Here is a 256,431-nt window from a genome sequence, read left to right as displayed (position 1 = left end):
TATTTGTGGATTGTGGATAACATGCATACAGCGCCATCTACAGGTTAGGTTATACAGTAGCACACTGTATATCCATATTTGTTTTAAACAGATTGCTCTTGTGCATGTATGTATGTATGTAATTATTAGGTAAATCTCATAAAAAAGTGTTGTGAGTGTCTCAAAACCAATTAATCAGCCCACCACACCACCATTACCCATGATATTCATTAAAAAATTTATGGAAAAGTTCAAAACATTTCAACATATTTCACACTATGCAATTTTCTACAGTTGTATGAGAAATTAAATCATTACAATACATATAGCTTATGTAGCGGTGACCTAGCGGTTAAGGAAGTGGCCTCATAATCAGAAGGTTGCTGGTTCGGATCCCGATCCACCAAGGTGCCACTGAGGTGCCACTGAGCAAAGTACCGTCCCCACACACTGCTCCCCAGGTGCCTGTCATGGCTGCCCACTGTTCACTCAGGGTGATGGGTTAAATGCAGAGGACAAATTTCACTGTGTGCACCATGTGCTGTGCTGCCGTGTATCACATGTGACAATCACTTTAACGGAAAAAAAAAGAAATGAATTACATACATAATACATTGGCATTGATAATACATCCACAACAATTCAAACCCTGTCAACTGATAAACACACAAACTACAAACTCCCCTGAAGGAGAAAATAAGAAATTACAAGAGATTCCATACGAACAGTGGGACATCTGCTGGAAACAACCTCTTACTTCATTTTACTGTTCAGTACGAAACATTTACTGCATTAAGAGATAATAAAGAAAACTTATGTTTCATATTGACTGCTGCACTGAGAGACAAACTGTGTCTCTCAGACACAGTTTGTTGCCACACATATATTATTATCTAATAATGCATCACAGTGAGAGAATACACTAGTGTGTATTTCAGCTGGTCTTAAAGATTTATGGAATTCCATGGATACGCACTACAACAGTATATTTGGATAATAGGCCTGAATATCACAGATTAAAATGTATTTACTGTGCTTGTTGTTATTCTGCCAGGATTAGACTGCATGCAAGATGTGACCCTCTTAGCACGGAAATGTTGCATAACATTGTTTTTTTTACAGTTAAATATTTTTTACATGTGATGGATTTAGTATAATTTTACAAATATATAGCATATAGGCTTCCTACAGTTATTTAGCATTTAGTTTCAGCCTTTCTGTTTCTTTATTCTTTGTTCCTTGTTTTTCATGGAATAATGTTTCATTTGCAAGCTCTGTTAAAAATGTGTCCACAAGCCGTGCTTATCCAGCTATTGGGCCTCAAGACCCACACAGTAGATCACAAGGTATAAGAACCTTGTATGAGTGTATGTGGCAAGTGAGGAGTATGATAGTATGAGAGAGACATGGACGGCCAAATGTGAGATTGGTAAGAACAGCTTTATTCCTCTCAATAAACTGAATAAATGAAGAACCACGACAATCTATCACATGTGACATCACTTAGATATGACATGTTGTTTGCACCCGTCAATCACCTGAGTGTCATGTCCGGTGGGAACGTAACATAAAGTTCTGTGCCAAGCAAACGCTCATTGGTGGACAAAAGAGAGAGCAAAGAGTCACACGAGGCAGGCTTATACACATGCAAACACAACTAGGGTGACCAGTCAGGAAAAGACAATACACAGGGGCCAAAAGTTCATGGAGCAGATGCACCAACTAAATGGGGCACGACCAGGCGCCTTATTTGTCTGACTGGGTGTGACGCTGGGAGGATGGTAAACTATGTTCTTCCATTTTCTCATTCTTAACGTCAGATTTTTATTCATTTTTCCCCCTGATGTCACCCTCCATGTTCCTCTTATCAAGCATTTGTAAATGTATTAACATACACTACCATAATTTGTTGAATTAAGGATACAAACTCCAATGTTCATGTTGTAAGTGGGTCTGCTAGCTAAAAATGGCTGTTTAAGATGGAATAACTGTATACATGTAGATAGGAACATTTTCTGCAACAATTAGTCTTTAGTCAATTAGTTACAATGGAATGTTGTGTTGGTTTAAAATATTCATTCATTATTTTAAAGAGTCCATTTGAATGAATTCAGCAGAACTAAAAACAGCTGTACTAATTAAAGAAGAAATAAAACAGGCAAAATTTACACTAGTACAGTGTCTATTGCATCAACTACATCATTATTTCATTCATTATTTCATCATTAATAAATAATACATTATTATTCTATTAATTATTATTTTAACACCGTTTGATATAGTTTTTTTCTATTCAATCCCATTTCGTATTCGTTTTTCATGGTAATAATAAGCAGTGAAAAGTTCTGCCACTGAAGCGGAGACAAACGCCTCCCAAACCGCCTTTGCCAACGTGCAAGCCAGCGTGGTCCGAATTACCGTAATACCACAGGGAGCCGCCGACGTCAAATCACGCTGCAAGGCTGCGTCACTGTTCTCCGCGGACCCACTGGCCGAGCCGGGCCCGAGCCGGTCCTCCTGCCGTGTACCGTGCCTGCGGGGGCCGACCTGGCCCGGGCAGGTAAAAGAGGGGGGGGGGGCGCTGCTGCTGCTGGGGATAAACTGTCCAAAATCGCCCCGCTGGCTCGGCCCCGCCGGCTCGTTCGTCGAACAGGCGGGCAGCGGACGAGACGGCGGCGCCACGCGAAAACTCCACCAGACCGGCTCCGGTATGCTGGCACGCCGGGGCTACGTGCACTGGATCGCACTCGCAATGTCGAGAGCCCCGGGAAAGGGGGGGTGGTGGGCCGGACGGCAGGCGAGGCGAGGCGGGGCTGGGGAATTATACGTGCGCATCTACTAGGAGCACAGCGTCACGCCCGCGTCGCCAGCGGGGAGAAGGCGACGCGCTGTACGTGGCAGCGACAAATCACGGGCTCGCGGGTCGTGCTGCTTCCCGCCGCGTTTGTAGTCTTGTCGTCGCAGAAAGACGCGCGTTATTTCCCAGGTAAGACGCCGCCCTGTTCTGGCTGTAACCCTGTTGCCGTGCGTCACAGCCCGTAACAAGTTTGACGCCGTAAGCACGTTTGTTTCTTGTCTAAACTTGAAGATCAAAAGTAGTAATGTGCGTCTTGTTTTAATAAGTTTTATAAAGTTTTCAAATTCATCTCGCCGGAAATGTGACGTGTGCTGGAGGGGTTCTGTAGAGTCGTGTGTAAAGTTTTGCAGTTTTATTTGTGTGTGTGTGTGTTTGAGGTCTCCGCATTTCTGCAAGCATCTCCGTCTGCGGTTGCGTCAGAACGTTCCAGAAGCTGTGCGTTCCAGACGCTGTCTCCTGGCATCAAGCAAAGCTCGTGTTCAGCGGCAACTCCGTAAAGGTGTGAGGCTTAACTTTCCCAAAGTCGACGGCCTGAGTACTTAGTTCAAAAGTCAGACTCCTGATCTTTAGTTTAAGTGAAGTGATTGTCATTGTGAAACACTGCAGCGCAGCACACGGTGACACAACGAAATGTGTCCTCTGCTTTTAAACCATCACCCTTGGTGAGCAGTGGGCAGCCATGACAGGCGCCCGGGGAGCAGTGTGTGGGGACGGTGCTTTGCTCAGCGGCACCTTGGTGGATCGGGATTCTGATCAAGGGTTAGGGCACCACTGCCCCTTTACTTCGTTAACTCGCCCAGTATCATAAATCAATATCACCCGACCTATCTCAACAAGTTAAAAAGAGGCAACAAGTCAAAACACTTTCTATATCACCATATTATAACATGGTCATCTGCTGCAACCACAATAATGTGCACTTGATTCAGATGGTGCTTGCGCAGTGTCCCGTTGGATGTTAAAAAAAAACATTTTGGGGCCTTTTTGATTGGCTTAGGTTTTGCAAGAACATCTGCGCTGTCAGAGAAAACAAAAGTGCTCCCCGACATTCTCTCCATATGGGCTGGATTAAAAAGGCAGAACAAAGCATTGCTCTCTCCACGACCGCATTATAACCCCTGCTCCAGTAGTGAATCTGGTAAAGATCCCTCTGTGGTTGTGGACTGATTTCCCACGATGCCGAGTGGCAACACTAAATAAATGCACCTGCAGCACAGCTCTGGGCGTATTTACGCACACAGAGTATGCAGAGTAACAGTTGTTCTTGCCGTTTGCCTGCCAGAGTTTTGTTTAACCAGCTGATTACTCAGGACAGTGAACCATGGAGGCCTCGGAAGTGCTGCCTTATTCAGTAAAATAAAACGCCCCATTTAAGCGGCATATTATGGCAAGGGCCGAATTTTCATCTTTAGCCCTTGCCATAATAAAATAATGCTCACATTCACTGCTTGCGAGCATCAGAAAACAACAATTACGGGGCAGTGGTGGCCTAGAGGTTAACGCAGTGGCCCGGTAATCAGAAGGTTGACGGTTCAAATCCCGATCTGCCAAGGTGCCACTGAGGTGACACTGAGCAAAGCACCGTCCCCACACACTGCTCCCCGGGTGCCTGTCATGGCTGCCCACTGCTCACAAAAGGGTGATGGGATAAATGGAGAAGACAAATTTCACTGTGTGCACCGTGTGCTGTGCTGACAATCACTTCACTTGAGTGTAAGTAGTATTGTGGCATTATAATATAGTAATACATGTACACATCCTGCGGTGAGTGTAAGTAGTATTGTGGCATTATAATATAGTAATACATGTACACGTCCTGCAGTGAGTGTAAGTAGTATTGTGGCATTATAATATAGTAATACATGTACACGTCCTGCAGTGAGTGTAAGTAGTATTGTGGCATTATAATATAGTAATACATGTACACGTCCTGCAGTGAGTGTAAGTAGTATTGTGGCATTATAATATAGTAATACATGTACACGTCCTGCAGTGAGTGTAAGTAGTATTGTGGCATTATAATATAGTAATACATGTACACGTCCTGCAGTGAGTGTAAGTAGTATTGTGGCATTATAATATAGTAATACATGTACACGTCCTGCAGTGAGTGTAAGTAGTATTGTGGCATTATAATATAGTAATACATGTACACGTCCTGCAGTGAGTGTAAGTAGTATTGTGGCATTATAATATAGTAATACATGTACACGTCCTGCAGTGAGTGTAAGTAGTATTGTGGCATTATAATATAGTAATACATGTACACGTCCTGCAGTGAGTGTAAGTAGTATTGTGGCATTATAATATAGTAATACATGTACACGTCCTGCAGTGAGTGTAAGTAGTATTGTGGCATTATAATATAGTAATACATGTACACGTCCTGCAGTGAGTGTAAGTAGTATTGTGGCATTATAATATAGTAATACATGTACACGTCCTGCAGTGAGTGTAAGTAGTATTGTGGCATTATAATATAGTAATACATGTACACGTCCTGCAGTGAGTGTAAGTAGTATTGTGGCATTATAATATAGTAATACATGTACACGTCCTGCAGTGAGTGTAAGTAGTATTGTGGCATTATAATATAGTAATACATGTACACGTCCTGCAGTGAGTGTAAGTAGTATTGTGGCATTATAATATAGTAATACATGTACACGTCCTGCAGTAAGCACCTGCTCTGAACTTGCATACCTGTGATTTGATGCACAAGGTCAGAGGTAATTCCCTGAATTAGTCAGGGATCAAGCAGGGGAGCGTTAATCAACCCCTCGCACAACACACACACGCGCTTTCGCTGCAGTAAACAGTCATCGGGACAGAATGGCGAGCTTGTGCAGCTGCTCCCCCGTAATTCCTGCCAATCCTGTTGCTTTGTGTTTGTTGCAGCAGGGCCGCTCTTCCATGCCAGATCTCGGCAGTTGTGTAAGCGCTAGTAGCCCTCCTCATAAAACAGAGACAGGTGACCATACCATATCAATAGCTTCAATTCAGGGACAGAAATGCCCGATAAGATGCCACTTGAGAGTGCAGGGGGCTGAGTTTAGGCATGACAGCTGGGGAAAAGGCGGCGTCTGGATTGGTCTATTTCCAGATGTGGTTTTGTTTCCCCAGCCTTAACAGAGGATGTCTGCTAAAGTCATCCACCCATCCAGTCTGTGGCCATTAACCCATATTTAGTCCAGCCCGAGCAGAAGCAGTCCACCCTCACGAGCAGCTCACAGTCTGATGGAAATTGTGAACAAGGCCCTCCTCTCACCCACAGCCCACTTCAAACCAACGAAAGCTCCCGTCCATTCCTGTTTCTGTGCGCTGGCCAGATAAAGGCAACAATTTTCAGCCAAGGTGTCCTTGCGGTCTTAAATGCACCTTTTGCAAGTCACACGGAGGTGCCGTCGCCTGTTGTTTTGTCAGCGTCCGCTTCCGTTGAGCATCGGTGGTGTTGGGTTTTGGGGGGAGCGTCGGTGTTCGCCCTTTGCTCCGTCTCTCATGCTGTTGGCGTCCCACTTTTTTTTCGAACTGTGAAGGTTGAAGTGATTTGCTCTGGCATCTTGCAGATTCTGAACAGAAGGATGAGGGGGTGTCCGCCTGCTGCAGTTTTGGTCCTTTGTGGTCTCTGCTGGGCCGCCAACGCCGAAATCTTCACTTCTATAGGTACAATTCGATTTCTGTCATTTTTTCATTCTAAAAATGATTATTAAGTGATTATTTCAGGTTAATTGCCAAATGGTTCAACTACAGTTATATATGTTAGCTATATCTAATTTTTTCTCATTGTTTATTATTGAAATAATAATGCTTTTTAAAACAAATTGGACAATATATTATTAAAGAAAGTTTTTTTTTAAGATGTTAATTAAAATGCTTGTTTGATATGAGTCAGAGGTTTACATAATTCATCATTGTTATAAGAATAATATCCACATAACTGGCAGTCCTCTTTCAGGATGTCTGAAAGAAAATGAACAAACAGTGGATTCCTTACAGAGTATTTTCCTTACTGAGCCCCCCGGTAAAAGGAAGCATGGATTTGAAACATTGACATGCTTCAGTACGTTTGACATGGTGCATGCATGGAGTTTCGAGTTCAGCTTAGCACACAGACTTATTTTCGGTCTGCTGCAGAACCTGACTTTCTCACCACAGATGCCTCCCCAGTCTAGGAAAAAGGGAAAAAAAATACTCTGGCTGATTTTGATGGACTTGAATCAGTAGTCCCAGTATTGAAATAAAGTGAAATCATTGGATTTTAAATCCGAGCTGCTTGATTTCATCTTGCCAGCATGCCAGAGGCTAAGCAATATCACGTTCTCTCCGCTCCCTCCCCGCAGGCCAAATGACAGATCTTATCTACACAGAAAAAGAGCTTGTTCAGTCCCTGAAAGAATATATCAGAGCTGAGGAGTCCAAACTTGCCGCTGTGAAAAGGTAAAAATCCTCTGCGTGCATGTAAGACTAGGAGACTTGCCCTGTCCTGAAATGTGGAATGTAGCTTTCATTTAATGTTTTCAATGGCTGGTCAGAGACTGGTACCCACTAGTATCGGCACAAGAGACACACTGTGATGTTCTTGCTTTCAGTTGGGCCAAAAAGTTGGATGTGCTGACGCGAGCCTCCACCTCAGACCCTGAAGGGTTCCTGGCCCACCCTGTGAACGCCTACAAGCTGATGAAGAGGCTCAACACTGAGTGGTCGGAACTGGAGAGCCTGGTTCTGCAGGACCCATCTGATGGTAAGAAAGCATGAATGAGGTAGAGAGGCCTTATATGGAAAAAGTGTAAGTCGCTCTCGGGAAGGGCATGTGCCAAATGTCACAAATGTAAATGAAATGTTTGTGTAAAGTAAGTATATGATGCATGCTGTCACATGCATCCTTTTACATACATGAACCTTTTCAATTTGTCTGTATATCTGCGTGTTTCTTGGGGTTTACTGAGTGTGTTTGTGTATGGACATTCTGTTTATAAGTTGTCTGACTTTATTTATATTTGAAGCATGCATGTCCTTCAGGGAAAGATGCCGTCATTTCTGCAAATGGCTCTCAGGCATACACTGAGATTTTTCCAGTTATTTCCTCTTGTAGGAACCTCTCTGCTCACAATACACGAGCAATATGAACATGTTAGATTCCTGTTCCTAGAAGTGATAATAATAATAAGAACCCACATCAGTAGCGATGCTGAATTAAGTGAAACTCGTTGCTTTGGCCATTTGTGCAATTTTGTTTGCAGAAAACAATCAAAAAGAGGCAGCGGCATGTATGGATGCACAAAACAATTACAACAATTCATTGAATTTTTCACACGATATTTAATATTCTTACAATCAGCCAATTGACAGTTGGGACCTGGTCAGAGGGGTAAATCAGTGCTCGTACATCATATACACTATATGACACATGATTCACAATCAAGCTACGATTCGGCCGGACTGGAGGAATTATCATATGAGTACAAAATCAGCTCAAAATGACCATGTATGCCGGCCTTTACCCACGTCGTGTCTTATTTAACACTGTGAAACTTTCTTTGTTCTCCTTCCCAGGCTTCATCTCTAACATATCTGCTCACAGACAATACTTCCCTGATGAAGAGGATGAAAAGGGCGCAGCTAAAGCTCTCATGCGTCTTCAAGACACTTACCAGCTGGACTCTGAGAGCTTTGCTAAAGGCAACCTACATGGTTAGATGAGTTGCACTGGCTGTTCTCCTTCTGGTCTTCTACATGGACCACACAACTCACCAATTTTTTTATTATTACGATATATTGGCAAAACCCTTAATTTGGCTTGTCTGTACTTGGTGTCCTATAAGGATGCACCATTAATATGGGTTTCAACCACCAGCTCTGTTAATGCACAGCTTTCCCTGTCCCACCTCTCCTGATTCAAAACTGAGTGAGTAGTTAGCAGAAATGCTGAAATCTGATGCAGGGCCATGGAAAAGCGATTTCTTGCCCTATTATGGTCTCTGACATTGAATTGCACCCAAAACGTTAATGCACTGATAGCTTATGACATCCCTAATACAAACCATCTGCTACTTTGAATATGTACAGGGTGTCACAATAAATATTATTGCCCTACTCATAGAAGCTAAGTGCTAATATTTAAAAACTGAACACAAGTGCATATTTACATGGTAAAATTGTACGGGATGGTAGTAGACTAGTGCGTAGCACACTTGCCTACTCACCAGAAGACCACAAAAATCACATGTTTAAACCCCACTTACTACCATCGTGTCTCTGAGCAAGACGCTTAACCCTAAGTGTCTTAGTCCCTGTAACTACTGATTGTAAGTCGCTCTAGATAAGGCCTTCTGCTAAATGCCGTAAATGACAGTGTAAATGAAAATGTACTTTTTTCGCCAGCAGGCGTGCGTTACAATGCTGAGCTGACTGTGGACGACTGCTTCGACATGGGCAAGACGGCATACAACGAGGTGGACTATTACCACTCTGTGCTCTGGATGCAGCAGGCCCTCAAGCAGATGGACGCAGGCGAGGAGGCGGTGGTGTCCAAGGCCGATGTGCTTGACTACCTGAGCTATTCTGTCTACCAGATGGGCGACCTGCCCCGGGCCATTGAGCTGACCAGACGACTGGTGGCCATCGGTAAGTTCCTGAAACATCACATGCACCAAGGAGATAAAAGGCTGGGTGGTCCAGGGAAAACTGACCTAAAATGAAACAGAAGCACTTGACCTGAGGTAACAGGCACTTGAAACACTGTGTGACAGCCTCACAATTCAGGATGGTTGACCTTATTACCAGGGACTCAAGTGTCCATCGTTGTTCAGCTGCCTCAACAGACATGCTACAGTGTCTCTCACATTTCTCTCACATGCAGACATGCTGCAGTGTCTCTCACAGTTATCAGCTCACCACATGACAATTACTTTTTCAAATGAGCTCTATAGTTATTTCAAAATGCTATGGAAAATCTTTTCATTTCTTTATTCTTTTCATTCTCCTGGCCCCTTTTTTGCCTCCATTGTCTGTAGTCTCTTCTTAATGTGGCTCAGCTTCTTCTCAGCCTATATTCAGAGCAGAGTGGAGGTTGTTGCACCCTGCTCAAGACAGTAATTATGGGGTGCTGTGGCTTTGACCAGTGTGAAGCTGAACAGGCTGTGTTTATCCTGACAGCCAGGTTTCTTCTTGGCAGCCAGGCCTGTTTTTTGCATGCAATTACTTTTTAAGATTTAAATACGCATAAGTGCACCCCTACTGCATATAAGCTTCGATTCCTATCTACAGGGATGTGAAAATGTGGTGTAAAAGCACCACAATAAATGGTTGTTCCATTCATGAATCACTGCATGCTGCTTTTGAAGGGGACCATAATCAGGGCATTAATAATGCAAACATGGTAATATACTTCATACAGAATAAGGGAAATAAGTTCATTCAAAGAAGCAAAGATGTTGTTCTATCTTTTGTGTGCGCGTTGTGGTGTTTTTTCATTTTTGGTTTGGTGAGTAAAGATGTACTTTAACCATAGGCAGATGATCTTTGTCCAGCATATTTTGAAACCAGCCTCTTTGAAAAATAGTGCAATTATAAAATTTGTTTTCATTTTAATATTTACTTTTTTCAGTACTGCTGCGATGTGCACCATTGTGCAAAACTGTTGTAAAACAAATACATTTATGACCTGAGAAAGTCTTGGATTAACTCTTCCCTCCCTCATCCCACGTCTCTTACAGACCCCGGCCACCAGAGGGCAGGAGGGAACCTGCGTTACTTTGAGAAGCTGCTATCCGCTGAGCTGACGGAGAAGGACCAGAGCCAGCAGGAGCCCATGAGCGAGCAACCCATCACACTGGGCACCTACAAGCGTCCCCGCGATTACCTGCCCGAGAGAGAGACCTACGAGGCCCTCTGCAGGGGCGAGGGAGTGAAAATGGTGAATTTCCTTCACAAGAGAACATGTAGTGCATAGAGAAGTGTACAATTCTTACCCCCTTACCTTCCACAGACTATAAAGAGACAGAGCCGGATGTTCTGCCGATACCAGGATAGGAACAGGAACCCCCGGCTGCTGCTCAAACCAATGCTGGAAGAGGACGAGTGGGACAGCCCTCACATTGTGCGCTACCTCAATGCACTGTCTGATGAAGAGATTGAGAAAATCAAAGAGCTGGCCAAGCCCAGGGTGAGTATGAACCTCCTCATCCTATTGAGAAAAGACATTTAAGATTCTGTAGTTTTTCAGCATTAAAGGAATTTCTATGAATGAATGGGTATTTTATCTTTTTTTGTGGGGCCAAGCTTGCAAGAGCCACAGTGCGAGACCCAAAGACTGGAGTTTTAACAGTAGCCAATTACAGAGTGTCTAAAAGGTGAGGAGACTTATGGCCAATAAGCAGTTTTATAACTTATCAACAGTGTTTTCAATTCAATTTCAAATGTGATCTTGCATCTCTAGTGCCTGGTTGGAAGGAGAGGAGGACCCAGTCATTGACAGAGTAAACCAGCGGATAGAGGATGTCACAGGTCTGTCAGTGGCAACAGCCGAGCTTCTTCAGGTACATTATTTTTAATGTGACATATATCTCAACAATGTTAAATATTGTACTGCTGTGGCCACTATATGCATACAGTGTCAACAGTTGTACAGAAAGACACAAATACTGGTTTTCACAGTGAACTTTGTTGCTTCAGTGTTTTTAGATGTTTTTGTCAGATATGTCTGTTGTTTATTGAAATATAATTACAAGCATTGTATAAGATTAAAAGGCTTTTATTGACAATTAAATCAAGTTCATGCAGAGAGATAATATTTGCAGTTCTGGCTTGACCAGCAATAGGATTACGGTCCGGGGAGTTTCCTGGCCGTGGAGCCAAAATTTCACTGTTTTGTTCTCTGAGCCGCAAAGTCATCATTACTTTGGCCTTATGTCACAATGCTCCATCATGCTGGAAAAAGGTATTGTTCTTCACCAAACAGTTTTTGGATGATTTGGAGAAGTTGCTGTCGGAGGATGTTTTGGTATCATTCTTTATTCATGGCTGTGCTCTTTGTGAGTGAGCCCACTTCCTTGGATGAGAAGCAGCCCCACACATGAATGGACTCAGGATGCTTTACTGTTGGCACGAGACAGAACTGATGGTAGCACTCACCTTTTCTTCTCCAGACAGAGAAAATGACTTTTGCTAGTCCTCAGCAGTCCAATCCCTGTACTTTTTGCAGAATATCAGTATGTCCTTGATGTTTTTCTTGAAGAGAAGTGGCTTCTTTGCTGCCCTTCTTGACACCAGGCCATCCTCCAAAAATGCAGATGAACTCACACCTGCCTGCAGCCATTCCTGAGCAAGCTCTGCACTAGTGGCTGCCTGATCCCGCAGCTGATCCATCTTTAAGAGACAGTCCTGGTGCTTGCTGGACTTTTTTTGGGCACCCTGAAGCCTTCTTCACAACACTTGAACCCCTCTCCTTGAAGTTTTTGATCATTCAATAAATGGTTGATTTAGGTGCAATCGTAGTAGCAGAAATGTCCTTGCTGGTGAAGCACTTTTTATGCAACGCAATGATGACTGCACATGTAACAGAGGAAGAACAATGATTTCAAGCATCACCCTCCTTTTAAAGCATCCAGTCTGCGATTCTAACTCAATCAGCATGACAGAATGATCTCCAGCCTTGTGCTCTTCAACACTCAAACCGAAATGATCTTAGCAGGCCTTTTTGTGGCAGGGCTGAAATGCAGTGGAAATTTTTTAATTTTCATGGCAGACAGGGACTTTGCAATTCGTCTGATCACTCTTCATAACGTTCGGGAGTATATGCAAATTGCCATAATAAAAACAGAACTGAGTTGAAAACCATTATTTCTCAAAACGTTTGTCACTTAGGGACTTGAGATAAAGTTGAATTGTCTTGAAGAACATTTAATGGGTTATCGTTTCTGTTAACTAAATTGATTGTGTGAATTCTCTGAATTATCATCTTTCATGTAGAGCTGTTTTTCCGTCATTATATAATTTTTGTTGTGAGTATGTTTTATAGTGAAAGTGATTGTGTGGATATTCTTATACATTCCTACCATCTTGATCTATGCAGGTTGCTAATTATGGTGTTGGAGGTCAGTACGAGCCACACTTTGACTTTTCGAGGGTAAGTGCACTAAGCACAGGACTGTACAGTTCACTTACCGTCCCATCACACTGAGTCAGCATTCATCCGCTTACTGGTCTAAATGCTATGACAATATTAACACTAATGCATGAATGCAAGGTCAACATGTGGAAACTCAAAAAAAAATTTAATTTCAGCTTTGCTATTTAGAGGCCATCTTCATATATTTTAATTTACAATGAATCTACAGGTTCACACTGACACACAAAATATGTCACTACTATGTGTAATTTCTGTAATTATGCAAATGTAAAATAATAATGAACAATTTTAAATGTTAATTACCACCAATTTGCACATGATGTTCGGATAACGAAACAGCAGTTAAACATTTCACAGTATTAAGCATGTCATGGTCAACACTTGTACTGCGTGTGCTCCTCAGATGTTGCACTAATGCGTTAATGTATTCAGGCTATGTTTTAGCATAAATGTTAAAGCAGGTATTTATTTAAGATACAGAACACATGACATCCTGCGAGCAGCTTTCCTTCTTTCTTCTGCAGCTTACGCTACTGCGTGGCATTGAAACATTATATACTAATCAGATTTGGATTAATTGCCTTACACTGTTGCTCATAGCTGTGTCGCAGAGCCATTTTTCTATAAAGCCATTGGTGGCTTGGGATCCTGCAGCCACTCTGTACACTCATGGTTAAAAGTCCTGAACATCTGTTTTTGACAGCGTCCTTTTGACAGCAACCTCAAGGTTGATGGAAATAGGCTTGCCACCTATCTGAACTACGTAAGTACATGTGTGTGTGTGCCAGTATCGAGGCTTCACCCCCGTTTTGTCTTCTATTCTCGGATTTATCTCTGTAGAAAGATGAGCCTGATGCTTTCAAATCATTAGGCACTGGAAATCGTGTGGCTACTTTTTTAAATTATGTAAGTATGAGTCTCTGCTGTGATGACGGCACATTCAGAGACTTTGCTGTAATCATTAAATCTGAATATGGTTTATTTAACGTAGTGGCTTTTTTTTTTTTTTTTTTTGCAAAATACATCAACTCTTTTTTCAATATTGAACTTCAATTGATTGACATGCCTGTGTTGCAGCATATATCATGGAAATTAAAATTCTATTGCATACACTGCACAATGATATCTACCACATGGTATACTGTATGTCAGTCAATTTCAGTGCATATTGCAGAGAGAAATCTACTGCCTAACATGCTTGCTGAAGTTTGTCTTAATATATAGTTTATGAGGGTTTTATGTTCTTTTTTCTTTCCTTAATAAAGGAAACATCCCTTAGTAAAACCAGTACAGTTCAAGTTTAAATGCAACAGCCACCAGAAAATAAGCATCACTTTCCTGGAGGTGCAGGAAGAAGATGATCTAAAATTTACAATTTGCCATGTGGAAACATGGGTTGTTTTACTGGTTTTGAGACTTATACTCCCACCTCCCCTTTTCTTTCCCCCCCGACTCTTGTAGTTAATGCAGATGTGTGTAAGAAGTGCATGGCATGTGTGTATTTTGAGTGAGTGGGTGATAGTCGTAATATTGTAAAAGTACACCCGAGTCACCGAGGCACATTTCTCCTTCAGATGAGCGATGTTGAGGCTGGGGGTGCGACTGTGTTTCCTGACTTTGGTGCGGCCATCTGGCCCAGAAAGGTGAGTCTGTGGTCACTTGTAGCACTTTTAATGAGGCGGTCTCTTCAAACCACACCCAACATGATGACCGAATGAGCTGCTGCTCACATGATCAGACAAACCAATACTCAACCAGTTAAAGTGCTCAGTATTATTATTATTTATTTAATGAAAAATTGTGTTGTTTAGTGTTTGATAATTGGGTGTTTGAGTCAAAATGGACCTGTATATAAATAACACTTTACACCAATATAAAGTTATCAATTGCAAAATTAGAAAAATGTCCACTAATCTGAGTAGTCTGTAAAGTACAGACACCATGAAAACATCAAATGGGCCAGTAGCACTATAAATGTGGCTGCTGTATATATATAATGTTCATTAAACATTAAAGAGGCATTAAAGGTTCATATTGGCACATGCATTATTCCATTGTGACATCAATGAGTTCTTACTTTTGGGACTACTGTTTTCATTACAAACTGGTGGTGACTGTTGTTTATTTTCTCAATTAGAAACTCTTTCAAGTGCATAGCTATCACAATGCTACCCCAATGCCTGCCTTTAGATTCCAGTTAGGTTTTAGTGAAGGTGCTAGATCATGTCTTTTATTGTAGGGAACTGCAGTGTTCTGGTACAACCTTTTCCGGAGTGGTGAAGGGGACTACAGGACTCGGCATGCTGCCTGCCCAGTTTTAGTAGGAAGTAAATGGGGTAAGACAAACATTATTACTATCATCTTACTGTTGAATAAATCATTTCAAGCATCTGGCTTTCATAGCAGAACAGACAAGTGGACGTCTCTGATAGAATCGGATTGTGTGCTTTTGCAGTGTCAAACAAGTGGATCCACGAGCGAGGGCAGGAGTTCAGAAGACCTTGTGGCCCTTCAGAAGTGGACTGAGGCAAAAATAAATGAATTAATTAATAACACAAACTGCTTCTCACACACACAACCAAAAGTGCCTGGACTTATCGCCACATCGATACTAACACTCCATTCCCCTGTGGCTGCAAGGTGGGATTCAGAGAGTAGAACAGTGGTTCTACTGTGGTTACATGGACTTTGAACAGCTGCTTGTAATGTGTGGTTTTTTCAAACGGGCAATGTTTTTGGATTGCTTCTTTTTTTGGGTTTTACAAAACATCACATCATTCATAATCAGATACTGGAAATGCAGGACAGTGGGGCGCAACAATCATTTCATCTTTATTTTTAAAACGCATAAATTATTACATACCTCTGTTGTGCGAGTAATAGGTTTTATAATGCACACAATAAACAATGATTGTTCATTAATGTGTAATTCATTTTTCAATCAGTTTAAAATAAAAGTGCAACCTTTCACACACAATGTCAGCGTTAAAATTGTCATCCTAATAACAATAATAATGTGTTATTATTTAGTGCCTTAAACCCTGACGTGTTGGTCACTATTCACTTTAAATACTTCTTACTTACTTATTTTGTAGTTAAGTCAAATAATTATAAGCTTAAGGTCACAGTATTACATGTATTTGAACAACATATTGTGAAATATTAGACACTACCCTTTTAGTTTCAGGTGTACAGAAGCATGAGGTTTTGACAATTTGGGCGGTGTCTGCACTTGCCGACTGCACTGACTCATTTTAAACTGCCCAACTGGATTAAAGAAGATGCGCTTTTCTCAACAGACTTGACATTTGCTAATTTGGTTGTTCATCTTGGGTAATCCGAGGCAAATAGTTTTCTAAAAAAAAAAAGGTCCTAAACATGAGCCAAGAATTGAGTAATACCTCAGATGAGTAGCCGAAGAGGACAGTTGCCTAGTTGAGCTGAGTTTCATGCTGGGTTAGCCAGTTTCCAACACTGAATCGTGTTAAAGGTAAGAACTATCTTTTGTAAAATTGACTCATTGTTGATTCGAACTGCAGAGAGTGTTAAAAGCTAATAGTTTGGTGCCTGACAGTGGCACTCTCATCTAGTCTGATGAACATGAACCTGGAGTGGCACATTTTGTTCCTTCTGATTCATGGGATCTTGTGTGAAGAGCAGACTGAATTTTACTCCTCTACAGGTACAGTTAAATCTAGTAAATCCATCTCTGCTTGTCACCTGAAGTGTTTCTACCACACAAACAATTTCTATGCAATATTATGCATGTATGATGTATTTGGCAGTCAGGAATAATTATATATGTGTTTATATTTTAGTCTTGTTGACGCAACTAACAAATTATGATGCAGCACAGCTGTTTTACACATGCATTTCAAAATGTATTTTACATGGATTCTAAAAGTATTCAGAATGTATAGTTTATTTACTGTAATGGAATACATTACTGGTTAAATTGATTAATTATGGTCATTTATTTAGAATTCAGTAATTTGCCAAAGATCCTTTTGTTTTTTGTTGGTAGACAGCATGACTGAACTTATTGTGATGGAGAAAGAACTCATGGAGACATTGGGTGCTTACATAGCAGCTGAAGAAACCCGCTTAGAGAACCTCAAAAGGTGTGAGAACAGCGAGCAGATGGGTGTTCTTATGAAAAGTCATCACTGTCCCTTCACCTACTGTTTTTGTTGCCTGCTGGACTCAACGTTTTGAATGTGGTAGTGGTCTAAGTAGCCTAGTGGTTAACACACTCTCCTATGAACCAGAAGACCCAGGTTCAAACCCCACTTACTACCATTGTGTCCCTGAGCAAGACACTTAACCCTAAATTGCTCCAGGGGGTACTGTCCCCGTAACTACTGACTGTAAGTCACTCTGGATAAGTGCTGTAAATGTAAATATAATTTGATATTAACCTAAGCAGATTGCTTATTATGCAGCTAATAAATGTAATTCAATTGCTTGTAACAGAATGCTCTCGTGCCCAGTGGAGACTTTAGTCTCTGAAGATTCCATAGAAGAATTGGAGAGACATATAAGCAACCCTTTCAAAGCTTACAAACTGGTGAGAGGCTTGAGGAAAAAATGGAAGCTGGTGGAGGAAATCACAACCAACAGTTCATCTCAGGGTACAGTGAGCTAATTCACTGGATTGCATTGTCTGTGCGATAATATTAATATAAAATGTTGCTTTTCTTTTTATCTAACATTTTCACGTTAAGGTCTACAATAAGTGTCAAGATTTGGTAGTAGCCTAGGGGTAAGACACTCTCCTATGAACCAGAAGACCCAGGTTCAAATCCCACTTACTACCATTGTGCCTGAGCAAGACACTTAACCCTAAGTTGCTCCAGGGGGACTGTCCCCTGTAACTACTAATTGTAAGTCGCTCTGGATAAGGGCGTCTGATAAATGCTGTAAATGTAAATGTAAGATCAACTTATAACACGGTGAAATTTCATGAGCAGTGTCATATTTCCTAACTATTTTGTTACTAATGTCCAAATATATCTGGGTTTTAGTGTAACTAAGAGAAGAACTGCTTTCTTAGCTCATAATGCGTTATTGCCTGTTAATTCTGTTTACAGATTTCCTGGGGGTTCTGAAGCAGAAATCCCAGGGTCTCCCTAGTGACGGTGATGTGGATGGGGTGGCCCTGGGTCTGGTCAGACTGCAAGAGACATACCACCTTCATCCTGAAAGCGTTATGAAAGGAGGGGTGCCAGGTGGGACTGTGAACTTGTGTGGCATCTATTGAGACTGATAATACTGGAAACAGAACTGAGTGATGGCTGTTTACAGGACTAGTGGGTACAGGGGCTCTGGATCCAGATGAAATGTTTCACATTGCCACGGTTGCACATCAAAACTGGAAGTACCAGTACGCCTTCCTGTGGATGCAGGAGACGCTGAGACAGTTGGACGAAGGTGTAGAATCAGAGGTCTCGAAGATGGAGGTCCTTCGCATTCTCGCACCCCTTTCTTTTCAGATGGGAGTTTTACCTGTGGCTCTAAACCTTACTCAGCAGATTTTAGAGCAGGGTAGGTGACCATATAAACCATATAACATGTTATCTTTTAGCTTGACTAGTTATGAGCTCCTACAATCACTCTGCTCCACACAGATTCCAGTGACCTCCTGACTCTGGCCCAGTTTGCACACTACAAGAGCCTGAAAGAGAGTGTTCTGACCCCAAATGGCTACAAAAACCCGTTTGATTTGAGCATTATGCACAACATGTCCTATGAGGCTTTATGCAGAGGAGAAGGATCCAAAATGGCAATTAACTCTTGCGTTTTTCATGAATTCAAGTGTTTTTACAAACCAAGAGACAGAATTGTTAAGTGAAAAGATACAACACAGCATTACTTTTTTTATTTGTCCTGTGTGCTAATGACAGACGGACAAGCGAAGAAGAAGACTGTTCTGCCGGTACAGCTCTGGCGGTGGGAACGCTCGTTTAATTTATGCTCCTGTCAAAGAAGAGGACGAGTGGGATCATCCACGAATCATTAGATATCATGAGCTGATGTCTGATAAGGAAATAGAAATTATAAAGACGCTTGCCAGACCAAAGGTGAAAATGCATAATTATGCATAATGAACTGTATACTACATAATGTGTCATCAGAATTAGGGTCAGAGATACTCTTTTAAAAATAAAAATGCTTATTTATTATTACTGATTGAATTTACCGTTTGTATGTTCGATTTTATTAATTTTTAAAAGCTTGCAAGGGCAAAGGTCGTAGATCACTCTACAGGGAACAAGTATTCAACAGAGTTCAGAGTTTCAAAAAGGTGCAATTTTGCATTTCCTTCCAATTAAATGCTAAATCGTATTTGATGAAATGATACAGCTATTAAAGTATTTACTTCTATGTGTCTCAGTGCTTGGCTTGCAGAGGATGAGGACCCTGTTGTTGTCCATGTGACTCAGAGGGTGGCAGATGTGACGGGTCTGGACATGGCATCGGCTGAGATCCTCCAGGTAGTCCCAGGACAGGACATATACTTTATGCAGCACTTACTGTATTAACTACAGTAACTACAATACTTAAAGTCAAAGTGAAGTGAAAAACTCACTCATTAACTAGTTTGCTGGAACACATTTACATTTGAACACTTTTTTTTAAGGTAGCTAACTATGGCATAGGAGGGCAATATGAGCCACATTTCGATTCTAAGGTAAGCCTGAGATGTAAGATGCGCTCTGGCTGAATGATTCTCGCTAACCACAGGACTTGTCCTCCATAGTTGACAGGCGACACTGAGTTTGAGCTTAAAGGAGGTCGAATCGCCACTGTGCTGATCTATGTAAGTGCCGTGACTTGGTCTGGATTGAATTTAAATGTCCCGTCATGTGCGGTGTCTGAAAATGATCCATGATCTCCTCTGATGCAACCCAGATGAGTGATGTTGAAATCGGAGGGGCCACTGTGTTTCCTGCAATAGGAGCTGCTTTAAAACCACAGAAGGTAAACACACATAGATTCCCACAGGACATTTGAAATAAATCTAGATATATTAATATAGTCAGCTCGTCAACCTACAGCTTGAAGTAAAGTGAAGTAAAGGCCATTGGTGGCCTAGCGGTTAAGGAAGCTTCCCCGAAAACCAGAAGGTTGCCGATTTGTATCCCGATCCACCAAGGTGCCACTGAGCAAAGCACCGTCCCCGCACACTGCTCCCCGGGCGCCTGTCATGGCTGCCCATTGCTCACCAAGGGTGATGGTTAAAAGCAGACCACACATTTCGTTGTGTCACCGTGAGCTGTGCTGCAGTGTATCACAATGACAAAACTTCACTTTCACTTTCATAATGGAAATGAACCCAACAGAGCCAATGTTGGTTAATCATCATCCTAAGGCTCATTCACTTGAAACAAGAACACTTGTTTTATTAAAGTCTCCCCCCGTTTTTTTCAGGGTTCTGCTGTGGTTTGGTTCAACCTTTTACAAAATGGGGAGGAGGATGCTAACACCCTCCACGCTGCCTGCCCAGTGTTTGTAGGAAACAAATGGGGTAAGCTGCGTTTGAATTTAATACTCAGACAGAGTTCACTGATTTCATGTTCAGTCTTGTTGCTTCTGCGCAATGTCGAAACAAATCTAAGAACAAGTGTTGTGTTGAAGCAAAAATGTATAAAACGTGTCACCTTCCAATGCATGTCTGTCCATCTTAAATGTGAATAAAAAAAAAGAATGAAAAATAATAATGCAAAGTAAACATTTTAATAATGTCATTTCAGTGGCAAACAAATGGATTCGGGCACACGGGCAAGAGTTCAGAAGAAGGTGTTCATTATCTCACACAGAGTGAGCGACGGGAAAGGGGTTGTTTTTTTGTGTTTTACCATCCATTGTGTGTGTAAATTAATTGTAGGAAGCCTCTTATTTGTCAGCAGCTCACTTAATTAACTGTTTCTCCTACACACCATGTTAAACTACATGATTATTTAGCTCTTCTGTGGAATCAGAACTTGTCATGTTAAATGTGGATTCGAAAAAAAAAAAAAAGATAAGAGGAAATGTCAGTGTATATTCTAACTCATTTTAATGGTGTTGAGCTTAATAAAGTTTACACAATTTGTAAGACTATACACATTCAATTTTATTATTCAGCATTTGCAAGACTGCTACATGTTCAAAAACCACAGAGAAGGTAATGTGGTTGGTTGAGACGGAAATAGAACGTGTCCTGTTTGAACTCCACTCACTGCGGTGGAGGAAGAAGAAGGATGAGTACAATCCCAACAACACCATTTTGGGGAACACTTTATGGGGGTGGAATCATCATGCTTTGAGGCTGCTTTTCTGCCAGGCAACAGGATGACTGCACCGCATGAAGGACAGAATAGCCAGATATCACAAGATTTTGGCCAACAACCTCTTTTCCTCAGTAAGAGCATTGAAGATAGGTCATGGCTGGCTCTTCCAGCATGACAATGGCCAGAAACACACAGCCAGCCCAAGATAAGAGATAAGATAAGATGATCCTTTATTAGTCCCACAAGTGGGAAATTTGCAATCTTACAACCAAGAAGTGGCTCGTTAAAAAATATTTCAAGGTCATGGAGTCTCCAGACCTGAACCCAATCTATGGAGGGCCCAGCAACAGCCCTGCAACCTGAAAGATCTGGAGAACATCTGTATGGAGGAGTGGGACAAAATCCATGCTGCAGTGCATGCAAACCTGGTCAAGAAATGTCTGACCTCAGTAATAGTTTCTGTACCAAATATTAAGTAAATATTTTTCTATTGTACGGTACATATGTTATGCAATGCAAAACAATTATTTAAAAATCATGCTTTCTTTTGTAAATTCTGTCTTACAGTGAAGCTTACAGAGCTCTCCATTCTTTGTAAATGAGAACATTTTAAAAATTGGCAGTGCATCAAATACTTATTTTCCCCACAGTACATCAGCACTATTCCTAATTGAGACAAGTTAGGCTGTTGTTTATGAGTGTTGTTTCAACAATTCCAGCATCTATTCTTTTGTAGTGGCTTTAAATTAAGGTAAATGTTAATTCTTTCAATTGTAATAAGAGAAAGCGAATAAGATGTATTTTACAAATAAACAATTTCTCTGTTTTTTACCTTGTTCCTTGTTTAATGCAGCAGCTAAGACCAAATCATGATTTTTGTGTTCATCCATTGGAGAGATGTTTCCTCTCAGTTTGACAAAATATCAAAGAGTATGTTTTTCTCCTGTGTTGGTTTCAGTGTGAACACACATCATTAAATGTGTTTCACAGTAAGAGAGCAGACATACATGACAGGACTTGAATGCACATAGCTTTCTTCCAGTGAAGACATCACACTCAACATCTCCAGCCCCAGCAAAGCAGTGCCCTTGAAGAGCAGCTTGGATTCTTGTCTTCCTCAATTTGTCCACCAGTTCAGCAACAACTGTATTTTTGTGGAGAAAAGGTCTTGGTGTATAAGTTTGTCAGCACGCTAAAATATTTCAATGTGACATGTTTAAATAATGCTTTTAGTTCCATATTATTTCAATAGAATTTATGTAATATTTAATTCATTAATTATGTTTGTATTAATTGATGACATTCATGATATTTAATTATTTAATTATCGATGTATAAGGCATCTCAAGGTGCACCCAATCGTGACACTGACTTCCACACACTTGTCATTCTACATGGACATCGTCCTATTCCTATCATTGGCCAGGGCACTGGTTTATTTGGCCTAACAGGTAAGAAAGCTGACCCATAATTGGAAGGTTGCCAGTTCGATTCCTGAACTGCCACACACTGCTCCACGGGCGCCTGTCATGGCTGCCCACTGCTTACCAAGGTGATGGGTTAAATGCAGAGACCACATTTCATTGTGTGCAGTACTGCCATGTTCCACAATGACAATCACTTCAATTTCACTTTGAGACTGGCATGGTGCTTGAACCTGAAAGGTGCTGATGACCCAAGTGCTCATTGGTACTCTGTATATTGGTTAAAAGATTGAAAAGATGAGATGTTCCGAAGATGGTAGGATGCCTCCGGTTTTGCCACTTGATTATTTCCAGGGCAGCAGCCATAGACATTGTTGCTGATGAGAATGTAAATGAATTTTCAATATGTCTACATTTTTAAACAATGCTACACTTAAGGTTGTGCTAAGACGTCTGATGCTGGTACTGGATTTTACAGCTTTCAAACTCGTCTCTGATTACCACAACTGTCACGTCCATGCGGGCATGACGCAGCGGGTGAACGGAGAGGAGGATGAAGAGTGACGAGGAAGACGTGGAATGAAGGACGCTTTCACCTGACATCACAAAACCAGGGTTAATTGGTGAAGCACAAGACAGGGGAGACATCCGAGACATAGACACTGGTGAACACGGAACATAACGTTAAAGACCTGATGGCGAACAGAAACAAACAGGGCAGCTTTATACAATTAACACAGGTGAGAACGATTAGGGAACATTACACATGACAACAATGAAACCCCATTTCGGACCGGATCGTGACAACAACTCACCAGTTACAATCTAGCATAGCACAGCAAAGGCACAGCCGGTTATTTTATTGGATGCCAGACGATGGCAAGAGCAATGATAATAAATAAAGTGAAGTGATTGTCACATGTGATACACAGCAGCACAGCACACGGTGCACACAGTGAAATTTGTCCTCTGCATTTAACCCATCACCCTGAGTGAGCAGTGGGCAGCCATGACCGGCGCCTGGGGAGCAGTGTGTGGGGACGGTGCTTTGCTCAGTGGCACCTCAGTGGTACCTTGGCGGATCGGGATAGGAACCGGCAACCTTCTGATTACGGGGCCGCTTCCTTAACTGCTAGGCCTCCACTGCCCTCAATGAGGACCAATGAAAAAAGTGAAAATATGACAGCAGGACATGTGGCTGGTGTTCACACCAGGACGTCCCTGACGTGTGTAGGTACAACCGCTGAAAGTTGAATGAAGACACAGCTCTGCTCTAAACGACACCAGAGCAATCAACATATTTGGGCCTGTGCATCTTTGGAGATGTTCAGATGGACAATTTCTACTCCATATCCATGGAGAGGGAAAGAATGAAGAAATAAGAAGGGATCCATAGAATCAACATGATAATTGTTTGGGTGAGTTGCATCCCATATGGTTGAATTCTGTTGTTTGTGGTGCATCAAATAATTTTGATCAATGCAGTCTTGGTTTCATTCCATGTTTCATTGCTTTAAAATGACTTGTAGCCACCTGCTGATTCCACGTGATGCTGAACTGCTGGAACTCTAATGTACCACCTCAGTATGACATCATAACACATAATCTATATATTCCGTAATTTCCTTGATGTAGCTCACCAAACAACCTCAGTGGAGGAAGGGTCTGGGCCTTGGACTTTTTCTTACCACTAGGGCCCTTGAGCCAATTGATTGATCGAATTCCCCGCTATGCATATGTCCCAGACAATACACATCTATTCATTCATTGCGATGCAGCCAAGGCAGGTGCGCTACACGTCAGGGTGTGAATGAAGGCGGGAATTTACATAGACAGAGAGTACAGGGGGGAGCTCGGGTATTTATTCAGAAAGAGAGGCCTGTGTTGCCACATGTAGAGAATTTAGTGATCCAAAAACAGAATAGTTCACGAACGGAGAAATGTCTAAAGCAGTTTTGAGGCAGTTTTTTTTTCCACCTACACTTTATCTCTGACGGAGCACTACAGGCGCGTCCACGCCGCCAGAACAGGGGGAGCCCGGGCGCTTATTCAGAAAGCGCGGAATAACGGCGTCGGTCCGACGGACCTGGCAACCCCCCCCTTCCCGAGACTGCGGCGCTGCGCGGGCGTAGTGAGCTCATCCTGGCCGGGCCGCGGAGGGCGGGGTCTGGAGCATCGCCGCACGTCGGCGCAGTGAGGCGGCTGCTGATGCTGCGAGGCGGCGGGCGGAAATGTAGGGCCGTGGTCGCGGCGTTCGGACTGTCGGGCCTGTACTCGCCGTGCGAAATAATCTCACGGTAAGGACGGTGCGGTTTCTTCTCTTGTTGTTATCTGTCGAAGTCGCAACTATTGATGTTTCCTCCCCCCCTGTCTGATGATGAGCGCTTTAAATTGTCCTAGCCGAGCGAAAGCTAGCGCCAAGAAAAAAATTCATAAAAATGCTAACGTGGATGTAATTATTTTTTTTTAATCTGCGCTGTTTATTACCGGGGTTCTCGCAGGCCCGCGTCCCCCGTCTCCCGCGGCCGTCCCCCCGTCTCCGAGCGCCTGGAGAGGACGAGCGACTCGCTGGTGGCGGCTGTTCAGGCATCTGGTCGCCGAGGCCGCATTAAACAATGCAATTTTTTTTACGATGTTCACGGTACGCGGTTGTAATTCCGATCATCCCGTGCGTTTACGTTCAGACCACCAGCACACCAGGAAGATATTCATTAATATAGCTACCCCAGTGATGGCACCATGCAGATCTGTCCGTGACCTTTATTTGTAATGTTACTGAGGCCCAAATTACAAATCCTAGCCACACACCAAATATCTATACAACACACAAATTAGGCAATTCAATGACGAAAAACCCACAGTTTTATATTTCAATTAATTTTATTGCAGCAATATTTAAAATGAATAACCAGCCACAGAGTTATAAGGCATGCTATTACCGGAATTACAGGGATCCGTCGTGATGCAGCGCTGCACAGTAAAGGGAATGCTTCTGGAACGTATGCTGTGTAGGCTGTAGTTGTTTCCTCCCTCCGTGCGCCGTGTTTACTGTAGTAAACGTCCATGAGTGCAGTACAAGTACAAGGGTCTCCGATTGACGGCCCTGTTCCTGCTCGGCCGCACCTGTCACTCACGTCCTTTGTGTTTTTCAGGCTCATAATATAAAGTCCGCTCGAGCCGTCGTGAAAGTGGTCGATACGTCTTTCACAATCGACGAATATTCCTTGGCCCGTGTAGATATGATTTATTATTGCTTTATTGAGATTTGTAAATTAAGATGAATGTTGACGAGCATAATTGAGGAATTACACACAGTTCCAGTATTCCCTCTGTACCAATGTTTATGTGTTTATGTTGGGATTAATAATCCGTTTTCGGTTGGGGGGTTGTGAAACACACAGTGGTTGTCCAGCATAAACCATTAGATGGGATAACCCACATGCTGATTAAAACCCGGGGCTATATTTGGCACAGGGGCTGATAGTGGGCATAGACTGCCATAAAGTGTAGAGCGTTGCATAACCTGCAAAATGCTATGTAATTATTATAATGGTGGATTTTGTAAACCTTAACTAATTGTAATCGAACATTGATTTCAATTTTAATATTGTCAACTACATTTACATTTACAGCATTTATCAGACGCCCTTATCCAGAGCGACTTACAGTCAGTTGTTACAGGGACAACCCCCCCCTGGAGCAACTTAGGGTTAAGTGTCTTGCTCAGGGACACAATGTGTACTAATATAGTAATGCATTTGGCAAGATATGTGTAATACATTTACACTTTTTCCTTGATGCAATAAAGACATACGGCCTTGTTCCTTAACAACCTGTTTTTATTTACTCATTTATTTATTTAAAACTTTATTAATCCCAAAAGAAATTGCTTCTCTGCTTTTAACCATCACCGTTGGTGAGCAGTTGGCAGCCATGACAGGCACCCGGGGAGCAGCGTGTGGGGACGGTGCTGTGCCGCTAGGCCACCACTGCCCCTTTTTTATACACTAATTTGCTTAGATGGGAAATTGTTGAAAAAAAATATAGCATGCAAATCATTATTATTTTAAAAATTCTTTTAAAAGTATTTTTCAGTTTGTAATCACGTCTAGTGATCTGTTCCCAGTGGTGGCCTAGCGGTTGAGGAAGCAGGTTCAAATCCCTATCCGCCAAGGTGCCACTGAGGTGTCACTGAGCAAAGCACCGTCCCCACACACTGCTCCCCGGGCGCCTGTCATGGCTGCCCACTGCTCACCAAGGGTGATGGTTAAAAGCGGAGGACACATTTCGTTGTGTCACCATGTGCTGTGCTGCAGTGTATCACAATGACAGTCACTTCACTTTCACTTTCCCATAAAAAAACAGCTGTAGTCTGAAGCACAAATCGAGTTGTTCTGTAGAATTTACGTTCCGGCCGACGGTTGTCTCGTTTGTGTAGGAGTCCAACAGTTTAGACCGGCTCATACCAGTTCTGAACAAACATGGCTTTACTGGATTGAGCATGTCATGGTGGAGCTGCCAGGCTCTGGTCATGTGAGCCGGACCCAACTGCGTCTGCAGTATGATTCAGAAGCAGGGGTTGATGTCCCAGTGAAGAGGAAAGTGGGTCATGATGCTACTGTGCTTCTCATGCATTCTCCTCACGGTGGCGGGCCCGGGAACTGGGCCACTGTGGCAGGGGGCACCTGTCCGTTTCGCTCCTTATTTTCGCAAATGCCGGCTTTGCCTGACCACTCCATCCGGACGGCTTTATGTCTCTATTCATGTTCTGTGTGCAGGAAATACTGCATTGAATTCAATGGCGGATGTAAGAGAGAGAGAGAGAGAGAGAGAGAGAGACCGACTCGGTAAAGGGAATGCCTCGGTTGCAACATGCTAATTTCATACTGCACAGGGGCAAGGCGGAATCTTGGTGGAATCAAAATAACACAATTACAGTAGAATTAAATCAACAATCATTCCCATATGAAGGATTTCCATAGATTCATCATTCAAGCACATTCAGCTACATAAAATAATAAATACACTCTGCTCTAAGGAAATATTGACAATATATGAGGGGTGGTAGTAGCCTAGTGAATAACACACTCGCCTATGAACCAGAAGAGCCAGGTTCAAATCCCGCTTGTGACACTTGGGGACTGTCCCTGTAACTACTGATTGTAAGTCGCTCTGATAAATGCCGTAAACATAAATGTAAATGATATGAATACTAATAAGGGAATAAACACTAGTTTGAATTTTGTGAGTATTATAATGTGCCTTGCCTTTTGCATTTTGCAAATTTCTTATCACAAGACTTGCACCTGAATTTTTATTAAAATTAGCATAAATACTTTTTAATTCACCCTGGAGCAATAGCACATCATGCATCACCCATTTTCTTCCCCTAGCAAGTAATCAAACAGAGTAAATAGGGATTAAAATATTATGAAAGGACGCCTGCGTAGGGTCACACAGAGCAATAACACTACATCACGGAGGTAGGCGCTGCTTTCCTGTGGGTCACGCGGTAAAAATAGCCTCGCGTATGACCAGGCTGTCACCACCGTGTCCGAGCGGATCCAGTTGTGGTGGCTGCCACAGGAAACAAGGGGCCAGTAATACGATTACGCTGCATACAAACAACCGTTTAGCGGCTCATGCGGGCTTCAGACTCTCGGTGAGCCAGACAGGTTTTTTTTTTTCTGGGTTAATACAGTATTAGTACGTACAATTGGTACAGTAGGGGTCTGATTGTTTTTTGGGCCACATGTGGTTTTAGATTCAAGAACATCTGGTTTTCTTGGTAGGCTACATTGTTCTGTTGACATTTTAACTTTTAAAAGTCGATTATTAATTATTACTTTCCTCTATGGAAAGGTATCTTCTTACTGCTTTGTTTAACCTATCACAAAAAATCAGGATGAAGGCCACGTCGGAGAGCCGTTTACAGCCATCGTGTGCTTCCTCCTGCTTTGGCTGTTTTGAATATACCGTGTTTTGTTCTATCAGCACATTTTGATGAATTCTTATTTTAATTTGGCCCTGGAGGCGGGCGGCCGTGCATTAACGGGGGGAGGAATTCACACTGCCGCGTTCTGCCGCGCCTCTCCGCAGCCTGACATTGCTGTGAACCTGCCGTGGTGTGATAATGCAAGTGTGCCGTGAGGCCTTCACCCCCGGCACTTCTCCTCTGATTAAAGATTAACGCTTCCTTTACACACGACTGGGTCTGCACGGCAGAGTGCAGAGTGCTGAGTAAGAGAATGCGTGCATTCAGATGACCAGTCAGGTGTCCGGGAGTGGACTGTGTGTGTGTGTGTGTGTGTGTGTGTGTGTGTGTGTTTGTCCTATTTCCACTGCAGTATTCCAGCGACTGTATGCACGCCATGCCCCGGGGCCAGTAGACCAGGAACCTCTAAAATCAGCCATCTGGTTGCCAAAATGAGGCTACCGTCCTTCAGACTGTCCGTGGGGTCAATGAAAATTGTATTGTTCTGCTAGCCCAGATACCTACTTCCTGATCGGCCACTGACCTACGCAACAGCCGTAAAAATGCATTAAACTCAGAGCGCTACCTCACTGCTGCAGATGTGGGATTGGACCGGAATAACAGCCGAGCGGGACCTCATGTCGTTTTAGTTCTGTTGCGGATAAATAATAAAAAGTAATTGTAAAATGTCATTGGGAATATACATGTACGCAAGACAGGGACAATGGGTTTCCTTAAAAGGTTGTAAGCGCTTGAAAATAACCTTGTCCAGAATCACGCTGTAGCCTGCAGCGAATAAAAAGAACAGATTCTCCCGAACTGAACCACTCAGAACTGGCTGCAACACTGCTGTCTCTTTATGGGCCACTTACAGGACTGATGCCTGAGTGGACCGATGTGAGTGCTAAAGAAAAGTAAATGAACGTATTAACATTAACAAAATCATAAATCATACAAGAAAAGATGGCCGATCCCAGACAGGAGCGAAGAGGCGTGATGCCAGGAATCGTGTATCATCATTCACGTAGTGACTGTATTCGTGCATTACAAAAGAAGTCATTTTATTTTAAGCAGAATGAACATAACGAGGCGTGGTTCATAACAATCAGAGACCAAAAGCAAAAAATTAAAACACAAAATGATTCTGAGGTCACTAGAGGCTGTTAGAGGGCAGTTATGTGAGTAAAACATTCAACTTGTGGAGTTCTTTTTCACACAGGAACGTTAACATGTTTAATTCATAACCCACCACAGTCCAACAGTCTATTTAACACATTTGCTTTCATTTACCTGCTAGCGGGTAAAGTAGGGGACTTGTAATCAGAAGGTTACCGGTTGGAATCCCGAGCCGCCTAGGTGCCACTGGGGTGTCACTGAGCAAGGCACCGTCCCCACACACTGCTCCCCGGGCGCCTGTCATGGCTGCCCACTGCTCACCAAGGGTGATGGTTAAAAGCAGAGGACAAATTTCGTTGTGCTGTGATGAAGTGTTATACAATGACAATCACTCCACTTTCACTCAGTTCAGCTGATTGCATGTTCGGAAGCACTATTCCATTTCTCCTTTTTTCTCCATAATGGTAAGACCTTTTGAATTGTGTCCACAAAGTGAACATTTTTCACTTTCAAATGTTTTTTTGTAAAAAGCAGCTTATCAAGCTATGTTGATTCTCATTAGAGCTTCTAACTATACTGTGTAGGTGGAGTCACCATTAATATGACCGGCCTTGCCATTCCTAGGATGTGACCAGCCAGTGACGGTGGGAATTTGCATAACCACAAAGGCATGGGCTCTCGGTCGAGGCGTGGCTTTAGGCACCTATGAATTAATTCTGCGTCATGCTGAATAGATCGAGTTGTTCTGACCTGACCGTTTGCGGTACTGTGTTAATTAGTTTTTGATGCTCTGGGCCAGTGCTTTGTACCAGTTTGTCATGTGCTCTTTATTAATTAAGATAGTATCGGGTTGGTCAATAATTGTGACCTACATTGTAGGGAGTGCCTTATTGTTCTTCGTGTGCATACTTACATGAATATTTTTTTGTAAAAGAAATCATCCATGGTGTGTATACTCTGCGGAGTACATTTTATTTTAATCAAACTGTTTTCCAACGACAAGAACCATTTGTCACGAAGTTTCCATGAGTTCAGTTTAAAAATCACTTGGTGAAACAGCAGGACACCGTCAGCCACATCTGCTGAAAGCTCTTAATGCTTGATGGACACCTCACGAAGAGTAGTTCCAGAAGACTGCTGAGCTGTCACGGACGTGTGTGAAGCTCCTCCTCTGAGAAAGTAATCTCTTAATCATCGTTACGCCACACGTTTGGTGTCTGATTGCGTAACTGAAGGGCTTTTTATTTTTTAAGGCTCCTCCTCTATCCAGCTGTTGCCTTTCTGGCATCCCGAGGAAGTGTCCATCTCCAGTCCCCCGTTGCAGTGCATGTAGATGCCTTTCCACACTGCGAGTTCCCCTCAGGGCCTGAATCCACCCACAGCATCACCGTTATATTGAAGAGACCGTAAAAGTGTGGCTTCCACCCACTGAGACTTTTCACTGCAGTCAGTCCACCCTGAGAGATGATCCTGCACCACCAGCATAATCCCCACAGCTTGAAGACATTTATAGGGGTTACACACACACACACACACACACATAAAACCCCCTATAGTGCCATCGGTGGGAGGGGCATTCTGCATCACCCGTCTCCATAACAGCTAAGCTCGTCCTGACGTTTAAAATAGCCTGCTGCCATGACATTCCGCATGTCATACTGACTGCCCATCCGGAATTATTCCCTGGGTGGCATTGCTATTCCAAAAAAGGCGTCATATATTTGTATGATTTGTAGCGTTTGACACGTTTGAAAGGTTTTCCACCCACTGTTCCTGTTCAGTAAACTCCGACACGACCCGGTCCCGGGCAATCACCGCTCGCTGATCTGAATCTGCCGGATCATTTGTAACATCAGGGATCTAATTAACACAAAGACAGATAGCGCAACCGGGAAAGGCCAAGTCGATAGCCCATCGCTCGCTGTCAGTCTAGAGAGACTTCTGCTGCGAAGAGTGACAGAGGACAGCTACTTTTTTATCACTTCTCATGCTATGCTGCTGATAAATAAATACACAACGGTATTTACACCTTTAAGACCTCTCCAAGTATACAATACCAACTCGTTTTGAAAGACGCAAGTAGTAACTATAACTAATGACCTTTTTAAAGAAATGTGCTCAACACTGCTGACAACAAGCTTTTGAAACCCTGGTCACTGTCACACCCGAGGTGCAGAGGGCGACGATGGACACCGAGGGTTCGTTCAAAAAATTAATAAAAAGTTTCTTTTGGGGTTACAAGCGAGTCTCCGCTGGCTTCGCTGTATGTGTGTTGAGCGGCACTCGGCTGCAGCCCGCCGGGTTCACGGCTACGAGTCCAACTTTTCTACGAGTCTCTTAGATAGTGAACCTTCCCGGCTCACCGGTAGCAGTGCAGTCCTGAACACTCCAGAAGTCACATGGTCCTGAAGGGCACATAGTTTAGGCATACGTTAATTAGGCACATTAAGAACAAACCAGGGGGCAGTGGTGGCAGAAGCACCCCCATAATCAGAAAGTTGCCGGTTCGAGTCCCGATCCGTCAAGGTGTCACTGAGCAAAGCACCGTCCCCACACACTGCTCCCCGGGCGCCTGTCATGGCTGCCCACTGCTCACCAAGGGTGATGGTTAAAAGCAGAGGACACATTTCGATGTGTCACCATGTGCTGTGCTGCAGTGTTTCACAATGACAATCACTTCACTTTCACTTAAAACAGACTTTTGGGGAGCGATGCCAGACATAGGGAACATCTCGGGTAAAGTGAGGGAGATCAGCTCTGGTTGCGCGAGCTTCCTAGGGAGGAAATCTGACTCGGGGCCGATAACCCGGAAGTGAGGAGGACTTTCCAGGGGAGTTACGACCACACAAGACAAGATACGCAGACACAGACATAAACCCTAATCCTCAGCGGAAGGGGGGGCATGTCATGGGAAGGTGGAGCCGACGCTGACGTGACAGTGACTGATTTTTACTAATAATTTTGAGGTCCACCACCAGTGAGCCCAGCTAACCTCTGCAGACAGCCAGAGTACAATGTCACCGTTTATGTGCATATTCAAATTATGTGAATGTATGACAAGATCATGTCGGGTAATGATGCCCAGTGTCAAAATCTTTTCTCAAGTGAATCTGTCGCTGCTCTGACCTCTCCAACAGGTTGTCTACCTACTAGGAATATGAGGAAAAGGAAGAGCTGGAAACGTCAGTTAAGTTCTTTGACGCAATGGACATTTTTAAGTGAAGGTATTTGAGGAGCTCTAGCAAATCATTGTAATGGCGAAGAAAGGGCGTACCAAGGGCGAGAAGCCCGAAGCCCTCATCTCTGCCCTGCAGGCAGCCAACGAAGATCTCAGGTCCAAGCTGACTGACATTCAAATAGAACTTCACCAGGAGAAATGCAAGGTAGACCTCACTTTTCAATCAGTTGTGTTTTCGTTTGGTGTTTGTTAACCAATAGCTTGGTCTGAACAATATCCTGAGATGGTTTGTTTATGGTTATTAACAACAGATAAATTATCCATGTGAATGCTCAGCATTCTGTATTCTGTAATGTGTAATTACAGCGTTAGTGTAGACTAATACAGAACCAATGGAACCAATCACGTTGCTCAGACAAATGTTGTGATAAATCCACATAAAGAAGGAAATTAATTTGTGTGATTCGAATTTCCTCATTGAGTTTGATGGACAATTTGAAACCTGTACTTTTTGCTCTCAGGTGACTAAGCTGGAGCGTGACAAGGTCCAGGAAGGTAAACGTATTCGTGAACAAGAGCAACATCGGCACACGGCAGCTCTGACAGAGCAACGGGCCAAGTGGCATGAGGAGAAGATGAAGGAGCTCCAGGCCCTGCGCGAGAACCTGGTGCGACAGCACGAGCAGGAGCTGGCGCGTCACGCCAAGATAAAAGATGGCGAGATCCAGCGCCTGAAGACGGCGCTCAGCGCCCTACGAGACGGTAGCGGCGAGAAGGTCCGCACCGCCTTGACGCTGGAGGCCAAGGAGGAGGCACGGCGCTTTTTCGACTCGGAGCGCGTCCGGCTTTTGCAGGAGATCGCTGAGCTCAAGGCCACCAAGAAGCAGACAGACGAGGCACTGAGCAACGTGATCCAAGCCGACAAGATGAAGGCGGGCGACCTGCGCACTGAGCACCAGATGCACCAGGAACAGATCAGCAAAATCAAGTGGGACTGTGAAAGAGACATTCGCAGGCTGGTATGTAAAGACATGTTGATTTAACACTTGGCGGCCACTTTATTAGAGACATGCGTAGATAGCTGCTGACACTGGACATGGATGTGTGACCAGATGCTTAATACAGCGTAATTGCAACTGACGTCAAATGTGGACTAATGCTCATAAACCCACCATGAATGGTCAAATGCTATACACTGTCATTTTTGTTGCTGCCAATATCCAGGTTGATGAGATAAAAGCAAAAGATCGCACCATCTTTGCCCTGGAGAAGGAGTTGGAGACGGCCACTGGCTTCGTGCAGAAACTCCAGCTGCAGAAGGACGCTCTGGACGAACAGCTCTTCCTGGTGAAGGAGGCTGAGTGCAACCTTGGAAGCCCTAAGAGGGAGATACCAGGTCGTGCTGGAGATGGGGCAGAGAACTGTGGGAGCCCTGTATGTATAACCATATACAGACATCATGCTTTGTGCTCTAGTTTTAAAGCAATTTTTTTATTTCTTTTGCACTCATAAGCTGTACCTATAAAATTCATGGAGGGGTGAATTGAGACAGTATGCTTATGATATGCCTAAGGCAGTGTTTCCCAAACCTGGTCCTGGAGGAACATCTACCAGGAAGTTTTGGTTCCAACCCACATATCTTCACAATCTGTCCCTTCCTTTATTACTATGTCTTTTAGTCACACCTGAGCCTATAAAGGTAGGGATGCAGACATTCCTCCAGGACCAGGCTTGGGAAACGCTGACCTAGTGTCAGTACTTGAGTTGAGGGGGGATGAGGAGGGATGTCATCCTTGTCAAAAAAAAATCATCCCCGTTCCATCCCTTGTGCGTTTTATCAATGAATGTAAAGTACAGTGAGCGAGAGGCTTTTGTTACGCATTCCCGCCACACATTGTAATTCTCATGCCGAAAATTTGTAGGCTAATATGCCTCAGTGCCCAACATTTCTCAGACCGCGGCAAAGGAGCAGCCATGAAACATATTTTGTTATCACAGAATTACTGACATACTTTGAGATTATAATTATAATTATAGGGTACATCATTGTATAGAATTGTCTGCCGTGTATCAAATCTTTTCTTCCAAAAGTTTGTTCCATTAATAACAACAATGACACAAATAATAACATTATTATTAATGAAACTACCCCATTCCTGCGTCCCATCCAAACGTGCCCCTTTTTTAAAATATATTATTGATGTTTTTGCTTAAACAACAATAAAAAGGTGCACAGTTGGTCTCCCACCATGTGCACCGTCATCAGCATGAAATATGTCTGATAAATGATAAAAATCCCCCTGAATTTTTTATACCATACCATATCATATTTATTTATAAAGCACTTTATCACAACAAAGGAGCTGACCAAAGTGCTGTACATTAAAATAAAATTAAGTTAAATTACCAGGAACAGGACAAGCATGGACTAAAAAGTTCATTAAAAATAAAGAATGAAAAGAAAACAATAAAATAAAATAAGAGAAACATGCAGCAAATCAAATTAAACAAGGGGTTGAATAAAACAGAAAATATTTAAGACAACATATTAAAAGAGTTAAGAAAGGACTGCCTAAGAAACCACATAAAATACGGCATAAGAACACCGTATTAGAACCGCGTCACGCTGGGTTAAAAGCCGGGGTGTAAAAGTGAGATTTTAAACGAGATTTAAACACAGTGATTGGCGGCGCCGGTCTGACACTTGATTGGTCCTTCTATAGAAGTGGGGCCACTGCCACCTCTGTGCCATATGGTACCATATGGTATGGCATTTTAACAACTCGACTACTGCCTAGGGTGCAATCAATAGGACAGTATAGATTCCGCTAGATATTACGAACATGTTTTAAGGTGAAGTATTACTCTGTGTCTGTATGCTTTCAGGACATGAGAAGGAATCAGAGGCGGATGGCAGAACTGAATTCAACCATCCGAAAGCTAGAGGACCGCAATACATTACTTGTTGATGAGAGGAACGAACTGGTATGGAACTGCCCATAGTTTCTTCTCATAAAGCAAAAGAATCACTTGTGGCCCAATTAATATTGACTGTGGACTTTTTGAATCTGAAATATAGTAAATAAAATGCTACGTTGGTTTCGGTGCATTTGATACTCAGATAGTGTACGCTTTTTAATTTCGTAATTGCGTGTGCTTGCCTAATTACATCAGACCAGGAGGACTGTAGTGAAAGCGCTGGTTACCTCAGGATATCGCTACAGAAAAGTAGCTGTAATGAACTTCTTCCCTTCTGTCCCGGTCATATTTTTAGCTGAAGCGCGTGCGGGAGACAGAGAAGCAGTGCAAGCCTCTGCTGGATAAGAACAAGCTTCTGAATAAACGGAACGATGAGCTCACCCAGTCGCTACAGAGGATGGAGGACAAGCTGAAGAGTCTGGCCAAGGAGAACCTGGAGATGGTGGGTGTGGTGAGGGGACAAAACGTCCCTTCGGAATCCTTCCGTATCGGATTTCATTCCTCGTTATGCAGTAAATTGTCGTGCGGAGTAATGTTAGTGTAGAAATTAGCACACCACTGTTAGCTGCATTTTTTTTTTCTTAAATGCAGTTGCTATTTAGCCAACACACTCATTTATCCTATATAAACAGTACACATTTTATAAACTAAAGTACAAATGAAGTACAAAATGGCAACTTTTGCCAGTTTTAGGTTAGCTGTTTATCTTACTTATGATCTATTAAGCAATTCAACAAAGAAATCAGACTCACAATCCCATCATTATAAAGAGACGGAGGTTGGCTTATTAAGTACATTGACGCCCAATGTGTTCTAGCAACCTGTGGGCTTATTTAAAAAAAAAAAATCCTTTACAATAGTTAATAAGGGATTGTGTCTCCTTATCACAGAAAGAAAAGATTAGCTCTCATCCTCCACTGAAGAAGCTGAAGTCTTTGAATGACCTGGACCAAGCTCAAGATGACCAGGAGATAGAGTTTCTCAAACTGCAGGTCCTCGAGCAGCAGACCATGATTGATGAGCTGACGAGAGTAAGTCCGGCCTGTGGATTGGAAGTGTGCCTTCCTCTCTGAGAACAGTCACTCACGATGTGCCCTTGATTGTGGTGCAATGATACTATGTGGTGTGATGCGTTTCTTTCAGGATAGAGAAAAACTTCTCAGGAAGAAGAGGCATAAACGAAGTTCTCGGCCCATCAAGGTAGCCTTCTGAGTCTGACAAATTTTACATTTCTGTTGTACCAAAAGGTCATGATAAATTTTTTACTGTCGTTGTACAGAGGCACATTGTAGTGGACACTGTTTATGGGTATGACGAGGAGTCGATGGATTCTGAGACATCATCAGTAGCTTCTTTTAGAATGGATCGAACTCCAGCCACACCAGATGAAGATCTGGATGATGTAAGTCCATGTTTTAACATGTGGGGTAGACATGACTATTTTCTCGAATCATGAGCCTTGATCTTTCTATGTCATCTTCATTACAAGAATCTGGCAGCAGAGGAGGCGGAGCTGCGCTTTCGTCAGCTGACACGGGAGTACCAGGCACTCCAGAGGGCTTACGCTCTCTTGCAGGAGCAAAAAGGGGGCATGCATGACGCTGAGATGGAGGCTAAGGTAAACCAATAATCAGATAAACATTTTGGGTTTTTTATATGGAGAACAGAGAATGCAAAAAAAAAAGGATATACTGACAAATTTTATATACACACACACATACAAAACATATATACTTATAAATCATAATAAAAAACTGTTTAGTGCTGTTGGTGTCAAGCATGAAAATTTCTGCCCTTGTTGTCACGCACAGGCCCATGAGCACCTCCAAGCTGATGTTGAGCGTTACAAGGCCAAGATTGAAGATCTAGAGAAGGAGCTCACTATGAAAGGACAAGTGAGGGGGAACATTTACAGTCTTTGTCCACTACACAACATCAACCCTTTTTCTGTTTGTCAGCTGTGGTTAGGATTCTTGATAGATTCTTTTTCATAAAAGTGTCATACTTTCATATTAATCAGTGATTTTTGTAAGTAGATGGATAGATAGGGATAATAAACCAGTCATGTCGTATATTTATAGGTGGATGTCTCTTCTGTTTCATATTGCACCACATGTACAGTGCAACAGTGTCAGAATTAAATGAACAAATGTTCTAAAAATGTCTTTATTGAAAAAGTTATAGCCCTGAAGTCATAACATAACTCCTGTATGACCTTCCAAATCTCCAGTAATTATCACACTCTTCTGTTCGAAGAGCCTTTATCTATATCCAGAGGCTATAATTCTGACATCCATGGAGGTCAGCACATTAAAACCTGCTCTTGAATATGACTTACATACATGACTTTGAAAATCTTTTGTATTTAGGTCACTGTACAATGAATTGATAATGAATCTTTATCGTTTGGATTATACTAAGGACCTTCTGTCTGTGCTGCTGATATAAAGACTTCAATGGAAAGCTTATTTTCATGTTTTATATCTTCACCTTGAAGTTAAATGAAAGGGAAAGATGTGGCGTTCATTTAGTTTATGTCAAACATTTAATCTCTATATGAAATTACACATGCAACATTCTGAAAAATGAATCTATTTTGTTTCAGGACTCCAAGTGGGTGGAGGAAAAGCAGTTGTTCCTGAGACGAAATCAAGAGCTCCTGGAGAAGGTCTGTGGACAGAGTTGTCTCTTGTGTCAATGCTTTTTATCTGTGTGCTTATTGACTGAGTAAATTAACTGTAGTCACGGTAACCTGCTTTGCGTCCCACAGGCAGAGAAGCTGGATTCTGATAATGGCCGGCTGCAGCAGGAGCTGCAGGATTCCAAAGACCAGAACGAGCTCTTGGAATTTCGTATCCTGGAGTTAGAGGTGTGTCCTCTAATGGCCTGAAGAAATACAGAAAATATAAAGGACCAAGTGAAACAGGACCCAGAAAGCAGAAATGGCTTTATATAAGAACAGTGATCATTTTATACCTTCACTTCTTGTAAATTGTTTATTTATATAAGTTAAACTTTATGGTGAATCAACTGAAGCACACAGGCCTGTTCATGCAGGCACATACTTTCTCACTTTGGTCACAGTTGGTCATTTACACCCCCTGTAAGGATTGCCAAAATACAAATTTACTGTGTGTCTCATGCATGTAAGACTTTTTAATTCTTTTACAGGAGCGAGAGCGGCGATCGCCGCCATTTAACCTGAAGCTTCACCCATTCTCAGAGGGAGTCAGTGCTCTGCAGATCTACTGCATGAAGGAGGGGGTGAAGGTAAACCTGTCTAAATAATCATTCAGATCATTGAAAGGAGGAATTTCATTCGAAGCCAGTGAGCTGTGTTATGCACTTGTCACATTATGACATCACATTTTTTGCTTTGTTGCAGGACGTCTGCATTCCTGATCTCATCAAATTGCTGGATATTCTGGGCGATAATGGGGTAAATCAGTCTGTTGAAATGTTTGCTGCCATGATACGTGTTATTCTTTTCCCAGTCCTTTTTTTTTTAATTCCTGCAAAAAATCTGCAATTTACAGCTATTTGTGCAAAGCGGTATATTTTCGGTCTAATTGCATAATTTTCGCAACACCTACTTTACAACGCCAACTGGTGGCAGTATTTCACACAAAGGACAACACTGCTGGCACCTTTTTTTTTAATACTTTTGCATTGGAAAATCCAAAAGCCTTCACGTCCAAAATCTTGTCTGAAAGATCTAATGTCCTTTCTCTGTCTGGAAAAAATAATACTGCATCAGGAGCTGTCCTGAAATTATAATTAAATCATAAATAAAAACGAATTATAGTATTGTTTTTAATTATTTATTTATTATGCTTTTTTTTTTTTTTTTTTTATCTAATTGTGAAAAATCTAAAAGATACATGTGAAAGAAATCCCGGGGGGATTCTCTTTTGAGGTTGCATGTGCATTTTTGTCCTTCACTTCATTTCTGACTGCTTCTTTGAATCTTCAGAATTTACGTAATGAAGAACAAGTAGCCATAATTCAAGCCAGCACCGTCCTTTCTCTCGCTGAAAAGGTATGTGACTGCAGTGGGATTCAGATCAACATCTATGCAGCCGTCAACTTTAGTGAAATTACACAAATTATGTGATTCTTGTGAAAGAAGTGTCATTTTGGAAAGTGCATGAACTTAACTATCATGTCTCGTATATCATTGTTAAAATGACATACAAAATGCTGAAATTACTATTTGATCTACAACACAATTCAATATTCACCCAGGATAAACAGTCTGCGATTTGTCATTGAGGAAAGGAGCACTGTCATATGCTCATATTATATTCTATTTCATAATGACACATGATGTAGGGGGCTGACTGAGAGTTTACACTTATGGCTTAAAGTGATGTTTGTTGCCCCCTAGTGGATCCAGCAGATTGAGGGTACAGAGGCAGCCCTGCACCAGAAAATGATGGACCTGGAGCTTGAGATGGTGAGTCAGTGCCAGAACACAATGTCCGACCACAGTAACAACCCAATGACACTTACATGTCTCCTGGCACGGAACTGCACAGGGCCATTATGGGATTGGTTTACTGCTGCACATTTCTGACCCAATTCTGGAGTTTTATCTGTGGTCAGGAGACACCAGCCAAAAATTGCACATACTAGATTATAGAAGTCTGTCCTGTAATGAGTGTGCTGTCCTCTCTAACAGATTCTTATCCTGTCCAGTTGTTTTATAGAAGAGCTGCTTTTGGGTTTAACCACAAAAATGAGGGTTGTCTTAAATAGACACAATAGCAAAAGGCTAGAGCCACTTAACAGCCACAAATTCATATTTTTATACACTAATCATAGTAGGGTTCCTTCAGTCATTAAAAACCGCAAAAAAAGTTCATGTGCTACTGCATTTGACCTTGTGCAAACTTGGAGGAAGAAACACTGTCATTTGAGTTAATCTTTTCAGGGTTGTCATATTTTTCTGATAAATTAGATTTTTTAATGAAATTTTCAGAGAAAAGATGGTAATTTTTTGCCTTTGAGTAATTGAAAAGTCATGGAAATTGTGTAAGAGCCCTGTCATAGGTTTTACATTCAATCTTCATTTAGCTGTTTTCATTCACAGAAACCAGTAGACGTGTGTGTGAGCAAGAACAGAAGACTCTGTTCAGATTATACAGATTATACTATTAGTCACAGAAGGCAAAATAACAAATGACCGGAACAAGAACGGCACCTATTCATGATATAATATTATAATATTCTCACCTTACTGATGGAAGCTCATTCTCTTCTTTAGGAGATGTTTTGCAAGCAGAAGGGCTACCTCGAGGAGGAGCTGGATTACAGGAAGCAGGCTCTTGACCAGGCCTACATGGTAAATGTGGAGTAATCTGCATTTTTGTGTTTCACCAACAGCAGAACTTGTATTATCAGATTCTTACCAGATGCATGTCTGCAATACACTGTGTACGTGTTGCCACGTTTTTTGTAGGTGTGTATGTTTACCCACCTGTGTGTCCCGCATACAGAAAATTCAGGAGCTGGAGGCTACCCTGTACAACGCTCTGCAGCAGGACAAGGTCATCAAGTACGGTGACACTCTCAGTGACATGCAGAAGGACGAGCTTCAGACGGCGGTGGAGAAGCTTCGACGACAGATGCTGAGGAAAAGCAGAGAGTATGACTGCCAGGTGCTGCAGGAGAGGATGGAGCTGCTGCACCAAGCCCACCAGGTAGTGCCACTCACATACATCTGCACAGAAAAAAACTCAAGTTATAAAGGGGTTGTGATGCTCATATACTGCTTTGCATAAAAACACACCAACCAGGTGTCACCAAGTGACACTCACTTAACTCTTAGCTGCTGCAGACACTGTAGTACTTTAAAATGCACAGCAGAGGGTGCAGTAGTCTTCCCAGGGGGTGTCCTGTGCAGGTTTGGTGAAGGTTTTTGGCATGGTTTGAACTACTCAATCAAAGCGGCTCAAAATAATCATTCTGTGTTGGTAAGTTGTGTAATAAATGTAATTTGCACTCAAGTTCTTATTTTTCCTACATCATCACCTTTGCGCATCAAAATGAAGCTATTTATACTTCTGGAAATGTACTTGTACTTCAGAGTTGTAAACTACTTATGTTCTCTAACACATGAGGACTGCCAAGACCTGGCTCCCTAAAGTACAATCGTATGCCCAGATCTGCACAAAGCCATATATTCTATGAAATTCAGCATTACTGATTCAGAAAACATCTATCCAAGTGTTTGTGTTGGCCTAATGCTCGTCTGCACAGCGTCATAATTCTTGAAATAGCATGACACCATGGTATTTTATTGTCGTTTTTAGAGAATCCGTGACCTGGAGGATAAAACAGACATCCAAAGGAGACAGATAAAGGACCTGGAGGAAAAAGTAAGCTGGCTTTTTCTCGTTTTCTCGTTGCCCCCCTCTCTCGCTCCCAAAAGTGCTGTAGTAGTTTTAGGCTAATGGACCCAGTGACTGCCAGGCTGCTGAATTACGATGCCTGATGGTCCTCGGACCACATGCTCCCCTTTGCTCCACGGCCCTTAATCTGCAAGTTTATGACTACTGATGTTAACACACATGACTTGTTGGTCCCTGTTAACAGAGTCTGCTTTGGCATCAAACCGATTTTCCTTCAGAAGCAGCTGCCTGGGCTCTGCTGCTCTGAAGATTTTTCTTTATAGAAACTACTTCCCATGGTTATCTGTTTGAGGAATATTTTTAAATGTTTTACAATATGTTTAAATATACATGATTATATATATTGTCATATTTTGGGGAAATATGTGGAAAGGGGGGGGGGGGGGGGGGGGGGAGCAGGAGAATCTGATAAATGCTGTAAATGCAAATATACACAGCTTTTCAATATGAGTGACTTCGGGTTGTGCTATAAACAACTACAAAAGAAAGAGAACAATATTTTAATAAAGTCTAAGAATATTGAATATCAACTGATTTGTTCTCTAATATTCGGCACAGTTCGGTAATTTCAAGCAAACAGAATTGCTGGCAGGTGGGCAAAATATTAAAATATAAAATGATTGGGTATGGATATACATGTTTCAAAATGTTCTAAGCCTTCCATAGTAATATATATCAAAGAAAAAAAAAATATATATATATATATATCTCATACTAAATAAAAATATGACCTAACTGTCAAGATAGGCCTGGTTATGAAATGGGATATTATTAATGAATTAATGCTGCAACATAAGGACAAAAACCCCTGAAGGACAAGAACCCCTGAAAAAAAACAGCAGGTCGTCTGAATGTCCTTTCTGTTTTATTCCATCTGTACTGCAAACACAGCAACTAACTAACATGTCTTGTCTTTCCCCTGCTCCCCCCCCCTCCTTTCCACATCTTTCTCTTTGCCCTTTCTCTGCCCTGGCTTGCCTCTCCACAGTTTTTATTTCTCTTCTTATTCTTTTCTCTTGCCTTTATCCTTTGGCCTTGATGTCTGTGACATCTCCTGCAACCGAGGTGAGTTGTGTGAGCGTACGCCCTTACTTTCCCAGGGCTGCTGTCTGCCTGTTTACCCTGCACGTCACCGGGAGACCGCCTGTTACCGCTGTAATCAGATCAATGAAATCAAGGCTGCGTCCTGCTCCAGATGTCATCCCGGGCAGTTGGCTTCATAGTGGGGCCATTGTTAGCAGGCTCATGTCATACATTAACAGTTTACGAGCTCTCAGAAGTCAGTCCTCAGCTTTTAACAGTTTTTATTTTGGCGATCTGGGATGTCAGATGGAAACGCCTCATGGGCCTTTGTTACGACTGCAGATGGGTGACAGATGAACTAAACATGTTGTTCCTTGTGAATAGAAGGGTCACTACTACTACAGAGCGTTTAGCTTCACCTACTGATATCCTGGTGGGAGTTTGTCTTCCTGGATGAAAAGATCCCCGGTTTTAGATTCTCGGGGCGAAATCCGAAGTTCAGGTGAAGTCAAAGATGAGGCTGGGTGGGTTCTTATACCTTCCTATCTACTGTGTGGGTCTGAAGGCCACTCCCTCCTGTAGTTCTATGAAAAACCCCATTGAATAATGAAAATAATCACATTTGCGAAAAGATGTATCTTAATTAACTGGATAGGACTTGATTTTAAAGTTAAAGTGAAGTATTGTTATGTTTGTATAATAATTCAACATTAGACAGTTTATGACAGATTTACATATACACATTCGATCAAAATCAGAAGGAGAAACACAAAGAACATGATAAAACTTGGAGAGAAATGAGTGACCAGAACCCCGAAGAATGATAAATGGTTGAAGAAAACGATTTAAGTCTCACTGTTTGCCCTTCAGCCTCCAGATCTCAGTTCAGCTGAAAACCAATGGGAGATGTTGGAGTGATGTATTGAACTGCATCTCCACAGCCATCTTCAAAACACCAAATGAGGGAATATATTTTAGAATAATGGAGGTCATGCCTTGCTTAATCTGTTCCCCATCTGCCCTTGGGCTTGTGTTGCTCCACTGTGTCATTTTCCTGTCAGTCATGTTTTTTCTTGTTCTCTCTCTGCAGACCGACGGTCTACCTGGAGAAAATGTTTGTTGCTGCCGTAGTGTTTCTCTTGCGATGAACCAAGTCTTACTCATGACTCTTGTTGTTGAGTTGGAACCTGATGGGAATACAGATTAGAGACATGATTTATTCCGCTCCTGTGTGCGTTGACGCTGGATTGGACTCATGGAACATACCGGACATTTTCACCTCTGTGGGATTACTGGAAAATGGACCTTCAGCCCGAAGAGGTCAAACACACACACATATCGACCAAACTACTAAGTCTGAAGGATATTATCTCTGCCATGCAGGGGAAGAACATGCCACCTCTCCACCACCTCCATCCAAGAGGAAGGCAGAGCTTCACCAGACCAACCAACAGGCTGGGCCCTGACAGAACAGAACAGCCTCTCTTTTTCTCTCTCGCCTTCATACTTCTTCTGTCTTTCTATTAAGATTAAATGCTCGCATTTAACCACATGCACACACACAGGCGCCCTGATTCTGTACATGAGAAAGAGAGAGAGAGAAAAAGAGAGCTTAGGAGACCTCTTCAGACCGCCGCCTCAATTTGAACCAACGGGGGGGTTTCGTGACTGCGTTTATTTTTTCAAATCGTGTTCTAGAGCAAACCTTATGATTCTTTTTCTTTTTTACTGCCCCAGTGTGCACATTCAAACACTTAACGCCACTACAATGCCATGTAATATATAAATAAATAGAAATATATATGTATACATATACACAGATACATGTTTGTCGATATGTACATGTTTCAGAAACCCTCTGTCTTTCTTTCTGTGAATATCCTCCTCTATGCAGCTTGAACAGTAGAAATGCGATGCGGTTTAGGATTGTTCATATCTATAAATTGCCCTGTTTATTGTGGTGACAGCTGCAGAGCGAGTGTTTCTTCCATATTTTGTTTTCTGATGTCAAATTCAGTGGAATACTTTCGCCATTTCTACCCAACAAAATTAAGAATTTGCTGTATTGCCTTCCTGCAGAAGTATTGTAAATTGGGTTGTACTGCCTTTCAAAAAGAACGAATGATCTCCCAGCTTTGTAAATATTTCAGGGCTTTGTACACCACCTTGGGGACTGGCCGATTGTCATTTCATAAAACACTATGAATACCTCCGGAGAGTTGATCCGTTTGTTTCGCTTCTCTTTCCCGAACCACGGTGTGCAACAGGGATCTTCTGACGTGCCAGCTGACACCAGGGAAAGTCTGCGTAACGGAATCCTGTCCTCAGCTCTCTTTTCTTTCAGCCTGCATCCACATGCTGCAATATTTACAAGGCCACGGCGACCCGGTGATTACCCACATTCACCTGAAGCTGCACGATCAGGCTTCCACAATTAAGAGCCTTCAGCAGAGTGACAGAGGACCAAGAGCCACCCAACAATTAAAAACCTAATGTGCATCACTTCTGTTTTTTGAAAAAACGTTTTAAAAGTGCTTTTATCCGCTGTGAGTGTGTGTGGACAGAAACGGCCGTTGGTCTCATCCCTGGCGGCCCAGAGGAGCTTCAGAAGAGTCTTTCTGTCTTTCTACTTACCCTCACTGACTGAACAGAATGGATGCAATGAGAGCCCTTTACCGGCACCTTTGCCAAATGTTGTCATCAGCCATGGCACATTCCAGTCTAAAGTCTCACTTCACAGTCCTTTTGCTGGGTGGAAAAGGTCAAAAAAAAAAAAAATTTATCATAATTTATCAGACTTGTTGTTGCACTTGGTTAGTTTGGTGAATGTGATGAGGACTGTAGGGGAGCCAGAACCTTCATTTCATTACTGAACACGTAACTAAGTTTCTACAGCAGCAGCGCTCCGGACGGAAGCAGCTGCCTCGGCCCTCACCAGACCCCGAATGTGGGAGCCACAGATGGTAGCTGCAGGTCGGTCATGATGTGAGCCCTGTGGATGAAACAAGTCTCACAGAGCAAGCCTTCTCAGAACAGCTGACACGTGAGGTGGACCATCTCGTCACATGCATTTTTAATGCAGACGCTGCCCCCACCGGTGCTTTATAGGAGAACGTATAGCTGGCCTAAAAGGCTCATTAAGTATGGAGCAGCTTCCTGTGCTTGCGCTGAAGGCCATCAGCGTGTGCTGATACAACACTGATGTCTGAATGGATTAATTGGAAACACTCAGATGCTTCAAGGGTCAGCTCATAACTTTCCAAAGGAATTTCCTTCAAGTGGGGCATAGACTGATCTCAAGGAAGCATGAGCACATTACAAAGAAATAATAATTCTGATGGTTTACAGCTGCCTGCCAAATGCCTTAATTAGGCTCTAATAATGAGTGGCCTAATAATGAAGGTTGCAAGCAGGTTGCAAGCAGGTTGCCAGCAGTGTGGGTTGGAAGGATTCCTGGCAGGATGGTGGTCGTACATTAAAATCCATGTAGAACAGATGAAAAATACCTCTAAGCACACTATGAGCTTCACACAGTGACCTAGGCAATAAGTGCAAGAGTTCAGATGTCTGTAGGTTTAAATGCACACTGCTTTTTAAATGAACTCCATGGAGTTCACGTGGAATCACATTCAACAGTTAAAAGAAAATGATTTGATCATTTAAGAATAACATGTTTAATTTGGGTGGTAGTAGCCTAGTGGGTAACACACTCGCCTATGAACCAGAAGACCCAGGTTCAAATCCCGCTTACTACCATTGTGTCCCTGAGCAAGACAGTTAACCCAAAGTTGCTCCAGGGGGGGACTGTCCCTGTAACTACTGATTGTAAGTCGCTCTGGATAGGGGCGTCTGATAAATGCTGTAAATGTAAATGTATGATTCAATGCCGATTCACCTTAATAAAATCATTTGTTAGGGTATGGTATAGTTTGAAATTATGCAAAAGAATTAGGACAGCCCAAATCAAATGAATCATGTGGATTTCAGTGAATTTTTGCCAGTCTGTGCAAAGTTTTCTTTTGATCCTACAGTGTGAGTGATGTGATGCACCCGCCTTGGACCAAAGAAACGTGATGACCTCACCCAGCTACTATTCACCCATAGGCTCGTGCTGCGCCTCGGAGATATGAAGCAACTGGAAAACAGGAGTTGAACGGAAAGAGCTCAGTGGAGCCGTTCTTCTTCTGTCCGCCAACTTTGGCCACTTTAATCAGTTCCTTGTGACAGACACTGCTCCTCCTCTCACCTCAATATCTCTAATGCCTGTTTGGCTGAAGCAGGATGACAGAGAGTGTGTTGTGTGAGTGTGTGTATAAGTGTGTAGGTGTGTGCAAAGAATGCCTAGCCAGACCAAGGACCGAGATGCTTCTCTTCCGTGCCGAGCTCTGTTTTGCACGTTGTAATCAACATCTTGTGGCTGATTTTCACGCAGGCCTGGCCTTCTATGGGCTTGGTGTTTGTGGGTTCATGTTACCTCAGGAGGCTATACGATTACACAGGATCCTCATGTTAAGCCTTTTAAATCGTTAAAAAACTCTCCTACGGCCTGTCACAATGAATACCCAGATACAATATTAAAGAAATGCATTTTACATGCATTGCATTTTAACGTTATTTTTATAATATTTCTGAATATGAAAAATACACATGAGAGTCACAGCGACCAAGGCAATATGAACAAGAGTCTCACACGGGTGATAGTAGCTAAGTGGTAACACGCCAGCTATGAACCATAGGGTGGTAGTAGCCTAGTGGGTAACACACTCGCCTATGAACCAGAAGACCCGGGTTCGAATCCCACTTACTGCCATTGTGTCCCTGAGCAAGACACTTTTTACAGGGAGACTGTCCCTGTAACTACTGATTGTAAGTCGCTCTGGATAAGGGCGTCTGATAAATGCTGTAAATGTAAATGTAAATGAACCAGAAGACCACAAATTCCAAGGTCCCGACCCCACTTGCTACCATTGAAGTCCCCGAGTCCCTTAACCCTGAGTGTCTCCAGGGGGGACTGTCCCTGTAACTAATGATTGTATAGGCGCTCTGAGGGCGTCTGATAAGTGGGGTAAAAGAGTCTATAACTTACAATGAATTTTTGCACTTTGATTTAATGAGGAAAGATGTTTAGAACCAATGTGGCAACGTTCCACGCAGGATGGTGGTCACAGACTAATACGTGAACATGAGCTGCGGTGCGAGGGGACCGCGTCTTAAAAGACGTGAGAAGTGATGAATTATGACGCGCAGGTGCGCGCTCACGAGAGCTCAGCGGTGCTGAAAGGACAGCGACCCCACGCAAGCTGGGCGTGGCCTGCGGCCTTCATTCCAATTACAGCCCTCATAATTACTTTTCCTTTCCTTTGTTCATGTCTGAACACATTTACATGGGTAATATAAGGTTTTGTGTGTATTTTAATAATATATTTATTCAACCTTTTATTTCTAGCACATGTTGTATTTTGTATCAAAACCGCAAACGGCTAAATTATAGCCTTTTATTTATTTCATAAGATGATTTTCTTAATGTTTATATTATACAATATAATAAGTTGATTTATGCTCGTTTTAATTTTTACACAAAAAAATAATAGGCTTTATTTTAGTTCTCTGTAAGCTACTATTGGATAAGTGGGACTTTGACATGGTTATCTGCTGTGATGGACCCCGGGCAGCAGTGCCACCTCTGCTTTTCACTTCCTTCCTTCCAGTCCCCGCTCTCCTCTCCTCCTCTCCTCTCCTCTCCTCTCCTCTCCTCTCCTCTCCTCTCCTCTCCTCTCCTCTCCTCCTCTCCTCTCCTCTCCTCTCCACCCCGCCTCAGTCCGAGTCCGAGATCATGGCCGAGCGCAAGTGGAACCGGGAGAAGGAGGACGACTTGCCGGTTTACCTCGCCCGCCCGGGCACCGCCGACCAGGTTCCCCGGCAGAAGTACGGGGGGATGTTCTGCAGCGTGGAGGGCGCGTACGAGAGCAAGACCATCGACTTCGACGCGCTCAGCGTCGGCCAGCGGGGACCCAGGAGCCCGCGGTCCCCCCACGACGGCGGCCGGGAGGCGCGGGAAGGGGGCGTCGAGATCAAACGCGCCCCGGGGAAGGAGCTTCTGCAGAACCTGGACGAGGACGAGGTAGACAAAGTTTCCCACTTTGCTTTTCGTTCGAGTTAAAATAATGCAATGCAATTCTATACAATTCTTCAATTCTTCTCTTTCTACCTCACACTATGCTGCTATGGTATGGTCATCACATAATTTCAAACCACCACCACCACCATTACTGTCCTATCATATATACCAAATACACTCATTGCTGCTACTTGTCTGCCTGGTTCGTCTAGTTTGTCTCGACCTGCACTGTTTTAGTCAGTGCACAATGTCCACAATGTCCCTTGTCATGTTTTTGTGTTGTGTGTTATGTCTTTTTGCACACCGTGAACCTCCAAAGCTGCGCAATCTCGTCTCTCTGTGTGTACTTGTATATAGTGAGATGACAGTAAAGTGGACATTGACTTTGACTTGACTTTGACAATTAGGTGTAATGCAGTACATGCATTAATACTAATTCATAAGTGCCATTAAAAGTTGAAAAATGGTTTGCTTATGAGATTCAAATAATGTTGTAAAAGTTGAATAATGAATTTGTCAGTGAAGCTGACTGGGAGCTGTAATTATTGATTGATTGATGACTGTCCACCTCACTGTCCTCTTCTTTCTAATGTATTTTTAGGGCAGAGTAAATAAAGTTCAGTCATGAGACGGATGCACTCAGACATCACATGGTGTTCGATTTCAGAGGCCTTTTACTCTCAGGGCATGTCTTAAATAAAAGACTACTAACTTACTTCGCTGGTCGACCTGGAGGTGCTGGAAACGGAGAACGTGACCTGATATTAGCACGTCTTAATGTAATGTGTGGCCTGATCATGGTTTCATGACCAGATCAGCTCAGATGCAGAATGAAATTTCATGGTCAAAATGATACCCTGCCTGTATTCGTCACTAAATTCCCACCGAGTTTAAACCGACCGCTCTGACGTAAACCTTTTTGCGCTGTTGAAAACTATGTTGACACTGATGACACTTTACTCGACAGGCCAAAACGCACAAGTGTTGATTAAATGATGTGGCAGTTGTCCTCGCTGCTGGAAGCCATGCCAGACCACAAGTGCTAAGTCGGCAGAGAGCACTGGGAAGCTCAGGCCCATGTCGGGTCATGTTATTCTGTGGGCACCGTGACGTCAATATTCAAACGCGATTCTGCAGATGCTTATCTGGGTCTGGTCATCGGGACGTAGGAAGCGTGTCTCTGTGCTCATTGATGTTAGAATAGAGCAAAATTAATGAAAAAGACATATATATATATATAAACATAAACATAACAATAGAGAGCAAAAACTAGTATAGAAAATGAATTACAGTACAGATATATGTAAGCATCTATATATATATATATACACACACACACACACACACACACACACACACACACACACACACATATATATATATATATATATATATATATATATATATATATATTATACCTCAAAAATAATGAATGCAAAGTGAAATACAATAAAATAGTATTAATGGTGGGCAAAATGCATATACAGTGAGACAATACATAAGGAAATGTATTAAATTAATATAAATTAAGATGACAGAAAACAGTGTGTGTGTGTGTCTAGTATAGTCTAGTTTAGTTCAGTAATCGTAAATGAGTGTTTCTGTGCTTCTGTGTGTGTGTGTGTGTGTGTGGTAAAAACTGCTGCTGAGCCAGGTTGTGTGAGTGTACAGGGTTCCAGACAACAGAGCGGTGTAGAATCTGTATGGGTTGGGTCTGATGATGATAATATTGAGGATGATTATGTGTGTGTGTGTTGTGTTCTGGTAAAATCAGTTCCTGAGCCAGCTTGTGTGAGTTTACAGGGTTCCATATAGCAGGGGGATGACGATTCGGTGTCCAGGGTGGAACGGGATGCCGTTGATGCTCTTTGCCTTGAGGTTGCTGCACCTGGATGTGTACATTTTCCTCCAGTGTTGGAGGCTGAATACGGGTGACATTACTCTGACATTAGACACACCACCAGCCGCTGCATTATTAATAAACCTAAAGCAATTTTTGGGAGACTAGTACGTTTAACTCCATTCTGTTGCTTGAGTGGGGCCTCGAGCCCCCACGTGGACAGTCGCAGTAGCTGCAGCCTCACTGCATGAACGCTGACTCAGCAGACAGACAGGATCTAAAAACATGATCATGTTAAGCACCGGAGACTAGCATGCTTCGCACGGCTGCTCTCCATGCATCTGGGTCAAAAAATTATTAAATACACGGAGTATAATACAAAATGGAATACATTCCCAAAATACCACAGCAGTGTGTGCCGAGAGCGCATGGTAACGCTTCAGTTAATCTAGTCACCTATGCATAAGCGGGCAATATAAAATAATTTTAAAAATGTGTTCAAAATACAAAGCCCTGGCCTAAATGTGGAGCTGAGAGTAGGGGTCGTGTTTTACCATGTCATCACAACGTCACAGGTACGACTGAACAGATCAGTAGTGCTGCGGTGGACTGTAATACTGCTGTGCTGTTGATGTCGTCCCCAGGGGCGCGTGGGTGGCTGAGGGGAGGCCGGGGGAAGGGGGTGGGGCTGTCTTTGTCCTGCCTTAGTCATGGCAGCGTCCCAGCTGAGAGACACACACACACACACACACACCATTTGCAGAGTGCCTGGCTAATTTAGGTGTGTGTGTGAGTGGGTGTGAGGAAGGAAGGAGAGCTCTTGTGCTCTTGTCAGCTGATCTCGTCCGACTGAAACATTTTCGGGTGCGGGACGCTTCCATGTCCACTTTACACGATAAAAAAGAAAGACTGGATCAAGCCTTCTCTGTCCGATGAGTATTCTAGAAAAATGGGCTTCTCAGCTCCAAATTCCAGACTAAAATGCTCTAAATTTTCATATTGATTCTACTGGACAACATTCGACCCAAAAAAATACATGATACACGCAACATCACGCAAAACTCTTTGCGGCAAACGGTGTCAAAAACACAGAATCACGACAAAATTCCAGTTCATTTGTTGATTTGCCTGTTTCACACACAGATCATTGCAGACTGTGCCGGATCAGGCCTGAGGCGGGGGTGGGGCGGAGTGGGGTGGGGGGGGTCTGGACAGACAATGGGGACACATGGCAGCAGGGTGTGGACTGGGGCTGGGGGCTCACCAGCTGTTACTAGGCACCAGGCTCCGCCTCCTTGTCAGTGCAATCACAGTAAGAGGGTCTGTCTAGTCAATAAAGGGGAGGCGCTTGGATCAGATGATGATTAATCGGACTTTTGCGCAGGAGTGAAATGTCAAGAATGCTCTAGATTTGGGATAATGCTGTCAAAAAAGAGTCAAAATTTTTTTTATTAAAGGACATTTGTGACCTATATGTTGTAAAGAAAATGGACTAGCCAGATGATCCATGCCATTTCAGATCTGAGCCACTTTGTGACCTTTTCTTTGCCTGCTTGGTCAGTGTGCGAAAAATTCAAATAGAAATTTAAAGGGATGCGTCCTTTGTACATTAAAGTGCACAGTTGTCCATTTTCAGATGCCTGTTTCTTTACAAGCATCACAAATGTCCAAAACAGGCCCAGAATCTCACTTTCATTGTGTCGTTTGACAGTTCAAGGGTCCCTTTAGGGTCCCTCTATATTGTCAAGTTTGTATATAGTGCCTGGACATTTCATTTTTCCCACAGAATAACCCATGATAGTGGTGGCTCAGCAGCTTCCTTTGTGTTAGAATTTTTCTGTCTTCTAAATCTAAATGCATTCTCGAGTTAATAAATATATCCCCCCAGCCACACACACACACACACACACACACACACACACACACCTCGTAAACCCAGTTCGTCGCCGTGCTATTTGAAGTTGGTCACAAAAGAGCCGGCGGCTGCGCTGGCGCGGCGCCCTCTGGCGGCGGAAGGGCGACAGTGCGCCGCACGCCGAGGGAGGAGCACCGCGCAGCCGCGCTTCCACGGAGAGCAGACGCGCCTTCGCCACGACCAGCCACTAAACACTTCACCGAGGGAGGGAGGCGACCGTATCCTGCGTTTCTCGTCCAGGCACCAGCACCAAGCCTCTACTGCACCCGCTTTTTTTTTCTATTGTTATTACTAATATTTTTTTTAAGAAATCGAGACTCCGGATTCAGACATCGATCACGAACTAGGCACGAATCATGTCTTACCAGGGCAAAAAGAATATTCCGAAGATCACAGTAAGTGCATTTTTTTTTAAAAAAACAGGACCTTCTGCGCACGCATCGTTTATTGTCTGTAATGCACCGGCCGGCACGAGTTATTATGGGATCGCTGCAGAACGCAGACTAGCGGCTTCCATAGTGACGGCCGGAGTCGGAAACAAGGCGTTTTCTTAAAGGTAAACCGCATCCGACCGCCGCCGCCGCCCCTCCTCATCCTCCCCCTTGCGCTGTAATAAATCAGCCTTATAATAAAAGCAGAGACCGTCGGGCGCATGACGAAAAGTAACGGAACGGGGGCGGGGGTGTATTTTGCGGGGCCGGTGCCGCCGGTGCTGGTGGCGTGTTGTTGCGGAGCAGAGCCGCCCCGGATTCATTGTGTTGCGGCTGCGTGGGGCTCCGCGGCCAGGAGAGACGCCCTTTGTCTCTTCCCCCTCACGCTGCGTGAAATGACTTTGGAGGCGCGGCTCGGTGCAGGGGGACCTCGGGCGATTTTTGTTTGGGGTTTTAAGTTTAAAGGCTTTTATTTTTTATTTTTTTATCTTTGGTCATTGCACAATCATGCTTACTACAACAGTACAACGAAATTGAGGTCCTGCCCCAGGTACAAAATGCCATAGAAGGTTTAAAGGCATTAACATCAAAGAAAGGCACACATAACACAATATAAATACGGAATAAATACAAATCTGTACAAGAGAGAGCAAAACCAGTCCAATGAGCGAGGTTGCGTACTGGTGTGTAACGCAGTAGCAGCAGGGCAGATGCAGTGTGTATGCTTGCAGTTGATGTGTTTGAGGTAATGAGTGCTGTTGCCTGGTTGTAAAAACTGGCCCTCGTTCTATTTGTTCTCCACCTCGGCGCCCTGAGCATCTGAAACACCCCCATATCCCTGGTGTGTGCGGTGTCTGGCGAGGCAGCGAGTGTTGTAGACGTCCTCTGGGGAAGGAAGCGAGGGACCAATGGTTTTCTGTGGTGACTCCTTGCCTGCCTTTACACAGCCTTTATTAAACACTGATATGCTTCAGACAGACATCGGAATGTTGGATGAATTATTTAGTATTAATGATTGAAAAGAAATATGTTCGTGTGAACCAGGAATGCTGCCGATGCAGCGTGCCGGGGAGCTGCTCTGGTTTTTAGGTGTGGCTTGTAGCGCCTGGCTTGTCATCAATACTCTCTCGCAGCCGAACGCTGAACGGCAGGGACGTACCCGGGCCATTTCTGCCAGGCAGTGGCACCACATAACCAAACACACACACACACACACACACTGTACATCCAACTGTGATAACCACGGGGTTGCCATGTAGTCGCCGTGGCGCATCGGAGACAAATGTTACAGAGGCCAAGCGACTATTTCTGCAGTTGGCTGTTGACAGCAACTGCAATTTAGCAGTTTTGCAGTGCCTGAATATGTGGCAGATTAATTTTTTTTATTGCATTTATTATTTTTGCTGTGAAATTGCATTTGACAGCGAGAAGATGTGCGAGGCCGTCGGATCTGAATTCAGGCTCATTGTTGCCTTCGTGACATCACAGTACACCAAACACTGCTGAATAAGGACCATCTCCAGGTGTTCCTAGCTGGCTGAAGCGCCTACAAATCCATGGAAATTCAATCTAAATCTAGAGGAAAATGCCGATTACTCAAGATATACTACAGCATGATATTTTTGGCTGATGGCGTGCAGATATTTTACACCCCCGGGGGCTTGTTGTTAGATCATAAATTCTTCATGGGAAATGTTTAGTGAGTAACGGTGCAGGTTGTGCTTCTCTGGGTTTGGACGGCTGGAGACCTTACCAAACCTGTCAGTCCCCAGTTCGAGGTTTTGATTGAACGTGGTGATGCATAGAGGCCATGCAGGCTGATAATTCCTATTGTTTTGGCTGCGCCGTTCCAAAAAAATAAAAAATGCTGTGCGCTTTCGGGGCGGCAGTAAATATTATTGTCACTAGGCAACCGTGTTGAAGCTGGAGCCCTGGCTCATGGACGCCATGGTTTTCCCCCTTCATGCTTCTCCTCTCATTCTGCAAAGACAGAGGACATTCCTGCTAATGGTGCTCATATCGGCTCCGCCTCTGATCTGTCCCTGTGGCGGCGTTTTTCCCAGAAAACCCACTCCAGGCTGTAGAATCGTTGCTCTTTTTTTGGGGGGGTGGGGGGGGATTATTTTAGTGATGCACCCCCATGCGTAGTTGTATTTATGCACGGGCGAGTGTGGGTAGGTACGTAAATCAGGGTCTTCTGCAGCACTGCCAAGGCCGATGTTGAAACGCTCAGTGTGAGATCACGACAATGAGGTGAATCCTGTTCGCGGGCCAGAGCACTTTCACCCCAGAGCTCGCTTCCTGTTTGCCTGCGGCACGTCAATGAGAAAAACAGACCCAGTCTCCCCTCACAGATGGTTTCGGGGATCATGCCTCTCCGTCACTCTGGAATGACAGTTCTTCATCGCTGCCTTCAATGTTTTATTACCTCTGAATACCACACGTGTAAGAGGAACAGCGTTGACCTCATAATAAAGTAGGCTGGTATTTATGTAATTTTTACATGTGTGATATAGATGGGACATGTAAAGGAATAGGGCAGTGTTATGTGCACCAGCACACTGCATGACCAGACAGAAATAAATAGGCCTAAATAGACAAACTGTACTATATAAGGAAGGACCACTAGGTGGAGATGACTGATTAAAAATCAAGTTAGCTGAGATTTATAGGTCATGATCTCCAAAACCCATTTTCCATATGGCATTTAACAAAAGGACAATCTACCGAGCCTGGAGTTTCAGCATAAATGTGCAGTGTAAATGTGCTAAAGAAACCTAATAGTGTATAAAAAACCTAATAATGTGTCAAATATTTGTTCCGGGTATTGTCTTGTAATAAATGTGATAGACTGCAGTTACGTTGGCTGCCATGTTTGCTGTTTACCACTTACGTGACTGTCCTTTGATGCACACACGATCTGATGCTGTTGGTGATGAGGAAGGTTTCGAAAGTCACTTTTACATCTGCAGACCTCAGACAGGAGTTTTGTACTTTTTTTTCACCCTGGTGATTTTTTTTTGCCATTAAGCTGTTCACTTCATCAAAGATCTAATTTACCCGTTTTTGTCACTTTCTGATATTTTTTGGTTTCAGTTCACCTTGGCATTGTCCACCTTTTGAGGTGGAAGCCATGGCTCTTGATTTTGGGAAATATTCATGGCTCCAAAAGGACAGATGCTGCGTGTTCGTGTTTTTTCTGGAGAAAGTATGAGTCATGTTGTGAATGAAGCTGTATTTCACCGCGGCTGAATAATTCATGTCATATATGACAGTGAGCTGACTTGGGGAGTAAGCAGCCGGCACACCTCCAGAAATGCACTCAAACACATGTGCATACCACAGAAACTCTGGTAATCGGCTCCCGCCCATTGCCGCAAAGAATTAAAGGAATTGTCATGCGTTTATGTGTTTTTTTTTTTTTATTCTTATTTTAAGCAGTTGCTGGATGACTTGCATGGCGCTATTATGTTTGTGTTGTAACAAAAGCGTGGAGATTATTGGGCTAAAACAAGTGGCATGTAAGGAGCCCATCACGTTTGGGTTTATTGTTCTGTTTAAGGATAAATGGGTAAATTTCTGAAAAGGGCTAAACATTCAAAAAAAAAATCTCCTGTGAGTAATGACTCCAACTGTGATTAAAAGTTGGCGTTAGTACTGTTTACACAGCATAGCCCAATGCTGTGTGCTAATGACAATGCATTCAATCACTGTCGACCACAGAGAGACTGCAGACGGTCTTAAAAGGCCACAGAAAATAACAGAAACCAGATGAAAATGATCCCAACGCAAACTGTCTCTGAAATGTATGTAAATGACTATATTGTTATACTTCGGCATTTGCTGGCGCTGAATGGCGCAGTGTCCTCCGTCATGTTCTCCAAGCCCCCCCCCCCTTGTAGAACGCTTTCTTTGCCTAATTAGGATTAGGTGACTTTTAATGACCGATGATACACGTGGTTGGAAGTATGTACTGTTGGCAGTGTAATAACCATGGACGTGTCTCTAAAAAGTGGAAACACCACAAGCTTAGCGCCCCTGCTGACTGGCTCTGCCCTTGCCTATGTGTTTCAATGACATTGAATACTTTTCTTATTGCAAAATTGATCTTATAAATAGAGCCACCACATTTGGAATAACTGTGAAAATTAGAATAGGAACTTTTTTTTATTTCAGGTACCCAATGTTAATATTGCAAACATACAAAAGTAAGCATTTTTTTGAAAAATGATTTAAATTTTAGGTCGGTGCACTAACTCACTAACTGTATGGCCTAGGACAGAGAGATTATTCATACTGAGCCAGAACAACTCACGTAACATTTATAGTACATGTGATGCACCTGTGATAGCCATAGCACCTCAAAAGGAAAAATCTATGATAGTGACCATCTGTACGCATCAGTTGGTCCCCATAAGTCCCTACTGATCCAATTGCTTTAATAGTTCAAATACAGACTTTTAAAATATTTGCTCCCAGTGCTTTTGAGGTTGCTATTGTGTTCAGCAGTCTGACCCTGTGTGATTAATTGCTAATGAAAACTATTGATCTTGCTTTTGATTGGATGCGTTGGGGGTTTGTAAGGAAGTGCAGATGGACGTTGGGCGCCTTAATGGTTCTCTGTGGTGAAAGTACCAATAATCCAATAAGCCAATGCGTCCAGCCTCTCCCTGCATTATCAGCTTCAGGCAGCTCCCAGAATGCAGTTTGCCCCCGTAAGTGGAGAAAATGGATTCCGTCATGGGGTTTGGGTGGATGCGTTGCGTTCCACTGGCTTATCGGTTCAGCTGCGACTGCACTCTTTGAACTTTCAGCTGGAGAAGAGAGGAAATCTTGCACATTTTGAGACACGGGCTGAGATGAGAACCATATGACGGTGGCTTTTGGTTTTGGAGTTCTACTGTGTGCTGCATCAGGCCACTGTGCAGCTGTAATAAAAAGAATCAGCAGCTCTGGCCATGGCAGATTTTTGAAATTCTGCGTGTCTGGTTTGTTTTGTGTGGATGCTGGCTGTACATCATAGAGGACATGCGAGGTCTTATGCAAAGCAGAGGGGTGAACCAGGGGGAAACAAGCACAAAAATGACTGTAGTTTAATCTACTGATACACAATGCTAAAGCAATACTTCCAAATTGTCAATAAAACATATTCATTCAAAATGACTGTCTTCTCATTCAGTGATTTTGTTTTTTGTGAAGCGTGATGGATGGTCTAGGCCCTCTCAATTTTGGCAGGTTTATTCCCATTGGAGCAAGATCACTAGGCGTTATGATTTCAGCTCAGATGTGTTTTAAAATATCATGTGACTTTTAGTTTTACTTCATGTGACCTGTAAATGCAAAAACTAAAAGCCATTTCTTGGAAAATATTCATTTTTGAAATCACCTGAAGTGTAATATTAGTGTAATTTTTTTTTTCAATTTCACTACTGTGCAATATGACTATGGATTGGCTGCCAGAATGAATAAAATTGCACCCATGAGCTTAAGTCAGTGCATGTGATTGGCCATTGTGGGCCAGAAGAGCACCCACCCCCAATCGTCTATTGGTGGCAGTAATGGTTGCCATGGTTTTAGCTCTCTTCACCTCTGCCTAACCCTCCCTGGATGCCCTGCCGTGCATTCCTCCCCTCTGGTCTATCCGGCTCACTGTCCCTGTCTGAGGGAACATTTCAGACTTTTGTGTCTTCCGGTGCCCCAAGTGAAGAGCCGGCACTATCTCTTCCCCATGGCCTTCTAGCGGCTTTCTCTGGCAGAGTGCTGAGAAGAAACGACGCCGCTCAGGATAATGCATTAGTCCACATCGGTCTGACATCAAGCAAGAGCCCTTGCCGCTTGTCTGGCAAATGTAGGTTATTTTGGAGCGGGGCGGTTCATTCACATCGGGGTCTTTGTGAAAGAGACGTCTGCCACGGCAAATAAAGCATCTCCTGTTACGCCGCAGATGTTGAATACAGCGTACTTGCATCATGTAATTTTGTTGAATGAGTTGTGATTGTATTTCTAGTGGACACTAACTGTTGTCTTCATCTCTCTCTCTCTCTCTCTCTCTCTCTCTCCCTATTGTGCCCTTTTATTTTAGAGCGACAGGCTTCTGATCAAAGGTGGCAGGGTTGTCAACGATGACCAGTCCTTCTATGCAGATATATACATGGAAGATGGCCTCATTAAGTAAGCTGGACAAACACACGCACACACACACACACACACACACACACACACACACACACTCAGTAGCACACTGGCCTACTTCCTCTCCAGACAGTAGGCCAGTGTAGTACATTCCTCTCTTTGTCCCATTAGCTCAGTACAGCCTCTGTCCCAATGGGAACAGCACCCGCAGGAGCCTCAGTGCTGCATGCTAATTAACCAGAGTCGAATTCACCCCCTGCCAAAAGCTGCGTTCGTCCTCGGCAGGCAGCTGGCGTAGGTGCCCCTGCTCTTCCACAGTGGGGGGGGTCGTGTTCTCCAAGGCTGCTGCTTGGCTGTTTCAGGTCATGAAAGCCCAGCGTGGAACTCGTTGAACAGTGAAGTTTTTTTTTTTCCACTTCACTGCAGGATCATGGGGGCCTGGGTCCAGTAGGCAGATCGTTTGGCTTGTACATTTATCCTGCAGCCCCTGCCACACTGTTCATGAAGTGAGCTGAAACCATTGGCAAAAGAATGTCGATGAGAATGGTGGTTTGTAATTAATTGTAATTAATTGTTGTTAACAACGGAACTAGCATTCCACTGATGGCATTGTGGATCTCTCCATGTATGAAGAGCGTGGAGTTGAATAAGGACAAACTGTAAGAGGGCAGTGAAAGTGAAAGTGAAGTGATTGTCATTGTGAAAAACGAAATGTGGTGGTTCAGGATTCGAACCCACAACCTTCCAATTATGGGTCCGCTTCCTCACTTACTAGGCCAACAACTGCCCCAGCAGGAGGAGTGTCCTTGAGGCAAATGAATAACTTACATAAAATATGCACTCCTAGCCTAAAGTTACTACAATGTTGCTAACATATAGTTTATTTTCAATGCTATTTTTTTTTTTTTTTAACAAAAGGCAAATTGGAGACAACCTGATCGTCCCAGGTGGAGTGAAGACCATTGAGGCCAACGGGAAGATGGTGATTCCTGGTGGGATTGACATCCACACCCACTTCCAGATGCCCTACAGGGGCACCACCACTGTGGATGACTTCTTCCTAGGATCCAAAGCTGCTCTTGCGGGAGGAACCACGATGATTGGTGTGTGAGATTTCATTAGATTTTAAGCCATATGTCTTATTTATTTGCAAATGGTGGGGAGTGGGGATAACGTCTGCTGTTTTTTGTCCATCACCTCAGGTAAAGTACTCGATGTCTGCAAAAAAATGTTAAAACATTTCATATCATTTTGTTGCTTTTGAAAATCCTAAAATGAACAAATAAATAAATAAATAAATAAATAAATAAATAAAAACAACTAAATAAAAAAATAGAAATGGATTCATCTTGGCCCTTTTCCTGACCTGGGCGAGGTGTCATAACATGTCCTCTAACATGTCTCCACCAGCAACCTGCTAGCTGATGATATTATGAGCACCAACTTTTTTTTTTAACCATTTCCTGTCCTGTTTTAATGCTTGGTAGTTGATCCCATTGAAGTGCAGACTGGTTCATGGCTCAGTGAGGGACTTGCTGAAAACATGATGGTGTAGCCGGTGAGAAAGGGAGCATGTGGTGGTGCTATCACTTCAAAGAGGGGCTGGGCTGAAGGTGGCGGCGCGGCTGGCTACGGCGCAGCACTCCCGGAGCGGGGATTTGTAGGCAGAGGTCCAGAGGACCACACAAAGGCCTGGGAGGAGGGAGAGAGGGGCACCCAGTGAAATTCAAGTCCCGTGGAAAGAAATAAAGAGACAGAAAGAGTGAGAGAGAGAGGGAGTTGGAGGTGAAAAGAGACAGCTGGTGGATGAGGCCATGTCTCATTATGATTAGCCTGTGCTGCTAGCCGCGTGATGAACTTGTTGTGGAGCCACACACACACACACACACACACACACCCTCTTAATGCTGGGGATTAAGCAATCATTCATGATGTTGGGCAGCCAATAAAGATCTTAGGCTTTAGGCATATGTTGTTTTACTTGGTTTGTGTAAAGGCTAGATTTCATATAGATATGGTGCACAGCGGGACATAAAAAAATTGGAAGGCCCTTATGCGGGACAGAGATCAGCTGAGCTAGCAGGAGGAGCTTCATAAGAGATTTTGGATTTTCAAACAGATTTGAAACATGCTCAGATATGTTTGGGACATTTTGGGGTCAACTTGGGGAGTTTCCTCGACCCAGGCTATACTGAGTTGTGTTATTTTATATTACATTTAGATGTATCTTACAGGTACTCAGGTTTAAGTGTCTTGCTGAGTATCATAGTTGTTTAAATCTGTCACTGTAGTTGTTTGGGTAACCACTACCACAATAAAATATTATTTACCATATAAATCAGGATATTTCACACAGTTCAACTAATACACAATATATTATCATGTAAGTAATAAGGTACTGACCTTCCAAATGAATCATGAAAAAGCGGAATATGTTCATGCTCCCCTTTCTTGTCCGCAGTGGATCATGTGATCCCTGACCCCGGCAGCAGCCTGGTGGAGGCCTTCGATAGGTGGAGGGACTGGGCGGATGAGAAGGCCTGCTGTGACTACACCCTGCATGTGGACATCACCCACTGGAGCGACAGTGTCAAGCAGGAGGTGGAGACTCTCATCAAGGAGAAAGGTGCCCAGCACACACCCACCATCATTAACCCTCCACACTGCAGCTATTGTTCTTACTGTTGTCATCTGACAATCACATAAGATCAGAAGATCTTCAAAACCTGGAGTAGGCTCTCCTTCCAGTCATATCTGGCTTAGCATCATCAGCAGATGATTAGATAAAGTCAGGCAATGAGAGGGCTGCACCCTCGAAGCTACAAACACTGAATCTGATGCATTCTGGGTAATTTCATAAGGGCAGTTGCAGTCTACGTTGGCATAGGATCTTAATTATTGCTGTGTGTTTTATTTCATCAGCTATGCTAACATTTTTACTTTCCTCCTTCTTCTCCTCATGAACAGGTGTGAACTCATTCCAGGTCTACATGGCCTATAAAGACCTCTATCAGATGACCAACAGCGAGGTAGGTCCCAAGATATTGCTGTCTCCTGAGCCTTTTGTGGCCAACAGAGCCACGAGAACAGATTAGCGTTGCCCTGTAATGTTTGTGGTCCCATCCTGTGAGAAATAGAGATGGTTGTAATTTGAGGGTGTAAAGGGGCAAGGTTTTGCTGGAGAGTTTGGGTACGGCTGTGAGAAAGATGCATACGCTTACTCCATTTTTATCTCATTCCAGCTCTATGAGATCTTTACTTTCCTGGGAGAGAGGGGAGCGATTGTGCAGGTCCATGCAGAGAATGGAGAAATCATTGCAGAGGTAATACACACACATGTTTGTGTCTTGACACACACACACACACACATTCATAAGTCATGCATAACACAAAATTAAATCTTGTTACTGTGCTACAGAATTAGATGCATACTCACATTAACCCACGTATAGACGTACCAACTCAGCCCCCAATACAGCTGACTCACACGGCCACAACTGTCACACATCATCAGACTCAGACATAACACACAGTGTTGGCGGCGGCTTGTGTGATGCTGTCTGAGGGCAGGGCGTCTGCAGCCTCTGATGAGGTGTAGGACGTGGATAAGGGGCTTGGGTGGGCCCTGACTGCCGGTCTGGGCTTTCTCTGAGGATTTTGGGTGTCTGCTTGGCTGACTTTCCCCTGCTCACTCCCTATGTTTTAGTCCCAAGTGTGGTCTCTGCTTGTCAGGAAGCACTTTTACTGTAAGTTGAACCAGCTGAAGCGAGTCCAATGACTTTATTTAATGTACTGCCGTGACGGGATGGTAAACCTGCTAAATGTTAATGGAACATGGCTGTACACCATTCTCTTATTTCTTAACATCTTTCCCTTTTGGAGATTGAAGATGTTGGATATTATAGTTAATCAAATGGTCATTATCCAAATGGAACCTTTTAAAATGGTTACTTCCGTTTGGTTGAGGCAGAGTCTAGGTCAAATCAACAACATTATCTATTAATTAGGGATTTCATTAATATGACTGGGAATTAATGAATCTCCTGATTATTATATTTATATATTTACCACAGTAATAACATACTTTGTATTGTACTGTAGTAACTGATGAACAAACTGAAGTAACTGAAGAATGGTATGGTATTAGTGTGGTAAATGCACTACAGGCCAAAAGTTTGGACACACCTACTCATTCAATGTGTTTTCTTTATTTTCATGACCATTTATGATGGTAGATTCTCACTGAAGGCATCAAAACTATGAATGAACACATATGGAGTTAACTTTTGGCCTGTACTGTATATCATACTGTCACAATGGCTGGACATGGCAAGGAAGGAGGACATATATGCACAACATACTAAAACACAGGATTTATTACAATAACACACGACCCAACATCATAAAACAATGGCCCAATGGTGAACAGACACAAATAGGGCAGCTTTATACAATCATAAACAGGTGAGAACAATCAGGAAACTTAGCAACACAGGGCAAACATGAAACTCAGAATGCTGGGTCCAGAGTAGCCCAGTCAGGACCGGATCCTGACACATGCATAGAAATATATCATATCATGTATATAATATAGTACACTTCCAAAAAATTAAAAATATTAAAAAAAATGAACTGTATCTTTTGTTTGGCTTCATTTCCTGCCTTTGGGTTCTGGTATGAAAACAAATTTTCAAGAGTTAAACTTCAGCACATTGAAACAGGATACCAGCATATCAATGTCAAAGTATGTATCATGATGTATAGATATAATTTTTTTCCCCACTAACCCATAGTAATAAATGTGATAATTGTGCCAAAACTGATTGTAAAGATAGGCAGCCCCACCTAGTGGTGCATTCTTAGGAGAAACTGTATACAGCTAAACATTATTCATGGTCTTATTTATTTCCATCTAAAAAGTTAAAAACTATATTTATTCCCAGTCATACATTATAATGCATGAAAAGGGATCAATAACAAGCTGTGAGGATTTGCAAACTAAATCATAATTATACAACAACTTTTTACAGACTTGGTTTTAATTTAACTATAGTTTTTTGACCAGATATTCACAAACATATTACAGATTAGCAACCATGATGTCATATGGCATTGAAACAAATTATCATTGATGTGCTGGCCAGATTTTCATGTCTGTGGTGTTGCTGATGTCTGTGGTAGATTCCATCTTAGAGCCATTGGAGAATCTTTCACTTTTAACCTCTTTCCTTTTATCCATCTCTCACTTTCACTCTGTTTTCATCTCTTTATCACACAGGAGCAGGCCCGAATGCTGGAGATGGGTATCACCGGGCCAGAGGGCCATGTGCTGAGCCGACCAGAAGAGGTTGGTTTCTCCATATTTTTTGTTTTGTTATGGTTCTGTAAATTCTGCAGTGTCCGTTGCTAAGGAGTTCATTCCTTTTCTGCTGGTGTAATCCTTTATGCTGATGAATGAATCATCTACAGATTTCTGGATAATTTACGGAATTCTGCCTGGTTGAGCTCAATGCGTGAAATGAATTCAAAAAGTGTGAGCCAAACCCATACAGTCTTAGTCAATATGCTGAAAACATTGTTGCATCTCAGGTCTGGAGGTTTTCAGGTCTGCCGTGCAGCCTTTCCATCAGACCTGGCATCTCTTTATCAGTCATCTCCTCTCGGCTGCATTGCAATGAAACACTGTGGAGAGTCAAAACGTTGGTGACATTTTATCCCCCAAAAAGGAACTTCACCCGAGAGAACCAGAATCACTTAATCACATCATTCCTGGGCTACTATTATTTTTATCAGTAATTAGAGATACCATCATAGCATCTTGCTCCTCATCAATGGACCTCCTAGTGGGTATCTCTCAATGGAGTGGAGAGAGCATCCGTCCGAATTGTAGGTGGCTGCATTTCATTTAACTTGTTAAATTCTGGCTGTCCCCCTTAGCTGGAAGCAGAGGCGGTCTTCCGAGCTGTCACCATTGCCAGCCAGACCAACTGCCCCCTCTACGTCACCAAGGTGATGAGCAAGAGTGCAGCGGACATCATATCCCAGGCCCGGAAGAAAGGTGAAGTTCAAACTCCTGTAATCCTCATACCGCCTAGCTATAAAGTTTCGACCATTCCTTCCTTAAACTAAGGAGATTACTCTGTCCAATCAGCAGTTATTATAAAAAGCAGTAGGAACAGGACTGAGAATTTATCCAGCTCATCTTTGCACCGGCTCACCTTTCAGATGCTTGGAGGACATGTATGTCCTTATAAGATGATTTCATTCTTCCTGTTCGTGAGTCAAATGTACACACAAGAGGTGTTCTGGAACAAATACAAATGCTTTATAGTGAAATCACTAAATTAGCACACTGAGCTCAGCTGTCAGGATGAGCACCTGCCATCCATCAGATGTCTCGGGGGGAGCAGGTCAGACATGTGATGGAGGCTAAGATATACAGTTCAGATGGAGAGAAAAGACAGGAAGTCTTGCAGGGAAGAGCTCTGAGGCTTTGAGCATGGAACATGTACCACGTCCTTCATCATGTGACTGCTTCGTTTGTTTAGTTGTCAGCAGTACCGCAAGGCAGAGCTGCGAGGAGAGCCTGGATTCAGTTGAGCATGCTTCATCTTAAATGAAGCCCTTTTCAACTTTTCACCTTACCAGAAATCGAATGCATTTGTTTCCCAGGCAACGTCGTGTTTGGAGAGCCAATCACAGCCAGTCTGGGGACAGATGGGACGCACTACTGGAGCAAGAACTGGGCTAAGGCCGCCTCCTTTGTGACATCACCACCACTCAGCCCTGACCCCACCACTCCAGACTATCTGAACACGTTACTGTCAAGGTAAAGAAAAACTTACTCAGGGACTGAAAGATCTGTATCGGTCAGCAGAACATTACATGGTTTTTGAAATATTAACTTTTGTTTGTGTGGCATGTGACCTACTTGTGTGTGTGGTCAAATGTGCTGAGACCGCAAGGAGAAACCTTCATCTGTAGTCATCTCAGGTTGCTCTTTTAGAAATTTCACATATGAAAATGTATGAAAACCACATTCATCAGCCTGTTTGTGTTGTAGAACAGAGAGTTAAGTAATGATGGCATTGCAGCGAGGACACTGAAAACGGAAAGTAAAACAAGTAGTATAAATAGTGCAGCGTGAAACAAATACTTACATCTTACAGCTGATGAATTCCTCGAAACAATTTTAAAAATAGACAATCCAAACAATGATTTATCTGTCGTTCCATTTTTCTTTTGTTTAAATTTAACCCTAATATACAAGATTTCATGATTGATCTTTTAAAAACAGTGAACCAGATTATCATTTTGACACTCGTCTGAGCTATTTTTGCTTTTTCCTCATCCGTCTCAGCGATTCCATGCAGTAAGCTTTTCACCCCAACATCTGGTGGAAGGGAGGGAGATGGAAAGCTGAGCTCAGGAACCGTACATCTCTGCAGTGCGCGGCCTGGATTCCTGCTCGGAAACTGACGTGTTGTTTTTAAAAACGCCAGGCATCAATAGCAACACAGATCGAGACTTGGCCCCCACCGACTTTATACCGGCCAGGGCTCTGATGTGCCGTCTATAAAACAGCTACATTTTCCACTTGGCTCTGTCTGGGTCACGCTGTGCCAGGATGAGCCAACGCTGATGGGCGCAGACCTCTCTGGAAGCCTTTTGCTCTTTGTTTACAGTAATCCCAACATTAGCATATTCAAAAGGCTTTGAAGTCATGGTCTGCATATGATGTCTGAGCTTTGGTCACATGATTTCAGGTTATTGGCAGATTGTGGGGCAGTTAGCAACATGGCCTCACACCTCCAAGGTTGCGGGTTTCTTACATCGTTCAAAGGCATGGCCTCCATGTGGAATGATGACTCTAAATTGACCGTAGGTGTGAGTGGTGTGTGACCCCGCCCTGCACCCAGTATCTTGGGATGGTCTCTGGCAAGCCCAACCCCGAGAAACACTAACCACTTAAGGATAGTGGGTGAGCGCACTGCAAATAATAACAAGAGATGGCACTAGGACTAAAATGTACAAAAGCAGACAAATGAACAAACATGGGCCGAGACTGCAAGGGTGTGGCCTGTATCTCTCACTAACTCACTCACTCAATCATTTACATACATTTTACATTTACAGCATTTATCAGACGCCCTTATCCAGAGCGACTTACAATCAGTAGTTACAGGGACAGTCTCCCTGGAGCAATTTAGGGACACAATAGTAGTAAGTGGGATTCGAACCCGGGTCTTCTGGTTCATAGGCGAGTGTGTTACCCACTAGGCTACTACCACCAATCACTCACTTTCAGCAACTGCTTGAATCGGCCAGTGAACGCATTTAGAAAAAAAAATAATTCTTAATGCGCTGAATTCGTGAAGTGAATTCTAGCCACCAGAACAGAGATGGATAGCTGCTGTGTGTTTTTTTCTAGCCTGACTTTTCTAGGTTTCTTCATCCCTGATGCAATTTTCCACATTCCAGCTGATGCGTAATTGCACCAAACCATTGGGTTCTCATTAGGTCTTGCAAAACAATACCCTGGCAAGTTGTACAATGTGATGCTGTCAGCAGTGTGTTGTAAGTGTGTTGGCAAAGTGGTGAGCTTCGGCCACATGGCTAGAGTTTGTTAGAGGCAACGTTGTTGCCACCGCTTTACTTCAGAAGCAGGGTTGCTCATCAAATTCTCATCCCCCCATCCTTCTCTTGACCTTATTCTTTATTTTCTCCCAATCGCTCCCACCTTCTCCCCCCCTCTCCTTGCCAGTGGTGACCTGAATGTTACAGGCAGCGCCCACTGCACTTTCAGTGTGGCCCAGAAGGCCATCGGAAAGGATGACTTCACCCAGATCCCAGAGGGAGTGAACGGGGTGGAGGAGAGGATGTCACTCATCTGGGACAAGGCTGTGGTAAGAAGTTTAGGAATTAAGACATTCAAGAGTTATAATTTATTATTAAGTTATAATTTATTATTAATATTGATGTTGTTGTTATACACATATATTTGGGAAGTGTAAAATAACTACAAAGATGATTTTTATTTTACATTGTATAATGCTTCTAAACCGTATTAGACTATTAGATTAGATTTATTAGATTTAAATATAATTACATTATAATAATTTATGATTTAACATGAGTTAAATTTTTTTTTTTTTTTGGTATATTCATAATGTAGTATTTACATTATTATCTTCATTATCTGCGGGAAATATAGAATATAATTAAAATAGCTGATGTAATACTGACAAAAATAGCTTTCTTCAGTTTGTGTACAAGCTTTCTTCTGAGGCTTGTTTGAATTCTAACTGAGCTGTAATAAGAGGTATGAAAAGTACCCAGTGACGCAAGTTCTGGTTTAGAGCCTGGAAAACCGTAGCAGCAACACACACTTTCACCTCTCACACAGGATGTTCCCGTACACAATATAAGAGTTATTATAGATGCTGACTGTCTCTATCTCTGTCTGGCATCCATATATCCCATCATATCCCCCCTGCTGTCTGTTTCCTGTTCAGAACAGAGGGTGGGGGTGTGTTTGTTTTCTACTGGGATTTTCATCAGAACTTTCCTCAGGTCCAAGAAGCTGCGCATTTGTAACACATTGTGTCTGATGAAGATGCGGTGACAGTAATAACTTTGTTTTTCTGGTTAAGGTGACCGGGAAAATGGACGAGAATATGTTTGTCGCTGTGACGAGCACCAATGCTGCCAAAATCCTCAACCTGTACCCTCGCAAGGGTCGGATAGCCGTGGGCTCGGATAGCGACCTGGTCATCTGGGACACGGACGGCGTCAGGACCATCACGGCAAAGACACACAACTCGGTACGGGAGCAGCCCTAAAAAAGGAAGGAGCTGCACAGTTTTTCTTTTCTTCTTCATACTAAAAGGGAGGGGAGGACAGGGGAAAAAACAGAAATGGCCCATATCCAATGACCTTCCAGTTCCTCTGAACGGAAATAAACTCCCCGAGGATCTTGGTAACTATCAGAGCGCAATAACTGGACCTTCCAGCCACTAATGGAACAGTTTAATCTGGAATCCGTCCCTCCCTGTAAAGGCTGAACTTGGCCCGTGTGGGGTGATGTAAGAGAGACGGGGCTTGTGAGATTATAGTGATAAAATGCACTGTTTGTTCACTCTCTTCCTCCGCTTTCTTTCAGTTTTGTGCTCATAATGCAAGTTGGTTACATGTAATTAGTGAAGTTACTACACTCCTGAAATCTACATAAATAGATTTTATAAGCGTGCTGTCTCCCACGTTGCCTGCCATTCCAGGCAACAGGATACAAGGACCACCTGACCGACGCGGATCCTATTAAAATGGAGGAAGTGGCTCGACAGGAAACCAAACGTCCAGTTGGCCATTTGTACTTCCTATGGGTTTGCTTGGGGCATGGTAGCTGGCACAGAGTAGAAAAAGACAATACTTCAGCTTGTAGCCCCTCCAGCTTGGAGAAGAGTAGATTTGCTCCCACGGTGAGCTTATAACACTGGACACATTGTCTTGGTTGTGTTTCCCCCGCTAGCAAACTTTCACTTTGGCCAGTATTTGTTTACATTGTTAAACAGGAGGCAGGGCTGTGACATCACTCTTGGCAGCTGCCGTCTCCTGCGTTCCGTCCCCTGGCGTCCTCGCCCAGTAACTGGGGCCGTGTGCAGAGCTTGAGGAGCAAAGCGGAGCAAATGAGGAGCAAATGTGGCACGCAGATCAATGAATGATGAGGAAGAGAGTTTGGACGTTTGAACATCCAAATGAATAGGGGCATGCAAGCAGAGGAGAGAAGGAAAACAAGATGGAGAGAGAGACTGGGTGGGGCTCAGCAGGGGCTCAGACAAGAAACAAAAAAAAGAGATGAGCTTTAAAGCTCAGCATAGAACGAGAGAGAGAGAGAGGACGAGAGAGAGGGTTATGGAAGACAGAATGGAGAAATGCAATGAGACACATGCTTGGGGGAGAAAGAAGAGAGGGAGGGAGGAGTCTTTGGCGTCCCTCACCCCAGCTGCATGATGGCAGCTGTTAGTCTTCACATGCCGAAAGAAGGACTATGAAAAATGGGCAGGATGGATGGGCCGAGGGTGGGAAAGAACTAGAGACAGGAAAGCGATGGGAACATTTTTTTTCCTTTTGCGTCACATGCCGGCTATTGGTACTAGATCCATAGCAACGGAGTACCTTCTTTCATGACGCTAAATTTTTCAGCTAATCCCAGGAGTCTCGTTCTGAAATCGTCCCCATGCCACCACCACATACTCAATACAAGGTCCTTCGAGGATCTGTAAAGCTTTGTACTGAGGACTGTGGCACTGGCACCGATGCATGGTGAGCATTTTTCACCTCAGGGTGGCCATTTGGCCAACCTGTCCTCGCAACAGTGAATGCCGAGCAAAATGATCTGCCGTTTATATCTGCTCTATGTGACGATTGTTTAAGTCCGTACGTCTTATCTATCTCAGGGCCTTGTATTTAGTTCCGGCTGGCCGCAGAGTCTTGACATTTGAGGAATCCTGTTCTAGATCATAGAAGCAAACCATAGAAAAAATGAGAAAGATGCAGAGGAAAACCAAATTTTACATAAGCAAGGGTGAATATTTCTGTTTCTAATGCTGCCACAGCCTGAGTTGCCACTAACCGTGAGCTGCTGTGGAGGGACTATGTCTAATTATTGAATAGATCAATTCCAAATCAATACAGTCAGTGTCAATTTCTCAGTACTGATATAATAGATGTTTTTGGTATCATTCTGTTAAAATCAATCAACATTAAATTAGAGTAATGAATTAATTTAGTTCGACACCACAATGAATTATGAAAACCACAATTACGAAAACCTGTTGAACTTACACACCGAGTTACCTTGATCATCTGACTACTAAGACTACTAATACCTATTTGTCTAAAAAAACTGTTGTTTTATAAATCAATAATCATCTCTTCCAGATAACTGATATGTCGTTGTTGGAGGACCAGAAAGGAATTGTGCACCCTCCCACCTGACATTTGGGTCCTAAACAAGAACTGTCTTATTAAAGTTCAGAAATTTCTAGTAGTAATGCATTATTTTTCTTGTTCTCAGGCGGCAGAATATAACATCTTTGAGGGAATGGAGCTCCGTGGCGCCCCCTTGGTGGTCATCTGTCAGGGCAAGATCGTTCTGGAGGAGGGGAACCTCCACGCCACCTCTGGCAGCGGTCGTTTTATCCCCTGCTCCCCTTACCCGGACTTCGCCTACAAGCGTGTGAAGGCCAGGAAGCAGGTGACCAAAAGCATCAGAATAACGTTTGTAACATAAAATGGGAGATTTTAGCTGTATTCAGCAGTGTCCATTCAAGACTGTAAGATTCCGATTCATCCTTTTCTTCTTGTTTTCTGCCACTGTTACCTAGCTTAAGCACAATGGCCGCAAACAAACGCAATATTGGTTGTTGTCATGTTGACAAATTACGCTGATCTTCAGTTTCTCCATCAAAGCATTGGTTTCATAAAATACATTAGATTTCACGTTATGATCATTAGTACATTTGGGCCTTTCCTTGTAGATATAACTGCAGGATAAGGTGTGGCTGGGGTTGAAGTTGCACAAATCCATGGCTTCTCAAGGTCTGCAGTCGCTCGTAGACACGCTACAGAAATGAAAAAATATTTTTAAAAAAATTAAAAGCGTGCATCTCCGAGCCAGGCTAATTAAGACCAGCGCTCACTGAGTGCTCTTGATAGCGTAGCGTACAGTTTCTTTTTTTCCCTTTCTTTTTCTGCGTGCGATGCGGCTCACAATGGCCCTCTTGTCCCCCATCACGCTGGAGCAGTTCATCTCCCACCCATCAACATTGTACAATAGCAGCGCTGTTCAACTACTCCGAACACACTGAGGCGGTCAGGAGACGTCACACTGCCAGCGAATGTCAGACCTTCCTTCTGGTTACGTGTGTTTGTGTTTATGTTAGGGAGATGGCATTAGCCGGGCCGTCGGGTTCTGTGGGAGAGCATGACCTTGTGTGGTAATGTCAGATGTTTCAGCAGTGATCCATGTGATTAATATTTAGAGATGAAACGTGCCAGCTTTCACTGCATTACCAAAATAAAAAGAAAGTAAAAATAAGCAACAAACATGAAAATTATGGAAAATCTTTTCAGAGTTTTATCTTATTGCTCAATAATTAGATAGGAGTGCAGGTTTATAGTCATAAATCTCGATTGCACATTTGGAGCCAGAAATGATCAAAAGTCTTAACTGGCTTGAGGACCCACCGGACTGGGTGGGGTCACAGCCGTGAGGCCATTCTGAGAACTGTGGCCTTCCACTTCCTGCCGTTGGGTCGGAAAAATGTGGAACAGCACCAACGATTTCATTCTTTTTTGAATACACAAACAGCCCGAATGGCTTAGCTTTGCAATCCATGTTTTCGGGATCCTCCGGGTGATTTAAAGAGAGACTTGATTGGCGATGTTTCCACATTCTGGAGAGAGTGTTTATATGGAGTGTAGAGCTCTGGAGAGCTCACACCATTACTTCAGTTTATAAAGACTCTTTGTCACACCGTTAATCTGGAACGGATTTGCCCCAAAACACATGGCATAATGCGAAATTTTATACAAAAATCACAGCTTTGTGCAGACTCCAGTCTAATTCCGAACAGACATGCTGACAGAATTGTTTTTTTTTTTCTCCTTCCTTCTCCTCATCGCTCAGCTGGCAGTTCTGAGGGCGGTACCCCGAGGGATGTATGATGGACCGGTGTCGGACTTCTTGCCCATGTCCCGTGGCGGCGGCTCGTCAGCACGTACCTCCCCAACTAAACAGACCCCCATCCGAAACCTGCACCACTCCGGCTTCAGCCTAGCTGGCAGCCCTACCCAACGAGGTGAGCTGAAAGTCCAATATGTCAAAGGGATGTACATTTATAAACTGTTTATATTCAAGTGTCTGACTGAACAGGCATGTAGCCCCCTGAGTAGTCTTGTCACCCCACTCAAGAACATGTCAAAGAATGCCTTCAGAACAGCTGTAAGATCTCTGAAACTGATCATGAATGCACATATAAACGTTTCTAATGAGTCAACATGAACAAACCAGTACAGGACAGTACAGTGACAACACAGACATCAAAGCATCATTTTCAGCCATATGAATGAATGTGTTTCAATATGACTTTTCAAATGGCGTGAGATGAGTTTAAGATGTGATTTCCAGAGGACCTATACCTGCCCAAAATGTTGCTAAATGTGTGAAGTATTGCTAAGCATCAACGGTACGTTTGACTTACAATGTGAGTGATCTAGACCCGGGTACATCTGTAACCTTTTAATGCTAAAGCTCATCCGCACCGAACACCCCATCTCTTTATGGGAATAGTTTATGTGTGATGCACTTATGGAAGTAAATGAGGTCCGCTGGAAAGTATTTGCTTGTCTGTATGTGTATGAAGTGAACGCGTAATGGGGGTAGACCATTCCCATCCCTATGCCCTCACTGCATGTATATTTATAGCACTTTTTCTGTTCTATATATACACACACACTTTCTCATTCCATTTAATTCAAGTAATTAATAAACACAGCACATATTCGTACATTGCACACAAACAGCATCAGAAACATCTGAATTTTTTTAATTCTAACTCTGGACACTTTTTTTGTGCCCTGTTGCTCAGCACAGTGCTACAGAGTGATCGTAGGGCTTGTTTCAAAAGGATGCATAGGATTTACATAAATAGGATATTTAATGAGTTTAATTTGGTAGGAATCTGATTGAAAGCTCTCGTGCATTCTGGATAATCTAAAATCTGCTCCCGTCAGCACACTACATGCCCAGAGAAGGTGTGGTTTGCCCTCGTGTCTCCATCCATGTAGTGGTCCTGCCTCCTGAGTTGATTTTCTTGGTTTAAGGATGGATTTACTCTGAGAAATAAGAGACCTACCTCACCTTCCCTTCAGAGCAGACTATAAAAAAACACGTTTGTTTGGTGCATAAATTTATACGATGGACTGGAGGCAGTCACAAGGCAAGCGGTGAACCTTAACCTGCCATTCTCCTGTCTCACCGCGCAGGACCCCCAACAGATGAGGCTCCCATCCGACCTGCTGGCCGTCGCATTGTGGTGCCCCCCGGTGGCCGCTCCAACATTACCTCCCTGAGCTAAAGACGTACCAGAAGCACTGCCCTGAGAACCAGATGACGACACATATCCGCTGGGAGAGGGTATTAGCAACGAGTTTTTAAATAAGTTGAGCAAAACACTGAATCCTCATGCCTTACCTGTCATGAATGATACCTGGGCCAGCTTTAAACTGCGCAGCATTCCTTCGCCTAGAATCTCCCACACAAGGCCGACCAAGAAGCTAACTGCACAGGACAGGGTGTGCTGTAAAAGATTATAAATTCAAAATGTTGGTAATTTGAAGGTTTTCACAAAACATTAGACCTCCAGAATTTTGCTGAGGTTATGAGCCAAGCTGTTTAATTTCGACTGAGAACTTCAGGTTTAGGTGTGTCCTCTAGGAGAAGAAATGCTGTGTGTTGCAGAATGTGGCTCTGGTTCTGATCCATCCTCTCATTCTTTGTTTACTAGTCCGCCAGTAGTCCCTAGCAGTTGAAACATGCAATATCGTCCATTGTTGGTAGGTGGCGATGTGAGTAGATGTAGCTTTTTTTGAGTATGACGTTGCAGCCTTCCTTCTGCCCTCACAAGGAGTGATTGATAGTGTAATTCTGTGTCGATTAAAAAAAATATTAAATTCAGCTGGTATAATGGATCATGTTAAAAAAAAAAAAGAAGAAAAAGAAAAAAAAGAAGCATGTTGGTTGAAATGGTTTTCATGGGTTTTTTTTTGTTCTGGCTGATTGTTACCAGCTGTCCTTCGCTTTCGCTTCTTAAGCTTTACTTCCCGCCGCTTTCATACATTTTACACTAGAAGCTTGGCAGAACATACAACCTAGGCAACAAAACCGACAAGTAAAGGCCTCGGAGAAGTTAGATTGTGATTAACCAGTAATGACTAAACATTGAAATAACAATCTGTCTTTTTTTTTTTATTCTTCTTCTCCTGATAACATGCTGTCTAGCAGTGATAAATTCACCACACAATACTGGCTAGTGCAAATCCACCTCAAAGGGCATAGGCATGGCTGACGGTTTGGTGTCTTCAGGAGACACCCACAGCATTCCAGGCATAGCGAGTTCACACTTGGCACTCGATCCCAAGCAGCTCTGTCCGGATCACACTATAACCTTGAGTGGGAGATTTATGTTTCTCTTTTTCCCCTTTTTTTATACCCATCACACAGACGACAGGAGACGGGTGTTTTTACAGATCGGTGCAAAGTCAAACAAAGCAAACCACATGGTTATTGTATTTATGTTCATTTCACTGTGTTTGTAATATTTTTTTTTACTGTTGTATCAAAAAAGGCAAGTCAAAACCAATGATGTGTGGAATAATTGTATGAACTGTTCCTGATTAAACATAAGTTGCAACTGTCAGATTTCACAGTGATTTTTTTTTATTTTTGCCTTTTTAACAAATGCCACTACCATCAGTACATGAAATTTGATGTTGGGAAGAAACTGGAGGGCTCTGAGGAAACCCATACCAACCCGGGGAGAGCATGCAGACTTCACACACACATGCACATGCACACACACACACACACACACACACACACACACACTTGAGGTCCAAGCTGGCATTCAATCTCTCTTGGAGGTGGACCACATTAAGGCTTTCTGTGGCCTTATGTCTACTAACTCATCCCACACCAGGAACAACAAATTCATATTCCAAGAACTAGAGGCACTTTGCCTGTGTTATTGAAAGTAGAAAGGAGAGAATAGGTTGGCTAATGCCTGGAATTTGCCACATACACAGTGCAGTGCATTGGTTTGCTTGGATAGAGTTTTGAGACCGCAAAGGAAATATGATGAGATCTAATTTTAAAAATTTGCTTAACAAGGACAAGCCCATGCTGTCTTGCAGGTTAGTGAATTATTTCTCTACTGAGCAAGTTCTGCCTTTAATAACAGAGTCTCAAAACTGGCAAGACACATTTGAATTTATCTGGGAAGCATGCAGTCTGGAATGGCTTGAGGTGCTCTTCTGAAAACGATTACAGTTAAATACTCTTAAATACACTTTTAGTGGCAAGTAATGATATACTATTTAGTACAAGGGTGGTAGTAGCCTAGTGGGTAACACACTCGCCTATGAACCAGAAGACCCGGGTTCGAATCCCACTTACTACCATTGTGTCCCTGAGCAAGACACTTAACCCTAAGTTGCTCCAGGGGGGACTGTCCCTGTAACTACTGATTGTAAGTCGCTCTGGATAAGGGCGTCTGATAAATGCTGTAAATGTAAATGTACAAGTTTACACCACAGTTTTTTTTAAACATTATTTTCTGCATTTAATTGCTTTGAGATCTGCAGATACATTGAGATACATATTTAGATATTTTACTGATTAACGATTAATGACTTAACGACTGCATGCAATTAAGAAAAGTAAGGACATTCATTTATTCACTCAAAACAATCTTTTTACAATAATTCAGTTACATTTGACATTTAGGAACTGTTCATTCCTGACCGGAGATGCTGGCAGGTTAACTTACATGCTATTGACCAAATGGCCACCAGAGGCCAGTCATCTTATTGTTAAGAACAGAGCTACAGGGAGAGAAAGCCAGAACATTCTGTTGCAGTTTTCATCCCCCCTCTGGGAAAACCACGTATTACCCAATCCCTCAAATGGTCCCAAGAATAACAAAAGCAATGTTGTTTTCCTCTGGAATAAGGGCTCATGAAAGTAGACAAAGAATCCCGGCTGGAGGGTGGCTACAGAAGCCCCCGTGCTTCCTGCCCAGCAGTTCCACAAACCCACAATCAGTGGGTGAATAAGGCTATACTTAGACCTTATTCTAAGCATGTTGTTTTCTGTCACACTAAATATATCCGGTTAAATATTTCCGGTAGTCTTTAATGGCTCTAAAAGGATCTCCTGACAGAAAGTTTTTTAAAAATCTTAATGGCTTTCAAGTACATTTACATTTACAGCATTTATCAGACGCCCTTATCCAGAGCACTTACAATCAGTAGTTACAGGGACAGTCCCCCTGGAGCAACTCAGGGTTAAGTGTCTTGCTCAGGGACACAATGGTAGTACATGGGATTTGAACCTGGGTATTCTGGTTCATAGGCGAGTGTGTTACCCACTAGGCTACTACCTCCTTTTAAAATGTAACTTCACAAAGAACCACAAAATGTAATTCCAGGTATTAACATACTCAATGACTGTGTTGTGTAGGTTAAGGTATAGATTTGCCCCAAAAATGTATATGTTTATTCATAACATGAATAGTAGCCTGGACCGCACTGATTACCAAGATAAATTTTGACAACATCTAATTAAATTTCTTAATGTAAAGGGGTTTAATAACATGCTTTATATATGATATCACTCATTGTATTGTGTTCAAAATGAAGTCATGTTGCCCAGGTCTAGTTTGAGTTATGGAGAGTGACACTGATGTTTAATGTGAGAGAAGCTGAGAAGCGCAAGACATTACACTTGGCGGGTCCATGGGCCTAATGCAGTTAAACACTTCATCACATCATGGAATGAGTACTAACTGGGATTTACTGCCTAATATTCATCCAGAAGTCTGTTGTAATGGGAAATTATTGGAGTGTCACAGACAGAAAAAAAATAATAAATGCAGAAAGGCTTTTGTAAACACCATATTTTATTTCAGAGGTGGACATCAAAGCAATACTAAATCCTGTTCCTCTCCCCGCTTCTGGCAAGCGGTGAAATTGCGATGCCTGTGGAGGTGATCTAAATCAAGAGTGACATTTAATGAACACTAGATGTCAGTGTTTTGTAACAAAACACGTTTCTTAAACGACCGTTCAGAAGACAACCTTAAAAAGCAAATTCAATTGCTCTAGACATAGACATACACAAATACCTCATTTGTTAAGGACTCTGTCTGACTAATTAAAACAGCTCAGCTACTCTTTACTTAAGCGACAAGAACGATGGTTCAGTGGATGCTGCAGATTCTTTCTTTTGTGAGATTTCGAGTTTCATGGTGATCATAATATTATGTAAGAAGGTCAGAATCTTAACAGAAAAACGAACAGAAAAATATCTAGAGGCGCAACAAACACATCCTATACCAATAAATATAGAGCCTGCATATTCATGAGTCCATTTATGAATGCAATGCTGGTTCGCAAAATCTGTAACATATTTTCTTATATTATGCCTGATAAACCAACTATGTTATCTGGTAGTTTTTGTAATACTGTACCAGCTATTAATAAATAACATTTTTTTATGCGTTATGACTAAACGTATTGTTTAAATATGGCCATACTTAAAAAAAAAACAAAAAAAAGGGGGAGTGGTGTTTTCTCATAATATTTTTGAAAATATTTATGGTATGGATAAATCTAGACTTTGCATTAAGCTAGTATTGAGAAAAAATAATAAAGTTAAAAACAGCACAGTGCTTTTTTGGACTATGAAGAATCTAACCCAACTTATTTTGGTTTACTCTCTAATGCAGTCACAAATTCAGTCAATATCCACCTCATGGTCATACTGAAGTTTGCATGGCAAAAACATGGGACTAGATTAAATGCAGCAATCGATCAAGCAAGAGCAGCTAATTTGAAAAATTTTTAAGGCACACATTCACGTCTTGGGTCCATGTGGGTCTAACAGAAAAGACAAATCTGATCATTTTTATAATTAACATGATTTGATCCACAGTTTATGCTTGGTTAAATCATATATTTGAGGTTTCTCCTGGGTGAGATTTATGGTTAGAATGCCACCATTGTATGACATAATAACAGAGACAATACCAACTTGTACAACACCTCACAAATCTACAAATGTAACTTGTCTTTTCATGAATCTACGCTACCCTCAGTAGATGAAAGCACTAATGCTAAAGCTATTTTCCAATCACATATGTAGACTAAAAGCACAATACAGAGCATGTAGCTCTAAGGGAGACATGTCATAAATTAATATCAACAATATTGCAAATTATACATTGTATGCCTTTTTGGTGTACAGTACAATTTGCAGAGTAGAGTATTTTTTACTGAGAACATTGTGAGCTCATTTTAGTATTAGCCAGTTCTTCAATTTAGACCAAAATCTGTTCAGGTCTGCATGGGAATAACAAAATCAACATTTCATCCAACACATGGAATTCATTAGCATTAGACATAATGTATTTCAATTTTGAGAATATTTTCATTCAAACCAATGTGTTTGATGACCAGGAAGAGCATGTTGCATTATAGGTCATCCTTAATAGGCGATAAATAATGCATTGGGTTTTGTGCATTGGGCTTTTAACAGCTGATGCATTTGGAAACGTTTATTTGCCCACTGTGTTTTAATGAATTTAAAATCTGAGGTTTGGTTTGGGGGTGCAACTTCAGTGTTATGTCATTATTCTATTTATAGCTTTGCATTAAGAATTAATAGTGGTGAATCCTAATATAGCCTAATGTCCAATTAGACATACACTACCAGCAGGGAATTACAAATAGACTTTTTTTACCTCATGGTGTAGGTTCAAATTATTAATGGCACACAAACAAACTGGAACAATTTTACTGGAAACTGGAATTATTTTTGTTTTTCTCGCAACACATCTAGATTGTGAAGTTGTGCATGGTACTTGTGACTAAGCTGGTAACGAGAGAATCTCTCCAAAGTGCTTAAATATTTACACAAACACAGCTAAATAGAGCTATGTACCTTCGGGGGTGGGGGGTGGGGGGCATGGCCATGAGTCTCTGGTTGTCGTGTAGCATCAGTTTTAGGGAGATGACTGCATGCCCTGTTTAGGCATAAGGCAACATGTAAGAACTTCAGGGGATAGGACCCACGGGCCCTCAGACCTACAGTTTGTCTAGAAAGTCAGCACATATAAAAGACAGTAAGGAATCAGGAAAACATTTGTTGTTGCTTGAATTCATGTCAGTTGGGGAGATCAAAACAGGGTGTCCATTATTTTTAGTCAGTGTTTCTGAGGCACAAGGAGACCCACATCTTCACTTTCCATTTTCACCTTTAAGACTTCCTCATCAGGGCTCTAGAAACTTCAGTCTATAAAAGCTGATTCATCTTTTGCTGTTGGGGTCCTGTTTTTTTTTTTCAGACAGAGTTTTCTAGCTGAGGTGGAACTGCAATGAAAAGCCATTCCGCTCCAGAGCAGCAGAGGAAAGGGGGCCATCTGTGTGAACACCAGCATAAAAAGGTCACTACATGCCAATTTTGTGGCTCTCTGCATTTCCCTTTTATGAATCACTGGTGCTCCTCAGCCTTGATACCATCTCAGTTTGAGCAGAGGTCCTCGGTGTGCTTTTAGTAAGACCATCCACAGATTCTGACACCAGAGGGGAAGGGAAAATGGGAAAATATTCTTCAAACTAAGCGCTGTAGCCAAGTCCAATGTAAAAGCAGTAACTCTGGCCAGAGTCTTTAGCCTGTCGGGTAGGCAGCTGGGTCAACGTTGTTGTTCTGCCCATCCTCAATGGCCCTGGTTTTCTCTTTATTGGCAAAATCTTTTCCTTCAGCTTCAGCCTTGGCTTTCCTCAGCCTGTTGTGAGACAGAAAAACGCATGTTCTGAGAAAAATGGGCAGGCTGACAAAAGCTTTAACATTACAGCATGTAAAAAATGAAAAAGAAGCTCAAATGGGAAGAAAACTATATTTAATAATTTTTTTTTTTTTCAAAGAACTGAACACTGATATTACACATTTTAATAGAACATTGTAACCCCAAAGGCCACCTTCTTGTCAATTCAGTTAAATTAACTTTTAGTGAGCCATTGAAAAGCGACAATGCTCTCACTGTCATTTTACCTTTTTATGCTTGCCAGAGTTCAACAAAATGGTGATTGTTCAAGACAATGGATTATAATGCTTCTTATCTGTACGATAAGACAATGAAAGATAAACAGGGTAAATGAACTATTTTCCAACTGACAATGATGCGTTTGGGGCTGTTTCACTAGTGTAAGGTCAAAGGTGTCATCAAGATTAATATACATAAATAGATAAGACAAGACAGAAAGCCAATCTGCAATCAATGAGCTCCTCCGATTTTAAATGAATAAAAACATGGTTAAAGATAATGTTCGGGGTGACAGAAATAATTATACTCCAACAAAATGGGTAGTTAAGACACAGATGACTACCAAGCAGTTCATTATTTAAAAATCCTGCAAAGACCCATGCTCAGCGTGTACCTAGCACCAGTTACAAATTAGTGTCCAACATCACATCACATTGCGTACTTCTCTCTGTTGAAGATGATGAAGTCCCTCTGAACATTCTCCAACCTCTGCTGGAGCTGGCCATTCTGTGGAGAAAAAAAAAAAAAAAAAGAGTTTTGACAAAATGACAAAATGTAAGAGTAGACTCAAGCATGGACAGCCAGAGCGCATTTACAGACGTATTTACATCCAACGTCCTTCACTGATGGATTCTGCATGGGCTAGAAAAATGGCTTCCCTTTAACACATTATAGGGTGTGCATCTCATTTTCCTAAGTGCTCCTGTCTCATGGATATAGGAGGAAGATGTGTCAGCGCCGACTGCTCTGCACTGCTCACCGCTTGTCCTGGTGTTCAGGTGTCACGATGGAGTGTGTACCCCCAGGGGGATGGATAAGAGCATAAACACACCTGCCCTCTTGGCTGCACTGGTCTTATGACAGCAATGCAGCAGACACCAAAGCTGTCTCCCCACCCTCCCTGCTCAGCCTGCCAACGCAACCAGACCTGATGGCTCCTGGCTGGGTCAAATACCACCTGACCCATACCTCACCCCCCCAAAAAAAAAGCTGGTTGACCTAATGCACTGGGCTGCCAGTCAAACACTGGAGGTGGTGCAGGTGCCAGCTCAGTGGGCTGCAGTCCAAATAAAGAGGAAGGAAGAAAAGGGAGAAGGAAAGCAGGTGTAGTGTGGAAGAGATTGAAAAGCTACGGAGCAGGAAGAAAATGAAGTGAGCAAGATGTAAAAATTCAGAAATGCATTGCAACCAAGAGATAGGAAATGGGACTGAATTGCTAGGCAAACTCAGAGATCAGGTTCAACAGGGAGAAGGGGTGCAAGTGCATGGGAAAAAAATCTTTATCAGGACAATAACCTGGAATCAATATTTAAGAGCTTTAAGCAAATGTTCCCAGCCGGCCAAAACATTTTTTTTATTGATTTATTGCTTTCAAAATGTAATTACAAGAAATAATTAGAAATACATAAAATTGACTGGTTTTGAAACGTAACACACATTGTAAATATGATTAAATGGATGTGAAAGTTTATGAATCAGGTCAATACACACATTCCTTTCCAGCTAAATGTTTGTGTCTTTCCTATGTACCAATATGTGTAATTAGGAAATAGTATTTATGGTTTGCCCTCCCTCAGTTTCTTGTTGTTCACTGACCCCAATGTGTGGCACATATTTGTTTGTTTTCTGTTTCGGCCCACAAGCTGTATTGCTTTTTTTTTTTGTGGAAATATCACGTCATGTGCCTGACCCATATGTCATACATCCTGTTCAATAAAACAATAGTTGGAACTTTTGCATTTCTTGTCATTTTTCTTATAAGTGTGGATAATGTTTTCTTGTAATAAATAAACAATTTAGAGTAGGCCCAAAGATATCTGGTGCAAGATACATTTCACTTTCCAGGTAATAGCAATGGTCTTGTGGTCAATAGTTGTTTCATAGCATTAACATATCCCGAGTGGCCAAAATCATGGATTTTCAAGTAGATATTTTTCATCTGTCCTGGAAACAAAATATTTCAGTCATTCAAAATGTTGTGAAAGGTGAGCAGGACTGGGGTGCTTATGGACCATTCAGGTAACTGTAGCATCTACGTGTGTCTGTGGACGTCAGGATTTTGGGTGTCACTGGATCTTAGGTTCTCAGTGTCCAGTGTTATGCTTACTCCCCTTGTCTGACACTCAATACATTGCACACCCCACACCTGCAAATGCACCCTTCATTGGACCACACTTCATTGTAAAGTGCTGAAATGAATATATGTATCACACACATACAATGTGCAAATATATTTCATGGCCTATGCTTTATCAAATTTTATCTTGTGATTTTACTATTCATGAGCATAAAGCACACAAGAATGATATTTGTCATTGTCTCTTGAGTTATTGCATGAAAGCTCCAAATAATGTAGCACCATATGATCAAAATACATTTACAACTCTAGTCTTTCATAAGTGACTTTGGTGGCTCCATCTGGTGGTAAAATTTGGCTGCAGATTTTCTGCTTATGGAGCAGCGTGAAGAAATGGACACAAATGTGTGTCAGATTGACTGAGATGCCACGCTTTCCTGCACAAGCTCATTTACATGGAACTGTCCCATTTGCACCTTGCGAAGACAGGAAATTTCTTTTACTTCCACTATTTTACAAATACCCCACAGACGGCTGAAAATAGAGCCCAGAATGTTAAATTACATATCAGTAAAAGCCTTCGCACCTCCCTGCTGCCTCCATACGGTGCCTGGAAGAGGCCTGAGAATTAGCTGGTTAGGGGTGGTGGGTTGGGGGTCTGTGAGACAGGAATATGGATTCGGTCTGTTCAATTTTTTAGCACGTTATCTGAGATTTAATTGAACTAATTCCTGTCCATTTGGGCTCTGATGTGTGAATGGGTGGGAAGAACACAAACACGGTAGGGGGGGGGGGGGGGGGGGGGGGGGCAGCGGTTGCAGAGGTACTGATAGAGTAGGAGAGACAGATATAGAGGAAGAAGAGAGAAGGAGAGAAAGAAAGGGAAGTCGACTCGGCGAGACTTAAGGGCAGCACTGTTCATACAATATTGATCACGCTGCTTTAAAAGTGGAGCACGTAGCAGACTCACAGCGCGCTAGAACTGAGTTTATGTTAGTACACCACAAGTGGTCCCACAAGATGGAAATGTCTCACTGTCACATATGCATTTACAGGACTTGCTCTAATTCACCACAGCTGGACAGTTTAAAGAAGGCAATAAACCATGTGCCGGGTCATATACAAATCCTGCTGCTTACGACTCGTCAGCTACTGAATGCATTAAAACTGGCAAGAAACTCACTACGTCACCACAGTTGGAGGAGTAAAAGTTTCATTAATTACATCAAAAAGGATCCTGGCACAGGTACAGCATGCACGGCTGCTAACGGTTATGGAAGATGTGAGGTCAGTCAGTAAATGTCTAACGGCAAGACCCACAGCATTTAAATTTAGCTATGTTAGGCTTCGCTTTGTGCATAAAGCATGATCACCACCATTACATCTTCAGCTTTATTAAAAATGCATTAAGGGTAAATGCAATTGTAATAGCTTTACTTAGCCCCCACTCCTGACTGCAGCTAACTATTACTACTTATAGCTACATGTTTGAAGAAAGCATTTATTTTAAATATAGGTTGCTGATTAGCATTTCAATTGTCAGTTTATGATACATTTGTCTGCAGCATGTAATATTATGGAAATTATGTACACTTTTGAGCATTCAAACTAAATGAAAATAGCAACGTGAAATGTATATTAGGTTTTAGCTGCTGACCTAAAGTAACCTTTGTTTGTTAAAATTGTACAATCCATAATTATTTGCAATGTACAAGTTATCTTCACAAGAGTTATTGTTATTGAATGACCTTGTGAGTAGTCTGGAGCATTCATTAGCCAATCTGTGACCTAAAACAGATACGGAGAGAAATTTGCAAAGCAGAATTTTTGATAGCGGTCCCAGGAAGGAGAAAAAAAACCCCACAGATGCTCACTACTGAGAAAATCAGCACCTTTAATGGAACCCCTGATGCAGACGTTTCCACCTCTTTTCATTAACAGGCTGTCAGGCTTCTCCTTCCATCAGCTGTTTACTGATTGAGGTATGAGTCTAACCTTCTGCTGGGTGGAGGGGGAGCACGCCTTTAGGCCTGATGGGAAGACATGGCTGATTGGTTGAGGGTGGAAAACAAAAAGAGAGGGACACTTACACAGACACACAGGTTCTCACAGGTATGGGGAGGGACAAGCCTACGAGTGGTTCTGACAGTTGGATTGGTAGGTAAAATTTTGATCACAGTCTGCTGGTCTGTCACTTGTTTGAGTGAAGTGAAAGTAAAGTGATTCACTTCAGTCTTTGTGAAACATTGTAGCACAGCACGTGGTGCACACAACGCAATGTGTCCTCTGCTTTTAACCCATCACCTTGGTGAGCAGTGGGCAGCCATGACAAGCGCCCGGGGAGCAGTGTGGGGGGACGGTACCCTGCTCAGTAGCACCTTGGCGGTTCGGGATTTGAACCGGCAACCTTCCGAGTATGTGTCCACCCCTGATGCAAATGATGCACTTTGCTTATTATTTGAGTACAGTACAAACTGAATCTTGCTAATGTTGATCAATCGTGGACCAGGGAAACAATGGTCACACTGAAGGGCAGGCTTGTTACATTGCAGAAACACATTTGGTCTCCAGTTGCAGCCATAGAAGGTCCCTGAATAGAGACGTGGTGACATATACTAAATCACAGCCACAATGAATATGACAAGTGAGAAAAAAGCTGATGGAGACCATCTCTGTTCACAAACTGTTTATTTTCTGTACCTGTGGTGAACCATCTGAGCCATTTTCCCTTGTCTTCCTCGCCAATCGTTTCTTCTTCTTGTGCAGTGGCTTTGACTCCAGGATCATTTCCTCCAATTCAAAGGTTGGGTCGCAGTTCAATCTCCGTCTCTGCATGTGGACAGAACAGACTCAACATTCTTATGTTTCTTCTCTTTCAATGGTCTTACCTTCTAAATAAACTCATCACTAACAGATCATTGTGTTTCTTTTGTCCCCAGATGACGTTCAATTCCAAACTGCAGACATTGGTGACTGTTCGTTTGAGATTATGGAGTCTAATATGGGCACGAAATAAAGCTGCTATGTCACACTTCCCTTCACCTTCCTCATGGACATTTATTTACATGCATTTTTTTTTTATCCTGCTTCCTCTCGCAAGCTGATGGTTACTATGGAGATCACACCCCGATCTAATCACAAGTCATTAGTGGTGCCAGTTATAATGATAAGCAGCTGGTGGGAACATCTGCTAATGGCTGTATTTTTAATCAGCGGAGCTGATGGTGATTGACGCAGATAGTGAAGTCTCTGCAATACAGGCTGCTCTCTTCCAAAATGGTAAGCATCAAATGTTCGCTTGTGTTCATACGTCTTAGCAGCAGGACTCTGGAACTGGATGCTTTGTAAGCTGCTATATGTCATCACATATCATTGCATATTCTGGTGAATCTTCTGGAGGCCACACACAACATGGTGAGAATTTAGGGGCAAATAAACGTCACTCTTTAGACCATGAGTTGTCCAGGGATCATAAATCTTTGACAAATTGAGAAGAGATGTCCCAGATGTCCCAATTGGGCTGGCCTGACTGCCTCACCCATGACAACTTTTTCTCCACCGGAAATACCAGACCCTTAACCTTTGTAATATGTGCATGTTTTGCAACCTTGAGCGCAGTCTCAATCCCCGGAGGTTTGAATTGACAGAATGGAGGTAAACGGACAAGCACTTGCATTAGGAATGAAGCCAGGGGGGGTCTGCTTGTTGAGGACAGCATCCCAGTTGACGTTGGACAGGCACTCCGTGTCCTGAAGCTCTGAGAGGCAGGAAATCCGTTTCTGCGGGTCGATGCACAGCAACTGAAGGCGGCAAGAAGAAAAAGATGCTGCACTAATTTACACAAAGATCTACACCCAAAGACATACTGCGTCACACTGTACACACTGTTAGCACAAATATTATGCAGACATGTTTTCAGACACAAACACACACACTGCAGAATGCAATTGAAGCGTGTGGACATGCCCACACACAGACATTCAAAAGCTTTCTTTCATGAAGGTGTTGGTAGCCAGGCAGAGAAGTCACTTCATCTTTAATACATCTGAAATGAAGCACTTCTCATGAAAGCAGGGATTGCTCTTAAATAGTAATGGTCTGTGCAGTACTTCCTTCCAAACCATACCTTTCTGAGCAGTGACTTGACCTCTGTGGACCAGGCTGCCGGGTAGCTGGGATGGACCCTGTGAAAGGTTTGCAAGATCTCGTTGGCTGGCATGCTGGAGCGCATTACGTAGGGTCTCTGGGAAGGCAGACAGAGTCAAGCTGAATCGGCTGTGGTTGACTGGTCTTTTGCAAATTATTCATTTACCCATTTCCATTAGTGACTGCTTTGATCAATGCTCATCGCTCTTGCAGTAACATCTACAAGGGCTCCTTCAAATTAGATTTTTGCGTTATCCAAAAAGGCAAAAAGATGAAAGCTATGCAGGTGAAATGCTTACAAATCCAATTTTTGGTATCCTGCAACATTAACAACATCTAACAACAACAAAATGCATTCCTTATTTAGCCCAAAATCAGGCCCTGCAGTTGACACCCCTCACAGCAGGGTTGGTATTGGTTTTGTCAAGATAACAGTTCAATAGATGTAATAGCTAATTGAGTCAAGATTGCCACTGTGGGAACCAACATGTTCTTGTTTGTGATATAGTGTGGGAATAATTGAAAGTCTAGTTTGATTACCTCGATTAGCCAAACCACAAAATTTAAAGCAACTGTTCCCCACAAAGCCAGATCATAAATACAGAAAGAGCATTCATTTAAAATGCCAGTTTCATTTCCCCTTGGAACTTCTACTGGAGACAAAGAAATAAGTGCATGTCAGCTGAGGAACCTGTCATCTGAACAAGAAATAGGCCGGAATGTGCCTTTAAGGGAGCATATATTTTATTGAAAGCTCTTTAATTGTTTATCATTTCATAAACTCTCACCCAGCAGAGTGGTGTGCCCACCGCTTCATGGGAGAACTGTGTGTCCTTACCTGGCCTCTGAGGAGCTCGTAGGCTGTGATGCCCAAAGACCACCAGTCCACAGAAAAAGAGTAGCCTGGGTGGGTTCCTTCAAATGGCTGAAAGAGCTCTGGGGCTGGAGAGATGAGGGTGTAACTGTAGTAACAACTCATTCTAGTGCATAATTAATGGCAATGTGCAGCAAAGCATTTTCAGAGAAGAATCTGTTTCATAGGAAAGTTTACAAAGGCAAACGTGTGATTTGTTCCATAAATGTACTGTAAATGAAATGAAATGATCAGCAACTATACAACATAAAGGGTCAGCTGTCAGTGACACAATTAACACTGCATGGAAATTCATAGGAAATCAGTCAACAAACATTGAGCCTCTCCCTGGATTTCCATGCTGCTTTTGCTATGTCTATGTCACTTAAAAACCAGCCAGTAATCACATGTGAAACAGACACAAAAGTCCGGTCAATTTACCTTGAATTTCAATCCATTATAATTATACACAATCCAGTTGTTTTCAAAGTGGAAACAAATATCAGTCAAACGCAATGGGACAGATACATGACGCCTACAGTAAAATCATGGGACACGAAGTGAAGAAGATTAATATGACTTTACCCATGTAAGGCTTTGTTCCAGCAATAGAGGAGGCTTTCAGGTCATCTTTAACCACAGCAGCTATGTTGAAGTCTGTCAAATGGACATGGCCTATGAAGAAAAATAAAACAATTAAAATTTTCCTAACGATTACTGAAATTCTTCTGTGAGGAGAATGTATGACATGAGAATATATTGCATGGTCTTTTGGCATTACAAATACATTAGATGACAATTTGCTGAACAAAAAATAAAGGATGGTCCAAAACAGGGTGAGCATTTAAAGATGTTAGCACACAAAGCAGAGGCAGAGAACAACCTGGCATGAAATTAAATTCACAAAGAGCAGAAGAAGTCTTTATCATACACCTTGGAATGCATATACACCCTATGCCATGGTTACTGGCCAAAACAACAAGAAGGGCACTCATTACATATTTTTAAGTATGACCATTAGCAAAATAAAAATACAAAAAAAAATACTCTCATAATAAACCTTTTGATATGGTTAGATAGATATGAACAGCAACTGAAAACGCCTTTTGCTATTACTACAGTACGAAGATAAAAGAAAGAAGGAAAAGCGCACAGAGAAAATGTGTCCTCTGCTTTTAACCCATCACCATTAGTGAGCAGTAGACAGCCATGCCTTACTCAGTGGCACCTCGATGGCACCTTGGCAAGTCAGGATTCGAACTGGCGACCTTCTGATTATGGGTCAGCTTCCTTACCCACTAGGTTCCCAATGCTATTAGTAAGAAAGGGATGATCCACAATGGCATAATGATACCAGCAAGCAAGTCATGATCACTTGCCGAAAGTCCCCATCTACACTTTAAGGACGTTGCTATGGTTTCTTATGTAATCAATCTGATTTAATTACCCAGACTATAATAACTAAACAATCCACTCATAAAAGTCACTTTTCAGTATGACCAAAATGTGAAAGCACCAGCTTCTAAATTTTATTCTGAATGCGGTCAAAGTCACACAATCACCTTGTTGTGCGTGATCGCCTGTGGAGAGCTGAGTGGACCTACTTTAGCAGTGGCTGATAGGGAACGAGAGCCAGGCAGAAGACGAGAGAAAAAGGGAGCAAGAGGGAACATTAAGAATATGAAGTATTCTGGACCTACACTTGTCATGCATGCCACACTTAATATTAATTTAGGCCTTGAGATTATCTATATCTACAGATAGATAGATAGGACAAGGTAACTCAGTATGAAAAGTATATACATATCACATCTTGTGGTCTCAGAAAACAATTATCCAAGACAAAACGAAAGCGTGAGTCTAATTTAAAGTTTGGTTACTTTTAATACACTTATACTCCTCCACTCATTTTTTTCCATCCTCTAATAGGCTCCTATTAATTTTAACTTAAGCAACACATGTATGCTCAACCATGTTAGTTATTCAACCATTAAAGGCCATTTACCATTAAAATAACCACCCTGCACACAGCACCAATCATCTTTCTCGTTCTTTTTGCAGTTAACCACTACATGCATCAATAAAATTGTGTGTGAAATGTTAGTGTGATAGAAAGAAAATGGAAAATAAAAAGGGGGTCAATCCCAAATCATTACATGAGAGATGACATCTCAGGAGCCAGTTGGGTATTGAATGTGTGTCTTGAATGCAAAATATCTGCAGCCAGAGAAGCCTTTATAGTTACAAAGTGCCTGAGCCACACCGATAAGAGACCAATCAGTAGAGCTGCAGTGTTCTCACATCAGTGATCTGTCCCCAAGTCCTTGGCTGTCCTCCATTTGTCCCCTTATTAGCTGCACATAAGCTTATTCACAGTTCCATTCGCTCTTTCAGTTTATCACTCACTCTTTTCTTATTCTCTTTCACTGTCTTTTTTTATCTGTCCCATCTCTCCTCATCATTTGCTTTCTCTTTCATGTTTTTCTATTCGCCATTTCTCTCCCTTCTTTCCCCTCCCTTTCTGGTGAGAAAAGACAGCATGGAATGAGGCTTTGGCCAGAAGCCCTTAACTGAGTCAGTTAGTGCTGTAGGGGTCTCTGTGCTGCATGTTTTTTTGTGTGGAGAGAATTTACACACCACCCAGCACCCCTCGGTCCCTCTCCACCCCTCTCCCTGTCTCTAGAGAAGGGTGCAGTAACTGAACGTCGCAGAGCAGGAAAACCCTCCCACTGCATGAGTCAGCATGTTTTGAACAAAACCCACCGCTCACAACGGGGTTGATGGATGCGAGTACGATTTGAATGAAATGACCCGTCCCGTCCAAATTAGCATGTGTTTCAGCATCTCCCGCCCGCTTCATTCATCTCTCCCTCTGCTGCGCACCTTATGCAACATTAGCCGGGCCGGTGAGCTCATATATTAATGCCACCACTAGGACTTCGCAGGAGCTGGCTCCACTGGAGCATTTGACAGGTGAAATATCCCCCTCGTCGCAGAGGTCAACCTGCTGAGGGTGACTAAGGAACTGTCCCGGCCCGTCACCCCACTGGGCCAACCTGTGTGAGTACGGAGTGTACCGCATGTGCGGAGTACTGAGCCAGCATAACAATGAGAGTTTAATCATTAAAATGTACAGTACATCGGCAGAAAAAGGGGCTTCAGTTAAAGCAACATGCGCCGCAGACAGACGAAAGAACTAGGTTGCCTTTGAGTTGTCAAAAAAGGTAAAAAAAAGTCATTTTCATGAAAATGGAGACTAATTAATTAAATAAAAAAACACACCTCAACTTGAATAAATCACAGATTTATCACAGATTTTTTTAAATACACGTTGCAACCTCAATTCCATTTTTGGCAACTCGGAGCCAACGGGCCGCAATGAAGGACACTCTAACGTTCTAGCTGTGCCAGAAGGAAGCCAGCTCAGGCTGTGGGCAGTCCCACTCCTTGGCAGATGCTTAAAGAGCAGAGCTTAAGAGGAGGTCCCTCTGTCCCACAGGACGAGTTTTGAGGACAAAAAGGATGAGCTAGTGGAATACTGACTCACCTTCACCTGAAACAAAATCCTATTACACTTATTATTACTTAAAAAAACAGCTTTTCAAGGCTAAGCTGTTGGTATGACCCATTTAATATGGTTAGTAAATTATTTTAATTAAATGATTAGCTTGTCAGTGGTGGCAGCTTGTCAGGGGCAGTGGTGGCCTAGTGGTTAAGGAAGCGGCCACGTAATCAGAAGGTTGCTGGTTCGAATCCCGATCTGCCAAGGTACCACTGAGGTGCCACTGAGCAAAGCACTGTCCCCACACACTGCTCCCCAGGCGCCTGTCATGGCTGCCCACTGCTCACTCAGGGTGATGGGTTAAATGCAGAGGACAAATTTCACTGTGTGTGCTGTGCTGCTGTGTATCACTTGTTATAAAGGTTTATGGCAGTTATTTCATGTCATAATAACCACAGAGCTAAACAACAAAAGACCATCTTAGATGGCTCATAGCCATTTGTTTTGTTTGGTTACTTGGAGCAGTACAAATGTTTGAGATGGGTTGATATTAAAAGAAATAAACTGCAAATGCTCTATGACTGTGTATGTGTGTGTGTTGAGGGGGTGTTGGGTGGAATTAAAAGGACAACAGCATCTGCTGTCCTGAAGGTAGGAGTCCTCAGGCTAAGTAAGTGTTTTTTCCCCTCTTTTTTGTACTGTGTGTTTGTTCTCTGTCTCTCTCCCCACCCCCTCACAACGCCACAAACATTCATATGCGTGTGTGTGCGTTCTTATGTTCTTGCATAGAGGGGTGGTGCAGTATGCTCTTCAAATGAATATGCTACTCAATTAACATACTAATGAAACATTATACAGCTTAATAATGTGCTGCACTGTTTCCCTGACAACACCTGTTACCTGTTTTAATGAAGGCAAAGCAGCTCATAAAGCCATGCACAGCCAATCAGATGGCCACTTTAAAAAGAAAATGTACCAAAGACAAGCTTTTCAGAGCGCTTGGAGCATCTGAGCACTTATGTACTTGAGTGTTTAAAAGGTTAAACTTACCATGTTCATCTAGCAGGATGTTGTCTGGTTTGATATCCCTGCAAGAAAGGACAAACTCAGCAGTGTTAGTTTGCCACAGGCCATTTGTTTTTCTCCTATCATTTCTATTACAAAGCCTGAAATGAACAGAGACACATACTGTCACAATAAGCTCCCTCAAGCACTGGAAGGGAACAAAAGGTTTTTAAGGTTTAAAAAGTTTTTAAAATGATCAAAGTAGGGCAACTATACAGAAATGCATATAACTAATAATTAATATTATTAGTCATTATAGTAATTAAGATATGAATTTCTATAAGAAATAAGAATAATTACAAATGATATGCTGTAATAACTGAAAAGAACAGAGGCACGATGACCATAAACATAAAGAGAACCCTCAACTGAACAGAACAGAACAACGCAGTGAGGGAGAAAACCAACATATAAAGCGTTCTAATCATCCATGCCAAACGACTGGGGGTGATTAGAGCCTTGTGTGTATGTCTATCAGACATCTTTTATTCAAATCATTTCACAGGCCATAATGAGACAACAAATTAATATTTTTAGTTGAGTAGATAATGTTAACACAAACATGTGCACAGAAGAGTGGAATAGAAGGCAAGCAATTCACTATTCTGCTGTGACCTTGAAAGACAAGAAAGCATGCAATTCTGCTTGGGTGCATTCTGATTGTTTTGTAGTTCCCTGAATGACGGACTGCACAGGGTCTTCAGCAAATGTTAAGTAGGGAACCAAACAATTGGAAGCAAACAACAATTCTGGAAGATGAGAAGCTAAACTTAATTTAATAGAATTTATTTTGAGAGGCAGTGGTGGCCTGGTGGCTAAAAAATTAACTTGTAGCTGAAAGGTTTCCACTGAGGTCCCCTTGAGCAAGGTACTGTCCCCAAACTCTGCCCTCGGGTGACTTTCACAACTGCCCACTGCTCACAAGGCGATTCACCTTGACTATAAAAAGGAGCCATTTTTGTAATCGTTGTTGGTTGGTGAAAAAAAAGAAAAACTGTCAAGTTAGTAAACTGTGTGTATTCAGCAGTGTACATAGAACCCTTAAAATGCAGTATTTAGCTGATAGTGTTGTGTGACACAGTGTATTTATCTTGCGGGGATGGCGAATGGACTGTCCAGTTTGTGTGGATGCCCCTCGATTACGTGGCCTTCTCATAAATCACCACACCACACTGTGAAATCTAAAATTTCATCTTCAGATGCTGCCGTTGTGTACTTTTGTGTACAGTGTAATGGTGTGTGTATGTGCACGGCAGGTGTTCCTGTTTGCTTCACTTAGTTTTTTGCTTTGCAGTGTGTATGCATGTATGTTATGTGTGTGAGCTCAGTTCATGGTACTCAAGTCGGCACGCCATGCAGAAGTGGGGTGGGTCATTTTCAATTAGGACTGCTTATAAAAGGTGAGGATGGGGACATATCACACAAACTCCTGTCATCTTGTGAAAAAAAGGTGAATAACGTATCACATTTAACAACTAACACACCTATACAATTGCTGTGCACGGTGATCACTATGCGCATCAATTTCCATGTCAGTCATCACTAAGACATCGACTGCCGATTGTCTGGCTTGATCAAATCTCAGACATGTAAAAGGATTGTGTTCACACTGCCCACTCAAGTGGTATCAACGTCAAATGTACAAATGATTACAGATTACAGCAGCTGACTATCTCCCACTATTCTTTGATATCTGTGCAAAAAAAGCCTACCAAATTGGCAAGACCTGGACATTGCTTATCATGCAGCTTGCGTATGCTGCAAACCAGTGCAAAGCTTATCAGCGCTGCAATCTGCTGCACTTTCATTGGAGTCGGGCTGCTGCAGCACGACCCTTATTGGCCCTGTTCTGCATATGAATTTTTTGGGGTGTAAAAATAGACAGGTGTACCACCCATTCGGTGTACCACCCATTCGGTGTATGTAAAAATGTATAGGTGGTGCATTAAGCAGACTACACAGCTAAAACAGCTAAATGAGGGTGATACCTGTCAGCCAATCATAGATACTAAGTAGATTTTAATTTCATTTGAGAAACGTGGGAATTAGGACATCAAAGACAGACAGAAGGAAGTGCTGAGAAAGAAGTACATGTGGCCAGGCGTCTAAGGACGGTTCAGTGTTTGACGCCCCGAGCTGGGGACGTGGGTGAGAAAAGGTCATTCGTGTTGCAGTTAATTAGCTGACATTTCCTTCAAAAGGAGCAGGAGGGGGCAGCGTTTCGTTTTTTAAATAGCCCAGCCCCATTGTGGAGCAACAGGGCAGGCTGCTGCACCTCCACCAAAATGCTCATCATTACCAACAAAAGTGGAGATCTGTTGATCACATCAGCCCCCCCCATCCCCCCGTCACCCTGACAACAAGCCTTATGGGAGGGTCGCATGGCAACGTGGAGGAAAAAGCAGACATCAACCCACAGGTGCAGTGCAACGCAAGTTTAGACGTCCCTATTCAAGGGGTGGCTGAAGTGCACTGGCTTTTATTGCTTCACCATTTATAAATTTTTGTATTAAAATATCCCATGGGAGCTTGTTGAACCTTCTCTATTTGTGTTACAGACAAAAGAAGAAATTAGGCAATGCCATTTCTGTAAAATTCCAGTCATAATAGTCTCCGCCCCATCTCTGATTCATAGTGTAGTGCCCCCTGTCATTTATCAGAAACCTGCAAGTTCACATTATTATTTCATCGTTCATCAAATGATTTTATATTATTATGATTTTAATTAAGGGTTGGCAAATTATGTTTTTATTTCATTGTAGTACATGTGATATAAATATGTAATACCTTTTAAAAGATTATGGTACACAAAGCCCAGAGACAGAAATATGAGGCCCAATGACAAATCCTTCCTTTGCAACTGATTATTATAAGTGATTTTAATAAAATGCTGGCACTATCTGACACAAGAGCTACAGCATTGCAAGGTGGTTCACATCATGGTAAGTATGTCCCTCTTAAACATGTCCTCTAACCATGTCCATGTCCATGTTTCCCCACCCCCCGTCCTCTCTCGATGCAATGACACTGTAGCACCCTGGGAGGAACCTAGTAATGATTCTCCACAGTCCCAAAGGACTTAGGGTGGCACCATTGAAACCGATCCCTGAGACTTTTCTCTCGCTTGACTGGTCCAACAACCTATTACCTGGCTCTAATAACCTCATTACATCAGGTATCCTGATGAGGGCAGAAACTGAGATGGCCAAATGGTCACTTGATCCCTGCAGGTGGTGAGAGGCCAAGGGGCTGCTGGGATAGACCCAGAAGAGAACTGTCCAGCTCATGCTAGATCTGACTGACTTTCAAACTCTTGTTTGGATCAGAAACACATAATTAAAATATGACTTGTTAACAGATCCCTTGAATTTGCACTAAACATGCCACAATCTGATAGATTTTTTTTAACTACTGAGAAAAATTGATCCATCCATTCATTTGTACTAAAGACTGGAAAGTAGCTCCAGCATTTCAAAAATGAAAGGTAAATGAAAAAGGTAGTAAATAACAGTAAACATCTATTGCCTAAATCATTGGTGCCAAATCTTCCCTGGAGCCCCCTGTCCAAGACAAGCCAAGACCAATTAATTCCTGCATACACACATTAAAAGAATAAAATGCAAAAAATAAGCAGAAGTTGTAGGTTTTTGTTCTTATTTTTTTTTGTTTTATACTGTAGACTATATAGAGTCTATATTAGCTGTAATTGTCCCAAAAATTTAGACCTGACCTGGCGTGAGATCGACAGTTTCACCAAGCCCGACTTTCTTTGTACACGCTATATTAAGAGGGAAAGGAAACGTGCGAGTTTAAAATATAATCGGCAGCTGCTTGACCTCATTAGCATAAATTTTTGCATCTCTATCATGATAATTATGACAATGGTGGCTGAGAATTGCAAGTCAAATGAACATTTAATTAAAAAAAATTGCATATAATAAAACATACTCACAACATGCGAAACACTTTTACCAATCACCAAATCAAATTTACAAGCAGCACTTGAAAATATTTATATTTGCAATATTTATAATATTGAGCTCAACAGCAGTCGCACAAGCATTTCAATGCACCAATCATACCATGTATGACTGTGTACGTGACAAATAAAATTTGAATTTGAATTGAATTTGAGAACTACTAAAGAGCCTGACTAAAATGACTGCAATTGAGTACGAACCTGGGCCAAGACTTACAGATCTAATGTATATAGCATACAGGAATATACAGAATTTTGATTAACCTTTGAGTGTTATCCTTTATACATTTAGATTACAAATCTAAAATTTTTCCACCACTGCTGTTCTTTCTTCTTTTGGTATAAAACAGAGCTTGTTGATTTTTGTACCTGCCCTTGCTAAAGTGTTCAGGTTCTATTTAGGCTTGTCTCCTTTGAGCATATCCTCTGCAACTGCCTCACAATAATTACTGATGCATTATTTACTAGCTCTCACTCCGGGTTCCTCATCAAAAGCACGACTGAAATACCAAAACGTGCAATTCCAACCCTTTTGGGCACTGCCAGCCTCCAGCACCTGAAAAACTATTTTACTCTGAGGTACACACTCCTCAAAATATGATTTATACATAGTCAATGGGTGCATGAGCAAACATATGGGTTTGCAACCATTAACCTTCTGTCAGGAGCAGAGTTGAAAGTGGGGGACTTTCAGAGGGACACTGCTGTTCACCACCACTGAAATCCATGCATAAAAGCAGTGGGGGTGAGTTTGAGCGAGGACATGAGACACCTGGTCACTGTCCCTGGCAAACGCTCAGCGCAGCTGCTCCGCTTTGCCCCGAACACTCTGAAGTGAGAGAGCGAGTGGAAAGACACAAACAGGTGGCCTCCGAGAAGCCTTCAGCGAAGCATACACATCAAACCAAGATGTATCCCATGATGCAATTAAACTAAAAAAGTTACATTCTGCAGTCACGCATCTCAGAGAGAAGGGCTTCCTCCAAGGCCAAACCCTCCCTGGAGATGTAGTTGTCAGCCTGCAAAACCAACCCGAAGCTGTTCAGAGCTCAGCTTCACTTCGTTCGAATAGAAATAAAGGCAGGAGGCCAGCAGATTTGGAAGAATCTTTCAATAACTGCCATCTTTGTTCTTTGTGAAGTGATTGTCACGTGATACACAGCAGCACAGCACACGATGCACACAGTGAAATTTGTCCTCTGCATTTAACCCATCACCCTGAGTGAGCAGGGGACGGTGCTTTTGCTCAGTGGCACCTCAGTGGCACCTTGGCGAATCGGGATTCGAACCGGCAACCTTCTGATTACGGGGACGCTTCCTTAACCGCTAGGCCACCACTGCCTCTAACGTATGCCTTGAGCTAGTGAGTGAGTAATGTTCCATCTCCGTGCGTGCAAATGAATTGCCACTTGGGTGTCAGGAGTCTGTTGTCTGCCTCTGCTGACTGCTTTCATAATAAGAGGTTCTGACTGTCAAGGCTGCCTGCGGTCTGAACGATGATTCTGTGTTTGTTCTTCACTGCAGTCAGAGCTGAGAGCTGCAGTTCCAGGACTAAGTAAAACAAGCCTCTCCATCAGTATCTAACTCTAGATATGCTGTGTGGTGCACTGCCAAGGTAAAAAGATATGGCTCAGTTCTTGAGCCACATTAAACACATCAGTTAACTAAAGAATTGGGTTTAAGAAGTCTCAAAACATCCTATACACATCGTATAACAAAGTCAATGTTAAGACCATTTTATCTTATGCATAAGTAGGAACAATGTTTTGATTCTTATTTTAAGCCTATGAAGAAGCAAAGCCCGAGCAAACTAGTAGGTATGCATAATTAAACAAAGTGCTCATTGAGCACTGACGAACATAGTTTTGTCAGCTCAATTCTTCCAATGCAAATGGAATCCGCCTGCTCAAGCCATGGTGTCACCTGTCTTTGGGAGAAAGCACACTCTTCTGGGACTTCTTTGACTCATCTTCCTCTTTCCAGCCCCTTTCACTTCCCGAGTGTTTTCCCACTTGCACAGGGAGTCTGCTAATTGAGCAGTGGTCCTGCGTTAATTATTGAAGGCTTCCTGAGCAGATGCTTTAAAAATGTCTCATGTGTTTCTTCCCTTGATTTCGCAAGTAGCTCCGCTTCGTCTCCACAGACCCACTGTTGCACGTCGAGGCAAAACTCTCAAGAGCCCCCCCAAACCACTTGGAAAAATACCATACCTGTTTTCTTGCCAGTGGCACAAACAGTAAGACCTATTGCATGTCTGCTAAATAACAATGTACGATGTGGGGTAAACTGACTTGCATCAGCAGACTTGCATCAAGACACAGAAATACTCGCAGAGTTCATGACACACCCAGGGGTGGAGCCCCACCAGTGACAGACCACAATGATGACCAGTAACTAAGGACCTATGTACCACACAGCTGCGGGCCCATTTACAAGATGCGAGGGTACCAGGGTTTCCAGACAAACTCCACCACTTTGGCTTGAATGCCAGACAACCATTGCAGGTGACTCCACTGACACCAAGACACCGCTGTGGACATTTGCAGTGGGCACATGACCATGTGACCTGGACCAGTGGTCTACCATCCTGTTCACTGATGATTCATAAAATACATATAAAACACAATTACACACAATAACAGTATGCATGACAGTTCCACACACATATTATTGCACTTTCCTGAAGAACTGATTTAGATTATGTGTTCAATTTCCATACAGATGGGGTGAATATTAAAATATCTTTTTTTTTCCCATGGAAATGCAAATTGACCCTAAATCTTCTGTGCAACATCACTGCTGCAGGAAGCAAGATGTCTGTTGTTCAAAGTAAAGTTTTTCAGGTTTTAACAGCAAAAGTGTAACCTTGTGTTCCTTATTGGAACAGTTTTGGGACATTGAGGACATCCCTGTCATCACTGGTTGCCGTGTAAGAAACTGACAGGATCAGACAGCTCCACTTCCCTTGACAGAGGACATATTCTACATGGCAAATACAGTGTAATTATCCTCATTTCTCACCTGTGAATGATGCGCTTGTTGCGGAGGTAGTGCAGTGCCAAGGCGATCTCGCAGATGTACAGCTTGACTGTGCTTTCGGAGAAATGGACATTCTGCTGCAGGTGATAGCGGAGGTCCCCTCCTAGTAGCAGGTCCACCACCATAAACATGTCCTCCTCATCCTGGAAGGAGTACCTGGGGGATAGTAAGCCTGAGTCAGGACGTGACTGCATCCTCTGACAGATCCGGTTCTGTGTAGAATCTTGGCATTACATGGACATAACTGGACGTGGGTTGTCAAAATTCAAAATTCCGATTCAAATGCATATGAAAACTAGAATACTTTTTTTGTTGACAACAACAGTTCCATAAGGAACAATAAATGAAGAACACACTTCTCCACAGTGTTTCAGCTAAATAAAACAGTAATTTGTACTTTACGTTTATACCTGTGGTACAATGCACTTATTTAGCCGTGCATCTATGGTCCATATCCAGTAATGAAACCTTCCACAATCTAACAAGTCTAACAAATCAGCCACTGAAAAACAGTACTTTGTCGTGCTTATGCTGTGGTAAAGCATTTGAGCTACAATGTGTCTCTATCAACCAGTCAGCTGACTACTTTAGACTGGTCTTTGTCACAGAGCAGCCTGTTTAAAAAAAACGCTCTTCCACAAATTGACATTGATTTTACATGCCGGCGGCTGGCTGCTTCCATTCCCGTTAAACGCCTTGATGTTGAGAGTTTTATGCAGTAGCCTCCTGGGCCGTCCCTCAGGGTTTTAAAATGGCAGCGTGTAAGCGCCAGGAAGCGGTGTTAATATACATGCTGTTCGTACTCCCTTCCAAGTGCGCCTTGTCCCAGACTCTCATGCATTCTTCATGCAGGCACCCCAGGGGTACTGTTTTTTTCAACACGGAGTATTTTGTCTGTGATGCTCAGCATCCAAATCAGCTAATAAGAAATCTACATCAAATGAGAATCACATCATTTGTGTAAAAACTGAACATTGATATGAATGAATTGTCTCATTATCCCTTGATAAAGACAGACATACTAAATACTGAAAAGCAAGAATTATAGGGACCCAATGGACATTTCTGGAAATAACTTATTATGTGGTCTCCTTACTGTCTACTCACACAAGATCAGACACCTTGTGTTTGAGTGGCAGCAAAGAGGTTCACAAGTCATTTTTTCCAAATCTCAAATGACTGAAATTAACGTTCTGCGGATAATACTGATAATACAGATAATGGTCCACATGGGTCAGTGGTGGCCTAGCGGTTAAAGAAGCGACCCCAGTAATCAGAAGGTTGATGGTTCAAATGCCTAGTCGCCAAAGTGCCACTGAGGTGCCACTGAGCAAAGCAGCGTCCCCACACACTGCTATCCGGGCACCTGTCATGGCTGCCCACCGCTCACCAAGGGTGATGGTTAAGTGTATCACAATCACTTCACTTTAATTTTTAAAATTAAAACATGTACTGTAATATATCATCTATTATTGATAATATCTATGATCAAATTATTAATCTGAACATGCACTTCAGAGGGCTATGAACATGTAAATTAATTTACTTGCTTGGGTAATAAAGCTAATAAAACTATAAAATTAATACATGTAGGGACAAAACTGCTGTTATTTTATGTTAACAACACTGCTGCAATATTTTTTAGACCATGTTGCATTTTGCAGTAGACTATGCTATTTTGTACAGAGCCTAAGAGAGGTCATGTTATTGAACATTTTAATGGCATTCCTCATGAAAACTTAAAAAAAACTGTAACATTTTATAGAAATCGATAAAATTCAGAAATCAAGAAATCAGCAGCAGCTGAATCCTAAATGGAGAATGCTAAATTACACATCGTAATCTGTACGTCTCCATAGGCTGCAAATGTTGGGGAATGCAATATACATTCAAAATATCATACAGCTGAACAGTTTTAGTCTACCAGGTGCACTGATTGATCCTGTGCATTAAGTAACGGACGCATTAAGTAACGGACTTCCGTGTAAAATAAGAAATATTAAACAAATTAAAAGGTAAGATTGAGGGAAGAACAGTAAAGCTCTAATATTCTGTGGTATATTAGATTGTGGTAGCGGTAACTTTACCTTCCTAAACATAAGTTCACCTTTTTCACCTGACCCACTGACTTTTCCTTGTGCATGTTGAGGTGCCTGATGAAATTATACGTAGTCGAGCCGGTGTTCTGACAGATCAGCATACTCTGTCAGAATAGCATACTGATAGCCCTAAGATTAGCCCTACCCACATGTAACCACCTTTATTTGGTAGTATGATAGAATGATATACACAACCAAAACACAACCTTGATCGTGTGACGCATGTGCATTACACAAGGATATGCTATTCTGATAGGTATGCTGATCTGTTGAAAGACCCGCCATTATTCTGACGTTCACTTGGCAGCTGTCCTTATAGCCAAATGCGATAGCAAATGTCACAGATGAATTTTGCCATTGCCATGGCTGCACGCATGCGTGACGTTGTGTGTATCAGGGAGGGAACATTTTCATAACACTTGGAAAAACTGAAATGAATGAAATCATGATATAAATGTAACAGTTTTATGTAATTTGAATGATGGGCAATAGTACTTTTATTCCCTCTGGGCTTGCTGTGGCCAGCATTGTGTATTCATGTGCTCTAGCAAGAGTTGGGGTTGAGGTTGGTGCTCTGAAAATTCTTCTTCTTCGCTTGGTTGGATAAATGACTCACAAGTCTTTGAGGGCAAGTCTAAAGTCAAGCCGTAAGTCATTGTTTGTGCGACTTGAGTTCGATTCTCAACACTCGAGTCCCCATCTCTGACTGGTAGCTGTTTCAGGAGGAATGATGAGCAGAACACTTCCATATGTCTAAAGGCCATTAATATTTTTATGGTTTCACTTTAATTGACTTGGGTTAATTGGAGCAATTTTTTTTTCATCATTCACATTAATATTCATACCTGTGTCCCACTGGCCTCAGTACATCACATCATATGAAGGTGCGTCCTTGCAACAATATTCAGAGTGATGTGAACCCAGTGCACCCTTGTGTTGCTTAGTTTCCTCCGTCAGAAAACAAGCCTGTTATAAGAATGAGGAGCTGGGGTGCATTCTAAGCACAGAGCAGTAAATCTCCCAGAAAAGCTTTTGGGGACAATAAGTGAGGAGACAGATTATTAGCCGCAGCCGTCTCCTGATTGACATTGTCTTTTTTGCTTCTCTCAACGAGTGCAGGGTAATGGATTTGTTAACAAAAAAGGCTCCCGGGGCATTTACCAATCCAGCAGGGACACTGTACAGATGAAACATCACGAATCTATAAGAACTGCATTTCCGAATGGATATTAAAAACTGATTCTGAATGAAAGGAGTTCCATGGAGCATGACAGTGAGCTGTTGCAGGTCCAAGCTGCCTGCTGAAAGCACTCACCAGCGCAGCATTACAGCTCCTCCGAAACACTTCAAACTCCGCACTGAAGCAAATGAGATGTCACACGGCCAGGCACGTCCTCGCTCGTAGAGCTTGGATGCGAAGGCTTGCATCTCTGCTGTCCCAACTGTCCTCGCCACTCAACCAGTTCTCAGAGGTTCAAAGGCATTATGAAATATAACAAACTTTCAAATTCCCACGGGGCAGCAGAGTATGCTAGAGGGCTTCCACAAAGCTCCCTTAGATGTCTGATAAATGCAGCTCTTGGTGGACTTTTTGGCAAGTTCAAACACCCGAGTGCAGTCAGAAGTGTTTTTGGAAGCAGGGCATGTTCATTTCTCTCCCTTCTCTCTCATTTAGTCTTTTTCTAGAGCTGTAGAGAAATTATTACAAATTCTGGACTGGCTTATGTATAGACAGGTTATGTACTTCCATGAGGACTTGATAAGTCGATGTAAAAAAATTGTTGATGATTATCAACATAAAACAGGTACCATTTAACAAATAGGTTTAACCATGTTCAGTCTCATACAAGGAAGCATCACTGGACGTAGCTATATGTATAAATGACTTGTCAGCAACACTTTTGTTTTTACTCCCATTTTTCATGAGCTGAACTCATTTTCCACATACACAAAAGACCCATTACTCTCAAATATTGTTCACAAACCTGCCTAAATCTGTGTTAGTAAGTGCTTCTCCTTTGCCGAGATAATCCATTCCACCTCACAGGTAATGCATCCAAAACATTACCAAATCCATCCATTTTTTTACTTTTTGTTTTTGAAAAAGATGCTAATTTATCATCAAAAACATGCAGATAATAGATAATAGATAATAGAAAAAGAGTTAGTACTGCGTAGTCCCTCTGACTAAATCTTGACTAAAAGTGTCACAAATAACAATATACTCACAATATGATCAGAACTGTGTTGTGGTTGGCCCCGCCTTACCCTGGGTAGGTCCCCCCTGTCCTCTGTTTCCCAGAATGGGCTCCAGCAGCTGTGACTCTACTTAGGAATAAGCGTTTTGAATAGTGAGTTTAATGGCAGAGCTCTTTCCCGTGAGTCTGCAAACAATCCTTTTGGGATGTGTTTCATCTAGTAGGAAATGTATTCCTTGTGCACGGCTGCTGCTTTTTCCACACTCCCACGGTGCAGTCTATCAAAACAGGGTGATGGAAAGAAGGTTTGGAACATCTGACACTGTGCTCACATACACACAATTATACCTCCTCTTCCACGCCTATAAACAGGCTGATTGTGGAGATCAGTGCTCTGGAGATCAAAGGCTGTGAAATTAGTGTTGATGTTCGGCTAAGGTTTTGCTTGGTCTTGCCCCAACTAATTCCACTGTAGGCCGGCATTATGGTGGTAGTAGCCTAGTGGGTAACACACTTGCCTATGAACCAAAAGACCCAGGTTCAAATCCTGCTTACTACCATTGTGTCCCTGAGCAAGACACTTAACCCTAAGTTGCTCCAGGGGGGAGGACTGTCCCTGTAACTACTGATTGTAAGTCGCTCTGGATGAGGGCGTCTGATAAATGCTGTAAATGCATTTTCCATAAGGTAGAAAACAGGAATCTTCCTCAGGATAGTCCTCACTTGTCATTGCTGGTCATCCCATGCCACAGCTGCCTGAAAACAGCATGAAACCAAAATCTCTAATCTAAGATGTAGGGATGTACCGATGCACTATGAATTGGCAAAAAAATTAGTTTGAAAGCAAATACATAATCTACCTTCCTGATACTCCAGGAAGTGCATGGAATGGGACACGCCCGATCCCTCACTCACAGCGGCATGGAAAAAAAACAGTGCACAAAGTGCCTGAAAAGCCACAATCTACGATGCGTGAAACCTCGACATAGCAGTAAGGAAAGTTGGACTGGCATCCCATATCACACTGTAACGATGCTACTCCCCGAATGCCAGTATCGAGCACTGAGTGCAGGCCCCGCCCCTTCCCTACACCTGTCTCCCCTCCATTTAAGGAGTGCCTGCACCAGAGTTCTGGGTCCGGCCTTGTTCGTCTGTCACAAACACATATTAACCTGTCAGTGTTACATTGTGTGCATAGTGTGATGGAATGTTCCTATGAGTTCATGTGACAGTTCATGGTCAATAGCTTGGCCCACCATATGCTGGATTGAGGTTAAATTAAAATGTATAATGTATTATTTTACATATAAACATTGAGCCTTTTCTGATGCTGAATTGGTGAAGGGCTTTCAGGTGTCCGATAGTGTTGCCGCCACCTTCACAGAGCAGCGTAACTGAGGCCTCAGTGTCAGTAAATGAAGCCCATTAGAAAAAACAAGGCAATTAGCCAGAGCGAGAGAAAAAAAAATGGATGCTCTCAGCAGCCAATTAGCAAATTGCTTACTTTTTTTTTTTTTCCATTAGCACCATGTAGTCCCAGATGACTGTTTTCATTTGGCAGAACCCTCCTAACGGGGAAAACAGCAAGAATTGCCACCTGGTCAAAAAACATTTTTTGGCACATCCTCAGATGTGCTTCAATGCATGACCTCCGCAATACCCAGCAATTTGCAAGAGGGACAGTTTTCAACAAAACTGTACCCTTGAAGCCTAGTTATAATACTATATAATATAAGGGTAAAACACAATACATTGAATAGAACTGTAAAAAAAGTGAGAACACTAAAGAGTTGATAGTTGATATTCCATTATCATAAAAATGTTCAAGCACCAGTACCGTATGGGAGTGTACCTCTATAAAGACCAACCACTATTAAAATCAACGTGTGGAGCCACAACATCCACGAGACAAGGGACGGGCAGGACAGGACAAGAGACATTGAGGATCAGGCTTACTTTGAGTAGACGCTGAGTCGGTCGAGTCTTTTGCTAATAAAGGCAAAATAATGACTGAGCGACTGGCGACGGCCATCTTGCCTCCCGGTCACGCGGATGGAATCACGTGACACCTTCACAATTTACAGACAGATCCCACCACTAATGCTTCTGTCAGCTGCTGTCCTTGCTCCCTTCCCATTAGGCCCATGGAGGTGATGTTTGCTCCTTCTGCCGGTCTACAACTGGTCTAACTCCAGTTATATAGACATATAAACTACTGTTCAAAAGTTTAAGGTATTTTAAAATGAAAAGTCATTTACAACAATGTCTTGGCCGAATTTTCAGCTTGATCAGATTCATAGAGTGGACCTATGTGCATCTTCTGATGATTCCAGTGATCAGCTGAAGTGGCATATATTAAAGATTGGTCAATTGGTCCAACGTATGAAGGAACTGATACACAGTTATCTTAATACCGTGTGCAGGACACCGCTAAAAACACATAAATTTTTTTAGGCTACCCGATCCCACCTCCACCCTGACAAAGCCATCCACTCTGCTGGCAGCAGGGTGTACCCTTCAGAGTGCTTTTTCCTCAGGAGGGAGGTAGAGACCTGCTGGCAACTGCTTTCTCTGGAAGCGCATTTCAGCTCAGCGCAGCAGAAGGAGAATCGCTCGGGTCAAACTCATCTCGCACGTGCCGGTCGTGCCAGAGCCGGGCTCGTCTTACAGACCGGCACTGCCAAGCCTCTTCTGCGGGACCTGCCACAAGGTTCTTGAACCAGTGACGTGACAGGAATTATATACGGTAGCTGGTAAATAGACATGTGCCGAGCCTCCTACGTTGAATTTTAGCAGAAAGTTCCTGCACAGAAACCAAATCGCTCCCAAAAAATCCAAAAAATCAAAAACACAGACACACCTCGGAAGATCGGCAATGGGAACGGGAGCGGAGGGACACACAGGCTGTTGCCTGCTCCCGGGATGAGAAAGAAACGGCAGCGGCAGCAGCTGGTAATCTCCATCTCCCCACCAACGCTGACCTTGAACGCCTCGCTCAGGACAGCCGTGACCGACAGGCATGCTGCACCGCTGACCGCAGCGCATCCTGTGGAGCGGTGGGGGTGGATGGGTGGGTCGGCTCCACATACCTCTGTGGTGTTTAAAAAAACGCTGCCAAGTGCATTAACATCCGGCTGCCTTTCTGTTGAATTTATTGTGCCTCCCCAGCAAACAGTTTGTCTCGTCAGGCCGACCTCTTTTCTTTAAGCCCTGGACGTTTCTGCTTATTGTCTCGAGAAACTGTAATTAAAAGATTGCTATTGATTTGGGGAACAGATGGAGTCGCTCCTGCCAATGCTGTCTTTCGAGATGAAGGCATCCTCAGACAGAAATGAGCAGAGCAGCGAGGAGGACTGCAGAGCATCAATGGAACATGATTACAGAAAAAAAAAAAAAATAGGTTAAGGCTTCCTCTAATGGACTTTAATGATCCTACCTTGCCTTTCAAAATCAAGCTCTCTGAAAGCCCTCCCAAAAATACCTGACTCGGCAGAAGTAATTACCCTGCTAGTGAAATCAAGAGCGGGAACAATCTGAGAACGTACGAACGTACGTGGTTATTATATTAGGGGCATTAAAGCCATTAAAAGTCTTGGCCTCTGCGTCAGTGGTATGATGAGAGGGAATACTCATCTACTCACCATCCATTTGGAGCATGATGAGTGTTTTGGAGGTAAATTCAAAGGTAAGTCTGACCTAGTTCTGATTTAGTGCTAAATAGTCCCAAGCCTGAGTGAATGAGGAGGGTTGCGTCAGAAAGGGCATCTGGTGTAACTTTTGCCAAGTCAATTGAGCGTATAGCCAGACAGGCTGATTCACTATGGCGACCCTAACCCTAATGGGACTAAGACTAAAGACTAAAGCTTGCTGTAAATCTAAGCATGAAAAAGATGCTCAGGTAGTGAGTGGTGGGGAGATGATCTTGTTCTTTTCAGACTCAGACTATGACAGCAAAAAAAAAAAGCATGGCCTCTGTAAGGAGGACATGAAGAATCCCCTGTGCAGGGGATGGTGGCAGGGAAGATCACACAACAGTGGTTGCTGTTCGGATGCAGACTATGTTTATTAATATATATATATTTTAAAAACTACAATAAATACACTTTTAAAAATATAAATAATAAAACTTAAGGCACCTCTGTAAAATCACCACTCAAATCTAATCTCCTCTTTACTCTCCTGTAAGGAAGCTTCAGTCAGTCTTTATAGACCAAGACCCAACCATTTTTCTCAGGCAGACAATAAATCAATTAAGTGAAAGTGAAGTGATTGTCATTGTGAAACACTGCAGCACAGCACACGGTGACACAATGAAATGTGTCCTCTGCTTTTAACCATCACCCTTGGTGAGCAGTGGGCATCCATGACAGGCGCCCGGGGAGCAGTGTGTGGGGACGGTGCTTTGCTCAGTGGCACCTCAGTGGCACCTTGGTGCATCGGGATTCGAACCGGCAACCTTCTGATTACGGGGCCGCTTCCTTAACTGCTAGGCCAACACTGCCCCATCTTTATGTAGGGATTAGGATGAATTTTGCATGCATGTCAGAGCCCATACAGGAAGAAAAAAAAAACATCTTTAGTAATACGATGATTCGTGTGTTAATTTTGACAGACCTATTTGAAATCTTAGTGTCATGATCCGGACCGGCAGGGGTTACTCCGGATCCTGAGTCCGGACCGGAGTTTCATGTTCGTCTTGTGAAATGTTCCCTGATCGTGCTTTGGCCCGGGCCTGACGCCGCCGGTGCTGGACAGCTGCCACTCGTCCTTATGGACTTCTCCCCCCTTTCATGGACCGTTTTGGTGGTAGTGCCTTTAATGGGGGAGTACTGTCATGATCCGGACCGGCAGGGGTTACTCTGGATCCGGAGTCTGGACCGGAGTTTCATGTTCGTCCTGTGTAATGTTCCCTGATTGTGTTCACCTGGTGTATATTTCTATAATTGTATAAAACTATCCTGTTTGTGTCTGTTCGCCGTCGGGTCATTGTGCGTGTAGATGTTCCCCTGTCTTGTGAAGTTTGTATTAAACCCCTGTCCTGTGATCGTTTGAACGAGTCCTCCTTCATGCCATGTCCAGCCCACCCGTGACACTTAGTAATACTGGATCGTAGACTAAACACAAAGGATAATCTGTGGCGAAAAGATACTGGGAATTATTTGGAAATATTTTCTCCAACTGTTGACCGGTGCACCTAATCAAGCACCATTTCTACACACGTTATCTTCAGTGATGACTTCCCTAGAAGAATCTCTTGGTGAGACGCAAATAGTGTTGAGTTACCTTGAGTTTGAACTGATTATCTGTTATATATTCAGGAACTGTCTGTAAATAAAAAAAGCTAATCGCACACTACTTTTTGCTGCATGATTTCAGAAAACAAAGCATCAAAATTGGTGCGAGAAGCAGTGTTCTGATGCATTGGCTTGCCATTGGTTTGAGGTGTACGTTCAAAAGTCTCCTCGACTCAAGGTTAGCGCTGCTGCGAGGCTGGACTGATTTATTAACGCTTTCCCAACACTGAGTCATTCTGCGTACATTCAAGCGATCGCCCACTCGTACACACAATTTGTCTCATTTACTATGGCTTGTACAGTTCGCTGAGTCACATCACGCACACAATCGCACACCTATACACACAAACCGCTAGGGTGGGCTTACCAGAAGTTCACTAAGAAGGGGTGCTCCAGGTTCTGCATTATCTGCAGCTCTTTAAAAACGTTGCGAACCTCGTTACGCTCCACACACTTCAGCTTGTTCATGTACTTCATGGCGTACATTTTCTTTGTGTCCTTCTTCTGCACAATACAGACCTGTGAGACAGAGACAGAGGAAGCATGAGCTGGGATCCTGTGAAAACACTGACATTCCGTTCCTGCATTTCCTACAGTCAAAAACACCAACCTGGTTGATAGTTGCAACATTTGCAATACTGTGGTCTATAGCAGTCGCTAGAGCATTTCACTGCATATCATACCGTGTGTGTGATTGTGTGTGTGAAAAATAAAATTTGAATTTGATTTAGTTCATGTAAGTAGGCCTACACTACTGTATTTTAATGTGTCATAATATCGATAAGCCAATGAGTACCACTGACCTAGGTATACACTGAGATTTATATTACAACATAAGCATGCTTCCATTTCCCTTTCATTGTGATTCATTGTGATCATAAATCTTTACATTTAAATGTAACTTTTACTTGAGACAACAGCCAGCGGGACTATAGGATACTTTTGACTGACAGATGAGCTCATCTGGGCACAGAACGTGCCCAAGCGATAAAGCAATGAGAGAAGAGTGGATATGTTACAAAACATGTGAGATAAGACCCCGGAATCTTTCCATATGATTAACTTTCATTTTATACCTTCCGGAAACTTTTTTTATTTGTACCATCATCTGTTCAGCACTGTCCATGTCGTCCTCTCTTCTGGAGTCAGTGACTCATTTTATCATTTTTACAGCCTCAGACTCTCATACTGTTGTTATAATTTCAATCATTGTCATTATCTGATTCCAGACTGTCACAAACTATGAATCTACAAAGCAACAGTCCTTGTTTCTTTAAAACATATTCTCTCCTTCATCATTTATTAATCCTTTATCATTTCATGAAAATGTTCGTCTTTGAATGTTGAAGTCTGCACCATTATTTCCCCCAGACAACATGCTGTTTATTTACAAACTCCCCTCTATAATTTAAATTTGGCCCCATTGTCTCATATATCCCATATGAATCAGATTATCTGACCGCTCTCATAATTCATCGTGGACTGCTCGCTTTAATGTTGTGTGTTGTGTTTGAACACAGTGCTGCTTCAGAGGGGAAATTGAATCTGTCATATAAATCCTTGCTGATAAACGATGGTAAGGAAAACAGGAACACAAACAGAAGATGTTAAAGTATAATTACAGTCATATGCTAAAGCATTATGGTAATAATCTATATGCACTGAAAAGCTACAATCCATTTCTGTGTTATATGTTGGATCAGTGACGTAAAAGTGAAAGTGAATGTCATTTCAATACACTGCGGCACCAGAGGAGGGTGATGCTTTTAACCATCACCCTTGGTGAGCAGTGGGCAGCCTTGACAGGCGCCCCGGGGAGCAGTGTGCACCTCGTCAAAAAAACAAAAATTGTGGTTCAGGATTCAAACATTCTGATTATAGGCCTGCTTCCTTACCCACTAGGCCACCACTGCCCTAAAGGACTCACCTTCCCAAAACTGCCTTTCCCAATTGCCCTCAGGATCTGGAAGTGGTCAAAGTTGACTGTGGAGAAAACAGAGTTTCAATTCACAGAGAATTTATGGATTCAAATTAAATTTGTAAATTTGCTATAACAGATGCTTTTGTTTGGGGCATGTTTGCTAATCAAGGACGTCTTCAGGATGTCTAACCACAGGAGGAACTAGCCACCCAAACCATCTGCTTTTCTTAATGTGGAATCGTTATAGCTGGAAGACTATAGGAGGAGCCCATAGTGATGATTGACAGTTCTAACACAACCTGATTGGCTGCCGGAGCCAATCCGTGGGACGGTGGGGACTCATCCATCTGTTTGTGGGGTTTGTCTGTCTGTGTTTCTTTTAAGTGCACTTTGGTGACTTGATTGGTGGCATCCGGCTTATTGCTGCTGCCACCTGCCACACGCACGCCGGGCCAAGTTACCATCGTTTGTTTATGTCCCCATTATGTCCCCTACCCTGGGACGTAACAACACACCCACACCTTTGGGTGTCAATAAAACCCTGTGCCAACATGGGGAGACCCTGCAACCTCACACACAAGATCTGATCCGGGACTCAAACTCACAACCTTGGGGGTGATGTGAGGCCAACTCACTAACTCACAACTCACCGTGTGGCTCACAATAATTTATTAAACATCAAATTCGAATTTGCCCAATTTGGCAACACTGTCATATTTAGCTGGTAATACCTACTGTGAAATATATATATATAAAATATCTGTACCAGCATTCTATCTATGAACCCGGGCACCTTTACCAGCACTGGGCCATGTTTCGTATTTGTCTTGCATTTATATTATTTCTCTAGATCTTTCTTGCTCTGGTCGTGAACAAGGCTTTACTGACTTTCATGCTGCCTGCCTCGTCATGCTGTGTTGCTCCCTGCGCACACAAACTCAGAGGCAGCGACTGACCTCACGCTGAACCGCGTCCCTCTCATTTCAAAACAAATTTATCTCACAAGAGGTCCTGGCCTGTTTGCAGGAGATGGAGGAGGATGGCGAACGGGAGGGAGATCGAGGGAGGGAGAGGGGAACAGCGAGCTTCAGTGAGCTTCGCTTTGGCCTGGGACTCTTTATATCCTCCAGAATTGCACGCATCTGCCATCTGGACAGAGGGGAGTCGTGGTGTTGATGGTGGTTTGGGGGGAGAGGGGGCAGGTGGGCTGTCAAAAAAGTGCCTGCACTGTCTCCTCTGTCCAAAACACACACACACACACACACACACACACACACACACACACACACGGGTTTTCAAAGAGGATGGATCAGATGTGACAGTCAATGATATGCTGCGTTAGGCGTGGATCAGCAGCTTTTCCCTCTGGGGCCCTGTTTGCAGACGTGGGTGTTTCGAGGGAAGGGGGAAGGGGGGTGCTGATGAGGAGGAGGTCCCGAGGCTCCCTCTCCTGTTATGGTCGCATTTACATTCCAAAATGTGCGCACCTGGGTGCCACATGGACCCCGCAACTTTGGGTGGGAACTAATATAGTGGAAGACAACGCAAGACAAAAGGCCCATTGGTTTGTTTTGTTCTCTGACTCTTCTCCATGGACAAGAGCGAGCCAATAAATAATTGAGCCGTTTGCCTTTTTATTGTCGTGATCATTCAGCGAATGCATATATTGTAAAGGGCTACACTTCAGTTTTTACTACCAGCCTTCCAAAGCCATAGATGCATAATTATGTACAAATTTATTATGTCCAACATTGCATTTAAAATTCAACAAAAGCAACCATTATACCAATTCCTTATATTAACTAATTTAGAGATGCATCTACGCGGCATCTACATCCATCACTAAATAAGCACAAAAGCTACAACTGAAAGGAGGACAACTCTGCACTGCTGACACAAGAGAATGGTCTACAAAATTCAAAATATATAATATATCTAACAATATATTACTGTTTTCTTAATTCTTAGAGAGTGAAAATTTTCACAAAACACTTAATCTTCACCTCGGGTCTATGTCATTCTAATAAGGTTCTGTGAGCTGTCTGTGGTGCTGAACGCTGGAGCTCCACACAGTTCCACTGGAATGGAAAAAAACCCACTTCCACTGGACACTCACCCTCCTCCGTGTCATCGCTGGTCGGAGACTTGCTGGACTGTCCGAGCCCCATGGCTGCCAGTGCCGAAGTCGCTCAGTTTAGCATCGGGAGTCCCGGGGACGCGGAGACATGGTCCGAAGACGCCTCCTCTGACGCGCGACCAGCTTACTGTGAGCCAACCTGTATGAGTGCAGCGTGAGAAGGAGCCGGCAAAAAATTCCCAGTATCAGCAGCCCCCCCCCCCCCCTCTCTCAACCACACACACACACACACACACACACACACACACCTAAACACGCGCGCACGCACTGGTCTACCGCAGCTGCAGTATGATGGATCACCGAGACGCGCTCCCCACGAAGGGGAAGAAATTGGAAGCCATTAGCGGGTTCCCGTTCGCGTTTGATTGATCGGTTTTGCCGTTCTGCGCGGCGCGTGTGACACCGGCCGGCTCGGAGTCGATAACCGAGGACTCCGCGCTCCAACTTTACGCGCGGGCCGGGGATCGGGTTCGAGCGACGGGGGCTCCCTGCCCGACCGGCCGCCCGGTTGTCTGTGGTGCGTTCGACTGGAAACACGTCGCGAAACGACTTTGTAGGCAGACAGTGGCGCCACGGAGGGGGACGCATGCGTGTCCACGTAGGCTCAGCGTGTTGAGACGCACGGACGGGGTCATATTCTCATATTCTCGCGCTTTTCTTTTTTTCTCCTGACGATTTTATCAACCGGGTGTGACGGGTGTCCTTGGTGAGGTCACTCTCCTCGAAACCAAAAAAATTAAAAAAAATTAAAAATCCCATAATTTCCGTTCAACTTCACCTGCACGCGGCGCCGGCCACGGGCTTCCGCACGTCGGCGTCCCGGGAGCAGGTGGCGGCGGGAACGTTCCCGTCGCCGGACGGTGAAACAGGAAGGAAACGCGTACAAGGGGGACAAGGGGGACGGGGGGACTCCGCGTTCTCCTACTGTGTTTGCGCAAAGACACCGAGCGCACGTGCGCACCGGGGGCGGAGCGCGTGCCCGCGAGGACGCGCGCGCGCACGAGAGAGAGAGAGAGAGGGAGAGAGAGAAAGAGAGAGAGAAAGAGAGAGAGACCCCCCCTGCCCCGCCCGGGGGCTATTAGAGAACAAACCGAGACAAAGAATATTATACTCTTATTATACTATGGACCAGTGTGTTCTTCAGACAATCTTCTGCTTTTGAAATCTCGTCTTGCGATTCAACATAATTTGTGTTATCATCCAGTTTGCATGTTTTATTTTATTTTACTTTTTAAATAAGAGAGTTGATGAATTGAATAAGTTCCGAGTTCAGGAGGATCCTCTTCTGATAGTTTATGTTTTTTTTTTTTTCTTTTTTAATCTTTAGCGCTCTATATAAACCCGTAATCTATTTATCACCCCGGAGCCGAGAAGACATTTGCTAATGACTTCATAAACTGCATCCATCCGTTTAAAACTCCATTTAAATGGAATGGGTCAAGGTCGTGGAGTTGCCCGGTAAGGGATTTGCTTCCTCCTGCGACCAAGTAGTGGGGGAATCATGCCAAAAGAATGCAGTCAAGGTTATCTGTCTTCATGAGTCCAGGGCTATACCATTTACACAGAAAGAGCCTTTAAACGGGCCACAGGCCAAGTACCTATCAATGTCCTGCCACTGCAGAGAAAACTACAGTGTGGGACATGCACCCCAATGCTGGCTATATTTATAACTTTATAAACGCGTTTAAAACGTATCTCTAACATTTCTTCTTTAAATGGCTGCCCATGACTTCTTAAAAAGGACTTTTCATCGAATGGCTTTTCTTTCTTACGGTGTGGCGCCACCTAGTGAACGTGCTGTGAAATACAGAGAAGGATTCGGTTTGGTTGCATGAATTAAACATTTGACGTCTCCAGGCGTCCGTGCACAAGCCAGCTCCGTGTGCATTAATGGAACCTGGTATCCAACCTGGCTCTGGATGTTTTGAGGGGTGAGAAGATTTAGATTCTGAAGTGGAAACCGTATTCTTTCTTTTTCAACTTTCTTCGGAGACTTATTGCAATTGGCCACGAGCCACAAATAGAATATCCTGGCAGAGTTGTGTCCAAGTCTAGACACAAAAGGCATTTAAAAAGGAGGAGATGTCAACAATGCACTAAATTAAATCAAGGAATTTTGCCTTTAGGACATTATGCGCTGTGCTGATATGTCGACAGTACAAGACGTGGTTAAAATTGGGTTCCTCCCAACTGAAAACACATTCTCTCCTTATTAGAACAGTGACAGTCATTCATCATCTCAGCACAAGGTGGCCTGGGCATGCATGCCAAGTTGCACAATGTTCAGGCAAATGTCTGCACGTCATTTCAAGCAGCGATTGGATTTTCTTATTGATCAAATATTGATGACCACACATGCATGTTATGTTACGGATGCTAATTCCCTATACAGAGAGAATTTTAATAATAAAAGATGTTCAGCTTGCTGTTATGTTCTATGTCCATCATTTTATCTTTATATTCATGAACCCTCTTCCAACAACAGGAGTAATCTTCATTTTACAGTTTGTCTTTTTTTTTTGTCCGCTGAGCTTTTGATGTTAATGAAGTCGGACAAAGATTTGATAAACACAGGTACGACCGGAATAAACAGACTGGTGACAAAAGGAAATGATTTTCATTTCCCTTTTTTAATCTCTGTTGAAGATTGTAGCCCTGGGGTACAGGAAAAAAAGAATAAAATAATAAAATTTGTTGGTCATAATTTAGCAATAATGACAGACTTGGTATTATTTGTTCACATCGGTGTTGTCACTGTTTGTTACTATATTAGTATAGACTATTTGTCACTCAACGCGTAAAGATCATGGACAGTTTACCTTTATTCCTGAATAAAATGAGCAAGATCTAGAGCTGCAGGAATGACATGAAATATATGAAGTGGTGGGGACAAAAATGGCAGCGATGGCAAGAATACGGAATGTGTCTTAAAGGACAGGGATGTCCAAAGTTAGAAAAAAACTAATAAGCTGTGACTCCAGTCTGAACTGCCACTCACCCAGTATTGATTGTTTGGGCAAGACGATCTACAGCAAGGGATGCCACCAAGGTGTCACTTTCAGCCCTGAAGCAGGTGCGGAGATGAGAGAAATGTGAACAAACCTGATTCAAAATGAGCACACGTCACGCTTTCGTTTCGCAGAAGGAACTGAATAGTTCAAAGTACACTTCCAATCCGCCATTCGATTTATAAACCTGACCATCCTTGCCAGGGTTCTCAAGGACGTTGGAGAACATGAATGCAGCAGGGCAACACACCAGGCCATCGGACCCCCCGTCCTGCAGGCATTTAAACTGAGCGAAGAAACGCTTGATAACTTCAACACACGGATCATGGAATGATATGACACACCCCGGCCCGGACTTACATCCAGATCACCTTGCTGCCAACCTTGCATTCCTACTACAACCCTAAAGGCACGGCTATAGATCCGAAAAGGGATTAAATACCCAGTCATGTTCCGATTTTGGCTGCAACCCACAGGTATCGGTCTGGTCTTGCCGAAAAAAAAACCACTTTGAGGTCTTGGAAAGCACCGAACCACACAGACTCAAGGCATACATTGTCTTATCAAAAGAAGAATCTTTTTTTTTCGCATGCCTGTGACTGTTCTGTGTTGGTGAGGAGGACGATATCAAAAAACACTTAAATCACATCCGAGGGTTAAAAAGTCGGATGGGCATGTTCGAATCTGTGAGGTTGCCGCGTTATAAAAGCGTGGCGTGTTGAAGGTTTCTCCACTGAGGACCCACCATGGCAAGTTTCGCGTGCTTGCCCCTCTCCCTGGCGATGGCGGCGCTCGTCTACAGCAGCCGACCGCCAATCTGGACCGGCCCACCGACGTGCTACAGCAGAGTGCTGCAAATGGCCGAAGAGATCACACAGCTCGTCGCCGACGTCAAAGCCGACCCTGAAACTGTAAGACATTGCAACGATTGCGATGGGGATAGGGTTGAATAGAAATGGTCTTTTTTTTTGTAATTATATGAGAAATTAGCTGAACTGGTTTTAAGCACACAAATAAAAGACAGAGGATTTTAAAATGGTGAATAGTTAATCAATCGGATTAATTCAGTGCTGGCGTGGCGTTTTCTCTCATCTCTGTCATGTTCTTGTTGCTGTAGAGTTCTTGCACTGCCCACATTCCCAGTTTGTATGTAGACGTGCATGTAAGTACTCAACATTATAACATTTTTTCCCCTGCATTTTTTTGCCATATTGGACGACTTCATATCATTGTAGATTGAGCCTTTTGCCTTGTTTGTCTGATAGCGTTCGCTATGATTCCTTATAGAATGCTTGCATTATGGATACCATTCGAGGCCACATGGTGATGATTGGTCTCCTGCATGAGCGTCACTGTTCCTCCAACCAGAGGGTGCGGCATCTGCGTGTAAAAATGCGGCAGTTCTACATTATAATGTCGCAGAAGTGTCACGGGGTACGAAAATGACCTTACACTTTCAACCAAGACCAACATGCAAAATGGGATTCATTAGCCGCTTTACAAGACCAAAAATGAGCCATCCTAATTTTAAAATGGTGTAGTGACTCTTCATTCTATCATGGGCTGGTTGATTTCCTTTTTTTTTTTTTTTTAAATGAGATAAATTAATATAGAGAGGTTTATGGAGCAGTGAAAGTGCTGACTGGTCCTCACTCAACATGAATTTCACCTCAGAAAACCCCAGCTCAGCTGAATACATACAGAGGCACATCTTTTCTTTTCTTGCTTGTTCTCGATCACGCATTCATTACCTGTCCCAGTGCACAGTTTCTGCCCGTATGATTTTGCTTGGCTAATTGTTTATTTTATATCAATGTGTCCTGTTTTCAGGATCTAGTCTTCACCTCAGATGACTGTGCAGCCTTGGAACAAGGTGCACAAAGACCATGAAGAGGACTTGAAAAGATATGTCTTCATTGCCATTGTACCAGCACAACAAGGTTGTACCGATTAAGAAATTAGATGCATATAAAAAAGTTTGTAACAGTGTAGAGGTTTTAAACTGAAATATGCTTAGATTTGCATTGCAAACATTCGGCAAACCTTTCAATTGAATGCAATTTTTCTGTTGTTCTGTATGTATCTCAAATGAAATGCTTGTGGGAAAAATATGTTATGAATTATGCAACATTTACCGGAAGGTGGCAGCATTGTAAAACCCTGATAGAAACGTTAATTAATTAGACGCAGCAGAGGTTTTTGAGAGGACGTTTGATTTACGTTTTGTCTCAGTCTCGTTAGAATATGCTAACTATTCAGTAACTGGTTGCTAATATTGAATGTATGTAAATGCAGACATGTTTATATATTATTTTCTCTTCGGTGATGCCTTAATAAAAATCGTACACTTCAGATATTAGTGGTAATATGCAGGTTTAGAAATTGTGCCCGTTTCCTTTTTTTTAAAACCAGTTTTTTTTTTAACGCGTTAAAATAATCTTTGAGTGGAATACTACATTTCCCAGCGTGCATCGCAACGCCGCCAGGGGTGGGGGCGGGGCGACGGAGCCGCGCGTGCAGCAGGTGGGCAGAGGCGAACGGCGGCGAACGGCGGCGCACCGTGCTGGAGGATGTCAGCGCTTCGTTTTCTGTGCTCTGCTGGCGCCGACATGGGCGGAGAGATTTTTTCTCCGTGATATCATTTTTTTAAAGAAAAAAAAAAAGGGACCATATAGTTTTCTTAAACTGTTTGCTTTTACATTGAAGTGCCGGGATGAAGAAAGGCTACTGAGACACACCAGCAGGTCGCCGCGGTAGTTATTATCTTTTTTTGGTCGTTTTTTATTATTTTTTTTTAATTTAAACTATGGCTTTCGCGAGGTTCGCCAAAATACTTCGCATGAGCGCGCTCGACAAAAAGAAAGTGAAGCAATACGAACATGTCAACCGAGACGTCGACCCGAACGACATCTGGGAAATTGTTGGTGAACTAGGGGATGGGGCCTTTGGCAAAGTTTACAAGGTGAGTGACAATGAGGTTAAAAAAAAAAAACAAAAAACACTTTACATACGATAGTAAGTAAACGCGCCTCATTCGTCAAGTGTCAAAGTTCATTGCGGGTTCACGTAAAGTCCGTTCTCCGGCCTGTTTGATGGTGCTCCCAGTCTCGTGGGTAAAGCTAAAACGTTTATGGTATGTCGAGCAGTTTAATAAGGAAGGTTACTCCAGCGTGTATGTAGGCAGCCGAGGAGGTGACCTCCTTATTCATTTCAGTCTGCTGTATGTACAGTACAGGCCAAAAGTTTAGACACACCTTCTCATTCAATGTGTTTTTTCTTTATTTTCATGACCATTTACGTTGGTAGATTCTCACTGAAGGCATCAAAACTATGAATGAAACATGTGGAGTTATGTACTTAACAAAAAATAACTGAAAATGTTTCTTCAAAATATCCACCCTTTGCTCTGATTACTGCTTTGAACACTCTTGCCATTCTTTCGCTGAGCTTGAAGAGGTCGTCACCTGAAATGTTTTTTTGAAATGGCTTCAACAGTCTTGAAGGAGTTCCCAGAGGTGTTTAGCACTTGTTGCCTTCACTCTGCGGTCCAGCTCATCCCAAAGCATCTCAATTGGGTTCAGGTCCGGTGACTGTGGAGGCCAGGTCTCCACTTTTTGTGAAGTACATAACTCCACATGTGTTCATTCATAGTTTTGATACCTTCAGTGAGAATCTACCAACGTAAATGGTCATGAAAATAAAGAAAACACATTGAATGAGAAGGTGTGTCCAAACTTTTGGCCTGTACTGTAGGAGCCTAGACGTAGTTTTTCAGGAGCGTTCCCGTTCCCTCACAAATGCAGCTAACGTTATGTTCTCAGGGAGCGCCTTTCCACAGCAGCTTTGAAGGCTTTAAGGCTCCTTGATTCTGCCAGCCCTTCAGCTCAACTTTGTCATCGTCCTTGTGCAGTTAAGAACGAAGGCTCCGTCCTTCCAGTGACGTTGTGGGTGGAAGCAAGAATGTGCCTCAGTTTCAGTGGGTGGACAGGGTGGAGGCCCGGAATTTCTCATCGTCTCCATGAGGGTTTCTCACGCCTTCATTTTTTATGTCCGTTTACCCCCTGAGAAGAGAAACACCTCATTTTTTTAGTTGTGTTGAGCATTCTTGGCCTGATTAGTGTGGATCGGGCATAACCGAGTGCCCTCCAATCATTAATCATGATTAATCATGCCACAGGCCTGCTTCTCTCTTTTAGACGAGTAGTTATGCTTTCGTTCCCTCCCAAAGCTTAATTCATACTCATAATTTGGTTTTGATTAGAGCTGAGATGGAATAGTGGTGGCAGTGGGCTCAGCGTCCAGAGCACGTCGGTGGGATTCTGTGGAACGTGAAAAGCCAGACTGGTTTTGCAACTGTTGAGACTCAGTGATGATTTACTGACGAATGGTGGAAGTAGCCAGTAGGCCCAGTTTGTTCGTTTTTTTTTTGTTGTCTTCTAAAGTTCAGATTTGACCAGCAGATTGTGCAACGGTGACTGTAGGAGTGAACGGTGAGACTTCCTGGTTTTTATTCTTAAACCATTGTGTGCTGCCCATTCGGCATCACCAGACCATGAATTGTCTGATGTTTCGTAAACACGTGCGCATGCTGGGAAAGTTTTGTGCTTTTTAATTACGCCGGTGTTTGTGTTAAAAAAAAAAGTTTAAATGCGACCCAGTGGCGTTGGTCGAGTTGCACGTCAGAATTTTAAATGGTGGGCACGGGGTTGAGGTAGCCCCCTAATCACGTTCTCCCAGCAGCCCTGCACCCCAGATGATAAGGGCTTGGCGGGTGTGGAGGGGACGCTGATTGGTTGACGTCCTTCGCCGTGACATCCGCTCATTCTTCCCGAGACCCTCGGTTGCTCGGGCCACCACGGTGCGTCTGAGCAGCAGCAGCAGGGGTTCAGCCTGGAAGGGGTGTTCACACGGCACCGGGTTCAAATTCACAGGGCCGGTTTGTTTAGCAGCCCGTTCTTATTTAGCAGATGAGCAAATCTCTTAACCTCTCCGTGATAAACACGTCAGTCAGTTCATACAACCGCAGTTCTTCTGGAAATTGTTCTCCTGCGTTCACATTCCTGGTCATTGGACCGCTATGGTGTGATTACATGTTTCCCATTAGCGTTGAAGACAAAGCCCAAGGTGCTCTGTTTGTGTTAGACCAACTGACACCTTAAGACCATAATGCCTTGACTTTGAGCTTGTCAGTCCAGGAGCAGAAAATCCCGGCTTTTGCCAAACACCCCCTCCTGTTGCCTTATGGTCCAGCTTGACCCCACTGAGACATCCATTAATCCGCTCATGCCCTTATGGACTTGCTCTGACTGTAGTCCAAATTACTTGAAGAGCAATCGCTGAAAGGTCACCATATTCGGCTAGCTATCAAGCTATATTTATTCTTGGATATGTTCTTTAAGCCGTGGAGGAAATATTCGCTTGGCACATTACAATTATTTATCATATTTTACGCTGGTAACAGATGTGGGGCACGTTGGCAACAGATATTTCTCATGAAAAGACAGCATCAAAGGCTTAAAAAAACCCCAGCAGAATATTATAGATAAATGTGTTATGCCCTGATTGTACTTAGAAACAGGTCCTTTATTCTCAAAGGTATGTTTGGCACACAGCCATAGCAAGATAGCAGAGGTGTTTTTGGGAGGCATTTTATTGGCCAGGGTAGGCGTTCTGGCCGAGATAGAAAGGATAATGAATTGCTCAGTATAGATATTGCAGGCAAAACATTTTCCAAAACACACAACTAACTAAACCACGGAAGTCCATACACCCTGTCAGAGACTTACCAAAACCCTTCATAGAAATGTGGAATAAAATTGCTAAATAAATATTGTATAAATGCCTTTGCATCAAAGATACTGAACTGTTTGCTCTAAAACGTCTTCCTGCATGTAGATGAGTACAGTATAATATGGTAGTACAGTATTATAAGTAGGGTTTGTATCATTTTGGTGGGGTTGTAATAAGGCCTCATTGTCAGATAAACAGGTGGTATCAACCATGGGTGAGGTGGGCGACAAGGCCAGTCGGCTATTTGTGTGTGCTTCAGCACTATCAGCTCTCGGTTAACTTGAGTGTTGTTAAATGTGGACACTGAAAGGAAGACATATGGACATACGAAGGTAATTTTTCCCATGGTGCTTTGCCACAAAGCCAACGCTGAAGCGGTCTGCATGGTGTTGTGTGTTAGGCTTATAAGTGGATCTTTGGCTATATTTAAAGCCACACTTGCACTGGATTTAAATTGATTTGATCCCTTAAGTGCTTTAGGCGGGACACAACTGAGGCGAATTGGATTGGATTTTGTTTGGGTGCAAAATATAGGTCTGCATTTCTGCTTTAGTTTAATTTCTGTATGAACCGAATAGCAACATTTTAGTTGAAGCGTCCATACCTCTTCTGAGCTCATTCAATACCCGAAGCACACTTTTCTGTTTTCTTTTCTAGCAATTCAAGAAGGGGTCACCCAGTTCACGTTTGCCCACTTCACTATTCACTGTCCCACTAAAAATACACAAATAAACAGCCGCCCTTCAGGGAGGGTGGGCAATCGGGCCCACTGTTTCCTTCCTGTAGACTCTTAATTGCAGGAAGTAGTGATATTCCATGTTATAAGTAAATCTGTGCGTTATGTGTTGTTGTTAGCGTGTCTGTAGACACGCATTCTGTGGAGCCTCTTTGCAAAGAATAATAGTGGGGACGGTGTAGTTAGTTGGAGAGAGTCCCCCACTGTGTTTATCCAGATGTTTTCCCACAAGCCCTTGAGGCACCGGACCCCACCGACCTGTTTAGTCTGACTCTAATCCACAGGCCGCATAGTAGATGAGAGAGATCCCTGTCTTTCAGGCCTCTCCATCTTCTCCTTTCATATCTTCATTTTTTCTCCTCAAACACACCAGAATCTTACCAAGTTTTGTAAATGTTCATGTAAAGTAGCCACATCCCTAAAATAAATAATTATTTTATTTTATTTTTGTTCATTTATTAATTACGACCAGGCAGTGGTGGCCCAGCAGCAAGGAAGCGGCCCCGTAGTCAGAAGGTTGCCGGTTCGAATCCCAATCTGCCGAGGTGCCACTGAGCAAAGCACCGCCCCCACACACTGCTCCCCGGGTGCCGGTCATGGCTGCCCACTGCTCACCAAGGGTGATTGTTAAAAGCAGAGGACATGTGTTGTGTGCACTGTGTGCCGTGCTGCACTCTTTCACAATGAAAACCATTTCACTTTCACTTAATAATAGTTATTAATTTCATAGATCTGAAATGATAATCAATTTTAATTATTTATTCATTTCAGATTTGTTCATGTATAAAAAGCATGTCTATATCTTTCTCTTCTTGTGTTCATCCTCATCTCTATGAGGGTGTGGTTTTGAACTATGGTTAAACAAGATTTTAATTTTATGCTGGTGTTTGTTTATTTTTTGTCGGGTCAAGTGACTCATTTCATTGGACCTCCAGGGCCTCCAGATTTGTACCACTCAAACAAAATTTAAATAGGCTGTAACCATGCTGTAAACACAAAGATTATGTGTTCACACAAAGAATGAAAAAAAATTTATCACTTTTAATGGTTGTTGATCGCCATTGCTGAAGTTAGGTTTGCTGCATCTCTCGCGTCACCAGAATACAGAAGTGATCTGTGCAACAATGTGGTTTTGCAACTCTTTCCGCCAAAAGGACCCACAAGTGGGGCCACACCTTCTCGTGTGCTAGAAATGCTGATGTAGTATGGAACACTCTTTGAGCCCCTCTTAAACAGTTGTACATATGCACATGCAAGTGCTGAAGTAGATTTAAAGTAGACCAAGGTTAGATGGTGTTTGGCATCTGGGGACAAACTAAGGGATGACACTTTTTGCAAGAGTTGAACTGTGCAAAGCATCATGGGTAGTGTAGTCCACAAAGCAAGTTTTTATACAATCAAAATCATATTAAACTTGATAATTTGAGCAGCTCAACTGCTGCTTAAATTGCCCCTATTGTGATTTTTTTTGCTTTTATGTAGGTCTTTGTGGTCCCCCAATACTGGATCTGAAATCTCTTTCCAAAATTCAACCGATGTGCAGAAATACAGCCACTTTTAGCCAGTCATACAATGAGATTTCACCAGGACGCACCGTTTCTGTGTCTGTAACTTTAAATGCTAATGAGGAGGAGAGAGGCAGGATGAGAAGAAGAGCGGCCTATAGGGCATTCACTGAAATGATGTCATCAGCACCATTCACCAATCACAATGTTTGGTGCAGACATGAAGTCCTGTCGCCTTTTTTACATGAAAATATTAAATAAACATACTGGTTCTTCAGATTCTCATGTGATGGAACTAAAAAAAATACATTTTACATCCTATCACTGAGCAACTGCAATGCTTTATGATGACATAAGGGGAGAAATTCCAGATCTGACCGTCTGAGCTGCCACTCTCTGAACAGCAAAGCAGAATGGCCAAAGCACTCTTTATACATATCGCCATTTCTAGCCACTGCAGGACCATAGACAGGCTTGTAAAATAATCTCATAAAGTGAAAATTCCATAATAGGGAACCTTTAAGACTGTTGGCTCAGGGATTGGGTGGAAGTGCTTCATATTATGCTTGCTCCGCACCCTGTTTCACAGCTGAGTGGAACTCTTCTTTGGCTCCCTATACATAAAGATCTCCAGTGGCTCACAGCTCTGGAGGGATGGTGTGCCTCTGTGAGTCAGCTTTTTCCACATGATAGCTTAATATGTGTAAAGTCTAGTAAATACAGTTCTGCACATTTCATCCTAATATTATGAAACATGCACTGTTATTGGCTGTTTTTGTGAAGTTTTTGATAAATTTATGAAGCATATGAATGCTACGTTGATCAACAAAATACCACTGACTCAAAGTTTTAATATGTCCTTAATTCAACTTTTCTACTTCTTAAACCTCTTACATAAGTCTTCAACTTACATTGGTGTGTTTTTCAGGCCAAAAACAAGGAGACTGGAGTTTTAGCTGCTGCAAAGGTGATTGAGACCAAATGTGAGGAGGAACTTGAGGACTACATGGTGGAGATTGACATTCTGGCATCATGTGACCACCAATACATAGTCAAGCTACTTGATGCCTTCTACCATGACAACAAGTTGTGGGTAAGATCAGTCTTTACATGTTTTATTTGTATTTCTAGTCCTAGTTTTAGCCTGAGATGTATTTCTAATTAATGTGTGTCCAATAAATTGTAAAATAATTTGATTCCATAAAACCTTCTCTGTCAATGTCTTATTGTTACTGATTGAAAGTGAGAGAGTGAGGCAGGAATCAGACCTGAAACCTGCCTAGAAGAGTTACTTTTTTTACGTTGGGGGAAACATTTCCTTCACTCACATATCAGTGGATTTCTCAAATGTCTTTTGTTTTTTTGCCAAGAGAGCAAACATGGTTTGAACTGTTAACCACACATTTTTATACATTATTCATAATCTGGCTTCAATGGGGAGGGGGCCAAGAAAAACATTGATGTTTCATGAATCATGCCGACTTGTCATTTTGAAGAGTTACAACATTTTATTAAATCGCATTCCTCAACCTGCCCATACAAAGCAACAGCACCAAGTGCATTAGCCATTCTTCTTCATACAGGTTACTTGCCCCCTATGAAACAATTCTTAAATAAAATAATAAAAAAACACAAAATAAGTTTATTACGCTTGATGTGTACTCATTTACGCACAAAGTCAGTGTGATGGTGTCTGTAAAATTGCTGCAGTGTTTCCTTGTACGACCCATGAACGCTACCAGTTTGCTCTGAAAGGTTCCTCTTCTGCAAATATACCAGCGGTTACAGCCAGTCCCCTCCCAGCCATGTGAAGCTATGAGCTTGTATGGACCCTTTTAGGTATTTCTGGAATTCCTCAGAGTTGAAGGTACACTTTAACTGCTCTCTGCCAGCTTTTACTGTTTAGTTAAAGGGCTAGGTAGCTGGAACGTGCGTTTTGCTTCTTACCACAAGTTTCCTGCTCGGCCCTTTTGATCCCTCTGTGTGTGTGTGTGTGTGTGTGTGTGTGTGTGTGAGATTTTTCAGACTTGCTGCTCACCGTGCAGTTTTTGTTTCACTTATGAGACTAAGATTGTGGAATTTCAATTTTCAGGCAATATTTTACAAAGGAATTTGAGTGATTATTTTTTTTAATTTTTTTATTTTTTACATTAAGAGGGGACAGCAAGTTAGTGTAGTTACTTTTTGTAACGTCTCAGTCCTGCCAGTTAAATCAATCTTTATTTAAATGGCACTTTTTACAATGTACATTGTCACAAAGTGCCTAACAAAGTTATGGTTTAAGGTAATGAAAAGGCAGTGAGTAATCGGAAATGTGGTATGCGGTGCTGGTACCTTCCTTCCATTCTACAATACTACACAAAAAAAGAGCTTAGACAAAGACAACAATTGCGCTCCTACTACAAAGTTTTTGCCACTAAAGTCAAGAACAACAGCAGCATCTGTTATGTAATTTGTATGCAAAGTAAACCTGTTTGGAAAACCACATTCAAATTAATACCTGCTGGATTCAACTTGTGACGTAATGGCTCTTATTTGATGGTATATGCATCCCCCACCCCTGGAAAATAAAAACCCAAATCAAATTTTTTTTTTTCAATGAACATTTATAATTTTAAAGTACTGACAAGCTTTCTTAGTTCACTGAGGACTTAAATTGGTGATGTCATGTAGCTATGATGTCACCAAATGTTCAATCAGAGGGCCTTTGTAGAATTTGCGTAGAAGTTTGAAATCAAGAGCAAAACAAGGCCAACCTCCAACTCAGAGTGTCTCAAGTGTCCTCCCCATATAAACATGTTTCTGTCTGTGTCGGTGGTTGCCTTGGCATCTCCCTCGTCTGCATCATAAACTAGGCTTGCTTTGGCTGTGAGCATTTTTACTGTAACGCCACCAAAAACAGCTAAGGCAAAATATAGGAAGTGGTGAGTCATAGAGAAATAAATTTATGCGAATGGGTGCATATTTGACTGGGATGTGGCATGTGGCTGTATTGCCAGTACAGGCCACAAACTGTGGGATGGTGTGATCCCACCCATGTAGAGAGAGAGAGAGTCTAATGAGGAGATCTGTTGTTTAAGGGGAATAATGTGAGTTGCTGCATGAGAAAGACAAGGCCTTTGGCTTTGAGTATTACCTCCTGACATTTGCTCTTCTATTCCCACAAGACCACAGACATCTGTGTTGTCTGTCACATGGAGTTTACCCATGCCCTGTGGGCAACAACAGGGTCCCACTGTTTGTACACTTCCTGTGATTTTTAGTGATTTGGTTTCAACCAAATAATTCTGGTATTGAAGTTTTATGTTGTTGGGCTGTATGCAGACTGTGTGCAGGTGTGCAAAGATGGATTCATCTGTCAAAAAAGAACATTCTTACTAGCTGAGATTAAACAACACAGTGAGTCTGTCCTGTTAGTTTTTTTTACTTCACCACTTCTGTGTGTGTGTGTGTGTGTGTGTTGGGACTGTGGGGTGGGTTTGGGGGGGGGGGTCCTCGTTTCTATGGAATGTGGTCTGTTATTCCCAAGAGTCCTTTATATGGAAGGATAAGTGATGTCAGCTGAGAGTGGCCATCTTTTTGTTTGCCCTGAGTAAATGTCTCCTTATCCTCTTTTTCTGCTCTGACTCGTCTAAGAAGAGCATGCATCAGTATCTCAGCTCTATATCATACTGTTTTTTACTGTTAAAACACATCGAACCATTGGGCCTAAATACAAGTAATGAAGTAAGGAGGATTGGGAAAACGAATAGTCAGAATTTTCTGGAAAACCAGAACCATGGTTTACCATCCAATCAGTGGCAATGACGTTAAACTAAAGAACATTTCATCCATTACAAAACACATTCTGACTTATACACTACTTTAAAGTAAAAAAAAAAGCTAATTATAGTATTATTATTATTATAAAAAAATCCCAGCCATGCAGATTCATAGTGGAGCATCAATATTGTCTGATCACATGCTGTCACATTATGAAGGCAGTGGGAGGAGACATTCATTCATTACTGCTTATTACATAGCTTTTTGTGTTCTCTACAAAGTCAATGGGCATTCATAAAAGTCACATGTGCTGATTTGCTGGCCTAACCACATTATTAAGAGTCTGCACTGTTTTGGGTTTTTGTTTTATTGCAAGTTATTAGTATAATGATTATTTTAAAAAGTGAGCCATTGCAATGCAATATCAACTGCCAGTCCTGATTAATCTTGCTGTTATGTTCTTTTATGTGCTTATTTGGCTCTCTGCTGACTTTGCAACAGTAGAAATTAGCCCACGGTAGAGATTTACAAACTGCGGTTGCTGTTGACTGCTGTCTCATCGTATAAATGTAATAAAAGTGAACAACACTCTGTCTCGGCTCAGTAATATTACACTCAAGGCTGAAGGCTGTAATTAATTGTAGGTTTAGTGAAATTGCATCAATCAGCTCTCTTATGTGAAGTGCAATTGTTTCTTACTTATAATTTATTCATTCGAAATGTTACTAGTTCCTCTAATCTGTTACTTGATCTCTTTAAAGAACTTCCTCTCTATTATTGTATAGTCTTTGCCTTGTTCACTCTGTCGGCCTTGCTCTTTTATTCTTCTGCTCTCTTCTGTGTCTTACGATCTGTGTACTGAGCATTTGTGTAAACTGGGGGCTTGCCTCTATTGCGATCTGCTGGAAATAAGTTATCCAGATCGGTGTGTGTGTGTGTGTGTGTGTGTGTGTGTGTGTGTGTGTGTGTGTGTGTGTGTGTGTGTGTTGCTCCGTTCACCTGATTACATTCTGTTCAACCGGCAGGGCCACCTTCCCTAACCCCAGGGCTGAGATGCACCTGTCATTTACCGCATGCCCAGAATTTCTTCAGTATGAGAAATCAGGGCCTGACGGTGCTCAGACAATGCTCCTCTGATACAGATTCCCTGTCACATTAGTGCAAAGGCAGATTTCATGTAGAATGTAGACAGAATAAAAATAAAACTCTATAGCCATGTTTGTAATTGAGATGATCACAAAAAGATGCAGACTGGCCACCTGTGAAGGGGATACTTCCGCCTTGTGCCGATAGACTGTTTCCATGTGCTACAACTCTTCATGACCAAAACATGGATTGATGGATTAGACGTCATATCTGCTGGTGAGGCAGTGGAACTAAAGCTTCTGTAGCAGGTTAGCGAGGCAAACTTAGAATCTGAATAATAGCATCACAATACCTGGAAATTAAGGTGCACCGGATCTACCTTTAGGAATATATTAGCTTGAAGCATCTCCCATGCTCCCACGCATTGGCTGGATTGACACCACTGTCATGGCCGCAAGGACAACGAATGTGTTTTGAAAGTGCCTTTTGTGTTATGGCAACGTGAGGCCACAGAGCCGTGTTTACCTTATTACCAAGGGGTTTGAGAAATGATGCAGGTACGCTGATCTCAACAGTCACCAATGTGCCACACATAGTGGTGCTGAGCCTCTGACTCATTACAGCAACCTGTACTGCGGCGCGTTATGCATGCATAATAGTGTACTTGGTACATGGGAGCAAAGAAATCTTGCCTTTGGCCTTTTTATAAACTATTGTGTTTGGCTAGAGATTGTTTCATTTTCAAGACCTTTTGAAAACTGACCCACACATACGCACACACAAGCATGCATGTCATGCTTCATGGTGAAGAAATGGTGGAAGTGGGGCCTGACATTCTTGGCAGCTGGATTAAAGTCGGCCCAGAGGAAGTTGTTGCTAGGTTTTTACAGGGCGATTTGTCTTCACTCGTGACTTTTGAATGGTATGCGGTGCTATGTCAGTCATCACAAGTGTTGCAAAACACAAGCATGCACACGTTTCTTATATCTCTGGAGACATGAGGGTGGTAGTAGCCTAGTGGGTAACTCACACCCCCAGGTTCAAATCCCTCTTACTACCATTGTGTCCCTGAGCAAGACACTTTAACCCTAAGTTGCTCCAGGGGGACTGTCCCTGTAACTACTGATTGTAAGTCGCTCTGGATAAGGGCATCTGATATATGCCGTAAATGTAAATGGATGCACATTTATTTATGTACTTCTGTAGATGTGTGTCTCACAACGTCCTTACTTAACGGGTTAACTCCAATATTTCTTTAATGGATGTTATTTTCTGAACCTTTTGGAAGCGATCGTGGCCTCAATAAAGCTTGCCTGAGGCTATTCTGAAGTGAATGCAATTATCATGGGCTGGTCCCCCTCTGCAGATGACAGGTTTAAGTGTCGGTTCAGCTGGTGGCACATTCATGCTCACTATTACAAAGAGCCACCTACGAGGTTTGGTTTCTCGCTTTCACATAAACGCCCCCCTTCTTTCATCTTTTTCCTCAAACACTCTCTCAAATAATTGAAGTGTAAGTATGTTTTTTTGCTTACTAAAGTTTCAGTGAGTCTGAAACTAAGAGGAGCTCTTCTGCATTGTGTAACAGCTGATTCCACTGTTGTCCTCTTCCACAGATCATGATTGAGTTCTGCCCTGGGGGAGCTGTAGATGCCACCATGTTGGGTACGTATGCCTATACTGGTCATTCTTGTTTCCAGGGGTTGGCTTGAAGCTGAGATCTGGTTTTATTTATTTAGTCCTGTCAGACCACTACAGTGTTGTCACTGGTTAAAAATAAAGACTTTAATCATTTGGGACATCTGACGTCACAGGAAATGTCTCCGTTACTGCAGATAATTAAGGACATTTAAAATGAAATAAGTTTTACAATCAGAGGCATCATTTGCAAACAAAATGAGCAATAATTGCACCTAATTGGTGTAATTGGCCCTTTCATTCCTGTGTATAATGGGCTTGACAGCTGTAACCAACTCAATGTATTTTGGGGAAAATCTGATTTACTGAACAGGTTTGAATGTGTGGCTTGGTTATTCATGTGCTACCGTTGCTGGTTTTGTCACAATTCTGTGTCACTTTTGCAGAACTTGACCGTGGCCTGATAGAGCCTCAGATCCAGGTGATCTGCAGACAGATGCTGGAGGCTCTGGCTTACCTCCACAGCAAGAAGATCATTCACAGAGACCTGAAGGCTGGAAACATCCTGCTGACCTTAGATGGGGACATCAAGCTGGGTGAGTGACTGGGCTAGATTGCTTTTTGATGGACACCAGCTATTTTAGAAAAAAAAAAAAATATATATATATATATATATTATCAACTCTTATCAGTTTTGCTGATAGTAAACACTTTGTTACATGTCCTTTACACATTCATAAACAGTACATATACTAATGATATGCAACACCACACAACTAATATGCGTAGGGTTGCACAGGGTTGTCCTTGGTCAACATGGGTTGCACATCTAGTTTTGGACTAGAAACCTCTGACGTTTAAGAGCCTGTGCTATTGAACACCACATATTCTGCCCACACACCATTCAATGCCATTTTTTTAGGACAACTCAAATGCATGAGTTTGGCCTCAAACTGTTGGTGTATTTTGCTCGTCAAAGTCATTCATTTCTGAAGTCAGTTGGTCATCACACATAATTTGCTGTGTCTGTGACTGCTCCATGACTGTTTAGACATTTTATATGAGTGTTCCCTCCATGAGTTGTTTGTGTCTAAGAGCTGGGCTGGGACTCAGACCTCCTCTAATCAGCCCCAGGCCCAAAATGCCTCATCATCTCTCCAGGGACAGGTCCTCATAATCACGCCGAGTAATGTGCTGATTTCTCAGCATGTCCAAACAACTGTCAGTTCCACCGAGTGCACAGTGGGTCCCGTCGTGGCTCTTGTTTGCATTGGAGGGAGGCTATGTTTGTTGGACTCAAGTGCTGCGTAGTCACATTAATGTAACTGATGAATGCACAACTGACACTGAGGTGCACAAGGATAAACTTCGGGAGTACGATCCGGCCTACTCTTAGGATTTGAAATATTCTCCCTCCCTGAAGCCTGTAGACACAGTCGGTTTTATGAGCTGTGTGTATTAAATAAGATTTGCTGCATTCGATTGGATTTCTGCATCTCAGATGTCCTCGCTTCTCTCAGGATGAGATTTGTGCTTAAGTGCTTCTCCTCCAGAGTGCCGACGTTGTGTGTCCATTAATGGCTTTTCTAAATGCCAAGCCAAGTGGGGCTGAGCGAGCCAGCAGTGCGCACTGTTTTATAAAGGCTCTCTCATACTGACTGAGCAGTTCAGCTACCGAGCAAGCGCGCACACACACACACACACACACACACACACACACACACACACACAGAGCAGGTCAGTCACTGGTTTCGTGATTGCCCTTCAGTGCCTCACATTTTTTTACAGAAAGACCCCAGAACTTGATTTAAAGGTGCAGGAGCTGTCTTGGGTCACACACTGCAATAAAACAGCTTTCTGTGGTTCCATTTAATCACCAGTTGAGACCCAAATAAGGTCAACTCATCTGTACTCATCCATTTGTGGCTCTCTCTGTGCTTTGTGCTTTTTTTTTTTCTACTTATGGCGGAATATTTGTGGACCAATCAAATATTTCAGGCTTGTGTTAAGTTTCCTTTTGCAGTCATTTAGTCTGTAGCTGCAAATATTCTGCACAGGAAAAAGCCACAATTGCTGAAACGGAAGGCTGTGTCAGGGAGAAAAATGATTCGGAATGTGTTTTTGTGTCAGCACTTTAGCTTGGACATGTCAGCGTTGTGTCTCCATAAAATTACTGTAAATGTTTAACAGTGATTTTATGTTTAAGTACATTTTTCTTCCCACAGATAAGTATTAATTTGTGAATTTTTATGTTTTTATCTTCTTCTTTTTTTTTTTAAAGCTGATTTTGGCGTTTCTGCAAAGAACACTAAAACTCTACAACGAAGAGACTCCTTTATAGGGACACCATACTGGTATGTGAACCTACTTGTTAAAATGTCCAGAGTTACTGTTTCTTTTCACTGAATGATTGTGGCTTGGCCTGTAGCAACCCCAGGTGAGCTCATCATGACCCATCCCCTGCCTGCAGTTCTCCATTATCCTCAAACCCTGCTGACCTGAACAGCAGGCATGTCTGGAGCCAGCTCTGGACCTTGTGCTCTGGTCGTGATCTACACATCTGCCCATTGGTGTTGATAAATGATTGACCAGAGACAGGCCAGCTGGAATAAACACACACACACACACACACGCACACACACACACACACACACTTATATACATACCTGGCATATTATCACTCTAAATCTTTATCTCAGGCCCCTCCTTTAGGAACCACCCGTTTCAACCAAGCCCTCTGGAGTTATGATGAACCGCTGCATATTAGATTGTTATGTGCTCTTGGAAACGCCTGTTTATGACATACAGAGATTGTGAAAGAAGTCAAAGTGTCACTCCACAAAATATCTGGGACAGTTTATGTGAAGTGTGAAAACAAGTGTTAAAAATGACTATTGGGTAATAAATGTGTTTTACACACTTTAAAGTAAAAAGTAAGCAAAACATTTCTTTTGTTCAGGAGAAAAATAAATCAAAATAAAAATTGGCCATTTTTGCCTCATTTTTTGCAGGATGAATGAAGCATGGTGTCGTTGTGTTAGGTGGGGAGCTTTTTTTATTCACCTGCACTGTGAACTGCGTAATTTCAGGATGGCCCCAGAAGTAGTGATGTGCGAGACCATGAAGGATGCACCATATGACTACAAAGCTGACATCTGGTCCCTAGGCATCACGCTGATTGAGCTGGCCCAGATCGAGCCACCCCACCACGAGCTCAACCCCATGAGGGTCCTGCTGAAGATCGCCAAGTCTGAACCTCCTACCCTGGAGCAGCCTTCCAAATGGTAAGTGTCTTATTAAGAGACAGCTTTGACCATGCGACCACAAGGTTTGATTTATAAATGCTGTGTGCACCTTTGTGACCCTTGATGATACGCAAACACACACAAAAAGGGTGTGGCATCAGCTGAACGTATTATCAAACAAATACTGCAGAGAAGTAGGGAGGCACGACTGTATCCTTCTGCTCAGCAACATGCACTTCACCCCTGAACTGTCGCTATTCCCTAGTCGTAAAAAACGACTGTGCAGATGGAGGTCTACTGGGAATGACGTCTGTATTTGTTTAAGGAAACACTTAAAAAGCGGTGAAAGCTGCAAAATGCCAGTAGACCCCTCCACAGCAAATTCCTGGATCTGGTTTACATAAGTGCATGTCATTATGTTATCTTGCCAGGATTCGCGACCTCCACCCAGTCCAGTACTGCCGGCTTGCTTTTTCAGCCTCAATGTGCTGGTCTGTACCGTTCTGGAGATTTGTATGTTTTTTTTTATTATTATTTTTTTTTTTTTAAGGTCGCAGCACTTTAAGGATTTTCTGAAGAAATCTTTGGATAAGAACCCTGAGACCCGACCAAACACTTCTCAGCTTCTGGAGGTGAGTGAGGGGCAATTTGGATACCCGATCTCAACCCCCTTTCCTGCCTTTCTCTCTGTCCCTCTGCTATGTTACTTTCTCATCCTCGTAACATCTTGACTCAGCGTTTTACTTTGTAAACCCTTGAAAAACCCTCAAACAAAGCTGAGTAAAGCAATGCTGTGTTGTAGAATCAGTCCCAGCTTCCTGTCTGGTGTCAGATGGGAGGAGCTCTGTGGCAGTTTGAGATTACTGTTTCCATGCAAGAGCACTTTGGGACTTTCACACTCCACCCTTCACCACACCGCTGGGTATCACAACGACTGAAGGCCATGCAGTCTAGAATGAGGCTGAAATCTCGCCCATTAAAGGCTTACATGGTTGTAAACAGGATTGTTTTGTGTGCTCATCTCCGCTAGACTTAACATTAGATAGGAATGTTCTGGACCTGACCTAGGAAATAAGATTTTCTGAAGGCTGCAGATTTACCTCCTGGTAAACCTGATTCATCTGCAGAAGAGAGAAATGATGGCAAGTGGTGTGTCTAATTTCATACCTCCAAAGCCCGAACCGTGTCTGTTATTGGGGTCAGACTCAGCCATGTCTGCAAACCATATGCAAGACCCTTGTGTACAGTCAAATTAATGACCCGTTCAGCTGGCTGCTGCACCCCCCGGTGGACCATCTGAAGGTGCTGCTACACATGAGGTTTCATGTAAACAAACACGGCTCACCTCCAGCGTTAAAGTGCGTTCCACAAATGGAGCAAACGTGCGTGTTTGCGCGTGAATTCCATCGCAATGAGATGTTCTGTCAGGTTTAACAATAAAGTTCTATATTTCCATGATGCAAATCCACAGACTAAATTATATGTATGTACATATGTGAATTTACTGGAAAGAATGAATAAATACCAGGCTGAATGTGTAATTAAAATGACATTTTAAATGAACGGCCCCCTTTAACGTGCGGCTGAGGAGAGAATGAGTGACAGACTTTGTAAAAGACGCCATTGTGTCCAGTCATGTATCAGCAGCACAGTTGAGCGAATTCACAAGAAAAGGTGCTCAGATAGGGGCTCTTTCATACTCTCCGTCATACCCCATATCCCTGAGCTCAGCCTCAGACCAGACAGAGCTCTGTTTCTGGAAAAGTTGACGTCTGGCCGGCACTGAAAGATCCCTTAAAATTTAAGAGTTTTAGCGGAGTGTAAACAGCACAATATTTACTTCATTTAAGTAAGTCAACCTACACATATTTCAGAGCCTGTTCCAGCTCAGTATTTAAATCATGCATAAAACTGTTGGTTTTCCCTGGGATTCGAGTCCTTGGTGTGTGTGTGTGTGTGTGTGTGTGTGTCTGGTGTCTTGCTGTTGACTTGATTAATTGTGGTCACCGGAGAAGCTAAAAGGTATTGCTGATGCGATGGTTACAAACAGTCCTGGCCAAATATCTTTTTGCATGACTCCCTCTCCCACATCCCACCTGTGCCAGCTGGGACAATTCAATTACCCACCATGCAAAGCCTCTGAATTATTCATGGCCTCTCTTTTAACTGTTTGACCCCTGCCCTGTCGGCGTACTTGTTTGTGCTTTTAGATTAACTATGTCCTTTTGTTCTTCTTCATTTTATCCTTTTATTGGGTAGACTGTGTTTGAATACCGTCTCAGAATACAATGTAAAACGCGATTAATCTAACTGATGTAATCATATACAGTCTCTGGGGAGGGGGCTGTAAATTGTAGCTCTAGTCGATGCTTTCCAAATCCTTCTTCATGCTTCCCAGGTGTTGAATAGTTTTTTGCCCTCCAGGGAAAGCTTTTGCGTTGTTACACTGTCAGGCCGGTAGTTGTTTCTTCTGAATCAGTCTAAACTTACCCTATCTCCCCCCCGACAGCACCCGTTTGTGAGCGGGGTAAAGAGCAACCGGCCGCTGCGAGAGCTGGTGGCTGAGGCGAAGGCTGAAGTCATGGAGGAAATCGAGGACAATAGGGAGGAAGGCGAAGATGACGACCCTGTGGAGCTCCCCACCGTAAGTGACAACCTTTCTGCTGCTGATGTTTCCTCAGTATGTCATATGCTGCTTTTATCCTTCCTCTCTCTTTCTTCCTTTCTTCGATCTCCTAGCTTTTCCCTATGTCCTTCACCATCATCTTGGTTTCTCTCACTGTTTCCCTCATGTGTCTGAATCGGTTTCTCTCTTTGAAACCAACATGTATGTCTCTATACAGGTAAAGGTCACATCATTTTAAATCAATGTTTTTTATATATATATTTTAAACGCTCCAATTATGACCGTGGCATTCTTGATTCCAAGCACTCTAATGCCTGGATAGGGGATGCTTCCTGTAATAAAGGTAGGGTGGGAGGTGGTTGTTGGTAACCAAGCAACCAGGCTAATTAGGAGGTGTGTCTGGTGTTTGAAAAACAGAATAAAGTTTTAGGTATGCAACATGTGTGCACACACAGGCACAAACACACATCAGTTTGGGGTCAAAGGACTTTACAATTCACACTCACGCGCTCACACACGTCACAGGCAATCACCCCCCATTGTGTTTACACTTCCCTTAACCATGGTCACTCTCGCTAGATGACAGGTTATTAGAGGGCACGCTGACATTTCACTGCCCCTAAAATAACTTCAGAGACATGTTGGCGGTACACATGGCCTTGTAAATTTCTGAATGCACAATGTCAAACCTCTGTAGTGTGCATTTCCTCTCTAAAGTGTAGTTTAAAAGTGAGGAAAAAGCACAAACCTTTAAATAACTCAAATTTTTGTGTTCATAATAAACCAAGCCCTCTGTTTTTCAATTGAGGAAACACTATTGAAAATGATTAAATATGTGTAGTGTCAAATCTAATGTATGCCTAGCATTATAAAAATGTCATAACTGGCAGACAGCAGCTTTGGTCATCAAAGTGCACTAATGGTAAATACAGCCATCCACAGATCAACAAACCAGAGCTCATAAAAGCTACAGTTTCAGTCAGAGACCCCAAAACCACATACATGCATGCATCTCTCAGCTCACTCACACAGACTATGATTTAGTGTGGTACTGCGCTTCTACTGCTTTGCACAGAGTTGATTGACCCTCAATAGCTGCATAGTTGGCATGTAAATAGGCCAAGACCTTCCTGTCCACACAGCTTGTGAGCAATCGCTCTCGCTCTAAAAGGGCTTTTTAGTGGGGCCAATTACCTGCTCATAAAAATGTCCTTCAGCGTTGCTTTCTACGCCCAAGAGCATCTGTTCAGTTGCAAATATGTGAATAAACAAGGACACCTCACCAGAAGGTCAGTGTAAATCTTTGGCGTTGCATTTGAAAAGGAACGGTGAAACGGCTGTTTTGCATTCCATTAGAACAGTCACGTTCTTGGCAGCGGCCATTGTAATGTAATGCCAATAGAAGGTAATGCGTCCATGACAGCGTTGTGTTTTGACAGTCCAGCTCAAGTTTCTTCCTGATACTGGGAACTCACTCAGATGTTTCTATTTCTTATGCAGCCTCTGGGCAAAGATTCTTCTGAAACTAGCCAGACCAGCTTGGAAGGAGACCATCCTGTCAAAACACACCCGCAGGAGCCAAAGACCCTTGAAGAGGATGAGGAGGCGGAGGAAGAGGAGGTCTGCAGGAGAGAACAAGAGGACAAACTGAGTGACCGGCTTCCTGATGATGTGACCGCAGACCCAGACAAGCCAGAGAGTGAGACGTCAGGGAAGACCTCCAGCTCTGACTCGGGCATCGAGGATGGCAAAAGCACCCCCACGTCTGAGGAGGGCAAGCCCGCAGACTCCCCTGAGACAGAGTTACCACCTCTCCTCGCACTGGAGTCATCATCGGCCCCAGACCGTCATCACGCAGTCGAAGGGGGCCTCGACTCCCCCAACTCCACACTGGCCAGTCACAGGCCCAATCACCTGGATCTGAGGGGTGGTCCAGTGAAAGAGGCCAGTGAGCGCTGTTCACTGTTAGAGGACACGGACAACCAAGGTCCCAGCACTAGCGGCCGGCATTCCAACCGCTACTCTGACGTGGGCAGCGTGTCCGCCTCTGAGAGCATCGACATGAGCTTCAGCCTGTCAGGAGACATGGCTGCCAACAAGGACTCCGGCTCCATATCAGTCATTGTGAGTCTCTACAGCACCCTCTCCATGTGCTTGTGTGTATGCTAGTCCACACAAAACTAATTTTTTTTTTACGTTTTTGGAATGGAGATATTTGTAAAGATAAAGGTGAATAATTAATTAATGAAGATGCAACGAAGGGCATTTCCATCCTTTTTTTCCACTAAACATTTTACGTACACAATGTTGTCAGCAGCTTCATTACAGTGCAATGCATAAAATAACATAATTCACACATAAGCTCAAAATGTACCTAGGCAATGATTTGCCAGGAAATCTTAAGAATAATTGTTTTGTGTGTTGTCTCACTTGTGCAGTGTTGCATACTGAAGAATGTAAATACACAACATTCAGTATTGTTCACTTGGAGAACAAGAAGAATATATACTTGACAAATATGCTCCCTGATTAATAATTTTAACTTGCCCTGCATGAAGTGGGTAGTGGATGAGAACCATGGATAAGAACCACGCTATTAATTTTCTGTATTGCATATAGCACTAACTCTTTATTTTTCTTTGCAATTTCCTGTCAGTTGTGTACATACAGTGCAATGCCACAGATTGCTCACTGTTTTGTATAGTTGGATTCAGATGACAGCAGGCACGAGGTGGAATACCTCACACACCTTGTGTGTGTATGTGCTTGGTACAGGCCTAACACATTGACATGCACATTGATGTATTTAGCACAACTTTTGATAGGAAATGAACTTTCCATATAAGCCCCCTTCCTGTGACGTGAGAGGGTGTCTGCAGAGCCCACCGGAGAGTCTGTACCCAGAAAGGGTGTGTGTCTGGAACAGAGGAAACCCTGTCTGAGGCACTGCTCCCCCTTTTAATATACTGAAACATACCAGCATTAACACCCAGTAGTGTATCGAACACTTTTACGAGAATCCGGTTCATCAGATCTGTGTTTGAATGAGAGACAACGCATGTCGGTCAAATTCGCCGAGAATTGTTGATGATTCGACAAAATTGCCACCTTGGCAGAAAGTGCATTAATTGCTAGGAATCGTGTTATGTTCGTTCATTGTTACCATATGACACTATGAAATTTGCCTTTGTGCTTTTGAAACCGGATAAGCAAACCTCATTCATTAACATGATGTCACTCTAAAGACTTGTCAGCCCCTCCTTGTTTAACTTGTGTCTTTATTTGAAGGGACTCTGTGTCCAACCACCCTTTAGCCTGTACCCTTTCTGAGTTTAATGCAACATTTTTCCATCCGTTCCTGCCAATGGGCCTTTGTCTGTGGCTCTATTCAGCATTGTTCATGTGCCTTCTATGTGGGCATTGTCACTGGCTGCTTCTAGCTGTCTATGAACTGTCATCACTGGTATTCTATTCATCCAGTACAGCAGTGTACATCTGTACTGTGTGTGTGTTTTTCCAGAACCCATTGTTCAGCACTTTATCTGCTCGGGCCCTACACACCAAGGTTTTTTCAGAAAGGTGTCGCTGATCAACACAGGAAGAAGTGGCGAAAGGAAACTCATTTATATTTTAGCCTACAGGTCAAAAACCACAGACATGCAAGACATGCAAGACATTACTCTTTAGTACTTGTCATTCACACAATCTGCACAAGGCAAATAAAATTAATTCAAGTTTGCCTATGCAAAACACAAACATTGCCTCATGTACAATCTGTTAATAAGAGCCGCAAATAAAGGCGATTTTGGAAGCAGAATGGAAACAGCAATGTGTATTGGCCATTGTACTATATCAGTTGCAAGAAAATAACCAAAGATGTACAGAAGATATAATAGATCTTTACATAATTTGTGAAAGGAGTGGAAAAAAAAAAAAACATGCAAACACACATGCAAATTGATTAGCGGATTTTTAAAAAGGATTACAGTATTTGTACATCTAGAACCTTGTGCTTCAGTATTTCTGTTGTGATTCTTTGTTCTCTTCGCCTGCATCGCTTTAGATCTTGTAATAGGGATTAGAGATACGCTTGTACTGTTCGTTGTGGTCCAGGAAGCTCTGCTGTCAGAATGGATGTCAGAGAAACACTCACTTCCTGCCAGTCACCCCTGCCTTCTGGGGAGACCGGCTAGACAGGATCAGACTAAATGAAATGCCTCTCTCTGCCCTCGCTGTGACGTTTGCTTACGTACTCACACACATACACCTTCTCAGCTACACACATGCCACATTGGCTGGCCTCTGCTTTGAACCCGTGTTTTATATAATGTCTCACACTGCCCCTAATCTCCAGACTGCTCACATGCAACCCTAAAAACACTCACCCTTAATCACCAGCTGGCTATCCAGCGGTTCCACATGCACACTCTAACCCACCCACCACATCTGGTCTAATTGCTTCCCGCCTCTCGCAGGATTCCCGTTTCTCCAGCCGGACGCTGAAGCGCACCAGGAAGTTTGTGGTGGACGGCGTTGAGGTCAGCGTGACAACGTCTAAGATCATCAGTGATGATGAGAAGAAGGACGAAGAGATGCGTTTTCTCAGGCAAGCCTGCCTTTTATTAGGTTTGGGGGAAACCGGCCTCCAGAGTCCAGACAATGTTTAGAGGGACTTAAAGTAAACAGGCTATTTAGAGCCAGTGTACACACATCACACACATCACACAGTCTAATTCTGGAAGCTTGAAACAAACAGTTTTTAGACTATTTGAAGCCATATTTAAGATAGGCAAATCTTAGAACCACAGTTAACTGGGAGTCGGAAAAAAACATCCATATAATGTGATTCTCCCTCAATACACTGGCAGCCTATCAATGTACAAAACATACATATAATATCTTATAAAAGTGAATACTCCCCTCACATTTATGTAAATATTTTATTATGTCAGCATGTAAATTTGCTCTTCCCTCCAAATAACTAAACACAGGCATTACTGTCTAATGGCAACAAAAGTGAGTACACCCGAAAGTGAAATGTCCAAATTGCCCCCCCCCTGTGTCATGTGACTCATGTGTTCCAAGGTCTCTAAGTGTGCATGGGGAGCAGGTGTGTTAAACTTGGTGTCGCTCTCACACTCTCTAATACTGGTCACTGGAAGTTCAACATGGCACCTCATGGCAAAGAACTCTCTGAGGATCTGAAACAAGGATTGTTCTAGATCAGGGGTGGTAATTTAAGCTCAGGGACCACATTGACTTTTAAAATGTGCCAGCACCAGATGCAGACATATAAGACATAAACGTAAAAATGGCATCACGGTGTTAGTATTTACACTCTCTTTTAGTGGGAACTGTGTTGCTTATCAGCCTTCACTTTGGAGAAAGTCTTGCTAGCCTAATAAAGAAAAGGAAATGAGCAGGTTGGATGGAAATAGTTGAATGTTTCATGTTGAGATGGAGAGATGTTACATGGGGTTAAACACAGTTTATCGTAGGTGGGCGGTTAGGCACCGTCTCCATTGCGTGGTGCCAGAGAGTAAGAGCAGCCACGTTCTCGGTAGTCAGTGAGTAAAAAATGGTCATGTTGTGTATCGTGTACTTTGGCTACCATCTTGTAAACTCAAAAAGCTCTAATTCCAGCCACAATGAGCACCGAGCGAAAGCTCTCCATATTATTCAAATGTGCGCATGCAAAAGGATGTTTTACTTTGTCAAGAATATGTCGATTATACATTTAGTAACATCATGGTCAAAATTGTCTCACACCCAGGACATTGCTTTCATTGCCGGTGCAACCAAAACATAATCACCAGAGGCTAGAGTAATTTTTGCGTCTTTCTCGCTAGTCGAGACGCATCACCTGACCCCTCACCATTTACCACGCAGGTCACATTTACCATGTCGGGTTCGGGCGAAGATCATCAGCTCCATGTGCATCTAATGAGAGCAGTCATAATCATGGCTTTATTTTGGCAATTCTATACCAATCTTCAGCGTTCCGGATTAAAAAGACCAACGGGCCAGATGTGGCCCGCAGGCCATAATTTGCCCACCCCTGCTCTAGATGGTCTTTTGACCACTAGGCTGCTTCCTCTCCCATCTGCACCTCATGTTGTCAATTCTTAATACTGTGTGGCAAAAAGATGCTAAAGGCAATGTTTACATGGCAACACTGATATTAAAATCAATTATATAATGAGCCAAAATGTGAGTCACTCTGTGGTTTCCACCCCTAATTAACTGAATTATTTTATTCTATTATTGTTATTAATCATGCATCCACACCACTGTCTCTCGATTTGAGTCACACGGATACACAACTATACACTCTTAGAACTTGAATTACTTTGGCTTGCTCCTACAGTGCCATCTAGAGGTGAGGATGCATTTTTCAATTTGACTGCCCATTGTTTACTGTACTTAGCCCAGCAAAACAAATATGTTTTGCACGGTCCCACTATCCACAAGTAATGATTTTTTTTTTACAAACTGCTAATAGATGGGCTAAATGGATACATACGTCTGATTGAATTGTTTGATTTGAATGTGAACATAATTACCGTTTGTGTGTGTCACTATGCACGTTCAGGCGTCAGGAGCTGCGTGACTTGCGTCTCATGCAGAAGGAACAGCATCGTGCTCAGGCGGTGCTCAACACCAAACTGGAAGCTCAGAGGGAGCAGATGCAGCGTCGCTTTGACCAGGAGATGAATGTGAGTTTTTGTTTTCACCTCAGTTAGAAAACTCATTTTCAGTTTTGTGGGTTCCTCTGGACTCCATGTTTTCAATACATGCACTGTGACACCAGGCAAAGAAGAAGTATTACGACACAGAGCTGGAGAACCTGGAGAAGCACCAGAAACAGACCATCGAGAAGATGGAGACAGACCATGCAATTAGGCTTCGCGATGAGACCAAGCGCATCCGCAATGAGCAGGAACGTGCCTACCATAAGTTCCAGGAACAGATGAAGCAGAGGAAGAAAGAGGTGAGGTCTTGTAGCTTAGTGGGTAGCACACTCACCAATGAACCAGAAGACCACAAAGTCACAGGTTTAAACCCCACTTACTACTAATCTTTCCCTGAACAAGACTCTTAACCCTGAGTGTCTCCAGGGGGGACTGTCCCTGTAACTGATTGTGAGTCGCTCTGGATGAAGGGCGTCTGATAAATGCTGTAAATATGAAATGTGTTAGGAAAATAGCAGATGTGTTCTGCTCAAAATGCGTCTTGTTTTTGCGTTTTGTGAAGAGTGTAATTATGAAGACCATTGGATCTTGTTTTCCAGACCAAACATGAAGTGGATAAACTGCCTAGAAGTCAGCGGAAAGAGTGCATGAAGCAGACCATGCTTAAATTTCAGGCAATGAGACAGACTGAGGTGCGTGTTTTTATTCTTTTTTTTTTTTTTTTTTTTTGAGTTGGTTTGCATCTTTGCGAAACCTTGACCTCCAGACTGACTAAGGTGTTCCATTCAGGAGGAACAGTTCCTGGCCGACCAGAAGACTTACCTAGACGTGACCCTGACCACCATTATCGCAGAGAACAAGCGGGAGATCTCCGAGACGGAGCGCGACTGTCTCAGCAAGAAGCAGCACCTGATCCGAGGTAAACATTTGGAGTGGACTGGCTTTCCCTGGGCTGCACAGACTTTGGCAAGAACACGGTTTTCCTAATATGTCATCACTTTGTAAATATTCAGTTGGACTGTTATACTTCACAAGCTTCTGTCTATACACTCTCCTTGAGGGCATATCCCTCAGTCTTTACTACTTCGTCCACTCAGGTTTGTCCGCTTTCACTCACTGTCACTCACTGTCGTTCAGAACGAGAGGCCACCATTTGGGACCTGGAGGAGAAAAACCTTCACGAGAAACACCAACTGCTGAAACAGCAGCTCAAAGATCAGTACTTCCTCCAGAGACACCAGCTCCTCAAAAAGCACGAGAAGGTAATCTACAACTTTAAAAGTTTTTTTTTTTTTGTCATTGAATGGTCAGTTTCCTGAGTTGAAGGACTGATGCTTCCAATTAATATTGGGTCACATTTTGGAGTCTGACCAGTCAGATCTGAGTACTTGCACTGGTGGCCACCTTGACCTCGATGTCTTGGTCTCCATCTGTAGCCTCAGTTTGCTGCAGCCTTTAAAGGGAGCTCCAACAAAATAAGCATCTTTTATCTGTTCTGCAAACAAATCCTTATTACACAGAATTGGCCAATATATGTTTTTTATGAGTGTAATAGTGTCAATCATTAATGTGTGGGTTTCACACCACTTCTGTTTGCTTTCCATTACCTACGGCATTTGATTCTAACTGTCTGGAGAACAAATTGTGCTGACCTTGTGCTTTTCCATTGGGTTTTCATTGCACAGGACCAGTCGGGCATAGAAAAGGTTATCGAATCGAATCGGTTATGGTTTGTTTTCCTGGGTTAATTGGAACTTGGGTGTGAAAAAAAGGTTAAAGTTGGTCGAAGCTTGCAGGTTAATGATCCATTCAGACACCGCAGGCTGTGTTTCATAACGCGTGCCCGTCGGTCGATCCTACAGGAGCAAGAGCAGATGCAGTGCTACAACCAGCGCATGATGGAGCTTCTGAAGGGTCGACAGCAGCAGGAGAAAGCCCGCATGCCAAAAATCCAGCGCAACGAGGGCAAGACCCGTATGGCCATGTTCAAAAAGAGCCTCCGCATCAACTCGACCGGCAGCGCTTCAGAAGACCGAGAGAAGATCAAGCAGGTCTGTAACACTCATCTTATTCTCACACAGCCTGTTCAGATTCATTAGTAGGGGTGTGTATTGTCAAGGATCTCACAATGTGATACGTGTCACGATATGATTATATCACAGTATATTGTGACACTGTACATACTGTGATATTCTACAGTCCACTGAAAATGACAAAAAAATGAAACACAAGATGCTGTGATCAGTTTGTCATGTCTCGTGATTTCACTATACCTGAAATGCCAGGCAGTAATTCAAATTATCCAGCTGTACAGCGCCATCTACAGGAGTGGAGGTTGTGATCACCAAAGACAGCACCACCCGGTGGACTAAATTTGCATACAAAAATATAGATATTTGATGTCCCTGTATCGATACAATATCAGCAAGTAAAATTTCACGATATATTGCTGTATCGACATTTTCTACCACCCCTAGTCATTATAATGTTATGTTCGTTGCATTTATATGAGTGGTTTTTGTCTGAATGTGACTCTAGACATGTGTCTTTCTGCTTCTGCAGTTTTCCAGGCAGGAGGAGAAGCGGCAGAAGGCAGAGAAGCTTCACCAGCAGCAGAAACACGACAACCAGATGAGAGAAATGATGGGCCAGTGTGAAAACAATACCCGAGAGCTGCAGCAGCTTCAGGTGGGGTCACCACACACACACACACACACACACACATGAACTCTCTCTTACTGTACACAGTATTTTACACCATCCATCTCTACCCCATACAGAATGAAAAGTGTCATTTGCTGGTTGAGAATGAGACTCAGAGGTTAAAATACCTGGATGAGCAGCACAACAACATACTCAGAGAGTGGAGAGAGCAGTTAAAACCCCGGAAAAAGGTGAGACATCAGCATTTTTCTTTCATTGCTTATTCTTTTTATAATAAATCTGCAGGTGACCATAATGAAACTGGTCCCTGCACCAGTAAACATACAAACACACACCTCTAATGAAAGTTATCATCCTGCTCTTTTTCCCTGCATCCACGTGTCAGTTCTGATGGTCAGTATGTGTGTATGTGCCTGTGTACGCCCTTTGTAGCAATGAAAGGCTGCATTTGAAATCCTTGTTTCTCCTCTTTAAGATTGATAGCACTCCATAACCGTGTTTGTGTTTTTAAGGCACCTGCAGATATGAACAGATAAGACCACCACAATAGCCCTCTAGTGTAAATCTACATATGTAGGTTTCAAGTTAAATCTGCTGATATTTCATCACTCTCTCTCGCTCACTCAGCTGCTAGAAGAGGAGCTGAATCTGAAGAAGCGTGAGCAGGAGATCTTCTTTAAGATGAGTGAAGATGTAGAATACACAAACCCCAGCTCTCCCTACAAACTTACCAAGTTCCTTCCCTACGTGGAGTCCTCCAACACGTAAGGGCTACTCAGCCCCCAGTCTACCATCCAGATTGGGCACATGATCACCGTTCAGAAGTGTTTCATTTTTATTTTAGATTTCCTAGAGCTAATCTATTGACTGGTAGACATTTTTTCCCTTCTTTCCTTTTCAACAGTATTTGAAGAAAAAAAAATGAAGGATTTTAATTTGATTATAGTTTCTTCTAATTTAATATAACTACATTTTAGTGATTTTGTCATCACTCACACACTCATACTGCATAGGTTCTGTGTTTATAGAAATATTCATTAATTATTTTCATTTCCACAGCAGCTTGGCACCTCATTTGGCTTCTGTGTAAACTGCAGGGTGTTCTGATAGGTGTGTGTGTGTGTGTGTGCGCATTAGTGGCCAGTGAAAAGGACTGTTGGATGCATTATAGCACTGTTTTTGAGGCAATTAACTCTTCATTCTAGTGTTGAAATACAAAAGGGAAGTACAGTTAGTACTAATGGCCAGATCAGTCTTGTGTGAATGAGCAGTGTCTTCCGTGTTCTTTTCCATTATGTGCCTTGAATATGGGCCCTTTTGCTCAATACATGCTAACAGATGTTTAGTAAAGAAATTATTTTTGCCAAATATTATTTTATAAAATATGTGTAAATGTTTTTATTTTTGTCTCGAACAAAGCTTTATCACTTCAGTTGCGAGCTCAAAGTGAAAGCACTGTAAATATTTACTTAGAATGCCAAGAGAATTAGATTTTATTTTCATTTGCAGCTCATTTGCTCATCTTTGTAGTTCATCTCGTTCAAATTCTTCAAAAATTCCTCAGTAATATATACTTTTATGTAATCACTGACTTTTAATTTTTCTCTCCCTCCCCCCAGTAATCAGCTACTAATATTCTATATGATTCTATTTCACTAGAATGTGAATATGGTCTGTCTTGGGCATCATTACTGTAGTAGACTATAACACACTGGATGGGGATTCGGTGCTTTTATGTTAAAGCCAAAGCTGAAATTGTTATTGTGTTCTGAAGAATTTATTTTTTATGTTAATGTATTGCATTTAGTAATATGTGTTTGTATGTTCATCATTAATAATGTAGATGCACTGCCAGCTAACCAAAGTGCAATATGTTTACCATTTCTTTCTTCCCGAGGAACCTTATTAATAGTTCTAGAATGAACTGGATGATTTAATTTGTGTTAATTTTCAACCAATTAGCAATGAAATAACACCAGATTCCATACATCAATATAAATGAGGTACAGATTCTTCATGGTCAACTGTCTCTTCAGTGTCACAATTTTTCTGTTTTTGCCTTCATGGTAATGGCACTTTGTCTTTTTTCCAGTTGTAAAGACTTGTTGAAAGAGTACAGTATGTGTGTGTCCAATAGATGAACCACTGTTGTACATACATCTAATAAATACAAAATTTCTAATACTCATTTGTCCCAATGGAAATGCTTTTATCTCGGAACTGATTTTTTTTATTTTGTGCATTTTTTTAGGAGAAATAAAAGTGGGTTGACATCGACTGCCAGCAAAATGTTAATCTAGAGACAAGAGTGTTCAAGTTGTATAGGGGAAGAGGGGAGAGCCACTTGAGTCCAGTAAACATGAGTCCAAAAAACAGACTGATTTTTAATCCAGGCAAAATATCTCCGTCTTTCATTTATTTCCACCTGCTTGACATTTATCCAATATCCAGTACATAGGTCAACAGAGAAGTTAAAGGATCTATTCAAAACTAAGGGCTGACTACAGCTGTTTTAAACTCGATGACTGGTCGGGTAGTCAGGTCATCCAGAACCACAGAACCTGGTTTTAACAGGCAGGATTCAAATCAATTGTAAAAAAAAAAAAAAAAAAAAAAAAAAAAGAGAGAAATCCTGACCTCTTTGTAATCATGGCGACACATTTCTAATAGAAGCACCATCTCATTCAGACATTCTTACAAATCAGATATAAATGAGGATAAAATTCAGAGTAAAATGTTATGTTGTGTGGTGAAAAACTGTAGCAGCCCCTAGCTTTGTCATTTACTCCCACGTTTCACCAAATCGGGCATAAAAAAATGGAACTAAAGAAAACTTAACACAGCTAAAAAAAATATTTGTCAGTTGGCAACATTAAAATGCCTCACAAAATATAATGATAATACCAAATTTATACTTGAAACCAGTCAAGCACATACATGTAAAACATTTATTATTGGTGACTGATGTAAATAGAATAAAAACAATAAAATAATAAAAACACACCCATGGCTTCTTATTTGGAAGACTGTTATTCAGCAACCTCAGGCCAAAAGTCATCATTTCTTGAAATACTTAGGTTCCAGCTACATTGTAAACTTTGTATGGCTAGATACTAGAGCTGGGCAACATGAAAATGAAGTAATTTGATTTCGCCATAATAATGCATTTGTGCATTTATGAAGTTCTCATATAACTACACAAGATTGCAAAAATCCACAATTTTAGCTGTATTACATAGGGTGACATATGTTGCTCACATTGCAACATCATTGTCATATTTTGCAACTCTAATATGTACCTTACTGAAGGTAAAAAAAAGGGCATCGTCTTAATCTCCAATAACATTTTGCAGCAATACTGCCTGACTGAGGGTCTAACTTTTTATGCAGATTGAAAAGTGCATGTCCAACGCTGCAGAAACCAAAAGTAGCTTCACATAATGCAAGAAAGAAACATAAACATCTAGTGTTACTATGACACTAATAATTCTATTATTATTTATGGCTAGCACCTGATTGCACTTAGGAAATGTTCTCCTTCACTCCTGGTCAATGTTATCGCTGAAGCAAATGCCAGTGTAGGCAGACATGGACAAACCTCCGTAGAAGGTCTTAAGGCATTCTTTGCATTGGATACCTATTTTTTCTGTTTTTGTATTTATCTTTAAAAACAAAATCACTATTGGTTATCATTTGCACATATTAAAGCTACAAAAGCTTTGCATATTTTTTTCTCAGAGGCACAATATTATTGAAGGCTTGACAGACACACATTGACTACACTGCTAATCTATTACAGCTCTTATTATACATGGTAAAATATTTTTTTATGCTTGATTAACATATGGCACAGGAAGTTAAGACCTACATTAGACAATGTCCCATGCTGGACATCTCCCTTCAGAAAAAAAAAAATCACCCAATAAACAAGTTTAAAAATGCTCTGGTGTAGTTTTGTTTCAATGTAACCAATGGAATGTTAAGAAAGGCTTGAATTCAACCTATAGGTACCTATAAATAAAGAAAAAACATTAAATATATCAATGTATCGATACAAATGAAGTAGAAGATGTAAAAGTACCTAATGTTTCTTGGTTAGGTAATTGGAGGGTATCCAGCCCTCTGCCACTGGCCCGTCGCTGATGTTTTTACAAAACCACCAGCCACTGGTGTTCCTCTCCAGCACCTCAAACACAGTGCCCTCACGGAAGCCGGCCGTCTGGTCATCTCCCTCGAAGTCAGCCACAGCCATGAAGAGCTCCTCCTTGGCTGGGTCTTTGATGAGCGGCGGGAGCTTATCCCTTGGTGGCCCTGGCTTCTCGCTCTTTGTCTGGGGCTTTGGAGGCACGGTCACTTTGGCCTTGGGCTCGTCTTTGTCTTTCTCCTTGTCTTTTGATGGAGGAATTGAGAATGGCTTGGGTTTGGGTGGAGGTGGCCTGTTTTGTGGAGGGGCTGTGGACTTTACCTCTTGGAGATCTTTAAAGGGGGCTTTGGTTTCTGTAGGGCTGGAGGGCTCGGCAGACTTCTTGGGTGGAGGGGGTCTTCGAGGAGCTGCTGAAGGTCTCTGTGGTACTTCTTTAGTAATTGATAGAGCAGACTTAGGTGGATCTGAGCCATCGTGGCCATTCTGCTGCTTTGGGTGTAATCGTGGTTCCTCATTGTTGAGCGCACTGTTGTTGCAGGGCACAGTGCCATTTTGCTCACTGGTTTCCAATGAGGTGAAGCCAGGTTCGGCTGGTTTGGAGGGCCGGAGTTTGCTCCTAAGGTTACTGATGTCCAGCTTGTTCTCTGTTTGTGGTTCAGGCTTGGCTGCTGGTGGAGGCTTGGGCCTTATCACAGGCTTGGGCTTGAGGAATGGGGCTGGGCTAGATGACTCTGGCTTGTCCTCAGCTTTGGGTGGTGGCTTGGCCACAGGCTTCAGGTTAAACTTTTTGACTTCCTTTGCAGAAACCTTGTGGCCGCACTCCAAACCCATCTCATTGCGAAGGTGCAGGGCCTTGTTCTTGTCCTCCTTCTTGGGTTCTGGAGGTTTGTCTGGCTTAAATGGCATGGATTTGGGTGTAACCAGAGGCATAATGACTCCAGGAACAGGAGGTTTAGGAGGCAGAGGCTTGGACGAATCAGCACGTGACTTCTCTCCAGCCTCCAACTCTATGCTCTTGTTGATGGACTCTCTCCTGGGGGGTAGAGCAGGTTTCTCCTCTGCTGGGGGTGCAGAGGGAGCAGGAGGAAGAGGTGCAGAAAATGCTGAGATCTTGCCGGACTTCCAATCCCTCAGTTTCGGACGGGCAGCAAAGTCAGCAGTGACTGAGGGCTCATCAGGCAAAGGTTTGGACCATGTGTCTTCTGAAGCATTGGAAGCAGCATCCTCCACTTTCATCTGGGCCATCTCATTGGGTAATGGCGACAGAAAGTTGGGGCGTGATGCATTGCTTGTCTTCTTGTATTTGTCTATGAAGGTGACAGGAGCCCAGCCTTCTTTATCATCAATTTGAATGTACCACCAGCCACTGGAGTTCTTCTCAATCACCTGAAGTAGGAGAAGAAATGATACAAATCATTAAATGAATCTGTGATGTGATGTTTATAAAGCATATAAATAATCTGACATTTAAATATGTCATCCTTCTGTATAATGTAGTCTTGGCCTCAAATGATTATTATATTAATTTATTAGGTCAGGCAGCTTAGTCTAGTGGTGCTTCCTGATATGGCACTGTAAACCGACCGGTCTTTGTTTACATCTATTTATTTCACTCTACCATTTGTCCAGGTTTGATTCCTGACAGAACAGGCAAAATACAATAACCAAAATGCTGAATGCCATATGATGTTATAATGAAGCAGACTTTGTATTTTAGGTGAAAACTGGCTTGGCCATACTCACCTCGACTTTGACCCCTGCCTGGAAGCTGATGCCATCGGGTATGGTGGTTTGGAAGTCGGCAATGGTGTAGTATTCTTCCTCCACCTGTGGGGGCACTGGTGGCTTGGGCAGATTTACGCCACGTGGCTGCAAGGGAGAGTAGAAGCGTAACATTTACCTTTAACAGATAAGTGAGCAGCGTGCAATATGATTTGAGTGCTTGTGACATTCTTGAGTTCTTACAATGGTGAGATCGCGTCGTGGTGGGGGTCTCTGCCTTTGTTCTGTTTCTGCAGGAAGAAAAAAACATTGAAAGTTGAAAGTCTCAACAGACTACTTTATTCTCAGATTTAGTCAAGTGAGCTTTCTGTGTAATTCGGTAAGAGCGCTGCGTCTTGCCAAATGACCATGTCTACAGGGGAGACATTCAGCTCTTCCATTACTTACACCCAGAGAGACTGAATGCCGGTGTTTGGTTACACTAACACCCCACAGTTTCCCTTGCTTGACCTCTCTCTCCTGCTCCAGCCATCGCCTGTTCCTGTACTCACTACGCTTCGAGTCGGGGAACGGTGTGAAACGCTGGGGCTCCCTCTGGTTCTCCTTCTGTTGTCTGGCGACTCCCTCAAGGTCATTGGTGCTGGCATGGGCTGTGACGCCGGCTGCTGTTTTCTGGTTCAAGATATCAGCCTTCTTCAGGTAAGAGGCGGGGGCCCAGCCCTCCTTTCCTTGATACCTGTACAGGGTACCAGAGGGAAGACGTGCAACAGCAGCAGGAATATTTAGCAGCGATTTCAATACATTACGTGGAATGTGCTGGTTTCATGATTTTTACCTGATCTTCCACCAGCCCTCCAGATTTTTCTGGATCACTTCCACAATCATTCCTTTCTCGAGGTCAATCTCATCCTGATCTCGGGCCGAGTATGGGTAGACCACTGTGTACTTCTCTTCTAGTGATGTGAAGGTGAAGACAAAGTCTGTATTTCCTCCAATCATTTACAAACACCAAGTCTGGGGTGCCAAAGCCTCAAACAAAGTTCAAGGTGTCAAAAAGCTTCAATGCTGCATGTGGTTACATTCTGTGTTACACTACTTGCTTCAGACTGCACCCTCAGGAATAATCAGTAGGATGTAGATGATCTCCATCTGACTGGGTCTATACATTATAATGTTACCTCACACCCCAACACCTGCACTGACCACAGGAGCTGCCTTTCCCGGCCAGCAGTACCTCAAGGGAAGATGTGACTCAGACATAATGTCTGTGAGAAAGCGGACTGACTCGTTTCCTGAAATCTCCTCTGCGCTGGCCAAGGAGTAAGTGTAGACATGGGATGCACACAAAGCTTCAGATGCGGTAAACAGCGCTGTTTTCAATGTATGTGGAGCGAGAGATGAACCCTAAAGCTGACTGAGTGCAGTTTGGCCTTTGAGGTTTTGGCAAGTGCAGTGAAAGTGATTGATTGTCACGTGACACACCACAGCACGGCATCCAGTGCACACAGTGAAATGTGGTCGTTAGTTTTAGCAGTGGGCCGCCACAAAAGGCGCCTGGGGAGCCGTGAACTCCGTTGCACCTTGACGGTTCGGGACATTCACCTTCGGCATGCAACTCATTACAGGACAGAATCTCATGCAGCAAGGGCATCAAATTCCTAACACAAGCACAGCGCTTCATGCAACACATATGCCCGTGTCATGCCTGCATGCTTACACAAAGCACACATACATACATAAACTCACAAATAAGAGGAAAAAAGAGGTGTGCTCTCCACCTTGCCCAAAGCCTGTGCTGAACAAATCCCCTAAAGTTCGGCGGCGCCCCACGTGCCTGGGCAGTGACCAGGACCTCCGGCTCACTGACAGCAGAGGCCAGTGGGAGAAGGGAGGCCGGCAGACAGGAAGTCAAAGAGTGCGAGTTGGATTATTTATGTCCATCGCTGACAAGGTTATGGTGACAACAACAGCAACATGACAGTCCAGTAGATTTACTTTGATCCTATATGCCTCCTTCTTTGCATTGGTAATTCTCTTTATACACACTGCTCAAAAAAATTAAGGGAACACAAATGAAAGAATGAAATATTCTTATCTAATACTTAACATAGTTGATGACAAGAAAATTATACAACAATTATCGATGGAAATCAAATGAATCAACCTACAGAGGTCTGGATTTGGAGTCACACTCAAAATTAAAGTGGAAAAACACACTACAGGCAAATCCAACTTTGATGTAATGTGCTTAAAACTATTCAAAATGAGGCTCAGTAGTGTGTGTGGCCTCCATGTGCCTGTATGACCTCCTTACATCGCCTGGGCATGCTCCTGATGACGTGGCAGAAGGTCTTCTCAGGGATCTCCTCCCAGACCTGGACTAAGGCTACTAGGCTACCTCTGGCGAGCACATGGAGGGCCAAAGAAATGCCACCCCACACCACTACTGACCCACTGCCAAACCGGTCATGCTGGAGGATGTTGCAGGCAGCAGAACATTCTCCACATTCTGTCACGTCTGCCACATGTGCTCAGTGTGAACACGATTTCATCTGTGAAGAGCACAGGGCACCAGTGGCAAATTTGGTGTTTCCCTGGCAAATGCCAAAGACATTGACATTTATGGCATTTATCAGACGCCCTTATCCAGAGCGACTTACAATTAGTAGTTACAGGGACAGTCCCCCTGGAGCAACTTAGGGTTAAGTGTCTTGCTCAGGGACACAATGGTAGTAAGTGGGATTTGAACCTGGGTCTCCTGGTTCATTGGCGAGTGTGTTACCCACTAGGCTACTACCTCCCCACTGCACCCTCAAGGAGTCTGTTTCTGAGCGTTTGAGCAGACACATGCACATTTGTGGCCTGCTGGAGGTCAAGTTGCAGGGCTCTGGCAGTGCTCCTCCACGTCTCCTGGCCTATCACCTGGTAGCGTTTCCATGCTCTGGACACTACGCTGACAGACACAGCAAACCTTCTTGCCACAGCTCGCATTGATGTGCCATCCTGGATGAGCTACACTACCTGAGCCACTAGTGTGGGTTGTAGACTCCGTCTCGTGCTACCACTAAAGTGAAAGCACAGCCAGCATTCAAAAGTGACCAAAACATCGTCCAGAAAGCATAAAAACTTGAGAAATGGTCTGCGGTGACCACCTGCAGAACCACCACGCCTTTATTTGCGATGTCTATAAGAATTTCCACCTGTTGTCTATTCCATTTGATATTGATTGTCAATCAGTGTTGCTTCCTAAGTGGACTGTTTGATTTCACAGAAGTGTGATTGACTTGGAGTTACATAGTGTTTTTATTTTCTGAGCAGGGTATTTAAACAGGTTGCTATCACTAAGGTTTGGTATGTAAGACAGGCTCACCTTCCTCCCCAGGGAGAGTGAAATCATCGGGGTCATCCTGAGCCTCCAGACATGTGGCAGGGACCCATCCCTGGGCATCCTCAGAGCTAACAAACCACCATCCTGCATACATACATACATACATTTCAGGTACAGCCAAGACACACACACACACACACACAAGGTCTGCTTTTCATGAAGAATACAAAAGTACCATGTGGTGGTAGTAGCCTAGTTCGTAACAGTTCTGCATATGAACCAGATGACCACAAAGCCACAGGTTGAAATCCTGCTTTACAACCATTGTGTCCCTGAGCAAATTTAAAGGTCACAAAATCTGGTTTATGTGACATTAATAACATTTTCTTGATCACCAACCATTTTGACACTTGAGTCTTGTGCAGGGCTGATTCAAGGGTCTCTGGGGGTCTCAGGCAATAGGGACCTGGAGTGCCTGACACTGAATCAACTACAAAGCTTGGTATTTGTATAGACTTTGTATAGAGTAAAAAAAAAAAAGCCTTAAGAAATATAAATATAAGGTTTTGACAATGTGTAATGGTTGAATTTGTATATTTGGAAGTAAACAAAATGATTGTTATAGCATTTCTGTGTGTAATTGTGTCTTTTTGTTCTGCTGATAACTTATACAATGAAATGAAATAATTATTAGGATTAGTTTGTAGATTTTTTGCCTCAATTTCTAACTCAACAACATTCTGCAGATAATTATTAAATGGCTGTACTTGTATTTCACTTGTTGCACGTGTTACACGCGTTGAATTTCTACACCTATGTTAGTTGTCTAGGCTGTGAAGAAGCATTCAAGTAAGAATTTTATTGTACCTTGTACACTGAACGCTGTACATACGACAACACATCTTAGAAGTTGATATTGGGATTTTTCTCCTTTTAATTTGTCTGCATTTTCACGCCCTAACTAGCTGCTTTGTATTCCGAGATTCTCTGCACTGATTCGCCATTTCCATAAAAATGCAATTGCAGCTTGTTACCTGTCTCATTTTTCTCGATGACCTCCACCACCTGACCCACATGCAGGCTGATCTCTGAGCTTTCCTGCTTCTCATAATCAGTGACAGCCACGTACTGATCCAGAACCAGTGGGTCGGCGGACGTAGAGTCTCCTCCTGTCGGGAAAAAAGGCACAGGATTTAGACTGCATTTGTTCTCCCCCATTTCTTCACCACCAACCAACAAAGATGGAAGAGCAGACGAACGAGTTTGATTGGGTGAGGCGATGATGATGATGAAAGTTTTTCTGAACGATAAAATGAGAACAGGAAAGCGGGACAGAAAAGAATTGTCACAGAGTGCTACACTGATCGCCGACATGGTCACTGTGGGTATGACAGTGAGGTGACAGACACAACACACTCTACCAACAACCAGGTGTGTTACGGAGCACTGTGCGAGGCTTAGTGTCACTCCAACTCACAGCAATGCCTGAAGCCAGTTATTAACGCATAAGATGACAGAAAGACAGAAAGACCAAGAAACAAACACATCCACCAATTAAAACCCATATTACCATATTATTTCAAAATGAGAAATTATTTTAAACTCTTCACACCCAAATCTCACACCTTGTCAGTGTAATTAGTGAATATAAGCTGCAGTTGATAAGGACATCATAGATAAGGAGTTCATACGCTGAACTGCAAGGAAGTGCAGAGTAGAAACTGGTGAAAACCCAGGGTTTCATATACCGAGGTCCGCACCCAACAGGAAATGCTTTTTTTTTTCACCTTTTCTTCCGGAGGACTTGCCAATCTTGACACACAGCCATGCGCGTCACACAAGACTGGAGCACCAAGCCACCGACCCACCCAATCCCACCTGTGGTCCCCCGGGACCCCCTCCCACCCAGCCGGGAGAGCAAGATAGGCCAAGGGAGGGCGGCCCCTCCGGCCACCCCGGAGTCACACACACAGCTCGGCCAAGCAAGAGTCTGCTACTACCTCTCTTTAGGAAAGAAGTCGCTGTCTCCACAATGCCTGATGGAGGAAACACGAACGAGAGCCAGTGTAAGGAAGACATGCCACAAGAGGGGAAAAAAGGATGGGTAAGATTAGATTTAAAAAAAATGGAAAAGAAAAAAGGAAATAAATAAACAGGATGTTTTTTAATGAAAATTGTTGACTTCTAATTCATTTAAAATTAGAATTTTACAATTTGCTGTGTCATGTTCAAATATTTTTTGAAAGGCCTGTCACTAGGTGGCACTCCAAGCATAATACAACGTGCAGTCACTGAAGCGGACTGCGCATTGCACACGAGAGCCACGTTTATCTACAGCCTCTGCGCAAATAACTGGGGTAAACACTCCCAGGATGCATAATGCAGTTACTTACCCTCAAAATCACTACAAAAGGAAAGTAATTGCCTTACCTGGCTTCTTTTTTCCAATGGGTTCCCTATAAAATATGACAAAAAAGAGAGACACTGCAGTCACATTTCTGAAATACCACCACTGCAAACAGTTCCAGGTTTTAAATAAATGTTGAAAGAGTATAAAAGGTGTTGAAGTTGAATGTTATCACACCTGTGGAACACATTGCATCAGAAGCGAGTGCAGTAGTGATCATGAATCAAGTGCATGCAGGAAAAAAAAAAAAGGTGTCTGCTCCGCCCGCAGCAATATTCGGTTACTCGTCGTGGCTATAAATCCCGTTTCCACAGCTCACATACATCACAAATAACGACGTGCATATGTTCCCATCGGTAATCCAACAGGATTTTATTTCTTATATCAAAGTCTGCTCATGAACACAGTCTCCATTCCAAAAGGAGTGATAACAACAGTGTAATTTTGACTGAGAAGTTCTGAAAGTGAAAATTTTATTTGTGCTCTTTCAAGCAAAACCAAAGACCACTGGAGGTCAATGGGCATCTATTTCGTTCCTGAAAATGCCACTGCCCCATTGTGCTGAGTGGTCGACCCTGGACTGTGAATGACTCTGGCTGGGTCTGCTTTATTCATCTGCGTGCCGCTGGTTCAGAGACCCGAGCTGATGCAACCCCCAGATACCCGGGAGTCCAACAAACAAATGGCGCTATGGAGATTTTCCTCTGGCGCCATCTCTCCTTCACAGCAGTTAACTTATTCTGAATCCCCTAGATACTGCTAATTTCCCCAAATTGACCTTTTGAGGCTGGATTATGGATATACAAGATACATAAAAAAAAAAACTCATATACATAAAGAAAATTGATCTACAAAACTTCTTCAAAGGCTTCAAAGCCTTTAAACTTAAGGATACACAGTTCATGGCCATGTTCCGTCTCAGCGTTACACTTCACTCTTCAAATTCTGGCCTTTATAGGCAAAAGAGAGAGTCACAAGCTCTATTAATAAAACATTAAGACACAGCAGCTGAATGCCGCAGCTGCTCATGCCAGTGACATTCCAGTCCTACCAGCAGGAGGAGCCCTATCTTCTGAAACGCTACCAAACTGCGGTGACATGAGATTTTTTTCTTTTTTTTGCTAAGTTAATTCATCCTTGATCCTTGCCCTTTAAAGTCAAATGTTTAAAAGTGGTGCAACAATGCATGCAACCATGGCAACGGACAACAGACCAAAAAAGGATGAGTGGGGTTCTTTTATAGCCTGGGCTGTGAATCAGTGCATTCTGTTTCTAGGCAGACATTAGGACTTCTGGACATGAAGTGACTCAATTCTTTTAAAAATCTCCCTCTCTCTCTCTTTCTCTCTCTCTCTCTCTCTAAAGCCTACCTTCATGGCTGCTTTTATCACTATTGTAATTATCAAGAGCCACTTAATGAAATGCTTATTAACATGAGTGAATTATAAGAAAGCGTTCAGCATAAACCTTCAGGACTGTTGGAAAACCACCATCCCTGTTGTTTAACTTAAGGTGGTGGAGAGAAGCCAAGAGTGTGAAATGCTGCCATCACAGCAAAAGCCTGGTTTCCTATTCTATTGTTTATAACATAACCTTGTGTGTGCTATTTCATAGTCCTGTGTCTTCAGTTTTGTTCTAAAATGTAAAAATGCAAGACACATAAATTAGTAAGTGTTCCCAAAAGTTTGACTGGTAGTGTGTATTCACTGTGACAGTCATCATTTTAAAAACAAAATTATTTATGTAGTAAGCAAAAATTGGTTTTCAGTCTGGTTCTGAAAAGTAAAAATAGTAAAGTCTTCACCAATGAGTATCTGTGTGTTTCCACACTGTTTTCTGATGGATAAAACAGCTCAGCTAGGTATGGGACGCTGCATGAATGACCTGATGCTGCAACATGTCAGTCTTCCTATTGGCGATAATGTCTCAGATGAGATTTATAAGGACGTAACAGAGCTGGTTGTGAAAAAGCTTCATCAGCACTTTTTTTTTTTTTTTTGCTTAATGTCTCGTCAGAGCATTACACTGATTGCTCAAATAGTAGTGGTAGCAAAACATCATAATTACAACATGTTATACTGGCATATTGGACTGTTTGAACACGCTCAGTTCAGGGGAATAATCGTTGCTGACAGCACACTTACTCTTTGGGCGGGTTCAGGTCCTCGGGCCGAGTCTCGAAGAACAAACGGACCTCCTCACACTGCGAGATGTACACTGGCAGCTGAATCAGAGCCTGTATAGATAAACAGATACGAATGAAGAAATATAAAATATATAACAACTGTAAGAGCTGATTTTCACAGTCATTTAAAATGATAATGATAAAAACATTGAATTAAGAGGCTTAAAAATGCATATAGAATCACTCTACTTTTGTTAAAGGTCATTTTACCTCAATAGTACGCATAAAATATCATTATGCTGATTACTTACATTATTTAATCATTACATTTCTAATTCATTGTAGTAAAAGGAACAAAATATAATGTTTGCCAATTCATTCATTTGTATTAATTGCATGTTATGTAATCTGGAATAATAGCTTTTGAAGAAGACAACGTGGTGATATAAAAGCAACAATTCCATGCCCTGAAATGGGATTAAGCAATTAACCAATACTAATGACATAACTGATAGAAAATGAAAATCCATTGTCAGCATTACACAATGAAAAAAGCCCCCCCCACCCCGTGTTTTACAGCTGCTTTATAGCATGTTAAAGAATTTATCTATGCATGCAAAACTTCTTAGCACTGGTCCCTGAACGGATCCTCACAAGACACAATAAAGTGAAAGGCTTTCGGCTCCTAATCTTAGATCACTGATCATTTCGAGTACATTCCTCTCTTTCTGAAGAGGTACGGGCAACTCTTGTCAGCAGGTCGGAGATGCATCTTGACAGGCCGGCCTCTCAAGAGATGAAAGGCAAAATGCCCAGACCTCACTCCTGTCTCTTTGTCGGCTCCACGTCGTAGGTTTTCTCCTCCCGAGCACAAGCTGAGCGCCGCCACGTCAACCGTGCAGCAGAGACAATATTCTGCCCCTGTCATCCATCTCAGCTGGGCAGCGTCTGCTCGTCTTTAATAAAGCTAAGTGCTTCTGATTCTCTCCCCCAACCCCCTTCCTCTAGCAGATGAATTATTTCTTTAAACCTGAGTGGCATGTAAATCTTCCCCAGATGGACTCAAGGTGCCCTTATTCAGCCGGGCAAAATCACCGTTCCCTCCATTAGCATTGCCGGAATTCGGGCCAAGTCATTGTGTTTGTGGGCTGCTGGTGCATTCCCACTCCAGATGGGCAGGGGCAGTGGGGGCCTAGCGGTTAAGGAATCCCGACCCACCAAGGTACCACTGAGGTGCCACTGAGCAAAGCACCGTCCCCACACGCTGCTCCCCGGGCGCCGGTCATGGCTGCCCACTGCTCACACAGGGTGATGGGATAAATGCAGAGGACAAATTTCACTGTGTGCACAGTGTGCTGTGCTGCTGTGTATCACATGTGACAATCACTTCACTTTTTTTTTCTTTTTTCCCAGAGGCTGTGTGTGTGTGTGTGCTTGTGTGTGTGTGTGTGGGGGGGGGGGGGGGGTCGGTTTTCAAAACAAAATAGCCATTCTTAATGAGTCCACCACTGTCCTTTTTTCAGCCGAGGGCAGGATAGTTAGCTAATGGTGAGCTCTGCAGCTGACCTTTGACCTGGGTCTGGCCACCCATTCTACCCTTCTGCAGTCTAGATGGTAAAACCAGGTAATTACTATAATTTAAACTACACAGTAAAAATGGCATAACATGATAATTTATCATCTTTTTTTTCTGAATATGGCAAGACAGTGTGAATTAAATGGCAATTAAGCATAATGACCAATTAAGCTTTAACATCTGACTAACGCATTCAAGGAACTGGAATAAAAATAATGGAAGGTCTATGTTAATGACCAGAGAAAACGATTCAAACATTTCATAAAGTGACTTCTACTTGTATTCAAGCACTAAAATCCTCCCAGGACCCACGTCCAACCCCTGCAGAGGTTCCTCCTCTGGACTCGGAAGCAGGGCTCCTTAGAGGCGCGTGCGGTTCCGGGGGGGGACATGCTCGTCTGCAGCCATGTGCACGACAGATTTACGACCCCCCCCCCCATTATAACTGTGACCTCTCCTCTCATTAGCATTCCCCCCCAGAGGCTGAAGGAGGGAAACGCATTACTGCAAATGGACTTGGTGTTCTTTACCGAGAGCAGCATTAACCTGATTATCTATATGTGTGTGTGTTGACATTTGGTGGAGAACATTAAATGATGAGTTTCTACCAGTAGCACTGAGTGATGGGTCAATACTCGAAATTGATCAGCCCCCCCACACCACAAGTACTACAGCTTCACAAATATAAGCCAGTGTAATGATTTTGCACCGACATGAGTGCTACTTGTCATATTGCAACATGGATGAAGTTCTTAAGGCGATCGGTTAAATGCTGTGAATGTAAATGTTCTTTACAGCACACCTCACACTGAGAGGCACTTTCACTTCTACAATTCCTCCAGCGGGTGAAAAAAAGACTAATTTAATGAATTAAATTTTAAATCCAACATGAAATGATTAGCTTCACTAAAGTGATGTTGGTTGAATAACAAGGCCTGTATAAGCGTGTATTTTTTTTGCTCTGATGCTGGTCTGTCTGAAGCCAAAATATGTTTTGGACCCTCTCTTTATTCGATGTACTACACTATTGCAACACAAGGTGTCTGAGTTCTGTTTTGATTTCACATTAAACTGGAACTGAATCTTATTCGCCAAACAGAACCTGACACCAAATCCGCTCTAAGCCAACTTCAAACGAAGACCTCATGATTCATAAAATTTCATAAATCACATGAATATTTGCAGTTTAAAGGCTTTCTGCCAGCCCTGCATTCCCAACACAAAATATACAAAGAAATTCAGTTCCTGGACAAAAAACATCACCTTCATCACCTAAAACATTTCGTATGCGTCAATGTGTAAGAGACAAAAGACTAAGCCTAGGTGTCCTGCTACTTCAAAGACACTGAAACACTGGAGACATTAAACAGTGTGTGCGAGTTAACGTTCATTTCACAGCTGAAAGAGAACCGTTCGGAGCACTGGGCCCACCTCCACTGAGCTGTCTGGACCCGCACCGATACATGCAGCTGTCTGGTAATCGCATCACTCCACTACCCCAGTGGAAACCATTATCATATGGGCCTGCAGTGCATGGCTTGTAAAATTCTTTGCACTCACATGCCTCCAGATGTTTGCAAACCACGCTGCTTTACCGTGAGGATGGAAACCTTGCAGCATACCCAAATGTGTGAGAACGACAAAGTACAAGATTACCAGATGATTATCCATGCCAGTTCTCAGCCTAGTTAAGCATCTCGCATTACAGTACTACATATAGATACAATTAACATTAATTACTTTACTGATATAACTTTTTATATCATTCCATTAAAAAAAACAGCAAGGCAAGCAGAATATGTGAAAAAAAAAAATCCTGGTTACTGTGGTGTGAAAAAACAACAGGTTCAGGCTTTGAAAGCAGGGTGAACTGCTGATGAGGTCCAGCTCAGCGCTGCTCCAAGCCCCTGCCCTCCTGGAGGTCTTCCTCCTCTGCCAAGTGTAGATTCCTTACATGTGCTGCTCCCCCATCAAAACAGGCACAGTTCCTTTCGCTTTATTCATGGAAATGTTTTTCCGGTTAAAAAAAAAAGAGATTCTAAGGCCCAGAACCCAGAGATAATCACTTTTCTTCTGTTTATGGTGTCCTGGTGTCGCAGATATTAGTTCTCTGTTATTTACCCACTGTATAGAATTAGATGGAAACAAATATACAACCAGTCAAAAACTTTGGACACACCTACAAATTTAATTTTTTTTTTATTGCAGAACAAATCTGAAGGCACAGGGCTATGAAATAACACATGTGAGGTTCTGTAATAAAGACAAAAATGGAACATTTGAGTCTCTCCAAAGCAGGCAGCTTTTGCTGTGATGGCAGCATCTCTCACACTCTTGGTTTCTCTCCAAGGATGTTTTTCCAGCAATCCTGAAGGTTTATGCTGAACACTTTCTTATCTTTCACTAATGTTAACCAGTATCTCATGAAGCGGCTTTTGATCATGACAAAGAATTGACTGTATACAAAAAGATTTTTCCTACTACAAAAAATAATGAATATGTTGCTTGCATTGAATTCTTCAAAATGGCCTCCATATTTATCTCCATGACTCCTACAGAGTGGGCGTGTCCAAACTTTTGACTGGAGTAAAAGGTCTCCATGAGCTCTATCAACCAACGGGACTCCCGTTATTTGTGAAATCAATTAAGTGATATTAACATAAGACCATATGATGCAACTGTGTTTAGGACTGATGATATTGACTTTCCCCCCTTTATTTTGAGAATAAAAGGTGAGAATACTCACCCTGCAATATTCATTAATGGGCCTCAGCCTCTTCATGGCCACATCCCTGATGTGACTCCTTCTAAACAGGATCTTCCCTGAAAGCAAAATGAGTACAATTACTGACATCATGTATACACATATATACATATATACATACACACATTCCCTCTCTTAGCCTCAGAGGGCCATCACTCTCGGATTAATTTGTGAGAGTGCACTCTTCATACATGTCATTGTTCAGACCGTTCCATCAAACCAATCAGCACAGAATAACTTTTTGACAAAGGGCCAAGGAACACAAAGAGTAAACCCATTCTGCTCCTGTTTCTCATCAGACAAGGCCCATGACAGCAGCAGGTCTGATGAACGTCTGATAGAAACAGGGGAGGACATTAATAAAGCTCTGCAGACAGGACAATGAACAGAGATGTTCCATGGTACTGTCAAGATGAAGGGGCTTTTGCATGTTTTATGGAACGTTCAAAATTGAGTATGATGACCGAACTGCTCTAACTTCTCATGAGATATCAGTGCTATGAAACCCCCACCTTTTCCAAGACAATAAGAGGAAATGAATAGAAATAGTAATAAACCTTTTCATCTTCTACCCATAACATGTATGGGATTTAGTACCCCTAGACAATAAGAGGAAATTAATAGAAATAGTAATAAACCTTTTCATTTTCTAACCATGACATGGATGTGATTTAGTACTTAGATGTGAGTCTGGCTGTGCCCAGTGTATTGTCACGTTCATGCAAAGCTTTCAAGTGACAATGCCAATCACTACATTGCCTGCATTTAATGGCACACAAACAACAAAATGATGCTACTGGCTGACCATGTGCAATGTGCAAAAAGTTTTCATGCAACCAAAGTGACTCATAATGCCTATAAACTTTATAGTGCCTTCTAGTGGTATCCAGAATTATTATAGACAATTAAAAATGGAGGCCAACAAGACTGACATATCAAAATCTCTACATTTTAAAACATCCCTACAAAAATGATCTATGCCAGCTTGCTTAGTTTACTAAAAACCCCTCTAAAAAATAAGGTTAAAAAATTTACCAGGAAATTTACCAGACATCCTGGGCTGGTCCTTCTAAAAACACACTTAACTTGGGCAAGCATATGCACTGTGTGTGTGTGTGTGTGTGTGTGTGTGTGTGTGTGTGTGTGTGTGTGTTTTTTGTGTGCTGATAACTTCCTTTTCACAAAGTCTTTTCAGTTTCCTTTCTTTTCTTTGCTGACACAGCAAGAAGAGTCCATAGGCAACAAACACACATATTATTAAAGTTTAATTCCCTGAACACAGTCACTGGGTGGGCTTTTTTCCAGGAAACCATGTTGACGTCAAACTGCTCAAGAACACCTGAGATGATTCAGCTTAGCAGGCCATGACAGCAGCTCTCTTCAAACAACTCATCAAAGGGCCAGAGTCAGTCGCCAGCGCACGGCTGTCTGAGGTCAGCATGAGTGCTTTCCCACCCCAAGAAGGTTCCTTATAAAACGCTGAGAAAATATATTTTTGTTCAGGAAAACATGAAAGCGTGCTGCCTTTATTTTTTACTACTCCCCCGTCTCTCTCCTGACGTGGGGCCAGGCTTTCTGTACCAAAGGTGTTCAGCCCTCAGACCTGGCAGCTGATGAGTGTAGCTGACGAAAGTCATATTTTCGGACAGGGAGACAGGGGCTTTTTTTTAGGGGTCTGCCATTCACCTAGCCTACAGATTTAATCTACTATAAAAACCAAGCTCCCGCAGCTGAAAAGACAACACCCCTTACCATATATAAAAAGTTCTACCAAAAGGTTCCGTCAGATATGGAAAAGTTTAAAAGCATACATGCTGTGGAAGGAAAAAGGCAGATTGAGTGCAAAATATTTTAATTACCGTATTGGCCTGAATATAAAACACTTTAGCCCAAGTGGTACCATGTTAAATTCTGTCATGAATTAAAAACACAATCATAGCAGATGGCACACGATCATTTGTAGCTAGTATATTAATTAGTCCTGAAAGAAGTGTCTTATCTTATAATTTCACGTTGCAATTTTTTTAGGGTACCAGTAAAGTCTGCAGCCCCTATAAATTCTGAAGATATAGGCTAGAGTGGACACGCCCACTGACAATTTAGTTTGTCACATTTAAATTTTTAATTTTAATGTGAACACAAACTGAGACAGGCAACATAACAACTTAAACAGGGGGAAACTTCTAGCCCTGGACAGACCCATCACAACTATTTGAATTATAGAGATTTTAAAAAAGTTGCTGTGAGAGTCTTGAAGGTTCTGGTATGTTTAGAAACCATTATTTAAAAAAACGTTTTAAAAAGTTAATCTCAAATTGTGCAAAGTAAGTCTGTGCTCTGATGACATCAATGGTTATAGTGGTACTCCAATGGACATCTAGTCATCTTATCCTGCTTTTTGCGAGGTCAGCTACTGAGGAGCAGTTCGGTCGTCTGGTTAAAATTCTGCTGAAATCCGACATTCATGGTGACCACTGGCTGGAGGCCCAAATAAAGCATACAGACCACTGTGCTGAGGCTGAGCGAGAGCAAAGAAAAGGCATAGGCAAGGATGTCAAACCAATCTGACCCCCACCCCCTCCTTAAAACCACTTCCGAGTCCCGTCTGGGTACTTAAGGCTGCCTGCTTTTACCTACCAAAGCCTTTGGACGACTCTCGTAAACCATGTGGTCCAAAGCTGCGCACAAGAATCTGCTGTGCTAATCACTTCGCAGTGAGCTTTTCTCACCGAAAATCCGCATGTATTTCTGCAAGCTTCACATAGCAGGAACTCAATGTGGGACAGGAATCCTATTTTTTCCCTTCACCCCCACCATCCATCCAAGATGCTAGAGCAGTCATTCTAGAGAGAGCACAGTCCAAATAGGAACCACCTGAGAAACTTACTCAGTCCAGAGGTCTTCTTAAGCCAAAAACGCTGGCCTGAGACCCTCCAGAGCCTCTAAAGCCCCCACCCCTGTGTGTTAGTGCTGGTGAAGCCATTTACAACATCTGCATTTGGAGAAAAAAATTTACTGATGTGGCCATATGCACCAGCTGGATGGGTTCTTGATGACGTAACATTTTACAAACCAATTATAATAAAAATACATATTTTTTCATTATATATATAAATGCATATATACACAAACACACATATGCACATTATATATATATAATATATATATATATAATATATACCCTTATTTTTTTTTTATACGCATTATTTTTGCATATATTTATATTTAAATTTTTTAACATGGTAATAAAGAGTTCTTTTCTTAGAACAAGTGTACTGAGTCTACCGATAAATTTATCAATTTATGTTTAATTTATTCAGTGCCAAGGCACCAGGAAGAACAACAGAGAGTATATGAGCGAGCCATTCCAGGGCCTCCTCACACACATCCTGAGTCCATTAAGTAAACACAGCTGAGAGGCGTGACCCTGTGTGTGATCCTTCAATGAGTTCCAGACCAGCAGCCTGCTCCCACCACCCATATTCCCCCCATGGTCCCCCAGGGCCTTTCGAGGTGAACCCCTCTCGCCTCCAGCACTGGGCCAAGCTCTGCGAATGAGAGTATCTGCCGTCTGGAGCTGTCGTTAAATGAACGGCAACAGGACACACTGCAATGCGCTTTTAAAGACTCCACTCAGCACAGAAACGTAACGCTTTGGTTTAAGGAAAATGTGACCTCATTATGAAGAGGCATTAAGGATAATACTGTATTCCAGACCACCATTCTGGAAATTTCCTAAAGGGCCTTCAGACATTTGGTGATGGTACTAGTAAGCAGCTCAAGAACCACATTGATGGAAATAATGACATTGAATAATGAAAAATGATGCTGACAATGATGAAGAAATACTGGCCATGGTGTGCCACTGTAGAGCACCACACCAGTATCTCACAGGGGAACACAAACACAAGTGCATTATTACTGCTTTATCACTTTATTACCATTCATATTTTTACATAATCCAAGACTGTACATAATTAATGTCAGAGCCTACTCTAGTATAATAAGATTTTAATTAATTTTCAAGTCAAATTAATTCACGTTTCCTTACCAGGTAAAAAAGGGATGATCCGCTGCTTTGGATCCTTCTGTCCTCCTTCCACTGGGAACTTATCCAGAAGCTCCATCTAACAAGAAAATGAGAGGCTAAAGGTCAGCCTGATGGTAAAAAGTAATTACTATTAAAGCTCAGGCTGGTAGTAGCCTAGTGGGTAACACACCTATTAACCAGATCACAAAAGGCTCACGTTCAAACCCCACTTACTGTGTCCCATTGTGTGACACATAACCCTGAGTTGCAGTCACTCTTGATAAGGGTTAATGCTAAATTTGACAAACATAAATGTAATTTGATAAAACAATACCCCATGCTATGCACTACATTCTTACAAATGATGAATAGCCACTAATAAAATACAGAAAGACTTGATTTTCTTGAATTAGAATAATTAGAATAAATTGGTACATAACAATGGAAAAAGTCCCCATCTGGATTTAACAAAGCAAATATTATTCCATTGGATGATTACCGCATGAACTATGGCAACAAGTTATTTAACCCAGACCTGGCCCTAACACATTTGGTGCCCTAGGCAAGGATTTAGGTGGCAGAAAGATTGGACTCTGAAGCAATGGAAGAAGCTCATGTGGTCTGATGAGTCCAGATTTACCCTGATGGGTGCATAAAGTTATGCGCTCATCATACCTAAGTGCTGTGGGGGTGGTGCTATGATCTGGAGTTGCTGCAGTTAGTCATGTCGAGGTTCAACAATGTTTTCCCCCCAAAGAAAGAGGTCAGCTGATTGCCTAAATATACTAAAGGACCAAGTTACTCAATCAGTAAATTTATTTTTCCCTGATGGCACAGCCATTTTCCAAGATGTTAACGGCAGGATTTATCAAGCTCAAATTGTTAAAGAGTGGTTCAGGAAACATTAGACATCATTTTTACATATGGATTGGCCACCAAAGAGTTCTACATTGAGAATCTTGTGCAGGAGAAGAAATCGTGCAGGAGAAGAAATCGAGCAGCTGTACCAACTTAATGCAATAATGATGCGACATTGCAAAAGCAGAAATGGGTGGTAGTAGCCTAGTGGGTAACACACTCGCCTATGAACCGGAAGACCCAGGTTCAAATCCCACTTACTACTAGTACTGCACGATTAATCTAATCGTAATCGAGATGTCAGTCTGTGCGATTACATGAACGCAAAAAGCTGCGATTTAAATGATTAGTACATGGATTGAATTGGCAACATATCACTCATTCTCTCAAAGTTTGCGAGCTGACTGAAGTCTCACTTCAGTCGAATGTGACGTGTTTGGTCACATGACTTTTGCTTCGGTTCAATGGAGACCTCAGATTCGTGACTCACATATGGGTGGACGTACGTCAACGTCGCCGCCATATTGCGATAGGCTCTGCTGTGGCGTGAAGCATATACATGTCTATGGAGAGAAGTGCATAAAAATGCCTCACTCTTGTGCTGCTTGGGGCTGTACAAACCGCTGTACGCTCCAAACCAGATCCTGGGGGATTACATTTCATAGGTAAGGCTTGACAATTGTTTTGAATATATTTGGCCATTATAAAATCCCGTTTTATAAGTCTTAACCTTAGCTAAGCTAGGCTAAGCTAGCGAAGCTATGCATTCCTGTGTTCAAGTCAGCCTTCAAACAACGTTTTGGCTAAACGTAGGCATTAACTATTTAGACTGTTCTTAGCTGTTTAGTTAACTTTTCTCAAACTTTGAAGGTTTCCTAAAGAAATTCACCTCAGTTTACAAATCTTAACCTTAGCTAAGCTAGCAAAGCTATGCATCCCTGTGTTCAAGTCAGCCTCCAAACAACGTTTTGGTTAAACGTAAGAACTATAATATGGGATTTCATAATGGCCAAATATAATCAAAACAGTTGTTTAGCCTTACCAGGGTTTGTCGTTCGACAGTAATGTTTTTTTAAAGTAAAGAGTTTTTTGTGATTATTTAATTTTGTAGAATATTGTATTTTGAAAGCACTGGGCATTTCAAGTTGTTATAAGTAGTTTGTATGTTTCACATTAAAATTATACATTGCACTATTAGTAATTTGTATGCGACTTTTCATTGATATACAAGCAAGTGCCCTTTATCATATCGCATATCGCAATATTGATCTCAATAATTGCAATATGTCTTTTTCCCCAAATCGTGCAGCCCTACTTACTACCATTGTGCCCCTGAACAAGACACCTAACCCTAAGTTGCTGCAGGGGGACTGTCCCTGTAACTACTGAATGTAAGTCGCTCTGGATAAGGGCGAATAAAGTAAATGTAAAAATGTAAATGTAAAAGCTCATCGAAACAATGCCAAAATCAACACTAAAGGCAGTCCAGTGAAATGTTAGAGTGTGTGACTTGGTTTTGAAAGGGCAGTGTATAATAGGCCACACACAATGCATCTGTGTGGTGAAAACACACGGTCCATTAGAGACAGCTTTTTATTTTCACTACAATGCCTCAGAAATTTCTTGAAAGATCCAAAAGTGCCAGTGATAAAGTGGGTGTCGTGGGTTTCCTATGTGCGTGTGAAGAACATTTCTTTTTTTATTCTTTTATTCAATCACACCAGACAGTGCTATAGGTTCTTTCCAACATGCTCGCCAGTAAAGCAGTCTCATATGCACTTTCCTGCCAGCTGCAGGCCTGTGACACCTTAAAGCTGAAGCGCACATCTCACACACATATGCATTCACACAAGCCACTAAAGTCAGCATCTTAGAAACATCAACAGGTTGTTCAGTCAGTTGTTCACAACCCAGGTGTCAAAACCCGCCATGGCTTCAGAGTAAACGTCATCCTCAATACGGTAATTTCTCTGCCCCTGCACAAAAGCTAGTTCACTACAAACAACAATGACAAATCAAAGCCTCAGAATACACAATCTGTCATTATAATTACAAAATATGATGTATATGATGCCAGGTTGGGTAATGGATCATGCAATGTATAGTGTACATGCTCTGTTGTACATAATGGATGAGCATGGACAATCGGCTGGCCATGAGAATATCAAACTGTTTGAAACTTGTCGCCCCCGTTGTGAGGGTTGACCCAGAACACAGATCTGAAGTATAAGCCAGGTGGCACTGCATGTGTTGCATTTACACTACATTTATGGATATTTATAGTGATCATTTCTGTTATCTTTCCCACCTTGCTTAACCACTAAAGTGTAGCCATACATACTGATGCCTCATTTTGGATTTGCACAAATGGCCAAAGCAACACGTTTAGCTTTTTTTCAGCATCGCTTCTTCTTCTGCTTCCAATGTGTTCATTGTGCTTGTGTAGTGTGAGCAGTGAGGTCACATCCGCGCATAGGACCATACAGTGCGCGCACATAAATTGCAAGTTTTTTTTTTGTGTGTGGGTTAAACCGTTTAGACTGGGACAGCAAGACTCCAAAATATGTCTGAAAGGAATGCAGGGCCATAATAGGTTACAAGGTTGAGTGGACAAAAATTCATCTCTCTTTTTTTTTGGTTTGTAACAAGGCTGCTCCTTACATCCAACGTACATGCGCCCAGATACAAAAACCTCTGGCTGCAACCTGTTGAACATTAACCTGATAACACAGCATCTGCTCTGGATGCTCTCCAATGGCAGGCCGGGGTCACAAGAATGAAACTTCCCACAGATAAACCAAGAATGTTCTTCATTTCCTTGAACATTAAAACACAGTGGAATGCCAACTTTCTTTTTAAAAATTGTGTGTATATTAAAGCTCAGGCACAGACTTCGCCCCAGTGACTGGAGCTCCGCACAGCGAGATGTATGTATTTCTTTTTGGTCTCCTACAGTAGTGATTTCTCATAGCATTGCGCAGTTGAATACTTTCCCTGTTCTGGCATCCCTCAGCACTCCCTGGGTGAAGGAAAATAGTTGACGGATGATTTGTGAAAGATAAGTGAAGACAATCTATGTGTTGGCGATCTGCCAAAGCACAGAGATTGTAGTATCGTCTCTTTAGACTACATTCTATCTATCTATTGCGGTTCTATGCGCTTTCAACGTCTTTTTTTCTCAGCCAAATTGATATATGCTAGTCTGCGTAATGCTCGCCTTATAGAAACAACGTTGAACCAAAGTGATCTACGGCGCGACAGAGTCACGGGTTTACCGCAGGCGAAGAGCAACATTTCCGCCGATCTCGCCCGGACCCCCCCGCAGCAGCTGTGGTGCCACCCAGCCACATTCACTGCCTTTCAATGGGAGTACATTGCACCATGACCTGGACGACTGAGAACCTTCACAGATATTCCAGTAAGAGGTACTGCCACGGTATTGCACTTAATATTTTACCTCTAATTTCAAATTTATACCCTTTATTCACCCTTTCAAGAACCTATTCATGGTTTTGTCATGTCAATGTCATGATCCAGGCCAGGTTTTCCTGGATCCTCGGGTTGGTCGTCTGCCGAATCTCCTTGATTGTTCACCTGCAGTGTTATAAAGGTTTCTGTTTTATGTTCGTGCATGATCGCTGTTACCCGGTTCTGTACCAGTACCCTGCGTGATTAAACCATTGTGTGTTTCCCTTCAGTCGAGCTTTTGCGTCCATCCTGCGCTGCGCGCCGTTGTGACAGTCATTTTAAAATGATGGTTGAATAATTCAGTAATAGTTAAGGAATTGAATGAGTTCATAAGAGTTTCTCTTTTTATTATGTACCAAGTCTTTAAGTATTGCTTGAGCCTGGCTTGTTCTGTTTTGGCAAAATTGAACAAACTGATTCAAATATGTTCTTTGAAATGTTCTTTGGCCTAAATGCTGTCTGTTCTTTAGGACTACATGTTTTCAGTTATTTCACCTTTTTTTGTTAAGTACATTACTCAACAACAACAACAACATTTATTTCTTATATAGCCCAAAATCACATACAGTATGTCTCAAATGTATGGAGTGTATGAACATTACTGGAATTGCACTTCACAGATGAGTACCATTAGATCACTGGTTTTAAATGTCCATCTAATCCAAATCCAATTTGTGAAATCATACAGCATCCAACTCGGTCTAAATGTTTCCACTGTTCTTCTGAAAGATCAGTGCAAGTGCACAGGAAAGAGGAACCTTTTCTCTTTCAGAGTCTCCATTCCCTCAGTCCTTCACATGTGGAAAAATGACGCATATTTCAAACAGACCAAGCCCAGGCGTATGCATAGATCTTGTCTCCAGACAGGGGTCAGACTGGGAGGTCAGAGTTCTCCTGATGCTGCTTTCATGTGCCTGAGTCTGCATGAGCGACATCACCAGAGTACATGGAGTCAAAGCAGAAACTGGAATGCTGAGCATGTCCAAGGCTGAGAAAATCCAAAAAGGATCAAATGGAATCTGATCTTTTTAAAATGTGGTTCTGCCATCATGCATCCTGAGTGGTTCACCTCTCACCTCCTGCTTCCTGGAACAGCTACATCATTTCCTGTTGTGTCACTTCCGTAGGAAATAAACAGGTTCCTGCTCTTCATCCTGGTGCCAGCCACTAAGTTCCTCTGATCACACACAGGAGACTTTTCACGTAGACTTCTTAACCTCATGCCCTGTTTCTAGTGAAGCATCACCCTCGTCTCTCACTTCTCTTACCCTCTTCATTTTATGTTCTCCAAAACCGCTACATTTACCCACTCGGAACTAGGACTGAGATGATTTGGGGAATTGGCCTAGCGGGTAATGAATTGGTCTCATAAACCAAAGGGTTGCGGGTTCAAATCCAGAACCGTCATGGTGCCACTGAGGTACCCTTGAACAAGGTACCATCACTGCAACATCTGCCCCATCAGAGTGAATCTTCTCAGCGGGGAATATCTGCTCTCAGACCCAAGAAGATGTTGAAATGTTGACATCCCTTAGTATGAATAAACTCAGAGCAATTCATAGAGCACATTCAAACCTGACTGGGTTCAAATGAGTGCAAGAGGGAAAATGGATCGGTTTTACCGAGTAATCCAAGGCCTCAGTTGTATTCACAGTTACCGTTTTTAATACAAAGGGCTCATATCCACATGACAGCCCTGGTTTCAAAAAGCTCCCCTCTAATGTTGAGAGACTGGGAATAAATACCAGCAAACAACCCCCACGACCCACCCACCGTCGTCACTCTAATTACAGCCATATGCCTGAGAGAGCCCCTCCTCAACACTTGAGTGCTGCTCACAGAAAAACACACACCGAGGCAGAGAGACGTGTCTGATCTGGCTCAACGGTGCAGCTCTTGTCCCCGCTCCAAAACAACTGACTCCATCGTGTAATTACACGCCGCGTAAACGCATTCAAAGGTGTCTTTATGGTACTTTACTTTTCTCAACTCAATGTCCAAGGCTGTCCCAGAAGCCCTCAACAGATGAATATCAGTAAAAATGTATGTGAACTGCTGTGATACCTTCTTAAAAGTCCTTTTTAGTTATATATAGCATAACCTTCGTGATACGTCCTCAAATGAGGTCACAATTATATTATATTAACATTTTCCGTAGTCAAAGTGATCAGCGCTAGATAAAAACAGTCAAATATGGCACATGGTATGTCAGAAATGTTTAAGATACACAACATTTTACTTGAAATAACACTGACAAGCACTGCAACATTTTTTAGCCGATTCGCCTTCATTGCCAGTGTCATGGGCAATCACTTCAATACAAGCAAAACATGAAGCAATGCCTGAAAATGGTGCGCTTTGCATTATATCATTATGGAATAGGGTGGTAGTAGCTTAGTGGGTAACACACTCGCCTATAAACCAGAAGACCCAGGTTCAAATCCCACTTACTACCATTGTGTCCCTGAGAAAGACACTTAACCCTAAGTTGCTCCCGGGAAACTGTACCTGTAACTACTGATTGTAAGTCGCTCTGGATAAGGGCGTCTGATAAATGCGGTAAATGTAAATGAATATTGTAAATCTTTATGATCTTATGATCTTTATGAAAAAGTTTGACATCAAGTCTCTCCTCGCTTGCAAATCCAGCAGCGAGGCCAGTCTAGAGAAATAACTGGCATTCCAGGGTGGCTGATCACATGATCGCCTCGGCGGCAAGGCACCGACGGGAATTGCCTACGAGCCTGCGGAGGGTATAATTAATCGGTCGGTCAGACAGTAGACTAATTCAGAGGGGGCCTTGGCCGTCTCGCCCATATCCTCTCGCCGGCGCTGCGCTCACAAAGGGCCTCTTGCACGGAGCGCGAAGACTCCCCCTTCAGCGAGAAGCCGAAGCGCGATTCTGGGTTGAGAGCCGCCCGCTATGACTGCACACCTAAGCGAGACACAACAACAGCACCACACGGGACTTAATGATCTCTGGCAGACAGCGGGAACATTTTGTTTTTCCTCATGCGGACATGTTTGAGATTTGCGTCGCCTGTTGCAGTTTCTGCCCGCCGCGCTATGTGCTGGGTCAGCATGTGTTTCCCCTACCAAGGCTTTTAAAAAGGGGGGAAAAGAAAAGAAAAGCAGAGGGAAAAAACAGAAACGGCACAAAAAAAAATCTCCCGTTTCAAGGTTGACATAGCGAAAGTTGGAAAGAGCCTAGAAACCCGTTCCAAAAGCCATAAACAATGTCAGAAGACAACCAAGAGTTCATGGAGGACGATAAGACAGGAGAAGAATGGGTCAAGAAAAAGAGGGAAAAACCACAGACGACACACCCTGAGGGAGGAGTGAGGGCATGTCCACATTCTTCAATGGACAGAGGAACAGGGAGGACACCATCATGAACGAAGCTGAAGTCGAACAGATGAGATCTCCACAGAACGCCAAAATTACTGCAAACCTGGACAAAACCATGTGACCTGATATAACCTGGACCCACTACCTGAACCTTCCCCATCACCCCGCTTAATACACTGGCAAAATAAAGCAGACCTATGGAGGCATGGATCCCACAAACTCTCCTTTCTTTCCAGAACATCCCACAAGAAAAGACTGAGATCTAGAGAATTTGAATGTCAAGTAAATCACTTTGTTTCCACCTTTGGGGACCATTCCGGAACATGTTTTTCTCTTCTGTAGGGTGCTAGTAGCCTAGTGGGTAGCACACTTGCCTATGAACCAGAAGTCCCAGGTTCAAATCCTGCTTACTACCATTGTGTCCCTGAGCAAGACACTTAACCCTAAAATTGCTCCAGGGGGACTGTCCCCTGTAACTACTGATTGTAAGTCGCTCTGGATAAGGGCGTCTGGTAAATGCTGTAAATGTAAATGTAAATGAAATTAACACAAAAAGATCGTGAGCGAGAGACAGCTGCAGGGATGGCGCGGTGGGAGAAGGGGACCGGGCGAAAGGCAAATGCAGCTGAATGGGCAGGGCATGGGCAGGCAATGGTCTGTCTGTCCAAGAGGCATGCAGCAGAGTAAACAAAGTTCAGACAGTAAAGAAAAATTTGCTACACTCGCTATCATAAACCAGCAAGTGGCACTCAGCAAAAACACGGAAAAATTGCTGTGGTTTTTGTCTTGTCTTGTAATCTAGAAGAATACAAGTGTGGGCCAACCGTGTCGTAATTTTTCTTTATTTTAAAAAAATGCTCACAGATACACCAGTTTTCTAAACTCCTGGTAAGGTGATAATGTGGTGTTGCATTTCTTTGATCTTACTCAGAGACTGGACTAACTGTTTGAGTGTGTTTCAAAAGGAAAGAACAAACATGTGACGTGCTTGAGCTGAGCTCCAGTACTGCTCGACTTGTCCCTCCATCTCTGAAGGTTAAAGGAAGACACTCATCTAGACTCTTCACTGTCTTGGCCCCTCGGTGGTGGAATGAACTTCCCCTTGAGGTCAGAACAGCTCAGACACTGAGCACTTTCAAACAACAGCTCAACACCTTCTTCTTTAGAGAATATTTAGATGAACTTGTCACCTTCTTATTGTCTGACGTATGTATAGAAACTACAACAGAGTGAATAAAAAGATTGTATTCATAGTTGGGGTCCTAGTGAACCGGAACTGATCACTTCATCGATGGTAACTTGAAAGAACGTTGTAAGTCGCTCTGGATAAGGGCGTCTGCCAAATGCCTTAAATGTAAATGTAAATTATGTCCCTGTGTGATAGACAGTCATGGCTATGGGGCACTGGTGGCCTAGTGCGAGGGAGTGGTGGCCTAGCGGGGCACTTGTGGCCTAGTGCGGGGGAGTGGTGGCCTGGTGGGAGCAGTGGTGGCCTAGCGCTGGGCAGTGGCGGCCTAGCGGAAGTGGACCTGTACTCAGAAGGTTGCCTGTTCGAATCCCGATCTGTCAAGGTGCTACTTAGCAAAGCACTGTCACTATGACAATCACTTTCACTTTCAATCACATGTGTCCCATGTTGTCACCATTTTACTGGATGGTTCTTAGGCCCCTTTTGTTAGCCGCTCACCACCAGTTTCCAGACCTAGACCTACCATGAGACATGACATTTTGGAGATGATGGGACACAATAATCTGACTGAGCATTTGTATGTTTCAGCTGATTGTATTATTCAGTGTTCACTAGATTAGATTTTGATCAGATCTTTAGATATCGTAGCTCAAAAATAACTAACTAAATAACTAAAGGGCCTACTTAAGGGGTGTTTATTGTGTCCTGGTGGGGGGCAGTGGTGGCCTAGTGGGGGGCCGTGGTGCCATAGTGAGGGGCAGTGGTGGCCTAGTGGGGGCAATGGTGGCCTATTGGGGGGCATTGATGGTCTAGTTGGGGGCAGTTGTGGCATTGTGAGGGGCAGCTGTGGCCTATTAGTGGGTAGTAGAGGTCTAGTGGGGGCAGAGGTGGCCTAGAAGGGGGCAGTGGTGACCTAGAAGGGGGTAGTGGTGGCCTAGCGGGGGGCAGTGGTGGCTAGTATGAAGGGCAGCGGTGGCCAGGCGGGGGGGCAGCAGTGGCCTAGCGGGGGGCAGTGGTGGCCTAGTGGGTAAGGAAGCAGACCTATAACTGAGAGGTTGCGTGTTGTGAAAAATAAAGACATTTCCATTTGACTGGTCCAATCAATCCCTATAGAGCTTCTGAAACATCTTGACTCTCACTAAGTAAAAAAATAAACAAATACAATCCTCCATTAAGATAAATAAGCCCGGAGAAAGCTTTTATTTGATATATCTGGCCAGGAGCACTTGTTTGATGTTTCATATTCATATGGCCAATATTGTTTTTAGGCACAAACCACTAGAAGCCAGACTTCATCCGTCAACACTCACGTCAACATCTAAAACAAAATGTGATTTCTTTATTTTGCAAGAAACACATTTCCCTGGATCAGCTCTACAAAAGCAGCAGCATATGTCGCAGCGAGCGTAATTCCTTCCAGATCTAAAAACATATTCACAGAATTACCATCCGTTGAGCAACAGCAGACAAAGATCTGGCAGAACCATCAGTTGATCGTTCCATCAGTTAATTCTGCCTTCTCTTTATCAAGACAAACCAGAGCACTACAAAATAACGTTCTGGAATGCTTAGTCTGCAAGATCATGGTCATGTAATAACATTCAAGAGAAAACATATGGTTGTAAATGCAGCAGCTTTATGTTTTCAGGATAAAATTCCCTGATGACACAGCAAACACATATGCCAACGAGGTCATGTCACTTTTCCCAAGGGGATTTCCAATCATTGCTCCAAACAAGGGTCTGTAAGTCTTGTGTGTTCTCCCTTTTTCATGAGCTGGAACCACCTGGGGGTATCTGGACGGGTTCAGTGGAGCTGATCTAAACAGATCGTTATGGATGAACGCTGTAATGGCGGATACAGTCAGTTACATGGCTCACATCAAAGAGCCAATAACCTGCTGTTGCGCTGCATTTGCCATGGATCTCCTTCCTCACATGAGCTTGACGTCCACAGTGATCGCGGTGCGAGAAAATCACACGAGTGAAGTTCACCCATGCCCAAATTTACACTGCAAAGAGACTCTGATTCATGCAGTATAGTTGTTTAAGTGGAGATAATAACCATTTCCCCCCATATTGATTACTTTTTAAAGTGTATATTATAACTTGAATGTCCTCTACCTATGGACAGTCAAACCGCTTGCATTTCGCTATGCAGCGTGAACTGAACACGTTATAAACAACTGCACATGGTGGAGGTAATGCTGCGACCCCTGTTTCGTTGCCAGGGGTCCCTGCGTGTGTGACGGCGAGGAGAGGCTGTTATGTCCTCTACCTCCGGGCATTCAGGACGACAGATTGCTCTGCGGCTTTGGAAAAACAAAGTCCCTGTTCCATTCTTTTGCCTATAGCAACAGGCTAATTAAAAGGCAGAAGCGTCCCAGCTTGATGCCAGAGTTGAAGAACAAAAGAGGGTTCTGCGCAGAGCAGAGATTAAAAGCTGGAGTCGGCCCGATCTGGAAAAAAAGGTACGGGCCCTGTTCAGTTTAGCTCACTGGAATCTGATTGGTTCTGCCGAGAGGTTCAGACGTAAATTGTTCTTTTTGTCCCTCAAATTTATTTGCTTGGCTAGTACACATGAAGCCACATTCTACCAAAGAAATTCCTCTACATCTGCTATGTGCGTGTCTGGGTATGTCTGGGGGGCTGCAGGGGTGTTGGTGAGAAAAACAACACTGACACCCAGGTTTTAGTGGGGCTACTACCACTATTCTTCATGTTTTTACCATCTTTAGCTCGCCAGGCCGAACGGAAAAATGACTGCTTGCGGGGACAGCCAGCGCCCAGAGGCCTGAGGAACCGACGGGAAGGCAGCGGCGGCAGCCAAGATGGCCCAGCCGGAAAATGCATGCCTTCCTTTTGGCCTATTCAAGTGCCTAGTCTCGTGATAGACTTCTCAACTTAAGGGCAATTCAGACTTTATTTACTGACTTCAGGCCAAGCCGCAAGATTGTGATCTGGATTATACCGAGCCAAAAGATTTTATCTACCGCCCCTGGCACTGGGAACCCCAATGACACCACACACAGGCTGTCAACAAGAAACAGCAACAGCAGAGAGCTCAACAATTACCCTGCAATTACGTAAAAGCATAATGAACCATGAATAAGAAACTAGAATCTACACGGCAGAGTATTTACAGACCTGTGAATACAGAGCATTAAGTACATATGAGGATGGCTCAGAAGAGATTTGACACCCTAAAGTTCTGAGATTTAAAGTTCGATTAAACTAAACTAAAAGTACTGAGTAATTACACCTACAAGGAAGTGAGTGTTGTGTCTTCATGAAGTTAATACCCCACGGTCTAACCCTTTCCCTGTATTGTGCTCGCTTCCAGCATGCCAAAAGTGTGAAAATGGGAATCAAGAATGCAATAATGATTACATTGAAGTGATTAAAGTTAAGTAGGACGTTGTTCTGGTAAACATATACATTTGTGATGAAATGAAGAGCCAACATGGCTTCCAAGTTCCATTTTCCATTGCTGTGTTCCATTTCTCCCTTAGCTCTTTTTAACAGGTCCGCTCACATACGTTGCCAGAAGCACATGAACATAAAACAACGTGATGGCGCGTATGCACCACAGCCATGCCCAGGTAAAACATCCAAAACTCAACATACCTGAAGGTCAAAGAACTTGCTGTAACGTCTGAAGATAATCTCAGTGGTGCCATCAGTCCAGGAGACTTTGATAATGTAAACCTGTGACCAAAAAAATAACGATTATGGGATTATTAAGTGATAAAAAAGATTACATAACCTTTGTCAGGAAACACATCTGGTCTGCATCTTTTTAGGCACTTTCATAGCTTTTTAATCGCCGTTACATTGCGGCTAACAAATGAGTTTATCGCAAGTGACAGATTTTATACACATATATTTCATACATATGTATGTGTTTGTATTTGCTTAATTACACAGAGCTGCACAACATGATGCAAACTGTTATTGGGGTTTTGCAACAGGTCAGCACCACACTGTCGTGACACTCACGCATAAAGGAAGGAGACCGGGACATCTTAAGACCAACTAAAAACAAACAACATGCAAAGAGGAACTCTGCGTCGTCGTGACACAAAGTAATTGGTCAAGTCATACCATCCTTAAAACCACATTTCCCCTGCACTGCTCCAAATGATTCAAATCATGACGTCAATGCGCTTCCAAGAAGATCTACAGTCCCCGAGTCACGATCCTCTTCTCTACCTCAGTAAAACAGTCCTGATCACTTACCAATAAAACGATTTCAAACAGTTATTTCACCAGTTTTATCTAAAGTGTCGCTTAAAAAAAATCGAAAATAAAAAAAGGCCATTCTTCAATGACATGTAGGTGAAACCGAAATGTGCTTTCAAGAGAAGTACACTTTGCCTGTCCACGGGTTCCTCTGCTTCCCTCCAAATCCATCTCCAATAAGTAGTAATAACAAGTCATATATAGTAATAAGCAGTAATGCCAACAGAAAGAAGACAGAACTGAGATGGGTAAAGAGGTGAACATTAAAAATATATTATAAAAATCCATACTGCTGAAGACTAAAAAAAAACAAACAAAAAAAAACAACAACTCATATCAGGAATCAGATCATGTTACTTTACAAAATGATTATTGTAGAAATGATCACTGCAAATGATTTTACTGTGCTTCTGGAACCCTGAAATTCAGCAGGGGAGGGGGAGAAGACAATAGACTCGAGGCTTCAGGGAGCGCCCGGCTCCGGTGTCGGCAGATGTTGAGGCCCGAAGCACAAAAACCTCTGCAATAGTCAATGCCCTGTTCCACCATTAAAATGATTTCCACTTCTTTTCATAATTTAACCTGCTTATGACGTTAGTCAGTAAAAAATACACACGCACATTTATATATATATATGTGTGTGTGTGTGTGTGTGTGTCAGAGAGAGAGAGAGAGAGAGAGAGAGAGAGAGAGAGAGCATAGAGATGCCCACAGTGATACAACATCTAATGACTTCTGATGACCTGTAACATGACACCCTCTCACACCGCAACATTTTCTTCCTCTCTTTGTTCGGCCGCGGAGAACAGCCACCCGAGTCAGAAGTCCGGCAAACACGCGGTGCACTGCAGTTATCCAACAAAGTCACACGAACAAACACGAAGACAGACAAATTGTGTGTGTGTGTAGGGGGGGGGGGTTTAAAAGTGAAAGTTAATGAACTTACATAGTGCTTGCTGGGAATCCTCCTCTTCTGGACATCTTGAACTGTTACTTCGTGCACGGTCCGCCTCGGCATGATGCAGTCTGCTCCCGATTCGCGCTAAAACCGCGGCTCCGGCTTAACACCAGTGGTCCGGTTCGTGTTGGGCGGCTGGGCTCCACGTAGCGTTTCCTGTAACGCATTCGTCTGCTCCTGGACGCCGCTTCTCCGTCCTGTTTCTCGGCCCTCCTGGCCTGGACCAAAACTCCCAGCCTATCCTAGCTCACCGACACGCTGTTGATGAGTGGGGGCTTCCCGGTTGCCAGATCTCGCCAGAAAAATGTGCCGAGCCGCCCAATGTGTCGTGCGGTGCGATGGTTTAAACGACTACGTTTTAAGCAAAATCGGCATTTAACGTGACAGAAAAGGAGAACATCGGTCCGACTTTAATACTGTGGCTTTAATTATTCCATGGTGCAAGTGATTCTTTTACTATGACAATGTTTGAGTCCAACTTCAGAAGCTTGCAAAAGAACTGTTCTTTAAATGATCTCTAACTGAACAACAAATGGTTCAAATATCATCTATAGTGCTATTCTAAAAGGCTTAACACCCACACACACGAAAAAAAGAAAGCCGCATGAAAGAAATGCTTGAAATGAGCATACTTGGCAACACTGATGGGGTTGCCGAGTCCAGGCCCTGGTAGCCCTTAAAGCAAAAACACAGAGTTGATTCCGTGAATTAATTTGTGCGTGTGAGTGTATGTACTTTTTTAATGCATGAAGAAATATTGTGTGCCATTCAAGTTATTGCTTATGTGGCGTTAATTACTATGCGTAATATGCCTGATGTATAGTTTTCACTGTACTGCTCACATTTCTTTTCTGTGGAAATGTATATATGTAATGTAATTATAGATGCTGATGCCCATGGTGCAAAAAAAAAAAAAAAAAAAAAGAAATTCTAAACAGTAGTTGTGGATTACAACCATACACATGCATATTCTTGAAATATTTTTTATCATTCTATTCAATTTTCAACTCTATTTCAAGAATGTATGCCTCTAACTGAGGTCTTTTATTAGATATTAACGGTAACGTTATGCACAAGTAGCGCTCTATGGGATTTAATTACATGGTTTAATTACACGGTTTATTAGTGTGGTCAGTAATTATGGCCAACAAAACAATATGTCAGTATAATGAAAGATATAAAATTGTTTATTGTGATACACAGCACATCTTGACGGTTTAGGATTATAACCCCCAACCTTCCTGTCCCCTTCCTTACCCTCCAGGCCACTAGTTCCTGCATAGTAACACATAGTACCAAGTGATAAATGCACAGCCTGGTATTTAAGACCCTTTTTGGTAAGTGGATGTTTTAAGAACAGCAAACGACCCAATCGTAAAACTGGGTTGTGCTGCCGGCTGGTGGTGTTTTTGTAGTACTGAAGCATAAAATCTAACTGTCCTCCAGCGCCCTCACATGAACATGCCAGAGTTTTTAGTATCTGGATTGTATAGAGAGAGAGAGAGAGAGAGAGAGAGAGAGAGATTTATATCAAAATATAACAGCATTATGGCATTAAGCTATGGGCACTTATAGCATGCAACCTCTCAAATAAAATTAGCATTTGTTAAGCATGAAAACCTAATGTAATTACAGTCTCCCTGGAGTCTAAGCAGTTAAAGTTAAAAAGTTAAAAGCAACATGAAACACAGAAGTGAAGATATCTTGGATGTGTGAAATAATGTGTGTTATATTTTTTACAGCATATATCAACTTACAATCAGTAGTTACAGGGACAGTCCCTGGAGCAACTTAGGGTTAAGTGTCTTGCTTAGAGACACAATGGTATTAAGTGGGGTTTGAACCTGTGACTTTGCAATGCACTAGGCTACTACCACCCACTTCTCTTTTTTATTTTCAATTAAAATGTACTTTCTTTGATTTTGCTTATGTGCATAGAAAATAGAAATACACACACATATAATGTATCCTTATATTTCTATTTTTTATGATGCCTATGTGCAATGACAACAAAGATATACTCTATCCTATTGGATTCTATAAAAAGTAGCATTCAATTTTCAATTGCTGCACACTTAATTATTCATCACCAGTGCTTCACTTGTTTGACCATCAGTAATAAACATTATGTTTCAAAACTTATTATGAAGCAAAATTGTTCATTCTTGCCAGGCATTTCATTCTCAAATGTGTTGGAATGATCACACATCTGCATCTCCAGGTCAGAATTGGTGCCTGAGAAATACAGCAGGTAGCGCAGTGTCTTCATCTAATGGACGGATGAAGATCTTTTCTGCAGTGCACTGCAGGATGAATCCACAGAGAAGCAACCAGGAATTTGGGGTTAGGGTTGCAAACATCTCATTTCAGTCCTAGTGGTGAATTCCCTGTCACCATGTTACAACATGTCTCAGTTATTAGCAGCTGTTATTAGAAAGACTGCTTGAATTGGTCTTTTGTTGTCTTTGTTCCATCTTGGCTGCAAGTCAACTGTTCTCACTTACACTCACTCACCTTCGATAGCCTCTTAGTCCTGTTGCTCGGGGTCATGGCTGCCAGAGCCAATTTCAAAACGGTCACCCACACATCCCAGGGAGGGGTGCACACACACCATTCACTCACACACTCGCAACTAAGGACAATTCAGAGTCGCCAATTCATACAGTCTGTGTGGCTGTGGCCTGTGAGAAGAAACCGGAGAACTGAGAAGAAAACCAACATGGGGAGAGCAGGCAATCTCCGCGCACAAGATTCAAACTCACAACTTCACAACCACACCACGGCGCAGCCTAATTCTTTTTTCTTTCTTTTTTTTTTTACGGGGGTCAGAATGTTAAAAGCTGCTGGGTAAAACACACCCGGAGGACCAAGGCATAACAGGCAACTTCCCTAAAACCCCTCGACTCACATTTTATTTATCTACACATGAATTAATCAAGACTTTCCAGAAAGATAAAAGGATCGGATGGGTCGCGTGTTCCTCCCGTGTCAGACAGTCAGATGGAACTGGTTGAATAATGTTGTTTACCTATTAGGACGTTGCCTGCTAAACCCCTGCAACTTATGCTAATGCTGAGCTTTTTTGCCCTTAACGACAGCCATTACTGTGGAATTATTATGCATTTTCCGTCTTTGATGGGGTTTCAAAAGCATCTGGGTCCCAGTGTCAAAGGCAAACAGGAGTTCAGTGAGATCTCAGCTTCTTGTATATGGCTGGGCATAATCCTCCCAAATCACTGTTCCCTGCCTCCATAATGAGACATCATCCCCAGCTCTGCCCTTCGCTGGCGTGCCCTCCAATTTTGGCCCTCTGGTATAATTGAGAGGGGCTTTGAATCACTTGTTACCATCTATTCCACCCTGAAATTCGGATTGTGATGTTAGAGGTGTTGAGCGCCAGTTGTGATTTCAGTCCCTCGGACGAAAGGCACCGAGCTCACCACAGTCAGATAGTTGAACATTGTCATGCCGGATGCCTTTTCTGTGCACAACTTGGGCACTCAGGGTTCGAGAGAAGGGCGCGTTAATGATCCCATAATCATGACACACAATCTCTACCCCTTCATGTAAAACACCATGCCTAAACAAATAAAATGACATTTAATGAACCCGAGATATTTATGCAATATATAATACATAATTATTCTGAGTAATCAACTCCTTTTTCATTTCAGACTCTCAATGTAATTAAATGCTAAACTAATTAAATGCATTCAGCAATAGCAGCCATCAATGTTCCATGTGATTCATCACTTTTCATTTCTGACAGGAGCTCAGAATCAGACCAAGGCCAGAAAGCTGGCACTTCTTACAGAGAGGGAAATAGGGAGAGCACAATGGCCAATCAGATTAAAAGCCAAACCTGTCACAGCCCCTCACAGGACAAATGCTGGCTCCAAGCAGAACATTTCACTACCGGGCCCCTGACAAATGCAACTTGGCACTGGACCAGAGGGGTTCTGAACATCTCCTTAAACCAGATGATCCGAGACCAGAAGTGCCAACCAATCAGTGCTAATTAACCCTCCATACTATTGAATCATTGAATCAGATGGAGTTTGGTCACCTGGCATACAACACTTGTGCTGGTGACCTTGCACATGTGCCCTTCAAGCTTAAATTTTTGCAGATGTTATGCTGGCAAATGCCATTCCGAGGCACCATTTTTGTTGTTGGCCTTTCCCTTTTTACTTTTTATCTTTAATTTTTTCATCCTTGGCTCTTCTAATCTCCAGGGCAAAGGTCATCAGCAGAACTTGAAAATGCAAACACAGACGGAGAAGTGCAAATGAGAAGCGTTTGAACTTTTCGAACACCAGGAGAATATTAGTAACTGCATTAGTGCTTAAAGTGCATGGTGCATTATCACAGTGATCTCTGCCTCCTTAATGCAAGCGTATCATCAAAGTGGGGATTTGGAAGGAAGTAACGTTTATATTGGGGTCGCAGAGAGGTTTGCAGTTATCCTCCCTAAACTAAACATCAGTAGTGTGTGATCCTTTTGCGCAACGTTTCTGCCTCATTTTCAATACAGTTCCAGCAACAGAGTTTTTTAGCATTTTTAAGGCGTGTCTGGACAAACTGGACACAGCTCTCGCAAAACATATCCTAAAAGACTCCTCACAGCCCACTCATGACCTGTTCCAACTGCTGCCGTCAGGCACAAGACACAGGAGCATTAAAACATGGATTAAAGTTTCTATCCTCTTGTCATCAGGACATTGAATGACATTTAATTTTCAATTCAATTTTCATTCCATGTGCAATAAGGATTCATGTACAATGAGATTTCATGTGCAATAAGGTTTCGTGCAGATTGTTTGTTTATTTGTATTACATTTTGTATTATATTTGTATATAGGCCAGCTTTCTCCTTTTTATACTTTATTATATATTTATAGATGCCTCTTCGTCTTAGAGACTGCACCTAATTTCGTTGTACTTGTTACAATGATAATAAAGATATTCTGATTCTGATTCTCCCTGATTCTTAATTAATAATGCAGCAAGATTGAACACGTGGCAGATGGAACTGCTAGTTATCTCTCAGTCTCACACACCATTAAGTCACATAGTATTCATCTACACTGTGAAAAGTGAACACTGGCTAAAGTAATCTGTCTCTCCAAATATTTTAGAATTCCTTTAGTGTGAATAATCCAAACAAAGTTATGCTCAGTAGAATTGTAGTAAAAAAAAAACTTTTACTTTACTTTACTTGGCACACTCTGTATTTACTCTGAAGCATAAATTAGACAGATTAGACAGAAAACGTATATATTTTTAACTACTGAAATGACATAAAACACATTAAACAAAACAGCTATGGATTATTTTTTTAAGCCTTCTGTCACACCTAATATTTTAGCAGTGCCATAATGTAAGTAGACCAATGAAAGCTGCTGTAACCTGTTTATCTACATCATGTCAATGCTAAAATATTTGGTGTGACAGTTTAATTCAATCATTTCGAATCATTTTAAAGTTTATCCACTTTAGTTCACCCTACACTCTACAATGTAAAAAGTGAACACAGCCTAACTTCAAAAGAGTTTTCAGTAATCTGTCACACCTAATATTTTAGCCCTGTTCAACATCATGGATCAGGAATTCTCCTGTCTCTGCCCAACGGACATGGCCACTTAATTTCAGTCCCTCAGTGATATGACAGTCTATTGATGCCACATTGTAAGCCGGAGCCTTGGGACTGTTCTAATTAACATGAAGCACTTAATCATGGTTCAAATACATATGATTCAGCTAACAGGCCCCATTCCCATGGCTTCATTATTTGTATTTGTATGTATGAATATATGTATTTATTTATTATTTTTTAAAAACAGCTCATGCAGAATGCGCTGGCAAAGGATTTGTATGTATGAATATATGTATTTATTTATTATTTTTAAAAAACAGCTCATGCAGAATGCGCTGGCAAAGGATTTGCATACAATGTCATTGCTCTTGCAAAACTGATGAATGTTTTTCCACTGAATAATTTATTTCTCAAAAGTTAAAATTAATTTCGCAGATAAGAATCAGTTCGCGTTCACTAAATTGGAGCTGTGGCAGCAAACCCACAGAGGTGTACTTACAACAAGCAAGCAGGGCTGAAATGGAAGAGCTCTTCTGAAAAAAAAAAACTTCCACCCAATGAAGATCATGTAAAACAACATGCTTTAATATTACATTTCAAAGTAATATAAGAATAAACCATTTTAATAGACCATTTAGACCACTTTAGACTACAGATGAGTTTATCATAATAGCTCCTACTTAAGGCTGAACAAAGACTTGTGTGATTTCTGCTCTGTGCTTTTTTAAATGCAGCCCAGGCTGTCTGGGTTAATCACTGTTGATAATAAAATATCATAAAAAAATATTATACAGGATACGAGACTGCGAAGGACATCTACACCACTCTCGTTTGTTGCATTTGATGCTTATGATCAACACGGAAGCATCTGAATGCCTCTGAGTTAAGACTATGGTGATGCATGGGACAACTACTTAATATAGCACAACTCTCAACAGTTCATTATTTTCATGTATGCCATTTAATAAAGGGCCTTGTCTGAAGAACGACTCACAATCAGTAGTTGCAGGGACAAGTGTCATGCTCAGTGACATAATGGTAGTAAGTGGGGTTTGAACCTGTGACTTTGTGCTCTTCTGGTTTATAGGCGAGTGTGTTATCTACTAGGCTACTTCCACCATATTGCTTAGTTAATGTAACAAAAAACCCTGTCCAACATTGATCAAATTGCATAATGGCTTATTGCAGAATTTCCTTGTTTTCATTAATCTGTGTATTTGTGTGTAGAGAAATGGAGAAAGCTTCTTTATTGTATCCTGAGTGGCAAAAAAAACACATTTTCCATCTGTAAAGTTGTGTATTTTGCACTGTTAGACACTCTTGGAAAAACAAAAACACTAATAGGTGTCACTACTGACTGACCAACTTTTGAACAATGCAAAATATAAAAAGACACACACCCCATAGAGGCATAGTCTAGTGAGACATTAGTGAAGCTAAAGTCATTGTGATACACAGCACACAATGACACAACGAATTGTGTCCTTTGCTTTTAACCATCACCCTTGGTGAGGCGCCCGGGGAGCAGTGTGTGGGCAATGTGCTTGGCTCAGTGGCTCCTTGGCAGATCGGGATTTGAACCGGCAACCTTCTGATTACGGGGCCGCTTCCTTAACGGCTAGGCCACCACTGACCCAATAGGCCACCACTGCCCACATTAGCCTATGATGTACATTTAACATCACTAAAGGAGGGGAAAACTCCCTGGATGTCTACTCATTGTATATAAAGTCAGGTAGTTAGAGAAGCCACAGCCTGTTAATCACTTTCCGATGCTCCATGTCCACTTTCGTTTAAGCAGATGAAAAATCTTTGCCAGGCTTGCTGCACACGGCATCTGTGGAACATCTATTACCAGCTAACTGGGTTTACGTGACATGCCACGTAACACTGCTAAGTAAGTAAGATAAATAGCAGACTTTGTTCCAGACATTCGCATGGGCCCTTTAGTGAAGAAACGCTCTGACTTTCAAGTGGCAGTTCCCTCTGGACAAAAGCGACTTTTGGGTATATTAAACTCAATGGCAAGATGGTGTCTGCTCACAAAGAAAGCAAGGAGATTGGTTAGGTCAGTTTTATCACCGCAGCACACACTGAATAATAATGTTAGGGGGGTGGAAAGGTAACACGGCTGACAATGTCTGACCAAAGATATTCTTCAATATCTGGCATTGGAAAATCAAATATCTATGCTGGGGATTATTCAGGGGCCTGATTGACCATATTGCAAAGCCTTAGCTGGGAGAAGGGGTTTGTGTACAGCCAAGGCTTAAGCTCTCGTTGACTAAATATTTTCCTCCCTTAAGCCAAGAAAGGAAGAATGCCATTCAGGGACCCTGGGACAGGCCTCTTTTGATAAGCGTTTGTACTTTAAATGGCTACATGCGTCATAGGATGACATTTCACTCTATTTCTGCGGTCGTCATCTACCAGTTTTTCCAAGGAGAGCATGAAGATGCCACAAGTGTTTCCTAGCAACAGACCACATAGCTCTGTCTCGCTCTTTCCACCACCACCCCCAATCCGCGAAGCCCCGCCTTCCTCCAGTTGCAGCAATGCACCACTTGCTCCAGACATGAAATCCATTCTAATTCTCAAAACTCCCCTCGCAAGACTGCTGGTGGGAAATCAAATGATATTCATGCCTGACAAACGTTGCAGAGGGTAAAAAAAAAGATTACAATAAAATAGCAGAGGGAAAGGTAACCAGCTATGAATAACTGCATTTCAGAAGGAGCTGCCAAAAAGCAGCTGGCATAGAAAGTAGTCGGAGGTGCCAGAGTGATATTTCAGATCTTCATAAACTGTTCAGTGGCCTTGCAAGCCCGGTTGTAGTTTAATTTTTAAGCGACAATAAAAGGCATCGCCCTTAACAGGGGAGGGTATGACAGGTCCGGCTGGCATTTTGTTATATCTCAACAAGGCTTGTAAGTCATGCTTGTAAAAAAAAAAGTTTTTTAATCCCTTCTCCCCGGTATTTTCCTATTTTTCATTCAGCTGCAACCAGCTGAACAAATTGTCGCGTGCACAACTATTTTTTGGAGCTGCCCGGCCAAAAAGCTGGAGAAATAAGAACAACTGGGACTCAGAAACCAGTGATCTCAGAAGAATAATAACATCCCACACCACAGTCAGTTGCTTAAATCCCCCCATTTCTTTTAATTAAAAAAACCCCAAAAAACTATACTCAGATAAAGTTATTCTAAAGCAGCTTAGATGGCTTCAGGGAACAGAAAACGTCCAGCTCTAAGCCAAAAGTCACTGGCGGGAGAGCTGGCGAGACGACATGGACCTTTAAACAGCTTTTCCATGTAACCCTAAGGGTACCCCTCCACACAAGGGTGAGAGTGCTCTAGTCTAGACACCAGTCTGGCACATCTCACCTACAACAAACAAGCTGTGTGAGGAAAAAGAAATCAGTGATATTTTGTGTCTGCTTGCTGAGAAACTCAAGCAAGCAGAGATGCGAATGCAAACTTGCACATTTTTACACAGCAAGGCTGTGATCATGTTGTCCTTTATGGTAGGAGGCTAATTTATTAACATATTCCCATCGATTTATCATTTTACTGCTGTCGTGGGTATTTGCTGGTTTTTGGTCTGCGTGTCATGTCAGTGGGGAGGGTCACTACAAATCAATTGAGGGTAATTGTGAGTGATAATCTTTATCTTTCCACGGGACATGAGAATCGTTGACTGGTTGGTGAAAATAATGTAAATCATGTGACATGACCCTTTAGTCACCAGATCTCAATCCAGCTCAACCCAAATTCCAGAATTATAAAATTTCAGTTCACCAGTAGACCACCTGAAAAATGGAGACCCTGTATATATAAATGGAGACCCTATTCTTATTTGCAGAGTTCAGATATCTCCTGCACTCAATACAAACAACTTTTCCATTTCCTCCTTTGATTCAGCAGTGACTTCAGTTCAAAGGGAATTATGATAAGACATCTTCGTTCATATCCAGTACTCAATATAAATGAAACAGGTTGTCGTCTTTGACAAGATACATGGGCAAATGCACAGTGCACAGCCCTCCTCTGTCTGCAGCGCAGGAATCAGTCTTCGCTTCATCTCCACCAAGACAGGTGGATGTTCAACGTGGCCCTGGAAGATTAATGTCACATGTCATGTCACCTTCAGATGCAGATCAAAGCTCGAGTGGCTGATCGTGATGGACCGACTTGACAGTGGCTTTGTAAATCACGATGGGAATTGCAAATCATTGCATGCACCTTTGATGGAGAAGGTACCTGGCTGGTTCAGGGTGTCTAGTCCCACGTATGCCTGTGTACTGATATTTAGTCACATTGCCTCAGTCATGGACTCACTCATAGATGCTTAATAACAATGAATGGACTAACAAATGAAGGCTCGCAGGTATAAATTTGAAATTAGCTATCTACATTTCCTTAAAGAGGATATTGTGCCATGGTGGAGAGACCTAAAAATGAGTGAGTGAGTGAATTGGCTCCTCCCACCAATACAATGAATTTGCATTTACAGCATTTGACAGACCTTTAAAATGTCTGCCATTAAAATCCATCATATGGTTCACTAGGACCTGATCTGCAAAATAAATGCAATAAAATGCAACCATGTTTCATCACACGATCTTTAATGTACGTATGCTTATTGAATGAAGGTGAAATTACATGTTTGGCACCTTCAAAATGCCTTTTGCACTTCATTTTAGATGACTGAACTGAATTGTGAGTCTTATGTTGTTATTGCTGTGAATAATCTCCACCACCATAGAGACTATTCAACCCACTGTCTCCAGACGTCAATTGCGCATAAAGTCAACAGCCAACACTGTGACATTATACTGTATACGTTATAAACACAACATTCCAAGATGCCACCACTGTTAACTCTGAAAGTAGCTGCGCTCTTGAAGATTCCACCAGACATTACATCTGACTAATTTGTTCTTGAGCTTTGCAATACCAATTTAAAATACCATTCATTAAAAGGAGCACCTAATTACACTTGCATTATCTCTAATTACTGTATTTTCCCATCCAGCTTTCCTGATAAAACTGTAGACTCCTGTGTAATTACACACAGAGAACACCGATAGCACACGTAATTAAACCCCAAACGTGTGCCTGTCTACTCGTGTGAACAAGATGTCATTAAACTGATGGGACATTTTAAGAAGTAAAAGGTTGTCTGGTAACAGCCAGGCTTGGTGGATGGAGAAAAGTAATTTTTTATACAATGTATATATTACCCCATGTACATTACTATTTACCATTGCTGTGCAAGTTATTGGCTGGCAACACACCATAGGGACTTTAAAAGTCCAAATCTATTGGCGGTTATGTAAACTAATAGCATTTAAATATTTAACTTTCTTTGCATTTGTTTACAGGACGTCAGCTCTTTTGTGCAATTTGAAAATCTGATTGTAATGAATCGGAAATTGGTCCACCTTTTTTTTGTCCTCTAGATGGCAGAAGGGGTTCGCAGGAAAATTATGTGTGTGTCTTTTGCAGCATGGTGGAATCCAGGGACTAATTACCAAGACTCTTCATAACCAGGAAACAATCATTTCTGTTAAAAAGTATAATAATAAAAACTGATTCCATCAAATATATTGTGTCTTTCAAGGCAGAGACTTGTCAGACTTCAAGTCAGATTCATGTGGTAAGCAAACCACCCTCCTCCAAGTGTTACGGGCCATCACTGGTGCACCGAGAGATGAGACCAAATGTGCTGTTCTGGGCTGGCAATGAAATTGCATTGCGATGGTGATGGCCAGGGCGATTTTTGTCAGAGCCAAACCCGGCTCTTTAGCTCTGAGCAGCTTGTTTGTCAGAAACCGCATCAGACCAAAGTAACACCACCTCAACTCCCCATAGCACAGAAAGCAACAACGAGGCAAGGGCTGAGATAACAAGCTTCTGGTCTTGACACGTGCTGGAATCTGATGCTGTGAAAGGAAGGATGCAAGCACTTCCACATGGAAAAAGACAAAATAAAAAAATTTTTTTTTACAGAAATGTGGCATGCATGTAATTTTTAACATTTATTGTGGTTCTTTTGTCAATGCAAAATATATCCTCTATGCTGGGCACACAGTCATAATGACTGATTGAGAGTGCAACCTCATACAATGCCACTTGTCGAAGGGTGGGCCGTTTTTGGCAGAAATGAATGCTGATGTTTTTGGAACCAGAACAAATGCACTTCTCTCAGGACCTGTGTGGCTTTGGCAGCGGAAAAATTGTGATGCTTCACGACAAAAGTCTATCCCATAATAATCTATCTATAATGGGCATCTGAGCATGTGACACAATGGGTGAAGGCAACTGTAAAGTTTAGTTTGAAAAAAACAACAACATTTATTTTTTATAAAGCCCAAAATCACATACAGTATGTCTCAATGGGCTTTGACAGACCCTACAGTTGACACCCCCCACACTTAAACCATCATGTGCAAGCTACCTATAGATTGTTGTAGACCACATGCATCTCAGGACCTCTTCCAGCAAGATAACACTCACGGCCACACTGCAAAGATACTGTTGGAATGGGCTGACTTGGGATCGCAAATGATGATTCTAAATGCTGTCCTGCTAACATCTTGTTGATGGATCCATGGGGGATTACAACCACATGGAAACAGACAACATATCAAATGTAAATTGTGAAGTGCTATGCTCCACACTAGGCATATTAAATTCAACACAAATATCATTTCAAACAGTTGAAAAACAAATTGGTTAAATGTTGGTCAAATGAATAGAAAATAATTAATAATTTAACGGAACCACCGAAGTGCTATTGACCAATTATAGGAAGAAGGATAAAGCCTTCTACTTGACGACACACATAGAACCATGGGACCTGTTCTCATTGGCAATTTTAAATATTTTGTGGTATTTTTTGTTGTCATCAACAGCATCTGGGCAATTTGGTTCTAGAATATTGGAACTGTAATGGGGAATTGTGAGTCTTGTCTCACAAAAGGACATTAGTTAACATCTCATGGGTTGGTGAGTCTGGGTAAAAAGTCAGCGTACACATAAAGCATATATGAATTATTTCAGTGAAACATTTCATTTTACAGATTATACTGAAATGCACTTGCACATGCAAGCATTGACTCTCTGTCTGGGCGCCCTTGTGTTTTAAAATTTGTGGGGACTGTGCTCAATGATACAGGCAGGCATGAGAGGCTTCTTAGAGCCTCTCCTGCTGCTCTCTGACGTCCAGACATGACAGGAGGGAGCAGATAGCGAGGGATGGGTCCAGCACCCAAAGCCAACGACTGGCAGATGGGGACAGGAGGTTTCTGCGTCATTCTGCGTCTCCCATGAGCACCTGCTGATGAACACCAACCTTCAGCAGTGATAGGAGATTCACACAAACTTCACTTTGGAGACGCAGACCTCCTTTCTCACATATAGAGAGAGCTCCAGACAGTTAGTTACATGCAGTAAAAGAAAAAAAACTGAGAACCTAAACCAAAAGCAAGGCATCAGTACCAAAGGCTTCATGGAGGAGGTGCTGCTACAGACAATGCCTGGCCTGGAAAGATGTCCAGCATGCGAATCCAAGTCATCCAAACTGTGTCCAGACTGAAGAGTGTGTGTGTGTGTGTGTGTGTGTGTGTGTGTGTGTGCTTTTTTGTTTCTGAGAGTGTGGTAGATGAGGGTTTTATCGCATATCTGCAGGGGAGCTCGCTCACACACTGACCGCACGTATCTTGGCAGCTCACCTTGACTTGGCGGGACCGGCGCAATAAATCCTCTCTTATCACGTGCCTATGACTGAGGCTTTGCGCTGAAATATGTGGTGCGTCGGGCCAGACATCCCCCCTCCGAGGAGCCATTTATGCCAATGGAGCGCCAATATCTGCCGTGCCATGACACCTATGTCTGTCTGGAGAGCGGCACACCTTACACTAACAGCTGAATTGTGCTCATGATCGAGGCAGACGTGTACAACAGATCCAGCATAAATCAGTGTTTTGTGCCAAATAGGCATTTAAAGACTCCCTGCTGCGGTACATAATTGCTAAGAATGAATTTAAAATTAATGGCAATAGCTGAACTGTTTCAAAGGTGGAAAACTTACTTTATACACATGCATAAGGTCAAATTGGGTAAAACTGAATCAAAATTTGAATAATCATGAATAGGGTGACCACCAAGTCCACATCAGGAAGAACACTGTGAGCAAGGAAATTATGTGTAAACCGCACCACTGGTATTAAAAAGGAGGGAATGCTTGTGAGCATTGTATTATTTTGAATAAATTCATGACCTTAACAGGTCAACTCTGTAGCCATAAATTAAAATTATAGCTCTTAACTTACTTTAGATAAAAACTAACAAAGCGATGCAAAAAAACATCTGTAATATGTTTATTTTGAAAAGCTTTAAGAGCTCTCTTTGCAACTGAAAATGGAGTTGACCACAAGAAGTCAGCTCTGTAAGATTTTAAATATGAGAGGGTTGACATCAATACTGACTTAAAGTGAGTGAAGAGAAAGTGAATTTGAAATTAGCTCTTTAATGTGTTTAAACAACTTAAATAATTTTAAATAATATAAATAAATAAAGTTATGCTCAAAATGTCTTCTGTGCTGTTCCAAATGTTGTATATGTGAATAACTGTGACAGTTTGGCTGTCAACTCCGTCAGATGGAGTTTTTCTGTGTGCTTTTACATTTACAGCATTTATCAGATGCCCTTATCCAGAGCGACTTACAATCAGTAGTTACAGGGACAGTCCCCCTGGAGCAACTTAGGGTTAAGTGTCTTGCTCAGGGACAATGGTAGTAAGTTTGGGATTTGAACCTGGGTCTTCTGGTTCATAGGCGTGTGTGTTACCCACTAGGCTACTACCACCCTTTTATTAATATATCTTGCTGTGTTTATTTAGTATTTGTATTGTCTTTTCCCCTGTCTGATTTAGAAGCATCAAAACCTTTGTCACTCCTGAATCCCCTCAGAGGCAGGTAGGACAGATGGCATCGTGGCATCCCAACCTCCCCGAGTCACATGGCAAACAAAGCTGACTCACTGTACCCACAAACAAGCAAACAAACTGTGCACTATCCCACATCACACACACATACACACTCTAAACATGGCGTATACACTTACTCTCATGGCGTATACACTCACACAGTGTCCCTGAGAGACTGCACACACACACACACACACACACACGCACTGCAAACACCTTGAGCTTAACTCTTGGGGAGGAGGGGTGAGTTCCCCCTTTTAAGGACATACAGTCCATGTCCACCTTCTCACGCGGTTGAGGTCACGTGACCGTGAGCAAGCTGACAGGCGATCTCGTTTGCCGGTCAGGTGCCCCCCTCCCGTCCCCCCACCAACTACCCACCCCTTTGCCAAAGCTGGTCTTGTCAAAGCCAAGACAGCAGACTGCATGACAGCAGCTCTGGGTTAGCCCAGGTGTTTTATTGTTTTTTTGGTTCTTTTTTCTTTTCTGAAAGGCACGTCAGAGTTGGCAGGAGGGAAAAGCGGCTTGAGATCTGTGGAGAATCACTTCCTGTCTGAGTACCAGGATGAAGTTTCCGTGTGTGTGCTGGCGATTTGGAGATGTGGGGGTCTTGGGATGATGCCATAACACCAAGGAGTGGCATCCTGAGGGGCGTCCCACCTGCAGAACAGGACCATGGGGGGATTCAGCTCAGCTCCTGACATGATTAATATAGACATCATAAATGACAAATGAATCTCTACTTGCGTGACCCACTTAAAGGGAACGAAATCCAGTGTTTTCCCTGGGAGCTTGCTTGGGTTCGGCCTACTTCCCGCCCCTAATCCTGGGGCCATAATGACCTGGTGAATTTACTAAGTATCTAGGGTGCATTATAGGTAAGGCATTGTGATTTTGGGACCCCTGCCCCAATCTGAAAGACTAATTCTAGGCAGTTTAAAGAACAGCCCATATTTCCATATGTTGAGAAAAGGTTCTGTGCTAGACTGAACATTATCAAATTAATTTTCATCTGTCAGAGTTCAAGAGCAAAGCTCAAGAACAGAGTCCGAGATTATAATAATTTATATTATAAGAGCAACTATGTTGATAAAAAAAAAAAAATATATATATATATATTTATTTGATTTAACAGTGACTGAACACCAACATGGAAATGATTGTGGGGTCATTTCTGAAATCTCCTCACATGGTAATGCCAGTTTCAGAGTTGAATAAATGACATAACCAAATATGCAAAGCAGCTCCCAGAACACAGATTTATGCAGTGTGGTGGAAATTACAGAGACAAGAGTTCTTGAAAAATTCAAACTAAACAATAAACAATATTATACTATTACATCCATATATAAACATTATCTTAATATATATAAAAAAAACATGATGCGTCCCAAAATTACATAATAAAGGAACTGTTTTTATTCCTTGTTTATCTTATTCCTTCCAGGTAGAGGTAATCACCCATACAATCACCCATTAACTGCCCTCTAATTGCTCCCACATTGACAAATACTTCCTTAAGGTATTTAATACTGCTGGATACAGTCATGTGGACATAGCCTTTGATGTTACAGAAGTCAAATTCTGTAAAAAGGCTTTACAAAAAAGCAAAGTCAAGGTAACAGAAAAAGTTAAAATGTTTTTAAAAATGTATGAGAAAAAAGGTGCAGTCTATTGAAATAGATTTTTAAGATTGTTTAATGGCACTACGCAAGGGCACAAATAATCTCAGGAGGCATGTTAACCTCACGTTGAGCACATGCTGTACTTTTGCATTTGAGGAAATGGATGCAACCAAAACATGAATGTGCCACCAGGTAGCAAATAATAGTTTGCGTTCCATCCCTTACAGCTAGAGCTAACAATCAAAGAAGCTCGTATTTTCTGAAAACCGAGGGCTTGATGTGACATTGGTAAGTGTGGCCTTTGTGTTAAAATGTATTTACAGTGTGTGTACTGCTGTTAAAAAATAAAACAACCCTGAAAGCAGAGTACAGTGAAATACATTGATCTCAGTGCAAACACAAGCATGAGAAAACACTGGTTTCTGTAACTAAGCCAGCAGCCTGGATAATGTTCTCTTTGTCCCAGAAGTCCACACATTTTGAATTAAATGCAGTTGTTTGAATGGTTTTCCTTCCAGACCCCCCTCACGACAATTGTACTACAAAGAAATGTATGTGTATGTGAGTATAACACACAATTATCAGAAAGAATTTGAAAGCATCATTTTCTACAGCCAGTGATTTCGGATCCAAAGAGTCTCTCTGGGCAAAGCAAAGGCCGGATTTTAAAGCTTTGACATTTCAAACACGGGCCCCGGCGGTTAACATCTTGTGTTTAGTGTTGCTTCAATTACCAGGAAGGCTCTGACCTTATTTGTACATTAGATGGAGAGAGACGTGGGAGAGAGACAGGTAAGGCCTTACTCAAAGATTTACTCACACTTTTAGACGGCCTCTTCTGAAAGCTTGTGAACCACAGGTTACATGCAAATAGCTCACTCCCTGATTCAAAGTCCATTTCCAAGATAGAAATAGTCCACGCGGCTTTCTATTCCATGACCCTCTTCACCTTGCGTGTTAAGGGCTTGTGGTCTTCTGCATGGACAGAGAAATCCTATATAAATGGGTCAAAGCAGGTGACACGCAAGCATAATGCTATACCCATTATGCAGGTGCCGTGTTAGACGATATGATTGACAATACAATCATACTCTTGCAATGTGCATCTAGGTTAGAAACAGACGGAGGTTAATGATAGCATTTTCATTTGAAAAGAAACATAAAACAGTGAAACAGTTCAACATTGTTTTCCCTTAATGAAGAGAGCAACCATAGTCAATAGGAAAATTACCAGCAGAATTCCACCTTGCGTACAGATGTCTGCATTCATGGGACATCTAATAGGTTCCACTCATCATCCATAAAGTAACCCAGTTAAACTTTATCCCACAATGAATGATTTGTATTCTGATACAGAACAGTCTCTTGTAGGTCATTGGCTTTTTTAGATAATCACAACATTATAAAAAAAGTCAACCAATTACAATTAGAAACAATTAGAAACATAGAGATATATTAGATTGGAAATTTTTACTTTATTTCTATATACATTTTGTTATAGAATGGATATATCCGAAACCATTGTGAGCTGGTGGAGCTTGTAGTTTGATGGCTTTAGTGCTCTACTGAATTGAAATATAAGGTAATTAATGCAATTATGAAACAAATTTGATATACACAGACACTGGAGAGTTTGTGACAATACACAATGAAACCATTTTGTTGGCTTGGGGTGACCAGCCTTCTGCTGAGACACTTTATGATGTCGTTTTCATTAATTTGTCTCCTGTCTGTACATCTCACAATGTCTACAAGCTTCTGGATCTGGCAACACGCCTGCTTCCACTTTGTCATGTTCCACATGAGTACACTATTCTCTCGCTTGTCAGAGCTAAAATATTTATATAAATACAAAGCCTCAGACAAAATGCTCTGTTCCGCAAAAAAAAAAAAAAAAAACGCCGGCCAGACGGCTGGCTTCCATTCTGCTGACATGCTCCAGGTGCTTGGGAAATCACTCGCCGATGTTCAGACATGTGATTCCTACTGGCAGCTGTTCCGCCGGATAATGTCACCGGCCGGGGCACTTTGGTTCGGTGTGTGATGACAAAAGGGGAAAAATAAATAAATAAATTTGACGGCGGACCAACAATGAGGTAAAATGGCGCCCGGGATCGCGAGCGCAGCACTGCCTGTCTGGGCAAATCACCTCAGCAAGGGTCAACGATGACCCCTCGCATACCAAAGCAGGGCGACGCTTGCCCCGGACATTGTGCGTGAAATGGCCTCATTTGATCCGTTGTGACATCCTCGCTGCAAGCTTGGGCACCAGCACGAGCAGATATGCTGATGTGCACAAGCCCTCTCCCACCGGGCCATCCGAAAAAGGTGAGAGAACACACAGCAACTGACCCCGCCCCTCCTCCGGTTCCAAACGTGCTGTTCTCGAGTTGGGCTACATTGTCAGCACGTCCAAGCAAGACCGTAAGCCTTGACCGGTGACTTCTAGCGTTATCACCGCATCATGTAAGGGTCAGCGTCTTGCCGCGCCAGCAGCGAGGGCGTTCGGTTGACGGGTGAGGGAGGGACAGCACGCAGTGCTTGGAGATGAAAGGGGTGGAAGTGATAACAAAACAAGCCACCCTGTGAGATGCCCCGCCATTACCTCGGCTAGAGAGCGACCACAGACACGATAATTCCATTTGCAAGTCCTGCCGTGTCTCTCGCTCTCAAAACCTGGAGCTGTGGCCAGCCAGTGGAGCGTTCGATGGACATGGTGTCTGGAAGACGCCAACATGCCCTCTGGGACTTGCTTGGGTGACTTTCAACACTTAGTGAGAGGACATCTGGAACATTCCAAAAGAAACAGGACAGATGCTGGAGCCTCTTTTCCCCTCTGCTCTAGGCCACTGAACACGAGTGAAAAAGGAGTCCATACATCTACAAGAAAAATCGTCTAGTTTCAGTGCGAGACATTACAGGACAGGACAGTAGAGGACAAAACAACAAAGCAGTCAAATGTACAGTATGTGTGTCAAGATAAATGGAGGACAAAGGAACACAGTTGCAAGTTTTATTGAATGACCCCAAAAAGGCAGATGACCAGACAACAGGCATTAAAATACACACTCTATGCACTCATTGCATGTATTCAATGCCATGCTGTAAGTGTTGATGTAAGTGTCTGCAGCACTGGCACGTATAAGAAAAACTAAAATTTCAGGAAGACCGGAAATGCTGGAGACCTGGCGAAAAAAGTGAGGAGAATTTAGAAAATCTTCAGAAATATATTGACTGGTGTTTTGACAGTGTAGTCATGAAGAAAAGCCAAAGTTCAGCTTCAGCAGCCAAAACTGACACGCCGTCCTCCAAAAGAAGCCGTCCGGCAGAATTCCCCGGATGAACATCGCCGACTGGTGAAGACTTCGCTGGAATTCAGCCAGCAGCAGGTGGAAAAACGCATCTCTACAGAACTCTGTCAAGTCTCTAACTGATAATGTAACGCATGTAAGTGCAGAAATCGATCTTCAGGCCCGCAACATAACAGAGATAACCTGGTGTTTTCAGGCATCTTCAGGCATCGTTTTACTTTAAAAACATATCTGAAGCTTCTGGAGGACACTGTGAAAAATATTGGTGTCCAAAGAGTCCATCGGCTTGGACCAAGAGGCCTGGTGCCCTGAGACCGTGTCTCATTGTGGCCAAATTCAGTTATTTTAAACAGAAGGAGCAGGTGAAGAGCCAGGGCAGGGAGCTCTTCTTTCATTGAGCTTTATCTTGCTCATTTAAATTGATGTCATAACAGAAATTGTAACATCAGGCAGCGTAGCGTTTCACTACTGTTCTTCTGTCTTTCCTGTTTTCGCCTACATCCCACTCCAACTGCTTCTTCTTATGCTTTCTTCACTCCTCCCTTTTCATTTTGCACCAATCACCAGCTTTTCTACTCATTTAAGAGTTACATGCAGCGCACAACAAACAGCTAAAAACATCTATGGGCACACTATGGCTTGTCACATGGTATATAAATGGAGCTGGCTCTAGAGAGAAGAGGTTAAACATATTTAGCCAACTACAGGCAGATTTTTTATTGGTCTCATAGACCTGACACAGTGACAGATAACATAAAAAACACATGAGTTTTTGTAAAAAAGACCATGTGGTGTGGGAAAAAGAACAGAGTGTAGAAAGACTCTTTCTCCCTCCACACAAAAGCACTGTATTCAACCACTCCAATTTGATGTTACCTGGCAGAAAGAGGCATGGCACAATAGAGGTTAAAAATGAACAGTTTCTAATTTATTAACACCGGTAAATAATGATTGTAGTTACATGTGAATATTGAATGTAAAAAGGTACCAATGTTACAGAAATAAGAAGAAAGAGTAAAGAGGGAGAGAGGGAGAGGGAGAGAAAAGCCATGAGAAAATGGGAGAAGAGAAAAAGACTCAGAAGCCTTCTGGCTTCCGATGGAAAAACCCCTGAGCAAGGAAGCTCAGTCCCTTTTTCACATGTGAGCAGACCTTTATACCCCTGGCCTACAGGAAGTTGTTGTTTCTGATGTCACGCCCCCGGTGCCTCCCATTTGGGGAAGACACAGAGAGTGGGCGGTCCTGACGGCTGACACTTCACACGTTGCCGTCAGACAAAAGGCATGTAAAACAGAGGTGTTGAATCTTCACGCACAACTATTGACACAGGAATGTCACATATCTTCTTGTAGACAGTCGCTATGCAAAACAAAAGCATGCTCCTGTGATGTCCATTCTGTGATGTTCTCAGCCTGCTATAATTCTAGGCAAAGGAGAGTAGCAATTTTAATACAGCACTCAACACAGTAATAAAAAGATTTTAATCATTAAATTATCAATATTTAACAAAAACTTATGTATTGTCAGTATATATGGCCAAAATGTTGTTGACCTCTCATTACATGTTTTTTTTTACTGAAATCACTGGACACCCTGATTGTGCACTTGTCCTTGAGTGCAACCTCAACTAAATTGGGAATCTATAAATCTAGTTAAACAGCAGACTTTGTGATGCATGCCATTCTTTTCACCCTAACCACAACATGTCCATCTCGTCTATTTCCTAGTCAGCAGCTCACTAATGAGTGACATTTCAGACAGTGAGATTCACTCCATAACTGTCAGTAGTCATGCATCTGTGTCTTTAAGTCTAGTACTGAAAGTAAAAGCTGGAGATTTAACACATGACTGCTTAAAGATGAAGATTTTATAAGATATTTAAAAAACGAATGGACCTTATATTTAGACTGTAATGACTGCTTTGTACATCAGCAAAGCAGGCAAAGATGTACTCAGGAATTTAGAAGAAAGCATTAAACCCTTTGAAGATAATTACTTAATATCCCAAGAACAGGATATACTGAGTAAAATGTGTAAAGCAAAACAACACCTAAATGCAATTATCAATTGAAAAACTAAATTATTAGTTTATTACCACAAAGACTTCACTGGCAAAATTTTGAACATATCAAATCGTACATAACGTAACAAATCGGCTCAATTTCTATCCAAATAAACAACAACAAAAAACAACTATTTACACTGTTAAAGACTTAAATGGGGACACAAATGGGGATACAACTTTGAAAGAATAAATAACACTTTCAGGGACTTTTACAAATCTTTATACTCACCAGAGATAAACCCATCTAAAGATGAAATTGATCAATTTCTTGAGAACATAACCCTCTCAAAATTATCAGAAACACCAGGTGAACTCCAGGAAACCCTGAATAGTATGTCCGATAAAAAGGCTCAAGGTGCAGATGGATTTCCAGCTGAGTGCTATAAACAAATCTGGACAAATCTGGCAACTACTTTTTACAGAATTGTCACGGTTGGGCTGGACATGGCGATGAAGGAGGACGCATTCGTATGATTTCACACGACAGAGGCTTAATACAAACTACACAAGACAAGGGAACACTAACACGCAGTGACCTGACGGCGAACAGACACAAACAGGATATTTTTATACAATTATATAAATATACACCAGGTGAACACGATCAGGGAACATTACACGAGACTAACATGAAAGTCCGGTCCGAACTCCGGATCCGGATCATGACAAGAATGTTACAGGAAGAAAGGAAAATGGTAGACTACCACTCAAATTTCCAACGAGCTACCACCCAATATCCCTGATTAACGTTGACCTTAAAATAATTTGCAAAGCTCTCTCAAACAGAATAGAGAAGATAACCCCTCTCATAATTCATCCCGTCCAAACTGGCTTCATAAAAGGGAGCCACTCAACAAATACGCATAGATTACTAGATCTGATAGATTATTCATGCAACAAAAACACTGAGATAAAAGTGAAGTGATTGTCATTGTGTGTCCTTTGCTCTTACCCCATCATCCTTGGTGAGCAGTGGGCAGCCATGACAGGCGCCCGGGGAGCAGTGTGTGGGGACGGTACTTTGCTCAGTGGCACCTCAGTGGCAACTTGGAGGGTCGGGATTCAAACCAGCAACCTTCTGATTATGGGGCCACTTCCTTAACTGCTAGGCCACCACTGCCCTAATAGCAATATTGTCTCTAGATGCAGAAAAGGCATTTGACAGCATTTAACTGAAAATTTCTATTTGCTACTTTACATACATTTGATTTTGAAGACAGTCTTTCATTAACTGGTTAGAAATATGCGGGAATGTGGAACATCAAATCTTTATGCGAATTATGTGTTACTTTTTCTCAAACCAGTATCACTGAGGTGATTGCATTAATAAGCTCTTTTAATTAATTCATTAATAAACTCGCTTGGTGAGTCCTGGCCTTCCTGACTCTGTTGGGCCCTCCCTGTCATGGGGTCGGGGACCTAGGATCTCTGGATCGCTGAGCGCATTACCTGGTCTGCTTGGGTGCGTCCGGCAGCTGGAGAAACCTACAGACCCACCACCATGACCCTCTTTGTGCCCCCTTCTTCCCTCCTGGCTTCTCCTCTGCCCTTTTCAGGGTGGGGGCACAATTCTTTTTGCGGTGGCCCTATTAGGACTCCGGTGCTCTCTGGATGTCTATTGCCTGGGCATCCTACATGTTGGCTTCATGTCCTGGGGCTCCCCACAAATACAAAAAAAAGTGAAGTGATTGTCATTGTGAAACACAGCAAGCATAGCATACAGCACACAACAAAACATGTCCTCTGCATTTAACCCATCACCTTTAATGAGCAGTGTGTGGGCTCAGTGGCACCTCAGTGGCACCTTGGCGGCTCAGGATTCGAACCACCATTCAGCAACCTTCTGATTATGGGTCCGCTTCCATACCCGCAAGGTCACCACTACCCGTGTGCTATTAACCAGTTACATGGAGAGACCTTGTTGGCACGGGCGCATTCACACACACACAGGGTGTTCGTGCCCTAGCCTTCTCCAAACCCCTCACTTCATTTTCCTCCCTCTACCCTCCCCCCTCCTCTATATGTCGACTTTCTTTCCAACTTATTTTTTCTGTCCTTTTTACTCTGCCCCCCGGTTATGTCTGTGGTGATTGTAGCAAGTTAATTGAGAAAAATATAATTATTATATTATTATGTGAATGATGACAGCACAGATACACACATTTCATGTGACTACTGTGTTACTGACAGGCCAGACATTAAAAAAAAAAAAATAATAATACGAAAACAAACTTTAAACATGAACTGGAACTTTTTCAGTGTAGAGCTGGAAAACACCCTGGTTCTTCTGAACTTGGATGCCCCTGGCCTGTGGGCAAAAATGCTGACTCTGAAGCCGCAGGAGATGCTCTAGTGGTGTTTACCTGACAAAATCTGTGTTAGAGGGTTAGAGGTTAGAGTTGGATGACTGTTTTTGTTGCCACCACTTTATACAAATTAGGTGCCGGTGAATTACCCCTCATGCAGTTTCTTCACTGACAGACACTGAGTGGAGAATGTGCTTTCAGTGTCAGTGTGAGCATTTGACAGTTTACGTTATTTGTTACGGTCAGCACCATGCATTGGTTGACTCTTCTCACCTTCAGTTCGAGCAATCGCAGCCTCAGAAAGAGTTCGGTCACATGAAAAAAATCATCGTAAGGCTGAACAGTAGTGAAAAACTCACGAGACTGAGGACATGTCACATTTTCATGTCACGCATTCAACATGGACCTTTCACTTGTCGCAGAATAAATAATTAACACAAGAGGTGTTTGTCTTGATGTGGTAAGTGAAAGTGAAACGATTGTCACAGTGAAGCACAGCACACGGTGCACACAACGAAATGTGTCCAGTCACCCTTTGTAAGCAGTGGGCAGCCATGAAAGTCACCCGTGGAGCAGTGTGTGGGGACAGAGCTTTGCTCAGTGGCACCTTGTCGGGTCGGGATTTGAAATGGCAATCTTCCGACTACGGGTCTGCTAGGCTACCACTGCCACCACTGGTAAGTAGTGTCACCGAAGGACAAAGAGTCTCGGAGCTGACAGACTTTTTGGGAGCCAGAACAGCACTGCATAATTTTTTTTTCAAAGCTATTATCATGATGTGCCACATGACTTCAGCCACTCTCTGCTTTTATCACTCCCTCAATGATGCCTCTGAAGAACCTCTGAAATGAGTCTGGGAGGAGAAGGACCCCATTAGACCACCGTTAGAAGGGCGAGTTGTTGGAGAGCTGGCTCCATGCAGACAACATTGGAGCAAGCAGTCCGCTTCATCCATCATCTCGGTAGCGGATTATCATAAAACACCTGCTTGTAATGGGAAGCACTTCAGTGCATTTAAGCTTAATGAGTCTTGCGCAGCTGAGTTTGGAAGGGAAGCAGCACTCTGCACTCTTTGTACATTAGGAGAGGCATGGATGAAAAAACTCTAGTTTCAAATGGATGCTGCAGTCTGTAACATCAGGTTTATGACTTGAGCACTCACATAATCAGATAATTAGCATATTATGTTAAAAATTAATTTACATAGTTGTTCTTTTTAAATGGGATCATTTGCTCCAGTAACGTGTTTTTAAGAGAACCATGTTTGCATAAACATCATTAGAATAAAATGCTCTCTTCTACAAGTCTCAATATCATTTAGAATTCTATACAAAAAGCCTGAAGGGTCACACACGTTCTTCAAAAAAGAGATCAGCTTTCAATCTTCTGGTGAAAATTCATATGTCTCAAGGTCTTCAAGGGTAGACCAGAGGTTAGTCAGTTTTACTGGGAGATCCATGGGAGAATTGGCTATGCATTTCACACCTATTTAATTAAAAACACAATTTAAATGCTATATCTTTGTACATTTAATATCTCATCCATAGAGTAGACCTTTGACATGTGACTTAAAAAAATGATAATTTTTTAACACAAGCAACAATTTCATATGTTGTAAAGTATTTATGGCACATTTGTGTGTTGCCTAAAGCAAAGGTTCTCAATCAATCTGCAGAATTAATGAACAAAATGAAGGAAAAAACTGTCATAAAAGATAATGATCGTTGGAACAAAGCCGACAATGTGAAAGCAGCAACTCCAGTGACCCAGGCTAAAGCCAATTAAAGCTTGTGTTTAACAATGGGAAACTGGCTAAGGCTGCTATCTGATCCTTTAAGAATATCACTAAGGAGACTTTGCCACTAAATACTTTTAGCTGTGATCTGGCTGTTGGTACTGTTGCTTAGCAACATCATTCAGTCAGCTGCCAAGCCAATAATTATGTGAGATTGGAAAAAAATGTGGTTGGCTTAATTAAGGAAGCACTGCAGTACAACGGAAATACCTTCAGGATTTATTTTTTTCATGGAGCTGGTCCATGGTCTGGCAGGAAAGTGTATATTACTGTATTAATAACAATTCCATGTGACAGTCCCTCATCATGGTCTGTGATGCACAGGGAAACTGGAGCATAGCTCAGAAGAGAGAGAGAGAGAGAGAGAGAGAGAGAGACTGCCTCCCTCTCATGTCCCCTTTATGTGTCCTCTCAAAGCGCCCCCTCTATCCCTCCCAACCTCCGGAGTAAATCCACACTGGTCTCTCTTCACAAAACTGCGAGACGTCTAAGTGGGATAAATCTATCTCATCCTCCAATCCATTCGCCATTTTTTTCCTTTCGGGGAAAGGCAGTGTTTATCGACCATTTCAGAGACCATTAACTTTTAAACTGGTTATTCTTTCGCCCGTGGTCAGTGCTCATTGCAGTGCAGGAAGCCAGAGAATTAAAACAGAGAGAAATATCCTGAGAGACGATCTCGCATGGCCGCGGCAGATAAATCACCGGTACCCAAGGTGTTTTTCTCCGTTTGTCCACGCTGCTCTCGTGGCGTGGCCCTGGGACACGCTTCCCTCCCCAGAGAAAACCGCTCTGCAGCAAATCAACAGGGTGTTTGTTTTTGCTCGGCACGGACACAAAGTAAATCCCATCCAGGACAGATCTGCTGTGCTTTCACATATGACCCAGTGTACATATATCACCTTGGTGCTGGCTCAGCGTTTTCATCGGAGGTTGCATCTTTCTCTCCGGCTCTCTAACAGCACACTAATGCAGGGACTCAGGGCCAGGACAGGTTAGATCACACCGATCCTTATCCCATGGAAAATGGATCTATCCGGCGATGATTGTTCGACTGAGGTGTTCTGTGACAGTCCACTCTTAGCAAGATGACAAAAATGTGCTCAGCTAGCATTGTGAGTCCTTATGCTCACCTACATCTATGTCGCAAGGCAGGTTTGTAAAAAATTTGCACAATTCATCTCACCTTCTGGGGTCATTTGGGGTAGACTGGGAAAATCTGAGCTCTGTCCCAAATCCATGAATGCCCCAAAGATCTCTACCAGTAATCCACGGTGAGCTTTCTGGGATTATAAAAAATATTATAAGAAAATTATGTGTACCATTTTTGTTCAATAAATCTATTAATACTTAGTTACACATGTACTACTTAAATATGTCAATATGTTATTTTACATTATACACTCACTTATTCCTGAGAGTTTTAATAATGTAAACTGAAGGACTATTTCCCTTTGCATGAGGTGGTATTGACTTAGAACAGGAAGAGGCAGTATTAACGCCTCCAGCCATCACATTCCTCTCCAATCAGCCGACAAAGCAGCACAAATAGGTGATCGATCTGAGTAGGATTATCTGTCTCTCTGTCCGCTCGCAACAGTGAACATGAATAAAAAAGGGCAGAGGAAGTGAATCAGATTCCTTTGCAGCTGGCAGCTGGCTTTCGATAAGCTGTTACGGGTTGATAATTCAGTCTTTAGACAAGCTGTATATTCTTCCAATGGATATACTCAGAATTTGTGTTATCTATGAGAGGTATAATGGTGGGTGAGGTCCATCCAAAAGACAACAAACTTTTTGATCATTAGCGATTTCAGGATGTTTTCAATCACATCCAAAAGATACATTGGTCAACTGAAGTTAACAGTAACAATGTTTACATTTACAGCAGTTATCAGCATTTCAGTAGTTACAGGGACAGTCCCCCCTGGAGCAACTTAGGGTTAAGTGTCTTGCTCAGGGACAAAATGGTAGTACGTGGGATTTGAACCTGGGTCTTCTGGTTCATAGGCGAGTGTGTTCACCACTAGGCTACTACCACCCTTTAGGTTGGTGGTATGCATCAAAGTAGTATTCCTACTGTACCCCCTGTTATCATGTCTTCCACATGCTGTATCTACATGCTGTATCTACATGCATCACATCATGTAAAAATGTGATTGATCAAACAGTGATAAAATCTATTGCTCACTGGTACAGTTCCAATGCTTACATGCCCATTGTAAACCCATTTGGTAATGGGTCAGCAAGAGAACCCTGAATGGCCTCCACTACAACTCCCCCAGAAAATAAAAACTGAAACCTTTATATTAGAAAAGCTTTTTACATCAAACTTTTGCTATAGTAGCCCTTTTCACATCACACATTGGTCAATCTATGTTCCACGTATGATTCCTTGAGCCTTGGCCACGAATGTGGCCACCCTGTCACGACCATGTCACCATTTTTTGAGGGTAATGATTACTGCAGACAAGGAACATCCCACAAGAGCTGCAAATTTGGAAATGGCATGACCAAACAAGAACCTATTGCAATTTGCAACCCCCCAACCAAATGCAACTGTAACTGTAACAAAAGTTATTAGTTTAATCTGTCATAATTTCAAGACATTCATGTTTTGTCATGCTTCTTGAAGAGTCTATTAAGTTCAAGCAATACAGTGTGTTATTTAGGATATGAATTATGATTCAATATGCTACTCTCTCACACTTTCAGTATACATTCTTCGGCCAGACTGTTATCCTTTTGACATCATTGTTCAAATGTCCCAGCAGAGGCCATGCAACCTGACAGTAAATAAACCCACAGTGTCCAAATAGCGCTGCTAAAGCAATGCAATTGTGCTTCAAAGCAAAGCTCTCAATACTTAGCCTTACTACAAAGTAGCGGAACTACAGCTGGGAAATGGAAGCAGAAGAGAGCCTGGGGGAATGAATATTAAATAGTGGGATGAAAGGAAACCTCACTGAAAGCTGCAATGACGACAATGCAGAGCGAAAAGCAAGCGAGCCTGAAAGGATAAATAACATGATAGTAATCAGGCTTGTTTGTCCATTCTGAACTGGACTGTTCTCTGTCTGTGCCAACAGCTAATTTGTGTGAAAGGAACTCGCACTATAGTTCAATCGAGCAAAGCTACAGATATTGAGCATGCATGCCCTCCCCCCGGCATGGCCAAACATACTCACACGTACTTTTCATCCCCATCATTTTTTTTCTAGTACCCAGACTCTAGCATCTGCTTCCTAATGGCTTACCAACTGCTGAGTAATTATCCAGCCATTACAAATAACGAAGTCTGCGTCAAAGTCAGCCATGATACGCTGACCCAAAAAATCACACAAACACAATTAAACTACCATCACTCTTTGTTAGCTGTTTGCTCTTATTTGTTGCAGTGTGTCATTATATCATTCGCTCTAGGGAATAAAGACAGAATAAAGAATAAAGACGAATAACAGTTGGTGACTAAATGTTTCCCTATATAGCCAAAAAAAGTTGATACCCAAATATAATGCATTCAAACCCCAACATAGCCAAGTTTACAATTTATGGTCAGGAAATTAGACCTTATTGGTTCAGAGAAAAGGAATTCTGCAGGTCTCACCAATCACACATTTCATTAAAAGGTTATGTGGCCTACAGGAACTGGCTGCCCGATTGCATCTGACAGGAAATAAAGCTTTCATGGGAAGGCAATGAAAGTTCCTTTTTTATGTGACACTCCCTGTTACTGTAAAGGGAAATTTTGTGCCATCTTCCTCTGTTGAAGTAACTGAAGGAGCTCCTCCAGTTTGTGTGTAGCTCCAGAGATTAATCACCTGATGTGACACTTGGGTGATTTGATATCACATTTAATTATTTCATTTAATGCCATCTTTTTTTTAATCCTGACTTATGAAAAAAAATGAAAAGCAGATTAAAGACAAGCTAAAATGGCTAGTCAGTAATGCTTTTGTGCACCGAAACATTTTTCATTTAGCAGAAAATATAGGTTTTTAAAACCGAGGGCACAATAAAGGAGACAAAACTTTTTTATATGCCAGTATAAAAGTCAAACACAAATGGAGCACAGGTGAGAAACAAAGTCTACATAAAAGTCCAATAATGGCCCCTAGTGGCAAAGACCCACCAGGTGTGGGACATGCCAGTCCTTTTGGGTTAGTCTTCTATGTCTTAGGAATGCATGGTATGCAGTCTTAAGTTTTTGTTAGATGTGTGGAGTATAGCCTTGGTTGACATGACAAGCACATCTTCACTGAAAATAATCCCCACCATTCTGGACAGTATGAAGAGTTCTCACTAGATTCAAGGTTCAACTGATAACTTTTATAAAACAAAACCCACTTACTCCAATCAACTGTTGCATTTAGCGCATCAAGCAAGGCTGTAGAAAATTACAGTTGGTGCTTCGTGAAATAGGAACAGGACTTCTGCCGACCACTGTTCTAAAATGGCCTGAGGGGGCTGTTTGATGTAAACTTCTGCCAAGAGATTTGAAAGTGGAGTAACATGCTTTATGGCTTCAGTTCCTTATGATGTGCTACCATTGTTCTCCACTCAGAATGAGAAGAGGTCCTGCCCTGTTGTTCCATTAGTGTCAGTGTTTTGATAGACCGCTGGAGGAACACCTTGGCCCATTCGCTAAATACTGTGTTATTGGCACACTCACTCAACATCCACTGGACACTTTTAGTTTCTCTGGGGCATTTTTGGCTCATGCTTTAAAAAAAGCATATTGCTGAATGTTCATGTACAGCTGAGGCTAAAATCATTATGAAACACTCTTGGTTTCTCATGGGAAATGACAATTAACAACAAGCGTTATTTGGAAACAAATATTCTATATAAAAAACAATGGCCACTACGTTTAGTTAAGATATTTTATTGATTAACCAAGTTGAAAAAAGAATGGGCAAAAATGAGACATCCAAAATTATTAGACCCCTGGCCATTTATAGACAACAGTGCCTCTTAGACAGTAATCTCTTAGATTAGTTCTTTACTAGGTTGGCACAGGTCTCCTGAGAAATTTTGGCCAATTCTCCATTTGCAAATTGTTCTATATGGTCCACATTGCACAGTTTCTGAACATGGACATTCCCTTTTATCAATAGGATCGAGTATCTGAGCCTTTACTTACTTACTTTATTTTATTTGGCAGACGCTTTTATCCAAAGCGACTTACAATGGGAAGACACCAGCAATTCTCGTTCGAGAATTGCTGACCATGGATCCCTGTGCCTGAGGCTGCAAGTGTCCCTGTGCCTGAGGCTGGAACATGCTGTTCCACAGCATGATGCTCCCACCACCGTGTTCAACTGTGGGAACTTTGTTCCTAGGGTTGAAGGCCTCGCCATTTCTTCGCCAAGCATTAGCAACATCCATGTGCCCAACAGTTCCAGTTTAATCTCATCAGACCAAAGCACAGATTTCCAAAACTCCTCTTTACCTTTCAAATGTTCACGAGCAGACCTCAGTCGGGCTCTGATGTGCTGCTCTTTGAGTAAAGGGGTTCTTTAGCCCATCATTTTGAAGAGCCCTCACTGTGTTCCTTGAAACACTGACTCAGGAAGCAGCCAGGTCTGCAACAATCTTCTTGGCAGATGTCCAGGTCTGCTTGTACTTGCTAATTATTCGACGTACATTAGCATGAGCCTCTACTATCTGCTTTCTGAGCTCCCAACTGATTTCTGCTGTCTTTGGCATGGTGAATAACAGCAGTCCCTCTTGTTTGTTCAAGTGCCCTGTTCCTTGGAGTCTTTTTATGTTGATTGAATGTTGTTAGGAAGCCAGTTGGCTGTCGGTTCTGTTAGGGCAGTGGTGACCTAGTGGGTAAGGAAACGAATCCGTTGCTGGTTGCTGATTAGAATCCCGAACTGCCAAGGTGCCACTGAGGTGCCACTAAGCAAAGAACCGTCCCCACACACTGCTCCCTGGGCGCCTTTCATTTCTGGCCACTGCCTACTAAGGGTGATGGGTTAAAAGCAGGGGGCACATTTTGCTGTGTGCACCATGTGCTGTGCTGCAGTGTTTCACAATGACAATATTTTTATTTTCAGGGAGCCTATTGACTACACAGGTTGATTGTTTAACTACTCTAGTTGTGTTTTGAAACCCCATTTATACTGTATTCGATATAGAGCCTAAACATTCTACATTACAAAAATATAGCAAAAGCTACTAAATTAACAAAAAAAATTAACAAAAGCTACTAGTAAATTTTTTTATTAAATCAAATTGAATCAATACTGTAAACATTGAGAAGAAGAAAATGTTTCATAATTCCTGGGAGGATAATAATTTGGGTCTCACCTGTAAACATTATATACTTACCACAATTCTAAGACGCTCAGTGACTTTCAGTAATGCTGACTGATTACAGCAAAAAATAAAATGAAAATTATGCTGTGAACATTACTGTACAGTAATGTCAATCATGTCATATGTCAGCCAACATCAAGAAAATGCAATTTTGTTAGGGCTGGCTTGTGATCAGCAGCTAAATGAGGCTTATTTAAAGGCTTTCACATTAATATTAGTGATGTGTGCAGGATTAGAAGAGACTGACCAATGAGCACAAAGCAACATTTCAGTGCCGAAATCCATGTTCTTTTTATTTGAAATGGTAGTTTACAAAATCTTGTCTTAACTCAAAATGTCCCAAGTGACATTAACATTGTGGTCACCCTAAGGGGTGCTGATCCTGTTTGGATCTCAATAGTTGCTATTTAATACAACTCTCAGGAGTTACTGGCAGTACTGGGTAGATATGTGTACCAGTGGGATGAAAGGATCAAATCCCCAAATCTCAATTATGCTTCTCTTTGCATTGTCTGACCGGGTGCCTTGGGCTCATGATTATGTGGCAAGATTTGATTTTGAGTGAGACTGCAAGTCCTACAATATCATACTTCCTGCAAACACTATCAGCCTTGACCACACAGAACAATAAAGGACTGTGCTATGACAGCAGCCAAACAAATTAAGTTGTGATTGGGCAATATTGAATTTGGTGCGAAGGATATGAACACTGAAATCTGTTTAAGGAAGCTAAAAAAATAAAAAAATAAAATGCCACATGCTGTTACTGCAAACACTGCTGAGAAAGAGTATATAGAACAAGACTGTACATTTGTATTTTTCTCTTTTCAGGAATGTGAGGGAAATGCAGAATGTGAGGGAAGTAGACAGAAAGGGAGGACAAACAGGGCACAAGAATGACAATAAAGCCACAATTGTGATTAATGCTTGTTCAATAAAATCTAAGCAGACTTGAATTTACCGCAGTGCTGAAAATTGAATACCATTAACCTTTAACCCACCCCAATGTGTCCAAAGGTTCTCATCCTATCACTGAAATTAAACTACCGTGTCTGTCTCTAAAGGACAAAAACTGTCCATCCTGGAGCATGTCTCTTCCTATAAGACACTATTCAATGTCAGACACCTATCTTAACGATGTGGAATAATTACTATCTTGCAGTCTCTGTGAAGCCAGGCCATCCCGCTCTCGAGTGTGCCCCCTGGTGAATTTGGATGAAAGAATGAGCGATCGATCTATCCCTCCCCGCTGAGATTAAGCCAGGCCGCATCAGTGCTGGTTAGAAGACAAATAAATTGACAAAAGCAGGTAAACATGTACAAGTTACACATATGGAGGAAAGTGAAGTGATTGTCATTGTGTGTGTATATAGATATAGTGGTAGTATTAAAGGAGAAAAAACCCATCCAATTTAAATGTGTTTTCCTCAGCCAACATTTCCTTTCCTGTGCTGTACTTCCAGTGGCATCTCCTGTTGATCATGGCCCAAAAACCCATGGGACAAGACTATGTTTTATGTTAAGGCTAAAGAAGTTTTATTCAATATAGGATTATTGTGAACATTTCCACAGGCAACACAGTCCAAGGCCTGTAGAGAAAAGTAAAGGCAGAGCAACATTCATACAATATAAGTTTTTATCATTTTAAAGCAAGATCTGTAAAGCTGCCGGTTCAAATCCCAAACTGCCAAGTACCACTGAGGTGCCCTTGAGCAAGGTAGCATCTCCACACACTGCACCCAGGGCACCTTTCATGGCTGCCCACTGCTCACCAAGATGATTGGTTAACTGCAGAGGACACATTTCGTCATGTTGTGCACCATGTGCTGTGCTGCAGTGTGTTTCACAATAACAATCACTTTGCTTTCACTTCACTTTAGCAATCACTTACATACAAGAGGATGTGTATTCCCATTCAATGCATCTACAAGTGGGTTACTTGTTACTTGGTATTCTCAGCCTTACATTTGATTTCATGTTGGTTTACATGCATGATGAATCTATGATGGAAAGCAATACAGTTAAAAGAATATTTTATCAAACTGGATTTTAAACCACAGGTGAAATGTTGCACACTGACTGATTTCAATTTTATGGAAGAAATCACCATTTTGCACAAAAACGTAATTTAAAACATTTTAGTGAAATATTATCAGTTCCCACCTGAGACAGTTTCTCCTGTTTAATGATCCCCCATTGCTTAATCGTAATACTCCCTCAATGCAATGCTAGGTATATTATAATTCAAGCAACTGCAATTAAACAATGATAAAATTCTCACATAGAATAGCAATTGTTCAAACACCGCACATGGATAATGACAGTATCATTGTCAGAAGTTATTTTGCCATGTGGCTTGAATAGGCATCTTATCATTTAATAGAAAATGCTTTAGTCATCTGATCTCTACCAAGATCCAATTACTTTGTCCAAAAAGAGGTGGATGTCTATGAATCTAATATTTCTCATGGTTTATTTATCATTTATTTTGCAGCATATGACGTTTTTCACCTTTATCTACATAATTCAATTATTTGTGGACTGATCTCATATATATAGATATATGTTACAGGAAGAAAGTAACATTTGACTTTTTTTGCAATTAAAAGATACATCTGAATATGCATAGCCAACTTCCAAACTTGACTTCCTCAAAAGCATACATTTCAATCCCAACCATACAAATCCTGTGACTACAAACAATGTGGATCCATGGAAACAAGAATTACAATTTGTGAATCTAGTTCATTCTGGATAAGAGTTTTGATAAATTATTTACTTCAAATATGAAGGTAATGCACTGTTAAAAACAAAACAAATATAGAGGTTTGTCCATTCCAACAGTGGTGTTATTTTGTTAATTACCAGAATCAAATTCAGTAAAAAATATACCCTTGAACTCTTCAGGCAGTCCCCAGACCAAGAAAGTCATGCACCGGTAGCAAGCTGTTAGTGGAGAAAGTCATTTGCAAGAGTGACTGACGGGTTCAGTCAGGTGGAGGTGATATACTTGCAAATGCCATTTTTTAGGGATCAGAAAATAGGAGCCAGGGTGTGCTTGGATCTAGCTCTCTTTTTATAGTCTGCCGCCTTCCTTTTGTTCCACTGGAATCACTCAGTTGCTGCTCCTTGGTTTTTAATTCCTGTGTAAATGGTTGAATCTGCATGGCAATGACAGTGCTGAAAATTCAGTAGTGAAGATCGCAATTTAATTAATATACTGGCCATCTAAATTAAGTCATGTAGAGCCAATGGGTTGTAGCTTTGCAGCTATTAAATAACAGAAGTTAACCTCAAAAGACAATCAGGTGAGTGAGGTTTCGGTTTAAAACAACTTTTTTATTTGGAGGGGACTGAATCTATCCCTAATCCCAAGGACATCAACACTGAGTTGCTGTGGTTATCTTAGCTCTGCTCTTCAAATCCCCTTTAATGGAATTTTTTAAGAACATTCTGGAACTCACAGGTGAAAGTCAAGGTGTTAAACACTTTCTTTATCAGCATTCCATACTGATATAAAGTACCTGCACCGTTCGTCAATGGTTTGAAGATGTTGAAATGGTGACAACAGCCAAGATCACCTTGGACCAAGTCTACTCAGGGCAATCCAGACAACCAGCAAATACACACACATACACATTTTATGCTCAGGTTTTACAACACAAGTGTCTTTAAACAAATAATAAATTCTATTTTAATAATACAGTTAAACCAATGTTTTGTTGTTGACTTGCCATATCCGACACACATGGGACATTCTGGACAGAATGTCCACTGGGTGGTAGTAGCCTAGTGGTTAACACACTTACCTATGAAGGCCCAGAAGACCCAGGGCCACTTACTACCATTGTGTCCCTGAGCAAGACACTTAAACCTAAATTGCTCCAGGGGGGGACTGTCCCAGTAAATACTGATTGTAAGTCGCTCTGGATAAGGGTGTCTCATAAATGCGGTAAATGTAATGTAAAATGAACAGACATCTTAATGAAGGAATAAATAAATAACTGAGTCGGCAAATTTCACTTAACATAGGCTAAATAAGCCTAAATTTCACTTTGCACTATGATGTGTTCCCTACATACTAACCTAAATTCTTACTCTTTGGTCTCTGAGCACTGCAAATGCAGCAGCATCAGTACATCAATACAAGCAATAAAAAGACAAGATCTTGATTCACGAGCAAACGTGGACAGACATTAGATGGCAGTTGTCACAGCAGGTAGGATGCTGAGACATTTTCTGAAAACAGTACCTCTCTTTATGACAGAGGAAATTTACATTTATGGCATTTATCAGAAGTCCTTATCCTCTGGGCATTCCCGACAGAGCAACGTGCAGTTAAGTGTCTTCCTCAGGGTCCTGGGTGTTCTGATAATTATGTACGGCTCATGCTGTTATAAACTGTAGAGTATGTTTCCAATCTGGATTGTAAAGAGCAAGCTGCTGTCCTACTTAACCTCTCTTTCCTCAACCAGTACTTTTGCAGATGGCATTGATTCTGAAACAGCTCTAAGTCGATATTGGCATTCAGAAGTATATGTTTTTCTGTAGGCAAAATGATTCTCAGTCATGTGTCCTTGAAGCATGAAGAAAAAAACATATATAACACCCTTGCTGCCTCCAGCTGGACGTGGCGAGGTGACCATTAGAGCATTAGATCAATATGTGTACAGCTCATATTGTTAACATGGTTCTAATTTATGAAAATAAATGTAACACTCAAACTGCTCCAGGCGATGTTTACCTCCAGATATGCATATGATGCTCCAAGGTTGCCGGTTTGAATCCTGAACTACCAAGGTTCCACCCCACACACTGCTCTCTGGGTGCCTGTCATGGCTGCCCACTGCTCACTAAGGGTGGTGGTTAAAAGCAGAGGACACATTTCGTTGTGCATCACAATGACAATCACTTAATGTAATGAAATGACCTTGTTGTAGAGCCACATTGCTTCTGAATGTGCTGCCATCATAACCTGGAATGATTTTACATCTCGGCAGCTGTCCTACTGAAATTAGCAAAGGGAATTTGCAAAAATACTGCTCATGTCCTAAATGAGCTGTAAATGCTTAAAATTTTCTGAGAAAACAACCCATTTCACAGCCCATTAAAATCCACTTTTGCCATGGTGTGACCTGATTTGGCATGAAGTGGATCATCAACAGCCACTTGCTTCATGAACGGCTGTCAAACATGTCAATTGCTGCTTCATACTGAACACAATTCTTGCAACGATCAATTACCAGCTCTAAAGTGATTGAACCCTTATAACTAAAATGTGCTGAAAGGTTACAGAGTGCCTTTATCCATTAGAAAAGTCAGAACTAAACATCACTGCATCTTTTTAATTGTTATTCCAGATATTTTCACACCTCTAACCATCTGGACCACGTTCTCCACCTTTGGTCTATGCATCAAGTTATTATGTTGTATGTTTTAAGTCAATATTGGCATTCAGAAGTGTATGTTTTTCTGTAGGCTAAATGATTCTCAGTCAAGTGTCCTTAAAGCATGAAGAAAAATATATTCCACCCTTGCTGTCTCCAGCTGGACGTGGCGAGGTGACCATTAGAGCATTGGATCAATATGTGTACAGCTCATTTTGTCAACACAATTTAGGTCTGAAGACCTGAAAATAAATTGATCCAGGGGATGTTTACTAACATATATGCTTATGATGCTCCATTTTTTACTATTGACGGTGGCAGAGTGGTATAAGGAATCAGACCCGAAATCGGGTTCGAATTCTGAACCACCAAGGTGCCGCTGAGGTGCTGCTGAGCAAAACACCTTCCCCACACACTGCTCCCCGGTGCCTGCTATGGCCACCCACTGCTCACGATGTGTCAGGTCATTGGTGTCCAGTGAAAGGCAACTATTTAGTTTTTTTTGGTGTCCTTAAGACTACTAAAAAATACACACTGTCAGTTTTTTTAATATAGTAAAAGCTACACCTGGCTTGGCTACTTGGTAATCCAAATGTTAATGTACAAAACAATTACCTCCCTAACGCTGTTCATATTCAAAATGCTTACACTGTGACAGGCATGTCTCAACAGTTGTTTAATTTCAGATCTACTCGTCCATTGTCCATTTTATGTCCTTTCTGAGAGCAAAAGTTAGTTGTTTGAAAGCCAAGGTCCCAAAGCAAAAAAGGTGAGAGTTATTAATACTCAGTCATCCATATTTAATGAATTAATTTTATTCTTTTCATTCCCAAGGCAGAAATTCTCTATGGACTTTTGGCAATTCCATTTTCCTCTCTTCAAATGCTCTTGGCTGATAGTAATGCTAATCTTGCACAAAGATTAGGTCTGTGTTTTTACAAAGACAGGTCTGTATGTAATGCCATGTACTAAATAAAAAGATGTTATCCCAATGCTTAAAAACAGTCAGTTCAGATGATACTTCAAAAACATTAAAATTATTTCCTTGAAAAATTTAACAGATGAGCCTTACAGTTTTCATTGCTAGGAGAATCACATGTTTGATCACTTATGCCTTTCAAAAACAAAAAAAACAAATCAATGACAAAGAGTATTATATCTCACAAGCCCCACATAATGTATCGCAAGGTCCACACTTCATGTTTAAAAGTCGCACACATAGTTCAAAAGCCCTCATAATGCATGATTTTATCATAAAAACTTGGATCTGCCACCAAACCAAGCCAGGGGACTCAAGGATCGTGAACCATCTCTACTGATAAGAAAGAAACCCAGATGGCATTCCTCTGTGAATCCCCCCACACCGGATTCATACAAAAACACTTTTGGTTTGTTTCTGAAACATGGCATATTTATCAGAAATTATGTATTTATTCTTATTATCATGTTTTTATAGATTTGTATTGGTATAAAATGTGTTTTATGCGGTGTACAAAACACTAGATAGGCCATGTTTGATTTCATTCAGTCTGATATTAAATGCTGAGTATGTTTTTGAGTATGTGTGAAAGAGAACAGTATTTGAACCAAATGGTTGAAGCAGGATAACTTAGCTCAGGAATGTTTATCACTCAGTGTAATAAAAGAGTGGGGACTCTGGTCTCCCTCCCCCAGAAACTGGGCCATCCCAAATACGACCAAAACTGCTCACCATGTCATTGTGGGAATCAATACCGAACATATAAGTGCTGACACTTCCTTCGTCCTTTCGTCCTTTGTTCTTTCACCTTTCTAAACTTTTCAAACTTCAGAGTTTCCTGTTACATAGTCAACCTGCTTGTATAAAGTTTGAACCTGTTATTTAGTTAAAGGTAAAGACCATACAGATAAACTACATTTCATGATTAAATGTGAATAGGTGAATGAATGAAACCGTGTAACATGTATTTTCTGTCTCCCCTGTTCTATGGTGTTGTAGTAATTATATTTGTCTGTTCAATAAAATTACAAAAGGCATTTCTTACGAGTGTACAAAGTTTTCCTGCATTTAAATAAGGTCACTGCAAAGATCTCATATGCTCTAAATGAAGATCTTTTAACAGTAATAGTGAATAATTCTGGGTATGCCCTTGCATATTACTTTTATTATTAAATTTTACCAAGAGACCCCACACATACATTTATCCCTGCACATACATTTAGCTACATAGATACTAGTCTGACAAAGGCCAGTTTTATTGGTTCATCACACCCTGCAACTGTTTTCAGCTTTGCATGTATGAGGTCCCGGGTTAAAACCCCTGGCATCTCCATAGTCACTTTGGGGCAGTGGTTGCCCTAGTGGGTAAGGAAGCCCGTAATCGGAAGGTTGTCACTGAGGTGCCACTGGGCAAAGTACCGTCCCCACACACTGTTCCCCAGGCACTTTTCATGACTGCCCACTGATTCCTCAGGGCATGGGTTAATGCAGAATCCACATTTATCTACGTGCACTGGGTGCTGTGTCACACATGATGACTAATCAATTTCATTTCACTTCAACTTTCATTAGAGAACCCAGAATTCCTTTGGAACTCAGGATTTTAGATCAATTTCAAATTTTAATATGCATATAACTGTTGTCTGTTTAAATGACTGAATGAATGGTGCCAACTCATTCAGTAATGGTGAACTAATTATCAATAACTTATTTATTTAATATTATATTTAAAGTACAAATAGGATTAAGGGGTAAGTGGTGGACTAGTGGTTAAGGAAGTGGACTCAGTCATAACCAAATGGTTCTCAGTTAGACCACATCATCTCTCTAAACATATGTCCTTCCATACATTTACACACACCATTGACAGTAGTCCATTAAGTTCATGTGCATTTCTTGAATCTGACATATATGAGTTCGCCACATGCAAAAAAACAGATTGATTGCAGAACCCCCCACATACCCCCTCATAAGAAAACCCCCCACATACCCCCTCATAAGAAAGATTTTTTTCCAATTCAGCACTGTCTTAATTTGACCCAATGATGACAGATCCTAGATTTCTATTATTTATACTATATATATTTATGGATTAACTAAATGAGTATTCCAATGGCTCTATATATAGACCATTAAAATACCACTTAGAATAAATGGCACAGCATGTCTTTAGAGTGGTTTTAATGCATGTCACAACACACCTAATTCCCATGATGGAACTAGAGGAGTGAGAGGGAATAGGCTGGGCATTCAGTGTTGTCTCTGTCTGCATGCACTTCATTCAGGCAGGGCAAGACCCTCACAGTAGACCAATAAATAAATAAATAAAATAAATAGTGAAGGACAGCTGTCCCCAAACCCAGTGCTTTCTGTCTTGGACCAGTGGAGCTCTGGCACCCTAGGCCCTTACCCTTTAGTACTGTGAAAATGATGGGCACAATGACAACATGGCCTGGCAGTGACGAGATGGCTTTCTGTGGAGACATGCAAAAATCCGGCTTAGGCTGGGGAGCATCAAGGACGTGTGTGAGACCTAAGGATGAGGCATTTTTAAAAGGAAAATCTCATCTCATCCCCCAGCCCTCTTTCCACAGCACTCGCTTTCTTCCCCAGCATTTTTCGTTTTGAGGTATTTAAGATTAAACACTGAGCAAACGTTTTAGTCAGTGGTGCATTAATCTTCCCAACAGTAACTCTGAAATTGCTCCTTCCTGAACAATCTAAAACACACACTAATAAAGAATTAAAAGTGAGGGTTGAAATAATTTCATTTGACTGGAAAAAGAACCTGTTGGTATCTAGAGATCCACTGCAAGAATGGGTGGTTGTTCTCTCCAAACTCTGTAAACTAATGAAAGATCTCCTGCAAGCAAAATTCTGTAGATGGAGGGGATATTGTATTGCTGCTCAGATAACAATATGAGTCTTTTTCTCTAGACACATATTTTAAATGTTTCGTAAAAATTAAGAAATTCCGGCAATGAACCGTTTATTTGACACAGGGTTACTTATTTTAAATTGGTACCTAAGACCTTTGCACAGTACAGTACTGAATGTCTTTCAATGAAACGGAATTGTATTTCACAGCATCATACTTTATTTTGTCTAGACTGACTTTATACCTGCTGAAAATGTCTGCTTGGTCTCCGCAGCAACTGCATTTTATTCCCCAGCAGGCAGTGAACTCCTTCTGAATATTGTGCCTTTTAGCCGCATATAACTGGTTCTCATAAAGGTTTTCTCTTTTTCCGCCCAGGCCCACAGATCTGCCAGCTGGATTGGCATAAATAAAGAATGAGCCGTCAGACTCTCTGTGTTTTAAAGAAATGCATCTAGATCCACGACAAAATTGGAAATGACACCTGAATTCAATATCTGAAATCTGTGTTTCAGAAACCGCCCATGCTGTCTGTCCCCCGGGATGATAAAAGCGCATGTCAGCGCTGTAGGTAGAGACCTCCTATCACAAAGATCTCTTTAAATGTATGAAATTTATGAATAAGTACAGCGTGTGGCTGTCAGGCTGCAGAGACGTATTCTTCATTAAGATGAAATTGTGGTGCCAAATAAATAGACAACTGATGAACAGACAACAAAGTGAAAACTGTGGTTTCTTCAAATGTGCTGGTGGTTGATTAGCATTTCAAACGTGACCTGAATTCTGGGAACAACGCTTCACCTGCTCTCACTTCAAAGCAGAGCCACGGTGAGCTTATTTTTCACTTTCTAGCGTCACTTGTTGGGCACAAGGTGAGGTAATGTCTGCATTTGTCACACACGACGATTCATTTGAAAATGGACATCTGAAGAGTGCCAATGACTGTTCTCTGACAACAGTTTTTTTTTTTTCACTTATTTTTGGGTTGAAACCAAAAGGCTCTTTAATGCAGTTCCTCACAGCAAATAAGGGTGTTGGTAGTCTAGTGGGTAACACACTCGCCTATGAACCAGAAAACCCAGATTCAAATCCCACTTACTACCATTGTGTCCCACAACGACAACAACCATTGTCATTGTGCTTTGTAACACAATGGCAAAAACAATAACTTTCATATCCTAGAACACTGGGCAGTAATATTTTCTTACAACTTTAAAAATTACAGAAAAACTTGCTGTACTTAAAACTGCTCACACACCAGATATCTTTTACATCTATAGATCTGTCTGATCATGCAAACACACATTCACAACGTACTGCGCTGTACTTCTTGCAACCACAACAAGCAGCTTGCTTAACTTGACACCGGAATGCATGTATTATTACAGCACCCATGTATCTGTTTTTCTTCCAGAGTCAGGGAGGTCTACAACAGGTCTCAGATCTGTATTCATGCTGGGGGAGGAGAATTGTGTAAACTCCAGAGGAGTCACAAAAAAAAAAAAAAAAAACTCTCTTTCCTCTATCTTTAGGCTGGCCAGAACTCAGAACTCCCTTGACACTGCTGTTTAAATTTGCAGTTTTGATTAACCCAAAGCATGGCAATCACCAGCGAGTCCTAATCAAAGTAATGGGGTCGTCTCTAATTAGCTTCTCAACTTCAGGGACTGCCAGCCATGAGACACACACATGCAATCAGGCCTGGCATCCATAATAGTGTGACTGCAGCTTCACAAAGGCTCTGGGATATGAACTGCAGAACAGTGCAAATGCTGCTGGCTTCATTTATTTGTGTCAAACCTAGTTTGGGTTGAAACTTAAACCCACCCCCTTTTTTTCCTTTGAGAATTCTGCCTGAAGCTCATGCATAAATATTTTCTAGCTTTCTACTGACAGTGGCCCAAAGTGGATTTGTCCCATACTTAATCTTTAGACCCTGACTGTGAGACAGATATCAGCAATATTGGGCAGTACTGGGAATCACTAGTAATTAATGTTCTGATTACTGAGGATCAGTCATGGACTTTTATTAAATGACCACAGTGTCTAAATAAAGTGCCTGTATTTATTTATTGTACAACAGTTTAACAAAGTTCCATTGTCATTTTTTACCTGGCTTTTTAACACAACTAGGGCAAATACATAAAGATGATTTTTAACTAAAAGAATTTGACAAAAATTTAACAAAAAAATTAAGGTGGTTTAAAAGAAATTATAAGAAAATAACAACTGTGCCCAATGCAAGGACGTTTAATTTTTTTTTTTAAACCCGAACAGCTCAAAGTAGTACCTATATAAAAGTCCCATTTAGTGTGAAAATACACACTGCATAACATAGCACAGCATAACATTCAGCTTGAAATGTAAGCTAAACCAGCCAAATGTATGGAGTCCATATTGCCATAATGATGAGCCCCATATTGCACAGATACATGCTCTTATCTTGTCGCCTTGGTGGCTCAGACAGCCCCAGCTTACTGATTACTTGCACCATTAATCTGTTTAGTGCAGATGTTTGCAATTTATTTCACTCAGCGTGCCTCCTGCCATTGCAGCTGTCATATAGGCCGTGCCAGTGAGCGTGGTTGTGCCAGGCGGGATAGCAGGTGGGGCAGAGAGCAGGCCGCAAGCCATGCCGCGCTCCTTTCTGAACTGCCTCCCGTGGTGGAAATATTCTCAGGGAAAAAATAAAAAGATGCAGATTTTCTTCTTCTTTTTTAATAATACAAAGAAGCATTTAATAACACACTGCAGGCTCTGCAGAGAGCTCATTTTCCCCCCTTATTGCTGAGTTGGAAAAGTAATGTCTTGAATGCCAGTTTCATATTTCCCTGATCTCATATACGTGTGGGTTGGCAACACTGCCTCTTTCCATGAATAAACACATCAAAAAAGTTACAGAAAGGCCATTAAGTGTATGATTTATCACTGATGCACAGATCCAATTGATTTATTGGCTGATTTGATTCTCTCAAGGGCTAACTGGTAGGGGTTTTAATTAATTAGCCTTGGTACATCACCTGGCAGGGAGCAGGTGTGAAATGATGTGAAATTTTCACATTATCGTCAGTCACTGGAAATGCACCGGTCAAGTAGGTCACACGTTTAACTTTCCGTCACAATCAAAAAGATTTCACAGAGGCTGAGAATGGTGGAGCGTTGTGTGGCTGCACTGTCACCCGGTGAGCCGGTGTGTGTTGCGGCATCGATCTCGTTCATGGGACTGTAAGACCTCTTATGAGACAGATGACCCCTGGAATCGATATAAACCTATGAGAGATGGTGTGTGAATGAGTACACCTGTACTCATCTATTTATGTTTCAAAACTTATTTATACATAAAATATACATACATAAAATATGTATTTGCAGCACAGGCCAAAAGTTTGGACACACCTTCTCATTCAATGTGTTTTCTTTATTTTCATGACCATTTACATTGGATTTTCACTGAAGGCATCAAGACTGTGAATGAACACATGTGGAGTTATGTACTTAACAAAAAAAAGGTGAAATAAATGAAAACATATTTTATATTATAGTTTCTTCAAAATAGCCACCCTTTGCTCTGATTACTGCTTTGCACACTCTTGGCATTCTCTCGATGAGCTTCAAGAGGTCGTCACCTGAAATGCTTTTCCAACAGTCTTGAAGGAGTTCCCAGAGGTGTTTAGCACTTGTTGGCCCCTTTGCCTTCACTGTGCGGTCCAGCTCACCCCAAACCATCTCGATTGGGTTCAGGTCCAGGACTCCACTTTTTGTTAAGTACGTAACTCCACATGTGTTCACATGTGTATACACACACACACATTTACATTTCATTTACATTTACAGCATTTATCAGACGCCCTTATCCAGAGCGACTTACAATCAGTAGTTACAGGGACAGTCTCCCTGGAGCAATTTAGGGTTAAGTGTCTTGCTCAGGGACACAATGGTAGTAAGTGGGATTCGAACCCGGGTCTTCTGGTTCATAGGCGAGTGTGTTACCCACTAGGCTACTACCACCCACTAGGCTACTACCACCACCACCACCACACACACACACACACACACACACACACACACACACATACGTATATATATACATTTTTGAATACAATCTGTCCTATCAGAACCTTACTGCATATTAGATTATAAGCACTTGTTCTCACAGATTACACAACAAGCTGACTACATGACCAAGGCTTGTGAAACCATGGAAACTCATTGATTCCTATCACAGCGGTGCTCTGACACAAGAATGAAATGTGTGCCGAGGCACATCGCCACAGAGAAGCACCACATCAGCAGACTGTTTGGTTTGCCCACAGTGGGGCCATATGCCTGCTCTCAGGGTTACCCGGCACTGGGCCGGAGCCGACCTGTCCAGCACTGACACCAGACTGCTCTGCCATATGGAAGTCCAGCCGGGAGGCCGGGTAACCGGGGCTGTGGCAGGAAGCTGTGAGGGTGCGCGGGTGAAGACAGGGCTGGGTTGAGTGGGCCAGGTGGAGGGAGGCTGTGGGCACTGGCATCATCACTGACCTTAATACTGTACTACATTACAGTACTCAAAATACCCCCATACATAAACAAAAACATTTACTATAAATATGAACACATACTCTATTTATACCCATATGAACAGCTGACCTGCAACCCAGCTACAGTTGTTCTTTGACTCTTATTATTAACTGCTCACAGACCTTCAATACTGTAATATGTTTGATTTTTTTTTCATTTAGCTACATTGTCTTTTATTTAATCTCGATAACATGTATTGTCTATTAATAAAATCGATTTATGTTTAACGGATGGAAAAACACTACTAGTCAAACGTTTGGACACAACTACTCATTTTTTTTTTTACATTACAGTTTTTTTTTTACATTACAGAAAAAAACTGAAGACACAGGACTTTGAAAAAATTGTGGAAAACTCTCCAAAGCAGGGAGCTTTTGCTGTGATGGCAATATTTCACACTCTTGGTAAACAACGAGGATGGTTTTTCAACAGTCCTGAATGCTTATGCTGAACACTTTCTTACCATCCTGTTAATGAGCATCTCATGATATTCTTTCCAATATATGTTTAATTGCAATTATTAAGAAACACTGTTCACCAAATAATATGCCAATTACATGACATTGACACGTTTCTTGTTATTTTTGATCACACATCTGACACAAACCTTCAGATCTCAGAAAATCATGCCAAAATTTCTCTGAAATGGAAATAGTCGTAATTTGATTTGTAATTAAAGCTCCACAGCGATCAGCAGACATTAAATCAACAGTACAATACTGCACTGTGGCAGCTAATTTAAACCTATGACACCAAAGAGACGAAAGGCCACATTCATCTGGAGGGCGCCTGCTTCGGGATGTGAAATGACGATCCGGGACCCTTCTGGCAGTGAGGTATGGACAGCCGGTGGAACTGTCATACTGATAAGAGGACTCCAAGAGCAGCCTTTCTTTTCTCATCCTGAGATGCTGTTTCAGGTCCCTTCTGCGACAGATTGGGCAAGTCACAACAAGACATATCTGAAACAGATACCAATATTGTCCAGATGTGAGTGAGGCAGACCAGTCTTATTATTTGCCTATTCGGAGCTTCATAGGGGGTTACGGGTGTTTAGTTTATTTATTTATTAATATGTTTCGCCAGAGCTGCTCTTGCAGTGACCTTTTGATCTCACAAGTAACGGCTTGTTTATTGCCCTGTGCCATTACAGGACACTGAATTGTATTTGTGATGAGGCGTGGACATGAGTGAAGAACAGCGAGAGATATGCCAGCAGACCTGTGCAGAATTAGCATGGAAAAGACCCCTTATAATGAAACCGTCTGAAGCAACACACGCAGCTTACATGGTTAAATGTAAAAAAAAAAAAAAAAAAAACGAGAGCCTGTAGTCCACCTGAGCTTCACCGCTGGGCTACAGCTGCATGAGAGGCGTGTGTGTGTGTGTGTGTGTGTGTGTGTGTGAGTTTAAGGACGGTGATGCAGTGCTAAAATAGAGTTCACTCAGAGGGGAATCGATGTCCCATATTCCGCCCAGGAGTGCCTATTAAACCGTCACTCACCAGCTGTTCCTCTCAAGCCCAATCACCTGCACGCCGCCCGCCCAGGAGAACACCGCCACAGCCGGAGTAATTGAGCAGGGAATGGGAGCGGAATTATTTCTGGAATTATGTGGTGTTTGGGTACAACATGTGCCACCCACAGATGATTTTCGCCGTTTTGAAGGTGACAAATTCTAGTGGCCCTCAGTGCAGCACCACTCAGGTTTTTCAGGAAGTTGTTTATTGGATTTATACAAGTCGAGAGTGTTTACATTTGATGTAAACGGCCCAAAAGTGATGCTTTTCTACAGGGATTCTTCTTGGACCTTTTTTGTGTGCCTATATCTATGTCAAAAGAAATTATCTCGTTACGAAAGCTCTTTAGTAGACATGAAGTATGCTAAAATATATTAAAACATCAAATGTCATCTCAGTACATCCTACAGTCTTGACAGTTTATGGAAATGTGAGTTTAAATCCTGAGAAGCATTTCCACTGCTCATCACACCAGACGTAGAAGTAAACAAAACAGAACAGAAAACCCAGATACCTCACCACTACATATCTTAAAATATCAAATGGCGCTCTTTGTGAACCGGCCTTTGTTGATTATTCAGATCCAACAGGTGATTCAGTGCCTCAGGCGTAACTGTCACATATGGCTTTTTTCAAAAAATACTTTTATTCTACTGTGATACAACAGAGACACGACTTCCAGTGTCTCTAGCCACACAACGGAGACTCGAGGGAAGAAATGACCCATTTGCCTGCATGTCAAGTCATTAAAGGGTCAGGTGGTCTGCATCTATGGCTACTGTCACAGTGGAGATAAGGCATCTCAGTTGCCGTGGGAGATATGTGACTCAGAGGATGAGGCCCGGCGGCAGGACAGAAGGGACGGCACCTTTCATCACTTCCAGGAGGTGTGAACCAGTGAGCGAGGATGAGACAGGGTCCTGTCATATCATTCCAGCTGTTTCCCATTATAGCTCACTGCTAAAAAGGAAATTAGATCTCACCAAGATTCCTTCATTTTCAAATATTTAATCACTGTTCTATTTTAATGAAATAAGAAAGCTGAGAGGAAGGTACGTGTAAGGCACAAACCTTACAGGAATGGTAAAAAAATCCCGATGTTTTAGTCTAGTATGTGTACATGTTGCTTAATAATGTGCCGTACTATTTATAGGCGAGAGACACTGACCAAGTTGCCCCTCCACAGCATTTAACCTACATCAGCAAGGTGACAGTGCCCTGAAAATGATCATGAGTGGAGGTTTAATGTTTCTGGCTGCTTGTGGTCATGGATGTTCTATGTCTGCCTGCTACTCAGTGCTGTAGGAGATGAAGAGTACTGTATTCTGATGAGAACCAGTGTCTTTCTAACTCTGCGTAGGAATTTTGATGCATGGATATGCGATAGGTGGTGTTTATATGGGACATTCTGCAGGGCCACGATGTTTCTGCAGCTTTTGTCTCGCGGAGACAAAATCACCTCTTTGTTCTCCATACATTGCCAAACGGCCTTCCCCCGAACAAGAGGTTTGAAGGGCCATTTGGTCCTCCACTTGTGTCTTTGTTGGACTGTGGCGACATCCCCAAGCAGGAGACGACATGGGCGTGAGAGGCCAGAAAGAACTAATTCTTATTGGTCTGTGGCAACTTCCTGGGAGTCAAATGTATAAAAGGAATTTCTCTTGTGGTCTCTGGACTTCCATTTTCTTTTCCATCCAGTCTTTTCTATTTACCTATTTTTCTCTCGGACCAGGCAAGCTCTATGAAGCTTAGTTCAGGCTTTTTCTCTCTTGTCTTTTATTTTGGTTTTCTCTGTAACATTCGTACCTTTTTCACATACAATAATAATTTACTGGTGTTAATAAATTAGTTCATCCTTTTAACCTCTATTGTGCCATGCCTCTTTCTGCCAGGTAACATCAGGTTGGAGAGGTTTTAATACAGTGCTTTTGTGAGTAGAGAGAGTTTTTATACTATTCTCCACAGTTTTACAGTGGGTAATGTCCAAACACACTTTACCTCAGCTGCCCGTGTCTTTGTAGACATTGCTGGTTTTATGGTGGCAAAAGAATGAATAATTATATCCATTCATCCATCCATCCATCCATCCATCCATCCATCCATATCAATATTTTTTTCACCACTGGATTCATTAGAACTTTTGTGTGAGACCACATTTTGGCACCTGGTTTGTTAACGTATATAAAATCAACACTAAACTAAATACATTTAAGGCAGTTTTGAGACATTGTATAATAGGGAATGGAGCATACATGAGGCTGTGATGTCCAGGTGCCACTAGGCTAAGCCAACCTGCACCAGTTAACCTGATTATTGTACCTTTTAAGGGGGGGGTGTCCCCTGTTAATCTTTACAATTTGTGGTACTGCTGCGTGTATCCTTTTATTTCTGTGCCGTATTTGAGTTTCATTATTAAAGTAATTTTATGTTTAACATGTTAGAACAGACAGAACAATTGCACCAAGGAAATTAGTCCGCGTGATGCATCCAGTGCCGAGAAGAGATGGTTCAGGACTGTGCTCTTAGCCTGTGTATTTACATGTACCTCTCCAAGATACATACAACTATTAAGACCTTCGGTCTTTGAATCCATTACTTTCTGTAAGTGCAGAAAGTAAAGGAATTTATTTGACATTAGCAAACACCCCCCATGAGATATGTCTCACCTGACACTGTGAAAATTGAACCCTTAGTGCGCAAAACAATCACATGGTAAGGCAGCATACTGGAATACATTATGTCCCTGGCCACAGCTGTCAGAGGCATGGGAGGCATAAAAAGAGAAAACGTTCAGTGAACACTCTTTGATTCACAGTACTTACATGTAGGTGGCACAGCATTAGGCAGAACGGAAAAAAGCACAAATAAAGCAATTAAAGTAAGCAAATACATCGCTGTGGCCAAAAATGAGCATGAACACTGCAGGTCCCCTTTTTTGTCACCGCAGCAGCCTCCATCATTTAAAATCCATTAGTGATCAGACATCTTGGACTGTTTTCTCTAAGGGCGATAGTGAGAGGCTGAAGGAAAGCGATCGAGGTCGCACTCCAAGGTTGAGACGACGCACAGAAAGGCAAATACAAATTGGAATGCAAACAGAAATAATTGGCATTCAGATCACAGTGGCCAGGCTACTACTAAATGCCAGCAGCTGCTCACCACACACTCTTGCTTCTTGCTGCTTTTTTTTTTTTTTTTTTTCGGTGCCAATGAAATGCAAAGATGGTCCCTGAGTGAATGGACTGAAAATCGCATTAGACAAGTTTGCATTTATATGAGTTGCTACAGAGGACTTCAGCTGTCGCTTTCCCGCCTTTCTGTTCATTGTGAAAATGGCTATTTCCTTTTTGCATTAGACCGTGTTTGGGTCAGAGTTGGGCAATGTCTTATAGTCTGGGTTTTTATCTAAAATCATATCAAACATGGGGTGCACCTCAAAATATTGCATTCTCCCTCATCTCCTGTTCACTAAGGTGAGTAAACCTTTTCAGAACGTTGATTAACTTATTGAATAATTCATTTATAATGTTTCTGCATATGACATTATATTATCATAACTAGAAAAACTAATTTGACATGCTCGTTTGGCACTGGTATTGAACATGGTTAAATATACGGCTCCCTAGTTTCAAAGAACCCAAATAGATTAACTAGTCAAATACAATAACTTGCTAGTTTTTGTGTATCTATAAGAAGATGCAATTTGTTATTCTGTAATAATTTCTGAGAAAAGTGTCTAATGATCTTTCTATAAACAGATGGCATGAATAAAATGGCATGAACGCATGATGACCCAATGGCACACCCATCAGTATATACTGTGGCTACTTAACATACCTCCTCTCCTTCCTCCTATCTCTTCCTCTAAGTACCACCACGTTCTGTCCTCATAAAAAATACATCAAAGGACGCAAACCATGCCACCGATACAAGAAAAAAACAACAACTTCTGATTGGCAAACTATTGAATAAATCCAATGCACCATGTGTTAAATAAAGCCTTGAAATCATTCCTCATTGTGGTAGTATATAAAAGCAACATATTATAATGATGCATTGCAATACATTCAATTGATGGATACGATCTAACATGCCGCTTTTACACAGCCTATGTGTGGGAGCTACTGCAAGCATATCTATGACTGGCTGAAGACCAGTGCAAAGGAGTGACTCCTCACCCAGCCACCCAGTTCATACAACAACACAGTCATATAGAACAAGCAAGGAACCCGTTACAGAGCCATAAGTCTTGTGTGCATTGAATGTGTCACCCTTCTTCTGCAGACAGTACGAGAGGAGCAGAGGCTGAAAAGAAATGGAATGAAATGAAATCGACATGCCATGGATGTTTAATAGGTGACTAGTAATGAAGGTAGTTTCCTTTAGCATTATACAGTATACGGCAGACCCCTGAGCCCCCTATTGAAATGTAGGTTTCTCGATTCAAACTGGAGCATGACTGAATCAATTATTTAGGTAAGCTGCATAATGTGAGCCATGAAACATGCTTTGCCTTGCCAAACATCTGTCTGTTTCTTCTCTCATTTACTTCATGGCTGCAGTGAGGACTTTACCACCCCAATTTAGATATGCTTTGTAATTTCAATCTGCCTTTTTTTGAAAAGTGTTGCTAAGTACATATTACCATTGTTAATCAAAATTGTTTTCACGGAATGACACTGGATGCGGAAATTGGGCACCCTTGCTAATGATGGAAAACTCAGTGAGGAGATTTAATCGTTGCAAACAAGCTGCCACAGGGCAGGTGAAACAGGATGTAATGAATCAGAACTGGCGCCCAATTAATCTTGTACATGTTTTAATTTGAACTGTCATCCATCTACCCGCTATGATTGCACACAGCATGATTAAGAAGACAACTGGAGGAGACCTGCTTTTTGCTGACACAAATATTTGTGAGGTTTGGTATCTGATTTCAAGATGTTTGCAGGAGATTTCTAAGCTATGTGGAGATTACATGTTTTGGAATAATTATTTTTCCAAGCACATTCCATGCGTGTTCAGTTAAATTACGACCTGGGTCCATCAGGTACACTCACTCACTCACTCACTTTCCATAACCACCTACTCAGTACTAAGTGCACATTCACACATCCACCATTCACTCACACACTTACACCTATGGAGAATTCAGAGTTGCAAATTCATCCAGTGTAGTGAACTCATCTGGGAGGAATGATTCTCTTTTGCAAATTACAATCTCCTTGACAGTTTTCTTTGTGTGTGTGAACTTGCTAACTACATGCGCGTGCTACAATATTATTGTTATATATCATACGAACGTACGAAGGACAGCTGCAGATGGGAATGTAAAGTGCAAAGTTGATGACTGGGATGTGCACTTGATGACTTTATTTAACTTTATTGATTGAGAAGTTCATCTGAAAAAATCAGTTATTAATGCCCTAGTACAAATCACTGCATACCAGGAACATTATACAATCTGACCTTTCGGAGATAATTTAACCCATTCGAATATGGATATGACTTATCCTCCTCCATCAAATCTCTCTCAATTTCAGTTTTAAATTATGCCTGATGAAGATCAAAAGAAAAGAAAAGCTTTTCACAAAGTGGGAATTTTTGAATGGTTTCAGGCACATTTTAATCAAATATGCATCAATACTGAAATAGAGAAAAGAAGACAATTAAGAAGAAAACATCCCACAGCAAAGACAGATAAATTTATTGTAATATTTCACAATAACAGCTGCAATGATACGTACACACACATACACACATACTAAAAAAAGGATACCTATAGCAACAATATTGTAGGTTCATTCAATTTTTATGTCATCACGTAACTGGCAGAACAGGAGAAGCATGGAGACATTGAACATTTTTGTTATTCTCTCAGCCTTGGCAGAACACAATTTACCAGATAAATTCTTGTCACATGAATCCAATATTTCCATATGCCTTCATGGGTTTTTTGCACTGAGGTTGAAAGGAGGCAGATGCAGGGAGTGTGCAAACAGGCACATGTAAATACAAACTTTCATTTATTCATTTGCATAGGTATTTCATCTTTATTTTGGTGGTGGTGGGCACGTGTCATTCCTCCGAGAGCTTTCAGATCTTACATAAGATGCTAAATATATCTGCGCTATCATAACCATGCCCTGGAGATGTGCTGTGGGCTTTCAGCACCTTTGGAACATAGCAATGGCCTATAAATATAGCATCTTCCTTCAGATGGCTGCCGGAGCGTTTTCCAAAGACGTCAAGAAGCAGTGGGGGTAATTATTGACTGAAAAGAGCCAGTGATGGTTTCACGTGTTAAGCCGTGCCAACAGTACAATGGGCCTGCTGAGCCAAAGCTTGAATGACATCGCTCAACATCTCAACTCAGTGGGTGTCCTTATTCAGTTCTAATGAAGATGTAATCGCCAACTCAAATAATAATAGCGAATACCGGGGTGTGTGTGGGCTTGTGTAGAAGTCAAATTAACCCACGTCGAGCTATGCAAAGCAGCACATCCAGCAGCCTGATAACAAGGCTATGAATTCTTGCCACTTGTGATGAATCACCAAGGGTCCCAGTGATGTCACTTGACTGTGATGGGTCACACGATGACAACCAGAGACATCAATCCATGACAGAGACCTCCTTCATTCTGTCAGGCAGTTTGACACATTTCATGCCGTGGTGTGTTGCGCATTTGAAAGCCCTTAAGCTGTGACTGTGAGCATTTGTCTTCACTTCGTGTTCAGGGCCCTCTTGTGCCGTACGGTTCTAAGCATACAGGGAGCTCATTGGAAGATTATGTGCTCCATCTCAACAATTCTGACTGATGGCTCCACCATGCCTGTCTACACCTGTTAAGAATCCAGTGCCCTTGTTTGTGACAGGCCTCCAAATGAATATTTACATCAGAGCTGGAATACCCTGAAACATATCTATACCTGCTTGTCTCGTTTTTTCACCTATGTAATAAGCATTTCAGAAATATTGTGTGCAAAATCTATCTACTGTTTAGAACTGACAGTATCTACAACAGAGTCATATGGCCTTAGTTTGAGTGGGCAGGAACATTTTAATCACAGACCAGCGAATATTTTAGTCATACGCCACTGACAAGAACTTTCTGACAAGAGTCTACTGTCTCAAACCATATGTTTTATCTGTCTTTTTTTTAACCACTTGGTGCACATAAGTAGTAAAATTAAATTGGAGGTGTAAACATAGTAATTGATTCACGGCGATTGAAAATCCACTGGTTGATTCAATTCATCACGAAATCCATTGCTTACAGTGAAATGGTGCCTCCCCACTTCCAGTCTGTTAATAGATACTCAGCACTTATGTGGGGCAAGCACACTCCAGGCTATTCTCACACACGGCACTAACATGGTTGAATGACCTGTCACCTGCTCTTCATTCTCCTCCCCAACAGCGTGATAGCACTGTCTACTTTGTTTATCAGTGCACCTGCTGGCATTTTGTCCCAGTTCCATTGCATGGAGTCTAGCATTTGAGTGTCAAGGTGAATGTGTGTTGAGATGGCAGAGCCTGCATTGCGTAGCAGAAGTAGCGGGGTGTTGGAGGGGAACAGAGGTGTGAGTTATACTCTTTGGCCACTTTTGGGCACTATTTTGAGCTTCTGGCTTATCTTGTTTTAAGCTCTGTTTCTAGAAACATTATTAAAGATTGTGTTTCCAATGATAATAAATAATATCCCAAAATAATTTAAATCAGACAGCTAGCAAGTGATTCTTTCATGTTTTATTGATTAACGGAGATTCTAAGAGTGTGTTTGACCGTACCAAGACCCAAGAGCTTAGTGACTTTGTGAAGATAATGCCCATTGTGTGATTCTTTGGAATATGATGTGTGCCAAAGTATTGCATATATATATATATATATAAAGTGCAGAAAAACACAGGAGCCAGAACAACCAAAATCTTGACATTTTTACAAGTCCTCCAGCATACAGTGTAAAACTATTCCGGCATACAGATTTGTATGACAGGTGTCACAGATCAATGTTTCATATGACAGAGATCTATCAATATAACGAGCATTCAGAATTCCATTTTTCCCCCACATTCTGTCTAAAACTGCTTTAAAAAAATGCTGCTTTTAAGTGTAAACTTCTGTGGGGAGGAGAGGCTGGAAGTCAGAGTGGGGGGGACTCTGCTTTGAAAACTGAGATTTTCAAATGAATTCAAAATGAGCTTGCACTCAGTCAACCCAGCATCTTTTCCAAAGTCACGCTGAGAACACGATAGGGATAAGAGCAGTGTGTCACTCATTTCCTATGACAGTTATATGGAGGTTATTGCCTTAGATCTCAGTTTTAATGTGAAAGGTAGTGTGGACTGTGATTTAATTGTAGACTTGGTGTCAAAATTGGGGTGGACCAAATCTGCCAGAAATTATATAACCAACTCTCCTTCTCAACTCACATCAGCAATCTTTCCCGCTCATGTAGATTCCTTCTCTACAATATCAGACGAATCCGCACTTATCTGTCAACACAGGCCACCCAGATACTGGTTCAGTCCTTAGTAATCTCACGACTGGACTACTGTAACTCCCTTCTAGCTGGCCTACCACTATGTACCATCCGACCTCTACAACTACTACAAAATGCAGCAGCACGACTAATCTTCAACCTTTCGAAATTCTCCCACACAACCCCTCTGCTACGTTCCCTCCACTGGCTCCCAGTAGCTGCACGCATCAGTCAAAATACTGATGCTGGCCTACAAAGCCAAACATGGAGAAGCACCATCCTACCTCACTACCCCCTTATTACACCTCGCACTGCACCTCGTATACTCCGAGCCTCCAGTACTGCTCGCCTGGTCCCTCCATCTCTGAAGGTAAAAGGAAAACATTCATCTAGACTCTTCTCCGTCTTGGCCCCTCGGTGGTGGAATGAACTTCCCCTCGAGGTCAGAACAGGTCAGTCACTGAGCACCTTCAAACGGCAGCTCAAGACCTTCCTCTTTAAAGAATATTTAGATTAAATTGTAATTTTCTTGTTGTCGAACTTTGTGTACAGAATCTACAACAGAGTGAATAAAATAGATGTATTCATAGTTGGGTCCTAGTGAACCAGAATTGATCTCTTCATCGATGGTAACTTAAGCACGTTGTAAGTCGCTCTGGATAAGGGCGTCTGCCAAATGCCGTAAATGTAAATGTAAATATAAGAAGTTTGGTAAAAGAATATATAATATTATTTATAATAAAAATGTCTTATACCTTCACACAAAGACAGCTGATATGCTATAATTTTGAAATATGGAGATATTTAATCTGCTCATAACCTGAGAGAAATGGAAGACAGCAGGAGTACTCATGGAATATTTCCTTGGAATTGTTCAGTAATTCTAGTATGACTTCCCGGAACATGTGAGCATGTGGAAACGTCGCAATGGGCCTGCTGGGAAATGATGGATTGCGGTTGGCTGACCATGGTGCTGACATGCTTGGGGTGCAGCAAGACAGTCCTGTGGTGGGACACAGATGCCAAGAGCAAGAGAGCTCAGACCGTACAAACACTCCAGGATCTGTGCCTCAACCCCCATCTTGTCAAAAAATATATATTAGATCAATAAAAATATATAATAATTAGTAAAATAAAATTAACAAAGAATTCATTTCACTTCAGCTACATTAAACAATGTTTTAAATGTATTAAATTAATGAGAAAAAAATCACAATGTTTGAGTTTGAAAGCTAAAATTATTTCATCACTTTTCATCAAATCCCAAGAGATGAGGTGCCCATGGGATTCAGTTGTCAGCTGCTCCTGCTGTTCCATCCTGGGTTCTCTAATGCATGTGGGTTCTATGGAAAGTTGGTACTCCTAAAAAAAACCACTGGAAGCCAACGGAAGCCAACAAAAAAAAAAAGAAAAATCAGGCAATACATAAGCAATGGGATCCCACTGCTGGTTTCATCCTTTACCCACAAATGAACTCAATATCTTTCTCATTTGCAATGTGGAACATGGGTTTTAGAGCTGTGATGTTGAGCGACACCTTAAGAGCATCAGGGATAAAGCAAAAAACAATTTTTATAGGACTGACTTGAATTTGTGTTGTTTCGGTGCTCTAGACGTAAAAAGTGCATGGATCAGGATAGGCATCAATAAATTCTCAAAATAGTCTCTATAGACTATTTTGGTTGTGTTTTTACTTGCTTGTTGTTTCTCTGGGAAGAATCTGCCCTTTGCAGTCTCCTTATCATTCCCACAATCACTGTAACATGTTAGCGAGGCGTCTAGTATAGTCACGTGCAAACATAAAAGCAAAAAAGTAAATGATGGCCACACATTACGGATTAATACTGTTTTATTTATTAAAGCAGAGGCAATATGATCAGTGTGGCTTCAAAAGTTAGGTTAGGCTTAGGTAAAACATGAAACATTCAGGGAACGCCAGTGTATCATCACTGTGTCTTATCCGAAACCCATCCATAAAGAAAAGTCCACTGAATAGTGCACCATCTAGGGAAGACGACATAAATCAACTTTTTTTTATTATCTACTTGTTTTGTCTGACACCATTTCCAGAGGAAAGCAGAATAACAGAGGCAGAACATGTGAACCTTAGATTGCTACTTTGGCTGTGCATAGGCAGCACAGAAAAGGATGGAATAGAAGTGAGTCAAAAAAAGGCTCTGTTTGTCTTTCAGTTGTCAGCACTGTGGCAACTCGAGAACAGGAAAGCTTGGACCAGGAAACTGTTGCTGACTGTAATGTCACAAATATAAAAATGGATCAAAGTGTAATTCACTTGAATATTGCTGTTGTAAATACAATTGTAAGTGTGTGTGTAAATATGTGTACATAATCTTCTGTGGTTTCTTAAGCTCTGTCACTATAGCAGCATGATTCAAGTAATTGAAATGAATAATTATGCAGCATTATTGTGATGAAGTCCATGGTAGAGGTCATGAGCCAGATATTCTCTCTCTCTCCCTCTGTGTGTGTGTGTGTGTGTGTGTGTCTGTTTAGAGGATGCCAGCCCACATCAGCGATGACAGTAGTAATGTGTGCGGCTCCTGGAAGTAATGCAAGGTAAGCTTGCCCATGTTTCACAACTGTCTCCTCACATATGGTAGAACAGGCACCCATGAAGATGCTAATTCCTCTCAGGCCCAGCATGGCCAGCCTGTCTGTGTGTGTACATGTTTGTGTGTCTGTGAGTGTGTGTCCTCTGTCTGTTGGTGTAAGAGGTATAAACAGGGCAATTGACTTTGAAATGAACTTGAACGTTCTCACATTTAAAAGCTCATAGCAACAGTGCTTATAGTTCATTTGTGTTATTGCTTTTGGGGAAGGAGGGAAGGATTTTTTTCTGTGGACTTTTGGATATATAAAATCAATTAATAAAATTGTGCTGACTATTTTCATTATTTACATCAGATAATTTTCAACCCAGCCACTGACGATGCGTGTGACAGTGTATTACTTGGTGTTGGTCCCAAGCCTGGGTAAACGGGGAGTATTTCATCAGGAAGGGCATCTGCCATAAAACTTTAGCCAGGTCAGTTGTGCAACCCCTAACAGGAACAACCAGAGGAAGGAGAACATTACTTCATTTTCATCTCTCACTGAATAGTCTTTAAAATCTAACTATTACATTATCCTTAAACATTGTAGAACGACTCAAACCATTAAAATTAAAAAATATTTTGGTTCAGGGCTTTTCACTTGATGCTAATCATGAACCCAAATGAGAAGGCTTTTGGCATTCATTTACTTTTGTCGTTTTTTTTTAAATAATGAGGCAATATAGTTAAAAATCATTCATATATTCAGCGAGCACAAAATTAGAAGTGGATAAGTGAATAAACAAATACAATAAAAAAACCAAAACCCATTGACAAAACCAGAGCAAATGGCTCTTCCCTATTATCCCTTGTGCCCAAATGGTATCAGCGTGCAAAAACTGATTTCACAGACGTCTGATGGCTGATTAATTAGGGCACAATAGTACAGAACCTTCTTTACAGTGCCCGTAAGAGCACGGGCAAACCTGGGCTGAGGCTGGACGCCCTCGGGTGGCACTAATTTAACAAACGCGCCATCATGGCCTCGATTTGAACCCCGCCCCCACCTCCCAGAAAAGGCATATTTTACTTACTAATGCTAAATGCTAATGCAACATGCTGTCGTTTTTCTGGAAAGAAGCACGAGGAAAAGCAATTAAGGGGCACCGTGTAGTGGTGAGAGTGGTACATGATGGTAGGATGATTAGACTTGCGAGGGTATGACAGCTGACAAAATCGCTCCCTTGGCAGCAATGTTCTTGCTGAAAGGGGAACACGGGCATAAACAAAGTCCATGATGTTCACCTTGTTTTAAGGACGTGGGGCATGCAGTCCTTAACTGGAGTGTCTGGTTTCCGTCTCTTCGGATTCAGTCAATACGGCTCATTTGAATGTTGGCTGCTCACAAGACAACAACAAGAATCTGACTGGAGCAAAGCAGGATTCCACAGTAAACTGTGTTAACTTCACCTAATTCCATTAGGAGTTTAGGTCAGCAGAAATCCCATCAGAAAATCTGGGTGTTCTAGAGTTCTAGTGTAATTCTATCTCGATTGCGTTTTGGTGTCCATTATGACTGAGGGCATCCCAGAATTTAGGTTCTTTAGTCGTGCATGTGGTGCAATTAGAAACAGAGCAAAGGATCAACTCGTACTACCGGGTGAGTAGGATAAGATGCTAGTGTAAAAATGGGTAGGTCTACTATGTGTCCATGGTAAAAAAAAACAACCCTGCTCTTGCACTTTGGATGGACTGTATATTACCAGATATGCTCTGCACAGGCAATACCACCAAAGGTAAACAACAAACCCTTGCAATATGTTAAGTAAACGGCTAAATGTTATTTTTTCTTGCTAAAGGCCATTATGGTTTTTAAATGTCTGAATTGTGCCCTGGGTTATTAGATCAGTTTTTCATTTCTGTTTGATTGCTTGAAATAATTTTTTGCTGATTTCACTTGTGTTTAGTGTTATCATGTGGTCATCATGCCGAAAGCTTGTGGAATGCATCCAACCTTAAATGCACAATGTTATTTAATTATTCCCTGAGGCTTGGCTCTTTCAAGCTCTATAGCCAAAGTCCAACTCAATTTCTGTGTGGACATTATGGCCCCTCATTCTGGCAAAGCATTTGCATATTCAGTGGTCAGCAGAATTACATAAAATAATGGATACATAAAAAACATTCTGAACCAAACTACACTTAGTGTAGGTGAGATTCAGCACTTTGTGTACAATCTTTCATGTCTTCTTCGCAAAGAATTGCAGAACACCTGATGATTTATACACACTGGCTGAATTTTTAAAATTAACTAATTAAACTATTGGCCAAACACCACATTGCTCATATAGGAAACATGCACTACTCTTCATCATGTGGAATGTACCTGGAGCTGGATAATGTTTGATGTTCAGAGTTTGATTTCAGTAGGTAGGTAAGTAGGTGCAATATGAAGCAAGAGTCTGACCCGAGTATATATATGCACAGGCCTGTCTTTTTGATGTAAAAATTTGTCCAACATGGCTGGAATATAATATTGACTAGGGTATTGGAGGATCTGATCTAATAGGTGATCCAACTTCCATATTGTTGGGCCATTCTGGTTTCCATGTCAAAGGAACAATTTTGGAGCAGCCTTGACTTAGTGCAGCTATACATCCAAATGGCAGACATTTTTGTCAGACTAATCTTCCACTGTGTGCTCTACCAAGTGAGCAAACAATGTGACCACTATGTAATCATACTGAGTGGTCAGATAAAAGCTCTTGGATGGAGAAAGTGCTGCGGCGAAAGAGGAGGAGTTGATCCTTGAAGCAAGGAGATGCCATGATTCTCGAGAAATGACAGAACGCGGAGATGGCGGCATACATGTGTACTCACAGTGGCGTCCCGCAGTGAGAAGTAATAGAGCCATTCATCATCATGATGAGCTCACTTTTACCTGTTGACGACTCCAAGCCCCCTATACATGCAAGCATCGCTGAAGAGGGCGAACAAAGCAAGGAGACGCATGAATAAAGCACACCTCCATTTCTCCAATCCAATTAACTTGTGATTAATGTTATGGGCGCTTTAAGGGTTTGCTACTCTCCTGCCTCATGCAATGATCAATATCCTGCCAACACCATCAAGTGGAGATTCAGTGTTTTGGCATTCTATCCCCGCCAATGCATAAGATAATGATGATAGCTCATAATTGGATTGATGTGAGGTTGATGAATGATTTAGACCTTATGACAGGATGCTCAGTGGGCAGGAAGAGAAACTGTAATGTTCTTAGAACTACTTAGAACTTATTTGGTGAGGTGGGGATGTTTGTAGTGAGACATTAAATCAGATTAAGAGTATTGAATTATAAATGGAGAGAAGAAGCTGTTTTTTCCCTTCTATACTTTCTTTATTACATCCTTAGTGAACTCAGCAAAATGGCTATGAAAGCAGATATAATGTAATTTTATGTAAATGTAAAGCATGAAACTTATTATTTACTTGCACAAAAATACTTTTGTAACATGATGAAAAAGCACTTAAGTCAACGATAGTTACCTAAAATAACACATAACACTTGATGATCTAGATGATCTTAAAAATAGATCATAGAGTGTTGCAAAGAAAAACACCTTCCCACTCCAGGGCACCACACTGGGATTATCATCTTCACCACCTTCTATGTCTCTCTCTATGTCTCATCAGCCTAAGTGTGCCATCTGTGGTTGGCTGTTCTGAGGGGGTGAATTGGAAAGTAGGTTTTCCGTAGAGGTGCTTTTCCACACTCACCCCAATCACACTTATACTCACTTGTCCCAGAGACGCAGCTGTCATGCAGTGTCTAAAAATGTTATCATGATGGATGATGAATGGCACTATGGGATTATGGGAACCAAGGATGACCAAAAATAGGATTTAACAAGAAGGAGAATACAAGGCATTTCAAGTGAGACCCTGGTTGTTTCGCACATGTAGCCAGGCCTGAAGACGATATGAAGAGGTGGGAGTCCCAGGTCCCAGAACCGCTGACTCTGCTCTTCACAATGGCAGAAAGAATGAGAGAAATTGAGCCTCCTCTCTATTACCAAAAGTAGACCCTGGTCCAAAGACAACAAATGCAGACTGGAAGTATTTCCATATTTTAGGGAAAGCAGGATGTCTCAGTCTCAAGGGAAATGGTCTTGGTTGTTAATTACAACTTTGATTGCATGACCTGCCTGGTATTTGATGAGCTTGGTATTTTGGAAAAGTTCAGTTCTGATTCATTCTTTTCCCTTTAGATTCTGTTTCTCAGCAGGTCTTCACCTTTAGAATCAGCCTTTAATTAAAGCTCCAAGGTCCCTCTAACCAATCAATTACTTTAATCAGTCAATTAAGTATTGAATTGCAAAGAATGAACTGAGCAATCACTGGACGTCGCATAATAACTTTAGACACACTATCGGCTTGGTTGACGTGCTTCAAATTTCTGATTAAGATTCTCTTTTTTTTTCCTTTTTACATTTTTACAAACTTGCATTTGATTTTATTTAGCATCTTCAAGGACAAGCAGTAATGATTGTGACTAGAATATTGCTAGTCCAACTGATAGAAGGTATATTAAGTGTTGCACAAATATAGTGTGCATCGTGTGCTGTGCTGCTGTGTATCACATGTGACAATCACTTCACTTTTAAAAAATATGCCACTATAACCACATATTTCAGTATCAGTCAGACAATGCCACTGCCTGCTGCTGCTTCTGTTTGTTTTCTCCAAGATACTGAATCAAGCGCCCAGACTACTGGCAGACTCCGGTGAAGAGACCAGCATCCTGGTTCCTGGCAATGGCTAAACCAGGACTTAGCACGAACCACTGTAACAACTTAAGCTTTAGGGTTTTGTCAAATGGACCAGTAGCATCATAATGGACACGTGTTGTACACCATGACACTGGTCTACATTTTGGACTTCTCCACCTCTACAACTGTAGGACTCTACAACTATTTTCTCTTATTGGACAATCACAAACCCTGCACTGACACCACTTGCATGGTCACTCTACCCTGGAAGGGTGTCCCTCTCTGTTTCACTCCTTCCCAAGGTTTCTTCCTTTCTTTATTTCTCTAGCCTAGAGTTTTTTGTGTGGTGTTTTTCCTTGTGCGCAGAAAGGGTCAAGTGTGTCAAAGCCCATTGAGACATACTGTTGTTAATAAATGTTGTTGTTGTGGTGTAGCATTTTTGCACAGTTTAGCTTTCTGTTTGACATAATTTAGTTTGACATAATATAAAAAAATTAAATGTTAGCTGCACAGGAGATAAAAAAAATCTCTTCACCCACATTTGTATTTCTCCAAGACCATTTCTTCTTAAGTGCTTCTGATCTGACATCTTCACATCTCACACCTCAACCGAGTGAACTGTGAGACTGACAACCTTTTTGATCCCCTAATCGAAGCTTCTCTTAAACTAATGAAATGATTGCCTTGTGTGAACCATACGATTTAGCTGTTTAAGAGACGCTAACAGCTTTTCATAGGATAAATAACTAATTGCCCTCTGTCAAATCACCCTGTAGCTAAAGTGCCACCATATTTCAGTCTGACCGTAGCCTCTCAAAGTAAACAAGTTGATCTTGAATGTCTGTGCTCCGCCTGGAATCTCTTTGACCTTTTGAGGCACGTCTCAAAAGTGAGCATCTCTCTCTATAACTCTAATCATCAATCAACCATGAAGCTGATGAACTCTGGTAACCTGTGTTTGATTGAGAGACACCTTCGGCAAAGGCAGTGCCTCTGTCTGCATGCACAATGGCTACTGGCCATGCATGCTTCATCCATAATAGTCCTGGATTGAGAAAAAAACGATCAACCTTGAAATCAAAATATGATGCAATTATTATTGTTGTTACATGGAATATTAAAAAAAAAAAATTCAGTTGCTCTTGGGGTGACGCTAAAAGAGTGTGAAGAAACCGGATTCTGCCATGTCTCAAAAAGTGAGGTGAAAGGTGGAGCACGACTTCAGACCTCAGCTTCCAAAAAAAGAAGCTAAAAGCGGAAGTGCCTGGGCTGCAAAGCAAAAAAATGTTCTCCAAGGTTTGGTTTCTGCACAGGCTCATGAACAGAATGTATTAATCAGATGACAGGACCTCTCCAGTGACTGGAACAAAGCCTTTTCAAGGTACCCTCGGGACATTATGGTAACGCAATGAGAGCACAAACCACAGCAGGCATGTATAGTTTGGATGATGAGCGGTGGTTCAATGTCATGCAATTACACCCTGATATAAAAAAAATGCTTCTAATGTCCCAGTGACCCATTGCAATCAATTAAAAACCTTGATTGTGATATGTGAGGCTATTGTATTTTTTTTTCTTTGTAATATTTTTTTATTTTAATGGTTTGTTTTATATTTAGCATGTACATTAAGGCTGAGCTACATTCTGCATTGTCATTCTTTTCTTGTTACAAAAAGTTATTAAAGCATGTATTGTATGTACTGTCTGGGTAAAAATGTTAAAAAAAAATTTTGAAGTTAGATTAATTGCAATGTTGACTGGGTGTCCCATGCAAAAGCTCTGTGAGCATAAAGGCAGAACTGAGGAACAAACACGTGTGTAGGGAGACAAGGGTGGGGGCAGGAGATGGAGCACGTCGAGGAACGTCGGCGAGGCCCGTCTGATTGGGCGTGAGCCTTCAGGCCCGCTGAGATAATGCTCGAATATGAAATTGCAATACTGTGGCACAAAGCACAAGTGGAATGCTAAGAATATTCCTCCCCTCCTCTCCCTCTCTCCACCCCCTCACTTGCCCCCAATCCTCTCTCTCCCTCGCTCTTTCCCCCGACTCTGACTCATTCACGCCCGACCTGCAGCTTTCTGAAGTCCGCCAGTGTGCAAACTAATTATCGGAGCACTAGTGCCTTCATCGCTCTCATAATGCTTTGTAATTGCATTAATTACTTTAGCCCTTTACTCCCATTTATCTAGCCAAAGAGGCCAGGAGTTAATAAAATAATCTGACCGAGGCGCCGCTGTCACCTATGAAGTTAGGGAAGGGAATGTGTAGTGTATTGTTCTTTCGTGACTTAGTTAAAGCAGTCCGTTTATCAAGAAAATAGCACTGCCACCCGACAACATTCACTCCTGATTAAATCCTGATTCAACTAAACCCTGCGGAAGGCTCAGAATGATTGCCGTGTGCGTGCCGAACAGCTCGAGTGCCGTTTTTTGCAGGTGTAATTGCACATGTTCGGGAACGGAAATCTGTGTCCATCCTGTAACTCTAGGTCACATTAATAGAACTGACCCTGGTGCGATGGCATTTCAAGCTCATACCGGTGCAGTGTAAGTGGGGTGAGGCAGAGGTGAGCCCTGTAAGGACGTGTGAATGTTTCCGAACTCTCCAGCAGGGGGAAGTGCGGGTCTCTGGTAATGCATCTGTGTGTGGCATCGCTTAATCTCCCAGAGGGAGGCCTGCTGTGGTCTGGACCAGGGATCGCTAGGACTGAGGAAAGACTTCCCCTATCTTAAAGGGAGAGTGCACTTGGGATGCTTACCTCTGACTACAGAGTGAAAGATGTTTAATTACGAACCAAGTTAATTCATTTGATTTTTGAAGCCCACAGTGCACAAGCTTTCACACTGCATTTGAAAAAGCAATGCTACCTTTCATTGCACTACATCGGTTTTCGCTCAGCCAGGGAGGACCAGAACCTCATTGCTGACACGTTTTCTGCTTACAGTGTGCAGTAAAAATAAATAGTAAGTAAATAAAATCTTTATTTTGCATGACCGCTTCTTTTCAAAAACCAATGTAAACTGGGCATCGACGCCAAAAATTGTTAAGCAGGATATATGAAAACAACCCTAACAGCTGTGGCAAGGTAATTTTTTTCATGTGGGAATCTAAATGTAGCAGCCAATAGAGCAGGTGATGAAGGCACATGCCTCAACTGCTAACATGGCCATCCCAGCAGTGGTTGGCAGATGCTCCTGGAACCAGATGAAATGGGGAGCACAGCTGACTGGGTGGGAGCTGGTTGTGGATCAGAAAACGATGGTCTTCTCTGGCCTCCAACATTTCCAGAAAGGCAAAAAATTCCCATAAAAACAAGCAGGACAGTTGTGGGTTGCATTTCAGATACTCCTGTTTTATTTTGTTCGGTGTGTAGAAGGTTTTTGTTTGCACTTTTGGGGGAATCAGAGAATTATTTTGCAGCCTTGGAACAATAGCCACTGGTCAATCTTGAAAGCAATCTCAGAGTAAACTTATGCATAGACAATAATAGTTTAATAACAACAACAATAATAATAATGTAAATTGCAGGGAAAGCTGGAATAACAAAGAACAATAACCTGGATGCCTGGAAACAGGGCAGTGGAGGCCTAGCGGTTAAAGAAGCAGCCCCGTAATCAGAAGGTTGCTGGTTCCGATCCGCCAAGGTGCCACTGAGGTGCCACTGAGTAAAGTACCATTCCCACACACTACTCCCCGGGCGTCTATCATGGGTGCCCACTGCTCACCAAGGATGATGGTTAAAAGCAGAGGACACATTCCGTTGGGTCACTGTGTGCTGTGCTGCAGTGTTTCACAATAACAATCTCTTCACTCTCACTAATGTGTATGGCATACATAATACAGCTTAAATTAACGCCGTAGTTAATATTTTGTAGCTACATGGGTTGGTGAGGTAAAAAGTGCATTCAGACACACCCTGATCAACCCATGTAAACTTGACACCTACTATTCAGTAGCTGAAATGATGTTGCTTTTCAGTGTAATGGTATTGATACAGAGCCTTATAAATCTTAGAAGTCAGTGGCTCAAAGGTTAAGTTGGTGGCCAGACTAACACTGAGGTACTGAGTAGCTGAATGGGAGTGGGATAGGAAGAGCCATTAGCAAAACACTCGCATTCTGAACAAAGGACCTTTGATGGAAGAATGCAATGGTAAAGGCAAAGTATCTTCACTGAATGGAGAAAAGTGCCGTTCCTTTTGCCCAGTAGAATATAATATTATTACAGACATTCCATTATTGCATGCTACTCCACTCATTCTGGAGTGAAACATGTGAACAATAGCTCGTATAGCTGTTTCATTTTAAACACTGATGAACACTAAGCACTGTTCATTTTTAAACACTGCCCAGGCCTTGAATGGAACTATGTATTAGTACAGTTTGGACACTTGGCAGTAACTACCACTTTGCTGAAATGACAGTTTTGCAGAAGAACGCTCTTTTTACTGTGCTGGCTTCCTTGCTCTCGATTCCCAAAGACACAACATTGTTCTGATACTGCCATTCTGATTCTGCCACTTTATGAGAAGGATGGCTTTTGTGGACCAGGATAGACAAGAGAAGAGGAGGATAGACACATACAATCATTAATCACAAATCACAATCTATTCAATGATGGACTCATTTGATGACATTAAGATGACACTCCAATCAGATCAACATAGTACATTGGGTTTAAATCTATGACTTTGTGGCCATCTGGTTTGTAGGTAACAAGTGTTAATCCATAGGCTGCTACCATCAACAAGTGAAGTGTATCCATTGTATCCAATGTATCTGTAAAACTCTTCAGATTTGAGAATAATTTCTTATGTCAGGCAAGAGTGAGACGTTTTTAGTGCACAACTGTACACTCAATTTATTATGCAAAATGCTATGAAGGTGTCATGCTTTGCTTTTGAAGAATGAAGGGTACTTTTCAAAGTCAAGTATCCTTCCTGGTTTGGACAGGTCTTTCCAAGTCAGGTCCTTGAAATGAAAAGCAAGGCTCCTGGCTCTGTACACATGCATTTTTATCTCTGAGGATACAGCACCATTATGTAAATGATCGGAACAAAGAACGTCATCCTTTATTGGATCTAGCTTCACAGCATTAGGTCCCAAAACATTTTTTTTAAATCCACAAGAGATCCATTGATTGTTGCAATGGAAACCGCATACTTATACTAGACTACAAATGACAACAGATCCATAGTACACATTTAAATAAAACAGTCAATACATGTTGTGATACTGAGGTCATGAAAAAATATATATATGCCAAGCAGAAAGAGGCTAGAAATTTTTTTTTTTCATTTTACACCATGTGAGTGGGAATGACACAGCCCTTTGTTCAGTAGAGTGACTCTTGGAATGTGTGATTGCATTTCATTGCATGTCAGTGAACAATATATTCAGATTTTTCTACTTTGCATTCCCACAGCTCATGAATAATTCATTGTTGGCTCCATCATTTCATTTAGGCTGATTCTGTCGTTTCTATTTCTTTTCTTTTCTTTTTAGAAGAAAAGGTGCTATTTGGGTTCGTCATGATTCGTAAAAAAATGCTTGAATTTGATTTTTTTCAGGTGAATGTGCGCATTTGTTTGTCTCTCTTTCTCTGTGTCTGTGTGTGTTAATCTATTGCTTTACTGATTCCTGTAAAGCTTCCAATTATGCAAAATACAAGGGTGTCATCCAGTGACTGCATAAATGCAGCTTTATGGAGTGGTATCCATTTCATATCTAAATGAGTTGGAAAACAGTATCAACACACTGTGCCTGTGCCAAATATAATTGCATGCTGATTGTGTTTTAAATGGAATGTGGAGTATCGAGTCGGAGAATGGACACTTTGTTTATAGCTGCAGAGGCGCTCCTTTATTCTGCATTACAAGGTTATGTTTGTAAAGAGCGCGATAATGAAGGTCGGCACTGAGATTGCGCTTAGCCAATATCTACTAATGTCAAGGCATCCAGTTGGATTTTCTGCCCACTGGTTCTGAATTTTTTGAAGCTGTGACATTTTGTTTCGCTGTGAAATCATTGAATCAGTGGTTTTGAATACAAATTTCTTGGAAGAGAAATAAACAACAAAACAGAAGTGAGTGCAAATTTAATTAAAATGTGTAACAAAACTCCTTGAATTAGCAACTGAGTTAGTACAATCAAATATCTGCATCGCTCATCAGGCAATGTCTGTGATTCCACCTATCACAGACACTATGATCCTGGCACAGCCACTGTGATTGGCTGGATTCCTGCCAACCTGTGTATCGGATCCTTGTTGGTGAAAAAGCCACAAAGCCTCAATTCTCTGCTCTTCAGTAAAACAAAGGCTCAGGTCACGAACTGAAATAATGTTAAATGCTTGTTGGAAAAAATGGATTAACATCGGTGTGCCCTTTTTTGTCAGTGGAAATCACTGATGAGGGACAAATGTTTTCACAGTAATGCCTGTTTCCTCCTCAACAGATAATTTTGCCAGTCTAAACAAAGATTTTCTGGTGGAGCAGGCAGTTACATGGTCATGTGTATGGGGGGGAAAATGTTTCCAAAAATCAGCACACTGCTGTTGATAATCACAATGAAATCAAACCCCAAAATTTACAAAAGACCATTTAGAGGGTAGTATGAGGGCCAACAGGTGCTTACAGCCCAACACCCTGCGGCATGTTAGGCATTTTCCAGAGAACACCAAGATTAGCAAATCTTGGGTTCACACTGAGCACATGTGACAGACGTGACAGAGTCTGGAGACACCATGGCGAATGTTCTGCTGTCTGCAACATTCTCCAGTATGACTGGTTGGGCAGTGGGTCAGTAATGGTGTGGGGTGGCATTTCTTTGGCCCTCCATGTGCTTGCAAGAGGTAGCCTGACTTTCCAATAGGTACCGAGATGAGATCCTCAGACCTCTTGTGAGACCATATGCAGGTGCAGTTGGCACTGGGTTCCTCTTAATGCAAGACAATGCTGGACCTCATGTGGCTGGAGTGCATCAGCAGTTCCTACAAGACAAAGGCATTGATGCTATGTACTGTCCCGCCCTTTCCCCAGACCTGAATCCAATTGAGCACATTTGGGACATCATGTCTCAGTCCATCCACCAACAGCACGTTGCACCACAGACTTTCCAGGAATTGGCGGATGCTTTAGTCTAGGTCTGGGAGGAGATCCCTGAGAAGATTTTCTACCACAGGAGGCATTGTAGGGCATTGTAGGGAGTTCATACAGGCACGTGGAGGCCACACACAGTACTGAGCCTCCTTTGGACTTGTTTTAAGCACATTACATCAAAGTTAGATCAACCTGTAGTGTGTTTTTCCACTTTAATTTCGAATGTGATTCCAAATTCAGACATCCATGTCTTGATAAATTCGATTTCCTCTATAATTTTACTTTACTTTACTTTACTTTATTTAGCAGACGCTTTTATCCAAAGCGACTTACAAGAGGAAGACACCAGCAATTCTCATTCGATTTCTATAGAAAGTGTGATTTGGTGTGATTTGGTGTGATTTGGTTGTCAGTTTATTCAACTATGTAAAGAACAAAGCAATATATATTTTTTTTTCATTCAGATCTAGGATGTCATATTTTTGTGGTTCCTTTATTTTTTGAGCAGTGTATAAAGGCTAGTGACAGTGGCCATGGACCATTCTGGCACTTAATGTGTTTTATTTAGTTCTGATATGTTTCCCGCAGATATCATTAAGGCTCACCTCTGTGGCCAAATCTTTCTTACAATTATTGAGAATTGCTGGTGTCTTCGTCGTGTAAATCGCTTTAGATAAAAGCATCGGCTAATTTAAGTAAAGAAAAGTAAAGTAACGTAAATCAAAATACCATGTAATATTAATACAGTGCTGGCATATAGCACTTCGATCAAGTTGGAGCCCTTGGTCTGACAGATTTGTTGCTTGAAACAGAAAATGTGTTTTGCACCTGGTTAAACTCAGAATGGAACCCAACCAACCAAACCAAAGAAAGAATGAACAGATTAATTGGCTTCTCCCTCATTCCCTCTTTAATTAAACTGATGCAAGTGTGCACTGCAGCCTAACACCACTACTAGCAGGAATACACCAACCCTTGCCGAATTGAAAACAGCATATACATTTCAAAAGGAACAAAAATTGATGAATCTTGCAATAAAAAGTTAAGAACACGCACAGTGCAAATAATTATACTTTGCTGACCTTTTGGGCATGGAGCTGCTGGAAAAAATAGGTGGAACAACCTAATTCTGCAGAAAAAGAAATCTAGCATGATATATTCTGAACCCAGTGCTGAAAAATAGCATCCCTTACAAAGTGTACTTGGCCTTTACACAGCAGCGCTCCCAGAAGGGATTTTATAAGGCGAGGCTGAAAAGATTGCTGAAGAAGGAAATTACAGGTACAAGTCCTAAGCTAGGATACACTACACAAATAATGCTGTCACTCCAAAAGGTCATAAGGACTGTATAAACATCAAGATATAAAAAGCTTTTGAATACTATTAATGAGGTCTGATGAGTAATGTGACCTTTAACTTTTGAGCCTTTATTTAAGCTTCATGCTCAACATATTTTTTCCATCAAAGAACTGCAGTAGAGCTTGAAAGAAAAAATTGAATGTGAATAAAGACTGTCTTCATGTGCACATCATATGGAATTATATGTATACTAATGCACTGTCTACCCATATTATCAGACTAAATTGAGAAGGTAGCTGAACCACTCTGGCAACTTGAAATTCTGGATCAGCCTAAACAGAATTGGCTCTGTCCATAAGTGGAGTGAAGTGAAGTGATTGTCATTGTGATACACAGCACAGCACACGGTGAAACAACTAAATGTTTTGTCTGCTTTTAACCATCACTCTTAGTGACCAGTTGGCAGCCATGACAGGCGCCCGGGGAGCAGTGGGTGGGGACAGTACTTTGCTCAGTGGCACCTCAGTGGCACCTTGGTGGATCGGGATTCAAACTGGCAACCATGTGATTACAGGGCCACTTCCTTAACCGTTAGGCCACCACTGGCCCTCAGCAAGTGTGAGTCCTGACCTTCAGAAACCCCATCAAATTTAAATGATAGTCAGAAACCTTAATGTCTAATCTGTTTCAAATAACTTCTAGAAACTTATGTTTTTCTCCACATCATACAGATTTAGCATAAATGTCCTAATTTGGTGTCCTCAATGTGAAAAAAAAATCCCTGAAACTTGCTTCTCTGTTCCTCAGCAACCCCTGAACAATGATACTCGCAATCGTTTAAGCACTCATACGGTCCTGGCACATGCTGTCCCCCACTAATTATTAATACAACATGATGTATGTACGCCCACACCGCCTGCTTGCAGTGGCTTGACAGGAATGTTCTGCTTTCAGTGAAGTGGAAAAAACAGACTAATTCTCACACTGCCTTCAACTTGTGAGATGGCAATGCTCCTATAGGCAATTATTGTATTTATAAACCTCCAACAAAGTTATGCAAAGCAGATTTGCATAATTGGTAATTTTTCAGTCAGGAAAAATGTGAGCCTTTCTTGACATCTATTTGTCATTAATCAAGGAAGGAAAGCAAGAATTTAATTTTCAAGAGAGATCGAAAATTCTAAATCTTTCACTTCCAGTCTAAGTAGTTGTGAACTGCAGACAACTGCAAACATCGATGGAGAAAAAGTGCCCCCTGTTAATGCATAAAGCAGCACATAAAAACAACAATGCCATCTATTTTTATTCCTCCGCTAAGTAATAAGTGTTTGTCAGACACAAAGGAAGAAGACTTTTTATTATCCTGCTTCATCAAACTGCATTCGAGAAGGAGAGCAGTGAAAAGACATATTCATACCGTCAAACTCCAATAATAAATAAAAAAATATATATTTATATATGCTACAAAATAAACAATAGACCTCCTCATTTTGTGCACCCATAGGCAGGGAGCACAGCAGAGCACTCTTTAAAATCAGCAGGATGTGACTATTTTCAAGACGAATTACCCCAGCAGAAAAACACGTACATATTTCAAAGACAATATGGTGGAAATAACAAGCAGCATCTTAAAATCCATGTGTTTGTTACAAAAGCGATTAGGAAATGAAGGTAGGCTATTGTCTTCAAAAGCACCAAGGAAGCAAGATTTAGATAGTAGACCACAGTCCATGGATTTTTATTTGTTTTTATACATTTTATTAATACAACTTAAAGAAACAGATAAAAATTGTCTCCTTATCTGACAAAGGCTGAGTGTAGTGGAAGATTCATGGGTTCTGTGTAAAGAAAGATTAATGCACAGAATGCATTTTTACTTTAGGAACAGTCAAAGTTGAGGCCCAAAACTTGGCTTTTGAAGCGAAGTTGCACACACACACACACACACACACACTGTGGCTGGAATGAAACTGGACAGCCAGAGTTCACATATTGCTGCGG

General features: G+C 42.1%; 8 protein-coding genes across 30 annotated transcripts; 6 read left to right on the top strand and 2 right to left on the bottom strand.

Moving 5' to 3' along the window:
- Nucleotides 1-2,421: 2,421 nt before the first annotated feature.
- On the top strand, nucleotides 2,422-15,883 carry p4ha2 (procollagen-proline, 2-oxoglutarate 4-dioxygenase (proline 4-hydroxylase), alpha polypeptide 2). Of its 8 annotated transcripts, none has more exons than XM_028982758.1 (16): nucleotides 2,422-2,539; nucleotides 6,403-6,499; nucleotides 7,177-7,273; nucleotides 7,426-7,577; nucleotides 8,390-8,527; nucleotides 9,221-9,460; nucleotides 10,552-10,751; nucleotides 10,824-11,000; nucleotides 11,117-11,187; nucleotides 11,274-11,373; nucleotides 12,909-12,962; nucleotides 13,669-13,728; nucleotides 13,806-13,871; nucleotides 14,540-14,608; nucleotides 15,205-15,301; nucleotides 15,421-15,883. In XM_028982758.1, exons 2-16 carry the CDS (start codon nucleotides 6,418-6,420, stop codon nucleotides 15,489-15,491), a joined length of 1,674 nt encoding a protein of 557 aa, XP_028838591.1. In that variant the 5' UTR covers nucleotides 2,422-2,539; nucleotides 6,403-6,417; the 3' UTR covers nucleotides 15,492-15,883. The 8 variants fall into 8 exon arrangements, 7 of the variants coding, with proteins under 7 accessions (XP_028838591.1, XP_028838586.1, XP_028838590.1 ...); XM_028982751.1 differs by lacking the exons at nucleotides 2,422-2,539; nucleotides 13,669-13,728 and adding exons at nucleotides 2,822-2,965; nucleotides 3,214-3,335 and having other exon boundaries at nucleotides 9,218-9,460; XM_028982753.1 differs by lacking the exon at nucleotides 13,669-13,728.
- A 308-nt stretch (nucleotides 15,884-16,191) lies between these two features.
- Nucleotides 16,192-20,963, top strand: LOC114792024 (prolyl 4-hydroxylase subunit alpha-2). Of its 3 annotated transcripts, none has more exons than XM_028982760.1 (15): nucleotides 16,192-16,455; nucleotides 16,556-16,647; nucleotides 16,990-17,086; nucleotides 17,439-17,596; nucleotides 18,056-18,193; nucleotides 18,270-18,509; nucleotides 18,593-18,747; nucleotides 18,869-19,045; nucleotides 19,199-19,269; nucleotides 19,360-19,459; nucleotides 19,606-19,656; nucleotides 19,726-19,785; nucleotides 19,878-19,946; nucleotides 20,397-20,493; nucleotides 20,720-20,963. In XM_028982760.1, the coding sequence occupies exons 2-15, from the start codon at nucleotides 16,560-16,562 to the stop codon at nucleotides 20,788-20,790; spliced, it is 1,572 nt and encodes a 523-aa protein (XP_028838593.1). In that variant the 5' UTR covers nucleotides 16,192-16,455; nucleotides 16,556-16,559; the 3' UTR covers nucleotides 20,791-20,963. The 3 variants fall into 3 exon arrangements, with proteins under 3 accessions (XP_028838593.1, XP_028838594.1, XP_028838592.1); XM_028982761.1 differs by having other exon boundaries at nucleotides 16,540-16,647; nucleotides 16,994-17,086; XM_028982759.1 differs by having other exon boundaries at nucleotides 16,540-16,647.
- A 3,848-nt stretch (nucleotides 20,964-24,811) lies between these two features.
- Nucleotides 24,812-45,555, top strand: jakmip2 (janus kinase and microtubule interacting protein 2). 2 transcript variants are annotated; one of them, XM_028984953.1, is made up of 22 exons: nucleotides 24,812-24,959; nucleotides 32,890-33,135; nucleotides 33,452-33,949; nucleotides 34,155-34,364; nucleotides 35,817-35,915; nucleotides 36,205-36,351; nucleotides 36,800-36,940; nucleotides 37,053-37,109; nucleotides 37,189-37,311; nucleotides 37,399-37,527; nucleotides 37,721-37,804; nucleotides 38,515-38,577; nucleotides 38,680-38,778; nucleotides 39,081-39,179; nucleotides 39,295-39,348; nucleotides 39,883-39,948; nucleotides 40,297-40,365; nucleotides 41,176-41,253; nucleotides 41,408-41,611; nucleotides 42,224-42,289; nucleotides 43,311-43,387; nucleotides 44,436-45,555. In XM_028984953.1, exons 2-21 carry the CDS (start codon nucleotides 33,007-33,009, stop codon nucleotides 43,359-43,361), a joined length of 2,466 nt encoding a protein of 821 aa, XP_028840786.1. In that variant the 5' UTR covers nucleotides 24,812-24,959; nucleotides 32,890-33,006; the 3' UTR covers nucleotides 43,362-43,387; nucleotides 44,436-45,555. The 2 variants fall into 2 exon arrangements, with proteins under 2 accessions (XP_028840786.1, XP_028840785.1); XM_028984952.1 differs by lacking the exon at nucleotides 43,311-43,387.
- A 3,600-nt stretch (nucleotides 45,556-49,155) lies between these two features.
- Nucleotides 49,156-76,262, top strand: dpysl3 (dihydropyrimidinase like 3). Of its 2 annotated transcripts, none has more exons than XM_028984955.1 (14): nucleotides 49,156-49,466; nucleotides 59,732-59,820; nucleotides 60,700-60,884; nucleotides 62,243-62,407; nucleotides 62,749-62,810; nucleotides 63,024-63,104; nucleotides 65,060-65,128; nucleotides 65,719-65,839; nucleotides 66,454-66,610; nucleotides 68,546-68,687; nucleotides 69,435-69,605; nucleotides 71,858-72,037; nucleotides 73,472-73,643; nucleotides 74,830-76,262. In XM_028984955.1, exons 1-14 carry the CDS (start codon nucleotides 49,179-49,181, stop codon nucleotides 74,919-74,921), a joined length of 1,974 nt encoding a protein of 657 aa, XP_028840788.1. In that variant the 5' UTR covers nucleotides 49,156-49,178; the 3' UTR covers nucleotides 74,922-76,262. The 2 variants fall into 2 exon arrangements, with proteins under 2 accessions (XP_028840788.1, XP_028840789.1); XM_028984956.1 differs by lacking the exon at nucleotides 49,156-49,466 and adding an exon at nucleotides 53,359-53,613.
- A 4,655-nt stretch (nucleotides 76,263-80,917) lies between these two features.
- On the bottom strand, nucleotides 80,918-117,361 carry stk32a (serine/threonine kinase 32A). 5 transcript variants are annotated; one of them, XM_028984198.1, is made up of 14 exons: nucleotides 117,234-117,285; nucleotides 116,974-117,039; nucleotides 113,955-114,114; nucleotides 111,845-111,900; nucleotides 110,285-110,436; nucleotides 100,309-100,482; nucleotides 93,294-93,331; nucleotides 89,327-89,416; nucleotides 88,727-88,830; nucleotides 87,869-87,985; nucleotides 87,417-87,542; nucleotides 86,443-86,571; nucleotides 82,108-82,172; nucleotides 81,290-81,407 (listed from the first exon to the last, which is right to left on the bottom strand). In XM_028984198.1, exons 3-14 carry the CDS (start codon nucleotides 114,004-114,006, stop codon nucleotides 81,290-81,292), a joined length of 1,221 nt encoding a protein of 406 aa, XP_028840031.1. In that variant the 5' UTR covers nucleotides 114,007-114,114; nucleotides 116,974-117,039; nucleotides 117,234-117,285. The 5 variants fall into 5 exon arrangements, 4 of the variants coding, with proteins under 4 accessions (XP_028840034.1, XP_028840031.1, XP_028840033.1 ...); XR_003750150.1 differs by lacking the exons at nucleotides 116,974-117,039; nucleotides 117,234-117,285 and adding exons at nucleotides 81,674-81,741; nucleotides 114,754-114,925 and having other exon boundaries at nucleotides 81,292-81,407; XM_028984201.1 differs by lacking the exons at nucleotides 116,974-117,039; nucleotides 117,234-117,285 and adding an exon at nucleotides 114,754-114,925 and having other exon boundaries at nucleotides 80,918-81,407.
- A 259-nt stretch (nucleotides 117,362-117,620) lies between these two features.
- cytl1 (cytokine like 1) lies at nucleotides 117,621-119,335 on the top strand. The gene is made up of 4 exons (XM_028984202.1): nucleotides 117,621-117,894; nucleotides 118,101-118,145; nucleotides 118,271-118,417; nucleotides 118,814-119,335. The coding sequence occupies exons 1-4, from the start codon at nucleotides 117,730-117,732 to the stop codon at nucleotides 118,871-118,873; spliced, it is 417 nt and encodes a 138-aa protein (XP_028840035.1). The 5' UTR covers nucleotides 117,621-117,729; the 3' UTR covers nucleotides 118,874-119,335.
- Nucleotides 119,336-119,517: 182 nt separating this feature from the next.
- On the top strand, nucleotides 119,518-148,915 carry stk10 (serine/threonine kinase 10). Of its 2 annotated transcripts, none has more exons than XM_028984027.1 (19): nucleotides 119,518-119,945; nucleotides 125,943-126,107; nucleotides 131,479-131,527; nucleotides 131,947-132,096; nucleotides 133,782-133,854; nucleotides 134,590-134,784; nucleotides 135,296-135,377; nucleotides 137,255-137,389; nucleotides 138,872-139,495; nucleotides 141,847-141,977; nucleotides 143,964-144,087; nucleotides 144,183-144,362; nucleotides 144,663-144,755; nucleotides 144,853-144,982; nucleotides 145,201-145,325; nucleotides 145,926-146,114; nucleotides 146,626-146,751; nucleotides 146,844-146,957; nucleotides 147,355-148,915. In XM_028984027.1, the coding sequence occupies exons 1-19, from the start codon at nucleotides 119,790-119,792 to the stop codon at nucleotides 147,493-147,495; spliced, it is 2,982 nt and encodes a 993-aa protein (XP_028839860.1). In that variant the 5' UTR covers nucleotides 119,518-119,789; the 3' UTR covers nucleotides 147,496-148,915. The 2 variants fall into 2 exon arrangements, with proteins under 2 accessions (XP_028839860.1, XP_028839861.1); XM_028984028.1 differs by having other exon boundaries at nucleotides 147,113-147,497.
- A 190-nt stretch (nucleotides 148,916-149,105) lies between these two features.
- On the bottom strand, nucleotides 149,106-183,136 carry sh3pxd2b (SH3 and PX domains 2B). Of its 7 annotated transcripts, XM_028983814.1 has the most exons (16): nucleotides 182,874-183,136; nucleotides 181,313-181,393; nucleotides 168,845-168,920; nucleotides 164,776-164,852; nucleotides 160,473-160,564; nucleotides 158,352-158,377; nucleotides 157,922-157,957; nucleotides 156,956-157,090; nucleotides 155,964-156,065; nucleotides 154,372-154,455; nucleotides 153,429-153,546; nucleotides 153,145-153,329; nucleotides 152,837-152,883; nucleotides 152,615-152,740; nucleotides 150,809-152,257; nucleotides 149,106-150,738 (listed from the first exon to the last, which is right to left on the bottom strand). In XM_028983814.1, exons 1-15 carry the CDS (start codon nucleotides 182,943-182,945, stop codon nucleotides 150,809-150,811), a joined length of 2,706 nt encoding a protein of 901 aa, XP_028839647.1. In that variant the 5' UTR covers nucleotides 182,946-183,136; the 3' UTR covers nucleotides 149,106-150,738. The 7 variants fall into 7 exon arrangements, with proteins under 7 accessions (XP_028839647.1, XP_028839646.1, XP_028839648.1 ...); XM_028983813.1 differs by having other exon boundaries at nucleotides 149,106-152,257; XM_028983815.1 differs by having other exon boundaries at nucleotides 149,106-152,257; nucleotides 153,148-153,329.
- Nucleotides 183,137-256,431: the final 73,295 nt, after the last annotated feature.

The sequence above is a fragment of the Denticeps clupeoides genome, chromosome 6 (genome assembly GCF_900700375.1).
Source record: "Denticeps clupeoides chromosome 6, fDenClu1.1, whole genome shotgun sequence".
In the NCBI taxonomy this organism is placed as follows: domain Eukaryota; kingdom Metazoa; phylum Chordata; class Actinopteri; order Clupeiformes; family Denticipitidae; genus Denticeps; species Denticeps clupeoides.
Note: the sequence above shows the minus strand (reverse complement) of the source record. Positions and strands in the feature narration are given on the sequence as shown.

Coding starts and splice junctions, on each gene's coding strand:
- p4ha2 (XM_028982758.1), top strand. CDS start 6,418: ATGAGGGGGTGTCCGCCTGCTGCAGTTTTGGTCCTTTGTGGTCTCTGC. Junction 7,274..7,425: donor AAACTTGCCGCTGTGAAAAG/GTAAAAATCCTC, acceptor TCTTGCTTTCAG/TTGGGCCAAAAAGTTGGATG. Junction 13,872..14,539: donor TGGCTACTTTTTTAAATTAT/GTAAGTATGAGT, acceptor TTTCTCCTTCAG/ATGAGCGATGTTGAGGCTGG.
- LOC114792024 (XM_028982760.1), top strand. CDS start 16,560: ATGAACATGAACCTGGAGTGGCACATTTTGTTCCTTCTGATTCATGGG. Junction 17,087..17,438: donor CGCTTAGAGAACCTCAAAAG/GTGTGAGAACAG, acceptor TGCTTGTAACAG/AATGCTCTCGTGCCCAGTGG. Junction 18,510..18,592: donor TCAGCAGATTTTAGAGCAGG/GTAGGTGACCAT, acceptor TGCTCCACACAG/ATTCCAGTGACCTCCTGACT.
- jakmip2 (XM_028984952.1), top strand. CDS start 33,007: ATGGCGAAGAAAGGGCGTACCAAGGGCGAGAAGCCCGAAGCCCTCATC. Junction 35,916..36,204: donor TTGATGAGAGGAACGAACTG/GTATGGAACTGC, acceptor TCATATTTTTAG/CTGAAGCGCGTGCGGGAGAC. Junction 41,254..41,407: donor CTCTTGACCAGGCCTACATG/GTAAATGTGGAG, acceptor TCCCGCATACAG/AAAATTCAGGAGCTGGAGGC.
- dpysl3 (XM_028984955.1), top strand. CDS start 49,179: ATGGCCGAGCGCAAGTGGAACCGGGAGAAGGAGGACGACTTGCCGGTT. Junction 66,611..68,545: donor CTGAACACGTTACTGTCAAG/GTAAAGAAAAAC, acceptor TCTCCTTGCCAG/TGGTGACCTGAATGTTACAG. Junction 72,038..73,471: donor GTGTGAAGGCCAGGAAGCAG/GTGACCAAAAGC, acceptor CTCATCGCTCAG/CTGGCAGTTCTGAGGGCGGT.
- stk32a (XM_028984200.1), bottom strand. CDS start 114,006: ATGGGGCTCGGACAGTCCAGCAAGTCTCCGACCAGCGATGACACGGAG. Junction 87,543..87,868: donor TCAAGTCACTGCTCAGAAAG/GTATGGTTTGGA, acceptor TGCCGCCTTCAG/TTGCTGTGCATCGACCCGCA. Junction 81,408..82,107: donor ATCATCTTCAACAGAGAGAA/GTACGCAATGTG, acceptor GTCTCACAACAG/GCTGAGGAAAGCCAAGGCTG.
- cytl1 (XM_028984202.1), top strand. CDS start 117,730: ATGGCAAGTTTCGCGTGCTTGCCCCTCTCCCTGGCGATGGCGGCGCTC. Junction 117,895..118,100: donor TCAAAGCCGACCCTGAAACT/GTAAGACATTGC, acceptor TTGTTGCTGTAG/AGTTCTTGCACTGCCCACAT. Junction 118,418..118,813: donor TGTCGCAGAAGTGTCACGGG/GTACGAAAATGA, acceptor TCCTGTTTTCAG/GATCTAGTCTTCACCTCAGA.
- stk10 (XM_028984027.1), top strand. CDS start 119,790: ATGGCTTTCGCGAGGTTCGCCAAAATACTTCGCATGAGCGCGCTCGAC. Junction 133,855..134,589: donor TTTATAGGGACACCATACTG/GTATGTGAACCT, acceptor GCGTAATTTCAG/GATGGCCCCAGAAGTAGTGA. Junction 135,378..137,254: donor ACACTTCTCAGCTTCTGGAG/GTGAGTGAGGGG, acceptor CCCCCCCGACAG/CACCCGTTTGTGAGCGGGGT.
- sh3pxd2b (XM_028983813.1), bottom strand. CDS start 182,945: ATGCCGAGGCGGACCGTGCACGAAGTAACAGTTCAAGATGTCCAGAAG. Junction 181,394..182,873: donor GGATTCCCAGCAAGCACTAT/GTAAGTTCATTA, acceptor TTTTGGTCACAG/GTTTACATTATCAAAGTCTC. Junction 153,330..153,428: donor GAGGGCTGGTGGAAGATCAG/GTAAAAATCATG, acceptor TACCCTGTACAG/GTATCAAGGAAAGGAGGGCT.